General features: G+C 41.9%; 1 protein-coding gene across 1 annotated transcript; it reads left to right on the plus strand.

Moving 5' to 3' along the window:
• The first annotated feature begins 70,270 nt into the window (after positions 1-70,270).
• Positions 70,271-206,569, plus strand: PARM1 (prostate androgen-regulated mucin-like protein 1). Its single transcript, XM_070372518.1, has 4 exons — positions 70,271-70,570; positions 157,415-158,110; positions 185,854-185,932; positions 202,660-206,569. Exons 1-4 carry the CDS (start codon positions 70,528-70,530, stop codon positions 202,742-202,744), a joined length of 903 nt encoding a protein of 300 aa, XP_070228619.1. The 5' UTR covers positions 70,271-70,527; the 3' UTR covers positions 202,745-206,569.
• Positions 206,570-288,358: the final 81,789 nt, after the last annotated feature.

Genomic DNA, 288,358 nt, shown 5'->3' on the forward strand with positions numbered 1-288,358 from the left:
GTTTCTTTGCACACCATCAGGAGACAGACACAGCCTGAACATGGTAATAAGGCACATTACATGACCCGATTCATTTGTCATTATTGAGACTGGTGTTTTAAGCTTATAATTTATGGCTCTGTCATGCCACTATAAATTAAAACAGGGTGGGTGTCCAATATAGCTCACAGGAATAACGTTCCACCCATGAAGCACATATTCTCCAAGGTGGAAAGCAGCCAGGGTGAGTGACATGTTACAACCTTATGTATGATAACTTCGTGTGTTCCTTGGCATGCCATGCACTTATTTCCCAAGACAGACACCTCCCCTACCAGTGGGTTATTCACTGTTGTCATGAATTTTCACAGCATTTCATCAAGAACCCACACCTGGAACCAGAGAGGCTGACAGTGAGACCACCATGGAAATAGAAAGAGCTGCAAAGTTCCAATTTTGAAAATTGGAATCTGTTTACTGCCAGAAGGCAGAAGAACAGAAATGTAGAAAAGACCAGTTTAAAGTATGTAAAGAAACAAAGAAAAGTATTCTAGTGACCAAAAAAAAAAAAAGGCATCTGAAGTTCTAAAACTTCCTCTCCAAGCTTACTCTTCGGTCAATCCAGGCTATTTTCTATTTTCCTTAGGCCCATTTGAGCCCCAGACTTTGTTTCTTTCTCCAAGCTGAACACCTAGCACTCCCTTTCCCTACCTGTCCTTACAATCAGTGGTTCTCAGTTTCTCCTATACAGATACAACTAGGGCCTCCACCCACTCCTGGTGGATGATGACAGCTCCCATTAACTATGTGAAGCAATGGAGACATGTCTCCAAAGAACCAGTGGCCATCTGAAAACACTGTTCAGATTAAAGGATGGGGTATGCCACCTCCCAACTGAGAATCGTTACCCTATGTCATTGGTTCCCTGTGGCTACACAGTAGTAAAACCTAGAAAGTCTTAAAAAAAAATCTGATACCCAGGCCAGAACCCAGATCAACTGAATCAGAATCTCTGGAGGAAGCACCAGGGCACTGCTAGGTTTTAAAAACTCTACAGGTGATTCTCAGTCTTGAGGACCACTGGCTTAAATTCTAAATGCTATCTAATCCCCCCAAATCTCAGTTTTCTTAAATCTCAAGTGAAACATCAATAAATACTGCTCTGTAATATCTTCCCTGAAACCCTGGGGTCAGAAGTGTTTCCCAATTCAGAGGTATTTTTGGATACCCAGTGGGTGTGTGGGTGTGTGTGTGTGTGTGTGTGTGTGTTAATGTGTGTGTTTGTATGTGCACACACGCACAGCAATGTAATAAAATATGAAATGCCCTCAGTAGTCTAGGGCAGCACCCAATAATTAAATACATTAACATTCTGCAGTGAAACAAATAAACATCGATAAATAGACTATAAATATCTTTATGTTAGTTGAGGTCATATTTTGTTCCCAAATGAGTTAAGAAACATTTTTCCATTTGTGGAGCTTTGCGATTTTGGAATCATGGGTAATACGTTGTAGACCTGCGTTCATCAAGGAGCTCTGTTTCCCAAAGGACATGCATGAATCACAAAGATGAGCCAGACTCGAATCCCTCTTTAGACAAGCTTGCAAGCTTGCCATCTAACTGGGGAACAGGCTAAGAGTCAGGCTAGCTTTTCTCAAAGCACACTTAGTACCATGGCTCTCAATCCTGCCTACACATAAATGTCACCCAGGAACTTGTGATTAACGTCATGGCCATACTTTAGAAATAATTAAATCAAAATTGGGGCAGATACTAATTTTAAGTGAGAAAAGTAAGTTTAAAAATCATCACAAAGAAGAAAATACGTTAGAAGAAAGTTGTTTGGTATTCTGTTGCTGAATGTAAGTAAACATGATTTTGAAACATGGTCTTGGGGTTTGGACAGTTGGGAAAAGAACCAGGGTGCAGGGGGAGGTTGTGGAGGGATGGAGAGGAGTGATAAGACTTCATTCAGGAAGAGTAATTTGATTTCAGTTAAAAAAAAACTGGGGAGTGGGGCGGGTACTTGATGTGCTCTTCTTTCAAGCAGAGCTTCTTGGTTAGTCTGGGGAAGAGGGTGGGTGGATGAAGAGTTTGGAAGATGCTTCTCAGCTTATTCTCACCCTCTGTCTGCAGCCCCCATCCCGACACCAGGTAAAGATGGTTCTCTGAATCTTCTGCTTTCATGTGGCAATTCACTATATAGTATTCTGTGACATCTCATCAATTTTTTGAGCTGTAATTTAAGTCTTTTGTTATGAATTAGGTTTTTACATATTTATGCCTATGTTCCTAAACTTTTGATAAACTAGAAAATAGAGGTTATTTCTTACAGTTTCTTACATTTTCCCCCACAATACCAATTACTGTGCCATACATAATTCAGATTTTCAATCATTTTATTTTAATTTATTTTGCATCCAAACCATGGAACTCCATGGCGGCTGACAGAACTGGAAACAATATAAATCAAACTGAGAAATATATGAATTTTTTTTGCTGGTCTAAAATTGCAAATGCTCACCCTTGACCTTAAAAAGTTCTATAAATCACTAAGCAAAAAGAGACTAACAGGTAGATGGATGAGTTTTTTCACCCTTATTCTGAGTCTACATGACCTATGTTATTCAGTGGTTCCAGAAATAACTCCATCACTCAAGCAATGGAAGGGAAACTTTAAGTTATGAACAGAAAACCTTAATTAGATTAATTGATAACAAGAAAGAGAATGATCACTGTAAGCTCAGCAAGTGAAACTGGGAGATAGAAGTCTAGCTTGATAGCAATAAAATGACACTTCAAGAGCCATGGCTTAAGTAGTCTGAGCCTCCGTTCTTCTTTCTAAATCACATGGAAACCCCTGGCACAGTGAAAAACATGCAGGGTGTGATCCATGATGTCTAGGTACATATATAGAAAAACTCTAAGTTATGGCATAGCATTAGCAACAGTGGGTGTCTCTGCAGGGAAGCCTAGGATGGGCATGAAGAAATCAGTCAGGGCTCAATAGGAGAATCAGAGCACTAGGGAAAAAAGGAAAAAGCAGATAGATATGGATATGGCTAGAGATAGAGATTGATTTCTCTGGTGGCTCAGACAGTAAAGAATCTGTCTGCAATGCAGGAGATCCAGGTTTTACCCCTGGGTAGGGAAGATATCCTTCAGAAGGGATTGGCAACCCACTCCAGTATTCTTGCCTGGAAAATCCCAAGGACAGAGGACCTTTGTGGACTACAGTCCATGGGGTAACAGAGTCAGACAAGACTGATCACAGAGATAAAGATAGAGACACAGATGTAGATATAGGTATATAGAGAATGGCTTCCTTAGTGACTTGGTGGTAAAGAATCTACCTATAAATGCAGGAGACAAAGATTTGATCCCTGGGTGAGGAAGATCACCAGGAGGAGAAAGTGCAACCCACTCTAGCATTCTTGCCTGGGAAATCCCATGGAGGAGGAGGAGACTAGCGGGCTATGGTCCGTGGGGCTGTAAAAGAATCAGACATGACTTAGTGACTAAACAACAACAAATAGATATATGTGTGTATATTTATATATGTATGTATATGTGGATACATAACTATGTATGTATATGTACATATATATAAGTACATATGTGTATTCTCCATACATATATAATTATATGACAAACCACTTCAGTATTCTTGCCTTGAGAACCCTATGAATAGTATGAAAAAGCAAAAAGATATGACACTGAAAGATGAACTCCCCATGTCAGTAGGTCCCCAATATGCTACTGGAGATCAGTGAAGAAATAACTCCAGAAAGAATGAAAAGATGGAGCCAAGGCAAAAACAATGTGCAGTTGTGGATATGACTGGTGATGGAAGTAAAGATAAATGCTGTAAAGAACAACATTGCATGGGAACCTGTAATGTTAGGTCCATGAATCGAGGTAAATTGGAAGTGGTCAAACAGGAGATGGCAAGAATGAATATGGACATTTTAGGAATCAGTGAACTAAAATGGACTGGAATGGGTGAATTTAATTCAGATGACCATTATATCTACTACTCTGGGCAAGAATTCCTTAGAAGAAATGGAGTATCCCTCATAATCAATAAAAGAATCCAAAATGCAGTGCTTGGATGCAATCTCAAAAGGGACAGAATGATCTCTGTTCATTTCCAAGGCAAACCATTCAATATCACAGTAATCCAAGTCTATGACCCAAAAACTAACTAAGAAGCTGATGTTGAATTGTTCTCTGATGACCTACAAGACTTTCTAGAACTAACACCCAAAAAAGATGTCCTCTTCATTATAGGGGACTAGAATGCAAAAGAAGTAAGTGAAGAGATATCTGGAGTAACAGGTAAATTTGGCCTTGGAGTATAAAAGGAAGCAAAAGCTAACAGAGTTTTGCCAAGAGAATGCACTGGTCATAGCAAACACCCTCTTCCAACAACACAAGAGATGACTCATCACATTGACATCACCAGATGGCCAATATCAAAATCAGATTGATTACATCCTTTGCAGCCAAAGATGGAGAAGCTCATCAAAAATAGACTGGGATCTGATTGTGGCTCATATCATGAACTCAAAAATTGCAAAATTCAGACTTTAATTGAAGAAAGTAGGGAAAACCACTAGACCATTCAAGTTTGACCTAAATCAAATCCCTTATGATTACACAGTGGAAGTGACAAATAGATACAAGGGATTATATCTGATAGACAGAGTGTCTGAAGAACTATGGACAGAGGTTCGTGACATTGTACAGAAGGAAGTGATCAAGATCATCCCCAAGAAAAACAAATGCAAAAAGGCAAAATGGTTGTCTGAGGAGGCATTACAATAGCTGAGAAAAGACGAGAAACTAAAGGCAAAGGAGAAAAGGAAAGATATACCCATCTGGATCCAGAGCTCCAAAGAATAGCAAGCAGAGATAAGAACACCTTCCTCAGTGATCTTCCCTGGTGGCTCAGAGGTTAAAGCATCTGCCTGCAATGCGGGAGACCCGGGTTTGATCCCTGGGTTGGGAAGATCTCCTGGAGAAGGAAATGGCAACCCACTCCAATACTCTTGCCTGGAGAATCCCACGGACGGAGGAGCCTGGTGGGCTACAGTCCATGGGGTCACAAAGAGTTGGACACGACTGAGCGACTTCACTTTCCTCAGTGATCAATGCAAAGAAATAGAGGAAAACAATAGAATGGGAAAGACTAGAGAGCTCTTCAGGAAAATTAGAGATACCAAGGGAACACTTCATGCAAAGATGGGCTCAATAAAGGACAGAAACGATATGGACCTAACAGAAGCAGAAGATATTAAGAAAAGGTGACAAGAATACACAAAAGAACTATGCAAAAAAGATTTTCATGAGCCAGATAACTATGATGGTATGATCACTCACCTAGAGCCAGACATCCTGCAGTCCAGAGTCAAATGGACCTTAGGAAGCATCACTACAAACAAAGCTAGTGGAGGTGATGGAATTCCAACTGAGGTATTTCAAGTCCTAAAAGATGATGCTATTAAAGTGCTGTACTCAATATGCCAGCAAATTTGGAAAACTCAGCAGTGGCCACAGGACTGGAAAAGGCCAGTTTTCATTCCAATCCCAAAGAAAGGCAATGACAAAGAGTGTTCAAACTACCGCACAATTGTATTCATCTCGCATGCTAGCAAAGTAATGCTCAAAATTCTACAAGCTAGGTTTCAATAGTACATGAACTGAGAACTTCCAGATGTTCAAGTTGGATTTAGAAAAGGCAGAGGAATCATATATCAAATTGCCAATATCTTTTGGATGATCGAAAAAGCAAGAGAGTTCCAGGAAAACATCTACTTCTGCTTTATTGACTAGGCCAATTGTCAGCTTTGACTGTGTGGATCACAACAAACTGTAGAAAATTCCTCAAGACATGGAAATACCAGACCACCTTCCCTGCCTCCTGAGAAATCTGTATGCAGGTCAAGAAGCAACGGTTAGAACCAGACATGGAAAAATGGACTGATTCAAAATTGGGAAAGGAGTATGTCGAGGCTGTATATTGTCACCTGCTTATTTAACTTATATGCAGAGTACATCATGCAAAATGCTGGGCTGGATGAAGCATAAGCTGGAATCAAGATTGCGGAGAGAAATATCAATAACCTCAGATATGCAGAAGACACCACCCTTATGGCATAAGTGAAGAGGAACTGAAGAGCTTTTTGGTGAAAGTGAAAGAGGAGAGTAGAAAATCTGGCTTAAAACTCAACATTCAAAAAACTAAGATCATGGAATGTGGTCCCATCACTCATAGCAAATAGATGGGGAAACAAAGGAAATAGTGTCAGACTTTATTTTCCTGGACTCCAAAATCACTGCAGATGGTGACTGCAGCCAGGAAATTAAAAGACCCTCACTCCTTGGAAGAAAAACTATGACCAACCTAGACAGCATATGAAAAAGCAAAAGTACTACTTTGCCCACAAGGTCCATCTAGTCAAAGCTATGGTTTTTCCAGTAGTCATGTATGGATGTGAGAGTTGGACTATAAAGAAAGCCAAGCACCAAAGAATTGATGCTTTTGAACTGCGGTGTTGGAGAAGACTCTTGAGAGTCCTTTGGACTGCAAGGAGATCCAACCAGTCCATCCTAAAGGAAATCAGTCTTGAATATTCATTGGAAGGATTGATGCTGAAGCTGAAGCTACAATACTTTGGCCAATACTAATGCTAAGAGCTGACTCATTGGAAAAGACCCTGATGCTGGGAAAGATTGAAGGCAGGAAGAGGAGACGACAGAGGATGAGATGGTTGGATGGCATCACCAACTTGATGGACATGACTTTGATCAAGCTCCAGGAGTTGGTGATGGATAGGGAAACCTGGCATGCAACAGTCCATGGGGTCTCAGCAAGTTGGACATGACTAAGCAACTGAACTGAACTGACTGATTCTCCATACATATAATTATATATGTATATTCTCCATATTTATAATTATGTGCATATATTCTCCATATATGTAATTATACACACACACAGATTGGTCACCAATATTTAACTTGGCAGTCAGAATTGAAGATTCTGGAAGTAAGGTTTTGAGGAGTAAGAACAAGCTGGAATCTACAGGCACAATTTTGCTGGACAGACTGAAACTCTTTACCTCTGATATTTGTGCAAGGGTGTCCTATAGAATTCAGAGCCCTGTGTCCCACATTTAAGCTCATACACATATATGTGTTTATGTACCTAGCTCAAAAGTCTAAAGAGCCATTGGCAGATATGGGGAATGGGGGAGCAGTTAGAGGCCCAGGCACTGTCCCTACCAAGGATGGACATCCTCAGATCAGCAACACCCAGCACCTTGTATGAGCTGCAAAAATGCCAGACTTTCTTCTTCCTTCCATACCTCACACAGCGTCTCTCCTGGGGCCGCCCTCAGCAACAGCATGAAGAAAAGCAGATTGTGGGAAATGCAATTCAGCCTAGTCAAGTCGACGGGTTAGAAAGTCACCAAAGGTCTTTAATTTAGATTGTTTTTAAAAAATATTTTGCCGGGGGGAGGGGAGAGAGGGATGGTTAAGTTACTTAATTAAAGATTATTTTTTTATTTTTAGAAATAAATCTAAATCAGTAAACTAAGTCACATGAACAAGAAATGAGTCATTCTTGGCTTCCTGATAAAATAAGGTAGTTTATATACAGCACTGTCCAGGTTTAAGGTGTTCAACCTAATGATTTGACATCAACTCATCATGAAGTGATTACCTCAAGTTCAGTGAATATCCACAATTTCATAGATATGCAACATAAAGGAAATTTTTTTTTCCTTGTGGTGAGAACTCAGGATTTACACTCTTCACAGCTTCCATATACAGCATATAGCTGTGTTAATCATGTCATATGTATCATGTTGTACACGGCATACCTAGTAATTATTTATACTGTAACTGGAAGTCTATACCTTTTGACTACAGTTTAAGGCTGTCATGATACTGGTAACATTCAAGGCAATGATTTAGGTAAATAGGCAAAAAAAAAAAAAACCCAGCAATGATATGAAGGCTGGATATTTGAAAACCTCTGAAGGATCAGCTAACGGGTTGACACACCCTTTATAACTTTCCACATCTTGCATACTCAGAGGTGGGGTTCTGTGATCTTCCACCGATGCAGAATTTCTAAAGTTTCATGTCTGATATGCCTTTTACCTTTTTCACCACCAAGACTTTTATCTCCAGTAAACTGCTCATCACAGTTTTACATGATTCCTTTCCCACTAATTCTGCCTTTTTAAGTCATGAACTGCCTGAAATAAATGAAAAGATCCTATATCCAAAACAAAGAGACCCTATGTCTCTACCAACTGTTTTTTTTTAATAAAAAAATAAATTTAAATAATGACACTTCTGTAAAGCCTCCCTATGTTCTGCCCTTGATAGTACGTGTTGCTGTCACTGTTGTTTTTGTGCAGCCCAAGTAAGTCTGAAGACTGACTCAAGGTGGGGCAGTAAGAAATACAAGCCTAATGACGAGAGGTAATTGCATCCTCAGTGGTCATAAGTATCTGATACATTTGTATGGCACTGACATATTGGTATAAAGAACTTTGAAAATCAGAGTTTCCAAGCCATGGGTCAACAGTGTTGGCCTTTAACCAAAGTTGTAAATGTTGATCTAATCCTTTACATTTACTCCAGTCCATTCTATGGCCAATAGCCAATGAAATCAGGCTCCAGGTCCTTCATTTACATATCATTAACCTTGTAACAGAAGCTTCCCCAGTGGCTCAACCATAAAGAATCCACCTGCAATGCAGATGTCATAGGAGACACAGGTTTGATCCCTGGGTCGGGAAGATCCCCTGGAGGAGGGCATGGCAACCCACTCCAGTATTCTTGCCTGGAGAATATGGATGGATGGAGGAGACTGGTAGGCTACAGTCCATAGGGTTGCTAAGAGTCGGACACAACTGAAGTGATTTAGCACACAAGCATGCAACCAACCTCTTGACAGGCAGCAAAGTGCTAAGCACTTATATACACTATTTAACTTTACCTCACACCAACCAGTGAGGTACTGATAGTTATTATCTCTGTTCCACTAACGAAGAGAGGGCTTGAATAACTTGCCAAAGACCTGTCTGATTCCCAAGCACAAATATAACTACATCCTATAGCATCCAATCCTCATCTAGCTCCATTCATGATCACAACCTAGGACCTTCTTTGACCCAATAATAACAGCCCATATTTACAAAGCACTGACCTGTAACAGACGTGCATCTAAATGATTTAGGACATTATAATCATTTAATCTTTGCAGTCATCACATGAGATATAGACTAGCAGCATTATATGCGGCTATACCATGAGATATAGATTTAACAGCATTATATACAAAAAGAGACTGAAACCAAATGAAGTTCCTTTAGTGAGAAAAAAGAGAAAGGATTCGAGCCCTGTTCTGTGACAAGAAGGAAGAATTCAGATTCTGAGGTTGGTTCAAATTCCAATACTGCCACCTTCTACCTCTTGAGTTCAAGGTAAAATAAGACTCCAAGCCCACCCACTTACCCACTGAGCTTCAAGAGGCTTTATTTCTTTAAACATTTACTTATTTATTTTGTTGTGCCGGGCCTTGATTGTGGTAACACTGGATCTTTGTTGGGGCTTGTGGGCTCTCTAGTTACAGCGAGCAGGCTTAGATGCCCTGCATCGTGTGGGATATTATTTCTTGATCAGAGATAAAAACCCACCCCCTGCATTGCAAATCAGATGTTAACCACTGGACTGCCAAGGAAGTCCCAAGCTGCATTATTCCTTGCTCTCATTACATTGAATTACCTCACACTTTTGGTTTTCTCTAATTTGGTGGTCTGCTCTCACCTTTGTTCTTATCAAATTTTCTTGGTTTTTCTTATTTGACCCATTACACACTCTAAGAACTTTGACTGGCAGCCAGTCTCCAGCTTTAAAGACATTCCTGATAACTATGGACAATATACTCCACTTTAGAACCCAAGGACCCCAAGCCTGGATCTGGTCCCTGCAGCTTCATAAGGGGGTTTAAGACATAGGCCAGGGCAAACTTCTCTCTCTAACTCTTCTCCAAGCACCCTCATGCTGCCCCCTAGGATCCCAGGACCCCACTGGGAAACGTCCCCAAGGCCAAATCCCTCTTATCAGAACTTACAAGTCAATTTTCTCTGACTCTTACTACAAATAGATTCGTCCTGGTGTGTAGAGTCATGCTGTCTGAAAAGTTAAAGCTAACCAAAATACAAATCTGGGTTGCTGAATTTCCAGGAGTTAAAGGACTAAAGTTAGAACCAGACATGGAACAATAGACTGATTCAAAATTGGGAAAGGAGTATGTCAAGGCTGTATATTGTCACCCTGCTTATTTAACTTATATGCAGAGTACATCATGTGAAATTCTAGGCTGGATGAAGCACAAGCTGGAATCAAGATTGCAGGGAAAAATATCAATAACTTCAGAAATGCAGATGACACCACCCTTATGGCAGAAAGTGAAGAGGAACTAAAGAGCTTCTTGATGAAAGTGGAAGAAGAGAGTGAAAAGGCTGACTTAAAACTCAACATTCAGAAAACTAAGATCATGGCATTTGGTCCCATTACTTCATGGCAAATAGATGGGAAAAGAATGGAAATAGCGACAGACTTTATTTTCCTGGACTCCAAAATCACTGCAGATGGTGACTGCAGCCAAGACCCTTGATCCTTGAAAGAAAAGCTATGACCAACATAAACAGCATATGAAAAAGCAGAGACATTACTTTGCTAACAAAGGTCTTTATAGTCAAAGCTATAGATTTTCCAGTAGTCGTGTATGGATGTGAGAGCTGGACCATAAAGAAAGCTAAGCACCAAAGAATTGATGCTTTTGAACTGTGGTGTTGGAGAAGACTCTTGAGAGTCCCTTGGACTGCAAGGAGATCCAACCAGTCCATCCTAAAGGAAATCAGTCTTGAATATTCATTGGAAGGATTGATGCTGAAGCTGAAACTCCAATACTTTGGCCACCTGATGCAAAGAGCTGACATTAGAAAAGCCCCTGATGCTTGGAAAGAATGAAGGCAGGAGAAGGAAATGACAGAGGATGAGATGGTTGGATGGCATCACCGACTTAATGGATGTGAGTTTGAGCAAGCTCCGGGAGTTGGTGATGGACAGGGAAGCCTGGTGTGCTGCAGTCCATGGGATTGCAGAGTGGGACACGACTGAGTGACTGAACAACAGCAAAAGGGCAAAAGTAGTTTCTTAAACGTATTTAACTATAAGGCACTTTAAAACTTTTAATATATAAACACCCAAAGGAGTTTGTAAGACATAATGTAAACTAAATTTTAAAAGATTGGCAAAAAGTGGTCAAAAGCTCTCATTATTTCCCTTGGGAAATGAGTAAAATTAGTTCATGTGCATTTCTTTACATTTTGTAACAGAACAAACTACACCACTGAAATATATATAAGTGGTAATGATTCTCTTAACAAAAAAAGACAGTATGTGAAGGTCGCTCAGTCATGTCTGACTCTTTGCGATTCCATAGACTATACAGTCCATGGAATTCTCCAGGCCAGAATACTGGAGTGAGTAGCCTTTCCCTTCTCCAGGTGATCTTCCCAACCCAGGGATCAAACGCTGGTCTCCCGAGTTGCAAGCAGATTTTTTACCAGCTGAGCCACAAGGGAAGCCCAATACATATAGTAAGTGGTATTGATTCTCTTAACAAAAAAACACAGTATATGTGAGGTTAAAATATCATGAACTTTACATTTTGTCATATTTCTAAGTGAAAATAGTATTTAGTGTCCGTTATTGCTTAATATTAGGTATGTTGTTGCCTTGTCAGAGTGTGTATCAGAGGTAGTCTTAAGTTTATTCCTTTACTTTGTTTCCATTATAAGATCCTATGAAAATCTTGTTTTGCATAGACATATGGTAGAAAAGATAAGAACATAAAACTGAGACTTTCTCAGTATTCAAGTGGGCTCACATTTGGCCATTGAAAAAGTCTATTTCATCTTAAAAAATATGCTTCTTGATTGTTAAGAATGAGGAGGCTATGATGGTTCACTTTCTTTGCAAGAGTTGATTTGTTTATTTAAATCAGTTTGAATGCTCTTTATTTAAAGCTTCTCTCTTCCAGACACAGATATATAAGAATACATAAAAATTTTGTGTAGTATGAGTGTTTAACAAAAAGTAAACAAAATCATATCAAAAATGTGTTGCTGTGAGTTTACCATATCAGACAACACAGAGAGTAAGCAGTACCTTGACAGCCTTATGGGTTACTCTGAAGATATTTGTAATAAGTCCTTAGTGTGTATCAGTGTGTAGACCAGCCTCTTGGGTTCCTACATGTGGCTTCTTAAGGACTTTTGACTCACTTTATTCTTAAGCAGATTATCTCAAAACAATAAGTGCAGCTGTGAAAAATGAATTTTATTTATCATCTCTTACATATATATTGCAAATACAATTTATGAAAAAAGCATTTCCAGAACCTCTGCCCCCATACACACACACAATAGAGTAATTCATAACAACTCAAAGAGTGCTAAAATTCTACTTCTGGCACAGTGCCTTGACCTGAATGCCTGATAGATTTCTTAGCCAGAATACGAACAACCAAAGCAGATGATGGACCACTCACCCAGCTTTTTGTGTTAATTCAACCAAAACAGTTTCCTTGCTTGGGGCTTGTCTATCATGATTCATCAGTTAGTGAAAGGGACGGATTCTGAAGTTGAGTCAGAGAGTCCAGAGCTCAAATCCCTGCCGCCTTTCACAAAGTGTGTTCCCGCTTTGCTCCTGACCATCTGTAGACTGTGCACAGGAAATAACATCCTTGAACATTTTTAGTAAACAATTTGAGTACTTACTACATACCACAGTCTATTCTTGGCAATAAAGTTACAGCTGAGAAAGAGACAGACCACATCTCTTAGGGAGCTTACAACCTAGTGAAGAGAAGATAGATGACTCAGTTCAGTTCAGTTCAGTCGCTCAGTCGTGTCCGACTCTTTGCGACCCCATGATCTCAGCACGCCAGGCCTCCCTGTCCCTCACCAACTCCCAGAGTTTACTCAGACTCACGTCCATTGAGTCAGTGATGCCATCCAGCCATCTCATCCTCTGTCGTCCCCTTCTCCTCCTGCCCCCAATCCCTCCCAGCCTTAGACTCTTTTCCAATGAGTCAACTCTTCGCATGAGATGACTAGCAAGGAAATAAATAAAATATAAAAAGATAATTTCTCCCTGCATCATACAGCAAATTTCCACTGCTCTGTGATAACCTAGAGGGGCGGGATGGGCGGGGAGTCGGGAAGGAGGTTCAAGAAGCAGGGGACATACATATATACCTACGGCTGATTCATGCTGATGTATGGCAGAAACCAACAACATTGTAAAGCAATTATCCTTTATTTTTTAATTTTTATTTATAAAAATTATTTATAAATATTTATTTCTTTATAAAAATTAATTTTTATTTATTTATAATTTTTTTAAGATGTACTATGAGGATGATAAAACTAGTTATGGACTAGAGCTGTGCTATCAGATATAGTAATCACATGTGGTTATTCAAATTGAAATGGGTTAAAATGAAATAAAACAAAAAATTCTATTTCTTGATCACAGCAACCACATTTCAAGTCCTCCAAAGTCATATGAAGTTAGTGGCTACCATACTGAACAGCTCAGATATAGAATTCCAACATCATCACAGAAAGCTCTATTTAAAAGCATTGTGAACTAGAGTGATAAGGAGGAGTTGGAGCAAGGGAGCCCTTTAGATGCCATGGTTATTGTTCAGTCACTCAGTTGTGTCCGACTCTTTGTGACCCATGAACTGCAGCACACCAGGCTCCCCTGTCCCTCACAACCATCAGTTGGAGCTTGCTCAAAATCATGTCCATTGAGTCGGTGATGCCATCCAACCATCTCATCCTCTGTCATCCCCTTCTCCCCCTACCTTCAATCTTTCCCAGCATCAGGGTCTTTTCCAAGGAGTCAGTTCTTTGCATCAGGTGGCCAAAGTATTGGAGCTTCAGCATCAGTCCTTCCAATGAATATTCAGGATTGATTTCCTCTAGGATTGACTGGTTGGATCTTCTTGCAGTCCAAGGGACTCTCAAGAGTCTTTTCCAACACCACAGTTTGAAAGTATCAATTCTTTGGTGCTTAGCCTTCTTTGTGGTTCCAACTCTCACATCTATACATAACTACTGAATGCCGTAAGTATATATAAATGACCTTGAGATGAGAAAAACAAATTGTAGCAGGGACTCCATAAATTAGAACTAATCTGTTGCTGTTGTTCAGTCACTCAGTCATGTCTGACTCTTTGCGACCCCATGGACTGCAGCAACCCAGGCTTCTCTGTCCTTCACTGTCTCCTGAAGTCTACTCAAACTCATGTCCATTGAGTCAGTGGTGCCATCCAACCATATTACCGTATTTCATTGATTTGTATCTATTTATTCCTCAACTTATAAAGTCTAGGAATCAACTTATTCAAATGTAGTTTGGGGACTTCCCTGGGGGTCCAGTGGTTGGGAATCTGCTTGCTGAAGCAAGGGACAGGGGTTCAATCCCTGCTCCAGGAAGATTCCACATCCTGAGGGCAGCTGAGCCAGGCACACTGAACTCAGCAACTGAAGCCTGTGCGCCTTACAGCCTGTGCTCTGCAACAAGAGAAGCCATCACATTTGAGAAGCCTGTGCAGCACAACTAGGAAGTAGCCCCCATTCCTGGCAATGAGGGAAAGCCTATATGCAACAACAAAGACCCAGGGCAGCCAAATAAATAAATAAAAATTTTAAAATCGTAAGAATAAATGTAGTTTTCTCTTTACTTCTAAATCATGGACTTGTAATAACCTGAAATTCTAAGTTAACTGTTCAGGCTCAGCACACTGAAGTAAAGGATCAATTTTTTTTCTTTTCTGCATAGCTTTCTTGATTAAAAAGAGAAAGTAGTCAAGTGCTTTAAGCAGAAAGAATAATGGGGACAATTTCTTAAAGGTTAAAATTTTATTTGAAGTTAGAACACATGAGACTTTAGAAAGGTCTAACTTTGAAAAGTGAATTCTCTGTCCTTGGTTTTCTGTAATCTAACACTAAATACTCCATCCACCACATCTTAAAGATCTTTAGAGCAATAGAACATGACCTTGTTTTATATACAAAAGGCTATGTGTAAAGTTAATTATTTGTGCATTGAATCCTATCTCCTAGTGAATGTTGTTTTGAGAATGTTTTACTGAGATTAAAATAGCGCAAATACATAAATACAGCCAATGAGTATTTGTTATATTCCATCCTAAAAAATAACCAACAGGAGAGGAAGAAAGCTCTCCTTAATTAATTAATTTAAAAATTAATATTCACTTAACTTTCATCAGCTGTGCACTTTCATATGTAAAGTCAGGTAAGGTAATATATGAATAAGTCAATTTGTCTTTGCACATGTGTTTAAGAAGCACACACAGGTTAATATATGCCAGTCATATTTTATTTCTGTTTCTTTGAAAATGACTAAGTAGCAACACTGGTTATGCCTCAACGAGGAATTTAGCAGAATTAATGCAGTAAAAGGGCTTCCCTGATGGCTCAGATGGTAAAGCGTCTGCTTTGCAATGTGGGAAACCCAGGTTTGATCCTGGGTCAGGAAGATCCCCTGGAGAAGGAAATGGCAACCCAGTCCGGTACTCTTGCTTGTAAAATCCCATAGACAGCGGAGACGGGTAGGTTACAGTCCATGGGATCACAAAGAGTCGACATGGCTGAGCAACTGCACATGGTCACATGGTCAATGCAGTAAAAGATACATGTGTGTGTTAATTGTTCAGTCGTGTCAACTCTTTGCCACCCCATAAACTGTAGCCTGCAGGCTCCTCTGTCCATGGAATTCTCCAGGCAAGAACACTGGAGTGGATAACCATTTCCTTCTCTAGGGGATCTTCCTGACCCAGGGATTGAACCTGGGTCTCTCACATTGCAGGAAGATTCTTTACCATTTGAGCTACCACGGAAGCCCAAAAGATCCATAAGGGAATATATTTCCAACTAGAATTGGAGGATTAGTTGAATTCTTGTTTGTCAATCTAACAGCCATGGTGTTAATATTTGTATTAGTGAAAATCATAAACAACTCCTGTAACAGCCATCAAAGTTTTGTTGATCAAATGGTTAAATGAAAAAAAGAGGTTAGCTGTCTCTTTAGAACTGAAAAGTGTTGATTGAGCCAGCAGGAGCTCTGGAAATGATTTTCCTCTTCTTGAAGCTACCACCTGGTGCCCTTAGAGTAGACAAAAGTGGCATGTTAGCCATGTATTTGGAAATTGTGTCCAAATTTATAAAGGAAACAACTATGATATGTAAAGCCTTCCCAGGTGGCACAGTGGTAAAGAATCCACCTGCCAATGCAAAAGACACAGGAGATACGGGTTCTATTCCTGGGTTCAGAAGATCCAGCTGGAGGAGGAAATGGCAACCCGCTTCAGTAGTCTTGCCTGGAGAATCCCATTGACAGAGGAGCCTGGAAGGCTACAGTTCATAGGGCCGCATAGAGTCAGATAGGACTGAAGCAATTTAGCGTGCATGCACACATGAGATCGCTTTAACCTTCTCTTCCTGGGAAAATCACCCAGTGAAACAAGCAAAGCAGTCTATTTATACCTGTTTGGTGTTCAAGAAAAATCTCAAAACTATGTCTTTAAAAATGCTTTAACAAATGGACTGTGTCCAATTATAAAATAGAGCCCTGATTGTGGCACATACTTCACAGTGATTTAAATTGCATCTTCTTCCACAGCCCCACTACCAACTCTTAGAAGCAAAATATAAGCCTTAGAACAAATTAATGAGTCTTTATGGTCGTGCAAGAAATAACTTGCTTTTTGTCTCAGCCACAAGACCCATTAGCAGACTTAGAGTGGCAGCCACATGCTCAAGCTTCCTGATTATTACTGATCCTGAGAACAGTGAAGCAATTGTTCATGACCTTTTGCACCGATATTCTATAGGAATGTGTTTACTGAACAAAGTTTCAGAAGAGATATCTTAAAGGACTTGTTACTTTGAAAAAAGTCGAATACGCTACTATACATATACCCATATTTGCATATTTATGATGTTGGGATTTTTTTTGCCTTCTACTTCCAAAAATATTAACATATTCAAGTCTTTGAAAGGAAGAAATATACAGAAAACCAAAAGCAGGATCATGGAGCTTTACTTGTTATTTTAATTGGTTTTGCTCACTTTGTAATGCATCATAAACGCTTTCCCATGTCATTAGATGTTCCTCTAAAGTATGAGCACACCATGTAATGGAACACTCTAATTTTAACAATCCTTATTTTTGAACATTTGGGTTGGTTCCAAATTTGCTATTATAAATTACACTTTGACTTTGGGGAACATGCTTATACATAAATCTGCATGCCTTTCTTTGAGATATATTTTTTAAAGTGGTGGTCAAAATACTTTAAGTCTTTTTAAAGAGTTTGATAAGTGTGGTCAAATTCAGACAGTCCCTCTGATTTATGTACAAGAGAAAATGAAAATAAATAATCCTGTGGAGTATTTCCTGGCAAGAGTAGACCACAAAATGGCCATGCCTTTGCTTGGACAGAATTCTTCACTGCAAGGGTGATTGGCTGATCCTTCACGACCACCAGATGTCAGTCTAAAACAGGGCAAGCTGAACCTAGACTGTGGGGAAAGGGGAATCCACTCTTGGCCTGAAGTATTTGACTACCTTGCTAGGGAAACTGGGCTTTGTCAAACAAACAAGCAAAACCAATGAACATCATCCATTAGATCAAGCAAAAAGACCCTGAAGGACCAGATATCTTTCAGTGGAATTCAGGTTTAGAGGCTCTTATCTGGCTTGTTTAGTAGTTCCCTAAAACTCTTCACACACTGGTCTCAAGCTGAATCTTTTCAGTATTAGTTTAGTATCAGGTGGCTCAATGGCAAAGAATCAGCCTGCCAATGCAGGAGACACAGGAGACGTGGGTTCGATCCCTTGGTCGGGAAGATCCTCTGGAGAAGGAAATGGCAGCCTACTCCAGTATTCTTGGCTGGGAAATCCCAGGGACAGAGGAGCCTGGCAGCTGGCAGTTCATGGGGTCACAAAGGAGTGGGGCACAACTCGGTAACTAAATAACAGCAGCATAGTTTAGTGTTAGTCTCAATATTAGTTTGGTATTAGTTTCCCTGGAAGCTGTCAAACATTTCATGCCAACCCATCAACTTGTTCACTAGTTCTCAATAGGACATGTCTCCTGGGGTAAAATGAAGTGCTTTAATGAAGTGTTTTTGAGTTTTTCTGTTTCGTCGCTAAACAGGGAGTGTCATCAAGCAAGGTAGAGTGGCCACTATAAGATGCCCCTCCACGTGGACTCTGGACATCCGTTTCAATGGATGCTTCCTTTCCCTGTCTTTGAGAAAAGGATGCACCACACAGTAATGCATTAGCTGTTTCCAAAGATATGGGAAAGCTATTCTCAAGACGTTCGGTTAGTGCAGAAAGCTGTGCTGCAGCCGACACACTGATGCCACCACCATCACCAACCAAACGCACTGGGAAGTTCTAGTGGCTGGGTGAGTGCAGCTGAGCAAAAGGTACATTAAAAAAACAAAAACACAAGGGAGCCTCAGAGTGTGCTCACACTATAATAACGAACCAAGGGGCTTCGTGGTGGCTCAGTGGTGAAGAATCCACCTGCTAATGCAGGAGACACCGGTACGGTTTGATCCATGGTCTGGGAGGATCCCACATACCATGGGGCAACTAAGCCCATCAACTTCTGAGCCTGTGCTCTAAAGCTTACTGAGCTCATGTGCTGCAGCTACTGAAGCCCGTGCGCTAGAGCCTATGCTCACAACAAAAGAAGCCACCGCAACACACAGCTCCTGCACTGCAACTAGAGAACAGCCCTGCTCACCGCAACTGGAGAAAAGTTTGCACAGCAGTGAGGCCCAGCATAGCCAAAAATATATAAACATTTTTTAAAAATATACAGAGGCTTTACTCTAAATTATGTGAAAAAAATTAAAAGGATTTATTATCAATATGGTGTTTTAATCATAAAATCATTAAAAATATGCACAAAGAATAGTTGGCCCACTATTTGAAAATAAGAATGCTAATATCTGTTGAATAACAAACACTTCATACAAGCAAAAGTGGTATTAAAAAAAAAGCAGGGATAAAGGAAAAGTTCTGAATCTATATTCAAATAAGTAAATTGTACAAAACGAGCTGTGTATTAAGCCTGAGTATTTTAGATGACAATTGGGTAGTGCAACCCACAGGAAAAAAATAAATGCACGATCTCTTAGCCTACATTCATAGAGATGCAGTGGCTGTGTTGTTAAAGAAAATGTCTGCCTCACTAACCAGAATACACATGGAGTGTTTGCTCAGATCAGAGGGGAGATAACAAACCAGATTCCATCTTCAGGGGAGAGATCACAGTCAGAGTCTCAAACCCATGTCCTTTCAACGAAGAATGAAAGTTTCCTTGAAGAGAAGTCCGAGGTGACAATGTGATGGCTCTCTTCAAATACTGAATGACTGTCAAAAAAAAGACAATGGAATTTAGCTCATCCTCTCAAGTTCACAGAACTAGAATCGATGTGTGGAAGTCACAGGGAGATTGATTTGGAGACAAAACTAGGGCTCACAGCTCTGTATTCTATGTACTCTGTACGGATGTTGATTGAGAGGACGAGGTGGGGGCCACAGTCTCACTCAATTCACTCTTATCTTCACACAAAGATGCCAGCCCCGCCCCCACCATATGAACATCTGAGAAGGGACTTCCTGATAACAGTGCCTCGGGTGGGTACCTCCAGCCACTGTACTCTCCCCAGCTTCATTGCTTCTAGCCTGGACTATAGCAACAGCATCCTGTCTGTGATGGGGATACAATGTGTCCATAAATTCTTCACATTTCTTCCTTCAAAAAATGGAACCCAGTTCTACTGCCTTCCAATGTAGACTGGACTCAGTGACAGTCTCATTTCTGTCGAATAGAAAACAGTGGAAGCGAGTGTGTGACCAGGTCATTAAGTCATCCTTATGACTTATGAGTCTTCTTGAAAATGGATCCTCCAGCCCCAGTAAAGTTTTCAGGACAGAGATCCTCAGCCTTTTTGGCACCAGGGACCAGTTTCGTGGAAGACAATTTTTCCATGGACTGGGGTTGGGGGGTGGTTTCAGGATTGTGTATTTTGTTGTTGTTGTTCAGTCACCAAGTCATGTCTGACTCTTTGAGACCCCATGGACTGCAGCGCTCCAGGCCTCTCTGTCCCTTTCTATGTGTACTTTATTTCTATTATTGTGCTTTTTTATTTCTATTATTACTCCATAAGTTCCACCTCAGAGCATTAGGTATTAGACCCTGGGGTAGGGCACCTCTTTTAGCTGACTGTGGCCCCAGTCAACATTTGACTGCAACCTCATGAGTGACTCTGAATTAGACCCATTTGACTAAGCAGCTCAGGAATTTCTGCCCCACAAAAACTATGAGATAAGAAATGTTTACCGCTTTAAGTTACTAAGTTTGGGCGGCAATTGGCTATAAAGCAAAAATGACTAATACATGGTCTATCTCCCTCGCACATCTCAAATTTACCCTTTTTTTCTAGGTCAAACCACAATCTCCACCAAGACAGCAGTAAGCCCAGCCCCGAGCTGGTCTCCTCATATATTTACCCACCTCTATCCAATCCATTAATGCCTAAATGATCATTTTAAGGCATAAATCCAGTCAAACTAGTTCCCTGTTGACTCTGAGAGTGGCTCTCCATTCCTTGTAACATACGGTTCAAAGTGCAGAACAAGGGCCCGTATGACCTGACTCTTACCTTCTTCTCCAGCTTCCTCAGCTCTCACTCTCCAAGCACATGTGATGCCAGGTGTGTCCTACTTCCTTGCTATATTAGCTTACTGGGGCTGCTATAACAAAGTACCACAGATAGGATGATTCAAATAACAGAACTTAGAGTTGTGGAGGCTAGAACCACAGATAGGATGATTCAAATAACAGAACTTACAGTTGTGGAGGCTAGAACCACAGATAGGATGATTCAAATAACAGAACTTACAGTTGTGGAGGCTAGAACCAGAGATAAGATGATTCAAATAACAGAACTTACAGTTGTGGAGGCTAGAAGTCCAAGACCAAGGCATCGGCAAGGTTGGCTTGTCCTGAGGCCTCTCTCCTTGGCTGACAGACAGCCATCTCCTCTCTGTGTGCTCACACAGCGTTCTCTGTGCAGCCATGTCACTGGTGTTTCTGTTTGTCCCAATTTTATCCTCTTATAAAGACTCCAGGGACTAGATTAGGACTCACTCTAAGGGTCTCACTTTAACTCAGTCCCTCTAAATGCCTTACCTCCAAATATAGTCACATTCTGAGGCACTGGACGTTGCGGCTTCAACATATGGATTTAGGGGGAACACAGTTGAACTCATAACAATGACTTTTGCTCTGTCTCCTCTATTGGAAATGGTTTTGTATTGGGGGGGGGGGGGAGTTTGAATCTGGATAAAGAGCACACATTGAAAGCAGGGGATGAGTGGAGGCAAATCAGAAGAGGAGAAAACACAGACAGAAGGAGAAATGGAGATAAGCAGGCTTCAGGTAGATACTGCCTACCTCACTAATTTGCTAAAAAGAGTTTATTCAAGCATGGATAGTTTCTACTGTCAATTACAGAAAAGGGTTTGAAGAAATCATATCACAATCTCATAGGCAAATGAAATCATAGAACAGAAAGCATACAGGGAACATAAAACATGCAAGGAAGCAACTTCTTCTACCAGGAGGGGATTACAGCACAGGGGTCAGACAGAATGTTAGGCCATTAGCCTGAGAAATGAAACACAAAATACCATACAAAATATATAAATACATATGTTCATGGTCAGTGTCAAAGTCAAACTGGCTTTGATGAAGTACATCTGCAGAAATGAGTTAAGAAGACAGAAAGGAGAATTCTGCACACTTCCAAAGAGAAAATCAAAATGTAAGTGGATATTAACTATTAATAAATAGGCAGACAAATAAATGTAATTTCATGTTTCAGGGATATTTCTCACCTCTTTGAATCAATTGATATTCTGAAAAGAAAACTAATTCAAATATGCCTGCCTGCTCAGGCATAAACAAAAACAAGTTCTTATATTTATTAAACTTGAATTACAAACACTCCTCAACCAATGAAAATAAATGCATGCCATTATTCTCACTAGTAGCAAATGCCTATTTCTGTCCAAAAGTTACTCTTCGGTGCTCTTATTTTCATAAACGTTTGCTAGTATCTAAGCATTGATCACAACAATTATACTACCTGATGTTAGAATAAATCTTAATAGCCTACAAGATGCTCTCACATACATTTTACCTGTAAAAGCTCAAAATAAGTGGGAAAAACTCTGCAGTTTATATGTACAGATTAGCACAAGGTAAGGGCTCACAAATAGAAAACTGAGGGTCAGAGGAACTTCCCTGATGGTCCAGTGGTTAAGACTCTGCGCTGCTAATACAGGAGGTCTGGGTTCAATACCCAGTTGGGAAATGAAGATCCAGCACACTGTGTTATTCACTTTGCTGCACACCTGAAACTAATACAGCATTGAAATTCAACTATCCTCCAATAAAATTTTTTAGATAATGAAATCTTATTTTAAAAATGGAACAAAAAACTGGGAGTCAGAAAATTTAAATAACTTGCCTAAAGTCACACAGATGATAATTAGTGTAGTCAATACATGAGTCTCAGGCTTTAAATTTTAAACTCGTTGTGGTTTTCTACTCCACTAAACAGTTGTTCATTCATACATTCCTACAACTGCATGCAGGCTTCATAGGTGCTGTGGACACACGGATGCACAAAGGTCAATCCCTGCCCTCAATTTCATTAGCATCTAGAAGGGAAAGGAAGATATGTAATAAGAAAGTGTAACCAAGTGTCAAGAAGTTTTGACATAAAGGACACAGAGGGAGCACCAAAGACAGTAGGCATTTCTCCCTGAAGAACCTGAAGAATTGTGAAAGGGTGAGGAAGGTTTTCATAAAAAGAAAGAGCTTCAGATAAATAGATAATCATCAAATGATTACATGGGTTATTTCTGGCCAAGGGGCTATATTACCAAAGGTATACATGTGTGAAACAGATTGAATATTCTTTTACTGAAGACTGTAAATAATTTGAAACACCTGGAGCATAGAGGCTGTATATTGTTACCCTGCTTATTTAACTTATATGCAGAGTACATCATGAGAAACGCTGGGCTTGAAGAAGCACAAGCTGGAGTCAAGATTGCCGGGAGAAATATTGATAACCTCAGATATGCAGATGACACCACCCTTATGGCAGAAAGTGAAGAAGAATTAAAGAGCCTCTTCATAAAAGTGAAAGAGGAGAGTGAAAAAGTTGGCTTAAAGCTCAACATTCAGAAAATTAAGATCATGGCATCCGGTCCCACCACTTCATGGGAAATAGATGGGGAAACAGTGGAAACAGTGGCTGACTTTATTTTGGGGGCTCCAAAATCACTGCAGATGGTGATTGCAGCCATGAAATTAAAAGACGCTTACTCCTTGAAAGCAAAGTTATGACCAACCTAGACAGAATATTAAAATGCAGAGACATTACTTTGCCAACAAAGATCCGTCTAGTCAAGGCTATGGTTTTTCCAGTAGTCATGTATGGATGTGAGAGTTGGACTATAAAGAAAGCTGAGAGCTGAAGAATTGATGCTTTTGCACTGTGGTGTTGGAGAAGACTCTTGAGAGTCCCTTGGACCGCAAGGAGATCCAACCAGTCCATCCTAAAGGAGATCAGTCCTGGGTGCCCTTTGGAAGGACTGACATTGAAGCTGAAACTCCAATACTTTGGCCACCTGTAGCAAAGAGATGACTCATTTGAACAGACCCTGATGCTGGGAAAGACTGAGGGCAGGAGGAGAAGGGGATGACAGAGGATGAGACAGTTGGATGGCATCACCAACTCAATGGACATGAGTTTGGGTAGGCTCCAGGAGTTGGTGATGGACAGGGAGGCCTGGCATGCTGCGGCTTGTGGGGTCACAAAGAGTAGGACACGACTGAGTGACTGAACTGAACTGAACTGAGAGCATAGAGTATGCAGAGATGGGCGGGACAGCAAGAGGTATGACCTAAGAAGCAGCCTAGGACTTGACTATGTAGAGCCTTCACAGCAAAGCAAAAATTGCAGACTGTGTCCTGTTGATAGGCATTATTCCAAGCATCAGCGTAGTTTGAATTGATAGGTACTATAACAGTTGGTAGGCTTCCCAGTTAGAGCTAGTGGTAAAGAACTGCCTGCCAGTGTAGCAGACATAAGAGATACAGGTTCAATCCCTGGGTTGGAAAGGTCCTCTGGAGGAAGGTATGGCAACCCACTCCAGTATTCTTGCCTATAGAATCCCATGGACAGAGGAGCCTGGTGGCCTATAGTCCATAGGGTTGCCAGAGTCGGCCATGACTGAAGTGACTTAGCATGCGTGTAAAAGCGGTCACGGGGCTGCGAGACAGGAGGAAAGTACATTGAGTGAGTGAAGTCGCTCAGTCGTGTCCGACTCTTTGCGACCCCATGGACTGTAGGAGCCTACCAGGCTCCTCCATCCATGGGATTTTCCAAGCAAGAGTACTGCAGTGGGTTGCCATTTCCTTCTCCAGAGGATCTTCCCGACCCAGGGATTGAACCCAGGTCTTCCACATTATAGGCAAACACTTTACCGTCTGAGCCACCAGGGAAGTCCAGGAGGAAAGTACATTAGTTAGGCCTATTTCTCTAGAGGAGGCAAAAGATAATGACCTGAACAGTGGATAAAAGGAAGGAAATTCAGGTATAGAAACTCCTTAAAATGTGGCAATCCTTCACTGGTGAGAAGAAAAAGAATAGAAGCTAGAATGACACAGGACCAATTTTCATCAAGGTAGAAAGAAAAGTAAGGAGGAAAAGCAGGTGATAAATTTAATTTTGAACATGCTAATATTTAACATGTCTGTGACATGCTATAATAGTAATCAACTTCCAGTAGGTGGTTTGACATAAAATCCAGAACTTAAAGGAGGGATGGGTAGAGATTTGAGTCATTTTGAAAATGTCGGAGCAGACAAGACTGCTCAGAGAGGCACTGTGGACCAGTGGTACTGTTTACCATAGCCAAGACATGGAAGTAACTTAATATACACTGAAGACGAATGGATAAAGCAGATGAGATACTTATATACAATGGGTTATTACTCAGTCATATAAAAGGATGAAACAGTGCCATTTGCAGCGACATGGATGGACCTGAAGATTATCATACTAAGTGAAGAAAGTCAGACAGAGAAAGACAAATATATTATATGACTTATATGGGGACTCTAAAAGAAATGACACAATGAACTTATTTACAAAAGAGAAACAGCCTCACAGACTTAGAGAATGAACTTATGGATACCACGGGGAAAAAGAGGGGATGGAGGAATAGATTGAGAGTTTGGGATTGACAGGTACACACTGCTATACTTAGATAGACAACAAGGACCTACTGTAAAAATAAATAAATAAATTTCAATGAGGTCAAAGAGAGAGTGTGTATTTGGAGGTTAGAGTAAAAATGGACTTTAGAATTCCAGAAGTGGAACTGCTGCTGCTGCTGCTGCTGCTAAGTCACTTCAGTCGTGTTCGACTCTGTGAGACTCCATAGATGGCAGCCCACCAGGCTTCCCCGTCCCTGGGATTCTCCAGGCAAGAACACTGGAGTGGGTTGCCATTTCCTTCTCCAATGCATGAAAGTGAAAAGTGAAAAGTGAAAGTGAAGTCGCTCAGTCATGTCCAACTCCTAGCGACTCCATGGACTGCAGCCTTTCAGGCCCCTCTGTCCATGGGATTTTCCAGGCAAGAGTACTGGAGTGGGGTGCCATTGCCTTCTCTGAGAAGTGGAACAGTTGTATGAAATAAGATCATAAGTGTGCCCATGGATATATTGATAGATTTATCAATATAGATGTTGATAGATTTATTAGTCTAGATGGTAATTATTCAAGGTAAGTATACCAGGGAACTGTGAAGCCAGGTTGGTTGGTTATTAATGACGCCAGGGATGCTGAAGTCATTCATTATGTGACTTGAAGAGATAACATAGAAAGACAGAGACCATGAAGAAAGACCAAGAGTTAAGCAGACTTGAATGAAACCAAGGAAAGTGATAAAATCTGATGATAGGAAGGTCAAGAGGGGAAGAAGATTTTGCTGGGAGGATGAAAATTAATGGTTTAGAGTTATGAAAGCTGGTAGAATTCCAGCATCATCTTCAGACTCCACTGCCACTGAAATATGTGAAATAGTATTCATCCAGCACAGGAAAGCTACAAATGAAACATGAGATTGAACTTGGACGATACATACACCTTAAAATGTTATCACCTGAATTACTCAAATAATTACTGCCAAATAAAATATAAGAGCTTAAACTATCTGAGTAAGCGAGTTTCAGACTTGGAAGTGGTTTTTATAGGTGTTTAGTTCAATCTCATAACAGTGTAAGGGTTCTCATCCTCACCTCAAGTTGGAGGTGTATCCCTGGCCTCACAGTCGGCCTTGAGCATGTGCCTGATGGTAAAGAATCCACCTGTGATGCAGGAGACCTGGGTTCAATCCCAAGGTTGGCAAGATCCCCTGGAGGAGGGCATGGAAATCCACTCCAATATTCTTGCCTGGAGAATTCCCATGGACAGAGGAGCCTGGCAGGCTACAGTCCTTGGGGTCGAAAAGAGTCGGACACGACTGAGCGACTAAGCACAAAGCGCATGTGCCTGAATGTGAGAGAATAGAGAGAAAGAATATTTGGTGACACATTGTTCTAAATATGTTGATTCAGGAGATTATTTTTAAATACAACCAATTTAAACTCTTTTTCTCCTTTAGATTCCAGAACAAAGGGGCTTTTTCCCAAAGAAAGAGCACTTGTAACTATAAATATACACTGACAAATTGCATCCTGAAAGCCTCAGAAAATAGGTTAGAACATCAGAGCACTAGCATCCCACAGTTTGCAAAAGATGCTAATAAATATGTTTAAAAGTGAAAGCATTAGTCAGTGGCTTCTGACTCTTTGCGACCCCACGGACTGTAGGCCCCCAGGCTCCTCTGTGCATGGAATTCTCCAGGCAAGAATACTGGAGTGGGTCGCCATTTCTCTCTCCAGAGGATCTTCCCGACCCAGGGATCAAACCCAGGTCTCCTGAATTGCAGGTGGATTTTTTACCATCTGAGTCGCCAGCGAAGCCCAATATGCTAAATATGTTTACTACATAGTTACATAGATATGTTTAATACATGTCACTTCATTCTAAATTTTTGAAATACTAAAGTTACACCTCCAAAGTGAGGTGAAATTCCTTGATGTGCTTCTTCCCTGACCTTTCAGAAATTTACCAGACCCAGAGCTGTGAAGGGAATAATGTTCTCTTAGCATGAGAGAAAGCTATTGACTTATAACTAAATCAGTCTGAGTAAAGTACATTACTATCTTTTCTCCACTTTTCCTCTTCTATTGAAAACAAAGGGGGAAAAAAAGCAAAACGATCTGAAAAGTGCTTACTGCTGGGAGGAGAGGCCTCTCTAGATTTAGCAATTTGTCAGGCTGACATTTACCGCCTGATAAATATCAGCTCGGGAAACTTTGCAGAGAGCTAGACTGTGAGACAGACCTCTCTGGCTATTAGTTGGAGAGCTCATAAACACAGGTATGCGTTTGGATTGGATTTGCGAAGAATGAAGAATAAGTACTGATTAAGCGCATGCAAATTATATGATGGAGAAGCATAGCATACCTGAGGCTGTAAATGTTTCAATTTTTAATAAGTGAGAAATGCTCACTAAAGGATACCCAGAAATAACTAAGTTTAGAAGCCCCCCTGACTCCCCTTGAAGTACAGAAAGTTAAGGTGAGAAGGCAAACAGCTCTGTTCACAGACAGGAATTAGTCGCTACAAAAAATACATTTTATATAGTTTGGAGTCAAAAAATTAAATTATTCCTAGAGGAATGATTAAGAAAACATTAGGAAAACCTAATAATTTTAAAATTAATTAAATTTTAATTAATTAATTAATTTTAATAATTATTAAAACCTAATAAGAAAAATTAGGAAAACCTGTGTTTCTTAAATGAAATGAAGCTCCTAAGATGTTGATACAAGGCTATACATCTTTCTTTGCTTTTCCATACTTCCACTTGGCTTAACAGCCCCAATTTTCATTGCAAATAGAAATACTTGATGGTACTCAGTTCAGTTCAGTCACTCAGTCGTGTCCAACTCTTTGCGACCCCATGAATCCCAGCACACCAGGCCTCCCTGTCCATCAACTCCCGGAGTTCACTCAAACTCATGTCCATCGAGTCGGTAATGCCATCCAGCCATCTCATCCTCTGTCGTCCCCTTCTCCTCCTGCCCCCAATCCCTCCCAGCATCAGGGTCTTTTCCAATGAGTCAACTCTTTCAACTTAATTCTTAGGGCTCACAAGTTAGGCTCTTTGGGTTCATTTCTCTTCAATTCAAAGGGAGGGTTTACTCCCTCCCTTACTCCCAGTTTCATCTGGAGTTAGGGAAATTGATGGAGCATCTATCTACCCTTCACTAGTTGGTGGGTTGATGAGGTGCACTGAGTCTGCGTACTTACCTCTTTTCTATTAAACAGACACAAAAAATAACACTGATTCTGACACTTGTTAAAATGTCAAGGAAGGTTTTATTCAAGACTGTTGAAGTAGAGGTTTGCAAAAGAAAAAGAGAAAGAGGAGTGTACTGCAAATGCAGCCAAGACAAGTGGAGATTTATAGTCAAGGAGCAGAATGAGGGGGGTCAGTGGATGGAAAACTACTCAGAGAAGATATCAAGGGGAGGCAAATGCTTCTTAAACTGACCTAATCAGAGTCTTGCTAAGGATGGGCCAAGGACTTACCCATAAAAGTGCAGGATGAGGAACTTGATCAGATGTCATAGGTGGGAGATGATTTAGTAGAACTCTTTGCTAAGACTGGGTTGGGCAGGTACAGGACAGGATCAAGATTGAGGCCAACTTGAAAAGTGGAGAGGGGTTCAGGATGGGGAACACAAGTACATTCATGGCGGATTCAAGTCATGTAAGGCAAAACCAATACAATATTGTAAAGTAAAATAAATTAATTAATTAATTGGAAAAAAAAATAAAGTACCAGTCAAACATGTGATCCTTCAGAAAAAAAAAAACAACAGAAAAGCGGGCTCAAAGAAGCCAGAGTAATGTTTGGGTCATGGAGGGAGTCTTTGTAGTCCTTGTCAAAGTCCAGGGAAGCCCAGATCACTCTAGTTCTGGACCTCCATCCCTGTCCTCTTAGCATTTGCTACGGAGGCCCTCATTCTCTGTCCACTTATCCATTATCTTTCTAATTTCACTGCTAAAGTCTTTCCTGATCAGCCGGCTCTGCACCTTCTTAGTGGCTCAGGGACTCCACTCTGCATTCCCACATCATATTGGAGTGTCCAAGAAGAGCCCTGTGGGAATGCTTTCAGTATCCTCCACCCAGACATCTGACATAGTCATTGTTATTCTAACATGTGAGTGTTCAGAGGCTAATCAAGACTAGCATTCTCTTTGGCTATTTTTTGAAAGTCGGAGCTGTCCCCTTTATTCAGAAAAACCCCATAATTCACCAAGGGTTTCCGCTCATGGGGACTAATAATGAAGGAAATAACCATTCCGAATCTGCCAACCTTTAAGTTCAGATCTGGAGAGAACCATGGAGAAAGCCCATATGAACATGAAAATGAGCAAACAAAGAAAAGGAGGAAGACAGAGCAAATATTTTCTTCGCTTATGCAATTTTTTCCAACTGGCTATATTGCCATCTAGGACTAGCAGACATTCCACATATATAGGATTCTGAATTCAATTCTGTGGACGTAGGTATGAGGTATATAATGTTACTCGCAGTTTTCTGAACATACCATCTTTTCCATGTAATTTCAGTATATCACCACCTGCTAAGGACAGGCAGAAACCTGAAGTGGAAAGAGTACTTGTCAAGATGTCAGGAGGTCTGGAATAGTCTTCATTTTGTCACTAACAAACTAGATGATCTCAGCCCAATTGCTTTTCCTCTCTCAACCTTGGCTGCTACATATGCCAAATGAGATCTGAATATGTAAACTTCTGTTTTTTGTTATGATACTTGAAGGCTGCTTTACTGGAAGCTGGGCATCCCAGCTTGAGGCCAAAGAATGTGTGGACATGTCTGGGCATGTTCAGCAGACTTCTATAGATACCAGCTTGCTAGCCATTGCAGGAGGACTCAGATCTGACTGCGAGAACTCATCCCTACAGAAGAAAATGCCAGTCTCCAGGAGCCTGACAGGAAACAAAGCTTTAATTGGCAGAAAACTGGTTATTTTCAACGTGTAGCCATGTTTACTATTATTTGTCTCCTAGCTTCATGTCTAAATTCAGTGGAAAGTAAAGTAAAAAGTGAAAGAATTACTCAGTCATGTCTGACCCTTTGTGATCCCATGGACTGTGGCCCTCCAGGGTCCTCTGTCCGTGGGATTCTCCAGGCAAGAATACTGGAGTGGGTTGCCATTTCCTTCTCCAGGGGATCTTCCAGACCCAGGGATCGAACATGGGTCTCCTGCATAGCAGGCTGATACTTTACCATCTGAGCCACCAGGGAAGTCCAAGAGGAGAGCTAAATAATTAATAATAAATTGATAAAAACTGAAAGACTGGGTTCACTAAAAAAACTCTCAAAAGTATGGCGTTGAGACACAGTGTTTTGTGACCCTTCTGACAAACTGTCACAAAGAAAATGGGCATTTCTTCACCTGGTCAAAGCCAAGGTAGAATTCTGGCACCTAGAAGCCTCAGTGATGTTGCATTGTGGAGACCCAGCTGCAAACAGAGAGGCTGGAATGACCACCGGGCAATGGTAGAACCTCCCAGTATTACCCAGAACTTGGCAGTTCCTGGCATGAATAGCAAGTGGTTCATAAGTGTTATGAGTTATCTCCAAGGATTTCCATTAACTTCTGAAAGACTTGGACAAAAGCTGGAGGACCTGAGTGAGCACAAATATAACACACAAATACTGCTTTTGATAGACTGTGTGGCTGTTGTTCAGTTCCCCAGTCGTGTCCAACTCTTTGAGACCCTAAGGACTACAGCACGGTAGGCCTCCCTATCCCTCACCATCTCCCAGAATTTGCCCAAGTTCATGTCCATTGATGGGCTTCCCTCATAGCTTAGTTGGTAAAGAATCCACCTGCAATACAGGAGACCCCGGTTGGATTCCTGGGTTGGGAAGATCCGCTGGAGAAGGGATAGGCTACCCACTTAGGTACTCTTGGGCTTCCCTCGTGGCTCAACTGGTAAAGAATCTGCCTGCAATGTGGAAGACCTGGTTCGATCTCTGGGTTGGGAAGATCCTCTAGAGAAGGGAAAGGCTACCCATCCCAGTATTCTGGCCTGGTGAATTCCATGGACTGTATAGTCCATGGGATGGCAAAGAGTTGGACATGACTGAGCGACTTTCAGTTTCAAGTCCATTAATAGACTATACAACACACATTTGCCCTTCTTCAAGTAACAGAAGCGCAGCGGCGGCTGCGACGGGTGCACTAAGTGCGGCCGAAAGGAGCTACCCCACGCCCGAGGTCAGAGGCAGAAGCCGGGAGGACCCCATGCCCGAAGGCCGGCGGCCAAGAGGAGTTACCCCACGTCCGAGGTCAGGGGCAGCGGCCAAGAGTGCCAGGCTGCGATGGCTCAGAAACGGCTGAGAACAGCTACGGAAGTCCGAGGTCAGGGGCCGCAGCTGGGAGGAGCTATCCCACACCCGAGGAGCAGTGGCTGCACGGGCGCAGGAGGGCCTAGAGGAGCTATCCCACGTTGAAGGTCAGGAAGGGCAGCAGTGAGGAGATACCCCTCGTCCAAGGTAAGGAGCAGCAGCTGCGCTTTGCCAGAGCAGCCGTGACGAGATACCCCATGCCCAAGGTAAGAGAAACCCAAGTAAGATGGTGTTGCATATTGGGTGTTGCAAGAGGGCATCAGAGGGCAAACACACTGAAACCATACTCACAGAAAACTAGTCAATCTAATCACACTATGACCACAGCCTTGTCTAACTCAATGAAACTAAGCCATGCCCGTGGGGTAACCCAAGATGGGTGGGTCATGGTTGAGAGATCTGACAGAATGTGTCCACTGGAGAAGGGAATGGCAAACCACTTCAGTATTCTTGCCTTGAGAACCCCATGAAGAGCGCTGCTGGCTAAGTCGCTTCAGTCGTGTCTGACTCTGTGCGATCCCATAGATGGCAGCCCACCAGGCTCCCCCGTCCCTGGGATTCTCCAGGCAAGAGTACTGGAGTGGGTTGCCATTTCCTTCTCTGTGAACAGTATGAAAGGGCAAAATGATAGGATACTGAAAGAGGAACTCCCCAGGTCAGTAGGTGCCCAATATGCTACCAGAGATCAGTGGAGAAATAACTCCAGAAAGAATGAAGGGATGGAGCCAAAGCAAAAACAATACCCAGCTGTGGATGTGACCGGTGATAGAAGCAAGGTCCGATGCTGTAAAGAGCAAAACTGCATAGGAACCTGGAATGTCAGGTTCATGAATCAAGGCAAATTGGAAGTGATCAAACAAGAGATGGCAAGAGTGAATGTAGACATTCCAGAAATCAGCGAACTAAAATGGACTGGAATGGGTGAATTTAACTCAGATGACCATTATATCCACTACTGCAGGCAGGAGTCCTCAGAAGAAATGGAGTAGCCATCATGGTCAACAAAAGAGTCCGAAATGCAGTACTTGGATGCAATCTCAAAAACAACAGAATGATCTCTGTTCGTTTCCAAGGCAAACCATTCAATATCACGATAATCCAAGTCCATGCCCCAACCAGTAACGCTGAAAAGCTGAAGTTGAATGGTTCTATGAAGACCTACAAGACCTTTTAGAACTAACACCAAAAAAATGTCCTTTTCATTACAGAGGACTGGAATGCAAAAGTAGGAAGTCAAGAAACACCTGGAGTAACAGGCAAATTTGGCCTTGAATACAGAATGAAGCAGGGCAAAGACCAACAGAGTTTTGCCAAGAAAATGCACTGGTCATAGCAAACACCGTCTTCCAACAACACAAGAGAAGACTCTACACATGGACATCACCAGATGGTCAACACCAAAATCAGATTGATTATGTTCTTTGCAGCCAAAGATGTAGAAGCTCTATACAGTCAGCAAAAACAAGACCAGGAGCTGACTATGGCTCAGATCATGAACTCCTTATTGCCAAATTCAGACTTAAATTGAAGAAAGTAGGGAAAACCACTAGACCATTCAGGTACGACCTAAATCAAATCCCTTATGATTATACAGTGGAAGTGAGAAATAGCTTTAAGGAACTAGATCTGATAGAGTGCCTGATGAACTATGGAACGAGCCGTGTGACATTGTACAGAGACAGGCATCAAGACCATCGCCATGGAAAAGAAATGCAAAAAGCAAAATGGCTGTCAGGGGAGGCCTTACAAATAGCTGTGAAAAGAAGAGAAGCAAAAAGCAAAGGAGAAAAGGAAAGATATAAGCATCTGAATGCAGAGTTCCAAAGAATAGCAAGGAGAGATAAGAAAGCCTTCTTCAGTGATCAATGCAAAGAAATAGGGGAAAACAACATAATGGGAAAGACTAGAGCTCTCTTCAAGAAAATTAGAGATACTAAGGGAACATTTCATGCAAAGATGGGCTTGATAAAGGAAAGAAATGGTATGGACCCAACAGAAGCAGAAGATATTAAGAAGAGGTGGCAAGAATACACAGAAGAACTGTACAAAAAAGATCTTCAGGACCAAGATAATCACAATGGTGTGATCACTCACCTAGAGCCAGACATCCTGGAATGTGAAGTCAGTGGGTCTTAGAAAGCATCATTATGAACAAAGCTAGAGGAGGTGTTGGACTTCCAGTTGAGCTATTTCAAATCCTGAAAGATGATGCTGTGAAAGTGCTGCACTCAATATGCCAGAAAATTTGGAAAACTCAGCAGCGGCCACAGGACTGGAAAAGGTCAGTTTTCATTCCAGTGCCAAAGAAAGGCAATGCCAAAGAATGCTCAAACTACTGCACAATTGCACTCATCTCACATACTAATGAAGTAATGCTCAAAATTCTCCAAGCCAGGTTTCAGCAATATGTGAACCGTGAACTTCCTGATGTTCAAGCTGGTTTTAGAAAAGGCAGAGGAACCAGAGATCAAATTGCCAACATTTGCTGGATCGTGGAAAAAGCAAGAGAGTTCCAGAAAAACATCTATTTCTGCCTTATTGACTATGGCAAAGCCTTTGACTGTGTGGATCACAATAAACTGTGGACAGTTCTGAAAGAGATGGGAATACCAGATCACCTGACCTGCCTCTTGAGCAATCTGTATGCAGGTCAGGAAGCAACAGTTAGAACTGGACATGGAACAACAGACTGGTTCCAAATAGGAAAAGGAGTATGTCAAGGCTGTATTTTGTCACCCTGCTTATTTAACTTATATGCAGTGTACATCATGAGAAACGCTGGACTGGAAGAAACACAAGCTGCAATCAAGATTGCTGGGAGAAATACCAATAACCTCAGATATGCAGATGACACCACCCTTATGGCAGAAAGTGAAGAGGAACTCAAAAGCCTCTTCATGAAAGTGAAAGTGGAGAGTGAAAAAGTTGGCTTAAAGCTCAACATTCAGAAAACTAAGATCATGGCATCCGGTCCCATCACTTCATGGGAAATAGATGGGGAAAACGGTGGAAACAGTGTCAGACTTTATTTTTGGGGGCTCCAGAATCACTGCAGATGGTGACTGCAGCCATGAAATTAAAAGATGCTTACTCCTTTGAAGGAAAGTTATGACCAACCTAGACAGCACATTGAAAAGCAGAGACATTACTTTGCCAACAAAGGTCCGTCTAGTCAAGGCTATGGTTTTTCCTGTGGTCATGTATGGATGTGAGAGTTGGACTGTGAAGAAAGCTGAGAGCCAAAGAATTGATGCTTTTGAAGTGTGGTGTTGAGAAGACTCTTGAGAGTCCCTTGGACTGCAAGGAGATCCAACCAGTCTATTCTGAAGATCAGCCCTGGGATTTCTTTGGAGGGAATGATGCTAAAGCTGAAACTCCAGTACTTTGGCCACCTCATGCGAAGAGTTGATTCATTGAAAAGACTGTGATGCTGGGAGGGATTGGGGCAGGAGGAGAAGGGGACAACAGAGGATGAGATGGCTGGATGGCATCACTGACTCAATGGACGTGAGTCTGAGTGAACTCCGGAAGTTTGTGATGGACAGGGAGGCCTGGCGTGCTGCAATTCATGGGGTCGCAAAGAGTGGGACACGACTGAGCGACTGAACTGAACTGAACAAGTAACAGAACCCTAATTTTGGAACAGCAGGACTCTGTGTGGTTTCCTAGGCACAAAAGCCTTTCTATGTTCCCTATTTTTTGATTACTGAGTTCCAAAGGACAGGTTGGAATAGTTGCTAATTAAAGAATGGAGGGGCTATGGAGACAAGGGAGGAGCAGTCAAGAAACAATAGTTCGGGCTTGGGGCAGGGCCCTGGCTACCCTCAATATATATAACAATATATATAACAATGCCTTTTAGCTGTTTTGAAACCCCCATCTAAAACCCCCATCAGGTGAAAAAAATTAATGGTAGCTGCCAAACTATCACTAGACCTCAGAAACTGGTAAGAACCAGAAGGTTGATGAGGCCTACTCCCACTTACCTCACCACCAACCAATCAGAAAAATGTCCACGAACTGAATGTCATGCCCTCCTCTTGGGACCCTATGATAAGTCTCCTCACTGCCCCCTGCAGGTTGAAACACACAGTTTTGAGGGCATTGACCCACTGTGGCCCCCTTTGTCTGTCAAAGCAATAAAGCTATTCTTTTCTACTTCACCCCAAACTCTATCTTCAAGAGTTAATTCAGGTCAGGGTAAAGAAGCCTGATTTAGTGTCTATTTTGCTTCAGGAAACCACCCTTATCTCATTCTTAGTTTTTGTAGTTTAAATGCAATTGACCTATTTCCCAGCTCCATGGGTGAGCATGAGCCACAGGAAAGGTTAATTGATATATTCCCTCTTTTTGGCCATTGTGATTGTATCATCGGCTGGCACACAACCAAAGTCAGGCCATGAAATGAAAGTTCAGGGCTTTTATGGAATTTTTGGAAAAGAAATATTTTTTCCACTGATACTGTACACAATAAGGAAAATGGATGTCTAGTACTGCTGAAGATTGACACATGGCTAAAGCTTACCTAAGAAAGAAACAAATACAGGAGGAAGTAGAGCCAAGTGTTATGAAAATCTACACAAAATTTTGGGATAAGGCAAAAAATAAGGCAACACATCCTGTCAGAGATAAAGGCTTCCCAGGGATTAATTAAGGGAAATGAACTTGTTTGAGTCACTTTTCACTATTGATTAAAGATCCAGAGACGGTGAAATCCTACATTAACTGGTAAATATTTGTCTCATAGAGATGCAAATAATGTCTGTCCAGTGGAACACATCATCCTAAAGTTTACAGTCTGTTGCCCTTTTGGCTACTAACCCATTTATATCTCCATCTAGCAATCTTATGTTAGCATGCCTTTTTAAGCTGGAGAGCAAAGAGATCAAACCAGTCAGTCTTAAAAGAAATCGACCCTGAATACTCTTTGGAAGGACTGATGCTGAAGCTCCAATACTTCCGCCACCTGATGCAAACAGCTGACTCATTGGAAAAGACCCTGATGCTGGGAAAGACTGAAGGCAGAAGGAGAAGAGGGTGACAGAGGATTAGATGGTTGGATGGCATGCCTGATTCAATGGACATGAACTTGGGCAAACTCCAGGAGATGGTGAGGGACAGGGAAACCTGGCATGATGCCGTCCATGGGGTCTCAAAGAGGTCAGACACAACTTGGCAACAGACCAACAACAGCAACAACACAAATGCTTAATTTCTCTAATGTTTTTGGACCCATTTTATATCTTTGTTTCTTTTGTTAATGAATTCGATAAAATCTTTGGCATGGGTTAATTTTATATTTTCCAAAGAGTCGTAATTTTACTTTTTCAAAAATTGAAATTTAACACTAATGATGAAGAGGAAAAAAGGATACAGACAACAAGTCCTGACTACTTCAAACAGGACCTGGATCCTGCTACTCCTGTTTATGGACTGTACCATCCTTTGAGCTAATATATTTCATGATTTGGCAAGCCAGTGTGAGGTGGGTTTCTATCTTTTGTATCCATAACAGTGGTGAAAAATAATGACAAGTGCTATAGCCAGGAAAATACAGCTTGATACCAGTTTGAATATGCAGTTTGATGAGACCTGGGAAATGAAGAATTACATGTTAAAATAGAACTGTTTAGTCTTAATTTCAGCCAAGGTCCCCAAAACTATGAATGCTATGTACCACAGCCACAGTGTAACATCTTCACAGCTTAAAAAAAAAAAAAAAGGCTATTCTGAAAAACCATTCTTTGACCCTTAGCTGACCATTAGCTCTAATCTATAAAAAAGAGGTTTGAGGGACTTCCTGTTGGTCCAGTGGCTAAGATTCTATGCTTGCAACAGAGGGGGCCTGGGTTCGGTCCCTGGTCAGGGATCTAGATCCCACATGCTGCAACTGAGAATTCGAAGGTCCCAACTAAAGATCTTACATGCTGCAACAATGGAGAAACAGACATAGAGAACAGACCTATGGACATGGCGGGAGAAGAGGAGGGGGAAGGGGAGATGAATGGAGAGAGTAACATAGTAAAACAGATAGCCAATGGGAATTTGCTGTATGACTCAGGGAACTCAAACAGGGGCTCTGCGAAAGGCGGAAGGGTTGGATGGGGAGGGAGGCAGGAGGGAGGTCCAGTAGGGAAGGGACACGGGTGTACCCATGGCTGATTCTTGTTGATGTATGACAGAAAACCACAAAATTCTGTAAAGCAATTATCCTCCAATTTAAAATGTTTTTTTAAAAAAATCCGTAGGAAAATAAAAATGAATAATGGAAATTTTCTATTGATAAGGACCAATCAATAATTTCATTCAGAAGTTAAAACCTTTGAACAAATGACACAGAAAACCGTCTAATATTCTAATCATCTAATAAACTATGAGAGGTAAAGAATATGAGATTTTACATTTTAAAAAATCTAAAAACATTATAAGGACTTCCCTGGTGGTCCAGTGGTTAAGAATCAACTTTGCAAGGTGAGACATGAGTTGGATCCCTTATGAGTCCCACATACCACAGCAAAGATCCTTAGAGCCTCAGCTAAGAATTGACACAGACAAATAAATAAACAAATATTAAACAGAAAAAAAGAAGATTCTACATGCTGCAACTAAGACCCAGACAGCCAAATAAATAAACATTAAAAAAAAATAAACTGTATGTTTAAAAAAGAAAAAAGAAGAGGACTGTCTGAAGGTCCAAGGTAACTTAAGGGGAAAGAATTTAGAAGGGTCCTACTGGCAATGGCACCCCACTCCAGTACTCTTACCTGGAAAATCCCATGGACGGAGGAGCCTGGTGGGCTGCAGTCCATGTGGTCACTAAGAGTCTGAAACGACTGAGCGGCTTCACTTTCACTTTTCACTTTCATGCATTGGAGAAGGAAATGGCAACCCACTCCAGTGTGCTTGTCTGGAGAATCCCAGGGACAGGGGAGCCTGGTGAACTGCCGTCTATGGGATCGCAAAGAGTCGGACACAACTGAAGCAACTTAGCGGCAACTAAGTCTGTAGGGGTGAGGGAGGGAGTCATAGCAATCGGATGGAACAGTCACTTTCTCTTGTGCCAAACAGAGGTCAGGTGACAGATCTTAGTTAATGGAAATTCACAATTCTTCTCTCTCCTCGCTTGGTTTGGACCTATTCAGTTCTGAACTGAGATTGCATTTGGGGACAAAAGGGTGACAAAACATTCATGGACTTTGGTTTAAGATTCATTTAAAGGATGGGAAAGAGCTACCCCTAAAATCTTCAAAATGGGCTTGGATGAGCTGTATGGAAAATAAATTTGTTTTCTCAATCACACTCCATGAGTTCAGCTTGGCTAATGTAATCATTACATATCTATGAAATCTCTATATTGCCTTGATTATTAAATAAAGGTTTTCCCTGTCAGTTTAATGCTTCTGAAATCAGGATACACTTTGAAATTAATGTGTTGGAAGGCATCACTGACTCAATGAACATGCATTTGAACCAACTCCAGGAGATGGTGAAGGACGGGGAAGCCTGGTGTGCTGCAGTCCATGGGGTCCCAAAGATGGGGTCGCAAAGAGTCAGACATGACTGAATTACTGAACAACATTATGGAAACAGTGTAACCTTTTTTTTTCCTTTCTAAAAATATGTTATTTAGTTGATAGCGAGATTTAGACCTAAGATACATCTGGTAATAACCGAAAACAGTGCATTCCATTAGCACTCCATTCCCATCACCACATCAGAAGGTACATAGACCATGTTTTTATAATGAAATCTGGCAGCCTGCCAGCAGGGCCTTTTGACTCCTATTTGGGCGAAAACCACATTTCTAAAATCCCAAAACTGTGTTGCCAGGTACCCAATGATAGATGACGTGACAAACTTGTAACTGGCCAAACTGGCCAGCAGAAAAGGCTTTAGAGCCTGGCAGATTCACTAAATTCCACTGATGATTTTGGCAGCATCACTTTCAAGGAACCCAAATGTCAGTGCCAGCTCATATCTCCAGTCTCAGGGAACAGGACAGGACAGGAGAGCTGAGATTGCCTTCCAGCCAAAAATTGGAGGGTCTGTTAGAGATGGCCAGAAAACTACCTGAACAGAACAAAGTGGGTTTATTAGATGCAGAGGGCAACAAACCATTAAATTTTATTTAGCTACTTAGACTCCTGAAGAAATGCAATATTCCAGGGAGGTAAACCGTGACAGCAGAGCACAAGCTGCTTTGTACCTTTCTTTATACCCTGGGTCAATATCAGTAACCTCACATATGCAGATGACACCACCCTTATGGCAGAAAGTGAAGAGGAACTAAAAAGCTTCTTGATGAAAGTGAAAGACAAGAGTGAAAAAGTTGGCTTAAAGCTCAACATTCAGAAAACTAAGATCATGACATCTGGTCCCATCACTTCATGGGAAATAGATGGGGAAACAGTGGAAACAGTGTCAGACTTTATTTTTGGGGGCTCCAAAATCACTGTAGATGGTGACTGCAGCCATGAAATTACAAGACGCTTACTCCTTGGAAGGAAAGTTATGACCAACCTAGATAGCATATTCAAAAGCAGAGACATTACTTTGCCAACAAAGGTCCGTCTAGTCAAGGCTATGGTTTTTCCAGTGGTCATGTATGGATGTGAGAGTTGGACTGTGAAGAAAGCTGAGTGCCAAAGAATTGATGCTTTTGAAGTGTGGTGTTGGAGAAGACTCTTGAGAGTCCCTTGGACTGCAAGGAGACCCAACCAGTCCATTCTGAAGGAGATCAGCCCTGGGTGTTCTTTGGAAGGAATGATGCTAAAGCTGAATCTCCAGTACTTTGGCTACCTCATGCAAAGAGTTGACTCATTGGAAAAGACTCTGATGCTGGGGGGAAGTGGGGGCAGGAGGAGAAGGGGACCACAGAGGATGAGATGGCCTGATGGCATCACCAACTCGATGGACATGAGTTTGAGTGAACTCCGGGAGTTGGTGATGGACAGGGAGGCCTGACGTGCTGCAATTCATGGGGTCACAAAGAGTCAAACATGACTAAGCAACTGAACTGAACTGAACTGTGTCTACAGTGACTACGAGAAACTGGTGTTGTTTAGTCACTAAATCATGTCTGACTCTTTGAGACCCAAGCCCACAGACTGCAGCACTCTAGAGTTCCCTGTCTTTCACCATCTCCCAGAGTTTACTCAAACTCATGTCCATTAAGTGGATGATGCCAACTAACCATCTCATCCTCTGTCACCCCCTTCTCCCAACATTACGGTCTTTTCCAAAGAGTCAGCCCTTCACATCAGGTGGCCAAATATTGGAGCTTCAGCTTCAGCATCAGTCATTCCAATGAATATTCAGGGTTGATTTCCTTCAGGATTGACTGCTTTGATCTCCCTGTAATCCAAGGGACTCTCAAGAATCTTCTCCAGCCATAGTTCAAAAGAATGAACCCTGGGCTGAACATGTGCAGTTAGTTCTCTGAAAACCAGGAGAAAGAGGCCAGTGGAGAAAGAGCTGAGAAGCTGGGATAAAGATGCTTCTAGTCAACAATCTCCAGAGAAGGCAATGGTACCCCACTCCAGTACTCTTGCCTGGAAAATCCCATGGGCAGAGGAGCTTGGTAGGCTGCAGTCCATGGGGTCTCGAAGAGTCGGACATGACTGAGCGACTTCACTTTCACTTTTCCCTTTCATGCATTGGAGAAGGAAATGGCAACCCACTCCAGTGTTCTTGCCTGGAGAATCCCAGGGACGAGGGAGCCTGGTGGCCTGCCATCTATGGGGTTGCACAGGGTCGGACACGACTGAAGTGACTTAGCAGCAGCAGCAGCAGTCAACAATCTCTGCCTCTTCCTACTCCACCTGTTGAAATGCACAAATGTTCTCACTCAGCTCCAGGGCCCACCTAGTGCTCTGACACTCTCCTAGTCAGAGAATGGCCATCAGGACGATCATGAAGACAGTCATGAACTGAAATAGGAAATGCAAGAAGAAAGAGCAGATGTGGAACAAGAGGAAGCGTTGTGTTGAAACTGAGGTTTGCTCTTCACACAGCTTTATGCTTAAGGTTCAGAGAAGAGGTTAGAGATAAGAAAGCTGATTAGTAACACTATCTGCATTAATATTGTGAAGCTACGAAACTAAATGAGATTGGTCTCAAAGAAGACTTTGTGGGACGCTTTGATTTAAGAGGTAAATGGCAAAGGATGAGTTAGAAAGAGAAGAAAGAGCAGCTAGAGAAACCAGTGGAGAAGACAGTTTGGAGAGAGAAAACCACATTGCAACTGTCCTTAGAGTGCATTTCCTGTCTTCTTAGGGACAAAGAAGATGAAATCAGGTCATGTGCTGAAACTGAGAGACAGGGTTGCTATGAACATCTGGGGTGGAAAAAGTTTTTAAAAAGGTAATATATGAATGAAAGAATTGCTGGACAGTGGGTAGGATGGAGCAGCAGTTATAGCAAGGTGCTCTTGTTGTTGTTAAGTTACTAAGTTGTGTCTGACTGTTTGCGGCCCCATAGACTGTAGCCCACCAGGCTCCTCTGTCCATGGAATTCTCCAGGCTAGAATACTTGAGTGGGTTTCCATTTCCTTCTCCAGGGGATCTTCCTGACCCAGGGATCAAACCCACTTCTCCTGCGTTGCAGGCAGATGCTTTACCACTGAGCCACCTGGGAAGCCCACTGCTGCTGCTGCTGCTGCTAAGTCACTTCAGTCGTGTCCGACTCTGTGAGACCCCATAGACGGCAGCCTGCCAGGCTCCGCCATCCCTGGGATTCTTCTGGCAAGAACACTGGAGTGGGTTGCCATTTCCTTCTCCAATGCATGAAAGTGAAAGGTGAAAGTGAAGTCGCTCAGTCATGTCCGACTCTTTGCGACCCCATAGACTGCAGCCCACCAGGCTCCTCCATCCGTGGGATTTTCCAGGCAAGAGTACTGGAGTGGGGTGCCATCGCCTTCTCTGGGAAAGCCCACTATAGGACATCAAATGAGAATGCTTCTTACTGATCCTCCTAAAGGTCACCAGGAAAATGTCTTTATCAAGCAAAGCTATGTTTATTAGATTTCAGTAAGAGAGGAAAGCACCTTGATAAAGTCTTAGTAGCATGTTGGAAGAGGGAAGTCAAGTCAGAGGAGTATAGGATTTAGAACTTGCCTGGAAGATTTTCAGGTAGGTCTTGGAAAGCAGGAAGCTGGTTGAGATTATGTGGAGTTATGACACCATAACTTTAGAATGACGTGCACGGGGAGACAAGGGTCTTGAAGGGAATCTTGGTGATCAACCTGTTGGTCTTATTTCTCAGGAGCAAATAGTTTCTGGAGCAAGAGACTAAGTTATTTTGTGCTTGTTCTCAGTATTATTTAACATAGGGACAGGAAAGTCTACCCAGATATTATTTAGCTCAGAGACAAGAAATTGTTTTGGTTTCAGCTCTCATTTCCTAATTTTCTCTGGAAATATCAAGAAGAGAACAGGAGTAAAAGTGAAGTATGGGATTATCCAGAGCTGAGAACTGACAAACTGTGTAAGATCCTAATGAGGGAGGTGATGTAGTCAAGCCTGTTAAAGAGAACATAGCTGAAATAATGAATCATGGGGGAAAATGTAGGTCAGGATAGGAAACAATCCAAAGACCAGTAAAAAGGAAGGAGCAGAGGTTGAAATAAATAGTGGACTCAGTGAGAGTGAAGATTTCAAAAAGGTTAAATAATAAGAGGGTGAATTGACAAAGAATACCAACATAATTTAAATAAGTGGGGTGAAAAAGTGATAGCACGCTGTTACGAATTACAAGTAATATGCTCCCCTAGTTGTACTAGCATTTATACAGTAACCTGGAATAAATGGTTCTCTTGTCCTTTTCCCCGTTTTCTGACTGGTACATTCATTCTTACTTTCAATTCAGTTCAGTTCAGTCACTCAGTCATGTCTGACTCTTTGCAACCTCTTGAATTGCAGCACACCAGGCCTCCCTGTCCATCATCAACTCCTGGAGTTCACCTAAACTCATGTCCATCAAGTCTGTGATGCCATCCAGCCATCTCATCCTCTGTCATCCCCTTCTCCTCCTTCCCCCAGTCCCTCCCAGCATCAGAGTCTTTTCCAATGAGTCAGCTCTTCCCATGAGGTGGCCAAAGTACTGCAGTTTCAGCTTCAACATCAGTCCTTCCAAAGAACACCCAGGGCTGATCTCCTTCAGAATGGACTGGTTGGATCTCCTTGCAGTCCAAGGGACTCTCAAGAGTCTTCTCCAACACCACAGTTCAAAAGCATCAATTCTTCGGCGCTCAGCTTTCTTCACAGTCCAGCTTTCACATCCATACATGACCACTGGAAAAACCATAGCCTTGACTAGATGGACTTTTGTTGGCAAAGTAATGTCTCTGCTTTTGAATATGCTATCTAGGTTGGTCATAACTTTCCTTCCAAGGAGTAAGCATCTTTTAATTTCATGGCTGCAGTCACCATCTGCAGTGATTTTGGAGCCCCCCAAAATAAAGTCTGACACTGTTTCCACTGTTTCCCCATCTATTTGCCATGAAGTGATGGGACCAGATGCCGTGATCTTAGTTTTCTGAATGTTGAGCTTTAAGCCAACTTTTTCACTCTTCACTTTCACTTTCATGAAGAGGCTTCTGAGTTCCTCTTCCCTTTCTGCCATAAGGGTGGTGTCATCTGCATATCTGAGGTTATTGATATTTCTCCCAGAAATCTTGATTCCAGCTTCTGCTTCTTCCAGTCCACCGTTTCTCATGATGTACTCTGCATATAAGTTAAGTAAGCAGGGTGACAATATACAGCCTTGACGTACTCCTTTCCTATTTGGAACCAGTCTGTTGTTCCATGTCCAGTTCTAACTGTTGCTTCTTGACCTGCATATAGGTTTCTCAAGAGGCAGGTCAGGTGGTCTGTTATTCCCATCTCTTTCAGAATTTTCCACAGTTTATTGTGATCCACACAGTCAAAGGCTTACTTTCAAAACCAGTTCAAATCTCTAGGAAGCTTCCCTGCCTTTCCCAAGCCCCTCCTCTGGACCATAATAGCACATTCTGCCTCTATCTCCACGTTGATTCTGCTCACAGGATGTTTTTAAGCAAGATAAAGAAGGGAAAACTACATTGCTTTTGTGTTTTGTTTTTTTGTTATTTATTTTAATTAGAGGCCAATTATTTTACAATATTGTGGTGGTTTTTGCCATACATTGACATGAATCAGCCATGGGTGTACATGTGTTCCCCATCCTGACCCTCCCCGCCATCTCCCTCCCCATCCCATCCCTCAGGGTCATCCCAGTGCACCAGCCCTGAGCACTCTATCTCATGCATCGAACCTGGACTGGCATATGTGATCTATTTCACATATGATAATGTACATGTTTCAATGCTATTCTCTCAAATCATCCTACCCTTGCCTTCTCCCACAGAGTCCCAAAGTCTCTTCTTTACATCTGTGACTCTTTTGCTGTCTTGCATATAGGGTCATCATTACCATCTTTCTAAATTCTGTTGCTTTTTAAAACCAAAACTGCCCATAGCCACTTGTGCCCCTAAGGGAGTGGCAGATTTTCTCTGTAGAGGGTCCTCTATTTAAGCAAAATAAGCTCACAATTCATTATGGCTGTGATCTCCAAAGTATGATTTGGAAGGATCCAATGAAACTAAGAGAGAATGAAACGGCTTTGCATTTTAAATGAGCAGAAATTTGAGGACATTGGAGGTAAACAAGAGGAAAATGTAAGGGGATTACAGAGAGAGCAAAGGAACAAGCTGCCTCCATAAATAGGGGATGGTGGAATGAAATTGTCCTATTCTCAGTAGCAAAGGACAGGGGAGCCTGGCATGCTGCAATCTCAGTTCAGTTCAGTTCAGTCACTCAGTCATGTACAACTCTTTGCAACCCCATGGACTGCAGCACACCAGGCTTCCCTGTCCATCATCAACTCCCAGAGCTTTTTCAAACTCATGTCCATCTAGTCAGTGACACCACCCAGCCGTCTCATCCTCTGTCATCCCCTCTTCCTCCTGCCTTCAATCTTTCCCTGCATCACGGTCTTTTCCAGTAAGGCAGTTCTTCTAATCAGGTGGCCAAAGTATTGGAGCTTCAGCTTCAGCATCAGTCCTTCCAATGAATGTTCAGGACTGATTTCCTTTAGGATGGACTGGTTGGATCTCCTTGCAGTCCAAGGGACTCTCAAGAGTCTTCTCCAACACTGCAGTTCAAAAGCATCAATTCTTTGGCACTCAGCTTTTTTTGGGGTCTAACTCTCACATCCATACATGACTACCTGAAAAACCATAGCTTTGACTAGACAGACCTTTGTCGGCAAAATAATGTCTCTGCTTTTTAAGATACTGTCTAGGTTTGTTATGGCTTTTCTGCATGCTATAGTCTATGGGGTCGCAAAGAGTCAGATACGACTGAGTGACTGAACAACAACAGCAGCAATGAAGGTGTCCTAAGAGATTCTAAAAAGAGAGCAAGGTAATATTCACATTCAATTACTTACTATTTGGTCCTCAGTCACTACATCACTCCAAACCTTTAATTAAGTCTACTGCATGCAAGAATGCCTTGTTTTTCAGGAAATTAAGAAAAAAGTGCTGAACTCCATATCTGGAGTTCAGATATGAAGTAAAAATAGAATAGCTGTGGAAGAAAGGATACCAAAAAAATCAAATTATTGGAGTCATCAGAAAATTAGAGTGAGGTGAGCATGAGAATATAAGCCCATGGAATCTAAAACAACAACAAAACTTTACAAGGGTGATGGGCTTCCTCTGGGATGTTCAGTGAGTGAACATTTTTTCCTAAATATGCGAGGAAAGAGGATCCCAGTTGCCATCTGGGATACTTTCATGATTATATGTACATTCTACTTTTGACATAGAGTAACTGGTCAAGAAGTATTTGTTATATATACATCAGATCAGTTCAGTTGCTCAGTCGTGTCCATCTCTTTGCAACCCCATGAACTGCAGCACATCAGGCCTCCCTGTCCATCACCAATTCCCAGAGTTTACCAAACTCCTCTCCATTGAGTCGGTGATGCCATCTAATCATCTCATCCTCTGTCATCCCCTTCTCCTCCTGCCCTCAATCTTTCCCAATATCAGGGTCTTTTCCAACGAGTCAGCTCTTCACATGAGGTGGCCAAAGTACTGGAGTTTCAGCTTCAACATCAGTCCTTCCAATGAACACCCAGGACTGATCTCCTTTAGGATGGACTGGTTGGATCTCCTTGCAGTCCAAGGGACTCTCAAGAGTCTTCTCCAACACCACAGTTCAAAAGCATCAATTCTTCAATACTCAGCTTTCCTTATAGTCCAACTCTCACATCCATACATGACCACTGGAAAAAACATAGCCTTGACTGGATGGACTTTTGTGGACAAAGTAGTGTCTCTGCTTTTTAATATGCTGTCTAGGTTGGTCATAACTTTCCTTCCAAGGAGTAAGTGTCTTTTAACTTCATGGCTGCAGTCACCATCTGCAGTGATTTTGAGCCCCAAAAAAATAAAGTCTGACACTGTTTCCACTGTTTCCCCATCTATTTCCCATGAAGTGATGGGACCAGATGCCATGATCTTCATTTTCTGAATGTTGAACTTTAAGCCAACTTTTTCACTCTCCACTTTAACTTTCATCAAGAGGCTTTTGAGTTCCTCTTCACTTTCTGCCATAAGGGTGGTGTCATCTGCATATCTGAGGTTATTTATATTTCTCCCTGCAATCTTGATTATGGATGAAAATATAATATGTGGAGGAAAAAACAACTCTATTTTATTAGGGCAAGAAGATCAGATCATTTCTTGTTGGTGTGAGAATACATCAAAAGGCAGGAGAACACATCTTAAATTACATGTTTAAAAACCGATAACAGGAAAGTGACTCATATATTTACATGTCATACACTACCCTTAAAAATAGGAATGATAAAGCTGGAGAATAACAAGCAGTTATTGAGAGAAGGTGAAACATAAGGAGAAATGAAATCCTTATGAAAGAATATAAGGATGAGCAAAAACTAACAGAAAGAAATAATAACCAGGTTGAGAGTCTTGGCCTTGACAGTACAGTGCGTTATGTATTTTCCTATCATCTCAGTAAGGCAGACAGCAGCAACAGTTTTACAACAACAGACCAGAGGTATACACACAAAACTGTGCTGGTCTAGAACATTCCACAATCAGTGACAGGGTCCAAGCCCAGTCTCCTACTCTGACACTGACTGTGGACAAAAAAAAGCAAACCAAGAGTACAAAGGAAAGACCACTTTGAAAAATCAGAAGACCCTCCACCAACCTTCCTAGAACTGTAGAGCCTTGATGGTATTCCATTTCACTACCCATCTCACTGCAGAAAGACCCACACCTGGCACACATTTACTGTTGTTTTTAACAGTTACTTTTTTGGAAAATTTCAGATAACACTGGAGGCATTCTAGGAAGTTAAGAATCACTATGTTAGAAGTAAAGTGTGATTTAAAAATAATGTATAGAAGCTTAGAATTTCAGACACCTAAATCATTTTTTTCGTAACATTGTGATGGAGTCTAAAGCAATAAGCCTTGCTTCGAAGAAGTAGATTTACAGCCATATTTATATTATTAAAGCACTTTACAGGCTAAATCAGAAAAGTGAAGATTAAGGCAAGAGTTTTTTCTTTCTTTCTTTATAGAATCAAGGCAAGGAGAGTAAATTCAAGATGATAGAAAGTATTGTGAATGGAGCAGAATTGAGGTGTGAGGATTACTTCAAGCCATCGAATGACTCCACATAAATACGTAACACTAGTGCAGGCTTTCTTTACATGGTAGAGAGAAACAGACTAGATTTACAAGCCAAAAGCTGTTGTCTTGTTGTATTGTTAGGAGTTGACCTAGCATACATAATATATAAAAATATAAAAGCCTGCCATACAGGCTAGTTTATGGAATAATATGGCCCTGAAATAATTATTAGACTCTTTAATGGGAAAGTACAAAATCTTTATTCTCCTCTCCTGGAAAAGTCCACAGCACTCTCATTTCTTATTTTTGAAAGAGGATTTCTAACACTTGACACCAGATGATTTTTGTCAAGTGCTTTTAGAATTTGGATAAGACTATTCTGAGTCACAAATCACTGAACATTTTTCTCCTTTCTTTTCTTGTTGTAAAAAATAAGGACTTCATTCAGCCCATCAAATCATTTTATAAAGCCAACCAAATCACTTATTTTCTTCCCCTTCATATTTCCCAGAAGATTTCTAGGCAATTTTTCAGAAACCTCTTTTCCTTCGTTTTAAGGAAAGAACCTTCCCTCACTATCCCCTCATGGTTACCTTTCCTGTTTGTGACTGACTGTAACTTTCCAGTCCTTAGGCCCATTGTTACAGAGATCCTGAAACAAAGCTGAGTCATTGGCCAGAAAGTGCAGAAATAAATGAAAACTGCTGAAATCAGGACAGACAAGGCTGTTTATTCACAGTGTATAATGGCAAGGAAGTCAGCCACTATCACTTTCAATTAGCACAAACTCAAAGATGGACAGTTGGACAGGGAAGTGAGAAAGCTTGATAGTGGAGGCTCCAGGTGGGGTGCAGTGGAAAGGGATCAGAGCTTCAAGTATGATCTTGTTGGAGATTGCTGGCATTGGGAAGCTGGAGAGGGGAAAACCAAAAGCAGAGTGTCACAAGAGGACAAGAAGCACAGTCCCAACCTCATGGAGCCCCATAGAGAATTTCAGCCATCATGTATTTCAGTCATCAAAGGATAATATTATAAAAGTCTTATCTGTATTTTTTACCACAGGGGAAAATCTATGGTTGTTGTCATTGCTCAGATTTTCCAGTGATAACAACAAATGTATGCCCACCATTAAAATAAAATAAAATCAAACAAAAGCAGGGTGTCAAATGTCATTGGTTTGGGGAGCATATTTGACTTTTTCTGGTTGGTCTTGAGGTAGAGGCAGAGGCAGAAAATACAGAAGTTGACAGCGATTGACCATGCCCTTCCCACTGTTGTACAGTTGCTGGAGAGGTTGTAGTTTGACTTTCTGCAATGGTTGCTGCAGAGATTCTACTGTCATATATGAATATGGTTTGGCCACTGTTGTATATGCAGTCTCTCTTCTCCCTTTTTGGAAAACATCTTGTGAAAGGGAAACCAATTTATGGAAGGTTAAAGATCCAACTTCCATTTCTCAGGAATTATTTAGTCACTTTCATAATTAACTGCATAGCAAGACTGTCTTAACCTTTTTATTATATAATCATGGTGATCGTATGATGAGAAAGTGGCTATTCAAGGCAGAAAGCAATGGACCAACTTAATGACCGCCATGAGAGAAACAAGAAAAATTAATAGTTCCCATAAAATTCTTGAACCAAGAATTTCAATGACTCGACCCAGGCCGAGAACAAATTTCATAAACTATGAGAACTGACCTTAGAGAAAAAAGTATCTTTTTCATTATGGTGATGTATAACCTGTTCACCCATGTTCTGTCACTGATACAAGTAGAGCAAGAATTAGCAACAGCAAAAAAAAAAACCCAACACCATGACCAGCCAACAAGAAATCAGAGCAATGTGACTGTGCACCACTATTCATGTGACTGTGTTGAGACTCACCTGTATTCCACCTAAAGCAGAGATGGTATCATTAATACCTCTGTCAAAGCTAGTGATAAGTTTCTAACAGTCTTTTCAATTTGTATGATTCCCACTGTTAGGAACACTGCTCTGATTGTTTGCATAAACAGTGAGTCAGTAATTCCCTGAGGTAGAATACCTGAATAATCAAGGGTTGCATTGTTTTGGAGTTTGTGTCTGAATCAGAATTTTCAGCCTTGAGGATTTATAGAATTAGGGTCTCTATGTACAGACAAGTCTCAGAGTACTATAGTCTCAGAGTACTATTCCTAATGTTTATGAGGTTTTGGTCTGTGGCAAAAAGGACCAGGCATTCTGGATGCCAAGGAAGTGGTATCTGGTAGGGGCATATGGACAGCCAGGAAAAAAGTAGTTCATGGAAGAAGGTCAGAACCAAGACCTTACATTAGTCATGTCGATATCTGTAACCTGTTCACCTCATACAGGTAGCAAGTGTTTGGTCCACCACCCTTCATAGGTTGTCGTTCAGTCGCTAAGTCATGTCCAACTCTATGATTCCATGGACTGCAACACTCCAGGCTTTCCTGTCCTTCATTGTCTCCTGGAGTTTGCTCAAATTTATGTCCATTGAATTAGTGATGCCATTCATTATAGGTTATTGAGTTCAAATTTAGAATAACTTTGGTTATCATCAGTAGATTGTGACTTTGCTGTGTCCCTTTCTTCAAGATAAAAAAAAAATCAATTACTACAGGCTGATTTGTTTAAGTTCATTTGTCCACCCTTTACTTCTCCTTCTTATGACAAGTTACCCCATTAAGGGCTTCCCTGGTAGCTCAGAGGTTAAAGCGTCTGCCTGCAATGCGGGAGACCTGGGTTCAATCCCTGGGTCAGGAAGATCCCCTGGAGAAGGAAATGGCAACCCACTCCAGTATTCTTGCCTGGAGAATCCCATGGATGGAGGAGTCTGGTGGGCTACAGTCCACGGGGTCACAAACAGAAGCTCAAAGAGAGCAGGATAGGATGAAAAGGAATGGCTGTTTTCTACCAAGGATGACAAGTGGATGCCAAGAACAAACCTGAGTATTAAACTGTGAATAAATAGCTGAGGAATACAAAGAGTGCAAGCAAAGGATTCAAACCAGGTGCTGACTTACCATGTTGGCATGAATCTGACAGGCCATGAGCAATAAGCACAGGCCTCTATGGATACCACACCAAGCTGAAGGCTGGAGTCCACAGCCCTGAGCAGTGCATGATGTATCTTGGTGGGACCTCAAAGAAAATACAAGTAAACAAAGACCAGCCAAATAAGAACAATCATAGACTATTCAAATTTACTGTAGCAAGGGAGTCAACACCACCACTAGTGTTTGGGAGAGACTGAAAGATGCGCAAAGGAATACAAAACTTTTATGGGGGTGGGGGATTGGTGGCAGGAAGGGAGAGCTTCAGGTATGATATGCTTGGACGTTACTGGATGGGAAAACTGGAAAGAGGCTACCTAAAAGCAAGGCATCTAGTATGATTGATTTGGGGAGCTTGCTGGCTTTCTTTGGTTGGTCCTGAGTTGGAAACAAGGATAAAAATAGGGAAACTGGTAGTAATTGACTAAGTCTTGACCATTCTGGACTGATTGCTGCAGAGGCTGTGGGTCAGAGTTCTCTTGTCATATATGTTCTCACCATTGTTCATCTGGTCTCTTGGAGCCAAAGTATCTATTTTTCTTTCATTAAAAAATGTATCGTTATACAGTATCTTCATCTGTTCAGTCTGTTACAACAGAATGCCATAGACAGGGGGCTTATACACAGCAGGAATTTCTTTCTCAGAGTTCCAGAGGCTGGGAAGTTCAAATTAAAGCACCAGTAGACTTGGTATCTGGGTGTAGTTAGATTTAAATTAAAGAATATTTCTCAGTATAGTAAAACAGGGTTGACCCTGGTGGCTTCAAAGATCTCTTTTACCCCCATAGTTTGATGACATAGCTCACCTTCATGTGAAGTTTACTATGTGCCAGGTACAGTTCTAAGCATTTTATAAAGGAAATTTCTGTAATGTGATTCTATTAGTAATGCTTGCTGAGGGTCTACTGTGTGCTGGATCCAGTTACAATTACTACCTTCTCAATCCTTAAAATAATCTGGTAGAGGGGCTCTATTACTCTTTAAAAGTAACAAGTAAGAGTCTGGAAAAATAAAAGGCAGCTTTAGGGCTTCCCTGGTGGTTCAGATGGTAAAGAATTCACCTACTGTGCAGGAGACTCAGGTCTGATCACTGGGTCAGGAAGATACCCTGGAGAAGGGAATGGCTACCCACTTTAGTATTCTTACCTGGAGAATTCCATGGACAGAGGAGCCTGGCAGGCTACAGTCCATGGGGTCACAAAGAGTCAGACATGACTGAGCGACTAATACTTAGGAAACAGTGCTGCTGAAGAAAAGAGTAGGGCTTAGGAACAGTCTGGCCTCTGTCACTTAGTTGATGTGTGACATTGGGGAAAGCCTTTTAACTTGTCTGAGCTTTAGTTTCTTCATCTTACAAAATGAAAATACTAAAACCAAGTAGGCTATTTTTCATCTGATATAAAATAATCACCTTGTTAGAAAGTAGAAGTTAGGTCAACAAATCTCATCCAGTTGATGATCTTCAACCTATCCCTGACCAGGACTGGAGCAAAATGGTGCAACCAAAACAATCTGCTTTGTCCAAGAAAACAAATTTACAGAACCTGGAACATAATAGGAATGTAATCACTAGTAGCAATTATAACCATTGCTTTTGTTATACACAATGGACCAGGGGAAATAAAAGAGACCTCTCTAGTGAGTAATTCTCTCTTGGGCTGATAGGTATTCAGCTGGTTTCTCCTAATTAACTACACCTAATCCAGTCTGCAGATGGTGATTGCAGCCATGAAATTAAAAGACGCTTACTCCTTGGAAGGAAAGTTATGACCAAACTAGATAGCATATTGAGAAGCAGAGACATTACTTTGCCAACAAAGGTCCATCTAGTCAAGGCTATGGTTTTTCCAGTAGTCATGTATGGATGTGAGAGTTGGACTGTGAAGAAAGCTGAGCACCGAAGAATTGATGCTTTTGAACTGTGGTGTTGGAGAAGACTCTTGAGAGTCCCTTGGACTGCAAGGAGGTCCAACCCATCCATTCTAAAGGAGATCAGTCCTGGGTGTTCTTTGGAAGGAATGATACTAAAGCTGAAACTCCAGTACTTTGGCCACCTCATGCGAAGAGTTGACTCATTGGAAAAGACTCTAATGCTGGGAGGGATTGGGGGCAGGAGGAGAAGGGGATGACAGAGGATGAGATGGCTGGATGGCATCACCGACTAGATGGACATGAGTTTGAGTGAACTCCGGGAGTTGGTGATGGACAAGGAGGCCTGGCGTGCTGCAATTCATGGGGTCTCAAAGAGTCAGACATGACTGAGCAACTGAACTGAACTGAACTGAATCCAGTTCTAATGCGGAGAAGGCAATGGCACCCCACTCCAGTACTACTGCCTGGGAAAGCCCATGGATGGAGGAGCCTGGTAGGCTGCAGTCCATGGGATCGCTAAGAGTCGGACACAACTAAGCGACTTCACTTTCACTTTTCACTTTCATGCATTGGAGAAGGAACTGGCAACCCACTCCGGTATTCTTGCCTGGAGAATCCCAGGGACAGAGGAGCATTGTGGACTGCCTTCTATGGGGTCGCACAGAATCGGACACAACTGACATGACTTAGCACCAGTAGCAGCAATCCAGTTCTAATGAAACTTTTCTCAACTCTTTTTTAAGAGAAGTATTACAGCTGCTTTGTGCTTTTACAGGCTGCAAAAGTATAGTCTGATTCAGCACAAAATTGTTTTGCTTTTCCTTGAGTTCCGTGTCTATATTATACATGAGAAACTCAATGGCCAGAAGAGAGTGGGGGAAGGGAGACCTCAAGGAGTATTTTTGATATGATAAGTATTTCAAAGTACCCAAGTATCCAAGGCTTCTAGATACCAGGTGACATAGGGGCTCCCGTGATTCATTGTTAACTGGTTTTCATTTTTCACGAGTCCTATAGATGTACAACACGGTGCACCCACGTTCAGTCTCTCAGTCATGTCCAACTCTTTGTGACCCCACGGACTTCAGCCCACCAGGATCCCCTGTCCGTAGGATAGACAGGCAAGAATTTTCAGGCAAGAATACTGGAGTGGGTTGTCATTTCCTACTCCTAGGGATCTTCCTGATGCAGGGATCCAACCCACGTCTCTTGGATCTCCTGCACTGGCAGGCAGATTCTTTACCACTGTGCCACCTGGGAAGTCCATCAGTCAATCAGTTCAGTCACTCAGTTGTGTCCAACTCTTTGCGCTGCAAAGTTGGAGTTGTGCTCCAACTCCCCATGCACTGCAGCACGCCAGGCTTCCCTGTCCATCACCAACTCCCGGAGCATAGTCAAACTCATGTTCATCCAGTCAGTGATGCCATCCAACCATCTCATCCTTTGTCACTTCCCTTCTCCTCCTACCTTCAATCTTTCCCAGCATCAGGGTCTTTTCCAATGAGTCACTTCTTTGCATCAGGTAACCAAAGCATTAGAGTTTCAGCTTCAGCATCAGTCCTTCCAGTGAATATTCAGGACTGATCTCCTTTAGGATTGACATGTGGGATCTCCTTGGAGAGCCTGTTCAGTTCAGTTCAGTTCAGTTCAGTCACTCAGTCAAGTCTGACTCTTTGTGACCCCATGAATCACAGCACACCAGGCCTCCCTGTCCATCACCAACTCCCGGGGTCCACCCAAACCCATGTCCATTGAGTCGGTGATGCCATCCAACCATCTCATCCTCTGTCATCCCCTTCTCCTCCTGCCCTCAATCTTTCCCAGCATCGGGGTCTTTTCAAATGAGTCAGCTCTTCGAATCAGGTGGACAAAGTATTGGAGTTCAGCTTCAACATCAGTCCTTCCAGTGATTTTCCAGGACTTCCAGTCCTTCCAGGACTGATATCCTTTAGGATGGACTAGTTGGATCTCCTTGCAGTCCAAGGGACTCTCAAGAGTCTTCTCCAACACCACAGTTCAAAAGCATCAATTCTTTGGTGCTCAGCTTTCATTATAGTCCAACTCTCACATCCATACATGACCACCGGAAAAACCATAGCCTTGACTAGACGGACTTTTGTTGGCAAAGTAATGTCTCTGCTTTTTAATATGCTGTATAGGTTGGTCATGATCTCAGTTTTCTGAATGTTGAGCTTTAAGCCAACTTTTTCACTCTCCTCTTTCACTTTCATCAAGAGGCTCTATACCTCTTCTTCACTTTCTGCCATAAGGGTTGTGTCATCTGCATATCTGAGGTTAATGATATTTCTCCCAGCAATCTTGGTTCCAGCTTGTGCTTCCTCCAGCCCAGCGTTTCTCATGATGTACTCTGCATATAAGTTAAATAAGCAGGGTGACAATATACAGCCTTGATGTACTCCTTTTTCTATTTGGAACCAGTCTGTTGTTCCATGTCCAGTTCTAACTGTTGCTCCCTGACCTGCATACAGATTTCTCAAGAGGCAGGTCAGGTGGTCTGGTATTCCCATCTCTTTCAGAACTGTCCACAGTTTATTGTGATCCACACAGTCAAAGGCTTTGCCATAGTCAATAAAGCAGAAATAGATGTTTTTCTGGAACTCTCTTGCTTTTTCCATGATCCAGCAGATGTTGGCAATTTGATCTCTGGTTCCTCTGCCTTTTCTAAAACCAGTTTGAACATCTGAAAGTTCACAGTTTACGTATTGCTGAAACCTGGCTTGGAGAATTTTGAGCATTACTTTACTAGCGTGTGAGATGAGTGCAATTGTGCGGTAGTTTGAGCATTCTTTGGCATTGCCTTTCTTTGGGACTGGAATGAAAACTGACCTTTTCCAGTCCTGTGGTCACTGCTGAGTTTTCCAAATTTGCTGGCATATTGAGTGCATCACTTTCACAGCATCATCTTTCAGGATTTGAAATAGCTCAACTGGAATTCCATCACCTCCACTAGCTTTGTTCATAGTGATGCTTCCTAAGGCCCACTTGACTTCACATTCCAGGATGTCTGGCTCTAGGTGAGTGATCACACCATCGTGATTATCTGGGTTGTGAAGATCTTTTTTGTACAGTTCTGTGTATTCTTGCCACCTCTTCTTACAATATAGTAATCAAAAATATTCTTTGCCTATAGTAATTTTTACCCAAATAAATCTAAGAACTGTCTTTCAGAAGGGGAATGAAGAGAAGGGAAAGGAAACGGGGAAAAAGAATAGAGTGGGATCAACATGACCCTACTAGTTTTGGTTCTAATCAGAGGTGCATCTCTGTGAAAAAATAATAGGACAAAATATTTAAACCAGAATCTGCCATAGAATCAGAGATGCATCATTGCCCATACCAGTAAAGGGCAGCTGCTGAAAGTCTGTTCATAATTAGCAGGCTTGTTCCTAGTCTGACACAACAACAGGACAGCTTGCAAAAGAAAGACAGAGCTAATCAGGTCATGCGAACTATCCTCATTAGCTTCATATTCCAGGTAGTGCTGAAACCAATGTTTGACTTGAAAGAACCATCATTTCAAACAACTCTGAAAATATTAGTACTTTAATTTGTTTGCCTACTAAAGAATGCCTGCATGCTCAGTTGCTGAGTCGTGTCTGACCCTTTGTGACCCCATGGACTGTAGCCTGCCAGGCTTCTCTGTCCATGGAATTTTCCAGGCAAGAATACTGGAGTGGCTAGCCATTTTCTACTCCAAGGGGTCTTCCCAACCCTAGGGATCAAACCTGAGTCTCCTGCAGCTCCTGCATTGCCAGGCAGAGTCTCTACCACTGAGCCACCTGGGAAGCCCCTCTACCAAAGAACGACATAAATAAAATGATATATTAGCCATCATCTTCTTTTGGTTACCAAATGTCCTTTGTTTTTATAAGTCAAGGGGATTTCACATATGATGTTGTCTTTGTTTTTTTCTTATTTCTTTAATTTTGTATCTGTATAAGATGATGGATGTTCACTGCACTTACAGTGATAATCATTTCATAATGTATGTAAATCAAATTATTAGCCTGTACACTTTAAACTTATATAGCACTATATGTCGATTATAGCTCAATAAAACTGGAAGGAAAAGAAAATAAAGCAAATCAAAATAAAGTCCCAGACTGGAAGGGGTACAGACACTCCTGGCCACATTCCATTCAAGAGGACTGATGATTTGCACCTCTGAAAGCCAATACCACACATGAAAAAGAGCTCAATTTTTTAGTGAGCAACCAATCCTTGGGTCAGGAAGATCCCCTGGAGGAGGAAATGACAACCCACTCCAGTGTTCTTGCCTGGAAAATTCCATGGACAGAGGAGCCTGGTGGACTACAGTCCGTGGCATCAAAAAGAGTCAGACACAACTGAGCATGTATGCACTCATTAATAACATATAAGCCACCACAAACATAATTAGCCAGTATGAATAATTCAAGCTAAAACAACCCTCCCTGCCAAAACCTAGAAGCCCAAATTCTTTGGTCTGAACTTCTCTAACTATACAACCTACTTCATTTCCAGTGTGAAATCATGGTTCTATTAAGACTTTCCTTATACTGATATTTTAAATTATTGAGTGAAGTCCACAAATTTCGCTTTGTTTTTGCAAAGCTATTGTAGCTTTATTGTGTGATTGTTGTCGCCTTAATATGTTGACATATAGTAGAAATGACTAGCATGTTTCAATGTTGCCTTCACTCTCTCTTCTAATGGTCAAGCTTGTGTGCTTGTGTCCAACTCTTTGCAACCCTGTGGACTGCAGCCTGCCTGGCTCCTCTGTCCATGAGATTCTCCAGGCAAGAATCCTGGAGTGGTCTAAACTACACCTGTGTGTGTGTGTGTGTGTGTATGTAAAATTAGCATCAAGGAGAGGAAACAACGCAAGGATCTCTTTTTTCAGTGAACTCTTATCATATCTAAACATGAAAATTACTAGCTAATCACTTTGGATGTTTTATAAGCACAAAACATTAAAATATTAGCAAATATATGCCCAATGTCAAGTGGAATAAACAGAAAAAATATTGCAAGTTATATTCAAAACAAATTTATTGAGGATCATAGTTTTATTTGGATATCATATTGGAAAATAGATCCTTGTCAATAGAATCCTATTTTTATAGAATAATATTCCTGTGACGTCCCATTGAGTTAAGAAGAGGGTGCAGTGCTCACCATCAAAAGCAGGTGATGCTGACTGTGTGGTGGTCGCTACTATAGTGACTAATTCAGCTCTCCTGAGTAATCTATATGCTCTCATATTGCAATATAGAGGTAGTTGTTCATGTCACCCCTGTTGATCACACGGTGAATGCCTCACAGAGTAGGTTTATCAATGTTTTTCAACTAAAGGAAATTGGGTTGACCTTATAATTTGTGTGGTCTTATTTTCCTTCCAGACAAGTGATTTGTTACTAATGTAAGGATCAAGTAATATGAGAGTCAGTTTTAGTAGAGAAGTATAGCGCTGTAAGTTTTCTAGCATGAGCTCTGTTTAGGATGGCAATAATATCAAAATTGGTTAAATAATGAGAGTAGGTTTACAACACTATTGACATTCCTGTGATTACCCAAAGGGTCTATTTTCATTGGCTTGAAAGGACTCAGAACCATCCAAATAATTTCTATCCCCAAACACTGTAGAGTCATCTTCATTAGTCTTCTTTTTTTTTTTTTTTTTCATTAGTCTTCTTAGTTTTAGTTTTTTCACTTCTCAGGCAGTAGCATCTGTTTTCCTGGGGGACTTCCTAAGCCAAGGGGTAGAATTTGACTCATTCACCTAAGGGTCTTGTATAGGGTCTTTAACAACTAAAAATGGTTAGAAATCATTCTTGTTGAACCTCCTGGGTGGAGGGTGCTGGCTAGAGAAACAGAGTTCTTTTGTCCCTGCTTCTCGAGGGGATCCTGATTCTGAAAGCCTGATGTTGAAATTTTCCTTTTATTTTGAACTACCTATAGCCTTCAAATAAACTCAGTTTTTTTGCCTAAATTATCTAGAATCAATTTCTGTAAATTGAAACCCAAGAACCTGGCAATACAAGGACTAAAATTTGTGATCAAATAGTCACCCAAAAACAAGATATTTCTAGGATTTGACTGGGTATCATTTTTACATCTTTAAGAGTTGAAGGGTTCTACCAAGTAGACACAGATGAAAGAAGGTCTGTCAAGTTCAAAGGATTTATAACTATGTTAACAGCCAAAGAAATGCCAAATTCAGTCAAGCCACACAGATGGAAATGAAGATTTCCATAAGCAGGGTAGGGAAATGACTACATAGATTAGCAGACAAAACTCTTTACATTATGAAGTCCTTCCAATAATTGATATTGCAAACCAGATTCCAGTTATAACCTCTACTAATAATTTTGGCTGTTACTATATGTGAGAAAATATCCCTAAGGTGCCTTAGGATTTGGTAAATGGTTATGTAGTAGGTGGGCTTTCCTGGTGGCTCAGTTGGTAAAGAATCCACCTGCAATGCAGGAGACTTGGGTTCGATTCCTGAGTTGGGAAGATCCCCTCTAGAAGGGAATGGCTACCCACTCCAGTATTCTGGCCTGGAGAATTCCATGGATTATATAGTCCATGGGGTCTCAAAGAGTCAAACACGACTGAGCAACTTTCACACAAACACACATTTATGTAGTAGGTAAACATAACCCTAGAAAGATTTAAAATTGAGTTTTAAATATTTCAGAGAATGATATATAAAACAAACCCATTATAATAATAATCGTGGCTTAGGAATCTCTACATATTTTGTATTTTGTGTACTACTACTGTTTCAGAGAATTTGGCCTATTAGTATAATTCATTTCATAATTCTATTTTAAAATGCATCAATATGTAATTTAGACTGGTGATTTTAAATAGAAAATATTTTAGTGTTTGTATTATCAGAATATTTAAAAGAACTTAAGAATCACTGGTATTTGCAAATTTAATTTATTAGATTTAAAAGAATGTTTAAGAACTCAGAGAGGTTTTGTTCATTAAGCCTGACAACAGAAACACCTAAAAGGAAAATAAAAATATCTCATTTATAATTGCAGTTTAAAATATATTAAGATGTTTAACTTGCTTTGTATAGAAGGCTATTACTCAAACTTTAAAAATAACATGTAAAATTGACTTATTAATGATAGAATAAAACTTGTAAGCTGAGTACAAAAATTTCAGCATTTGTAACTTCAATAAATACAGTAGTATTTTCATACTCAAAACAACTCCCCCTAAATTACATTGACAGAATCCATAAGGATGGACGGTAAAGGGAGAGATATTAGGACGTTAGTTTCTAAGCCAATTGTGTTAACCATGTTAACAGTGTTACATACAGTGAAAATGTATTATTTACATCCTACGTAATACAAATGATTATTGGATCAAGTCTTCAAATTTCTCCTTGGCTTTCCAAACACATGATTTTTTCCTGTCATCATATAAAACACTTAGAGCTTATATTTATTCTCCTGAAACAACTGGTCTACGACTTTCTCAGGAATTGCCTATATGCACAAAGGCAGGAGAAATTATATTCAATTAGGGCAGAATGAAGAGAGTACCAAATTAGAAGTTGTTTGAACTAAGTTTAAGTTTCTCTCTGAACCCAATTTAACTACAGTTTGGGACATAGCACTTAACTTCTCAGTGCTATAGATTCCTCACCTGTGACATGCAGAGAGTAGACAGCATCTCCAAGGTTTTGCCCAATTCCACTATAACTATTAATTGCGTTAATCATATAAATCACTATCATAACAAGAAGAATTTAGACTAAAGATATGAAACATCATGCATTATGATTAATCTGTTAAAATTATTTTAGAAACATCATGACATAAAATGAATATATATCAAAGATTTTACTTATCTCCTTATTAAATGAGGAAACCAGTAAGGTGCTACAACTAATTCAAAGAATTTGAAATATCATACATTTAAAACAGATAAGAAACAACGAGATGAATTTATAAACAGACGCAAAATTGGTAAAACTGGTCAATATCCACAAAGTGATAGTCAATTTCACACCACTGGACATAATTTGCATTTCTGTGAACTAAAATTTGTTTCTATTATTTGAGTTTGGTACGTATTTTTACAGTTCTACAAAGCTGCAAAATAGTCAAAATGAAAATGTACATTCTGGGGCACCTCCAACTAAAGTTTATTCAGTAATTCCTTTTATCCATTTCAAAATATTCCTCAGTTCAAGCATAAACAGAGCTGTTAAGACGACTTTGTGGAGGTAGAGATGGTAGAAGATAGAAGTAAGGGTTAGTTCTCTACATCTGTATTCATTCTCAGACAACTGAAGTATGATTCTATACTCAAGTAGAAAAATGGACATGAGAAAGTTCTCAGGCACTTCCCTGGTGATCCACTAGCTAAGACTCCACTCTCTCAATGCAGGGGGCCCAGCTTTGATCCCTGGTCAGGGAATTAAATCCCACATGCCACAACTAAGAGCTCACACGCCACAGGTAAAGATCCCTCATGCCTCAACAAAGATCAAATATCCCTCATGCCACAGCGAAAACCCAGAACAGTCAAATAAGTAAATAATATTTATAAATAATAAAGGGCAAAAAGCGTTTCACTTAAGAACTCCCTTCAAGAAGGGTAAAAATTATTTTGTTCAGTCTTGATTTGAATATGTATATTTTTCATATTTTAGGTAAATAAATGGAAAGTATGCATAAAACCTGTTTGCTGCATGGCAAAGGGGAGTGACTGTCTCCAGGAAATGCGATTATGTGATTACCTGAGTCACAAGCTGAGCTAACCACTTTTCTGTGGAAGACAATTTTTACTTGAAAGAACAATTGACAAATTATGGTTATTCAGACTTGGATATTTGCACTGCATTTTTTCCATGATGTTTGACTGTCACTTCAAGGAAAACTATAGTATTTGGTGCAAATGGTAAGATTCAAGCTTTCCAGTGAAAATTAGAATTCTGCCAAACTTGTGTCTTTGACCACTAATGACAGCTTCCCAATATTTAAAGACTTTTTTTGATGATGTAAGTGGAGATATTAACAAATACAATTTTTGATGTTGTATAAAGAAGTGTGTTAATTTGAAAGCGAAAGTGAAAGTTGCTCAGTCATGTCGGACTCTGCAATCCCATGGACTGTAGTCCATGGAATTCTCCAGGCCAGAATACTGGAGTGGGTAGCCTTTCCCTTCTCTAGGGGATCTTTCCAAACCAGGGATTGAACCCAGGTCTCCCACATTGCAAGTGGATTCTTTACCAGCTGAGCCACAAGGGAAGCCCAAGAATACTGGAGTGGGTATCTGCATAGTTCAATGAACTGATATTTTCTATATGAACAGTGCATAATATCACAAAATCACCCATGGGTAAAAGATACATTCAAAGTACAAGATAAACCAATGGATTTTAATGTAACAGAATATGGACATTTTATTGAGATGCTTTCAGATTCCACCTTGCTGCTAACTTCTGGGAAATTACTATTTATAGAGTTTGGGTGCAGTACAAAAGAATAAAACCATAATTTCTGAAAAGACCTTTAAACAGTTTTCAGAGTTCTTAATTTTAGGAGTGCAAAGGGATCCTGAGACCAAAATGTTTGATAAATGCTGCTCTGTGTACAAGTAGAATTTTAGGGACAAGCTATATTGTCAATAGAGAAGGCAATGGCACCCCACTCCAGTACTGAGTGGTAAGGAATCACTAATATTACACTGACAATTGGGGAACTTCCACTGTGGTCCAGTGGCTAAGCCCCTGTTCTCCCAATGCAAGAGACCCAGGTTTGATCCCTGGTCAAGAAACTATATCCCACATGCTGCAACTAAGAGCTTGAATGCTGCAACCAAAGATCCTGCATGTTGCAACAAAGACCTGGCACAGCCAAATAATAAATAAATGAATATTTTAAAATACATGGAAAATAGGGAAGATTTTACTATATTCTTTTTTTATCATCATTCATACCAAACATAACAAGTATTATTATTGAGGCTCTGCCCTGACTAGGGTCTGTTCTAAATGTTTTTCATGCATTCTTTAATAATATAAGGATTATAAGTCCTTACAATGATCCTTTTAAGTAAGGTGTCATTATTATCATCATGTTCACTTCATAGAAGGGAAAACTGAGATCTAGAGAGGGTAATGAGGGTTAGAGGTCATGCAATCAGCAAGTCTGAGGCTTCCAACTACTCCACTATCATTAAGAAAGTCCCACCAATATTGCTCTGCCCTTCTACAGAACATATGCATGAGGCAAGGCAAGAGACTGGGCCCAGTGTTCTACAAACACACTGCCCATTATGAAAGCTCCTGGAGGAACTAAAGAGCCTCTTGATGAGAATGTAAGAGGAGAGTGAAAAAGCTGGCTTGAGATTCAGCATTCAAAAAACTAAGACTATGGCATCTGGTCCCTCACTTCATGGCAAATAGGTGGGGAAAAAGCGGAAGCAGTGACAGATTTTATTTTCTTGGGCTCCAAAATCACTGCAGATGGTGACTACAGCCATAAAATTAAAAGATGTTTGCTCCTTGGAAGGAAAGCTATGAGAAAACTAGACAGCATATTAAAAAGCAGAGACATCACTTTGCCAACAAAGGTCTGCACAGTCAAAGCTATGGTTTTTTCAGTAGTCATGCACGGATGTGAGAATTGGACCATAAAGAAGGTTGAGAGCCAAAGAATTGATGCTTTCCAATTGTGGTGCTGGAGAAAACATTTGAGAGTCCCTCAGACTGCAAGAAGATCAAACCAGTCAATCCTAAAGGAAATCAACCCTGACTAGTGATTGTAAGGTCTGTTGCTGAAGCTGAAGCTCCAATATTTTGGCTAACTGATGCCAAAAGCTGACTCATTGGAAAAGAACTTGATGCTGGGAAAGATCAAAGGCCAAAGGAGAAGGGGTGGCAGAGGATGAGATGGCTAGACAGAGGCGCCAACTCAGTAGACATGAATTTGAGCAAACTCTGAGAGATAGTGGAGGACAGAGGAACCTGGCATGCTGCAGTGATGAGGGTTGCAAAGTGTCAGACACGACTTAGCTACTAAAAACAGCAACAACAACAACAGTCATGTTTGGTTATTTCATATTCAGCATATGCCTAGTCTGGGGACTTCCCTGCTGGTCCAGTGGTTAGGATTCCACACTCCCGATGCAGGGGGCCTAGGTTTGATCCCTGGTCAGGGAACTAGATCCCACATACCCCAACACTTTTCATGCCACAACTAAAAAAAAATATCCTGCATATAACAACTAAGATCCAGTGCAGCCAAATAAATAAATAAAATTAACAGTTTTAAAAGTTTATACAAAATGTGTCTAGTCTGAACTGAGATATTATAGAAGTATAGAACAAACATTGTACTGAGAAGCTTTAGAATGAGAAAAAGAATATAAAATATCCTATTAATATTTTGCTTTCATTACATGTTGAATAATATTTTATTTGGATACATCAAGTTAAATAAAGAATAGCGTTAAAATTAAGTTCATTTGCTTCTTTCTCCTTTTTCAAAATATGACTTCTAGAAATTTAAAAATTACATTTGTGATTTGTATTGGACAATGCAGTATAAACTCAGGTTTTAGACTTGTTTAAATAAGAGGTTTCATTGTGTGTATCACCTCCAAGAGGCCAGTTTCTTCCTTCCTGGGATATATTAAGGGTTTCTTCCTTAATTAAAATAAAAAATTAGTGACAAGTGGTTTGGTATCCTTAAAGAGCTCACACAGCTTCAAACAAGTTTATTTAAATCAGGGAAATAATCATGTTTCATCAAGCCCTTTTTCTGTTTTGTTTTTTCATTTTTTTAATTTATTTTTTAATTGAAAGATAATTGCTTTACAGAATTTTGTTGGTTTCAGCCAAACATCAACATGAATCAGCCATAGGTATACATATGTCCCCTCCCCCTTGAACCTCCATCAGGCCCTTTTAAAACTGCCTTTGTTCAAACAAGTATTTTTTTTGGCAAAGTTCCAAGGTCTGTTTCCCATATTGCATCATTGCCTTTAATCTTTTTATCATTAATATTTTAAAAAGGAAATTGGAATTAAAAAGAGAGAAGCAAAGTTATGTAATGAAATACATAGCAGAACCCACAGAGGTATTTTTGCAATGCAACTTGGGAAGAGAAATGAAATCAAGACAAAAAAAGAAAAAAGAAAGTGAGTTGGCCAAAAGCTTTGTTCGGAAACATTACAGCCTATGTTGAAACCGAACGAACTTTTTGGCCAATCCCAAATATCAGGGTCTTGAGGCTGCTGCATTCCTGCCTTTGGGAGAGAGGGGGTTGGAGGAGGAGCTGTCAGAGACCATTTAGAACTTCCTCCTGGAGCTCAGATGTAGCAGGAGTAGAATTGCCCAAGGCACAGTTCAAGTTTCATAACTGTGCATATGAAGAAATTGTCACAGCAGCATTAATATTTTCTCCCTGTACTTTAGATCCCAAAATGATTTTTAAACGTAACTCAATACTTTGGCCAACTGACGGTGAAGAACTGACTCATTGGAAAGGATCCTGAAAGACTGGGAAAGACTGAGAGCAAGAGAAGGGGGCGTCAAAGGATGAGATAGTTAGATAGCATCACTGACTCAATGGATATGAGTTTGAGCAAACTCCTGGAGATAGTGAAGGACAGGGAAGTCTGATATGCTGCAGTTCCTGGGGTCACAAAAAGTTGGATATGACTTAGCGACTAAACAACAACAAAGTTTCTTCTTTAATAATAACCTACATTTATTGGTGCCTAGAACATCCCAAGCATTTCACATATGTAATCCATTTAATCTTCGCATTGTCAGAAAGAAACCAAGGCAACAGACGTACCAAGTAACGCCAGTTAATACATGGAATGGCAGGGATTAGAACTCAACCGTCAGGAATCACGGGCTAGACATCAGAATTCAGCCTCTAACTACCTCACCACCTCTCTCAACCGAGTTATTCTGTCTCTCCTTGGCCATGATGAATCAAGAGTCAAGAGCTGACACTTCCATATTACCTAATATGCATTATCTGACTTTATCTATAAATTATGATAAATTCAGGATGTTGAAGACTAAGTCAGCCAAGGGTGATTTTTTTTTTTTAATATCGAAAGTCTACAATCCTAGAAATGCATTTTAACAGTGATCAAAAAGGATGGAAGTCAGTCAGAAGCAGGCTCATCTTAGATTTTATCCCAGAGGAGCATTATGAAAGAACCAGGAAATCTATGAAGAAACTGGCTTTTGCTATAAGATGTGACTAAGAGGTTACATGCAAATTCCATCCTTGATCCCACTGTGAGGAGTGCAAGTCTCCCTGCTTTAATATCTTAGCATCTTTTGCTTTCCTTCAAACTTAAACTTTCATAAAGTATATCTCAGTCTCTTTATTTGCAAAATCTGGATAACCTTACACAGTGTGAAGTTTAGACAGATTACTCAAAATGCTTGAAACAATTCCTAACATAACATAGAGGAGAGACTCAATAAATGTTAGTGGGTATTTATTATTTATAGTATTTCACATAATAAGGTGTTGCATATATTTTGAGTTCTTTTTTATTCAGTTCAATAAACAACAACTATAAAACAGTTCACTCATTTCTCCCATCCCCTTTCACTTTAACCTAACAAATTACCACATATATTTTGGGGATCATTCAGTGCTTGACTCCTCACTTCTAGAATATAAGCTTCCTGGTGGCAGGGACCGGAGAAGGCAATGGCACCCCACTCCAGTACTCTTGCCTGGAAAATCCCATGGATGGAGGAGCCTGGTGGGCTACAGTCCATGGGGTAGCTAAGAGTCAGACACGACTGAGCAACTTCACTTTCACTTTTCACTTTCATGCATTGGAGAAGGAAATGGCAACCCACTCCAGTGATCTTGCCTTGAGAATCCCAGGGACAGGGGAGCCTGGTGGGCTGCCGTCTATGGGGTCACACAGAGTGGGACACGACTGAAGTGACTTAGCAGCAGACTTAGCAGCAGGTGGCAGGGACAGTTAACCACTGTGGCACACATCACAACCATGAAGAATGTGCTTCCTGGTGGTGAAGAATCACCTGCAATGCAGGAGATGCAGGAGATGTGGATTCAACTCCTGGAGAATAAAATGGAAACCCACTCCATTATTCTTGCCAGGAAAATTCCACGGACAGAGGAGCCTGGCGGGCTACAGTCCATGGGGTCACAAAGAGTCAGACATGACTGAGCGACTGAGCACACCATCAATAAAATATGAGCAGAACAATCACTTCCGGGTGGAAAACATAAATGCTGCACTCAGTTTTCCTCCTCAGTCTTCCTGAGTGTATAAGACAGGGAGTACAACACTGAATCCTGATGTAGAAGACATCTGCTCTGGGGAGTAGCTGGATCCACAGCCGATGATGATCAGAGAGAAGTAAACCTCTATTGTTTAAGCGTCTGAGCAATAAGCAATAAAGGGGTGGTTTATTACAGCAGCATAACCTACTTACATTGACTATTCCAACACATTTCATTCCCAAAACCTAGTATAAGGTCTACCACCTAGTAAATAATCAAATACATTTTTACTAAATTAATAAATCAAAAGCTTTAATGGTTGATAAAGACTCATTTTAGTTAAATTAATTTCAACTCTATTCTGTATACAATGAAAAGCTTTGGAAATTTTAACCAATTCACATGTGGGGATCATAATCTGCTGTTGCTAAGTGACTTCAGGCATGTCTGACTCTTTGCAGCACTATGGACTGTAACCCACCAGGCTCCTCTGTTCATGGGATTCTCCAGCCAAGAATACTGGAGTGGATTGCCACGCTGGGTACCAAACCAGCATCTTAGATATCAAAGCCAGTCACACATGCTTTGCACTACTAAGGGTCTCCATTAAAGTTTTATTGAATTTCAATTGAATACTTTTTTTCTGTGAAGTGTTTTTGAAAAATATTTCTGTCACAGAGTCTCTTACTTAAATGACCCTATCTAAAGGCACCAGAGCCTTACAGAACGTGCTTGCAGAACTCTGTGTGTGGTCCCTGCCTCCCCACCAGTCACCACACAGATGCAGAAATTCTTAATAATCACATAGATTACACTAGAAACCAGAAGGACCTGAAGGTCAAAAACATTAAGACAACTTGTTTAATAAATTGAATTTGCAGTTTCTCTGGTCAGGGAGGAGGAAAGGGGGATGGGCATTTGGTTACTTATTTCAGCAAGAATCAATACATTTACCAAGACAAAAGAAAAAACATGAGCTCAGTTTAATCTGATTGGGGAAGCATGGCAAGCTGTAATCGTGGTAACGGTAGGGTCAGGCAGAGGAACTGATGTCATCACAGAAAAAGTCATCAGATCCAAGAGAATGAGAAAACGAAACCTGAGGCTCTGTCTGGGAAATGAGAAAGAAGTCACAGAAAAAAAAGAAAAAAGTTGCCCTCCAGCACTACTCATGGTTCTGAGCAAATCAGTTCTTTAGAACACTCCTTAATTCCTGCAGCATGCCAGCTCTAGTGTCCAGGGGACCACGCTCAGTCACTTCGGTTGTTCCAACTCTTTGAGACTTCATGGACTCTAGCCCACCAGGCTCCTCTGTCCATGGGATTTTCCTGGCAAGAATACTGGAATGGGTAACCATGCCCTCCTCAGGGATCTTCCCAACCCAGGGATCAAACCTGTGTCTCCTGCATTGCAGGCAAATTCTTTACCACTGAGCCTTCCAAGAAGCCAGCCTAGGGGACCACCAGGCTCATAATAACATAGATATTGGGAGGTGATCTGGCATCCGGTCTGATAGAAATGTAGAAATAAGCAGGTCTAAGGTGGTGGGAGGATAAGTGAAAGGTCAGCGTTGACCTGTGTGAACACAACAGAAACTCTGGGCTTTGAAGAGAGAGTACAGGGATGACCTGGGGTCCCTAGGCAGGCATCTTATCTCTACCATTATCTAGTTGTATGAACACAAGCAAGTACTTAAACCTCTCAGCACTTTCATTTTCTCCCCTGAAAATGAAGATGTAACAGTGTCACCTGAAAGGATTGTTATGAAAACGTGATTTGGTTAATACCTGTACAGCACAGTTGTCCAACACACAGCATTTCTCAAGAAATGACAACCTTTGCTATTATGCCGTGGGACACAAACTCGTGACTTGTGGAATGCAGTCCTTACCAGTTCTGTGTCCCTGGGCACATTACTTACCTTCTCTGTGCCTTAGCTTTCTCATCTGTAAAATGGAGTAATAATTCTTGTGTCATACGGCCGTTAGAAGGCATCATGATACACCTAGCAGGGTTCCTCGCTCATAGTTATCCCACGATCACTGACATTGCCTGACATTAGTACTATTTCTTCTGGTAACAGTAAGAAGCTGAATAGGATAGCAGACATTTTGGCTCAGGCACCAGGAAATGCAGTGGGGCTGAATGGGAATGAGGGTTTAAATGTACACACAGAATATTTGGGGAAATGAAAAAAAGGCTCTCATATTTGGAAAAAAGTGTTTGTGCTTAGAACGGTGGGGTCTTGGCCCTTCGAGGTGACACCTAAGATGGCATACGATCACCAAGGTTGTAACTCATGTAAGAAACCTGAGATAAATTCCTGAGAACAGAGATCTGCTCTCACTTCTTTGCATTCCCTTAGTTCCCAGCACAGTGCTAACGGCCCCAAACATTTGCTGAACCGGGTCAGAACTCGGGTCTCGCGCCCTGACTGTCCAGCAGAGGCCGCCCTGGGCCGGGACTCTCGGGACTCGAGCGCCGGGAGAGGAAAGGCCAGGGGTGGCCTTGTCATCGCCGCGGGGCCCGGGTGGGAGGGGTTTGGCGGCGGCTGTCGCGGCGGCGGAGGCGGCCCCGGGCTCCGGCGGCTGGGATGGAGCAGAAGCGCGCCGGGCGCCGGAGGACGAGCAGCTGACGGAGCCGCGCGGCACTCGCCTCGCTTCCCCTGCCGTCGCCCGGGCCGCCCGGCTCCCGCCGCAGCCAGCGGGCCGAGGAGAAGCTGCCCGCGCTCGGGGGCGCTCGGTCAGTCCCGGCAAACTCTCCCGCCGTCCGCTCCGGGCTCGGCACCGAGTACCAAGGTACCATGGTCTGCAAGACCCTCTTCGCTCTCTGCATCTTCACGGCAGGTATTTTTGGGCTCTGTCCCTGGCGGAGGGGTCGGGCGCGGTATGGGACCCGAGGTCAGGGCTGGGTTGGGAGCTGAAGCCGGGGGATCGGGAAGTAAGTCGCCGCGCGCGGTTGGCAGGAGTGGTGCGAGCCTCTCGGGTTGCGCAAAGGTATGTGCGCACTTGGTTTTGGGGTGATGCGCGTATTTGGAGATTCTGTGCCGAGGCGGACCGAGGGGTTGACAGGGTTCTTCCCGCCGCAGCTCGCCCCCGCAGCAAACTCCGGGCTTTGTGAAACAGGTGGCTGCCCAACGCGTTTGAAGCCAGGCTTGACGACACTGGGGTTTCTCGGGTCTCTGAGCACACCATGCCAGAGTTGGGCATCAGACTTCCCGACGCGGTTCCACCCAGAGAGGGATGAGAAAGAGAAGCAGGCGGGGGATAGCATCTGGGAAAGCGTGAAGTCTTTGGCTGTGCACCTGGCCGGGCTGGTTTGTGTTCCCCGAGTTTTGGTGGGCTCTGTCTCCGCGTCCTTTCCTGTTTAAGCTTGAGGCTGGTGCGGCACTGACAGCCCCGCTCCCACCCGGCTCGAGCTTCCGATCACCGCTGGGGAGTTACCACTTCTACCTTGTGGCCCCTAGGCTCCCCAGAATCCGTGCCCTCTGGCTGAAACTGTTAACTTGGCAAAAACTAGCATTCTCCTGGTTCCACCCGTGCCCCTCCGGCCGGCTCGGCTTCCCCACGCGCGTATTTCTCTGGACCACGGACGGCAGCGGCCTCTAAGCAGGGGACTGGGGAGAGAGGAGCCCTAGGATTGAGCTTGGCTTGGTGGGGAGATGCAGAAAGGCGCTTTGAGTCAGAGATTGGGGTACCCAGTTTTCCTAGAAAATGCAGGCCGACAAGGGACAGGCATAGAAGGAAAAAGCCGCCGAGTGCGCGGACGCCGGCGTGTTTAAAGATAAGAATGTCCCAAAGCCACGTCCATACACAAATCATTTGACTCATGCTTGTAGAACGTGTATATGTATTTTTCGTCCTGAATTGCTTGGGTTCCTGTAATCATGGACACAGGTCATCACAATCCCATAAAAAGAAACTAGGGATTTCCTGGCAGCTCAACAAAGGTTAATGCAGTTTTGAGGAAAAGTTTCCCAACTTGAAGCTAGAGAGAGTCTTCCTCTACTTGCCGAGCGCCTCAGAAAGCTGGTGTCTGCACGGTTCTGGTGTCTGCACGGTTCTGAGCGTCCGCAGCCTTGGCCAAGCTGGGAGCGCACGGATCCCTGCAAGCGTGACAGCCGAGGGTCCCGCATTGCCAAGAAACGTTTATGAAATGACAGGGAAGGTGCCTTCCATTTTCCTCGCTAGAAATCTTTTCATGAGGCTAGGGGCTCAGAAAACTGTCAGTTAGCCAGTAGAGCTGGTAGGTAGATTTGTTGGCTAATTTTATGTAGTGGCTTGTCTTTTTAATTTCTTCCGGTTTTTGTTTGTTTGTTTTTTAAACAACTCTAGCAGTTGGCAACGCTGGGATTAGGCAGTGTATTGTGGACACCACCCCCCACCACCACCACCCCCGCCCCCCCCGCCGTGGCCCCCCCGCGCAAGGAACTCACGATTTTGTCTCCCTCCTTGGCCAGTTTTAGAGTTTAGCTCTGCTGTTTTTTGCAGCTGAAATCTTGCCCTTGTTCCTGGACAGAGTGAGGAGGCTGGTAGCTCAGGGACTGACTGAGTAGCCTCATTCTCATCCTAAAGGACCTTTGTTGAGGTCAGCGTCCAGAAGATCACAGCCTCCGACTTCCAGGGCTCCCCTGACCCCCGGAGGACATAGTTATGTTTCTGAGTCCGTCTCCCAAACAGAGCCTGCGGAAGCTTCATCCTTTCCTCTGAGTTTGTGCCTGGGAAGAAGTCTCTTTGGGAATCAGTGTGTTAGATCTACCTACAGTAAGTTATCAGGAAAATCATATCAAAAAAATGTATAAATACCTTATGAGCTTCTCTACATCCCCAAGTAGGGTGCTTTCAGAAACTAAAATACAACTTTTCTAGAAAAAGTTGGTAAAGGAGAGAGGGACTAGGGTTCTTAAGATGAAAGTGGCATGCATGTTTCAGTGGATCATTCTGGCTCCCTTGGCAAAGCTCTAGCTAGTTTCACCAGGCAGTTGCTTTTTCTTTTCTTTTGTTTCTTTTTTAATCCACCCAACTTTAGTGGCTTCAGGAAGTTTTCTGTAAAACTCTCAATGATACTTTCTTGAGTCAGGAATGGGGCATAGCAGGGAACTTTGTTTTTTTAGCTTAATAAATCTACTCATTATAAATACTTAGCATTTCTTCCAACCTGTATAATGGACACTTGTAAATATCTGTGCATTGTCAACAATGCAGCAAAAGTAGACCTCTACACTTAGTTGTATTTTAAAAAGAAGGAAGAGAGAGAAATCTTGGGCTGTCTTCAGTTCTTCCAGAGCTGACTGTGGTAGAAAACTAGCTTGGCTATTTTACAAACCATTCCCAAACACCTCTAAGGCCAGTACTCTAGGCATACAGAAACACTACCTCTAAATTACAAGCCAGAACCTCCGAGGTTTGGCATCAGAACCAAGAGGGAAGGGAGAATGACGGGCCACAGGAAGTTTCCATCTTCATCCCTCTGTTTCCCCACTGGATTCAATTCTGTCATTCCCACCACCGTTGTTGCCACCCTCCAGTGCTCTATGGCACAATATGTTTAAAAATTCTCTCACTGAGACATCTGAGATTTACTGGAACTTTCTAAAGGCCTTTTCCAAACATTCAAGTAGTTCAAAGGAGAAACAAACATAGATAAGAAAGACACAAAAACCCTTGACTCCATGTTTTCTGATGTGGGTTCTGCCCTATATGCCCCTGATCTCCCCACTCCACCCCAGGGAGAATGCAGCATTCTGCCCCATTACCCAAGCTTGGTGATCAAGACCAGCAGGGCTAGATTCCAGTCTGCCACCCAGCTCGAGAGCCTATTTGTGTCTTGCGCCTGTAACATCATTCTTCAGGCGACTAACATCTCAAATGTCCTTCCTGGAAGACCCCACCCTCCACATTTATGGCTCTGTTCTCACTATAGATCCCAATATATGGAAGGGCTTTATCATAAGCATATTAAAGGAGTATCATAAATCTTACCATAAACGTGTTAAAAATAAACCCAAAAAATGCACACATGTTTAAGGCAACAGCACGGTTGCCTGTGGTTGGTTGAGGGTGGAGGTGAAGGGTGGCATGCATTGCTTAGCCTGGTTACCTCCTATTCCCTTGAAGTCTGCGTCACAAAGGAACACATCCTTCACTGGGAAACCTACCTGAGAAGGTAGAAGTTTTCTATTACTATGGGATACATTTGTTGACACAGTATTGCAAAGTGGTGAGCACTCAAATTCTGCAGTTAGATTGCCTTGTACAAAGCAAAATTATTACCACTAAATTGTATAATCTAGGGACCTAATCTAACCATTCTTGACTTTTCTTATCTACAAAACTGAGGGACTAAAACCTCATTAGGTTGTTGAAAGTGGTAAATGACTGTTCATACCTATAATGCCTGGGACATAGTAAGCACTCAATAAGTATTAGCAGTTGTTATTGCTATTATTCTGATTCATAAAGGTGACTGTGTTCAGCACCAATTAGGTCATCCTCTCTGAAGTGTATGTGTTTCTGCTTGGCCTGTGTAAATTGAAGATCTCAACCAATATTCCAGCACAGTGCCAGCTGTTCTGGCAAATCCTCATGTGCAAATTAAGAAAAGATTCAGCTGAGCCTACTAAATGCCTAATTTGAAAAGGTTAATAATGTGCCAGCTCAAATTTAGCACAACAGTCCAAAAAACACTCAGTAACAAACACAAGTGTTACCGAAGACTTTATTTCTTCCACAGAGTCTTTTGCAAACTGATGTGTTTTAAGAGCCCAACTCGGCTAAACCTTAAGGTCAAATACGGCTTCCCTGGTGGCTCAGTGGTAAAGAATTCGCCTGCCAATGCAGGAGACATGGGTTTGATTTCTGAGCCTTAAACATCCCACATGTCACACCACGACTATTGAGTCTGTGTTCTAAGAACCTGGGAACCGCTCTAAGGTCATGCACAACTACTGAAGCCCACACCATAGAGTCCATGCCACACAAGAGAAGCCACTACAATGAGAAGCTCCAATGAGAATCACTACACTGCAATGAAGAGTGGACCCCGCTCACCGCACCTAGAGAAAAGCCTGTGCAACAACAAAGACTCAGCATAGCCAAAAATAAATCAATGAACAAATAAAATTTTTTTTAAATGTTTAAAATTTTAAAAAAAATCTTTAAAAAGATCCACAAATTTTGGATAATTGAGATCAAACAACTTAGGAAAAGGCATTTTGTGGTGTATGAATGACCCAGCATGGCTTTCTCCAGAATCCTAAATCATCAGTAATGGCCAGATCTCTAATTTAACCTGATCATTTGGGCCTAATTTAGTGGTGCTTATGTTTTCATGCACTGGAGAAGGAAATGGCAACCCACTCCAGTGTTCTTGCCTGGAGAATCCCAGGGACGGGGGAGCTTGGTGGGCTGCCGTCTCTGGGGTCGCACAGAGTCAGACACGACTGAAGTGACTTAGCAGCAACAGCAGCAGCATGTTTTCATAAGAAAAATAGTGGCCAAATGTTTACATTGTTTGAGCAGAGTTTCTTAAACAATAATTTTGCAGGGGGCAGAGGTAGGGGGCACAGCATTCACTGGAAACAATGAAGAGGGATGTTAAACATATTTTCAAAAGGGATTGGCTGTTTTTTAACACCCAAATGAAAGGAATCTTGCTATAGCATTTACAATAGCTTTCTCCCTTTTTGAAATATCTGTTACTGAAATTGTATATGTTAGTTTAGGAAACAAATAGAGTCATCCTTCAGTATCCACAGCCTGCCCTCACCATAAAAAATCCTCAGATGCTCAAGTTTCTTATATAAAATGTCATAGTATTTGCATATAATCTACATACATCCTTCTGTATACTTTAAATCATCTGTGGTGTTGGAGAAGACTCTTGAGAATCCCTTGGACTGTAAGGAGATCAAATCAGTCAATTCTAAATGAAATCAACCTGAATATTCATTGGAAAGACAAGCTGAAGCGCCAGTACTTTGGCCACCTGATGTGAAGAGCTGACTCATTGGAAAAGACCCTGATGCTGGGAAAGATTGAGGGCAGGAAGACAAGGGGTTGACAGAGGATGAGATGGTTGGATGGCATCATCGACTCAATGGACAGGAGTTTGAGCAAACTCCGGGAGATGGTGAAGAACAGGGAAGTCTGGCATGCTGCAGTCCATGGAGTCACAAACAGTCAGACACAACTTAGCAACTGAACAACAACAATAGCAAGGTTGTTTAAAATACCCAATGGAATGGAAATGCTATATCAATTGTTTCAGACATGCAGCAAGTTCAAGTTTTGATTTTGGAACTTTCTGGAATTTTTTTCACAATATTTTCAGTCTGAGGTTAGTTGACTCCATAAATGGATATGGAAATCTGACTGTATTTGCTTTGCTACCAAGATATTAAATAAAACAGTTGCCTAGAAAAAACTGATGCTTCATTTAGGATATAGCAGTAGTCATGAAAAGAGGTAGGCCATTGCTTTTTACTTGGAGTGTTAGTTGCTCAGTCGTGTCTGACTCTTTGAGACCCCATGAACTGTAGCCCACCAAGCTTCTCTGTCCATGGGATTCTCTCAGGCAGGAATATTGGAGTGGGTTGCCATTTCCTTTTCCAGGGGATCTTCCCAGCCCACGGATTGAACCTGGGTCTCCTGTATTGCAGGCAGATTCTTTACCATCTGAGCCACCAGGGAAGCTCTAACCTATTAACCACTTTTACTTGGAAAGGCAAGGTTAATAGGTTATCATCCAGTTAATGTACAAGTAGGGTGAATCCCATAGACAGAGGAGCCTGACAGGCTACAGTGCTTAGGGTTGCACAGAGTCGGACATGACCGAAGGGACTTAGCACACACAAAGGGTTACTATAAAATAAGATTCATTTGTGTACATAGTTCATGGCATTACACTTCGTAGTCACAGCTTAAATTATTTCAGTGATGGGGATTGATGTGACATCAGATTTTCTGATGTGTGGATCTTTAAGTAGTCTTCATGATCTTTCACAGCAGCTTAGCTCATTTCTTTTACCTGTTCTAATATTGTTGAGACTTTTACCATTTATAAGGTAGTAGAAACCATTAAAGCAAAATAAATGATTATATAATTGTTTCCATCTGTGTTTTTCATTGGTGCAAGATAGTATAATATTGATTGAAAATAAACTATTTTAATTTTCCTTGGGTAAGTATTGCCAGGTTTAGCATTGAAAAATACAGGTTGTCCAGTCCAATTTGAATTTAAGTAAACATGAATTCTGAGTCTATCCCACTTAGTGCTTGGGACACACTTAAGCTAACTAATTCTTCCTTGTTTATCTTGAATTCCGATGTAATGAGGCACCCTGTATTTTGCCTAGCGGTGCTACCTTTGGCCTTCCATATGTGGTTCATCAGAGCAATGTGTTTGACATAGGATTGGCTTTATTTTGAACTGTGCCTCACCCAGCTTTAGCTGCCCTACACCATTTCATTCATTCGTCACAATCTGTTCATGGGAAGAAGACACCAAGATTTCAAAGCAGCTCTGTCTCTGGAAACAACTTACAAGGTTAGGATTCAGAAGGAGCTCTCCAATGGAATGTTTTGAATTGGATTGCATATCCACTCACTGTGCACTGTGGTGGGTTTCTGAACAAGTGGTGGGATTTCGTTAGCCTCCCTGAGGCTACATTACTTTACCCTCCTTGTGACCTTTCCTTCAACAACGGGAAAAAAAAGTATATTGTTTAAAATGGTAGCAGTGTTCTTGCATAGGAACTGGAACTAGTAGCTTTGCAGAATCCAGCTGGCAGCTGATTAAAAAAGAAAGTTATAGAACAGCTTTGGATTTCAAAGTTCTCTTCTGTGCCAGGATTTTAACACATCTCACAAATATTACATAAGGTTTGCATAATTCCTACAGGAAAGGTCTATACGTATCACTTGAAAGCTGTGGCTCTATGAAGCCTAAAGCAGCACATTAGACAGAATTTCAAGGCAGATTGGGGAAAAAAAAATCCTTGAAGCAACTAGGCTGTGCCAGAAATTTGTACCTTTATACCTAAGGCCAAATATCTGAATAGGTGATTGTTAAGCGGAAAAAAATTGTGGAAAGTTACCAGGTGTGATATTTAGAAAATATGTCTATTCAATACAAAATAAGATGGATGATAGAATACAACTTTGATAATATCTTACACTTGCAGTCCAAATTCTGACACTTGATTTTCTTTTCTATCAAGGAGGAAATAAGGACAGAGATTTTAGGGCAGGTGTTGCACATAAAAAGAATTAAGAGAGAGGGGATTTTGTTTATTTGATTTTTCTTTTTTTTTTTTGGTTATGGTTATGAACTTAAAGCTACCATTCAGGCTTCCTGCTGATTAGAACACATTAAAATATACATCACCTTTAAAATTAGGATATTCTTGCCAGGTTTGTGTCGTACAGAAGCATAATCTCATTACTGAGAGGGTTTATTCACCACTTTGGTATCCAGGATGAGTTGTTACTGGCACTGTCTGCCCCTTATAAAACCTTTTCATTTTCCATTGGAAAAGCTTTTGTGATCCTACAGATAGACAGCAGACAGATACCATTATACTGGCACTGAACAGTTATTTCACCATTAAACCCTCTATATTGCATGATTCTTGCTTTGTAATTTGGACTATAATTTGGAGTCTTTAGAAAGAACAATAAAAATTATTGTGAGGATGAAAAGATGCCCTCTTTATTCACCATGCAAAAAGCTGCATGTGTTCTGTTGTTTGTTGCTCAGTGGCTCAGTCATATCCGACTGTTTGCAACCCCATGGGCTGTGGCATGCCAGGCTTCCCTGTCCTTCACTATCTCCCTGAGTTTGCTCAAACTTCTGTCCACTGTGTCAGTGATACTATCAATCATCTCATCCTGCCCTCGATTTTTTAGGGAAATGTTTAAGATCCCAGTCATTCTCTTGAATTAAAGTAATGTGTCACATTAGGAGAGGACTCAGTCCATCTCGGAATTACAACATGAAGGTCTCTCGAAGTCCATCAGAAGGTGCTAAGGAATCTGGTGGTCTGAACACCTCTTTCTTGGTTTGGGAAAAGTAGGTTATTGGTGGATCACATACTGCTGGTCATGGAAATTCTCTCTTTTGTTGGATCAGCTGCATGAGAGGTAACATCAAGATGAATATGGCCATCACCCAACTGATGGGAACTCAACATGTTTTATCTTAAAAATTGCAGTGTTGTCAGAGATGGCAATCCAGAGGAGAAATCTCTAGAACTGAACTTCCTGAAGAACTGCTCAGACAGTTCTAAATAGGAGAAAGAATTACAAATTTTTGAGGATAAATAATCATTTAAATTTTGTTGTTGTTTAGACATTAAGTCATGTCTGACTCTTTTGTGAACCCATAAACTGTAGCCCACTGGGATCCTCTGTCCATGGGATTTCCCAGGCAAAAATATGGAATGGGTTACCATTTCCTTCTCCAGGGGATCTGCCCAACCCAGGGATCGTACCCACATCTCCTGCATTGGCAAATAGATTTTTTATCACTGAGCCACCAGGGAAGCAATATGGTTTATCTTTCAGGAGATGTAGGTGGGAAAGGAAGTGTGATACCAGATTATTGTATATGTGGAAAGTGGATAAGAAATGGACAGAGGGCAGGGGCCATGGCTGTTTCAGAATTTCTATGGAGAATACGTGGAAAAGCCTGGGGGTGGTCCGCTGCATGACATGGTGAGAATGTCAGATGGCTGAGAATGTCAGATGGCTGAGTGAGGCTGAGAAGTGAGCACTGAAATTATTGGGGCTACTAAAGTCCAAACCATCTCCTTGATGATGCTGCTGGGAATGGAAAATTAATCCAGTTTCACTTTTAGGCAAGGGGGATAAACAATTTTCCCTCAAAATTTATATGCATATCAAGTGTCTTTTAGTCCACCTTTCTAGTTTTGTGAAAAGTTGCAAATTGAGCCTTTCAGAGGAATCATTGTGATGGCCCTTAAATGCTCTGAGATTTCGAGAGAAATTCAGCTGCATGGTTTGGTTCCATGAAGGAGGACTGAGTGGAGCTGAGTGACTGGGGCCTGCCCACTTCCAGGCAGTCCTCCTGGACTGCACTTCCCAAAGAGTCCTATTTTGAGCAGATTTTTCTTTCAGTGCTTATATGAAAAGAAACACAGCCCTGGTATTTACCTGGTAAGGATAGGATTTGTGTTACTTCCTCTGAGAGGCAGCATGATATGGTGAAAGGGGCTTTGGAGGAAGACAGGCTGGTGGGATGCCAGCTCCAGGGTCTTGATTTCCTCCTGGTAGAGTCATGATAATATGTTTATTATCATAAACATTGAGTGCCATGTAGGTAAACATCCAGCGAAGGTTTATTAAACAGGTACACCAACAGATAGAAGATTTCTTTTATTTCATTTGTTTATCTGCCTCTCACTCCTAGAATGTAAGGTGCATGAGAATTTTAGCTGTTTTGTCTCTGCTGTCCTCCCAAGCTTGGAGAACAGAGCAAGACATGGAATGAGTACCTAGCAAATATTTGTTAAATTAATTTTTAATAGAGAACCTACACGTCTGTCTAAGGCTCTGGAGATAGGGCAATGAACAGAGTAGATGGAAGACTACCCTCAGAGAACTTACATTCTTTGAGGATGATGAATTTTGACTTGGTCAATAGTTGAGTGTCTCACAGTCATCTCAAATCCATCACGTCAAAATCTTGAAATCTAAATGTAGCCATAAGGGTTAATTTTGAATCCATACTGGATCTGGCTCTGTGACTTTAATTCTTACTTTGCCATTTTTGTTATTATAGGCATACATAATGGCCTGCCTCGGGAGTGCTACCCACCCGCCTCTGCTTGACCCTTGGGCTAGGGTGCCTTTGTTTGGCTCATAGGGAGGTAGCCTGATCCTGTCCACCTGTTAAGGGCTATAAGGAAGTGAAACTAACATATGCCCCTGCTGAGGCTTGTCATTCTAAAAGATATTTTCATGAATTAAATGGTCTTTTTACTTTGTTTCCTCGCCTCCCCTCATCTCTCATCCATAAAAGAACCTGGCATCCAGGCCCCAACAAGATGGTTACTTTGAGGCCCTGATCTGCCATCTTCTCCGTGAACCAGCTTTCCAAATAAAGTTGTCTTCCTTGCCTCAACACCTCATCTCAGATTTACTGGCCTATCCTGTGGTGAGCTGAGCAGGCTTGGACTCCGTTACATGAACTCTTGGACTTTTCTCCTTACGCAGGCCCCAGGGGAGGCCTTCCTCACCTCAGTTAGTGGCAACCCCACCTTTTGAATTGCTCATGTTGAAAATCTTGAGTCATCTTTTTTTTTCTCCTTTTAAACTTTTTATTTTGTATTGGAGTATAGCCGATTAACAATGTTGTGATGGTTTCGGGTGAACAGCTAAGGGACTCAGCCATACATATACATATATCCATTCTCCCCCATACTCCCCTCCCATCCAGGCTGCCACATAAAATTGAGCAGAGGTCCATGTCCTATATAGAGGTCCTTGTTAATTATCCATTTTAAATCTGGCAATGTGTACATGTCCATCCCAAACGATCCCTTCCCTTATCCATCTCCCTCAGCAATCATAAGTTCATCTTCTAAGTCTGTGAGTTTCTTTCTATTTTGTAAGTAAGTTCATTTGTATCATTTCTTTTTAGATTCCACCTATAAGGGATGTCACAAGTATTTCTCCTTCTCTTTCTGATTTACTTCATTCAGTATGACAATCTCTATGTCCATCCCTGTTGCTGCAAATAGCATTATTTCATCATTTTTAATGGCTGAGTAATACTCCACTGTATATATGTACTACATCTTCTTATAATGAGTCATCTTTGAGGCTCTTTTTCTCTCAACACCCCTCATCCAATGCTTCAAGGGCTTCTGTTCGCCCTACCTTTAATGTTCATACAGAAGTCAGACTCTTTCTGTCACCTTCATTAGTGTCTGTGGTGTGATTCCCACATACTCCTTCTCTCAGAATTCTGCAGGGGCCTCCTCTCAGGCCTTGCAACTTTAACCCTTTACCCCCTAAGGTCTGGTTTCTGGTCAATCCAGAGGAAATGTATCAAATGATACCATTGCTCTGTTCACAGCTCTGCCACAGCTTCCTGTTGCAACAGGGTAAAATTCCAGCCCAGGTCCTTAGAGCTGCCATCCACATCTTCCTGAGCTGCTCCCTGTTCATCCTTGGACTCAGATTTCTACCTCTCCTCTGGTCCCCTGGCACCAGTCACACTGGTTTCCTTATCACATACCATGGCTGGTTCCTGTCTCTGGAATATCCATGTGGATATTCTTCAGATATCCACATGGTTAATTTCTTTACCTCCCTAAAACCTTTGCTCAAATGTCACCTTCTCCATGAGACGTGACCTTGTTCAACAATTTTTTAATTGGAGTATAATTGATTTACAATGTTGTGATAGTTTATGCTGTACAATGAAATGAATCAGCTATATGTATACATATATTCCCTCCCTCTTGGACATCTCTCCATCCCAAACCCTCTAGGTCATCACAGAACAACGAGCTGAGTAGTCTGTTCCACCTGCCGACATCATATTCCCTATGCCTCTGCTTTTTCCTTAACGTCTCTCTCCTTTCATCTCTAGTCCCTTACCACCCTAGGATTTTTGTCTTTTACTGTGGTATCCCCAGTAGTATCCCCAGTGCTGTGGTATCCCCAGTGCTGTGTGGCACTAAGGAGATACTCAGAATATATTTGTAGAACTGAATGATTCAAATATATTTTTGAGGGCAGACAAAATGAAGACTTAAATTTTACCTTCTATCCCCTCAAAAGGAGACATGGGCAGACTGACTTACTATCAAGTGCTTGTGTCTATTGTTTCCAAATCGCTTAAAAAAAAAATGAGTCAGTCTATTCATTTTCATTGAGGGTTAGAGAAGCTGAACTTGAAAATCAGCTTTTTTAAAGCTATGCATATACAAAACACTTTTTTTGTAAAGGCAAAACTTTTTTTTTTTTTTTGCCATGGATATCACTTGAAGATAGTTGAAACTTCTTAGTCTCTGGCCAATTAAGGAAATGTCACCTTTGAGCTAAGCTAGAGAAGATAAAGATACTTCCATTATTTGAACATCTTTGAAAATTTTCTGAATAGCTAAAAAGAGCCTGATGATGAAAGTGATTTGAGCCTAAGGGAAGCATGACTGGCAATTTCCCAGTGGTGTCCAAGAAACTTAAGTCAATTCAAATGTTGAATGCTGAGGGTGTAATTAGTCACAAATAAGCTGAAGTGTAACAGAATGGGAGTTTTCCTGGCCTTACCGACTGCATTCTCACTTCATCCGTGATTCTGAACTATGAATTGTGTTTGAAGCATAAGCAATAGGTAGAAGTGATGTGAAATCCTGACTAAAATCAGACTGGTATTTCATGAGCACTTGTTCTTCACCCTGCAAGACTGACACCCCTTGACGTGGCTAGCGTCACCCAGGCTGGCACGTCCCCCAGCTTCATCCACCGACAAAGACTCATAGTACTTTCTGGCTGAAATAAAAACATCTACTCATTTAGCAGCTGCCAAAAAGAGCATGATCTTGAAAAAGAACAAGATACGGATCTTGAAGCCTAAGGGATAATAGAAAAATTTAAGATTATATCCTGGATAACTAGTGGGATCTTGGTGTATAGCACAGGGAGCTCTGCTCAGTGTTCTGTCGTGACCTAGAGAGGTGAGATGGTGGGGGAAGGGGCTGAAAAGGAGATCCAAGAGGGAGGGGAGATATATATATTTAATATATACAGTTATATAATTAGTTATATAACTGATTCACTTCATTGTACAGCAGAAATTAACACAATGTTGTAAAACAACTATACTCCAATAAAAACAGTGGTTGGTTAGTCATTAAGTCATGTCCGACTCTTGCAATGCCATGGACTGTAGCCTGCTGGGCTCCTCTGTCCATGGGATTCTCCAGGCAAGACTACTAGAGTGGGTTGACACTTCCTTCTCCAGGGGATCTTCCTGACCCAGGAATCAAACCCCAGGTGTCCTGCATTACAGGAGGATTCTTTACTGACTGAGCTATGAGGGAAGCCCATACTCTGATAAAAAATAATATAAAATAAAAAACTTCAGGGTAAAATATAATAATAAACATAAAAATATATGTTTAAAAAAAAAGATTGTATCAAGTTGAAGGGTGCCTTATAAACAAACCAAAGAAGGGAAAAGGTGATCCTTTATATGAAAAACATGCTCCTTGCTTGTTCAGTGAGGTCTCTGGTCCATTCCTTAGGTGGGAAGATGCTCCACCATCTTGAGTGCAGCATGGACTGTGAACAGAGGAAGGACAAGGAGGGGAGCCCAGGCTTTGTGCTGCAGAACCCACTGGGTATTGTGTCTGGGGTTGTGGGTATGACCCAGGAGGACAGGGGACCATGATGCCCCACCTTTCCTCCATGGGAGGTACCATATTCCCTGACTGAAATAAAAAATAAGGCCTAAGTTTTCACTGGAAGGAAAAGGAACAGGCATATGACACCCAGAAATCTCAAAGCCAAAAGTGGCTGCTGAAACACTGAAAATTACTGCGTCACTGAGAATAGGGTTTCAGGTTGGAATATTATCAGAACGAAGGGAGATGCGGTTTTCGAGATTCAGGAATTTACAATCAAGTTTTTGTTTTAAAAAACACAATATCAGTAAGTTACAGTTGTCTCTTGTTCTATAACAGTTTTTCAAAACTGCACTCAAGCACTAATTTGTTTTTTATTTTTTATTATGGAAACTGTAAACATACACGGAAATTGACAAGAATGTATTTAACCTCTGTCCAGACCTGATTCAGCCTTATTTGTTTGTTTTGGTTAAGAGCTTTAAAAAATATTAATAAATTTGGAGCAATGAAGATGTGTCACTATGAAGTATTAGTCAGATCACAATAAAGAATTCCATGTTTATTCAACTGGGCAATATTCAGCAATTGTTTAAAACAGTGAAGTGACTCATTTATGTCCTGACAGGTAGAAATGGTGACAATATATTGAATTACTATTAGCAACTTTATATTTTACAATATATTGAAAGAGAAGGCTAAGGGATAAAATGAATTTTGTGATAAAATATTTAAAATGTCATGTGTATGCCTGTGGAGGAAAGAGTTTAGAAGGATACAGTGGTTATTTCTGACAAATGAATTTTGAGTCAGTTGCACTTTTTATTTTTTATACACTCTTGTTTTGCCTGAAATTTATTTTAATGGGTTGTTTTGTCTTCACAATTTGAAAAGTAAAGATATTATCAATATTTTATTCTCTCCTTATCAGTATTTAATGTGACTATAATACCTACTAGATGGCTACTTCTATCCTCAAAATTTTGATTCAAATATCACTCCAATGGAGTCCTCAAAAATAACATCTTAGAAAAGCAATAACTTCAAAAAAGGTTTACAAGATATCACTGACTTAATGGGCAGGGGAGGTTCTGGGAAGGAATTGACTTAAAGTAATGGCTATATTTTCTAAAGCCAGAGTGCTGCATAAATCATTGATCAGGACAACCATCTTGGAAAGTATTTTAAAAGGCTCTGAGCTAACTGTTTATGTTTAAGGTACTTTCTTAGTTTTTAATATCTTCAGCATTGGTCACTTATGGAAGCAATTTTAAATTAAAACATCACTCTAAGTTTTTCTAAAATGAAATTTGTCAACTTTGATGTCAAATAAGAAAAAACAGCCCTCAGAAGAATATGTGATCTATTTTTCTTTTGGCAACATTAAACTTATTATATCATCTTTTCAATGAAATAATAAAATGTGGTTTAGGTAAATGCTGGGGGATCCATTATTAATACTCCATGGGGTTACCCCAGACCAACGCAAGTGTTAGTTGGGAGAGGGGACTGGGAGGAGACTGGGCTTTGGTGTGATCTGGGCCAACCCCATGTGAATTCCCCCTCTTCCCAACAGGTCTAGATTTTTCACATGTTTAACTATGTTCATTTCATCCACAACTTCATCTAATCCTTTCAATCACCCCAAGAGACAGGAAGTCTGTTCTCATTTTGCAATTCAGTTTCCTGAGTCTTAGAAGTTGAGTAATGAGATGCAGATCCCTCAGTCTGTAAGTGACAGAATTAGACTTTGAACCCACCACTGCTGTCTTTTACCCTCCTTGGCCCCTCCTGCCTTGAACTTGATAAATCCTCTTGTGTAAATTTAGTCTCTAGCATCTCTCCCAACTCTGATCCTCTTCACCATCCCCACAGCAACAGCCTTGGCTGAAAATCTTATCATCTCACCCTAGACTATTACAATAACTCCTCAGTAATCACTGGTCACCCTTTCTCTTCTCACAATCTCTTGCCTCTCTCATGGAACTCTTTCAGCCCAGGCCCAACTGGCTATTCCCCTCTGAAAAAGGAGAAGCAGGCCCAGATATGCCTCACTCATCCAGGTGCCAGACTATCATTCCTACATCCCATTTGCAATACAAGGAACAAAGACTCCTGGAGAAATGGCTAATTCCAGGTCTGGGTTCAGTTCAGTCGCTCAGTCATGTCCGACTCTTTACAACACCATGGACTGCAGCACAGCAAGTCTCCCTGTCCATCACCAACTCCTGGAGCTTGCTCAAACTCATGTCCATCGAGTCAGTGATGCCATCCAACCATGTCATCCTATGTCATTTCCCTTCTCCTCCTGACTTCAATCTTTCCCAGCATCAGGGTCTTTTCTAATGAGTCAGTTCTCATCAGGTGGCCAAAGTATTAGAGTTTCAGCTTCAGCATCAGTCCTTCCAGTGAATATTCAGGATTGATTTCCTTTAGGATGGACTGGTTGGATCTCCTTGCAGTCCAAGGGACTCTCAAGAGTCTTCTCCAACACCACAGTTCAAAAGCATCAATTCTTTGGCACTCAGCTTTCTTTATGGTCCTATTCTCACATCCATACATGACTACTGGAAAAACCATAGCTTTGACTAGACAGATCTTGACTAGATAGGGGTTAGGAAATATATAAAATGAGCCTGGATGATCTTGTTATACCAAATAGCAAAGATGCTATCAAAGACTACCAGCCTCCTGTCAAAAGGACTCAAAACCACTTAATGAGGCTCTACTGGCCAGAGATAGAACAGTCTGAGCATCAGTAAGGATAATCGATTACCTTCTTTAAGCTTGTGAGTTCATTGTTGTTATGGTTTAGTTGCTAAATTGCGTCCAACTCTTTGTGATCCCATAGACTGTAGCCATCTGGGCTCCTCTGTTCATGGAATTCTTCAAGCAAGAATACTGGAGTGGGTTGCCATTTCCTTCTCCAGGGGATCTCGTGCATTAGCAGGCAGATTCTTTACCCACCAGAGAAGTTCTATGAGTTCATAATGGTACCTAAAACAAAACAATGACTGCAGAAGACTTCACTGGTCTCCATTGGAAGATGCTAATAAACAAACACATTGTTTTGAAAAATAATAGATTAAATAATTTTCTTGATTGATCACTCGATCTTACTCATTTAAATTAGGTGTACACTGGGTGACCAAACATTAGATGATACAATAGCTGTCTTCTTACAAGTATTCCAGCTAATAACTTGAGACGGCATGATAGAAATAGAAGATCACCATATTGCCACACCCTAGTGTATAGATGAGAACAGAGCTTGAGTAAGTGCCCTGAGGAGAGCTACCCTGTGATAGTGGAATCTGGGCCACCACCCAGATAAGGAGTTGTACAGTTCAAGTCATTGTGAATGCACTGAACACCAAAAGGCCCCCAGGGAAGCACAGAAAGGAGAGGGGATCCAGTTAGCCTGCTTCATTTCATTACATGTCAGCACAGGAACTCTGGAAAGGAATTAGAACTGACTTCCAGGCAGGCTTGCTATCTTTGTGCAAGCACCCTGCACATCTTTATGAAGGAAAATTTCATTCTGGCTGAGTGAATGCAGTGAAGTTTGTCTTTAAATAATCCACAAGGTAGAGGAATTTAAACAGAAGTGTGCTGTCCTGGATAGAAAGGAAAACCTTTTCCTGCCTCTCCGTTACCCTTTGGAGGTTGCTAGTTAAGTGAATGTCTGTCCCCAAACCTCATTCCCCCTCAGTTCAGTTCAGTTCAGTTCAGATGCTCAGTCGTGTCTGACTCTGTGACCCAATGGACTGCAGCATGCCAGGCTTCCTTGTCCATCATCAACTCCTAGAGCTTACTCAAACTCATGTCCATTGAGTCGGTCATGGCATCCAACCATCTCATCCTCTGTTGTCCCTTCTCCTCCCATCTTCAATCTTTCCCAGCACAGGGTCTTTTCAAATGAGTCAGTTCTTCACATCAGGTGGCCAAAGTATTGGAGTTTCAGCTTCAGCATCAGTCCTTCCAATGAATATTCAGGACTGGTTTCCCTTAGGATGGACTGCTTGGATCTCCTTGCAGTCCAAAGGACTCTCAAGAGTCTTCTCCAACACCACAGTTCAAAAGCATCAATTCTTTGGTGCCCGGCTTTCTTTATGGTCCAACTCTCACATCCATACATGACTACTGGAAAAACCATAGCTTTGACTAGACAGACCTTAGTTAACAAAGTCTCTGCTTTTTACTTTGCTGTCGAGGTTGGTCATAGCTTTTCTTCCAAGGAGCAAGCGTATTTTAATTTCATGGCTGCAATCACCATCTGCAGTGATTTTGGAGCCCAAAAAAATAAAGTCTGACACTGTTTCCCCATCTATTTACCATGAAGTGATGGGACCGGATGCCATGATCTTAGTTTTCTGAATGTTGAGCTTTAAGCCAATATTTTCACTCCCCCCTTTCACTTTCAACAAGAGGCTCTTTAGTTCTTCTTCGCTTTCTGCCATAAGGGTGGTATCATCTGCATATCTGAGGTTATCAATCTTTCTCCCAGCAATCTTGATTCCAGCCTGTGCTTCATCCAGCCCAGGTGGCCCCATGTAGTGCCACCCAAGATGGACGGGTCATGGTGGGGAGGTCTGACAGAATGTGGTCCACTGGAGAAGGCAATGGCAAAGCACTTCAGTATTCTTGCCTTGAGAACCCCATGAACAGTATGAAAAGGCAAAAACATAGGACACTGAAAGAGGAACTTCCCAGGTCAGTAGATTCCCAATATGCTACTGGAGGTCAGTGGAGAAATAACTCCAGAAAGAATGAAGAGACAGAGCCAAAGCAAAAACAGCACCCAGTTGTGGATGTGACTGGTGATAGAAGCAAGATCCGATGCTGTAAAGAGCAATATTGCATAGGCACCTGGAATGTTAGCTCCATGAATCAAGGCATTGGAAGTGGTCAAACTGGAGATGGCAAGAGTGAATGTCAACATTTTAGGAATCAATGAACTAAAATGGACTGGAATGGGCGAATTTAATTCAGATGACCACTATATCTACTACTGTGGGCAAGAATCCCTTAGAAGAAATGGAGTAGCCATCATGGTCAACAGAAGAGTCTGAAATGCAGTACTTGGATGCAATCTCAAAAACGACAGAATGATCTCTGTTCGTTTCCAAGGCAAACCATTCAATATCACGGTAATCCAAGTCTATGCACCAACCAGTAACGCTGAAGAAGCTGAAGTTGAAAGGTTCTATGAAGACCTACAAGACCTTTTAGAACTAACACCCAAAAAAGATGTCCTTTTCATTACAGGGGACTGGAATGCAAAAGTAGGAAGTCAAGAAACAGGCAAATGTGGCCTGGGAGTACAGAATGAAGCGGGGCAAAGGCTAATAGAGTTTTGCCAAGAAAATGCACTGGTCATAACAAACACCCTCTTCCAACAACACAAGAGAAGTCTCTACACATGGACATCACCAGATGTCCAACACCAAAATCTGATTGATTATATTCTTTGCAGCCAAAGATGGAGATACTCTATACAGTCAGCAAAAACAAGACAGGGAGCTGACTGTGGCTCAGATCATGAACTCCTTATTGCCAAATCCAGACTTAAGTTGAAGAAAGTAGGGAAAAACCTGTAGACCATTCAGGCATGACCTAAATCAAATCCCTTATAATTATACATTGGAAGTGAGAAATAGATTTAATGGACTAGATCTGATAGACAGAGTGCCTGATGAACTATGGATGGAGGTTCGTGACATTGTACAAGAGACAGGTATCAAGATCATGCCCAAGAAAAAGAAATACCAAACAGCAAAATGGCTGTCTGAGGAGGCCTTACAAATAGCTGTGAAAAGAGGAGAAGTGAAAAGCAAAGGAGAAAAGGAAAGATACACCCATTTGAACGCAGAGTTCCAAAGAATAGCAAGGAGAGATAAGAAAGCCTTCCTCAGTGATCAGTGCAAAGAAATAGAGGAAAACAACAGAATGGGAAAGACTAGAGATCTTTTCAAGAAAATTAGAAATACCAAGGGAACAATTCATGCAAAGATGGGCACAATAAAGGACAGAAATGATATGGACCTAACAGAAGCAGAAGATATTAAGAAGAGGTGGCAAGAATACGCAGAAGAACTGTACAAAAAAGATCTTCATGACCCAGATAACCACAGTGGTGTAATCACTCACCTAGAGCCAGACATCCTGGAATGTGAAGTCAAGTGGGCCTTAGAAAGCATCATTATGAACAAAGCTAGTGGAGGTGATGGAATTCCAGTTGAGCTATTCCAAATCCTGAAAGATGATGCTGTGAAAGTGCTGCACTCAATATGCCAGCAAATTTGGAAAACTCAGCAGTGACCACAGGACTGGAAAAGGTCAGTTTTCATTCCAATCCCAAAGAAAGGCAATGCCAAAGAATGTTCAAACTACCACACAGTTTCCCTCATCTCACATGCTAGCAAAGTAATGCTCAAAATTCTCCAAGTCAGGCTTCAGTAATACATGAACCATGAACTTCCAGATGTTCAAGCTGGTTTTAGAAAAGACAGAGGAACCAGAGACCAAATTGCCAACGTCCACTGGATCATCAAAAAAGCAAGAGAGTTCCAGGAAAACATCTATTTCTGCTTTATTGACTATGGCAAAGCCTTTGACTGTGTGGATCAAAATAAACTGTGGAAAATTCTGAAAGAGATGGGAATACCAGACCACTTGACCTGACTCTTGAGAAATCTGTTTGCAGGTCAGGAAGCAACAGTTAGAACTGGACATGGAACAACAGACTGGTTCCAAATAGGAAAAGAGTACGTCAAGGCTGTATATTGTCATTCTCCCTAATCTACTGCAAATGCCTTGCTTCCTTGAACTTTGCCAGCTTGGACGTCACTCAGTCATGTCCAACTGTTCGTGACCTCCTAGACTGTATTCCACCAGGCTCTTTTGTCCATGGAATTTTCCAGGCAGGAATACTGGAGTGGGTTGCCATTTCCTTTTCCAGGGGATCTTCCCAACCCAGGGATCAACCAGTGTCTCCTGCATTGGCAGGCAGATTCTTTTACCATTGAGCTACTTGGGAAGCCTGCCAGCCTACCACGCTTGGGACAAATATAGATTAGCTATTGTCTTAGGGTTGCCATAACAAATTACCGCAAACTTGGATGGCTTAAAACAACAGAAATTGCTTTTCTCACTGTTTTGGAAACTAGAAGTTTGCCATCAAGGTTTCAGCAGGTCATGCTTCCTTCAAGCCTCGAGAGGAGGATCCTTACTTGCTTTTGCCAGTTTCTTGTAACCACTTGAAACAGCTTTCTGCCCATTTCAGGTTTTCATTGGCTTCTGAAAGTATTAACTCTGATCTGTGACCTTCTTCCCTCTAAGTGAATCTGGGTTCAGAGTCCCTTCTCTTAAAGACATTAGTCATCCAGTCTTGATCGGATTAGGGCCCACCCTAATTCAGTATGCCCCATCTTAACTCAATTACATCTGCCAAGGCCAGATTTCCAACTAATGTCACATTCATAGGTACTAGATAACCCCTAGTTAGGGATTCAACATATCTTTTTGCAGGGACACAATTTAATCCATTCCAACTAAAGTATTTTCACATCTAAGCCATGTTCATAAAAGACCCTCCTCCACTGATAAAAGAAGCAGCTAAAACTTTATCAATTATTAATACAAGTCTGATTTCTCCAACGGCTTAGCGGGTAGAGGAATCCACCTGCAATTCAGGAGACACAGGAGATACAGTTTCAATACCTGGGTCAGGAAGATCCCCTGGAGGAAGGCATGGCAACCCACTCCAGTATTCTTCTTGCGTGGAGAGTCCAAGGGATAGAGAAGCCTGGTGGGCTACAGTTCAAAGAGTTGCAAACAGTCGGACACAACTGAGCGACTAAGCACACACACTTTTATTCAAGATAGCAACTGCTATCACCTTGTATTTTTTAGTTAATTGTTTACCTACTTATTTATTTATTACCCTAGATGGTAGAAGGTAGGTTGAGACTGTTTGAATCAGCCGTTTCTCAACCAGATTGCTCTGTGCATTTGAAGGGGGATATACTATGGGGACAGCCTCCCTCAGCCCTGACTACTAAATAACAATAGTACCCCACAGGCAGTGTGACAAGCAGAATAAAAGAAAATATTTTTTTTTAAATGAAGGGAAGAAAGGAAGGAGGGAGGAAATGCCTTCACAGATTTCTAAACTTACCAGGCTCGTTGAAAACCAAAGGTCTACTTTAATGAGATTTTTAACAAATCTCCTTACAGCCTACACAAAATGGGTTGTTCTTAGCAATCAGAGTTCTGCTTACTCAGAACTTACTCAGCCAGTCTGCTGGCTGTGAGAGGACACTAGACGCTTCAGGAACATTCTGATTTGGCTCATAGGGCATGTGTAATATTTGCTTCCCTTGTAGGCCAGGTGGTAAAGACTCTACCTGCCAATGCAGGAGATTCAGGGGACACAGACAGGTTCAATCCTTGTGTCAGGAAGATCCCCTGGGGAAGTAAATGGCGACCCACTTCAGTATTCTTGCCTGGGAAATCCCATGGATAGAGGAGTCTAGCAGGCTACAGTCCATGGTGTTGCAAAGAGTCAGACATGACTTAATGACTACACATGCATGCATGCCTGTGTACTATTTGAGAGGTATGCGGCAGATTTTGAGGGCACTGTTTCCCTTCTCTGCCATGTTTAATACAGTATTATTTGCAGGACTGTGACTGGGGTAGAGTCAGAAAGAGAAGAGAAAGAGCAAAAGGTTGGAGAAGATGAAAATAGATTCTGCTTTTTTGTGGTGAAGCTCACTACTCAGAGATATGACACCTTTCCTCTGTGCTGAGAGGGTAAGATCCACTCCCTAAAGATCCCCAAGAATACTGAAGTGGGTAGCCATTCTCTTCTCCAGGGGATCTTCCCGAAGGAGGGATCGAATCCCGGTCACCATACTCCAGGCAGATTCCTTACAATCTGAGCCACCAGGGAAGCCCAATAAATGTCAAAGTTCTTCCAATTAATATCCCAGTTACTAATCAGAAGACATGGATGTACATAATTAGGGCTGTTGTGGTGGTGGTGGTTTAGTCACTAAGTTGTGTCTGACTCTTGCGACCCCATGAACTGTAGTCAGCCAGGCTCCTCTGTCCCTGTCCTCTGTCCCTAAAAAGGCTCTTTTCCTCAGTTCTAAGTAATGTAATTTCAGGGATTCCCCAGCCCCCAGGATCTAATGCCTGATCATCTGAGGTGGAGTTGATGGAATAATAACAGAAATAAAGTGCACAATAAATGTAATGCTCTTGAATCATCTGAAAACCAACACTCCCAACATGGTCCATGGAAAAAATGTCTTCCATAAAACCAGTCTTTGGTGCCAAAAAGGTTGGTGACCACTATATTTTTGGATGTGGGACATAGGAGGTCACTGGACTCTTTCATGGGAAATGTGGAAATGGTGACACTGTAGAACAGTGGATCTCTGTCTCTCAGCATGAAGAGTGTGTATGCGTCTGTGTACGTGTGTGTAATGTGTGTATATTTGTGGGTAGGATGTGTGTTTCCCTCCTTTCTTACCTGCTTCCTTCCTGTCTAAAATATTTAGAAGGATTTTAAAAAGAAGAGACCAAGTAGCATAGAAAGAATGTCTTTTTCAGGGAAAATTAATGCTCAGCGGGTTCATATTTTTTCTGTAGTATCTAAAATTCAACACTTTGTCTCCATAAAATAGCAAATTATCCTATACATTCAATAGCCACAGGCATGCCTGATGGCTCAGCAGTAAAGAATCTGCCTGTAATTCAAGAGACACGGGTTCAATTCCTGGATCAGGAAGATTCCTTGGAGAAGGAATGGCAACCCACTCCTGTATTCTTGCAGAAATTCCCATGAGCAGAGGAGCCTGGCCAACTATATAGTTCATGGGGTCACAAGAGTCAGATGCAACTTAGCAACTAAACAACCACCACCCCAACACCCTAATTATGTACATCCATGTCTTCTGATTAGTAACTAGGATATTAGTTGGTAGAACATGGACATTTATTGGGCTTCCCTGGTGGCATAGACTGTAAGGAATCTGCCTGGAATGTGGTGACCGGGGTTTGATCCCTTCATTGGGACGATCTCCTGGAGAAGAAAATGGCTACCCACTCCAGTATTCTTGCCTGGAGAATTCCACGGACATTTATTTGGTTCTGTGGCTGCCTATTCAATGTTTTTTTTAAATCATAGCTTTCCTTGTAAATCAAAGTGAAAATCCACATTGGGAACTTTTTCCTCTGGGAAAAAAACATATTACTTATAGGAGATTTAATTACTTAGATAGTTTTACTTATATAGGCAAGAGAAATAGTTTAAGAAAAGTAAGAGTCTACTGTTTAAAGCCTTTATTGATTTGGTTTATTCTTAAAGGGATAAAAAATAACTTTTTTAAGTTCTGACACTATAAACAGAGCTCCTTGATGAGAGCTGAGTTCATGCTGAGCTAAACAGTTACAAAGCAAAAGAACAGTCTCATTATATCTTTAAAATCCCAGGGAGAGCCATTGTTGTGCCAAAGCAGTGTGGTCAGACAGCCTGGGACCCAGTGTCAGTGCCCGAGAGACTAGGAGTAAAGAGTTTTACAAGTTTTGAATTTTTACTAAAACAATTAAGATTAAAGCAGTTAATCAGGAAATCTGAGGTTATATACGGGGTGAGCCGGTCAACCAGCTCATATATCTGGTTTGGGGTGCATGTTTGGAGTGACCAAACTTTTCCATGGAAGATTGGACTTCAGGATAATTCTTCCAGAATGAAAGAAGTGACAAGAAACATGGAAGTTTGAAAAGTGATCCCCACTGTGCTGACATCTGAGAGCATCCTGGTCCCTCCAGAGACATCTGACTGAAAAAAGCAGATGAGCCAGCTGGGACTCAAACCCCGATAGGACTCAAACCTCGGGCCCTGATAGGAGAAGAAAGGAAAGTGGGTCATGTCTAATGAAGCAGCTTGCCTCCCTTAGCAAGTCAGGCTGGCTGATTTGGAGGCCACCAACAGCAGATAGGGAAGATCCCCCTGGAGAAGGAAATGGCAACACACTACAGTATTCTTACCTGGAGAATCCATGGACAGAGGAGCCTGGCGGGCTACAGTCTGTAGGGTTTCAAAGAGTCATATTTGACTGAAGCGACTTAGCATGCACACAAGCAACTGTATAGTAACTGGCCACCTCGAAACCTCCTCCCTGAAGGTGGCATGGCTGCTGCATGAGAATACATGACAGAAACCAGGAGGGGCTCTGGAATATATCTTCTGAAGTGCTAAGACTCAACATCCACCATAAATTCTTCTCGAATCAGTGGAAAGAGATCATTCACTGTGTAAGCAAGAACTACCCAGGAATACTACTCAGCCATAAAAAAGAACAAAATAATGCCATTTGAAGCCACATGGATGCAGCTAGAGATTATCATACTAAGTGAAACAAGTCAGAAAGACAAATACCATATGGCATCACCTATGTGTGTGTGTGTATGTGTGTGTGTGTGTGTGTGCGCATGCGTGTGTGTGTGTGCGTGCTCATTTATGTCCAACTCTGTGACCTCATGAACTTCAACCCACCAGGCTCCTCTGTCCATGGGATTTCCCAGGCAAGGATACTGGAGTGGGTTGCCATTTCCTCCTCCAAGGGATTTTCCCCACGCGGGGATCAAAGCCACATCTCCTGCATCTTTGTGCATTGGCAGGCAGATTCTTTACCACTGAGCCACCTGGGAAGCCCATGATATCACATATATGTGGAATCTAAAATATGACACAAGTGAATATATCTATGAAACGGAATTACCCACATAGAGAATAGACTGGTAGTTGCCAAGGGGGAGGGGTTGAGGGAGGGATGGAGTGGGAGGTTGGGGTTAGCAGATGTAAGCTTTTCTATATGGAATGGATAAGCCACAAGGTCCTACTGTAGCACAGAGAACTATATTCAATACTCTATGATAAACCTTAATGAAAAAGAATATTTTTAAAATATAGTATATATATATGTATGTATGTGTGTAACTGAATCACTTTTCTGTACAGCAGTAACTAACATTGTAAATCAACTATGCTTCAACTAAAAAAAAAAAAAAAAGAACAAGAACTACCCAGGAAAACCCCAAAGCCTTCTGAGATGATGTATGAAGGGACAGAAATTCTAGGGAAAACACCCAGTTCTCTTGGACTTAGATGGAGCTGGGTTTCTAGGAAGGCACATAAAACTTGAATTAGAGACACAGGTTCTTTGGTATGTGCCAGTTGTACTTCGTCAAGTCTGCGCTAGCCAAAATGACATCATTTATCTTCTATAGAGCTGTGCCAAACCATACTGATCAAACTTTATTGACAGTAACAGCTTGGATATGGAAGGGCACCTATGTTCTCTGCTGAGCACTTACTGCCAGGTTTCTAACAACCCAAATTTGACCTTGTTTGACTCATAACGTCGAACAACAACAACAAAAAAACTATGTAGATATCACACAGCAAGCAATGTGTCGATCAGGACTTGCTGTAAATGCAACAGTTCTACCTGCCCATTTTCTTTTCATTTGTGACGCTGATAGCCTGGTCTAGCATCGTGTTCAGAAAACATAACCAATCTACTGCACCTGCAAAAGAACCATTTCTGCTGGCTGTGCGGAATAAAAAATAGGCACCAACTCCCCATCTGCAATGGGAATGTTGGTCTCATTACCCGGACTCCGAAATGTGCAGATTATATTGTTCACACGTTTTCTTGATTTTATTTTTATAAAAATGCACTTTTCTTAGCATCAAACCTCAGCAACACTTGATTTTTATTTTTGATGAGGAATCTGGCAGAACATAGGCAATTAGCTAGGAGCTGTGTCAATTTGGGAGACCTGATTAGCAGTTAGATCAAAATTCATCTCAGAATTTAGGTGTAAGTCCAAATGGATAAAATATCCTTCTGAAAGCATTAGCAGTTTGGCTTTCAATGGGACATTGGATTAATTCAATCTGTGCTTCCTTACTACACAACATCATTTCAAGGTATAAATTCAATTTATGATATGGAAAATGGATAAGATATGCATAAGCTGGCCTTGATTTAATGGGGATGACAAGTTAAATATTCTGGCAAATGAAACGGTCCAAATAACTGAGCTTTCTCTGTACCGTAATGTGGGTTGTTGATTTTTAAAATCAGAAAAAAACAACATATTTTAAACCATGTCTAACATTTATGATAAGGCCACTGATAAGTTCCATGCTTCCATCTGTCACCTGTTAAATAAGAGGATTAAATGAGATGAGTTTTAGTATCTATTCTTTATGATCTAAAACAGATTTTAAACCTGAGATCTATCAAACTTAGATGATCCATAAATGAGCTCCAGGAAATTCACAAAACATCATAGCCAACACTGCATGGATGAACTTACATGCCTTTTTTTTGTTGTTGGGAGACAATCCAGAAATTGTATCCCGTACTTGAACTCTGGCTCTCCAGTAGATTTAAGAGGGTCTAATACTCAGTCTGTGATTCAATTCACCCTTAAAGCTTTATTCTTTCTTTGACAATTCGTAAGGTTCCTAGGGGTGGTCTGGGGTTTAAGGGTATCCTTACATGACAGTTGGTAGCACTGGCTCGTGTTTATTTGGACTGTGACTTCCTCAGTACAGATTATTATTGCATGGATTCACCTCACCTTGGGTTACCCACAAAGGTGGAGACTGTCCTCTCAAATTAAGGCTAAAGATGTCAGGTGGGGAAAACAGTATGGCTTAGAGATGTGTCATTGAGATGGTCAGTGAGAGCCTGGGGAGTGAGCCTTGGGTGTTTTGACTTCCTAGGCTGGTGTTCTTTCCATTACAGTGCGTTATGTAGAATGTCATAAAAGCTACATTTTAACGCGTGCAGCTCAGTATTTCAGAAGCCATTTAGGTTACTTAAGGTTTCCAAACTCTAGCTGCCCACCTCTCCCTCAAAAACAGATCCAGAATGAATTAGACTAGTGGCTAATATGAATTTCATTCTAAAAATGGAAAATCCTGCCCTGAGCATACAGCTCTTTAGGCTCCTGCTCCTTAATTCTAACAAAAACATCCATCTTGTGGATTCCACAGAGCTTTCAGGTACAAAATGCTGCCCAGTCTTCACAAGCTCTTGGCATCAGCCAGTACCCCCATTATATAGACGAGCAAAATTAAGACTCATAGAAGTGAGACGACATGTCCAAAGCCACGGAGAAAGGGGCAGAGCCAGAAAGCAGTGCTGATCTCAGATCTCCAACTCTGCATCTGTTCATGGCAGCACAGCTGTTTCTACAATATTCTCAGGGCATTGGATGTAAGTGATGGGTACACTGGCTGGGGCATATGTAGTCAGGTCAGACCATTTTCATAGACTTAGGCATTGGAGAAGCTGTCTGCAAAATAAATTCTATGGTAAAATAAGCAGTGTGTTCCCTGGAGTGTAGATTTGAAGAATTTTTCTAGAAAGTTCAGAATCTTTCTGCATACCAAGCAAAGGACAAATATATCTCTAACCAGCAAGAAAATAGCAAGACTAAACTCCTCCCCAGTTGTAAACGCAGCCAACACCTTTTTGCAAGAACTTTTTTTGTGGACTTACATTTTTTTTTCTAGAAGCAAACAGAGCCTACTTCAAAGCAGAAAGACTATGAGAGAGATTTAGGACAAGAAAGGCTATTATTTCTCCTTATGTGTTACTTAACTTTTTGCAAATTCAATAGGCATTGAAACCCAATAATTGTTCTATTATCTTCTGCCAATATTAAACCTTTTTCCTAAATAGTTGTATGATGTTAAGTGGCTGGAAGAGGTATTTTTGTGATCAGGCTGTACTGAAGGCACATTATAATACACTGGAGAAATGCATGATTTATTTGTTTTGATTTTGACTTTTGAAAGATTTACATCTGGACATAGATATACAAAACAATAGTGTTTTGCCAGTGCAAAGGTAAGAACAGCTCAACTTCAACTAGTTTGATTCTGTCACTGCAGTGGTATATGAGCAACTCCAAACGTTCTCATTACAGACATGCAAAGAACTTGGTTTGGGTCTTGTGATCCCGCTTTTGAACACCAGCCCTGCCGTTTTGGCGACAAGCCAAGAGGACGGGAAACTAACATGAAACCCAGTAAGATGCTTGCCATCATGTTTAGGCATGTTATACACATTTTCTTATCCAACTCTACAACAGCCCTGGGAAGGTTGGTTCTATTGGTTTCTACTTCTGAATGAGAAAACAGAGGCTTGAGGAGGTCCAATCATTCCTCCAGAGCCACAGAGATAATGGATTCCCAAATTTGAACCCAGATCTCTCAGCTATTAAACCCATATTCTTTCAGATTATTCAGCACTTCTTTCCTGGGCTTCCATGTTTCCAGCTGTAAAACATGATTACTAAACATATCTTTTAGGGCTTCCCTGGTGGCTCAGTTGGTAAAGAATCTGCGGGAGACCTGGGTTTGATCCCTGGATTGGGAAGATCCCCTGGGGAAGGAAACTGCAACCCACTCCAGTATTCTGGCCTGGAGAATTCCATGGACTATTCATGGGTTCACAAAGTCAGACACGACTGAGTGACTTTCACTTAACAAAACCTATCTTTTAGAATTGTCAACTTATAACATTAATTTACCCAGAACAATACAGATATACAGGAGGTCTTCAATAAATAATTTTTCTCTTCCTACACTTTGTTCTGATAACAATTCTTAGTTTAGTAAATTAATTAGGGTTTTTTATTTCTTCTTTTTTTTTTTAGATTTAGATTTTTTAACTTTAGATTTTGACCTAACTCAGGTCTTTTTAAAATATAGAAGCAAAAAAGACAACTCTCAACAGAGGTGCCAGTATGATGTTAGAGGACAAGGAAGATAGGAGTAACTTTCTTCCATTTTCTGTCTGGTGTGAGTAGCTTCAGGGCAGGGAGTAGGGTGATGCTGTTCTGGTCCCAGGGAGAAGGTGTGGGGTGGCCAGGTGTCTTTTTAACTGTGCATCAAGACCCTGGTGCTGGGAAAGATTGAGGAGATGGGAGAAAGGGGATGACTGAGGACAAAATGGTTGGATGGCATCACCGACTCAATGGACATGAGTTTGAGAAATTCCAGGAGATAGAGAAGGACAGGGAAGCCTGGCGTGCTGTAGTCCATGGGAGTCAAAAAGAGTCGGACAAGACTTAGCAACTGAACAAGACCCTTGTGAATACTTCTAACTTCATTTTATAACGCTGCTGAAGTCCTGTTGCTTTGGGGAAGGGTTGAAACAAGACAACAGTCAAGCTGCGCCGTGTTGGCCTGCAGTATTTCTGAATGGCCTCTGTTGCCATAAGCAGGTTGCCCAGTGCACTGCCCAGGCCTGGTACGTGGTAGAAAATGTGGACAAAATTTCACCAGAACTGGTGGGAAGTGTTAGTATTTCCTTGCTTGTCGGTGACAACCTGCTTACAGAGAGACTTGGGAAGAATTACTTGTCTGCAAGATGATTACGTATGTGTGCATATACGTATTTAACTTTGCTCCCTGGCTGAAGGGCCTGGAGCCCTCTGCATGCAGATAGGGAATGCACCTAAACCGCAAGTACCAGGGAAAGCGGAATGAGTCAGGGTAAGCTGAAGCGGTGGAGAAAAGTGGTGATTCAGTCTTAGAGATTTTGACATTTTCATTTAGCAAGCATTGACTCAGCACCTTTTTTTAAACTGGAAGTACTGGGCACACACTTCATCTTGAATGCACTAACCGTCTGGTGGAAGACCAGACTTCCAAACAAATACTGTAATACAGTGTGGTGGGTTCCATGTTTGCGGTATGAATGGACTGTAATGGAAACAAAGCAGACAGGGTAACTATTTCGCCAGATAGAAAAGTAGCAATAATATCTAGATATTTTTAAAAGATAAATAGGAAATTTACAAACAAAAGAAAGGAGGAGATGGAGAGTATCCTAGACAAAGCATGTGCAAAGGCCCTGTATCCACAACAGGGGAGTTGTGAGGAATCCATGAGGCTTGGCCGTAAAACAAGAAGACCAGAGATCAAAATTGGGGCCAGGGTGAAACGTCAGGGGTCTGGATGACAACAGTCAAAAGACTCAAGGCCTAGGTCTGCCACTTCTTGGATGTGGCTCCGAACAATGCACATTGTCGCTCTGAATCTTGTTTTCCTCATTTATAAAATGAAGAAACTAACAGTACCTATCTCAGAGAGTTGTGGGGATGCAATAAAAATAGCCTAATTGCTACAATTCCAGCAGTAGTAGTGCTCAGTAAATGTCTACTCTTAGTAGCTGTAGCTGTCATAGCAATCATTAATTTTACAGTAAAATCAATAACTGAAAATGTGAATAGTATTCGTATTAGACTTTTCAAGTGTCTTTCATAAAGAGAGTTTTATTGGGCTGTCCAGTAAAACTCTCTGTGAAAATGGAAAAGTTCTCCTTCTGCACCAGCCAGTTCATTAGCCATTAGCTGCATCTGGCTCGTGAGCATTCGAATGTGACCCGTGTAGCTGAGACAACTGCACGTTTTGTTTGATTTTATTAACTTCAAATACTACTGTGTAAGACAGCGAAGGTGCAGAGTCATGAAATCATAGAATGTTTAATGTACAAGGAACTCTAGAGGTTGGTATAAACTTTCCTCATTCTCTCCCCCACCCCCACCACCACTGCCATTTTTCAAATATGGAAATGGAGGCTCGGAGAGGAAAACTGACTTTCCCAGGGTCACACAGCTATAACAGACTTAGCAATAGAACCCAGCAGGTCTTCTGGCCTCCTGGGCCAGGCTCTTACCATCCTGAAGTTTGGTCAGATTGTCCTCTCCACTTAAGAAAGTATAATATCTGTCGCCTAAGCTTCATGGTTTCTGGTGTCACCATCAGCCACCCCTCTTTTCCCCACCATGTATATTTCTTCTCCTTTTTTCCTCATACACATGCTGTACCCATTCAGTTCAGTTCAGTCACTCAGTCATGTCCGACTCTTTGCAACCCCATGAATTGCAGCATTCCAAGCCTCCCTGTCCCTCACCAACTCCCGAAGTTCACTCAGACTCATGTCCATCATCCATCGAGTCGGTGATGCCACCCAGCCATTTCATCCTCTGTCGTCCCCTTCTCCTCCTGCCCCCAATCCCTCCCAGCATCAGAGTCTTTTCCAATGAGTCAACTCTTCGCACGAGGTGGCCAAAGTACTGGAGTTTCAGCTTTAGCATCATTCCTTCCAAAGAACACCCAGGGCTGATCTCCTTTAGAATGGACTAGGGAGGAGCCAAGATGGCGGAGGAGTAGGACAGGAGAACACTTTCTCCCCACAAATTCATCAAAAGAGCATTTAAGCGTCGAGTAAATTCCACAAAACAACTTCTGAATGCCGGCAGAGGACATCAGGCACCCAGAAAAGCAATCCAACTCTTGAAAGGAGGTAGGAAAAATATAAAAGACAAAAAAAGAGACAAAAGAGGGAGGGACGGAGCTCCGTCCCGGGAAGGGAGTCTTAAAAGAGAGAAGTTTCCAAACACCAGGAAACCTTCTCACTGCGAATCTGTGCCGAGCTTTGGAAGCACAGAGGGCAACATAACAGGAAGAAAAAATAAATAAACAATTAAAACTCAAGATTGCGAGTCCTACGGTAACTCCCCAGTGGAGAAGCAGCGCAGAGCGCCTGCAGGCGCCATTAACAAGCGGGGCTGGGCAGGGGAGGCGCAGCGCGGGCTGCATCGCTTAGAGTAAGAATCTGGCCTGAATACCTGAGCACTATCTGAGCGAAATAATTTGGGCTAACAAACCAGACTGTGGGATATCTACTACGCGAAAAGCCAGCCCCAACCTAAGACCGCCAGGCCCGGCGACGGAACAAAGAATTGAACAGAGATAGCCAGCTGCAGACCTTCCCTCCGGTGATAGGCAGCCAGAGCCGGAAGGGGGCAATCGCAGCCCCAGAGAGACATTATCTATAAAACTGTAAGCAGGCTTCTTTGCTAACTAAAACTTCTTGGGGTCTGACGGTTAACATCTGCCTAAGAAGGTGCGCGGTTTTGCGCCCAGATAACCGAGTGGCGGGGAGGCGATAAGTCGCAGCATTGGCGCTCGCCAAACACCTCATCACTTGAGCTGCTCGGACCTGGGAAGAGCACAATACTCAGGCCCAACTGAGTCTGCGCCTCTGAGGACTATCCGAGTGCCTGAACCTGAGCGGCTTGGACCTGGGAGGTACATGCAACCCAGGGCCAGCCTCGGATTGTTCCCGGCGGAACAACCTAGAGCCCGAGCAGTGTGGGCAGGGAGGCTACACGCGCAGTGAGCGGGGGCAGACCCAGTGTGGCTGAGGCACTGCAGAGCGCGACGCCAGTGTTATTTGCTTGCAGCATCCCTCCCTCCCTCCCACACAGCGACTGAACAAAGAGAAGAAATACAGTTCCACCCATCAGAACACTGACACAAGCTTCCCTAACCAGGAAACCTTGACAAGCCACCTGTACAAACCCACACACAGTGAGGAATAGCCACAATAAAGAGAACTCCACAAACTGCCAGAATACAGAAAGGACACCCCATACTCAGCAATTTAAACAAGATGAAGAGACAGAGGAATAGCCAGCAGATAAAGGAACAGGATAAATGCCCACCAAACCAAACAAAAAAGAGGAAGAGATAGGGAATCTACCTGATAAAGAATTCGAATAATGATAGTGAAATTGATCCAAAATCTAGAAATTAAAATGGAATCACAGATAAATAGCTTGGAGACAAGGATTGAGAAGATGCAAGAAAGGTTTAACAAGGACCTAGAAGAAAGAAAAAAAAAGAGTCAATATACAATGAATAATGCAATAAATGAAATTAAAAACACTCTGGAGGCAACAAATAGTAGAATAACAGAGGCAGAAGATAGGATTAGTGAATTAGAAGATAGAATGGTAGAAATAAATGAATCAGAGAGAATAAAAGAAAAACGAATTAAAAGAAATGAGGACAATCTCAGAGACCTCCAGGACAATATTAAACGCTACAACATTGAATCATAGGGGTTCCAGAAGAAGAAGACAAAAAGAAAGACCATGAGAAAATACTTGAGGAGATAATAGTTGAAAACTTCCTAAACTGGGAAGGAAATAATCACCCAAGTCCAAGAAACCCAGAGAGTCCCAAACAGGATAAACCCAAAATGAAACACCCCAAGACACATATTAATCAAATTAACAAAGATCAAACACAAAGAACAAATATTAAAAGCAGCAAGGGAAAAACAACAAATAACACACAAGGGAATTCCCATAAGGATAACAGCTGATCTTTCAATAGAAACTCTTCAAGCCAGGAGGGAATGGCAAGACATACTTAAAATGATGAAAGAAAATAACCTACAGCCCAGATTATTGTACCCAGCAAGGATTTCATTCAAGTATGAAGGAGAAATTAAAAGCTTCTCAGATAAGCAAAAGCTGAGAGAATTCTGCACCACCAAACCAGCTCTACAACAAATACTAAAGGATATTCTCTAGACAGGAAACATAAAAATGGTGTATAAATTCGAACCCCAAACAATAAAGTAAATGGCAACGGGATCATACTTATCAGTAATTACCTTAAACGTAAATGGGTTGAATGCCCCAAGCAAAAGACAAAGACTGGCTGAATGGATACAAAAACAAGACCCTACATATGTTGTCTACAGGAGACCCACCTCAAAACAGGGGACACATACAGACTGAAAGTGAAGGGCTGGAAAAAGATTTTCCATGCAAATAGGGACCAAAAGAAAGCAGGAGTAGCAATACTCATATCAGATAAAATAGACTTTAAAACAAAGGCTGTGAAAAGAGACAAAGAAGGTCACTACATAATGATCAAAGGATCAATCCAAGAAGAAGATATAACAATTATAAATATATATGCACCCAACACGGGAGCACACGCAGTATGTAAGACAAATGCTAACAAGTATGAAAGGAGAAATTAACAATAACACAATAATAGTGGGAGACTTTAATACCCCACTCACACCTAAGGATAGATCAACTAAACAGAAAATTAATAAGGAAACACAAACTTTAAACGATACAATAGACCAGTTAGACCTAATTGATATCTATAGGACATTTCATCCCAAAACAATGAATTTCACCTTTTTCTCAAGCGCACATGGAACCTTCTCCAGGATAGATCACATCCTGGGCCATAAAAAGCTAGCCTTGGTAAATTCAAAAAAATAGAAATCATTCCAAGCATCTTTTCTGACCACAATGCAGTAAGATTAGATCTCAATTACAGGAGAAAAACTATTAAAAATTCCAACATATGGAGGCTGAACAACACGCTGCTGAATAACCAACAAATCACAGAAGAAATCAAAAAAGAAATCAAAATTTGCATAGAAACGAATGAAAATGAAAACACAACAACCCAAAACCTGTGGGACACAGTAAAAGCAGTCCTAAGGGGAAAGTTCATAGCAATACAGGCACACCTCAAGAAACAAGAAAAAAGTCAAATAAATAACCTAACTCTACACCTCAAACAACTAGAAAAGGAAGAAATGAAGAACCCCAGGGTTAGTAGAAGGAAAGAAATCTTAAAAATTAGAGCAGAAATAAATGCAAAAGAAACAAAAAGAGACCATAGCAAAAATCAACAAAGCCAAAAGCTGGTTCTTTGAAAGGATAAATAAAATTGACAAACCATTAGCCAGACTCATCAAGAAACAAAGGGAGAAAAATCAAATCAATAAAATTAGAAATGACAGTGGAGAGATCACAACAGACAATATAGAAATACAAAGGATCATAAGAGACTATTATCAACAATTATATGCCAATAAAATGGACAACGAGGAAGAAATGGACAAATTCTTAGAAAAGTACAACTTTCCAAAAACTCGACCAGGAAGAAATAGAAAACCTTAACAGACCCATCACAAGCATGGAAATTGAAACTGTAATCAAAAATCTTCCAGCAAACAAAAGCCCAGGTCCAGACGGCTTCACAGCTGAATTCTACCAAAAATTTAGAGAAGAGCTGACACCTATCCTGCTCAAACTCTTCCAGAAAATTGCAGAGGAAGGTAAACTTCCAAACTCATTCTATGAGGCCACCATCACCCTAATACCAAAACCTGACAAAGATGCACAAAAAAAAAGAAAACTATAGGCCAATATCACTGATGAACATAGATGCAAAAATCCTAAACAAAATTCTAGCAATCAGAATCCAACAACACATTAAAAGATCATACACCATGACCAAGTGGGCTTTATCCCAGGGATGCAAGGATTCTTCAATATCCGCAAATCAATCAATGTAATACACCACATTAACAAATTGAAAAACAAAAAACCATATGATTATCTCAATAGATGCAGAGAAAGCCTTTGACAAAATTCAACACCCATTTATGATAAAAACTCTCCAGAAAGCAGGGTACCTCAACATAATACCTCAACATAATAAAAGCTATATATGACAAACCCACAGCAAACATTATCCTCAATGGTGAAAAATTGAAAGCATTTCCTCTAAAGTCAGGAACAAGACAAGGGTGCCCACTTTCACCATTACTATTCAACATAGTTTTGGAAGTTTTGGCTACAGCAATCAGAGCAGAAAAAGAAATAAAAGGAATCCAAATTGGAAAAGAAGAAGTAAAACTCTCACTATTTGCAGATGACATGATCCTCTACATAGAAAACCCTAAAGACTCCACCAGAAAATTACTAGAACTAATCAATGATTATAGTAAAGTTGCAGGATATAAAATCAACACACAGAAATCCCTTGCATTCCTATACACTAATAATGAGAAAACAGAAAGAGAAATTAAGGAAACAATTCCATTCACCATTGCAACGAAGAGAATAAAATACTTAGGAATATATCTACCTAAAGAAACTAAAGACCTATATATAGAAAACTATAAAACACTGGTGAAAGAAATCAAAGAGGACACTAATAGATGGAGAAATATACCATGTTCATGGATTGGAAGAATCAATATAGTGAAAATGAGTATACTACCCAAAGCAATTTATAGATTCAATGCAATCCCTATCAAGCTACCAACAGTATTCTTCACAGAGCTAGAACAAATAATTTCACAATTTGTATGGAAACACAAAAAACCTCGAATAGCCAAAGCGATCTTGAGAAAGAAAAATGGAACTGGAGGAATCAACCTACCTGACTTCAGGCTCTACTACAAAGCCACAGTTATCAAGACAGTATGGTACTGGCACAAAGACAGAAATATAGATCAATGGAACAAAATAGAAAGCCCAGAGATAAATCCCACGCACATATGGACACCTTATCTTTGACAAAGGAGGCAAGAATATACAGTGGATTAAAGACAGTCTCTTTAACAAGTGGTGCTGGGAAATCTGGTCAACCACTTGTAAAAGAATGAAACTAGAACACTTTCTAACACCATATACAAAAATAAACTCAAAATGGATTAAAGATCTCAACATAAGACCAGAAACTATAAAACTCCTAGAGGAGAACATAGGCAAAACACTCTCTGACATACATCACAGCAGGATCCTCTATGACCCACCTCCCAGAATATTGGAAATAAAAGCAAAAATAAACAGATGGGACCTAATTAAACTTAAAAGCTTCTGCACATCAAAGGAAACTATTAGCAAGGTGAAAAGACAGCCTTCAGAATGGGAGAAAATAATAGCAAATGAAGCAACCGACAAACAACTAATCTCAAAAATATACAAGCAACTCCTACAGCTCAACTCCAGAAAAATAAATGACCCAATCAAAAAATGGGCCAAAGATCTAGATGGACATTTCTCCAAAGAAGACATACAGATGGCTAACAAACACTTGAGAAGATGTTCAACATCACTCTTTATCAGAGAAATGCAAATCAAAACCACTATGAGGTACCATTTCACACCAGTCAGAATGGCTGCGATCCAAAAGTCTACAAATAATAAATGCTGGAGAGGGTGTGGAGAAAGGGAACCCTCTTACACTGTTGGGTGGGAATGCAGATTAGTACAGCCACTATGGAGAACAGTGTGGAGATTCCTTAAAAAACTGGAAATAGAACTGCCTTATGATCCAGCAATCCCACTGCTGGGCATACACACTGAGGAAACCAGAAGGGAAAGAGACACGTGTACCCCAATGTTCATCGCAGCACTGTTTATAATAGCCAGGACATGGAAGCAACCTAGATGTCCATCAGCAGATGAATGGATAAGAAAGCTGTGGTACATATACACAATGGAGTATTACTCAGCCATTAAAAAGAATACATTTGAATCAGTTCTAATGAGGTGGATGAAACTGGAGACTATTATACAGAGTGAAGTAAGCCAGAAGGAAAAACATAAATACAGTATACTAACGCATGTATATGGAATTTAGAAAGATGGTAACGATAACCCTGTGTACGAGACAGCAAAAGAGACACTGATGTATAGAACAGTCTTATGGACTCTGTGGGAGAGGGTGGGAAGATTTGGGAGAATGTCATTGAAACATGTGAAATGTCATGTATGAAACGAGATGCCAGTCCAGGTTCAGTGCACGATGCTGGATGCTTGGGGCTGGTGCGCTGGGAAGGCCCAGGGGATGGTATGGGGAGGTTGGGAGGAGGAGGGTTCAGGATGGGGAGCATGTGATTTTTAAAAAAAAAAAAAAAAAAATAAATAAATAAATAAATAAAAAATAGAATGGACTAGTTGGATCTGCTTGCAGTCCAAGGGACTCTCAAGAGTCTTCTCCAACACCACAGTTAAAAAGCATCAATTCTTTGGCACTCAGCTTTCTTCACAGTCCAACTTTCACATCCATACATGACCACTGGAAAAACCATAGCCTTGACTAGATGGACCTTTGTAGGCAAAGTAATGTCTCTGCTTTTCAATATGCTATCTAGGTTGGTCATAACTTTTCCATAACTCACTGACAGATATCTTAGTCCCTGATTTTGACACATGCTAATGGGAAACACTATGTATTGGCAACAGCTCATTTAGAACAAAATGCCCAGACCACTGTTTTCATAACTAATACTTTTTTGTTGTAGTTATACTGGAGTATTTATTATTGATGTTGCTGTTGTTACTTTGCCTGGTGGTTAAAACAAAGTGTCAACAAAGACCTTCTTTTAGTTTTTACAAAATATGAGCCTAAATTCTTTATCCTTGGAACACTAAGGTGATTGAACAACTCACTTAGCAGGTCGTTGGAGAGAGACGATCAGGTACAGACACAAGTCCTTGAAACAACCAGTGTAGTCATCCTTAAACTCAGAGGCAGATCTGCTCGGGGCCTCTTGTGGTACCTGGTCTACAAATATAGCTCTTTCTTTCCTCTGCGGACAGAAGCTTCAGCCCTTCTCTGTTGCAGACTCTGGTGAGGAGTGGCATGTGGTGTCCGGGAGCTGACCTGAAGGTTTGCAGCTTGGTTCTCTTCCTTCCTGAGCCTTGGGTGGGTCAAGGAGGGGCAGGGTGCATAGTTGAGGGAGGCATGGGCAGGTCAACTAGCACTGACTTATTCTTAGTTCTCACAGTGCTCTACTGTGAAGTGAAAGAGGTCCTTAACTCTTGCCCTCCTGAGCACTTGCCATCACGCCCTGCATGGAGAAGGGCATTCACAATCTTGAACTCAGTCTTCTCTTGGCCTTCAGGATTGCTGAACTCTGTGCATCTCTGTGCTCCAGACACACTATTGTCTGTGGTTCTAGAAGATTCCTTCAAGCTCCCCTTTCAACCTGAACTGTGATTTTCAATCAGCTTAGCTTATTCTTACTCACTCCTTGAAAGTGAAAATGTTAGTCGTTCAGTCGTGTCTGACTCTTTGTGACCCCATGGACCGTGGCCCACCAGGCTCCTCTGTCCTTGGAATTCTTCAGGCAAGAATACTAGCATGGGTTGCCATTCCCTTCTCCAGGGGGTCTTCCCGACCCAGGGATCGAACCTGGGTCTCCCACATCGCAGGCAGATTCTTTACCATCTGAGCCACTAGGATCTCCTGCAAAAGCTACATCTCGGATAAACATTCCCTGAACCTCCACCCTCAAAAAGCAAATTAGCACCCCCCACTCCCTGAAAATCTCTCTCACACACATACTCTCTCTCTCTCACTCTCACTCACACACACTCCTTCTCACACTCTCTCTCTCACACACACACTCTCACACACACACTCTTTCTCACACACACACACACACACACTCACACACACACACTCTCTCTCACACATACACACACACACTCTCTTTCTCTCACACACACTCTTTCTCACACACTCTCTCTCTCTCTCTCACACACACCCCCCCTCTCTCTCTCTTCTCACACACACACACGCAAAGTAGATCTCATTGCATCTTTATTTGATGTTTTCTTTATGATTCTTGTCATCTTTTCATAGTTTGAAATGACACATCATTTCATGATTATTTGTTTAGTATCGATCTCCTCAGACTGTAGATTCTATGAGGGTAGGGATTGTTTCTGTTTTATTCTGAGGCTTTAGTCCAGTCCCAGACACTGTGTTGGAGCTTAGAAAATATCTATTGAATTAAAACATAAATGAAATAAAAGCAGCATACCAGTTAGCTACCAATTGGTTTAGCAACTAAAAACAAGGAATAATTTTTTGCTGAGTGAGTGAATGAATGAATGGCCTGTCCTACTGAGATTTCTATGTTAGCTTCTCCTTCAGTGGATGGTTTAGGGGTGGTATTGCCTGAAGACTAGTTGGGACACAGCTCAGAGTGACTGACAAACAACAAAAGCAAAGTAATGAATGAATTTGTGGTTGCCTTGTAAACGTGACTGTGAAAAAAAGCCATTATTTAGGAAAACTAAAGCTCCTACTCACTCATCCCACCCCCTCCCACCTCTGCACCGCGCTGCCCGCACGCCCCTCTTCCCGAAACCAAGGCCAAGGCAAGTTGCTCAACTCTCCATTTCATCATGAATGAGTGGATATTGTGTGGAAGTCATTTCTTGTCCGACAGATTGTAGGTACAAAAAAACTTGTTTTCACTTTCTTTTGTGGAAAAGAAGAACAGCTATTTGTGATTGAAAAATATTCTGTTTTATCTACTGTCTCCAGGTTCCTTCTGTGCAGATGGGTCTTCAGAAGGGCCTTTGCTGAACAAGATGATGGGTGTAAACATGTTTAGATGGGAGTTGACGAGGTCTGGGCTGTAGATGGGTTGGAGTTGGGGGATTCCAGGCAAGTAGAGGCCACGTGGGTTGAACTTCCTGGGCAAAAAGGGGAAACACTGCTATTAGTGGTGATTTTCATTAACTTGTGCTCTGTTATATGCCATGTCACTTTCTTCTTACCATCCTCTACCTTCCATCATGAAAAATCTTCAGCGAAATTCCTCACTGATGCCTTGGGTGGTAGGTTTCCCTTTGGATAGCTGTGGAATTCAAAGAATCTTACTTAAAGGTTAACTAGCAAAAGCTGCCACAGTTGCAATACTCAGAACAATCACAGAAACATGAGCATGTAATGAAAAGGACACTTCTGTGATATTCTTTCCAAAAACCCATAGCCCCTGTCTAATGAGAAAAACATCAGACCAACAGAATTGGGAGATAGTCTCCTGGATGTGCATGTGTGCTAAGTCCCTTCAGTCATGTCCAACTCTTTGCGACCCCATGGACTGCAGCCTGCCAGGCTCCTCTGTCCATAGGATTCTCCAGGCAAAAATACTGGAGTGGGTAGCCATGCCCTCCTATCAGAGAGCTTCCCAGCCCAGGGATTAAACCGACATCTCTTATACCTCCTGTGTTGGCAGGCAGGTTCTTTACCACTAGGGCCACCGGGAAGTCCTGTTCTCCTGGACACCTGACCAGTGTTCCTCAGGACTGTCAAGGTGATGAAAAAGGAAAGACTGAAAAACCATCCCAGACAAGACGAGACTAGAGAGACAGGAAAACTGAATGTAATGTGGTACCTGGAACAGAAAGAGGACATGAATGGAAAAAGGATGAAATCCAAATAAAGTCCAATTAATATTGGTTTTAATTAAAAGTTTAATAGTCATATATCAATGATAATTTCTTTGTTTTGACAAAAGTAGGATGTTAACAGTGACAAAATTGGATGAAGGGTAAGGGGCAGTTGTCTGCAACACTTCTGCAACTTTTCTGTAAATCTGAAATTCCTCCAGAACAAACAGTTTATTTAAAGGTAAAGCCTCATGACTAAAATAGTGACTGCTTTCTGTAAATCTAAAATTATTCCAAAATAAGCAGTTTATTTAAAGATAAAACCTCAAAACTAAAATAGTCAATGTTGGTTCTTTGTTAAACTAGTAGGGGAAGGAAGTAAATTACTAAAGTTTTTTGGTTTTTTTTATTTTTATTTTTTTAAGTTTATTTAAACAAAGTAATCACGAAATGGAAAACTCCATGCTAAGCAGACAGTGACATTTGTTGTCACTGTCCCTGTTGCCAAAGGTCAAGGTTTTGGCCCCCTCATGCAGCACGGTCATCACTGCTAAAGGAAAAAAAAAATTATTCTGACGCTTGTTGAAATAACGAGGAAGACTTTATTCAAGGCCATTGAAATAGGAGTCAAGACTATAGAAACAGGGGAGAGAGATGGGGCTTATCTCTGAATATAACAATTTCAAATGGGGATTTATAGCCAAGGAGCAGGGTGAGAGGGTCAATGGACGGAAAATCACTAAGAAGCGATATCAAGGAGAGGGGCCTTCTCACTAAACCAACTCGGCAGGAATCTTGCCGAAAGCAGGCCAAGTACACCAAAGGTGAGGGGTGAGGAACTTGGTCAGATACCCAAGGTGATGAGAAATCAAGGGGGCAGGGGTAGTTCATCAAAATGACTTAGCAGGATTCTGGCTCAGACTAGGCTAGCTGTTGTTGTTCAGTCACCAAGTCACGTCCGACTCTGTGACTCCATGGACTGCTGCACGCCAGGCTCCTCTCCTCAACTACCTCCCAGAGTTTGCTCTGATTCATGTCCACTGAGTCAGTGGTGCTATCTAACCATCTCTTCCTCTGCTACCCACTTCTTCTTTTACCAGACTGGGCTAAGCAGGCCACAGACAGGATGAGGAAAGGCACAAAGGGGCCCCAAGATTGAGGTCAAGACAAGAAGAGGGTTCAGAGGAACCTGACTTAGGTTGAGAGGGGCTTTATCATCATCAGTCATGCCAGTACCATGTGATTCCCATTTGAGTGATGCTATGTTATGAGCGTTTACCCTGCTTGATTCCTATCCAGGTGATTTGGTTGTATCCACAGTCGCATCCATAGTCTTGGGGGGCTTCCCTGATAGCTCAGCTGGTAAAGAATCCACCTGCAATGTGGGAGACCTGGATTTGATCCCTGTGCTGGAAAGATCCCCTGGAGAAGGGAAAGGCTACCCACTCCAGTATTCCGGCCTGGAGAATTCCAGGGACTCTAAAGTCCATGGGGTCGCAAAGAGTCAGACACAACTGAGTGACTTTCACTTTCACTTTCTTTCATAGTCTTGGCATAGTGCAGCCTGGGAGCAGATTCCACCTGTGATTTCACATTCAACATCTGGATCTTGGGCATTGGCTTTTTGGGGTTGATGTTATCTGAGCCAGTTTCCTCCCAAATTGATTGGGTTGTGGGTCTGGAGACAACAGGCTTTGAGAATTTGGCCTGTAATTTTACAGGTGGTTTGGTACCTAGAATCCATTAGGCAGTTCTCTCCCAGAGCAGAAGTCATTGTTCCAGTCAAAAGATCCTTATGCAGATGTAAGGACTTTACTTACAGAGCAAACACGAATCCCATCATCAGCTGGTTAAGGTCAAGGGCCAGGAGGGCTTTATTTCCCTCTGGGCTGGCCCAGCACATTCATTCACACTAACATCTCCAGGTCTGCAGGACTTTGCAAAAATTAATAAGCTCAGTCCCCATTTGCATTACTTTTGGTGTAAAATGTCATGGCTACTTGTCATTTGGGTAAGTTTTGGATCAGTGTGTTTCCATATAAAGCCAAGTAATGAAATGAGGACAGCCAGGCAATATCAAGCAGAACCAGTTTTTGGTTTTGGCCTGTATTCTGGCCTAAAATTATCTTCACAATAGCCCCATTTCTCCACCTGGCTTTGGCTGTGGGGCAGCTTAGAGCTCCATCTGCAGAGAGATAGACTGTGTCATGGGGAGAGCTTAGGGGAAGGGTTGATGGAGGTTGACATTGGCACATGGACTGAGCCGGTGAAAACTTAAGTTCAAAGTTGTTTTGTTTTGGTTTTTTTTTTTTTTTTTGGTTTCAGTTCCAAAAAAAACTTCATAAGCTAACACATTCTGACTCTCCCAACTCTTAAATAAATTCTGAAAGGACATAAAAGAAGGTCATAAAATCCAAGAAAATCTATGTCTATCTGTAAGGTCCTCTTGTTCTGCTGTTACTGAAATTGTGTTTTTTCCCTTAGGGGATATTTTAATATATGGAGAAGGTGAAACAGTGGCTAGCATATTGGGCAAAATGTAACCATTATTAAGCAACACACTGACAAGCTGTCAGCTTTTACCCCAACATTGGTGGTTTTTTAAGTATCCCACCAGTGAATAAAGCAGCAAACACAGGAGCCTTATGTCTTGGAAGAGGCAGGCAAAAAAATATAAACGTTTCATTATTTCTAAAGTCTTCACAGGGTTTTTTTCACCCTCCTTTCATTTTCCTTCTTGCAAAGTTCTTTAATTTTAATGCCATCTATTAGCCAGCTTTCAAAATAAAATTAATATATGTCTATGACTTCATTTCTTTTCAGCAGTTTATAATATTTAAAGACAAGCCAGTCATAATTTATTTATAAAATTTGATCCCATTTCTGTTTCTCTATTTTGTCTCCTAGAAAGCAGAGGAAAATAGCCCTAAATAGATCTGAAAAAAATTAGACATTGAACTTTACTTTCCCCCAAATACTACAAATAAAATTAGAGCATTTGTCTCAAGAAAAATTAAGGGAAAGAACATTGCATCATTTGGAAATCAGATTACTAAAATATCAGGTCTGGATAATTAAGTTTGTACAGGTCAGGAAATAAGAAAGTCGATTTATTCTGGTTTTATGCCTCATCTTCTGTGTGGGTACTGTTTTCTGTAATAAGACGTCTGTGCTTCCTGAATTCTATACCACCTCAACGTCAAATGAGTTTTGAAAGTTTCACATGTCATACCCTGATTATTTGTCAGTGTACATGGAACAAGAAAAGGAGGGGAAAATAATACTGGCACTTAAATTAACTGAAACAAGATTTGATTGTGGAGCCAGCCTCCACCCCCTGCCATGGTCCCTCTGACTACAGAGAGAAAAGGCACTTTAGGATCAATTGTCTGTTATGTTTCCTTTTGCCAGTTTTCTTTCTTTTTTCTCTAGTGCAAAAGAAGGAACTTTTCCTTTTGATCATGTACTTCTGTCTCCTCAGTACTCAAAGGTAGCAAAGTACATGGTGTAATTTCATTGGGCAGAGTTAAACCTAGCTTGAGTTTGGGAAGGTGTCAAAATTGTATCCTAGAAATACAGGCAAATCTGTAGGGCTGTTGCTTTCCACCCCTACCGAGAGTCGTGGTGCTTTCCGATGTTTAAGAAAGGCTGTGAGGAACTGAGAACGTCTCCAACTGCACAATCAGTGTGTTGAGGCTTGACACTGTCGTTTCAGTGTTACCACCCCATCTCAGAGCATTTAACCCGAAACTGGGGATGAGCTTGAATGTTGGTAATATTCTAACGTCACTGCGTGATTTTAAGGTACAGCTCAGGAGTGAAAGCCACACTTGTAAAGATATTTCTTTGTAAAGGAAAAGAAAGAGAGAACAAAAGAAAAAAAAAGTAAAGGAGGGAGGGAGGAAAGAAAGAAAGAAAAAATAAAAAGAAATGCTGTGTAAGCCAATTATAGACTAGGATGAGCTGGTTTGCAAAGCCGTTCGTGTTCAAAAATAGAAATAACATTCTAGACAGAGACCCAGACTCAACTGCGTATAGACGTGCATTAAGCTGTGTTTTGACTGCAGGTCTCTCCTTGCGGGTGGCTGTTGTCAAGGTCAACACTGTATATGAACACAGGGCTTCTGACAAGGAAGAGGGTGGGGCAATGGGGGGCATCTGACGTCCTTCTGCCACTCCATCTCACTTGCAGCAGTGCCCAGAGAAGCCAAGCCCACGGACCCTGGTGGTCACATTGGGGGTCCGGGGCACCTTCCCGGCTGTGTCAGGTCGCTTAAAGAGGGTTTGCCAGCATTCAGGGGAAAGCACAAACCATAACTCTTGCTCAACATACAGACCAGCAGGGACCCCCGAGGCAGGGAGTACAGTCCAGCACAGAGAAGGCTGTATTATTCAGGATGCTGGATAATAGGCAGATAAAGTTGGATAAAGCAGACACCACATCTGCAGGCAGTGGCCACTCCATCTTATCCAGCGCCAGCACCCGGGTCTTGCCTTCCAGACCCACACAGGGCTCTTCCAGAGCCAGACAAGGGTGAGAGGGCAGGCAGCCTCCCATGTCATCACAAGAGCTAAAGTGCCCATATTGGTGGTCAGAACAGCATCTCAAGGGCAGTGATACGTTCTCTCCAGCAACCTGTTTGAAGGCACAGCTCTGAAAGTGTTGCCTTTCTTCGCAAGGTCAGAGAAGGCAAAGACAATAAAGGCCAGAAGACCAGGCAGTAGAGTGATGGAACCGAATACCCACTGAGAAGGCCAGGCCTTTATTCCTCCCCTCGGCTCCATCTCTTCGGGCACTCCCCAATGCCTTGCCAACAGGCCGCTGGCAGCAAGAGTGGCCAGGGAGCCACGGATTTGGTTTCCCACTGTTTTTGAGATCACAGTGCACCTTAACCTCCTCATGAGATGATCTGTGGGCTGAGTTCCCAGGGCACCTTACAGGGGCCAACCAAGTGAGGCTGGATACATCAGCCGCTGGGCTAGGTTCACCTGTGACCCAGATGTTGGGACACTTAGAGTTAAAGGAAGCTTGTCCCCATGTGAGGAATTAGAGGCTCTGCCTCCCTAAGTTAAACTTCAAAGTGACAGTGTGAGAACGGGAAGTACACAGTGTCTGGGATTCCTGGAGCACCAGCCAGATGAGACATTCCAGATCTTTCTCTTCCAAGTCTAAGTTATGCCTCAATGCCAGCCTGGGCAGAAAAGGCACTGTAAGGAGTGCTGTCCTCTTGTATGGCCTTGTCCCTCTTCTCAAGTCTGAGGGGCCTGAGGGCCACCTGGGGCTGAAGAGTTCCCATGTCAGTCCCTGGAGCTTGTAGTGACAAGCAGGCTAAGCTTTCACCATTTATTCATTGGCACAGGAGTTTTGGAGGAATCTTAGCATGCTAGCTTTGAGGTGGAGGAAAAGATCAGGCTCATGAAAAACAGAATTGTTCTCAGCCTTCTCCCATATTCCAGTATGACCTAATAAAACATCAAATCTAACTGCCAGAAGTAGCTCTTTAATCCCCAGGCCTGTGGATTACCTACTTGGTAGATTTTCCTGAGCACACTGTAAATCCAGAGGCAATGTCCTCCCCACTGGCAAACACTGACCCCAGTTACTGTCCACCTTTCTGCAAGTATTCAAGGAAGCAGTTCATTAATTTTGATATTATCATAAGTAAAACCTAGTCAAGAGACAAATCTTCTGCAGAGGAATTCAGTTTAGTTTTCCAGAGCCAGAGATCAATAGCTGGGAGCACGAGTCAAGGGGATCATCTTGAAGGGGTCCTGGGTCTAGTTGGAATCCTGCCTCTCTCCTTATTAGCTCAGTGATTTTGAGTAAGTCACCTAGGCACTCAGCTTTGGGTTTTCTGTCCAATGGAGCTACAGAGTGTAGTGGAGGGGGGAAAATATCCCTAAGAACTGAGCTCTGAGCATTTGAGGGTAAGTGACTTGGTATGTCTCACCCATTCTAAGGCACCCACTTTTTTTCCTTTATGTTCACCACCTCTGAAACTTGGACGCATCTCACAATCAATGACTGAATTTTAATGGTGCATGAAATAACGGTTCATCTCAGAATTACTACCTTTGAGTTTGTGCTTCTGAGCTGGGTTTGCTCATCTGAAAATGAAGCAGTTGGAGCTCTGAATGGTCCACTCTAGGGGGGCCATTGGTGGGGTTAATGAGGACCTGACTTAACCTTTTAGTGACCTTATCCCATCTTTTCTCTGCCTGGTCTAGTTTATTCTCTCTTGGAGAAAGTTGTGAAGGTTCCTGAGATGTCCAAGAAGTAGGGACACATTCTTTCCGCAGCACCTATTAATGGGATGGGGCCAGTCCCCACCAGGGTCAGAGACTGGTCATGAGCATAAGAATTTGATGTCCAAAATGCTTCTTTATTCACATACAGCTCCTTGACGTGACTGGCAGTAGGGACATGGCTGGGACTGTGCACAGGTGAGCCAGGGCACTGATTACCTGTGTCTCCCTGGCTCTGAGCAGGACACAGGGTGGAAACTCTGAAGATCCTGAATCACACCGAAGGAGCTCCCTGAGCATCTTCAGAGATGGAGAGAGAAGGAGCTGGAGGCAGGACCACATGGCCCTAGAACCTCCCCATCATCTGTAAGACCTACCTCATTCCACCATTAGGATCCCTACTTTCCTGCCCTAGACATTGGATTTGTTTTGCTTCTTCTTTCACAGTATAAAAAAAAAAATTACTTTTAAGGCCTATGACAGCACTTACCTTTCAACCACATTTGCTTACTTGATTTTGAAACCTGTTTCTTTCAGAACGCTCCAGTTAGTCAGTTTACTATCAAGTTGCATGTGTGTGTTTCATAACAACAAGATAACTTCAGAAAGAAGCACAAATCTAAGATAAAACCTTTCTGAAGTCTCTGCCTTTGTAAACATCCCTAGCTGAACTTGAAAGTTCTCAACATGTTTTTAACGCAGTTTTCCAGTCAAATCACATGAGCTCTGACATTCTGCTGTAAATAGCTTCTCAATTCAAGAGCTCTATTTGGGGGACTTGTCTTTTACTTTCACACTTTTGTGAAACCTCTTCTGGTAAATACACAAAGTAGTACTCCATGGTTTCTTATTCTGATTGGCAGAGACCCTAAGAAAACAATAGATTGGTCTGAGCCTATTAACAGCTGATTCTTTCTGGTCTCTGAATTTTATTTCCAGTGGGAAGTCCCTGATGATGTCATCGTGATGATGCCCCTTGTTTCCAGGCAGTGAGAAGAAATGAAAATGTACAATTTTGGTACAGGAGGGTTGAGGGCATCTGGAAACTGGTGTAACACCGAGGAGAAGGCATGAGCTTGGATTTCAAGCAGGTGGCAGTTGAAAACATTGGCTCTGTCCCTTGTCTAGCAGACCTTATTTTCTGTGACCTTTCTTTCTCTGAGCTTCATTCTCCTCACTTGTAAATGAGGAGACAGTAGTACCTCATAGTGTTATTCTGAAGATTAAACAAGCTAATATACGAATGTGCCTACTACAGTCCCCATCGAGCAGTGGTATTTGAACTTACCCCTTCCTCTCACTTCCCCATTGCTTTTAGAAGCCTTGTTTACGACTTTGTTGGTTTGAATTTTGATTTTATTTTTGTTTTTCAGTCAGCAGAGTGTAAAACCTGGGTGTTTTATGGCAGTTTTCATGGTACACATTGTATGCAATGTAAACTTGAGAGAGAAAATGAGCAAAATCTGTGACTTAGACAAGGCTGGAAAAAATGTTATGTGGAAGAGAGTAACATTTTTCCCCAATAACTACGAACAGACTTTAAAGAGTCTAAAAGAATAAATGACTTCAGCATATAAAATACTTCTCGTGTGTGCATGCTCAGTTGCTTCAGTGGTATCCAACTCTTTGTGACCCCATGGACTGTAGTCCGCCAGGCTCCTCTGTCCATGGAATTCTCCGGGCAAGAATACTGGAGTGGGTTGCCATTTCCTTCCCCAGGGGAGCTTCTTGACCCAGGGATCGAACCTAGGTCTCCTGAATTGGCAGGTGGATTCGTTACCACTGAGCCACCTGGGAAGTCCACAAAATACTTCTATTTCCTCCAAATATCTCCATATCTTGAAGACAACCATGGCATCTCCCAGGACTAAATCATCCTCCCAGGGTAGAGCTGGAGACACGGTCTCTTCCAGACCCCTGGAGAGTCAAGTCTCCTCAGCTGCATCGGAGTTCTGGAAGAGAGTGGAAGGTGAAAGCCAAATCCTGCCCTGAAGATCTGGGTCACCTCAGATTCTTCACCCAGACCCTCTTTCACTGGCACAAGCCTCTAGCTGGCCATTAATTTAAATATACATTTTTCAGGGTCTTTCCTGGTCCAGTGGCTAGACTCTATGCTCCCAATGCAGGGGGAGCAGGTTCGATCCCTGGCCAGGGAACTAGATCCCACATGCCTTGACTAAAACCTAGGTTGCTGCACTGGGTTTTAGTCGAGGTGTGTGAGATATGCATTTTATATGTGCATTTTTTCAATGTAAAAAGCCTGTACTGTCTATACGCTAAAGATTCTGGCTGTCTCTCCCTTCCCAACACAAGTTCCTAAGATGTTGACCAAGAGAACCCAGGCCGCCTCCCTCAGATTTCAGGACAGTGCGACCCCCAGCTATGTCCTGACCTTAAAAAGATACGCTGGGAGGTCGGCTGCTGTGAAGGGTTGAATCCTACCAAGAGGATTTGTTCAGATTTTTTAGACTTCCACATTTATTTAAGAGGAAGTTGTGTTTTTTTTAAAGTTTACTTGTCTGAATTTTCTAATTTTCTATAATACATATATATTGCAACCATAATAGGGAGTCTTCCCTGGTGGCTCAGATGGTAAAGCGTCTGCCTGCAATGTGGAGGACTGGGATTCAGTCCCTGGGTTGGAAAGATCCCTTGGAGAAGGAAATGGCAACCCACTCGAGTATTCTTGCCTGGAAAATTCCATGGATGAAGGAGACTGGTGGGCTACACAGTCCATGGGGTCAAAACCATAATAATACAAAGTTCATTTTTTAAAAAAAGAAAACTATACCCAAGCCATTCTGGGAGAGTTCATTACATGGAGGTTAGTATCCAATTGGCTTGCCTCTCCTAACCAGATTAATCTGATTAAGACAATGGATGGAGTCAAAGGTGACCTAATATCAGTATGTTACCAACTTCCCTGGTCCTTTTTTTCTTTTTTGCATTTTTGAATCTCACTTATTTTAGCAATGACAGTATTCTTACAAAAGGATAATTTTAATAAAGATCCTTTAATGAGCAGCTCTCACTTATACATATTTATGAATGATCTTTGGTGCTGTAAGAACCTATAGAAGTAATAACATCATACAGAGAAATGTAGTTACATTGAAGAATTTAAAAGATCACAGGAAAAGCATCTGGCTCCTGCTTTAACTTTTCCTGAGTTGACTGTAAATAAGCTGTCTGCAGTAGCTGCCCCTGAGACAGGGGACAATAGAACATAGTCACACGTGATGAGCTGGTTTCCAGAGGTGCTCTCTTCCAATCTAGATCTCCTCGTTCAAGGTCAGGACACATGGAGACATGGAAGTCTTTCATTGGCCATGCTACCCTGCCAGAATATTTCCATTCCGCATTCTGGTTTATTAACAAAGAATGTGGAAGTGGTTGCAACCGCAGTAGAGGAAGGTGAATGCAGAGACAAGCATATTTGTGTCCACTTACAATTTGAGGAAGTGACTTTCAAGGGCAGCACTGGACAATGCAGCCGCCCTCCTGTCCATTCTACTGTGACAAGCAGACTGTGCCCGGCCCCACCCCGCTCTGAAGGCTGAGATGCCATCACATATCCCTCAAGAGATAATTTGCACATTTCTCCTCCCCACCCCGGCCCCAGCCTTTAAATGTCACTGCAGTCTCTAAAAACTAAGACAGGTAGATCATGGCATCCAACTTTTGAAAGATTTCAGCCTCTATTCAGTCAGCCAGTGCAGTCACTCAGTCATGTCCAACTCTTTGTGACCCCATGGACTGCAGCGCGCCAGGCTTCCCTGTCTATCACCAACTCCCAGAGCTTACTCAAACTCATACCATCCAGTCAGCGCTGCCATCCAGCCATCTCATCCTCTGTCATCCCCTTCTCCTTCCACCATCAATCTTTCCCAGCATGGGGGTCTTTTCCAATGTTCAGCTCTTCTTATCAGGTGGCCAAAGTATTGGAGTTTCAGCTTCAGCATCAGTCCTTCCAATGAATATTCAGAACTGATTTCCTTTAGGACGGACTGGTTGGATCTCCTTGCAGTCCAAGGGACTCTTAAGAATCTTCTCCAACACCACAAAGCATCAATTTTCAGCGCTCAGCTTTCTTTATTGTCCAACTCTCACATTCATACATGACTACTGGAAAAACCATAGTTTGACTAGACGGACCTTTGTTAGCAAAGTGATGTCTCTGCTTTTTAATATGCTGTCTAGTTGGTCAGAGTTCTTCTTTCAAATAGCAAGCACCTTTTGATTTCATGGCTGCAGTCACCATCTGCAGTGATTTTGGAGGCCCGCCCAAAATAAAGTATCTCACTGTTTCCATTGTTTCCCCATCTATTTACCATGAAGTGATGGGACTGGATACCATATTATTTTTCTGAATGTTGAGTTTTAAGCCAACTTTTTCACTCTCCTCTTTTACTTTCATCAAGAGGCTCCTTAGTTCTTCTTTTCTGTCTGCTGTAAGGGTGATGTCTCTTGATTCCAGCTTGTGCTTCATCCAGCCCAACATTTCGCATGATGTACTCTGCATGTAAGTTAAATAAGCAGGCTGACAGTATTCAGCCTTGACGTGCTCCTTGCCTAATTTGGAACCAGTCTGATGTATAACTGTTTTAAAACACATCCTTAAGGGACTTCCCCTGGTTAAGACTCAGGCTTCCAAAGCAGGGGGTGCAGATTTGATCCCAGGTTGGGGAATTAAGATCCCACATGCCATGCAGTGCAACCAAAAGAAAATAAATTAACTAAATAAATGAATATCCTTTACATTTTTTAAAAATGAAAAAGATCTTTAGCTTCTGCTGTTGTTGTTTAGTCGTTATGTCCAACTTTTTGCAACTCCATGGACTGTAGCCCACCAGGCTCCTCTGTCCATGGAATTTTTCAGGCAAGAAAACTGGAGTGGGTTGCCATTTTTCTTCTCCAGGGAAGCTTCCCAACTCAGGAGTGGAACCTGCATCTCTTGTGTCACCTGCATTGCAGGTGGATTCTTTATCACTAAGCCACCTGCGAAGCCTGATCTTTAGCCTAGCTTTAACATTAAATGAGCTCTAATTAGACATAGGGATCTTCCAACCCAGGGATCAAACCCAGGTCTCCCACATTGCAGGCGGAGTCTTTACCAGCTGAGCCACCAAGAAAGCCTAATTAGACATAACCAAACAATATAGTTAATGAGAGTTTGGGATTTCTCAGTCATGCTAGTTTGTGATTTTGGTTTTGTTTCTGGAAAGCAAAGCAAAATAAAACACTACCATAGGACATAAAGCTCCAACCAGCAATGGTTTAGTGATCTCTATTTCCTCGATCCACTTTAGAAACTTTGAAACAGATGAAAGACAGAAGTGTGTCTGTGAATACAAGAGAAGGGATATCCCTTACTAGATTTGGACATTTCCCAGACTTTTTAGAGGCATCAACATACCAGAGAAGCTTGTGAAAAACTGGTATTACATCACCTTTGACTCCACTCATTGTATTAATTAGGAGAAGCACACAAATTGTAAGCAAGCAAGCACCTTCCAAAACCGCATCTACTTTGACCTCATTGACTACGCTAAAGCCTTTGACGTGTGGATCACAGCAAACTGTGGAGTATTCTTAAAGAGATGGGAATACTAGACCACCTTACCTGCCTCCTGAGAAACCGATATGTAGGACAAGAAGCAACAGTTAGAACCGGACACTGAACAACAGACTGGTTCAAAACTGAGAAAGGACTACGTCAAGGCTGTATATCATCACTTTGCTTATTTAACTTATATGCAGAGGACATCAGGTGAAATGCCAGGCTGGATGAAGCACAAACTGGAATCAAGATCTCTGGGAGAAATATCAATAACCACAGGTATGCAGATGACACCACTGTAATGGCAGAAAGTGAAGAGCAACTAAGCTTCTTGATGAAGATGAAAGTAAAAAAGCTGGCTTAAAACTCAACATTCAAAAATCTAAGATCATGACATCCAGTGCCATCACTTCATGGAAAATAGATGGGGAAAATGTGGAAACAGTATCAGATTTCATTTTCTTTGGCTCTAAAATCAATGTAGACAGTGACTGCAGCCATGAAATTAAAAGATGCTTGCTCCTTGGAAGAATAGCTATGTCAAACCTAGACAGTGTTTTTAAAAGCAGAGACATCACTTTGCTGACAAAGGTCCGTATAGTCAAGACTATGGTTTTTCCAGTAGTCATGTATGGATGTGAGAGTTGGACCATAAAGAAGGCTGAGCATTGAAGAATTGATGCTTTCAACCTGTGGTTCTGGAGAAGACTCTTGACAGGCCCCTGGACATCATGGAGATCAAACCAGTCAATCCTAAAGGAAATCAACCCTGAATATTGTTTGGAAGATCTGATGCTGAAGTTGAAGCTCCAATACTTTGGCCACCTGATGTGAAGAGCTGACTCATTGGGAAAGACCCTGATGCTGGGAAAAACTGAGGGCAAGAGGAGAAGTAGGCAACAGAGAATGAGATGGTTGGATGGCATCACTGACTGGATGGATGTGAGTTAAGCAAGCTCCAGGAGTTGATGATGAACAGAGAATCCTGGCATGCTGCTGTCCATTGGGTTACAAAGAGTTGGACACGACTTAGTGACTGAACAACAACAACAAGCAAATCGTACACCAACCTCTGTGTAATGAACTGTATCCCAATGGCTTGGATATAGTTCTTATTATAATGAACTTTGCATTATTACAGTTTTGATATATATGTACTGTAGAAAACTTGAAAATTCCAGAAGCAAACTTAAATATATAACTGCTTTCTTTTCTAACTGCCCAGAAATCACCACTGTTCAACCTTAGCACGTGAGTGTATTTTTTCAAAGAAAGTTATAGGCTTGAAGCACTGCCACCGCTGGTAAACGTGAACCTACTCCAGAGGCAATGGCCCTCCATTTCTGGGACAACTTTCAGACACACTTCCTTCAGGAACATTTCCTGAGAAGTGCAGTCAAGCTTTCAAAGAGAAAATTTGTGAAGCAAGTTCCCCAGAGATATGTCTGAATTAAATTGCCTTTATTCTAAGACACGTATAGTTTTTTCGTTCTAATTCTTTTATATGGGAAGTCATTATCACCCCTTGAGTCAATCAGCTCAGTATTCAGAGGATTCTGGTCTCTGACCTCATAAAACATGCTTGTTAGCCTCATGCATCTTTCCCTACTTTTCCATTAACACTTGAACAGACAAAAAAAAAAAAAATCAGATTTTCACTGCCCTACCTCACCCTCCAACATCATAAAAATAATTGTTCCAGGGATCAGATACTGTCATGTATGTGCAAGGATAATTCAGAATCTCGTACTCAGTCAGAGGGAAATCTAGAGGAACCAATTACAGTTCAGGACTATGAAAAGACTCAGTAAAAGCATTGACCTGCACTACCCCTTATACGTCATGAGGTTCATAGTAGAGTATGGCTTTCCTTACTGAATACAGTCTGGGAATGAGTGTTTTTTTATTTTGTTTTGTTTCAGAAAGCTAACATCTCTTTCCTTTAAGGAGGGAGTTTTTGAAATCTTACCTCATGACTCTTTTTTGAGACATATCTTCCTGAAATGTTATACTTTCCTGACTCAGAAAAGAAAGCAGGTTGTGCATGAGCTTTGCAGCTCTGGATGACTAGAGGTCATTGTTACGGAACCTCAGTGATGCACTGATGCCATGGGATGCTGGCGTGGTTCAGCCATTATTCACCCTCGCGTCCTGAAGCTTGGCTTTGCTGGGAGCCATGACTTGCCCTGACCTGTGCCACCCTGTCAGTGTCTCTACCCCGTGTGCAGCCCGTGGCCCCTTACCTTCAGCTTCCTGCCCTCCTCCCTTCCTGTTACTTCTCTCTTCCACTACTTTGCCTCTCTTCCTTTGTTTTAGGTTTGGCATCTGCAGAGTTTGGCTTTGTAATCAGAACCAGTGCCTGCAAGTTAGCTCAACTGTTGCTTTCCTTTGGCTATGGTTTCCCCTGGAGCCTTTACCTTCCAGTCCCACAAGCCTTCAAGACCTATCTTGTTACCTTTATTCTCGATGTTACTGATGTCTTCCTGGCTGTTTTTTGTTCATCTTTCTCCTAGGCGGCTCTCTGGACTAAGAGTTAGTCGGTTAGTGTGACTTATTTTTACCACTTGTCCAGTTGAAAGACTGTTCTGCAATCACCTGGGATCCATAAAGTAATCCATGAGCCCCTCCGAACGCCATGCCTCTCACACTCTGGTTGAAAGTAGCGCTCAGGAAATGTGAAAGCTCCTGTTATACACTAAAGCTGTACTTTGTGAAACAGTAACTTAGTGACTAGTTCAGTTCAGTTCAGCTCAGTTGTGTCCAACTCTTTGCAACCTCATGAATTGCAGCACGCCAGGCCTCCCTATCCATCACCAACTCCCGGAGTTCACCAAAACTCATGTCCATCAAGTCGGTGATGCCATCCAGTCATCTCATCCTCTGTCATCCCCTTCTCCTCCTGCCCCCAATCCCTCCCAGCATCAGAGTCTTTTCCAATGAGTCAACTCTTCGCATGAGGTGGCCAAAGTACTGGAGTTTCAGCTTTAGCATCAGTCCTTCCAAAGAACACCCAGGACTGATCTCCTTCAGAATGGACTGGTTGGACCTCCTTGCAGTCCAAGGGACTCTCAAGAGTCTTCTCCAACACCACAGTTCAAAAGCATCAATTCTTTGGCTCTCAGCTTTCTTTACAGTCCAACTCTCACATCCATACATGACCACTGGAAAAACCATAGCCTTGACTAGGCAAACCTTTGTTGGCAAAGTAATGTCTCTGCTTTTGAATATGCTGTCTAGGTTGGTCATAACTTTCCTTCCAAGGCGTAAGCGTCTTTTAATTTCATGGCTGCAGTCACCATCTGGAGTGATTTTGGAGCCCCTCAGAATAAAGTCTGTCACTGTTTCCACTGTTTCTCCATTTATTTCCCATGAAGTGATGGGACCAGATGCCATGATCTTCATTTTCTGAATGTTGAGCTTTAAGCCAACTTTTTCACTCTCCTCTTTCACTTTCATCAAGAGGCTTTTTAGTTCCTCTTCACTTTCTGCCATAAGGGTGGTATCATCTGCATATCTGAGGTTATTGAGATTTTTCCCAGCAATCTTGATTCCAGCTTGTGACTAGTAGCAGGACTTAATACAACACATTAGGATAAACCAGAGGAGGAGTGGAGTGTCCAGGGCCAGTCACCCTGCTGCCCTGAAGGTTGAGGGATTCCGTGTCTGCATAAACACCTGTAACCTACTCTTAGTACCCCTTTGGGAAGCCTGATATAAAGAGCCATCCTGTTACCAAATAAGCAGAACTCACTTGTAGGAATGGAGTAAAGTAGCAATTGTGCCTTATGTGTGTATGTATGTGCTTAGTCGTGTCTGACTCTTAGTGACTCCATGGACTGTAGCCCCCAGGCTCCTCTGTCCTTGGCAGCTTTCAGGCAAGAATACTGGAGTGGGTTGCTGTTTCCTACTCCAGGAGATCTTCCCGACCTGGGATCGAAGCTTCATGCCCTGTGTCTCCTGCATTGGCAGGTGGATTCTTTACCACTGTGCCACCTGTAAAGCCCATAAAGTTGTTGTTTAGTGACTCAGACGTGTCCAACTCTTTTGCAACCCCATGGACTATAGCCCTCCAGGCTCCGCTGTCCCTGGGATTTCCCAGGCAAGACTCATGGAGTGAGTAGCCATTTCCTTCTCCAGGTTTAGAAATGAACAAACAGTAAGTATTAATTCAAAGATAGCCAACATTTATTGACTTTTCACTAGTCTAGAACATGCTGTTTTAAATGCTTTGTATGGCTATCAGGGAAGAAGCTAGGCTTCATGAGAGTGGGGTTATAACCTGTTCTCAGCCTATTTTTGTTCAACCTATGAATTACAATGGTTTTTAAAAGGTTATTAAAGAAGTACACAAAGAAAAATACACAATAGACATGACTGTAGCTCCAAAGCCTAAAAATTTTTTGTCTAGTCCCTATAGAAAGTTTACCAGCTTCTCTCAGAGAGGTTGGCAAAGGGTAACAAGCCTCCAAAAGAGATGCCAAGGACATAAGTGAGCAGAAAGACTGGCTCACCACTCCACAGTGGCTGAAAGTCAACAATGAGACTCAGCAGATAAGAACAAGACAGTTTTTATTTACAACTCAACAAACAGCAGGAATATCACATGGTGTGTTCCTCTGCCACTAAAGTCCACAGGACATGATGGGCCCAAATGGTGCCAGGGCAGGCAGTTATGCTGCAGCTGAGGAGTCCAGAGTCCATGGCTCACCTCTTATAGTGAGAGTGAACAAGCCAAGGAGCCAGTAGTTAGATGGTAGTTGTTGTTTAGTCACTAAGTCATGTCTGACCCTTTTGCAACTGAACTGTAGCCTGCCAGGCTCCTCTGTCCATGGGATTTCCCAGGCAAGAACACTGGAGTGGGTTACCATTTCCTTCCCCAGGAGATCTTCCTGACCCAGGGATAGAACCCACATCTCCTACACTGGCGTGCATGCTAAGTCACTCCAGTTGGGTCTGACTCTTGGCAACGCCATGGCCTGTAGCCTGCCAGACTCCTCTGTCAGTGGGATTTTCCAGGCAAGAATACAAGAGTGGGTTGCCATTTGCTTCTCCACTCCTACACTGGCAGGCAGATTCTCTACCACGGAGCCACCAGGGAAGCCCCACTCAGATGGTAGTCACCCTGTGTCACTTTGACTGACTTAATTGGCTACAAGAGTAGCTGCAGAAATGGCTCAGGGTCAAAGGGCCATGAGAGCTTGTAGTTTGGCACACACGGAAAAAAAGTATACAGGTGTCTACACCTTTGGCAAGCTGCTTTTCTGACAATGGACTGTCCCTTTCATCCTTACTGCAATCCTGTGAAGGAGACAGAACTCATCCCATTTTACAGATGAAGTAATTGAGGCTCGGAGAAAAGAAAGTAACAAATGAGCTTGCCCAAGGTCAAAAGTGACTTGCGCAAGGTTGCACAGCTCATAGGTGGTGAGAAGTGATTTAACACTGACTTAATTCTGATATTGGAGAAGGAAATGGCAACCCACTCCAGTGTTCTTGCCTGGAGAATCCCAGGGACGGGGGAGCCTCGTGGGCTGCCGTCTGTGGGGTCGCACAGAGTCGGACACGACTGAAGCGACTTAGCAGCAGCAGCAGCAACTCTGATATGACTTAACTCTGATCTGTCCAGATGCAGAGCCCCAACAACATACAGCTGCCTCATTTCATTGGGCAGGAAGCCAAGAACCACAAGGCCTAGACTGAAATCACAGACCTGATAAAGTAATTCATTGTTTTGCCTTCTTCCTTTAATCCAATACTGCTGAAATTTGGCATTTTTACAGTGTGGGGGGCCAGCAATGTACAACCCATTTGAAGATTTACATATGTTTAGATGCCAGCAAAAGTTTGCCAGAAACTTGCCTGGTAAAAAATGGATTTGGCTAGGTTTTACCTTTCCCGGTTGTTTTGAAAGGTTTCATTTGAGATGGGAAAGACAAACACAGATTTAATTACCCTTCTCTTGCTAATGTTCAAACTGCCTAATTAGACTAGAAGCATTAATTGTGAATATTACAAACAGCAGCTCACTATAAAATATTCCCTCATAATTTCTCGAGGCCCATCAATTAAACGAAGTCTCAGACATCTTCCTAATCCTTTGCATCATTCTCCCTGCAACTCCACAGGCAAATAATCATTTTACATAGAGCAGAGAAGCAGGTGCAAAGATGTGCTGTGTGTGCGCGCCTGTGTGTGGAAAAGGAACTCAAACAGCAGAAAAGGTTGCTGGAAAGGGGAATGTGAGCATATGCAGGTGAACTTCAGTGACAGTCCTGGCTCTCATGTGGAGCTAGTGTAAAGAACATGCCTGCCAAAGCAGAAAACTTAAGAGACGTGGGTTCGATCCCTGGGTCAGGGAGATCCTCTGGAGGACAGCATGGCAACCCACTCCAGTATTCTTGCCTGGAGAATCCCATGGACAGAGGAGCCTGGTGGGTTACAGTCCACGGGGTCGCACGGAGTCGGACACAATGAAGCGACTTAGCATGGCACACAGTGTAAAGCAAGGGGGCAGGGCTGTCGTAAGTGCCTTTGGGATTAGAGGTAACTGAAACCTCTCAAATCATTCAAGCAAAGGGGGAGAGCTTAATGAAAGCAATTGGTCCTCCCAGTACCCAAAGGTAGGCAATTTAGACAAGTCTCAGGCAAGACCAGTAAATCTAGATAAGGAAGCCAGCTGGCTCTGCTCTCTGGAGTCCCGGGGTCCCTCGTCCTCTCTGGAGTCCCAGGGTCCCTCATTCTCTCAGCTGCTCCAGGAGAGGAGAATGTCATGCTCACCAGCTGGGCCTTGAAGTCAGATTCCTGGGTTCACCTCCCAGCTATGTCACTTCCTATTCTCTCTCTTTGCCTCAGTTTCCTTGACTGTAAATGCTTGAGTTTCGTTCAGTTCTGTGAGAAGTAGATAAGATAGTACCTTGTCATTGTTCAGTCCCTAGGTCATGTCCAACTCTCTGTGGCCCCGTGGGCTGAAGCACGCCAGGCTTCCCTGTCCTTCACTCGCTCCCAGAGTACCAGACACAGACTAAATGCTCAGTGTCATTTGTGTTTCTCTTTCATGTTTGCCTCATTACTTTTCATTTGCAAATTAGCTTCTCCTTCTTCTTCGTGCCCATGGGAAGATGCCCTCCCAATTTAAACAGTAATCCTGGCAGACTACCTGATGGCTCAGTCCCAAATATTGGGACTAAAAGTTGGCCTAAAAGTTCATCATGGAAAAACCCGAACTCTTTGGCCACCCCAGTACAATTTCTTGAAGGGTGGAATCTCATCGGTCCGGCTTGAGTCAAGTTTCTGCCCTCGGTCAGGTCAGCCGTGATTGGAGAATAGGACCATGGTGTTTGTGTATGACCACAAGGGCCATTCCTTTGGTTGTGGGGAGTGGAATTTGTTCTCAGAAGAAACATAGCATTTTCATAACATTTGCACATCCACTATAAATATGGATAGTTATCAGTGAGAGACAGTGAATGTTATACTTAGTCCCATCTAAAACCAGGAATTATAGTAAAGACAAGTATGTAAGTCAAACCTTATCTTAAATAGTATGAACAAAGTTCATGCACTAAAATTATTTGTAAAGACTTTCTAAAAATTTAAAATAATAACTACACTGAATATTCGTTTTGTATATTAAAAATTAAAATACTTGAGGTGTTATCTAACCAGGCTGTCAAGGTCAGGAGATGAAATGGTGAAGTTTTAAAGTTGCTACTCATTTAGCTTGATCACCTTTTGAAGAAACTGAACTTGACAGAATTTGTGTTGTTCGTGGTTTTCTCTTTAAGACTTGATCACTAAAGACAGACTGTTCTGTTTTGAAAGGAATTAAAGTCCAACACAAAGAAGCAAGTCAGCACCTACTTTCCCCCAGGAAATTAAATGATCTTTGTCCTCCTTTCAGTTGTTTGGGACATAAACAGATTGTCAGTATCCTGACCCTCGTTTGAGCTGTGTTTATTTTGTTAAGTCAGAAGATAATTTGTTTCTGTTCCATTAAGCATTTATTTTGTGTTATACAAGGTCCAGTGCTAGGGTCTATGTGTGAAGCTATGAGGACTAGGATGTGGTCTTCCCTTGGGGACCTCACTGTGGGAGAGGTGGCCACACATACAGTGGATACACTCACACCGCCTTGAGATGCCCGTGCTTATGGCTCACACTGCTGTGAGAGAGGCGAGCATTATACAGTGAGTTCTGTCGTGTGGAACCTTGCACACAGGGACACTCAGTCATTTCTTTTTGAACCAAAGAATTAGTCAGTGCATCAAGGCAGGGTGATGAAAGTGCTGCCAGGCAAGTATCAAATGTCATGAAAGTGTAAAAGAGAAGGGCGGTTCACTCTTCAAATAAATACTTGTGTGCCTACTGTGCACCAGACACTGTTCTGAGCATCAACACATTGCTATTCCTTCTGGCTGGAAAACTTTGAGAAAATGACATGAAGGAGCTGGCATGTGTGCTGAACCTTGAAGTTTACATTCATGGATTTAAACAGACATCAGTGGGCCTGAGAGGATTTCAAGAGAAGTTACAAATCCAGTTGGACTGGAGTTGACAGCAGTGGGAAGGGGTACAATGGCCAAGCTTACAAAGGTAATATAAGCCAAAATCACTGAGGAAAGGGCCTTTAGTGTTGGAGGATTCATTTGGGCCTGGATTTGTAGACAGTGAAGAGCTGTTGAAACTTGAAAGGGAAATTCACATGATCACTGGTCAGTTCCTAGTGATCCCCACTTTCTGGTGTAATCTCTCTTCCCTGTGTATGAGATGGACCTAGAGACTTGCTTCTAATGAATGCAATGCAACAAGAGTGCTGAGACACCACTTCCAAGGTACGGAATATAAAAGACCGTGATTCCCATCTTCCTCACACTCTTCCTCTATTTCTCCTGGCTCACCTGGATGATACAGTCTATTATGGTGTGTGCTACACTATAGAGAAGCCCATGTGGTAAACAACTGAAGACAGCCTCTGGCCAACAGCCATGAAGAAATTGAGATCTTCAGTCCAAAAGTTCACCAGAATCATACCAACCACCACATGCCTAAATGTAGGAGACCCTCCCCCATTGAGCCTTTTTTTGACTGATGATCTGGACATCCTGCTTGTAGCTTTATGAGAAACTCCGGCCCAGAGCACCTAGCTAAGCTGAACCCTAATTTCTGACCCACAGAAACTGTAAAATAATGCATGTTGTTTTAAGCTGCTCAGTTTGGGAGTGGTTTGTTATGCAGTGATCTGTAGCTGATACATCAGGAGAGAGGAAATGGAATATATATGGGGATAAATATAAAGTACTTTTCCCCTTATTGTTTTTTACATATCTTTACAAGATAATTGAGTGTTTAAGGCAAGAATAGCAATAATGGAATGTGATTTTATTATAAAATTTTAAAAATTAAATGCATGGCAATTTTATATTTTTGGTGGACTGGGGTCAGGGCTGGGTATGGAGAAGGGTGTGTTTACAGGAGGGTGTGAGGTAACTTTGTGAGGTGATGGGTGTGTTCCTTATCTTGATTTGTAGTGATGGTTTCATAGACATACATATGTCAGATCTCATCAGCTTTGTATACTCTAAATATAAGCTATTTATGGTACATTCATTATATATTATGTATATACTGAGAAATATATAAATGAAAGTATAAAAACAGACAATAGAAGCTTAGGGAAGAGAAACCTCAGTGAGAGTTGTCTTTATCACAAGAGACTTCACAGAGGACAGAGGACCTAGCAATAGAGTCGGGCTTTGGTAAAATGGTAAAACAAAGACAGGGAGGAGCTGAGGCAGAGGGTAGAGAACCAGCAGGGCCAGGAAGCAGCAATTGGCAACTTGTGTGGAGGGGGAGAAGTCAATGCCCGACATTAAGCACAGTATGCCTTTTGAGGAAAACAGTCTTCTTCTATCTTTCCAGGGTAATTTCTTCTGGAAAATCTCCATAAGGCAAATTCCTATAAAATCTAAAAAATAATTACTGCTAATTTCAAGAGCTGTTGATGCTTCCTGAGCCCTGACATGAAGCCACTTATATTAAAACAACACCAAATCCCCTTAAAATTAACATTCTCACTTCAGTAGATGACATTACTTGTCATGGCATGGCCTTCCAAGGCAAGTTCCCTTCATTAAGTCTGAATAAAGACTGAATGCCTTTATTCAGTTCATGTATGGCTATTCCATACCATACACTTAAACCTTTACTATCCTTTTTTGGCCCACAAAAGACAAAACACATCAGCAAAAGCAATGCAAATGGTGTATAAGATTGTCACTGCTGTAGATTGCAAACCAAAAATACTGAGAATACTTCACCACTGTGAAGATGACTTCATAGGGTCTCTTGTTTCCTGGTGTTCAGCTACTTGGGCACACTATCCAAAGTAGTTCTCTTACATGTGAATAAATAAATCATCACAAGCCAAAGCAGGGTTTACATGAAATCTCTTGCAAATTCAGATCCCTGTAAACCAAAAGGGCACACACAGGAGTATCACTATAATGGGAAATAAGGTTAGAAAAGAATAAGTAAGATCAAGTTAGGAAACAGGTTTAATCATGAGATTAAGGATTTGGCAGTACTCTTGCCTGGAAAAATCCCATGGACGGAGGAGCCTGGTGGACTGCAGTCCATGGGGTTGCTAAGAGTCAGGCACGACTGAGTGACTTCACTTTCACTTTTCACTTTCATGCATTGGAGAAGGAAATGGCAACCCACTCCAGTGTTCTTGCCTAGAGAATCTCAGGGACGGAGGAGCCTGGTGGGCTGCTGTCTGTGGGGTTGCACAGAGTCGGACACGACTGAAGCGACTTAGCAGCAGCAGCAGCAGGGAAGCTATAAAATCTGGAAATGGGGAGTGACAGGGTGAAAAACGTCTTAAAGATTAACCTAAAAGTCATGTACAGAGTAGAATTAGGCAAAGGAAGAACAAGATGGGAAGGCTATTTTAGATGCCATTCTGGAGTAGACTTGGTAAAGTCTGATGACATTGCAAACAAAGGAAATGACAATATAGTACCAAACACATTAACAATCATAATAATAATAATTAACATTTGTTGAGTGCTTCATATGTTCCCAGCACCATTCTAAATCCTTACGTGTATTAATGTGTATGCATTTAATGTCTATTTACTATGGAATATATATATGGAATATATACTATGGAATAATATTATCCCTATTTTACATTTCAGGCCCCAAGAGGTTAAATCACTTACCCATGGTCACGAAGGTAATGAGGAGCAGAGTTAGGGCCTGAACAGAGTGGTCTCCAGATTTCTGTGTATGCTCTTGCTGTTTCTCAAGCACTGACTGCACAGGTCCCGTGATGGTACTGAGAGTGACAGTCAAACCCAGTCCGGCACAGAACCAGAGTCCCTGCCTTCTCTCTATCTCCATGGCTACCGAGTCTGAGAAAGTGACTTCTCTTCTCCAAAACAGCTTCTGCTGCTTTCCCTGGCTCCACTCTTGCCAGCCTCCAGTCAATTCTCTACCTTCACCAGGGCCATCTACCAAAAGCCTAAAGTTGATTGTGTTACTCTTCTGTTCAGAATCATCGGGATGAAGTCTGGAACTATTATGTGTCTTATAAGGCCTGCAGGATTCGGCCCCAGGTCATTTTGCCTTCTGGGTTTCAGACATAAGATTGTGCTCTCTCATTCTGGGATATTGTGGGTGATGTTCTTCCCCTTCACAATGTTCCCTATCCTTTCCACCTTCCCTGTTCTTCATGGACTGATCCCTACTCACCCCTCACATCCAATCTGAGAGGTCACTTGCCCCAGAAGTGCTCCAACACCCTGACCCAAGTGTGCCTCTGACCCTCTCTAATGTGTTTGGGACAGTGCCCTGCGCCATCACTCATTAGACAGCACTTTAATGTCATGCTTAGTTACTGGCTCACTCTATTCAATGTTAAGCTCTGTGAGGTCAGTGACCTGTTCATCCTTTTCTCCCCAACACTTAGCATGGTATCAAATACATGTGTGTTAGCCACTAGGTTGTGTCCGACTCTTTGCGACCCCACGAACTGTAGCCTGCCAGGCTTCTCTGCCCATGGAATTCTCCAGGCACGAACACTGGAGCCAGGCTTCTCTGTCCATGGCACTCTCCAGGCAAGAATACTGGAGTGGATTGCCATTCCCTTCTCCAGAGGATCTTCCCAACCAAGGGATTGAACCCTGGTCTCCTGCATCGCAGGCAAATTCTTTACCACTTGAGCTACAGGAAAGTCCTATCAAATACATAGCAGACTCTAGATAATTTTTTTTAAATAAAGGATAAATAAGGACTGAGTTTGATAGGATATAAAAAAATGAAAATGAGAAAGCAAACTTTTTTAAATTTATTTTTTGAGGGAACGTTGATTTATAGCATTACATAAGTTTCATGTGTACAACATCACACTTCTACTTCCATATACCCTACAACATGCTCACTGCCAGAAATTTAGTTTCCATCTCTCATTACACAGTTGATCCCTTTACCCATTTCATCCAGCCACCCATCCCCACTCCTTTACCTCTGGTAACCACTATTCTGTTCCCTGTACCTACTACATCAAACTGTCTTCTAAACCATCATACCTAACTGGCGCCATTGGCAGCATCAAGGAAGCATTTAAGAGAATTATTTTGGAATTGCTCAGTTTAGATAGGGACTTGTTGAATCTGATGATAAGATGTTATCCAAAAAGAAACGACCTGTGTGCAGCTGGAAGGATAGAATCAGGGCTCATCTGTGAGGCTGAAGATTCAGACTTGCTAATTCTACTCTTTTTTAAAGATAAGTTCACATTCCTTTCTTTGCTCAGTAGTATTTACCTAGACTGACTGTGGCTTTCTTACAGTGAAACATAAATCAAAATTAATATCTGGTATATTCCTCTTTAGGTTGTGTATACAATCGTCCATAGGAAGGAAAATTAAAATTCTCTATATGATTCAGAAAGCTTGCTTGTATCTTTTTTCTATTCTGCTGTTGTTTGCTTAGGTTGTGAATGAAAGGGAGGATTTCAGAGAAGAGAAGCCAAAGCTGAAATGCTCTGGATTCAATTACACAGCAAATGAAAATGCTATTCCTGAGCCTGTGAAGGATAATTTTGGCTTTTCAATATATTATTATTTGATAAGAACTTAGTAAAAAGTTGATTTTTTTCTGGATGAAGACTTGTGAATGCAATTATAGCCCCATAGCCTAACCAAGGAGAAGTGCTTGTGTTCCAGCCCTCAGAGATCTAACAGTTGATAAATGCTCTTAGGATGAGATGTGAATCTGTCTGCTAAAAGCAGCCTCTGAGATAGAGAGACAGTCCTCATAGTCTGGCTGGCAGATAGCCTCTGCCAAAGGACATGAAGACATCTGTCCTACAGACTAAAAAATGACCCACTCATTTTCTTCTGGCTAGAGCCAGGAGGAATTTGTATGTTTGGCTAGGCAGAAAAAATTCTTCCTTTCCGATGGATCATTTAGAAGGGTGTGTGTGTCTCTCTCTCTATGTGTGTTATTGTGTGGCTTAATGTTTCACCACAATGCAAACAAAGTGCTTCCTTTAGTAGCCTCCATATCTACAGGAATAAGATCCTTCTTACAAAAAGACCCAAAGGATTGCTAGAAAGACATCTCTGTACCCAAACACTAGGTTTGCTTCATGTGAGCTGTGACTTTGGATGAATAGGTTAAAAAGATGCCATTTGCCCCAAAGTGGATGAACCTCAAGGACATATGCTAAGTGAAATAAGCCAGACATAAAAAGAAAAAAAAATGACATAAGCTCAATTATATGTAGAATCTAAAAAAGTAATAGTAGAGAATAGAGTGGTGGTTACCAGAGGTGGGGAACGAGGGGCAACGGAAAGACATTGATCAACAGGTACAAAGTTCTAGAGGATCCACTTCTATAGGATGAGTAAGTCTAAACAGCTCATGTACAGCATGACAAATATAGTTAATAATACTGTATTGAGTTCTGGAAATTTGCTAAGAGAGTAGACTTCAGGTGTTCTCATCACACACCACATATGGAAACTATGTGAGAAGATGATATGTTAGTTTGCCTGACCATAGTAAGCATGTCATTGTGTATATGTCTATCTAATCATCATGTTGTATACCTTAAATATATGCAATTCTAATTTATTTTATTGGAATATAATTGCTTTACAATTTTGTGTTGATTTTTGCTGTACAACAATGTGAATCAGCTATATGTATACCTATATCCCTTCCCTCTTAGACCTCCCTCCCACCCCTCTAGGTCATCACAGAACATCGAGCTGAGCTCCCTGTGCTATACAGCAGCTTTCCACTAATTATCCGTTTTACACATGCTAATGTATATCTGTCAGGGCTACTCTCTCATTTTGTCCCATCTCTCCTTACCCTCCTCAAAAGTCCACTTGCCTGTTCTCTGTGTTTGTGTCTCTATTCCTGCCCTACAAATAGGTTCATCAGTACAACTTTACTAGATTCCATACATATAGTTAATATATGATATTTGTTTTTCTCTTTCTGACTTACTTCACTCTGTATGACAGACTCTAGGTTCATTCACATCACTACAAATGACCCAGTTTCATTCCTTTTTTATGGCTGGGTAATAGTCCATTGTATATATGTATCACATCTTCTTTATCTATTCATCTGTTGAAGGATATTTAGGTTGTTTTCATGTCCTGGCTATTGTAAATAGTGTTGTAAAGAAATAAATAAAAATAACTTGGATAAGGGGAAAGTGAAACTGAAAGTCGCTCAGTCGTGTCCGACTCTTTGCAAGCCCATGACTATACATTCCATGGAATTCTCCAGGCCAGAATACTGGAGTGGGTAGCCTTTCCCTTCTCCAGGGAATCTTCCCAACCCAGGGATCGAACCCAGGTCTCCCACATTGCAGACAGATTCTTACCAGCTGAGCCACAAGGGAAGGCCAGATAAAGGGAAGGATGATGACAAAAATAAACCCAGAGGAGCTGGTTGGATGGGGAAGGAAACACAGTTGATAGACTTACTGACTTTGAGGGCAAAACTCAAAAGGCTGGAATTATAGGACTGGAACACAGGGAAGAACGCCAGGCTGGTTATTTATACCTGGGAATTACTGTTGAAATAAAGCCATGAAGTAGAACTGCTTCTGCCTCCAGTTCAGCCTGAGTGCATATAGAGGGACCCTTTCTAATCCCAGCATCGCCAGAGGGAACCCACGAATAGATGAAAGAAGTGGTTCATGAGGTACAGGATAGGCAGTGTTAGTTTTTGAATAATTCTTTTCTAAGCAGCAGCACTTATAAATGTATTCTAAATAAGTAAACCCAAAGCAAAATCATTCTTCACGTTGAGCTACCAGCAGAGCCAAGTTTTATCCATCTTGCTCAGTTCACCCAAGTCAGCTCATGTAGCCAGAGTCTGTCCTTCCAGACTGACATGTTTAATTGCATCTATCAGCAGTGGCTGTGGAGTAGCATTTTAATGGATCCCAGAGATTTTCATCAGAAGATGCTGTACTTCAGTAATGGTGCCAGTGGTGCCTCCCCAGTTGGCATTGCTGATGCTTTTCCTAGCAGAGGATGTGATCCTGCAGGCATTTAAGAGATACTGAGGGTAACAGCAATTGGACGTTGGTTAACAAATGAAACCAACTCTGAAAATGATGTTTATGTGGCTGTGTATACTTGAGTAGTGATTTATGTTCTTTTCAGCCGAGGTATGAATTCTGTGAGTAAGGAGAGTAACCTGCTGCCTCTGGAGTCATGAATATCTTAGGGAACAAGAGCATGAGAAGATCTGGATTTTTAGGCAAATTAAAGTCAGCATGCTTTACACAGGTGACAAATTAGGTGGTAATTAATTGCATTAAATAAGGATTCACCACGGAATTCCTTCAAACAGCCTGTTCCCCTCATTGCTTAATGTATTTGATTAAAATTCATTACCCACAACATCTCTTACATAAAGCATGGTTCCTCATATCAATTTCAGTGGATTTTGTTCGTTAGGAGGCATATTTCTGCAGAGAAGATTCACCCCTGCAGAGTAAATAGATTACCCTTGTCACACATAACCCGAAACAAGGTTGTGTCCACCCTTAGCTTGTGCTTTTCATATCTTCATGTGAGCTCTTAGCTTGCACACGTACCTGGAACTTCCTAATGACAGATTCCTGTTCTTCCGGCCCTTTCTCTTTATTTGGGAACAAAGTGGCACCCAGTTCCCAATCCCTGGAGATGGTCCATCCATCTTTGAGTGCATATCAGGGTTTAGGCCACACTCCAGGAGATAGTAAAACACCAGATCCTCTCCTGGAGCCTCTGGTGATGAGTAGGGTCTTGCTGCACATGGTTCCATCCACAGCTGTCATCTTCCATCCAGGCCTAGTTCTGGAAATGTGCTCTCTCAGCAGAGAGGCTAAGCACAGCATTGAGGTCCCTTATGGGGAAATGGGTTAATAATCCCACAATAGGGAAAGTGGTTCTCAAAGAGAGCTGTGCATCCGAGGAATGGTGGCCTCAACGCCCATGAAACCAGGTAGACTTCAGAGCTGCAGATTCTACCTCTGCACGTCCAGCCTAGAACTTGACTTGAGTGAGAAGCAGCTTCATTCTCATTTCCATGTCTGTAGAGGACAGAGATCCTTCAGTTCAGTTCAGTTCAGTCGCTCAGTCATGTCCGACTCTTTGCAACCCCATGAATCGCAGCACACCAGCCCTCCCTGTCCATCACCAACTCCCGGAGTTCACTCAGACTCACGTCCATCGAGTCAGTGATGCCATCCAGCCATCTCATCCTCTGTTGTCCCCTTCTCCTCCTGCCCCCAATCCCTCCCAGCATCAGAATCTTTTCCAATGAGTCAACTCTTCGTATGAGGTAGCCAAAGTACTGGAGTTTCAGCTTTAGCATCATTCCTTCCAAAGAAATCCCAGGGCTGATCTCCTTCAGAATGGACTGGTTGGATCTCCTTGCAGTCCAAGGGACTCTCAAGAGTCTTCTCCAACACCACAGTTCAAAAGCATCAATTCTTCAGCGCTCAGCCTTCTTCACAGTCCAACTCTCACATCCATACATGACCACAGGAAAAACCATAGCCTTGACTAGACGGACCTTTGTTGGCAAAGTAATGTCTCTGCTTTTGAATATGCTATCTAGGTTGGTCATAACTTTCCTTCCAAGGAGTAAGCATCTTGTAATTTCATGGCTGCAGTCACCATCTGCAGTGATTTTTGATCCCCAAAAAATACAGTCTGACACTGTTTCCACTGTTTCCCCATCTATTTCCCATGAAGTGATGGGACCGGATGCCATGATCTTCGTTTTCTGAATGTTGAGCTTTAAGCCAACTTTTTCACTCTCCTCTTTCACTTTCATCAAGAGGCTTTTGAGTTCCTCTTCACTTTCTGCCATAAGGGTGGTGTCATCTGCATATCTGAGGTCATTGATATTTCTCCCGGCAATCTTGATTCCAGCTTGTGTTTCCTCCAGTCCAGAGTTTGTCATGATGTACTCTGCATATAAGTTAAATAAGCAGGGTGACAATATACAGCCTTGACGTACTCCTTTTCCTATTTGGAACCAGTCTGTTGTTCCATGTCCAGTTCTAACTGTTGCTTCCTGACCTGCATACAGGTTTCTCAAGAGTCAGGTCAGGTGGTCTGGTATTCCCATCTCTTTCAGAATTTTCCACAGTTTACTGTGATCCACACAGTCAAAGGCTTTGGCCTAGTCAATAAAGCAGAAATAGATGTTTTTCTGGAACTCTCTTGCTTTTTCTATGATCCAGCGGATGTTGGCAATTTGGTCTCTGGCTCCTCTGCCTTTTCTAAAACCACAGAGATCCTTAGACTCTAGGAAATCTGCTCTGATGCCATACGTTTTTAAACTTGCAGTTTTAGTGTAGTTTTTGCTGTTTAGGAGATAGCTTGAAAGGCAGAAACAGGATTAAAGGGTAGAAATGATAATTAATGAATACGAGTGGCTCAGACAGCAAAGAATCTGCCTGCAATGCAGGAGACTGGAGTTTGATTCCTGGGTCAGGAAGATCTCTTGGAGAAGAAAATAGCAACCAACTCCAGTATTCTTGCCTGGAAAATCCCATGGACAGAAGAGGCTGGTGGGTACAGTCCATGGCGTTGCAAAGAGTCAGACAGGACTGAGCACACGCAAACACACCACACACACACACACACACACACACACACACACACACACACACACACACACACACACACATACCACACACACACACACACACACAACACACACACACACACACCACACACACACAACACACACACACACACACACACACACACACACACACACACACACACACACACACACACACACACACACACACACACACACACACACACACACACACACACACACACACACACACACACACACACACACACACACACACACACACACACACACACACACACACACACACACACACACACACCACACACACACACATACACACACACACACACACACACACACACACACACACACACACACACACACACACACACACACACACACACACACACACACACACACACACACACACACACACACACACACACACACACACACACACACACACACACACACACACACACACACACCACACACACACACACACACACACACACACACACACACACACACACACACACACACACACACACACACACACACACACACACACACACACACACACACACACACACACACACACACACACACACACACACACACACACACACACACACACACCACACACACACACACACACACACACACACACACACACACACACACACACACACACACACACACACACACCACACACACATCACACACACCACACACACATCACACACACACACACACCACACACCACACACACACACCACACACACACACACACACACCACACACACACAAACATAAAGGCCCACAAGCATTAACATGCATGAGGGGAAAATTGCAGCTGTCAAAAGAAAGCCTATATAAAATACAAAACAAATTTCTCTCTCTTCCTGTTTGCTTCATCCATATAGCCTAGATACCTGGGTGCCTTGGTCAGAGCACTCAATACTTATTTGTTGAATTGGACCTAGACAAACAAAAACTGAATTTTTTAAAAATAAATTGCTAAGTGATGCTGAAAATTTAAAATCAAGAGTAGGTTGCCATTCTACTGAGTGTGTCTAACTTACATCTCATGGCTCTGACCAAGGTGGGCCAGCTCGTGTAACAATAACAAGTCCGGGGTCCCTGATTGTTGTTGAGGGGTCTTTGTTCTACTTCCTCAGCCTGCTGCAGTCACCTAGTCACAAGTGTATTCTTATCAAGACTGTGTTCTTGCACTGTTGGTGGGAATGTAAATTGATACAGCCACTATGGAGAATAGTATGGAGATTCCTTAAGAAGCTAGGAATAAAACTAGCATATGATCCAGCAATCCCACTACTGGGCATATACTTGAGAAAACCATAGTTCAAAAAGACACATGTACCCAATGTTCACTGAGGCACTGTTTACAATAGCCAGGTCATGGAAGCAGCCAAGATGTCCATCAACCAATTAATGGATAAAGAAGTTGTGGTACATACATACCATGGAATATTACTTGGCCATAAAAAGGAATGAAATCGGGTCACCTGCAGTGAGGTGGATGAACCTAGAGTCGGTCATACAGAGTGAAGTAAGTCGGAAAAAGAAAAACAAAAATCATATGTTAACCATATATATGGAATCTAGAAAAATGTACTCATGAACCTATCTGCAGGGCAGGAACAGAGACCCAGACATAGAGAACAGATGTATGGACACAGCGGGGGAAGGAGAGGGTGGGACCATTTGAGAAAGTGACCATGTGTAAGACAGATAGCTAGTGGGAAGCTGCTATATAGCACAGGGAGCTCAGCCAGTGCTTTGTGATGACATAGAGGGGAAGGATGAGGAGATTGGGAGGGAGGCTCAAGAATATAGCTGATACATGTTGTACAACAGAAACTAACACAACATTATAAACTAATTATCCTCCAATTTGAAAAAAATAGACATGCTGAAAATTGTCCCACAAACTTTCTGAACTGTATTTTTTAATAAGGTGGAAAAATACAAATCACATTTAGCTTTTTTTTTTTTTTTTCTGATACGTTCTGTGGGTTTTTGAGGCAGCTCAGCCTAGAGAATACATCCGGGAACACTGACAGGTCCAGTTGCTCATTGCTCTGTTGAAGAATGTCAGGGGTGCTCCATTCCTAAGGCTCATAGCTGATGCCAGGAGGAGGAATAGTGTCTCTCTAAGGATGCTTATGGAAAATCATTAGCAGATTAAAGAAGGTGAAGGCATTGGGACCCAGGTTCCAATTAAACAGATCCACATAGTAGCCTAGTATTTATTGAGCTCTTACTTCATGCCTGGCATTGTGATAAACATTTTACAGGGTCTGTCATCTATACTGCTAATAATGCAAAGTCTGAACAATACCTTAATCCCCAAAGGCATGTGTTGTTTATTTAATAGGAAGTCTGAAGTTTGACATTCTAGTCCTGTCATGGCAAGATCAATTGTATCATCAAGGAAAAAGGTTCTTTCTGTCTTTCACTTCCATCTTCCCCAGTGGGTTGACTTTCATCCTTGGCTTCACAGGATGGTTGCCACTGTGCCAGACATCACATCTACATTAAAGGGAAGAAGTGGGAGGGACACGTAGGCACCAAGAGAATTTCTCTTTCTTACATATTCTTTTTATGAGGATGTGAAATTTCTCCAGAAGCCCCTTAGCCTATATCTTATCAACCTCATTTTGTGGAACTGGGGCACACAGACATCTCTGGGTACAAAGGAGGCTAGGAAGGGAGCATTTTGCTTTTATAGTTTCAGTAAGGAGGCTAGCAGAAGGGGATTGGGAATGACTATTGGGTTAGTCAATCAACAGTGTCTGCCTTATATAGATTATTTATTTAACCCTCACAATAACTCTGTGAATGGAAGTACTGGTATTATCCCAAGTTGGCAAACAAGGTGATCCCCTTCTCCAGGGGATCTTCCTGACCCAGGGATTAAACCCTGGTCTCCTGCATTGCAGGCAATTTCTTTTCCTTCTGAGCCACCAGGGAAGCCTTTATATTACAATAGCTCTGTGAATGGAGGTACTGTTATTATCCCAAGTTGGCAAATGAGGAGATAGTAATTAACAGGCTTGCACAAGGTCATGCAGCAAATAAATGGTCTAGCTAATATTAGCTAGATGGTTAAGAAGACAGGTTATTGAGTTAGACTACCTTCTAGGGTTTGAATCCCAGTTCTACTTTCCAGTTCTATATACTGGGAAGTTATTTAACCTCCTTCTGCCTCAGTTTTCTCACTTGTGAAATGGGGGTAATAAAAATTATCCTAGGTTTATTGCAAGGATTAAGTTACTTAATACTTGAAGAGTATTATAGGTATTAAAAGTATTACAGTATTAATGCCTTTTAATAAGCATTGGAGAAATGTTAACTAAGAAGCTGTGAAGCAAGCATCTTCATTTATAATAACCCTAAACTGGAAACAGCCCACCTGTGCACCACAAGTAAAATGGATTAATAAATCGTGGTGCTGCTGTGCTCTGTTGGACTGTGCCGAGTCGCTCAGTCGTGTCCAACTCTTTGTGACCCCATGGACTGTAGACTGCCAGGCTCCTCTGTCCATGGAATTTTCCAGGCAAGAATACTGGAGTGTATAGCCATTCCCTTCTCCAGGGGATCTTGCTGATCCAGGGATCAAACCTGAATCTCCTGCATTGGCAGGCAGGTTCATTACCACTGAGTCACCATAATTTGGTAACAAATTGTGGTATATTCATGCAATTGAGTGCTATCAGCAATGAGAAGTGATGAGTTGTTAAAACACAGCAACATAAGAGAGTCTCATGGTGAGTGAAAGAATCCAGACAGGGAAGAGGACACACCGCATGCCTCCATTGATGTGAAGTTCAAAAACAGGGAAAGCTAATCTCTAGTGATGGAAGTCAGAACAAGTTTTCTTCAGAAGATTATGTCTGTGAGAAAGTATGAGGGAACTTTCCAGGGTGCTGGAAAGTTTCTGTATCTTGATCTTAGTGGTACTTATGCAGGTATATATATGTGTGTGTGTGTGTAAAAATTCACTGATTATGCACTTAAGATGTATGCATTTTATTATACATACGTTATATTTCTATTTAATATTTTAAGAGGACATGAAATTTTTTTTAAAGAAACTAGGAATCATAACCATTTGTGCTGACTGGCATCTTTGCTGAAAACCCTTAGAAGAAAAATGTTGGCAGGAGGAGAAAGGAGGCCCATCAATATCATGGGTCATTCGTCTTCTCTGAGAAAGCTCCCACCACCCCTCCCACAGCCCAGGAAACTTGCTCTGAGTCATATTCCCAGTCTGGGAGATGCGTCTGCCCTGGAGCCATCCCTGCCCTCTTGCCTGACTCCTAGGTGATCAGTGGTCAGCTTTGGTGGTGAGACAAATGGGAATGCATTTCATGGGTATTTCCCTGTGAGTAGTCAGGTTGCCTACAGATTCGCCAGTCAGAATGCCTGTATGCGTCAACTTGGAATCCCCCCACCAACAGCACTGTCCTGTCAAGGGCAGATTTCCAAGAAGGCATGGATGGGGCACCCACTGAGCTGGAGACAAAGTGGTGGGGAGAAGTGGTCAAGGACATTTAGGCTGAGAAAGCACCAGGGTGGCCCCAGCCCTTTGAGTAATTCCTAGCCTCCCAAAGGTCCTCGGAAGGAAACGGTTCAGAATCAAAGCAGACCCATACTACAGACTTTCTTAAGTTCTGATACTTCCTAGTGGCTGCAGAGTATGAGAAATGACTTGATTATGATTTGGACCTAGAGGGCGGAGGTGGGTGGGGGAAGGCAAAGGAAAGGGTGTGACCTTTGGCCAGACAAGAAACCACTGCATTTTGTGACACCTGAACACAAAGACTTTTTTTTTTCCCTTTTCAGTTTCACAGGAGAAATTTTTTTGGAAATTTCAGTAACCTACTTAGCAAACAGGAGAGTGATGGGGAGCTGGATTGGGCCCCTGGACCACAGGGTGTGGCTCGCAGTGGGCATGGGGAGGAGAGACTCACAGCCTCAGCTATGGGTCACCAGAGGGGCTGTCTTTATTTAAAGCCAGTCACCACGGATCACTCAAGATGCTCCCTGCACACTCCATCCCTCCCCTCTGCCTTAGGAATGCCTGAAAAATCCCTTCAGAAAACTAAGGCCTGGAGGATCGAAGCCTTCCCACCAAGGCTGCTGAGAAATGAGTCCGGGTCAGTCTTCATCCTCGGTTCAGTTGAGCCCAGGTCCAGCTTTGGTCGGTGCTGCCCCAGCACATCCTTGGTCCCCCTAGTGTCCGGTCACTAGAGGGATCCCCGCAGAAGGCTGCAGGTTCCGGGTGGAGCACAGGCTGGGCACAGACACAGCGTCCCAGTCTGTAACAGGGACGCGTTCTCTGTGTGGGCCTCCGTGTGCACTCTTGCCCTGGGCTCCACACGTGTTGGGACTAGGCCCGCTGCAGAAGGCAACGCTGTTGTTCAGAAGATCCCCCTCAACCTGAAGGAGGCATCAAGTCATTTTCCTCTCCCATCCTGCTACCCACCCCGAACCCACCTTAACCACAAAGCAGCCGAAGAGAAGGCACTCACCCTCCCTACATCGTCTCTCTCTCTCTAGCTCGCCACCCTGAGACACCCCAATATGGCTCCTCCAGAATTTCGGGTGTCTCTTGGCATCTGTGCTCAGCACTGCCTCCTCCTGAGGCAGGCCACCACAGTCTACCCGCAACTTAAAAGTAATTACTTTGGGGGAGCATTTGACTGACAAAGACAGCTGCTGCTTCTGGTGAGAAGAAAAATTTTTTTAAATGATGTACTGTATTTTTTTCTTCCCCAGAAATCACAACTTTCTTCCCAAATGTTATTCTGTCAATTAGCATGCACAGCCCCCACGGGGAGCTTGGTGATAACATGAGTCCAGATAGAGAAGCTGAGTCATACTCCATGTCTGCAGGTTCCGATTCAGTGGCTGGAAAACAGAAGGTCTCTTCCTCTTTTGGGACCAGAACAGGATCTCATTTCCACCAACGAAACTCTCAGGAGGATGTGGCTCTTCTCCTTCAAACAAGCATCTTCTTAAACACAGTTTGATGGCTTTGGGGCATATACATTTTGTCTAGACATATGAGAGCTCTCAGATACCATATGGTTGGACCAGAGTGATTAGTAATGGTTTTGCAGATGTTAGATGAACCTTCTGGAGTGTTGGGTACCCTTAGCAGCCCAACCAAACACACCATGGGGAATTTTTGTTGCTGTGAGGAATCCAAACAATAGCTTTGCTCAACCTAAGCAACATTAAGGCCTAGCTTATATGTTAAAGTATACATATTGTTTTAAGATTCTTTTGTACTCTTTCTCACTCTTCAGTTCAGTTCAGTCACTCAGTCGTTTCCAACTCTTTGCGACCCCATGAATCACAGCATGCCAGGCCTCCCTATCCATCACCAACTCCCGGAGTTCACTCAAACTTACAATCATCGAGTCGGTGATACCATCCAGCCATCTCATCCTCTGTCTTCCCCTTTTCCTCCTGCCCCCAGTCCCTCCTAGCACCAGAGTCTTTTCCAATGAGTCAACTCTTCGCATGAGGTGGCCAAAGTACTGGAGTTTCAGCTTTAGTATCATTCCTTCCACTCCAACACTTGCTAAAGTGTAGTCCATTCAGTGCCAGGATGGTGAGGCCCACCTGTGTTTGGGCCAGTTGATTGACAGGCCAGCATTTCAAAAGCTGGTAACTCTGGTCTATATCATGCACAAAAAGAAGACATTCCTGTTATTTCCAAAGTGAAAACAAGCAAGCAAAAAGTCTGTTTAGAGAGCCATCCAAAATTTCCTCAGAGCTGGTAGTTTTTATGGAGCTTAAAGACAAATCGAAAGGAAGATGCATTTCTGCTATCAAGGCCCAACAGATAAGCCAGAGAACATTTTCATTTTTCAAAAGGTAGAAAATCCAGGGTTTTACTAAATATTTATAAAGCGCTTTCTCTGCCAGGAACATGAACAGCATGCTGTGGTCCCTGTTATTAGGGTTCCCAGTCTGATGGGAGACAAGCATCGGGAGAAACGACTCAGTATAATGTGTGCTACAATTAGCCACACAGAGGAGAAGGGCTCATTCAGGTTGGGGAATCTTCATAGAGGAGGTAAAGCTCCAGAGTTCTCAGGACTGGGGTAGGGTGAGGGAAGCCAGGGTGGGAAGAAGTACAGACTCAAAGGCTGGGAGGAAGAAGACAGCCAGTGTTTCAGAAATGTACACTGATTCAGATTACTAGAATCACAAGGCTCACCAAGAGTGGGGTTGGGAGATCATCAGAGGTGTTATGTACTGTGCCAAGGACTTCACAGTTTATCCTGAGGCCATTAGAGAGCCTACAGCAGGATAAAAGGGGAAGAAAAAGGGTCACGTAGTCATGTAATTTTTTTAAAGCCCTCTCTAGTGACCCACCCTAGAGAATGTATTAGGGGAGATAAAGGAAAACTGGTGTTTGTTTGCCTTTACAAACAGGGGGCCCAGCCTTCAAAGACATCCTTGCATTTCCACAGTACAGTACAGTGAGATGGTTATAAGATCAGCCTGGAGCCAGACAGTTTCAGGTTCAAGCTCCAGCCGTGCATGTTCTAGCTACATGACCTTAGGGCGGATACATAACTTTTCTGATCTTCTGTTTTGTCATCTGTGAAAAAAGATAACAATGGATATTACGATTGAATGGGATGATGCATGTGAAATGGTCAGCACAGTACCCTTCTAGTGTCCTCAGCTCATTCTAGCATTCATTTATGTGTTTATAGTTGAACTCCTATTATGGAACAGATAATAAGGATATGTGAGGAGCAAATCCACTACAGCCCCTGTTCCATGTGAATCTTAGATTCTAAAGGGGAGTCACGCATTAAACAAAGCTTCTCGTAAGCAAGTATGTAGTTACGTGACAATTTCAGTGTTGTGACGTTAAAATACAAGATGCTCTGAGCACGTGAGGGCTTGAGGCTGGAGATGGGGACATGGGGGTTGGATTTAGCAGGAGAATCAGCAAGGGCTCTTAAGCTAGCACTGGCAGGATGAACAGGAGATTCTCAGGCAGGCATGAGAGGAAGAACTGTTTAGGCAGAAGGAATAGAGTACAGTGAAAAGTCTGATGTGTTTTCGGGCCTGGTGGGGAGCAAGGCTGAAGAGGCAGACTGTGCTTGGATCCCAAAGAGCCTTCTAGATCTCAGTGGGGTCTTGGAGTTTTATCTTCTATGCAGGCTTCCTTTCCACCCCTCAGCCCTGCAAGGGGAGTGATATGGTCCAGTTGGCCTTAACTGTTAGCAGTTCCTTAGCAAGCAGAACTTCAGCAGGGCTGGGACCTCTGCCAGGCAGGCCTGGCACGATCCCCGAGACCGCGGGCAAAGGCACCCCTCAGGCTGACTTGGCAGCACAGGAGAGGGCTTGACTGTGTTTTGATCAAATTTCACTGAATTTGCCAAAGCTTTGTCACATGTTTTCTCAGGTACTTAACAAGCCAAGGGCAGGAGAGGACATGTTATGGGGGGTGGGGGGGTAGAGAACAGGTGAGCAGCACAGGCAATCAGGCCACCTGAGACTTTGGCACTGGCCCAGTTTGCTGCTCATAAGACCCAGGAAGAGGTGACCGTTCAGGGCACTCCTTGCCCACCGGCTGCCAATGTTGCCGCCCTATGTTCTTGACACCCAGGCGGACAGGAGGCAAGAACACATAAGCGGAATGCAGACTCTACCCTAGAGCATCTTGTAATTCCCTTCAGCACCGGGAGACTTGCCTACATCTCCCAGCCATCAGCCGCCAATCTCTCCTCCTAGCAACGCCGGAAATCCCAGCTCAAGTCAGACATGGTTTTTTTGTTTTCACACATTAAAGGACAATATACAATGGAAACATAATCTATCCAACAAGAGTCTGCTTTTCTTCTGAGCAACAATCTGCCAGCTAATCTTTTTTTTTTTTTTTTTTGCTTTTTAAAATTTTAAAATTTATTTTTTTAATTGGAGTATAATTGCTTTACAATGTATTAGTTTCTGTTGTACAACAAACTGAATCAGCTATATGTATTCATAAATCCCCTCCTTTTGAGCCTCCCTCCCACCCCATCCCCTATCGCACCCCTCCAGGTCATTACAGAGCACCGAACGGAGCTCCCGGTGCTCTATAGTGGTCTGTCTTACAGAGTGAAGTAAGTCAGAAAGAGAACAACAAATATCGTATATTCACACATATGTATGGAGTCTAGAAAAATGATATTGATGAACCTCTTTGCAGGACAAGAATAGAGACTCAGACACAGAGAACCGATCTGTGGACACAGAAGGGGAAGAAGAGAGTGGGACAAATTGAGAGAATAGCACTATTGGCTGTTCTTGCCACAAAAAACTTTCAACCCAACCAAACTTCAGGAAGGACTTCCGTTTGTACATTTACAAGGAAGAATTTCAGATTAAGTCGTACTTGTAGCCATCGGACCCCTGGATCTCTCACTTGAGCCAAGTATAAGAGATTTCCTTCCTTGAGTCACTTCATTTCAGACACGTGAGCCTGTCCCTGCCTGGGCAGGGACATGGTGTGTGGCAAAGTCACCTCTAATTTAGAGAATAATAGAGCCAGTGTCTTCATTCTGTTTACTCTGCCATTTTCTCAAGAAAATATTGGAACTAATTCTTTTCTTCAGAGGAAAGTGGCGCTACTTTGGGTGGGAAAATTTATGGGGCACTGCATTATTTTGGGGGGATGTTTGTTTTTTTTTGGAGAAGGAAATGGCAACCCACTCCAGTACTCTTGCCTGGAGAATCCCACGGACGGAGGAACCTGGTAGGCTACAGTCCACGGGATCGCAAAGAGTCGGACACGACTGAGTGACTTCACTTTCTTTCCTTCTTTGTCTTTTTTTTTTTTTTGCTTTTTTTCCATTTTAATGACTTCTTCTGAAGTATGGTTGATTTATAACATCATAGTAGTTTCAAATACACAGTTAAGTGATTCAATTATCCATGTATCTATTCCTTTTCAGATTCTTTTCTGATATAGATTATTACAAAATATTGGGTATAGATCCCTGTGCTAATACGCCCTTGTTGGCACATTATTTTAACTTCTTGGCTTATTTTAACATGGGCTCCTCCTTGCTTACTCTGTAATGATAGTTGCTAGAGTGTATTCTATAGGCCTTTTTGAGGTCTTTCCGAGACTAGGCACAGAGTGGTGGTGGGGAATTCTAATTCTGAGCCTGTCTCTACATGATTTTCTTCAGGCAGCACTGCTCAACATCTCTTCTTAGATGGGTAAGGTCAATTACATCACTTCCTCTCCCCTGTCTGTTCCCTCATTTATCCAATGAGGGGTCATAATCATGTGTCACCTAGACCTTTTCTTCAGCACTAAAAATAGTTTTGAAATCCTGGGATACATCCTTGGCTGTCTGACTTAATCAATTTGATCTTCCTGTGAAAACAAAAGTCCTACATATGAGAAAGCAGAAATGTTGTTTTCTTAGACCGTCTCTGTGATTCTCAGTGTTGAAGCCAATGTGATAGCATTTGAAGATGGAGCTTTGGGGAAGTAATTAGGATTAGACGAAGATAGAGCTCTCATCATGGGATTAGTGTCCTTATAAGAAAAGACACCAGAGAGCTTTCTCCACACCTCCCAGCAGATACTGAGGAAGGGCCATGTGAAGACGCAGCTAGAAGGTTGCCGCTTACAAGCTCAGATGCAGCGCTCTTGCTAGAACCTGAACTGGTCTACAACCTAATCGGACTTCTCAGCCTCCCAACTGTGAGAAGTAAATTGCTATTGTTAAAGCCGCTTAGTCCATGATATTTTTGTTCTGGCAGCCTGAGCCAACTAGGACAGCAAGCATTCTCAGGGTAGTCATGGCACCTGAGCTTTGGATATCTTCAACCTGAAAGAAGACCCAGCCTCATGTACTCAGAGTCATATGGAATGTACCATCAAATTAGGCAAATCAGAGGCTTTAATGCCTTGTTTACGTGAAGATGACCAGTGTTGGCCCGCAACTTCTACACATTGTTGTTTGTTAGGGGTAAGAATCATCTGAACTAGACCATAAAATACTTGAAGTGCTAAGTAGGTAGTCATGGGAAATTAACATCCACCACATTCCTCTTTGGAAGCAGGAAGGGCAGGAGTTATGAAAGTATATTAGTCAGGGTTAAACAAGAAAATGGGTGTCTCCAGCCACCACACTTGGAACATGTCCTTTTCAGCACTATGATGATTGCCATAGTACAGCTCTTAGCTCCCCTGAAAATGACAGTGCAGCTGTCAGCCTGAACATCATATACTTTACTGGCATCTTGTGTGTTCTCATCCTTTCCAAACCAACTCAAAGGTCATCTCTTCTGTGACTTTTCTAAATGTCATTTGAAAATGACTTTGTACATTTTCGCATTCCACGGTCCCCATACCGTGGAATGGTATTCATCTTTCATCTATTCATCTTTCCTTTGGTCTCCCATTGCAACTTGCTTTTACTTCCATAATGTGCTGATCATATCATATTACACAGAGTCGGGTGTCCTTTCTGTCCTGCTAAATAGTGAATTCTCTGAAGACAAGGTCAGGGAATTAGAAACTACTCAATAAAAGCTTGAATGATTGAACGAAGTTGTGCTCCTTTGTATATAATAGATGACATTGCTCATTCATTGCAGATTTCTAAGACTGACTTAGCTGCCAGACAAAGTCTCTGTCTACCTCCATCTACATATCTATTATATGATACTAAATAGTAGTTAAATGTTGTCCATTTTTTTTGGCCTCAGAATCTTTAATGAGTCACCAGAGCTACGAGGATGCAGAGCCAGTAGGTTCTAAGGTCACATAGGAAGATTCAATGTTTTCATAATATTTGTTCCAAGTATTGTTTGGTCCCTGTTTCAAAGACCTCATGACCTGCATTCATCCTGAAATTGTTGAGACTTCACAGCTGCCAAAGTCCGCCACTGTAACGTGGACTAATTTGGGAGGTCTGTATACCTGTTTACTAAAAGAGTAACTCTCCTATAGTTTATGGTCTTCACCAACTCCTTTTAAATAAAATAAAACCAATTATTTTGACAACAATCAAAGTGTTCAATTCAACTTAAATATTGAGAAAACTGTGTTTTCGGGTTAGATTCTGCAGCACAACTTTCCATCAGCTACTGAGCCCGTCACACAGCTGAAGGCCTACATCCCTCTGCATCCCTCTTTTCTCCCTCCCTCTGTGCTAAAATCTAGCCCATGTTTTTTTCCTTATGCATCTTGATCATGTTTGACTGTTACCTAATGCTACCCCCAAGGACATCACCTCAGAGTTTAGAGAATTAAATAATTGCAGACCTAACAAGACATTAGGCTTCCCAGGTGGTGTAGTGGTGAAGAACCCGCCTGCCAATGCAGGAGATGTAAGAGATGAGGGTTCAATCCCCGGGTGAGGAAGATCCCCTGGAGGGGTCATGGTAACCCACTCCAGTATTCTTGCCTGGAAGAGCCTGGCAGGCTATAGCCCATGGAGTCACGAAGGGTCAGACACAACTGAGTGACTGAGCATGCACGCACTAACAAGACACCAGGCATCCATGTATGCGTGGCAGAGGACAGAGGCTGACATTTTCAGCAAGGTCCCTACCTTCAAATAACAGCAGGTAGGCAACTAGACCCAGGCAGCCATGGTGGATGTGGCCATACCCAGTGATGCATAGAAAGGAGTACAGAAATTTTGTGTATTTTTTAAATGAAGTTCTTAAGTTAGTTCATTTTTACACTCTCCTTCTTTACCTCCCTCCTTTTTTCCCTCCCTCCCTCCCTTATTTCTTTCCTTTCTCCTTCCCACAAGTACTTATTGAGCGGTTACAATGACCTAGGCACTCTTCTAGGCCTAGAGGAAACAACAGTGAGTAAGACCAGGTCCCCGCACCATCATGGAGCTTACCTTCTAGTGGAAGAGAGATATAATAGGCAGATAAATAATATGTAGTTTCAGGAAGAAACGATTTTATTTTATTAACTTTATGAAAAACAAAAAAGAGCAAAAGATGTGGTGGTTCCTCAAAACATTAAACATAGAATTACTATGTGTGGGGATTTAGCCACTAAGTCATGTCTAACTCTTGCAACCCCAAGGACTGTAACACACCAGACTCCTCTGTCCATAGGATTTGCCAGGCAAGAATATTGGAGTGAGTTGCCCTTTCCTTCTCCAGAGGATCTTCCCAACCCAGGGATCGAACCTGTGTCTCCTGCTTGACAGGTGAATTCTTTCAGATCAGATCAGATCAGTCGCTCAGTCGTGTCTGACTCTTTGCGACCCCATGAATTGCAGCACGCCAGGCCTCCCTGTCCATCACCAACTCCGGGAGTTCACTCAGACTCACGTCCATCAAGTCAGTGATGTCATCCAACCATCTCATCCTCTGTCTTCCCCTTCTCCTCTTGCCCCCAATCCCTCCCAGCATCAGAGTCTTTTCCAATGAGTCAACTCTTCACATGAGGTGGCATAGACCCCAAACAATTGAAAGCATAGTCCCAAACAGATATTTGTACACCTATGAGTGTACACTACTCACAATAACCAAAAGGTGGAAGCAGCCCAAGTGGCCATTGCTGGATGAATGAATAAACAAAAGGTGGTGTCTGCAATGGGATATTATTTAGCCTTCAGAAGGAAGGAAATTCTGGCATGCGCTATAACATGGATGAACTTTGATGATATTTTGCTAGTAAGTGAAATAAGCCAGAAACAAAAGGACAAGTATTGTATGATTCTATTTATATGAGGTACCTAAAGCAGTCAAATTCAAGAGATATAAAGTAAAATAGTGGTTTCCAGGGACTGGGGAAAGGGGAAAATAGAGAGTTATTTTTTCATGGGTACAGTTTGGGAAGATAAAAAAGTTCTGGAGATGGATGATGGTGATTGTTGAACAATAATGAAAATGTACTTGGGGCCAATGAACTATACACTTCAAAAATGGTTAAAACATTAAATGTATATTTTAACACAAAAAATTTTTTTAAACCTTGAAAAACATAAGCAAGGGGCTGAAATAGGAATGACTTTGGCTAGGACTGTCTGGGAAGATTCGTCTAAGGAGGAGGTTAACATTTGAATAGAGATTAACCAGAATGATGAGAACATGGAATGATGAAAGGGAATAGTTTTGGATTTTCTTCTAAGCATAACCTTGGAAGGGTTTTGATCAGCTTAAATCAGTTTGATTTATCACTTTAAAATATTACACTGGCTGCTATGTGAAAAGTAGACTGAAAGGAGGAAATCTGGAAGCTAGCAGACCAATTAAGAGATGGTGGCAGTTATGTAGACAAGTGACTGGTGGCTCAGGTGATGTTGAGATGATAAGGGAGGTGGCAGGGAGTGACTGGATTCAGATCTATTTTCTAGGTACAGTCATTATGATTTGCTGGTGGTTGGATGGAGGAGGGGCAGTGAGGGAAAGAGAGGCATTAAGGATGATATTTGGATTTTTAACTGAGTAACTGATCGAAAGGCCCTGCCATCCACTGAGATGGAAATGACCACGGGAAAAGCTTGTTGGGAAATGGTAAGGGGTGTGGAGGGGCAATTGAGAGATGTGCTACATAAAAAGTGAAATCATAAACTCAGTGTCTAGCATAGTACAAGTACATAGAAGCCATTTATTAAATACTTGAATAAATGAATGAAACTGAATGGGATAAATGGAGGTAGGGAAGACAGAAGAAAGGAAACTAATTCCAAAATTTTACAAAATATGAAAAAAAATGGCAAAACAACATGAAAATAAAGACCCCAGGCTCAAATTTGGGAGAACCAGGTCCTAGTCTCAGAAAATATTTCCAAACTTCAGATTCCTTCCTCTTCTCAGCTTTTAATCGGGGCCCTCCCCCTTTCCTCTTTCACAGGAAATGTGCTCACACCTTTATTCGCCTAAGAGGGCAAGCCCATAATCCTTGCATCCCTGTGCCAGGTTGCAGAGCTCAGAACCCTGAAGCAGGGAGCAACCAATCAGTGAGCACCCGTGGCAAGGAAGAGCCAATCAGTGAGCTCCACCAGCTTTGCCCTTCCCCAAACCCATCACATAGGCTGGGCATCCCTGCAGGCCTTGTGGAACAACCCCTTTAACAGTCCAGACAGATTCTCATAAAGTCACTTCAGCAGAGCGTCTCAGTATTTAAGGGCATGGCTTCAAGCAAGCACAGACAAGGCTAGTTCAGGCCATGTATTGGCTGAACTTGTGCATACTGACCCACTAATTGCTCCTGCTGAGCTTTCAGGCTGGTTCCTACTGATAGTCACCAAGGGAGGAGAGAGCAATTAGTGGGATGAAAATATTTTTAAAGTCACCTTCACAATTACAGAGGCACAGTGTAAAATGAGAAAGACCTGTGAAAATACTGTAACACAGCCTTGCCGTGCACTGTTTCACACATTAACCACTTTTGTCCTGGCTCTTCTACAGGGCTGAGGCTACAGAGCGTGTCTGCATCCATCCCCTCTACTGATTCTCTTCTGGCAGAGACCACCACACCGACAGCCATCTGGACCAGCTCTCCGCAAAGTCCTCCTGCCTCCCCTACCAGTGGCCCATCCAACAGCTCAGTCCTCCTAGATCCAACACCTGTCCCGACATCTCTATCCACAAAGAACATCTCCACAGAGCCCAGAGAAGAGCAGTCCACCAGCCCTGCCTCCAACTGGGAGGGCACAGACCCTTCACCAACAAGTGGTGGGGTCCACTTAACACCCACGCCTGAGGAACACAGCTCAGACACTCCAGAGGCTGGCGTGCCCACTACAGGATCACAGCCCCCTGCTGAGTCTCCCACACTCACCTCCCCTCAAGCGCCAGCCTCATCGCCCTTACCCCCGTCAACCTCACCACCTGAGGTTCCATCTGCCTCCATCAGCACCAGCCACAGCTCTGCTGAGACCAGCACCGAGCCCACAGGAGCCCCAACCACACCGGAGTCCCACACGGAGGAGCACAGCTCTACTCTCACACCTACTTCACATGCCTCGTCTGAGTCAGTGCCCACAGAGGCCACGCCTCAAGCAACTGTGCCCCCCAAAGTGACCTGTATACTGATAGACATGGAGACCACCACCACCTCCCCTGGGGTGATCATGCAAGAAGTGGAGCATGCGCTAAGTTCAGGTGAGTCTCTGGCTAGAATACGTGTCTTTGACAACACTGAGATACTAAGAATGCTGTTCAGTTAACCAGACACAATGGATTGAATTTGAATTTTGGAGTGCAACACCTGAGCTGAAGTTTAATTTGCAAGAATTTCCACACGTGCAAACTTTACTCTCAGTCCCTTAATAATTTCCCCATGATAGTTCATTAACTCTGGCCAGTCTATATGATTTGTCTTCACATATGTCACAGGCAATGTAAAGGAATGAGACTGGGTAAGCTAAGGGTTAACAGCTTACTGACTTTGGATGGAGTTTCCTAGGTTTCAATTCCAGCTCCTGACCTTGAGCAAGTCACTTCATCTCTTTGTGCCTTGTTTTTCCTCATCTGTAAAATTGGGATAAAGAAGACTCTATCATACATGGTTCTTATGGAGATTAAATGAAATGACATATATAAGTGCTTAGAATAGTTCCTGGCAGGGAGAAAAGTACTCAGGAAATGTCAGTTGTTATTATGATTGTGCTCGATGTTTTAATGCCGTATTTACCTCATGAAAACAGTCAAAGAAAGTAGAGCGGGGGTGGAGAGAATGCTTGTTATTTCAAGTCACTGATATATTTCATGAGAAAGACAGTAAATTCTATGAAACATCACATTTGTTTTTATTCTTCCAGCCACTCATAAAGTTGGTATTAGTTTTATCTTGATTTTGCAATCTTGGAAATTATGACAGAGATTTAGGGTCTTTTCTGAGGTCACATGCATCTGACATTGAAGTGAAATCTGTACCCTTTGGGGTATTGGGCAGGAAAAGGCCTTAGTGGGAACACTTAGCTTCTTGATTAAGAAACAGTGAATTAAGAACAGCCAGAAGGTGAAAGAGAAAATGAAGCTTTAGCTCCTTGCCTTGGTCATCCTGCCAGGGACATAGACTCAGAGGGGAATATTTGTGATTGACTGAGCCAAACAGGACCAGCTAGGGTCAAAGAAACGGTTGTGACTGAGGAGAAATTAACATCTTCTAACAAACAATGAACAACCACTGTGAATGGAAATCTTGGTAAACAGTGAAGCTGGGGAGAAACAGAACTAAGATTGACAAGACATAACTTCTCATAGAAGAGCTCATAGTTTACTAAGGGAAAAAGTCCAGAAGACTTGCAAATTCTTATTTCAAAGGTCCAGCATATACCAGTGAGAGTCCCACCAAGAGTTAGAGATATTAATATAATCAAACTGGAATAAAGGAATGAATTACAGAGTTACAGCTGGGGCATAAGAAAGGGGATCGTAATTGCAGAGCTGTCATAAGTCAGGCCTTGGAGGAGAGAAGGGTAAACCAGAACCCAGAAGGCGAATCCTGTAGAATAGACCACCTCAGGAGGGGCACTGACTCGGGCGAGGGACAAGGCTAACTCAAGGTTAACTTCTGGAAGTGAAGGGGATCAATGCTCTGCCCTCTCTCTCCCCTTGCCCTCTGATATACAGCCAGATGCCAAGGATGAGAAGCCTACTGTGGTCCATATAGTTCAGCCTCCTGGAGGGCGGGTCAGAGAGCAAAGTGGAGAAAGGTGGAGAGTGGATCTGGAAAGGCGAAAGGAGGAACTCACAGTTCAAAAATTGCTTCCTCTGTCCCCATTATCATCCTATTTGTACTGCAGCTAGCACTTGGCACATTGCATTTAGATGTGTCCTTTCAAGAATTCATCTGCCAATGCAGGAGACATAAGAGATGTGGGTTCAATCCCTGGGTCAGGAAGATCCCCTGGAGAAGGAAATGGCAACCACTCCAGTATTCTTGCCTGGAGAATCCCATGGACAGAGGAGCCTGGAAGGCTATAGTCCATGGGGTCTCCAAGAGCCGAACTGAAGTGACTTAGCATGCATGCACATTTCTGTCTTGCTCTCTGCCACATCCCCACTTTCTGTCTCATGCTTTCCATGCTCTTCACTGCCATGAACATTTCAAGCCTGGACTTGGTATCTGGATCAGAATGGGTGTTGACTCAGTCCCTAACAAAGGTGCCATCCAAGGACAGGCTTGCAACCTGTGGTCCTGTCTCTTCTCTTTCTTAATTCAGACCTCATCACCTCCAGCATGGCATTGCATCTTCAGTTTTCTAACTAGTCTCCCATTCTCCACTCTCCACTCTCTCCTGTTCTGCCCTCTTCAGGGTACCATGGATGTAACGGACCAATATTCTGAGCACCTACTCTGAGCCTGGCATGCAAGAATTTCCCTAATCTGACACAACCTACTACTTTATTCAAGTCCGTCTTTTTTATAGGGAAGATTATCTAAGACAGACCTGTTCCACTGTTCTGGCTTGTATTTTAGGTCATGTGTCTTGATTTCCTCAACTCACAGACAACAAGGCTCAGATCAGATCAGATCAGATCAGTCACTCAGTCGTGTCCAACTCTTTGCGACCCCATGAATCACAGCACGACAGACCTCCCTGTCCATCACCAACTCCCGGAGTTCACTCAGACTCATGTCCATCGAGTCAGTGATGCCATCCAGCCATCTCATCCTCTGTTGTCCCCTTCTCCTCTTGCCCCCAATCCCTCCCAGCATCAGAGTCTTTTCCAATGAGTCAACTCTTCGCATGAGGTGGCCAAAGTACTGGAGTCTCAGCTTTAGCATCATTCCTTCCAAAGAAATCCCAGGGCTGATCTCCTTCAGAATGGACTGGTTGGATCTCCTTGCAGTCCAAGGGACTCTCAAGAGTCTTCTCCAACACCACAGTTCAAAAGCATCAATTCTTCAGCGCTCAGCCTTCTTCACAGTCCAACTCTCACATCCATACATGACCACAGGAAAAACCATAGCCTTGACTAGACAAACCTTTGTTGGCAAAGTAATGTCTCTGCTTTTGAATATGCTATCTAGGTTGGTCATAACTTTCCTTCCAAGGAGTAAGCATCTTTTAATTTCATGGCTGCAGTCACCATCTGCAGTGATTTTGGAGCCCCCAAAAATAAAGTCTGACACTGTTTCCACTGTTTCCCCATCTATTTCCCATGAAGTGATGGGACCAGATGCCATAATCTTCGTTTTCTGAATGTTGAGCTTTAAGCCAACTTTTTCACTCTCCTCTTTCACCTTCATCAAGAGGCTTTTTAGTTCCTCTTCACTTTCTGCCATAAGGGTGGTGTCATCTGCATATCTGAGGTTATTGATGTTTCTCCCAGCAATCTTGATTCCAGCTTGTGTTTCTTCCAGCCCAGCGTTTCTCATGATGTACTCTGCATATAAGTTAAATAAGCAGGGTGACAATATACAGCCTTGATGTACTCCTTTTCCTATTTGGAACCAGTCTGTTGTTCCATGTCCAGTTCTAACTGTTGCTTCCTGACCTGCATACAGGTTTCTCAAGAGGCAGGTCAGGTGGTCTGGTATTCCCATCTCTTTCAGAATTTTCCACAGTTTATTGTGATCCACACAGTCAAAGGCTTTGCCATAGTCAATAAAGCAGAAATAGATGTTTTTCTGGAACTCTCTTGCTTTTTCTATGATCCAGTTTTCTATGATCCAGTGGATGTTGGCAATTTGATCTCTGGTTCCTCTGCCTTTTCTAAAACCAGCTTGAACATCAGGAAGTTCACGGTTCACATATTGTTGAAGCCTGGCTTGGAGAATTTTGAGCATTACTTTACTAGCGTGTGAGATGAGTGCAATTGTGCGGTAGTTTGACCATTCTTTGGCATTGCCTTTCTTTGGGATTGGAATGAAAACTGACCTTTTCCAGTCCTGTGGCCACTGCTAAGTTTTCCAAATTTGCTGGCATATTGTGCAGCACTTTCACAGCATCATCTTTCAGGATTTGGAATAGCTCAACTGGAATTCTATCACCTCCACTAGCTTTGTTCGTAGTGATGCTTTCCAAGGCCCACTTGACTACACATTCCAGGATGTCTGGCTCTAGGCCAGTGATCACACCATCGTGATTATCTGGGTCGTGAAGATCTTTTTTTACAGTTCTTCTGTGTATTCTTGCCATCTCTTCCTAATATCTTCTGCTTCTGTTAGGTCCATACCATTTCTGTCCTTTATCGAGCCCATCTTTGCATGAAATGTTCCTTTGGTATCTCTGATTTTCTTGAAGAGATCTCTAGTCTTTCCCATTCTGTTGTTTTCCTCTATTTCTTTGCATTGATCACTGAAGAAGGCTTTCTTATCTCTTCTTGCTCTTCTTTGGAACTCTGCATCCAGATGTTTATATCTTTCCTTTTCTCCTTTGCTTTTCACTTCTCTTCTTTTCACAGCTATTTGTAAAGCCTCCCCAGACAGCCATTTTGCATTCTTGCATTTCTTTTCCATGGGGATGGTCTTGATCCCCGTCTCCTGTACAATGTCATGAACCTCCGTCCATAGTTCATCAGGCACTCTATCTATCAGATCTAATCTCTTAAATCTATTTCTCACTTCCACTGTATAATCATAAGGGATTTGATTTAGATCATATCTGAATGGTCTAGTGGTTTTCCCTACTTTCTTCAATTTAAGTCTGAATTTGGCAATAAGGAGCTCATGGTCTGAGCCACAGTCAGCTCCTGGTCTTGTTTTTGCTGACTGTATAGAGCTTCTCCATCTTTGGCTGCAAAGAATATAATCAATCTGATTTCGATGTTGACCATCTGGTGATGTCCATGTGTAGAGTCTTCTCTTGTGTTGTTGGAAGAGGGTGTTTGTTATGACCAGTGCATTTTCTTGGCAAAACTCTATTAGTCTTTGCCCTGCTTCATTCTGTATTCCAAAGCCAAATTTGCCTGTTACTCCAGGGGTTTCTTGACTTCCTACTTTTGCATTCCAGTCCCCTATAATGAAAAGGACATGTTTTTTGGGTGTTAGTTCTAAAAGGTCTTGTAGGTCTTCATAGAACCTTTCAACTTCAGCTTCTTCAGCGTTACTGGTTGGTGCATAGACTTGGATTACTGTGATATTGAATGGTTTGCCTTGGAAACGAACAGAGATCATTCTGTCGTTTTTGAGATTGCATCCAACAAGCCTAAGAGACAAAAAAATCAGTAACAGAGCTGGGTCATGCCCCAGAAAGTTATAGTTTTAGGGAATATGGTCCCCAGTAGGAACTGCAGAGTGAATGAATGAAGGAATGATTGAATGACTGGAGGAGAGGTGTGGCAGGTGAGAGGAAAATCCCTGAGGACGGTGAGTATACATTTCCTAGACCCAAGGGGGTTTATCCCTTATGACCTATTAAATCAAAGAATATTTATCTTGCATCCACCAGGACCCTATGCTTGATGCAAAGAAGCACGAATAAGTAGAAGACCTGTCCTCTGAGATTTTATAGCTTTGTAGTTGTTCAGTCACCAAGTCGTGTCTGACTCTTTGTGACTCCATGGACTGCAGCACACCAGGCTTCCCTGTCTTCACTATTTCCCAGAGTTTGTTCAGACTCATGTCCACTGAGTCGATAATGCCATCCAACCATCTCATCTTCTGTTGCCCCCTTCTCTTCCTGCCCTCATTCTTTCCCAGCACCAGAGTCTTTTCCATTACATCAGCTCTTTGCATCAGGTGGCCAAAGTATTGGCGCTTCAGCTTCAGCATCAGTCCTTCCAATGAATATTCAAGGTTGATTTCCTTTAGGATTGACTGGTTTTATAGTTTAAGTTAAAAGAACGAGCACAAGTAACACTTAACACCACTCCTTTGTTTCTTTTTTTTTTTTTAATATAATGCCATTTATTTAGAGCACCTTTCATCTGAAGTGTGGTTAATTATCCTTATTTTATTTACTCCAGTGCAGGAAGCACAATGAGGCTAAGTGACTGCATTTCAGACTCGTTTGTTGACTTTGAGGGCTACTCCATTTCTTCTAAGGGATCCTTGCCCACAGTAATAGATATAAATGGTCATCTAACTTAAATTCTCCCATCTCCATTCATTTTAGTTCACTGATTCCTAAAATGTCGATATTCGCTCTTGCTGTCTCCTGTTTGACCACTTCCAGTTTACCTTGATTCATGGACCTAACATTCCAGGTTCCTATGCAATACTGTTCTTTTACAGCATCAGACTTTACTTTCACCACCAGACACATGCACAGCTGGGCATCATTTCCTCTTTGGTTTAGCCTCTTCTTTCCTTCTGGAGCTGTTTCTCCATTCTTCTCCTTATTGGACACCTACTGACCTGGGGTTCTCATCTTCCAGTGTCGTATCTTTTTGCTTTTTCATACTGTTGTATACTGTTCATGAGTTGTAGGAGAGGAAGGGAATTGGGACCCAAGGAGAAGACAGGGCAGGGTAGACTGAGGTGCACACACCTGGGTTCCGCAGCTGCAAGCACAGAATTTGCTCTCGTCGAGGTCTCCAGTCCCCTCCACATTGCCACCTCTGGGGGTTAATTCTCAGTCCTGGTATAACCCAGCCTAGCACCGGACATGGATGGCCACTGCCCTTTCTGAAGCACTGTTTCCACTTGCCCTCCGAGACGCCGCTCTCTTTGTTCGTCACCTACCTGGCCGGCTGCTGCTTCCCGGTGCCTGTGGCCTTACTTCGCCCCCTCACCTTTCCACACTGGATCACCCCCAGGCCAACACTGCCTTCCTATCCCCCCCAGCCTCTCCACACTCCTTTTCTCCCCACACTCCCCACACTATGACCTCATCCTGCCTCCTGACTGAAATGCCATCCACATGCTGATAACCCAGAGATGTGAAATTCTATCCCTGTTTTCTTTCGATGAACTAAAGACATGTCAACACCCAGCTGTCGATGAACTCATAGTCTCCACTTGGGTGGCTCTTGGGTGGCTCAGATGTCATGTGGATCAGGTGAGCTGCTGATTTTCTCACCCCTCCGTGTGCTCCTCTCTCAGAAACCACGGACTAATCCTAGACTCTTTTCTCACAGACGCTGCATCCGGTCTTTCAGAATTTCCCCTCACACTGCTGTCCTCTCTCACAGGTGGACTTGAACACCCTGTAACTGATCTCTGCTCCCCACATCTTCACCAGAGAGATGCTTTTCAAGACCCAGGACAGATCCTGTCCTCCTTAGCTTTAACACTCTGTTTCCTTGTGCTTTACTTTCATGCTTTTACTTTTATATTGGAGTATGGTTGATTAACAGTGCTGTGGTCGATTCAGGTGCACAGCAGAGTGACTCAGCCACACATATACATGTATCCATTCTCCCCCAAACGCCCTCCCATCCAGGCTGTCACATGACATCAAGCAGAGTTCCCTGTGCTATACAATAGGTACTTACTGCTTATAGCAGTGTGTACATGCCCATCCCAAGCTCCCTAACTATCCCTTCCCCCTACCCTTCCCGGTTGGTAACCATAAATCCATTCTCTAAGTCTGTGAGTCTGTGTCTGTTTTGTAAATAAACTCATTTGTATCATATATTTTTAGATTCTGCATATAAGGGAAGTCATACAATATTTTTCCTTCTCTGACTTCACTCAGTGTGACAATGTCTAGGTCCGTCCATATTGATGCGAATGGCATTATTTCATTCTTTGGGCTTCCGTGGTGGCTTAGATGGTAAAGAACTACCTGGAGTGCAGGAGACCTGGGTTCGATCCTTGGGTCAGGAAGATCCCCTGGAGAAGGGAATGGCAACCCACTTCAGTATTCTTGCCTGAAGAATTCCATGGACAGAGGAGCCTGGCAGGCTACAGTCCGTGGGGTCACAAAGAGTCGGACACAACTAACAAACACACATACAAAATTCCATAGTACAGATGTAACATATCTTCTTTATCCATTCCTCTGTCAATGGACATTTAGGTTGTTTCATGCTTTGGCTATCGTAAACAGTACTGCAATGAACATGGCGGTGCATGTATCCTTTCAGACCATGTTTTCCACAGATATATGATCAAGAGTGGGACTGCAGGGTCTTATGGTAGCACTATATTTAGCTTTCTAAGGAACCTTCATACTGTTCTCCATAGTGGCTGTGCCTACATTCCATGTTGCTGGGGATGCACTTTTAAATCAGAGTAAAACCCGAGGTCTGTATCACGTCTGCAGTGATCAAAACGCCCTGAACCTGCCCTGTCTCTCTGCCTTCACCTGCTTCCGCTTTCATCAGCAAGTACACCAGCAATCTTACCGCTTCTTGAACAAATTGCAGACACTATTGCCCCGGGGCCTTTGCACTTACATGTTCCCGTCAAGTCTTTAAAGGCTCCCTCCTTTTCATCAGGAAGGACTTTGTTTAGCTGTCCTCTGCTCAAGAGGCAGATACCTCTTGATACCTCATACCCTGTCTGGAATAGTCATCCCATCAACATGGATCCCTTTACCCTACTTGCCTTTTGATCACTTACCACTTTCTGACATTATCTCATTTATTTAGTGAGTAGGTGTCTGTTTTCTGCCACCAGACTATCAGCTTATGAAAACAAGGATGTTGTTCACAAAGAGGAACATCCCCAACCACTATAAACGAGTCAATCAGCCAGTACCAGAGAAGCAATTTAATCTCTCTGAGCCTTGGTCTTCTCATCAATAAATGGAATAAACATAGTCTCCAAGTGATGAGGTTATTTAAAAGTTTAGTTGAGACAAGAAATATACAGCATAGTGGCTGTTGAGCCATGGCTCAGCTGATGCCTGTGCTTGTTATTTTACTATTATTTACCACTATCAACAGCATGATTATTGTTATTATTCTGCTGTTGTGATTACTATTATCATTGTTACTGTCTTCATCATAATGAAGGATGATATTATCTTCAACAAAGTCTTATTGAACTTTCACTGGGAATCAGGCCTCTGGCTAGGCAGTGGGAATTTGGTGGTGAATGAAACAGTCACCCACCTTGTGGAGTTTACAGTGTTGTATGTACATAGCATGGCAGGTAGCCTAAGTCTGGTTGATCCTAGGATGTGTGGAGGAAGACACTGCCAAAGAAGAGGAAGGAAGATTTTAGGACCACTGTAGCAGGATGAGACAACTGACTTTACTTGATGAGCCACTGATGGTCACCAAAGGCTTTGGATCAGGGGAAGAAACTGTTGAGCATTATACTTTAAGAGTCCTCTCCCACTATTGGTGGGAATGCAAACTAGTACAGCCACTATGGAGAACAGTGTGGAGATTCCTTAAAAAACTGGAAATAGAACTGCCATACAACCCAGCAATCCCACTGTTGGGCATACACACCAAGGAAACCAGAATCGAAACAGACACATGTACCCCAGTGTTCACTGAAGCACTGTTTATAATAGCCAGGACATGGAAGCAACCTAGATGTCCATCAGCAGACGAATGGATAAGAAAGCTGTGGTACATATATACAATGGAGTATTACTCAGCCATTAAAAAGAATACATTTGAATCAGTTCTAATGAGGTGGATGAAACTGGAGCCTATTATACAGAGTGAAGTAAGCCAGAAAGAAAAACACCAATACAGTATACTAACGCATATATATGGATTTTAGAAAGATGGTAATGATAACCCTGTATGCAAGACAGCAAAAGAGACACAGATGTATAGAACAGTCTTTTGGACTCTGTGGGAGAGGGCGAGGGTGAGATGATTTGGGAGAATGGCATTGAAACATGTATAGTATCATATGTGAAACGGATCGCCAGTCCAGGTTCCTGCACCCATGATACAGGATGCTCGGGGCTGGTGCACTGGGATGACCCAGAGGGATGGTATGGGGAGGGAGGTGGGAGGAGGCTCCAGGATGGGGAACACGTGTGCACCCGTGGCAGATTCATGTCAATGTATGGCAAAACCAATACAATATTGTAAAGTAATTAGCCTCCAATTAAAATAAATAAATTAAAAAAAAAAGTATCCAACTGGTAGGAGTACATATATGTAAATTGCAGGGAGTTCAGGACTGGAAACTTGTAGACCAGTTTATACCTGGGTTCTGGTTTGCCATTGACACTGACATACTATATTACTCACTACTCTGGCTTTAAGGGCTCTTCACTATAAAGTGAATACAAGAGAGACAGTCTTTCAGGGGTTGTGTATGTGTATGTGTGTGGGTTTTGGGGGGTTTTTTTTGGCTTACCATACCATGAAAATTGTTTATTAGAATCATCCTAAGCAGAGGAAATGAGATTCACATTCATATGAAGTTTACTGAGAATTTGCATATTTCAAAAATGGGCTAGTGATTCACACAGATTATCTTCAGAACATTCAGAATCTTCATCTTATCTTCAGAACATTCCAGTGAAGTGAGCTGGATGGTATCTGTTCCTTTTTTTTCAAGATTTGTTTGTTTATTTGTTGGCATGGTTGGTCTTTGTTGTTGCACACAGGCTTTTCTAGTGGCACAAGCGGGGGCTACTCTCTGGTTGCCGTGCTAGGGCTTCTCACTGCAGTGGCTTCTCTTGTTGGGAAGCACGGGCTCTAGAGCACCGGTTCAGTAGCTGTGGCGCACAGGCCTTGTTGCTCCACCACATGTGGGATCTTCCCAGACCAGGAATCAAACCGGTGTCCCTTGCATTGCAAAGAGGATTCTTAACCACTAGACCACCAGGGAAGCCTGGTATCTGTTCTATACGTGATTAAATTGGCCAGAGAGGTTAAATGACTTAAGTTTTGACTTGAGTGACTTAGCCAGGATTCAAATTAATTCTTCTGAGGGACCCTAAGTCTTCCTTCCACCATACCCATCCTACTTGAATTCATAGAAATGAAAAGGTTGTAAGGATCCATGGCCTCCAGACCTGCTGTGAAAATGAGCCACATGAGATGTCAAATGCCCGGTGCCGCCAGCTGGGCCTGAGGGGCAGGGCTGCCAGATGGGAGGAGAAGCCCATGGCAGCTGCAGCCATCCCAAAGCAGCTGTGCAGACAGAACAAGTTTTCAGTTTTGTCTTTCAGTTTTTGTTTGGCTTTTGAAGGAAAAGAGAGACGTGGTGTGTTGTGTATGGGTCATCTTGTGTTACTAAATCAGAGTTCTTCAAGGGTGAAGACTGGGCCTGCGATAAGTTTGTGATGTCCTGAACTAGATTGAGTGGTGCCATGCAAAAGCTTGAGAGGCAAACTGATATCGCACACAAAATTATACTCAAATCAGCCCTAATTCCTGCAAATGCAAAATTTCAAATTATACTCACTGTGCTTGTTGCAGACTGGATCTTCTCTTTTGTCTGTAAAATCCAGGTGGCCACTGGTCTTAGTCCGTCCTACGCTTTCCATTACAAAGAGAAGGACTCCTAAATGTGAAACCTTTGAACTTTAAATTGCTAATCTGACTCTGTATCTATTAATTACAAACTGTGCTAATAAATACCGTGAAAGAAAGGGCACCAGGCAGGCACAGATATCTAATCCTCTCTGCATCTATACCTATGCAGGAGTTTCAGCTGTCAAAACACCTCCTTATTCCAGGCTAACTCTTAGGATGAAAACAGATTTGAAAAACGAATTAACTCCTAGAAAAGGGGGAAGAATCATTTTTAAAGTATACATAGAAAAATTCTAGGCATAAAAAAATATATCTTATAGTAAGTTAATGACCAGTATATTTAGATGATATATTCAAAATATATAAGGGAGGGATGATGATTTAACAAACAAACATAAAATAATGTTAAACATTTATTGATCAGATTCTTTCAGACTGCTCAGAATGCATCAGGGAACAATAATCCTAAAAAAGTATTGTATCTACCTTAGGCTCAGTTTTACAAATATTAAATCATGGTACATGCCCAGGCCTGGTGAATGGCACCAACATATTTTACTTCAATCCTCCATCACCGAATCCTGTTGGTTTGAACTCTTAATAGGTCCCAAGTTCATCCACTTCTCTCACTCTCATTTCCATGTCAAAGCTCCCGTAATCCCCCTGTGATAGCCCCTGACTGGTCCATTCATGTCCTCTCCTGCACCAATCTACCATCTTGCTGGTTCTCCACACAGAAGCCAGAATGATAATTAAACACAAATCTGATCAAAACATGTATAAACTCACTATTACCAACATCCCAGCCCCTCTGGGGGCATCCACTGCTCTTAGGATGAAATCTACAAGCCCACAGAGCCCCAGCAGGGGTAGGGCTCTGCCCACGAAGCCTGCATCATCTCAACGCCTACCCCTCCATCTCTCCATCTCCCATGCCACCTCTCTCCTGGTTCCATGTACCTGTGACTCTCCCTCTTGTCACAGGGCCTTTCTTAGCCTGGATGCTTCTACCTGGAACCTTCCCACAACATGTCATCACTTCACCCAGTGAATTCCAATTCACTCCTCAGGTCTAGGCTCAAACATCACCTGTTCAGGAAGTCTCTGCTGGGGCCCCCAGTCCAGCTCTGGACTATCACAAATTCAGTTGTTACAAACTCACAATTCAGTTCTTTGCAGTGTGCTTATACATTTATTTGTGTGGCTCTTTGTTCACAGCTTACACTGCTTTTTCAGGTACATGATGGGATGGGTGTTGTCTATTTGGGCTTACAAATATATCCCCAGCACCTAATAGTGTCTGGCTCAGAGCAGATGCACAATAAATGTTTGATGAATGAGTAAATGAATGGCTTTTAATGACTAAATACCAAGCTTTAGACAATAAAGATGTATATTCACCTCACCTCATAAGTTCTAAACTTTGAATTGAAAATGAAGAGAAATTAAACATTTTTACGTTATCTTAATCTGTTTTGTCTACTACGACAAAAATACCATAAACTGGGTGATTTAACCACAAATATTTATTTCTCACAGTTCTAGAGGCTAGGAAGTTCAAGATCAAAGCACCAGCATTCCTAGTTCAGAGCTGGTGACTTACTGCTGTGTTATCCCACGGTAAAAGGGGTAAGGGCACTCTCTGAGGTCTGTTTCATAAGGACACTAATCCCTTTCATGAGGGTTCAACCCTCATGACATAAGAACCTCCCAAAGGCCTCGCCTCTTAATACCATCACATTGCAGGTTAGGACTGTAACATATAAATTTGGAGGGTACATATAAATTTTGGGATCCTGAAGACCTGAGCACACCCCTCTAATACACCATCATCATTGTTGTTCCATCACTAAGTCACGTTCGACTCTGGCCCCATGAACTGTACCCCACCAAGCTCCTCTGTCCTCCACTATATCCCAGAGTTTTCTCAGATTCATGTCCATTGAGTCAGTGATGGTATCTAACCATTTCATCTTATGCTGTCCCCTTCTCTTTTTTCCTTCAATCTTTCCCAGCATCAGGGTCTTTTCCAATGAGTTGGCTCTTCGCATCAGGTGGCCAAAGTATTGAAGCTTCAGCTTAACATCAGTCCTTCCAATGAATAGTCAGAGTCAATTTCCTTTAGGATTGACTGGTTTGATCTTCCTACAGTCCAAGGGACTCTCAAAAGTCTTCTCTACACACAATTCAAAAGCGTCAGTTCTTCAGTGCTCAGCCTTCTTTTTGCTCCAACTCTCACATCTGTACATAACTACTGGAAAAACCACAACTTTGACTATATGGACCTTTGTTGGCAAAGTGATGTCTCTGCTTTTTAATACATTGTCTAGGTTTGTCATATATTTTCTTGGTCTCCAAAATCACTGTGGAAGGTGACTGCAGCCATGAAATTAAAAGACACTTGCTCCTTGGAAGGAAAGCTATGACCATCATTTTAGACGTCTGAAGGGCTGTCTACCGCCTTATGGGATTCTACCCACCCCATTCCTACCATGCTTCTCTTTTCCCATCATGCTGGCTCCTGTCTTTGGTCCCTGTGGACTGCAAGGCTAACAAGAGTATGAACTGGTATAAGCCCTCACTCACATTTTTTTCTTTTGTACCCAATTCTTTACACTTAAGCTAAACCCCTAAGCTTGCTAACACTCATACACTCCCATAAGGAGCTCCAACTGTCAGATAATATTTTAGATTTAAAAATATTCTGAATTCTACTACTTTTATTTCTCCTTTGGTTTACTTTTAATTTTTATTTTTTTAACCCCCAAAACATTTTGTATTGGGGTACAATCAATTAACAGTGTGGGAGTTTTAGGTGAACAGCAAAGGGACTCAGTCATACGTATACATGTATCCATTCTCCTCCCAACCCCCCTCCCATCCAGGCTACCACATAACATTGAGCAGAGTTCCATGGTCTATACAATAGGTCTTTGTTGGTTATCCATTTTAAATATAGCACCGTGTACATGACCTTCCCAAAGTCCCTAACTATCCCTTCCCTTCCCTGCCTCCAGCATCCTTTGTTTACTTTTGCTACCTAAATCTTAATCTGGCTTTAAAATATTTACAAAACATCCTTTGAAAAATCTATGGCAAGATAATAAAATCAGCTAGTTACCACTGATGTTATCTAGTAGCAATGTAACCCCATCATATTATTTTAATTGTCTCAGTACCACCTTTCATTACATTTGGAAAGTTTGCTCCATGGAACACTTTCTTTCTTTCTGCTTCAAATATGTTCATCAGTCACATGTGACTAAATGACTAAGTGATTTTGGAAATGCTTCACTGAGGACATGGGATTTAGCTTATAAGCACAGCTGATATCATAAATGAATCTATGGCTTGTTGGCTCATTGGGAAAACTTGTTGGAATATACCTGATTCCACATCCAGACTGAACTCTTACTGTAATCTTCTGAATCAAAGGAGCATGTTTTTTGGTTACAGAATGCTAACAGGAACGTGAGACTGGGACGACCCAGAGGGGTGGTGTGGGGAGGGAGGAGGGAGGAGGGTTCAGGATGGGGAACACATGTATGCCTGTGGCAGATTCATTTTGATATTTGGCAAAACTAATACAATTATGTAAAGTTTAAAAATAAAAATTTAGATCAGCACTAATCCACTGTCTTCATCAGAAAACGTTCTACAACTCCCACCCTGGTGTGTTGAGTCAGGAATATTGCATTCGGAGAACACATGATGGATGCTAAGTTGACATTGTCCTCAGCATGCCTTGCTTCTCAGGTCCTGGGAAAGAAAAATACTGGCCAGCAAGAGACAGTATTTTATTCTACAGTATCTTGCTTTTGTCATCAGACCCACAGCCTTCAGGGATAGAACGCAAGCTCCAAACCCTAAGGTGAACTTAGGTTAAAGTCATAAATCTCAGTACATCCATGGAAATGGGCCATCAGAAACATTTTGCCATACTTTTGTTTGGTGAAACTATGAGGTCATTTCCTAGCCAAGCTCTAGAAGGGTAAAAATGTTACCCATAGTACAAACTTTGGCATCAGACTGCCTGGTTCAGCTCTCACCAATGCCATTGACTAAATGGAAGACCTGAAGTTTATTCATCACTGAGTATCACGTTTTCTCATCTATACAATGAAGGTATAATAGCACTCACCTTATAGGATTCTTTTTAGGATTAAATGAGACAAGTATACGAAGAGTCTCATACATAGTTAACACGAAATCAGTGTTAGCTATTATTATTATTACAGTTGGGGGTCTTATTCTCAGTGTGGATACCAACAAGAATTTGACTCTTCTAGACTTTGACTTTTTTTTAACTTGAAAAAATAAAATGTTTGTAAAAACACCTCGAGATTCCCCAAGAGGATTATTACTATAAATATTAGGTAGTCAAGATCCATTTAAGCACCTGTTTATAACACAGTTCAGAAAAGGATAATCCACAAAGTGTGAAAGAGAAAAGTAACCATGTTCACACTGGAAATTAGTAGTTCTTTCATGAAACTTGGGAAATCCAAAGTAAAGAGGTAAAGAGTACAAACAACTAGAGATTTCTAGCTGGGAGAAGATAAATCATGGAGAAGAAAGGACACAGAAGCTGAGCTTGAAGGATTTTTTCCCAGGCTCCACTTCCACCGGATGGTGGAGGATTAAGACCTAGAGCATGCCTTCTTTGCTTAACTGGCATCAAAGTTTGCAAATTACTTTCTTGGCAGCCTGAATCTGGGAGAAATTAAAACTTGGTAAAATACAATCTCCAAAAGCAGGTTCCTACCTGGCTTTAGTGATTAATTACATGGAGGCAAAGCTAAATTAACTAATGGTTCCAGAGAGATCCTCAAGTTCTTGGGCTGCAGTAACTATACTGATGTCACTGCCCTTGGTCAAGGTGTTGAGACAGGTGACCTGAAACTGACTCTCTGCTTCCCAGCCAAGAGTCATTTTTCCATGACAGACTGGCATACTATTTGGCAAACAGGGTTAGAGCTCTGTCTTGGGCCCTGAGAAGCTCCTCCCTTCCTTCTTGATGCATCCTTGGAACCAAGAAAATGTCAGTATGGAAAGTCTTATTTGCCAAGGCTAGGGAGTCTCAAAGGGATCTGAGCCTTCACCTGCAGACTAGATGAATCTCAAAAAGGGCATATACAAATTTTCTGGCTTATTTTTCTCTTCAGTATTGTTTTATCTGGAGAAGGAAATGGCAACCCACTCCAGTATTCTTGCGTGCAGAATCTCATGGACAGAGGAGCCGGGCAGGCTACCGTCCATGGGTCGCAAGAGTCAGACACGACTGAGTGACTACACCACTACCACCATTGTTTCATCTGTGGTCATGTCTCATTTTCATCGCTGGAATGCTAAAGAGATAGAACAACCAAAACGTTTTTCAGTTTTCATGGAGATAAATGACACCTGCATCACATGATTTGCCCCTCTACGTGGGGCATCTGTAAAAGGGTGACTTCAGAGAGGAGATCCTCAACTTGGCCCCTAAGTTGAAAGTCAGAGGCCACAGCTGACTTCTCAGCCTGCCTGCTGCCTTGCAGCTAGTGGTCCCCAGATGGAAAACTCCCAGGTTTTCAGGGCGCCCAGTATCTCTTTGATACTCTCAAGGCTAATTGCATTAAAGATAGCAGATAGCAGATAGCAGAGAGATATCAGGATCTATTTACCTCTTTCTAACATGACCCCTCAGTAGAAATATCTTGGTCCTTCAGTCAAGAAACTTGATGACCCAACATGATACAGCTCACCTGCTCACACTACAGATCAGAATTTTCACAAGAGAAGAAGGAAACTTCTCCTCATCCACGACAAACAATAAAGGGGACTCTCTGATCTTTTTTTTAAAATGAATCTCCAGAAATCTCTCCCATCCCAGTCCCTCAAAGATGACTCAGAGCCGAGATCCCCATCATGTCAAGGTGTGGTCCTCTCAGCCCAGTAGAAGCTATAATTCAGCTCCAGCTGAATTATCTTTAGTAAATCAAGCTTGGGGCTGGTGCACTGGGACGACCCAGAGGGATGGTATGGGGAGGGAGGAGGGAGGAGGGTTCAGGATGGGGAACACATGTATACCTGTGGCGGATTCATTTTGATATTTGGCAAAACTAATACAATATTTTAAAGTTTAAAAATAAAATAAAATTAAAAAAAATAAAAGAGTAATGATAGGCTTATAAAAGGCTTCCCATGTGGTGCTAGTGGTAAAGAATCTGCCCGCCAATGTAGGAGATGTAAGAGATGCGGGTTCAATCCCTGGCTCAGGAAGATCTCCTGGAGGAGGGCATGACAACCCACTCCAGTATTCTTGCCTGGAGAATCCCCATGAACAGAGGAGCCTGGCAGGCTACAATCTATAGCATTGCAGAGTCAGACATGACTGAGGAACTTAGGCAGGCTTATAAAACCAGGCACTGAGAATCTGTCCTGCAGGAGAGAACGAGAAGCAGAGACTGACATGTTTAGGGATAGACGTCAGGGCTTAGTTCCTGGCTCCAGGGTTGTTAATGGGTAAGAGACGCCCAGAGACTGAGACCTTTGTACCGTACTTCATGATGGACAAAGCATTTTAAATACACTAATTTGTAAAAGTGCTCTGAGAGCAAAGCGAGTGATTCATCAAAGCTGGGCACACAGTAAACATCAGCTGTGTGAATGATTGAATGAATTGCCACTTTACAGGGAGAGACAGGGCCACAGACACAATATGGAGGCAGGGAGCCATGAAGCAACTTGCTCCTGACTCTTCAGCTAGCGTGTGTATAAAGCCAGTCTCCCAACCCAGGTCTTCTGGTCGCAGAAATAAGTTTGGGAAATCCAGCCTGAAGGGTAGAATTCCATTTCTGCACAGTAACCAGATGAATAGGTTTTTATTAACTGCTTTTGCTAAACTCCTAAGTGGAAATGCCCACACGGCTCTGTGCAGCTCGGTGCCCGGCACAGGGTAGCAGGGAAGGAACAGGTGCCTGCCATGACTTCTGTGACCATGGTTGTTTTTCTTAATGCTTTTATTTACTGCTTTTGGCATAATACTAGAGATGTCCCCTGAGAACTGTTGTTAAGTCAAGACTGAATTCAGCCTTTAAGGAGAGACTGTTAATAACATTCAGATGGAGGGGTCACCCCTGTTTCGGGAAGAAGGCTCACTCCCTGTGGGCTTCTTTTGGTCTGGGGAGTGCCGAGTGAGAGGAATGCTCCCTGACGTAGTACTCATGGCAAGCTGCTGTGTGGTGATCCGCTTTCCCTGATGCTGTGGGGAAGGAGAAAGAGGACCACTGTTTGCTCTTCTTAGAAACCCAGCCTGGTTCGCATGACAGGTGTCAAAGGCGAGCTGGGGTCAGGCGACCTAATCAGGTAGTTATAACAAAGAGGCTTCATTTGTGTTGGGAAAGATTGTAATTGCAAGTGAAATGAAGACACTTTAAAACTATGGTCACCAGGACCTGGCATTAATTACAAACCTGCACTCCCTGCATCCTTCAAGCACAGCTGACATGCCTGCAGGAGAGAGAAATGAAGGAAAGAGAAACGCGCACTTGCTCGGGCAAATGCAAATCTTTTATTATCTCAACAGAGAGTCGTGTTTCTTGTATACATTTTTTTAACTATATTCTATCCAAATGGGTAAGATACTTTTTATTTTTTTTTCCAATTTAATTTTAATTTTATTTTATTTTTAAACTTTACAATATTGTATTAGTTTTGCCAAACATCGAAATGAATCCGCCACAGGTATACCTGTGTACTTTTTAAAATTGGGGTATAGTTGTTTTCCAACGTTGTGTTAGTTTCTGCTGTACAACTAAGTGAATCAGCCTTATGTATACATATACACCCTCCCTCTTGGGCCTCCCTCTCACCCCTGCATTCCACCCCTCTGGGTCATCACTCAGCACCAAGCTGAGCTCCCCGTGCTATATAGCAGCGTCCCACTAGCTCGTTATTTTACATACGGTAGTGTATATTTTAGACAAAAATAAAGCCAGTCCCTAAACCAGGGCTTCTGATTACAGGAAGTAGAAAAATACAGGTATTAGGGATCCTGCCCCAAAGTTTGAATCCCAAGTCTGTCCACTGACCATTTCTGCAAACTAACTAGCTTTTAGGAGAAAGTATAAACATGACGGCAATGGCACCCCACTCCAGTACTCTTGCCTGGAAAATCCTATGGACGGAGGAGCCTGGTGGGCTGCAGTCCATGGGGTTGCTAAGAGTCGGACACGACTGAGCGACTTCACTTTCACTTTTCACTTTCATGCATTGGAGAAGGAAATGGCAACCCACTCCAGTGTTCTTGCCTGGAGAATCCCAGGGACGGGGGAGCCTGGTGGGCTGCTGTCTATGGGGTCGCACAGAGTCGGCCACGACTGAAGTGACTTAGCACAGCATAAACATGAAGTAAATGATTCCAATTGGGGTAATATTTGACCGATTTTGATAAAGTTCACCTCTGTCACTCTGTGTGACGAATTGACTGAGCAGTAATTTAATGATTTAAAGCTATAAGAGGAAGGGTGCAGCGGAGAGGACTGAGACAAACTTAGATTGTGCTAATTAAAAGCAATTCTGTGGCATATTTGCATGCAAGCTCTATGCCTTATAAGGGAGTTTTAATTTGGTATCATAGCTACTTACAAAGTTCAGTTTAACAAATAACTACACTTTAGAAGAATCAGTTCTTTTATGAGTTACTTACTTTGGGTCTAGACAAAGAAGTACACTTGGTATCCTTAGCTTTTAACGGACTTTCAGTGCAGAGAGTTTGCAGAACATGTTCACAGAAAGCTATGAGTCTAACAGTGTATTTCACATGTCTTTATCTTAGATGTATACGCATAGCTACCCATAGCTACACCTGTCACCATTACAGACTAGAATAAGTTTGTGGACTTGTGCCATACAAAGGGAAAGATCAAACATCTAGAAAAGGAGGGTTCAAGATGAGCAGACATCATTGGGAGTGATTTGCAAGACCACGTTGGACTTGAAAAGATTCTTGCGAATCCTGCCTCTGGCCAGAGTACTCCCATGGTTCCCACCCTCTCCACTGTCGAGTCCAAACAGCACATCTGGCTTTCAGAACTCTCCACAGTCCGGTCCTGAGTACCTAGCCACTTCATGGTCCCTTTTCATTTCCATCACACCCACTTATGCTGACGGCAGCCTTAGTTTTGTCACCTCTGTAAGTTGTGTGACCTTGGGTAAGATACCTCTCTCCTCCATTCCCTCAATATCTCAGTCTCCTAACCCATAATGTGAAGTGACCAGGCTCACAACAGTCCCCTTCATTCATGCCCCTGTGCAAAGCACATCCTCCCACGTGACCCTACCAACAGAGCCACAAAGTGGAAAGGACATGGATTATCCCAGTTTTCAGGTGAGGACACCGGTTAAGGTGCTTCTATCTTCAAAGTAAAAGCGTGGTCGCTCAATTGTGTCTGACTCTTTGTGACCCCATGGGCTGTAGCCCACCAGGTTCCTCTGTCCATGGAATTCTCTAGGCAAGAATCCTGGAGTGAGTTGCCATTCCCTTCTCCAGGGGATCTTCCCAACCCAGGGACTGAACCCAGCCCTCCCTCATTGCAGGCAGATTCTTTACCATCTGAGCCACCAGGGAAGCCCTCTGTCTCCAAACTCAGTGCTAATCCTTCAGACCTGAAATGTTAGGTGTCTGTCTCCATCTAGCTGGTTCTTGCCTCAAGCCTTCAATACTGTCTGTCCCAGTCCTGCCCACCCTTTAGAGAACAGTTTCTCTCCCTCCTCTGTCCTATGCCTGCTGTTAGAGACACACATCCTCCCCCAAGTCAGAGGCAGAAATACAGAGTTTGCTGCCACCCACCTCCCACTTTAAGTACCCACCTGTTTGTCCATCCCATGCTACACTCCCCTGTGAGGTCCCAAGACTCTTGTCTCCACAACTGGGTGGTGAAACCTCAGATCCCTGCCTGTTGTGTCTTTCTATTGGCACCGTCATAGCCCAAGAGAAGCCCGGGGAGCTCCATCAGGAGATTGGTTTGTAGCTTGTGGGATTGGTTTGAGGTCAGAGGGAGATAAGCTTCATTTCCTCTAGTATGGGATAGAGTAGGAAGAAACACAGGGGTAAAATTCTAGCAGAATTCAAGGCCAGAAGTCAAAGCGACCTTCAATAATGTAAAATTAGGATCCGCCTAGATTACAGTGTCCAAAAATGGAGATTTTTCCTTTTCACGTTTTCTCCCCCATATCACAACCTACACGCACATGCATGCATGCACACACCCACAGGCACAGGACCAAAGCAAATTGCAGCCCCCGCCTACCCTGTGGTGGTGCCTATTCTGCAGTGTAAGCTTTAGGTGACACTCCCAGTAGAGTTCTGGACCACAGCACTCACTAGAAACTGATGACCTAGCCCTTCTTGGGCTGCTGTTCTGACTGGTGTCTGCTCCTGACTGGTCCTTCTCCTCATTAACCAGAATCATTGAGCTTCAGTTCATCTCCACCAGGACCCATATGAGGACCCAAACTCCCACATGGCCCAGAGTTGGGCCCTGATTCCTAGACAGCCAACAGAAGGCAGACAGAGAATGGGCCAGAGCAGCAGATTTTATTTGCAAGTGGACTCGGATCTAACGTGCTTCTCCTGCAATGCAAGAGACTTGAGTTGGATCCCTGGGTTGGGAATATCCTCTGGACAAGGAAATGGCAATCCACTCCAGAATTCTTTCTTGGGAAATCTCATAGGCAGAGGAACCTAGTGGGCTACGGTCCATGGGGTCACAAAGAGTCAGACTTGACTGAGTAACTAACACTTTCTATTTCACTTTGGGATCTGATACTAGGGTCCAGATGGCAGGAGAACCCAGCAGGTAATAGTGTGGACTCGGGAGCCAGTCCCTGTATCCCAGTCCCTCTAATTACCAACCATGGGCTTTGGGCCCTTAACTTCTCTGTGCCTCAGTTTCCTCATCTGTAAAATGGAGATAACAAGAGGACCCACCACACATAGTTCTTGTGAGGATTGCTTGAATCGAAATATGTGACGTTTATAGAGCAATCCTGGCACAGAGTAAGTGTTGGTTGTCGTAATTTGTATTCTTGTTGTTTATTACTCTTACCCTTGTTGTTTGGAGGAAGGAGTTGTGACATGAGACTGTTACTGTAAAGTGGGGAGAGCCCTTCCCTAGTGCAATAAAGGGAGATTTGGGCACATCCAGAGGTCAGCCCTCCAGTTCCTTTCCTTACCAGCTGCCCACTTCTGTCCTCCAGCTCGTGGGCAGACACGTTCTTTTCAAGAAGAATTCATCTGAGACAGAATGTTCCTTTCCTCTTGGTGGCTTTAACTGAAGGAGTCACCACACACTCTGAAGTGGCCACCCGCTCCTCTTGTTCATTTCTTACCTATTCTCTAGACCAGGAAAAGGAAAGAAAAGATCAAGAACACTGAAAAACAGTCGAGAGGTTTGTTAAAGACTTCTCAAAATAGATCAGACACACACACTCATACCCAAGATCCTGACCAAAGCACTTACACATGCATTCTAAACAAGCTAACTGATGAATTTCCAAGGAGAACGTAGTTCAGGAGTCATCCACAAATAGCAGCAAGACACACCTTCTTCTGTCACACTAGAAACATCCCACTGTCATCTCCTTTGCCCCCTGGTGCTCTCAGAGCAATTGCAACTTTTTGGAGGAACCTAGGAAAACTCTTTCTTTCAGAGGTCATTTGAGTTCATGTCATCACATCCTAATATTCTCATTTCTGGATATGATTAGCAGGTATCCTGCCAAGAGGTCAGATGAACTGTTTCTTTCATGCTTAAAATAGGAGAAATAAAGGAACCCCCTAAATGAGAAGAGCCCCCTCGGATAAGGACATCTGAGGTTTGGGAATATTGCTAAGCCCGGGAAGACAGGAGAGCACCTTTAGGACAAGTGACAGGGAAGTAGGCTGGACAGAGCTCCTTCTGTGTGTGCAGGACTCCCTGTGTCTGCAAAGGACTAGATGGAATATAATAAAAAGAGGCAGGTATTGGGAGAGAGAGCCCTTAAAATGATGCCATAGTTTATTCCAGGACTTCACAGGCACAGGACAGAGTCAAATAAGACAAGTGATGCCCTTCAGGAAAGCCTGTCCTTCGGTAGTCCGCTCAAAGTCTGACCAGGAGCATGGCTTTGTGGGATTTTGCTTTGGCTATTTCAAGGATATAATCGGATTCTATTCAGACAGATATTTCTAAAATAACTCCTCCTGCTCAGTCATCCCTGGGGACTCACAAGCACATGCTGCGGTGGTTGGACCACAGCTGTAGTCATGGGAGTAGCCTCTCAGGAGAGACCCAGAGCACAAGGTTCCAAGATGGATGGGTGGGGAGACTGCTGCTCAAGAACTTTCTCAGCACAGTGACTGGGCTCAAAAACTGCCAGTTATCTTTTTTCTTTGTCCATATTACGTTTAATTATTCAACATTTTAAAAAATTAATTAAACACCCACAGTGGGCTAAAGCTGCCTGGTGCTGAGAATTCAGGGATGTGGCAGAAGAGACGCAGGATGAATGTGAGAGTCTGTCTGGGTAAAATCGCAAACACAACACAGAGTGTTTACGAGAAGCAGATACAAAGAACCGAGGACGTACAACAGCACTTCAACTTGCTCGGGGGTGTCAGGAAAGCTTCCCAGAAGGGCTGATGTTTAGTTGTCATGAGGAAAGCGTAGGAGTTGACCAAGCTGAAAAAAGGGTGGAGATGTAACCAGTATATTAATGATTAAACACGCAAACCCCAGGAAATTGTCCTGGGTTCAAATGTTAGCTTAATGATTTGCCAGCTTGTAAAATCTGAATCAAGTTCTTAAATCTCTCTGAGCCTTGACTGCTCATCTATCAAATGGGACTCCTCCTCACCTCATAAAGGGAATTAAATGAGACGTGAGCTGTAAGTTTCGCGGCCCAGTGCCAGACCTAAGTAACCACTGCAAGTATAGAATAGATTATTCTTTAGCCTGTTCTGGTTTTTTATCCTGTGTTGTTACAAAAGTGGGGGAAATATGAAAACCCTCTGAGAAGCCTCAGCCTTCACAGAGCTTCTTCTGCTCCATCACACCCTCCTTGTTTTTTTATCCACCTGCCCCTCCACCTCAAAAGAAAAGTAGCAAGTGAAGGGAAAGTCCAGCTTGCTTTAACCAGAACTCAGGGGGAAATGGCATTTGTTTTCGCAAGGAGGAAATCCAGCCTTTTCAGATACTGTATACAGTTGGGCTCATTTTGGCTCAGCAACCCCCTCAGATGCTCAGACCGCTATGTCCTGGGGTGTGGAACTTCCCAGGAGGGGCTTCTCAGCAGCTTCTGATGGCGGCAGCTGCCATGGAGGTGAGAGCAAGCTCAGGACATGAGACGTCCTAGGACCAGGGCCTGATGAAAGCCTTCCAGTTCCAGAAGACCATTGCGCCTCCTAGGTGGCACCCTCTGAGACGAGCTGGGTGGCAGAATAGTTAATAAAGTGGCCCAAATATATAAGTGTAGTCCATTTTACCTCACATGTTTCGTTCTCCTTTTGGGCAGTAAGAACCCTCAGAAATGCCCTTTTGTTCAGCTGCCCTCAAGGGCTCATGAGGGGACATCACCTGCTGATTCCAGCTTTGGTCACTTGGGCTGTCCTTTATGACCAAGAAGGGTGGCCTTCAAGAGCCTTATTTGAAGACTTGTCTACACCAAGAGCCAGATAGCCACCAGTCAGAGAAGTGAGTCATTCTACCACTCGCTGTATTAAAAAAAAAAAATAGCAACATGAGTTGGGGAACTGCTGGGTTTTTTTTTAAGGTTTAGTATTTTATTTTAAATGACAAATTCAGTTTCAATTTCTATTATGACAAATACAATAAATATAATTCACATTAACCAAAGCTTTGTGGAATCTCCATTAAGTTTTTTTTTTTTAATTAATTTTTATTGGACTGTGGTTGCTTTACAATGTAGAGAACAAATATACGGATGCCAAGGAAGAAAGGGGGCGGCGGGGGGGATGAATTGGGAGACTGGGACTGATGTCTATGCACTATTGATACTATGTATAAAATAGACAACTAATGAGGACACCCTGTACAACACAGGGAGCTCTGCTTCGTGCACTATGGTGACCGGAATGGGAAGGAAGTCCAAATGGGAGGCTATCTACATTTATGTATGGCTGGTCCATTTTGCGGCACAGTGGGAACTGCCTGTTTTATCTTCAATAAGAGGTGGTATATAAAAAAATCCAGTAAATCGCAAAGTTGGAGAAGATCCAACAGCCTAGAGTGAGGGAAGAAACTTTGGGAAAGGTCAAACCTATGGTCTCCTATATTAATCATATCCTGGGGCAAGAAAGAAGGGTCTGACAGAGAAATCAACTATATTCTTTCTCTTCTCCCATTTTTTGAAAGGAGGAGATTAAATTCAAAGATCAGTTTTCAAAACTGCTCCTAATTGCGATCAGTGTATCTTTTTAAATCCTGAAATACCCCCATTATTTTATTGTGCAGTAATAATCCTCATTTCTCAAGCTCTTAAAACAGCTGTTAAGAGGTTTCAGTGAACTTTGAATTATTCTAATTTCAGCACAGTTTGAAGACCAGGAAACTAAGTGCCACCTTTCAAAGTAGGAGTAGAGGTGTTCCATAAAGGGATCTGATCTTGAATTTTCTCTGCTTGATCCAGTCTGCATATTTGAGTGTTTGGTGCCATAATCATATTTTGATAGTAGTAAATGGGGAGTGAGAAATATATTGATAATTATGCCAGTCTGGCTCTAAACGACTCTAGTAGCAAAGAGATGGATGTGTGAGTGTTCAGGGTGTGGGAGCTCTGAAATGGTGCACGATGTCAGTCTGTGTAGACAGTCAAGGTCTGGTCTTGATCTCGATGTTAGCAATTCCTCCTTGGCCTTTTAGAAATTATAACCAGTGGGGGCATGGATGTCCACTGCAGCCTTCTTTCACCCAAACCTTGGGGGAGTTACTAAAGAGTTCACGGGTAGACTGATTTGTGCTTCTTAGCTCTGTCTAATTCCTTCGGTGGAATGACTAATGAGAAGCACAATACACAAAAGCCATTCATAAGAGAGAGGGAAAAATATAAGAAGTGGCAAAATAATCTACAAATAGTATATCTCCAAAAATGTGGGGCAGATCCGTCACCTTGATGGATCCATAAAAGATGGGCACTGGTCCAGGAAGTCATGTCTGGATAGGGCTTTAGCTTGGTACACGTGGGTACATGCAGTTGTGTCCAGCTCTTTGCGACCCTATGGACTGTAGCCCACCAGGCTTCTCTGTCCGTGGAATTCTCCAGGCAAGAATACTGGAGTGGGTTGCCATGCCCTCCTCCAGGGGATCTTCCTGACCCAGGGATCGAACCCACGTCTCTCACATCTCCTGCATTGGCAGGCGGGCTCTTTACCACTAGCACCAGCTTGGTGCATAGGGCATCTCATTTAATTTTCTTAAAATTATGCAGATGAGTAGAACAGCTCTTCTTTCTGTATATAAAGGTATATATAGCAGGTGAGCAGTGTATGAGTTGACAAGGTTAATAGCCCACATTCAGACAGCTAATAATGACCGAACCACATTTGAATCTACATCTTCTAGATCTGAAGCTCTTCCCAATGTGTTTTAAGAGTCCCATTCATTTGTTCAAGTAGAAAATAATTTCTCAGTGGCCTGAAATAGTAAATGGGGCCCCTAATAACAATTTTAGTCACTTTTAACAAAAAGTCACTTTAACTAAGAGACAAGAGCCCAACTGATTCTTGCATTTCTGAGGTGAAATAAATCTGAAATATATACGTTATTAGTCACCAGCTCACACAAAAAGCATGCTGTGCTCCAAAGTAGTCATCTGTGGAAGCAATGTGGTTATTCTCATAAGGTTACATGCTCAAAGGGTTTTGTTTTGTTTGGTTTTTTTAAGTTGCCCTAATAGTTGCCTTTGGAGCCAGATTCTAAACTACACAATAAAACATTCATGTTACTTTATAACTGTACCTGGTTATTTCTACAAACAAAAAATAGTGTTACCTAACAGACTTGACCTTATTTTACATATCAAACTTGACTTTATCCTCTATAAAATCAGATTTACCAAGAATGAAAGCTGTGGGGTTTTTTTTAATGCTTTGATTTGATGGCGTCGTTAAAAGTAGCACATTTCCTACCAAGATGACCCTTTTGAACTGGACACTGAGATAGCTGTGTGGTTCTGGTTTATTAAAACATCAATTGCATCATCTTGTCATGATCTTTGATTAAGCATCCTAGCTCTTCCAATATCTTGCGAGTGCTAGAAAGACAAGCTAAAATGTACTAAAGAAGAAAATGGGACTTCAGGAGATTTTAAATCCACTTTGCCTGCAAACAGCAGCAGCAGTGGCAACAGATTGGTGGTATTCTTAAAAAGATAATCAAATATTACTGTGGCCTGTTTTCTGAACTCCAGGTCACCCAGAAGGTCTTAATAAATAGTGGCCATTTACTCAACTTAGCCTAACCTGAGAAGTGTTTTGATAACAGAATGCATCCCCTGGGGTTTGTTGCAGAACCATCTGAAATGAGCACCCTTCCTTCACCTTCTTGCTGTGCTTTGCTCTTTCCCAGGCAGCATCGCCGCCATCACGGTGACGGTCATTGCTGTGGTGTTACTGGTGTTTGGAGTTGCAGCGTATCTGAAGATCAGGTAAGACACACCTTCTTCTTCATAAAGAATGGAATTCCAATTTGTCAGGCTTCAGGCTGAGTGCTGTTTTGCTGAGTACTTGTTTCTTGATAAGTGTTTTAGCTCTCAGAAATCTTGGCAGGGAAGTGAAAATGGCCAGCGGCTTGCACCCTGGACAGGAATAGATGGGACGGTATCTGAAAGCTGGCAAAGCAGAAGAAATCAGCAAATATACAGCATGATGATGTAATGGAAGGAGAATGAACCCAGAGTCAGGAGACTGGGGTCTTGGTCCTCTGCCCTTAAATCACGTCATCACCCTGAGAAAGTCACCTGCCTCCTAAACCCACCTTGTCTTACCTGTGAAATGGGAGAGAAGTAGGGTGGGGGGGCTTGATGGTTCCTAAAAATTGATGCTCTGAACACTGCTGTGGAGGTGTGTACCCAGCCTGGAAGGAGGTTCTCACTGCTTCTAAATCAAAATGTTGAAAATACAAGGATGGTATAGTGTTTCCTATAAAACTGGTTTTTTTTTTTTTCCCCCCTGAGATTTTATTCTTATATTTTGGGTTTTAAAGTAGCCTGTCTCTTATGAAAAGAGTCACTCAGTGGTAAAGAATCTGCCTGCCAAAGCAGGAGACATGGCTTTGATCCCCAGTCCGAGAAGATCCCCTGGAGAAGGAAATGGAAACCCACTCCAGTATTCTTGCCTAGGAAATCCCATGGACTCTGAGGAGCCTGGTAGGCTACAGTCCATAGGGTCACAAAGAGTAGGACAGACATAGCAACTAAATAACAACAAAAACCAAGGAGAAAGTTGTAGTACTCTGTGAGTCTCCCACTTTTGTTGTCTGTAGGAGTGTTAAGTCATGTCCGACTCTTTTCGACCCCATGGACTGTAGCCTGCCAGGCTCCTCTGTCCATGGGACTCTCCAGGCAAGAATACTGGAGAGAATTGCATTTTCTCTTCGAGGGGATCTTCCCGATCCAGGGATCAAACCCACATCTCTTATGCCTCCTACATTGGCAGGCAGGTTCTTTACCACTAGCACCACCTAGGAAGCCCCTTTTGTTGTCTAGCACTCTGTAAAATTTCAAAGTCTCAAAGACCACATTCTTCACATTGAGTGTCCTGCCAGCTGTTAAATGCCGAAAGGCATGCAGCACTCTGCTTCACTGGTCTGTGCAGTGCCTATAACAGGAACAGGAGGACACGTGCCACTGCGATGAGCACAGCTGGTCCCTGACCCCCAGCACATTATCCTCCCAGCAGCCGGGGCCCGGTTAGAATCAGGTCAGAATCAGGTCAGAATCTCCTCTGACCTGTCATTCCCTCCCTCAGACACCCCCAGTGGCCTCCCCCTCACCCCTAGAATTCAATTGACTCTTCAGCTTGTCCTGGGTTTCTTCATGGACCCACCCTGCCCATCCTTCTTGCTCATCACACATTTCTCTCCCTGCTAACCAGTGAGCTGCAGTCACTCTGGCTTTCTATCCAGTTTTTAGGACACGCTAGGTTCCTTGTCTCTCCAGGTCCTTGGTTCTTGTGTATGTGTGTATGTGAGAGAGAGAGAGAGAGAGAGAGAGAGAGAGACTGGCTTTTTTATTGGAGTATAATCGCTTTACAATTTTGTGTTAGTTTTTTCTCTGAGGCAACATGAATTAGCTATTGTTCTTCAGTCTCTAAGTCATATCCAACTCTTTGTGACCCCATGGTCTGCAGCATGCCAGGCAGCCCTGCCCATCACCAGCTCCTGGAGCTTACTCAAACTCATGTCCATTGAGTCAGTGATGCCATCCAACCATCTCATCCTCTGTCATCCCCTTCTCCTCCAGCCTTCAGTCTTTCCCAGCATCAGGGTCTTTTCCAGTGAGTCAGCTCTTCGCATAAGGTGGCCAAAGTATTGGAGCTTAGGCTTCAGCATCAGTCCTTCCAGTGATATTCAGGGTTAACTTCCTTTAAGATTGACTGATTTGATCTCCTTTCAGTCCAAGGGACTCTCAAGAGTCTTCTCCAGCTCCAGTCCGAAAGCATCAATTCCTCGGTGCTCAGCCTATGTATACACAGGTCTCCCTCTGGAGCCTCTCTCTCACCCCACTGCCATCCCACCCGTCTACGTCATCACAGAGCACTGGGCTGAGCTCCTTGTGTTACATAGCAGCTTTCCAGCGGTTATCTCTTTTTACACATGACAGTGTATATATATGTCAGTGCTACTTTCTCAGTTCGTCCCATCCTCTCCTTTCCTGCCTGTGCCCGCGTGTCCATTCTTCTCATCTCCGTCTAGTCCTGCCTGGCAAATAGGTTCATCAGTAGCATTTATCTGGTTGGACCCTCTCCCTGAAATGATTTTCTTCTAGTTCTTCCTCACACACGGCTTTCAAGTGGCATCGTCTAGGAGAAGTTCCTCCTCTTGGTTTGGTGCCCTTGTTATTTCTTCTCCTAGTGTCTCAATTAATTTCATCCTGGTGATAATCACCATCTGTGATTTCATTTGTTTTTTTATATATTTATTCGTGTGTCTATTGTCTCTTTTCCCCACAAAACTGTAAGCTGCGTGAGGATCCTGACTTCATCTGTGAGCATTTTGCTGGCACAAAGAAGATGCTTCATACACTGAGTAAATGAACAACCAAATGTAAGAATATGCAAGCACGCAGGCACGGTGGTGCACACAGGTGTGCTCCTGTTTTTTGTTTTTGTTTTTTCATCACTGCTGTGCTTCTTTCTCAAGGGGCACGTCTGGTTCCCCACACGGAGCTCATATGTTTAGTGTCTCGTCTCTAACCACACCTCCCCTCTGCTGCCTCCCAGCTCTTCCGGTCACCCTAGCCCAGCGCCCACTGGGGAGCCCTCCCCTCCACTCCCCTTTTATCTCCCTCTATCTTTTGTTCTACACATGAACCAAATCAATCTAATGATGGTGTCAAGTATCAGAGTGCCTTGTAATATCACCTTATCTCAGGTACAATGAACAGGAAAGAAACATTTCAAAGAGAAACTGGAATTAAAGCGTCAGCATTATCTGTGTCTAAAGCCTTTATGAAAGGTTTCGGGGTCTTCAGAATTTTTTTAAAATTATCTTTCTGTTCATTAAGTCTATATTTCCTTGAGCATCAAACAATTTTATGAATTATATCTTACTCAGTGTTACCCTTTTCCGTCTGGCTTAATTACTAGTTTATCACCGTAGAAACACTGCATTTTAATTACAAGTTATATTGGCTTTTATGAACCTTTCTGGGTACCTCATTCCCACTTTGTAACAGAGCTTCTCTTTGTGTTTGGGAGATTCAGGGTGGGATTCAAAAAAAGGAACTTACAGAGAAACTTTGGAGTCATTTTGGAATCACCAATGGTGAGTTCCAAAGGGCTCTGTCACCAAAAGAAACACCCACACAGACTGTGGTACAAAATAGAAACACTTCCCTCTCTCCACACAAAAATAATGTTGAAATAACCTCAGGGCTGTTGTTCTTGACCCCAGGCAAGAATTCAAGTTCACCACCTGAAGCGTCCCACTGACCACAGGCAGGCAGACTAAAACAGTGACTAAGAATTGAGATTCCACTGGGGATCAGGGGGATGTCAGTTTCTGTCCCAGCCCTCGCATTTTCTAGCAGGTTCTATTAATACCATCACCGTATCATGTAACAGAGATTCACTAACCTTGACGTCCCTCCTCTTTAAGATGATGTGGCGGTTTAGTCACTAAGTCGTATCTGACTCTTGGGACCCCATGGACTGTAGCCTGCCAGGCTCCTCTGTTCATGGGATTCTCTAGGCAAGAATACTGGAGTGGGTAGCTGTTCCCTTCCCCAGGGGATCTTCCCAACCCAGGGATCAAACCTGGGTCTCCTGCATTGCAGGCGGATTCTTTACCAACTGAGCCACCAGAGAAGCCCCTTTAAGATGAGGACAGTAGCTTTAACTATTTGATAGCATCATTTGGAGGCAGATGGACGCTGCTTCCCAAGTACATAGTTCTGCCACCACCACCACCATCTCTGTCGTCATCATCAAAGTTACTGGAAGGAACCCCAGTAGGATGGTTGCTGCGTAGACAGTTACTGAGCGTTAGCCATGTGCCAGGCACTCTTTTAAACCCTGGGGTGTCATATCAGTGATAAGACACAGTTCTGCCATCTCAGAACTTAATGCGTTTGGAAAAGTTAGCGGGCCATTAAAATTGGTTCTAATGAGTGCTGATTAACATTGTATAACATTTTATTTTAAAAATTTAAGATATATTTTTTCTCCACGCTTTCTCCACATAATAAATTCAGTGAATGACTGAAATGAACTAGTCGTTGTTTCTCTTCCCCATAGTGTAGATCCTCCTCTTAATGTAGAAAGGCCCCCAGTGGTGTGAGTATAAGATTGCTCATTATTTTTGGCACCACAAACTTAAGGATGGATAAAGTGATCAGACCCCTGTTTGGAAACCCCCTAAGGAAAACCCCTTTCTGCTGCTATGTTAATTATTTTGGAAAATTGATAACATAAGGAAGTTAATAGCACTCATAAATCTTCAGGTTGTGCTAAAACCCCTTCAAGTGTCACTCTACCAGATTCTTGGAAAGCCCCACTAATCATTACGAGGCTTCCCAGGTGGCATTAGTGGTAAAGAACCCGCCTGTCAATGTGGGAGACAGAGGGTCGATCACTGGGACAGGAAGAACCCCTGGAGGAGGAAATGGCAACCCACTCCAGTATTCTTGTCTGGAGAATCCCACAGATAGAGGAGCCTGGTGGGCCACTGTCCATAGGGTCACAAAGGGTTGGACACAACTGAAGCGACTTAGCACACGCACTAATCATTCATCAAAAATACATTTGGCTCCGTTGTCAAATGTGCATACATGCATGTGTGTGTTTACGCGTACCTAAGATTAAGTTGGGCCTTGGCTGGAAGTTTCTTCCATTCCTATTGTCCCAGATTTCTGAGAACAGTAAAATGACAAGAAGTATGTTGTCTGTGGTTTTTCAGCTCACTTAGCCAGAGCAGCAGGTGACTGAAATCACAGCCCTTGGGGGAGCCATTAGCGTCTGGCCTGGGCTATAGCCTGGCCCAGCTAATTTCCGGGCCAATGCAGAAGAAGAGTCTATTTGAAAGGGCAGCCTCATCACCAGAAAAAGGGCCTCTTCCTCCTGGAGAGCTCTGCGAACCAGTGGCTTGAGAGTTTCACCTCTTAGCCAAATTCTAACTCCCTCTGAAGATGTTGAGTAAACTGATCAGCCATCCGTTTTCACACTCCGCTCTTTAGGGATCCATGACCCCTAGTTTTGTCTCATTATCTCTTGTCTGAAGGACCTCATCTCTCCGTAACCTAAGCCATGTTTAGATTCAGCTAATAAAAATGAACAGTCCAGAACCTTCCAACTCTCTTTACTACTATCCGCCCATGCATTGTAGCCGGCAGGAGTATGGAGTGGAAGGAGGAACATGGGCTTTGCAATCAGGTTCGATCCTGACCCTTCTACTTACTATTTAGGTGGCCTTGGGCAAATTATAATCTCCCTGATCCTTCATTTCTTCACCTGAAAACATAGAGCTGGTAACACCTATCTTTCAAGGTTGTCTTGTAGAGGAAATGGAGGAATGAATGTAGGCAACCTGGAAAGACTGTATTACATGGTGGTTAAGAACACGGACTCCAAGGCAAGTTTACTAATCACTCTGTGCTCAGTTTCTTCCCTTATGAAAGCGGACTAGAACACGAATACCTAACTCAGGCTTGTTATGAGGATTAAATTGTGATACAGACAAACATCCAGGTCCCAGGGTTGAAGTGAGGGCCATGGTAGGCTCAATACTGTCATCATTGTAATCGTCATCACGTGCTTCCTGCTTAGTCGCTAAGTAAAATGGTAGCCACCAACTGCCCCATTCTCTAGGCATCAGGGATCCAAAGGAGAGCAGAGAGGAGAGGAGGAGGAAGATGGCACAGCAGCTCAGTTTTCTAATCACATGTTGATGTGACGACTTTCATGTCCCATCCTGGCAATTTCAGTGGGGCTTTGTCTACACGCCTGTGGAGTGGCATCCTCGTGCTGCATTAATAGAAACTCTCCCTGCGAAGTCTTTATTCCAGGGCTTGTTTGCAACTTTAAAAGAAAGCAAAAGCCCTGCCTGCCTCTAGCAGAAGGGTGTCTTTAATTAATGATGATTGAAGAATGAGGTAAGTCGGTTTTGTTTTTGTTTAAATTGGCTTAAAACTGTTCAGCCACGGGATAATCTCCCGGGCAGGAGACCGTATCTGTCACAGTACTGCGGATGCTGCTGTAATTAGGTGTGCTGGTAACCCAGACAGACAACACGGGCTGTTCCCGTCACAAAAATAACTGTGACTTGTAGACACAACAGGACCTGGCTTCTAAGACATCTGGTTAGAAGTAACCTGTTTTACTTTAAGTCTTCTGGTGATGACATTTTCTACAAACTGGATTCCTCCTGGCTGTTATTAGGTTTAAAAAGCAGGCCCACAAGGAGCCAGTCATGATGTCTAAGATCTTCTGGGGTTTGTTTGCTACACACTGGTCTTTTCAGACCAGCTTTTGGCATTCTGTAGGTCTAGTTGACTTGATTCTCTAACTCAGTGGTTCTCAAATTTCAACGTGCATGAGAGCCAATGGGAAAGCTTATTGAAAACACAGTTTCCTGGGTCTCAGCCCCTTAGGTTCCGCCTGTGTGTCAGGGTGGGGCCCGTACACTGGCAGCTCTCAACAGTTCACGGGTGATGCCAAAGCTGCTGGTCCAAGGACCAGACTTTAAGTAACCCTACTCTACTTTCACCTCCCGACACTCTGAAGACACTGGGCTCTAAAGTTTCCTGGGTATAATCTTCTATTGTTTCATGCCTCTGTTTTTATGAACATGCTGATCTCTGACTAGAGGTGTTTGGTTCACTTTTTTTTTTAATTCAAGCGTAATTGCTTTACAATGTTGTGTTAGTTTCTGCTGTACAAATATCAGCTATATGTATACATATATCCCCTCTCTCTTGGACACCCACTCCCACCTCTCTGGTCATCACAGAGCATGGAGCAGAGATCCCTGCGCTTTAAAGCAGCTTCCCACTGGCTATCTATTTGGCACATGGTAGTGTATATATGTTTGTCTGAGGAGGCCTTACAAATAGTTGTGAAAAGAAGAGAAGCGAAAGGCAAAGGAGAAAAGGAAAGATATACCCATCTGAATGCAGAGTTCCAAAGAATAGCAAGGAGAGATAAGAAAGCCTTCCTCAGTGATCAGTGCAAAGAAATAGAGGAAAACAATAGAATGGGGAAGACTAGAGATCTCTTCAAGAAAATTAGAGATATCAAGGAAACATTTCATGCAAAGATGGGCACAATAAAGGACAGAAATTGTATGGACTTAACAGAAGCAGAAGATATTCAGAAGACGTGGCAAGAATACACAGAAGAACTATACAAAAAACATCTTCATGACCCAGATAATCATGATGGTGTGATCACTCACCTAGAGCCAAACATCCTGGAATGCAAAGTCAAGTGGGCCCTAGGAAACATCACTATGAACAAAGCTAGTGGATGTGATAGAATTCCAGTTGAGCTATTTCAAATGATGATGCTGTGAAAGTGCTGCACTCAATATACCAGCAAATTTGGAAAACTCAGCAGTGGCCACAGGACTGGAAAAGGCCAGTTTTCATTTCAATCCCGAAGAAAGACAATGCCAAAGAATGCTCAAACTATTGCATAATTGCACTCATCTCACACACTAGCAAAGTAATGCTCAAAATTCTCCAAGCTAGTCTTCAGCAGTATGTGAACCATGAACTTCCAGATGTTCAAGCTGGGTTAAGAAAAGGTAGAGGAACCAGAGATCAAATTGCCAACATCTGTTGGATCATCAAAAAAGCAAGAAAGTTCCAGAAAAACATCTACTTTTGCTTTATTGACTATGCCAAAGTGTTTGACTGTGTGGATCACAATAAACTGTGGAAAATTCTGAAAGAGATGGGAATACCAGACCACCTGACCTGCCTCCTGAGAAATCTGTGTGCAGGTCAGGAAGAAACAGTTAGAACTGGACATGGAACAATGGACTGGTTCCAAATTGGGAAACGAGAACATCAAGGCTGTATATTGTCACCCTGCTTCTTTAACTTATATGCAGAGTACATTATGAGAAAGGTTGGGCTGAATGAAGCACGAGCTGGAATCAAGATTGCCAGGAGAAATATCAATAACCTCAGATATGCAGATGACACCACCCTTATGGCAGAAAGTGAAGAGGAACTAAAAAGCCTCTTGATGAAAGTGAAAGAGGAGAGTGAAAAAGTTGGCTTGAAATTCAACATTCAGAAAACTAAGATCATGGCATCTGGTCCCATCACTTCATGGCAAATAGATGGGAAACAATGCAAACAGTGACAGACTATTTGCGGGGGGGGCTCCAAAATCACTGCAGATGGTGGTTGCAGCCATGAAATTAGAAGGTGCTTGCCCCTTGGAAGGAAAGCTATGACCAACCTAGATAGCATATCAAAAAGCAGAGACGTTACTTTGCCAACAAAGGTCCATCTGGTCAAGGCTATGGTCTTTCCAGTAGTCATGTATGGATGTGAGAGTTGGACTATAAAGAAAGCTGAGTGCCGAAGAATTGATGCTTTTGAACTGTGTTGTTGGAGAAGACTCTTGAGAGTCCCTTGGACTGCAAGGAGATCCAACCAGTACATCCTAAAAGAAATCAGTCCTGAATGTTCACTGAAAAGACTGATGTTGAAGCTGAAACTCCAATACTTTGGCCACCTAATGTGAAGAGCTGACTCATTTGAAAAGGCCCTGATTCTTGGAAAGATTGAAGGCAGGAGGAGAAGGGGATGACAGAGGATGAGATGGTTGGATGGCATCACCGACTCAATGGACATGAGTTTGAGTAAACTCTGGGAGTTGATGGTGGACAGAGAGGCCTGGCATGCTGCAGTCCATGGGGTCACAACGAGTTGGACATGACTGAGCAGCTGAACTGAGTATTTGGACCTTTGTTGGCAAAGTAATGTCTCTGTGTTTTAAAATGCTGTCTAGGTTTGTCATAGCTTTCCTTCCAAGGAGCAAATATCATTTAATTTCATGGCTGCAGGCTCCACAGTGATTTTGGAGCCCAATAAAGTAAAATCTGCCACTGTTTCCACTTTTTCCCCATCTATTTGCCATGAAGTGATGGGACAGGATGCTATGATCTGTTTTTTTAATGTTGAGTTTCAAGCCAACTTTTTTACTCTCCTCTTTCACTTTCATCAAGAGGCTGTTTAGTTCCCCTTCACTTTCTACCATTAGAGTGATATCATCTGCTCATCTGAGGTTGTTGATATTTATCCCAGCAGTCTTTATTCCAGCTTGTAAGTCATCCAGCCTGGCATTTTGCATTATGTACTCTGCATAGAAGTTAAATAAAAGGGGTGACAATCTACAGCCTTGTCGTACTCCTTCCTCAATTTTGAATCAGTCGGTTGTTCTATGTCCAGTTCTAACTGTTGCTTCTTGACCCACATACAGGTTTCCAGGAGACAGTAAGGTGGTCTGGTATTCCCATCTCTTTAAGAATTTTCTACAGTTTGCTGCAATCCACATAGTCAAAAGCTTTAGCATAGTCAGTAAAGAAGTAGATGTTTTTCTGGAATTCCCTTGCTTTCTCAATGACCCGGTGAATGTTGGCAATTTGATCTCTGGTTCCTCTGCCTTTTCTAAATCCAGCTTGTATATCTGGAAGTTCTCAGTTCACATACTGCTGAAGCCTACCTAGAAGGATTTTAAGCAAAACCTTGCTAGCATGTGAAATGAGCACAATTGCACAGTAGTTTGAACATTCTTTGGCATTGCCCTTCTATGGGATTAGAATGAAAACTGACCTTTTCCAGTCCTGTGTCAACTACTGAGTTTTCCAAATTTGCTGACATATTGAGTGCAGCAGTTTAACTGCATCATCTTTAGGATTTTAAATAGCTCAGCTGAAGTTACATCAGCTCCACTAGCTTTGTTCCTAGTTATGCTTCCTAAGGCCCACTTCCTAAGGTCCAGAATGTCTGGCTTTAGGTGAATGATCACATTATCATGATTTTGCAGGTCATTAAGATCTTTTTTGTGCAGTTATTCTGTGTATACTTGCCACCTGTACTTAATTTCTTCTGCTTCTGTTAGGTCCATACTATTTCTATCCAATAAAGGATCTTTGCATGAAATGCTCCCTTGATCTCTCCAATTTTCTTGAAGAGATCTCTTTCCCATTCTGTTGTTTTCCTCTATTTCTTTGCATTGTTCATTTCAGAAGACTTTCTTGCCTCTCCTTGCTATATTCTGGAACTGAACTCTGCAATTCAGTTTTGTATATTTTTCCCTTTCTTCCTTGCTCTTTACTTCTCTTCTTTCCTCAGCTATTTGCAAGCCTCCTCAGACAACGACTTTGCTTTCTTGCATTTCTTTTTCTTTGGGATCGCTTTGGTGACTGCCTCCTGTACAATGTTATGACCATCTGTCCATGGTTCTTCAGGCACTCAGTGTATCAGATGTAATCCCTTAAATCTGTTCATCACCTCCATTGTATAATCATAAGGATTTGATTTAGGTCATACTTGAATGGCCTAGCGGTTTTTCCTCCTTTCTTCAATTTAAGTCTGAATTTTACAAGAAGGAGCTCATGGTCTGAACCAGTTTTGTGTAGCAAAACAGTGTGGCAGTCAGCTCCCAGCCTTGTTTCTGCTGACTGTATAGAGCTTCTCTACCTTCAGCTACAAATATAATTAATCTGATTTCTGTATTGACCATTTGGTGATGTCTATGTGTAGAGCCTTCGCTTATGTTTTTGGAAGAGAGTGTTTTCTATGCCCAGCATGTTATCTTGATGAATATCTGTTAGCCTTTGCCCTGCTTCATTTTGTACTATAAGGCCAAACTTTCCTGTTTCTCCAGGTATCTCTTGACTTCCTACTTTTGCATTCCAATCCCTTATGATGAAAAGGACTTCATTTTTGGTGTTAGTTCCAGAAGGTTTTGTAGGTCTTCATAGAACTGGTCAACTTCAGCTTCTTCAGCATCCATGGTTGGGACAAAGACTTGGATTATTGTGATGTTGAATGGTTTGCCTTGGAAAGGAACCAAGATCATTCTATCATTTTTGAGATTGCACCCAAGTACTGCATTTTGGACTCTTTTGTTAACCATGAGAGTTACTTCATTTCTTCTAAGGGAGGCTCCCATTGGAATATAAGCTCCCTTAGGACAGGAATTTCTGTCTCTTAGTTCACTAGAATAGCCTGGAATAAGGCCCCAGAATAAGGCCTGATCAATGGTAACTTTTCAATGAATAAGTGAAAGAAGCCAGGCAGGGAAATGAGAATCGAAAGAAAAAAAAAAAAAAAAACCACAGACATAAACAAAGGAGACAGTGACAGCTACACAAAACTGGCTTTGATAATGGATGATGCGAGTCTAAAGCTTAATGGCTAATGACTAATGAGCTGCAAGTTCAGTTATGTTTTCCCAGCACTAAGCCATATCTTATTCATATTTATAACTCTGCTTTTTCGCATGTAATAAGCCCCAATGATTGAATGGCAAGATACACTTAACTAGGGACAAGAGGACCTTAGGAGGAATAGTAATAAGCAAAGTTGTAGACTTTTTGGAGACCTGGAGCTGACCCTTATAAAGGAGAAGGTGTTTTCTAAAATATGTTTGTCTCGACAAAGAATAAAGGTAAACACCTCATTCATTTTCAAAGACCATTGAGTTCCATTAAGTATTGATGCTATAGCTACCTTAAAATAGGTATGTTTTCACAGTTGTGGGAAAGGCTTCAAACCACAAGCATCACCACTACATTTAGCAGTTGTCATCAAGAAGGCATCACTGACCAATTGGGGCGAGGGGAGAGGGAGTGGGGACTGCTGCTTTGTTAGAGCAAAGCCACTTGAGAAGAAAGCAATGAGGCCAGAGCTTCACATAAATCGTATCCCATTTTGTCCCCTTGGGTTCTGTTTTTAGCTAACTAAACCATCTGATACAGTAGAACAACAGCGACAAGAAGCATAGTGTCATTGATTTACAGGGGCTGTGAGCTCATGCTGAATGCTTTTAAACCATGTCATTGCATAGGAGAAATTCTAATTTTCTTTCCTCTTCCAATCTTTAAGGGCAAAACTGTGGCTTTGGCCCTCTGTGTTCCTTTTTTTTTTTTTGGAGTATAATTGCTTTACAATGTTGTGTTGATTTCTGTTGCACAACAAAGTGAATCAGCTATATGTATACATACATCCCCTTCCTCTTGAGCCTCCCTCTCACCTCCCCCCCATCCTATCCCTCTAAGTCATCACAGAGCACTGAGCTGAGCTCCCTATGCTATACAGCAGCTTCCCACTAACTTTCTGCTTTACACACAATAGTGTATATGTCAATTCTACTGTCTCAGTTTGATACCCCCTCTCCTCCCCACGCCCTCCCCCACCACAAGTCTCTATGTCTGCATCTGCTAAAGTCTCTATTCCTGCCCTGCTAAAATATGTTCATCAGTACCATTTTTCTAGATTCCATATATGTGCGAATTGCCACAGGCCATACTAATCCCAGTAGTAAACAATCCCCCTCAAGGCAGGAGACACAGGATATGTGGGTTCGATCTCTGGGTCAGGAAGATTCTCTGGAGGAGGAAATGGCAACCCACTCTAGTATTCTTGCCAGGAAAATTCCATGGACAGAAGAGCCTGGCAGGCTACAGTCCACGGGGTCGCAGAGTTGGATGCGACTAAGTGACTGGGCATATACTAATCCCTGCTGGTATTGACCAAGGAAACTGTGTGTTTTCTCTGTGTCCTGTTTATATGCTACACTGGATCTAAGCAGTGATCATTAAGTATTTATAAAAGTATCATTGTGTTAAGAGCAACAGATCAGACATTCAGAAAATTAGAAGCGAAGTAAGTCATAATCTGCCCCCTGGGGAGGTTTACCATCTAAGGGAGCCAATGCACAGCAAATGGAAACCTTAGCTGTGCTGGCTGCCTGCCGGTCTTTATGAAGCAATGGAGTAAACAAAACTGCCTTGACCTGACGATGATGTCATTCATACAGAGGGCTCTTCAGATTGAAATTAGATCAGCCGCCTTGCAGTACAGAGCCAACTGACCTTAATTTTAGTAGCAGCCCTCCCATGACATCATAGAAACAGCCTTTCAGATCCCTGGAGCTAAGCCCCATCTTCCTAATCTTGAGAGTGGCAGCTTTTTCACCACTTCAGACTCCACAAATGTTAATCTGGAAAAGTCCCCCATTTCCATCTAAAACATGTCATGATTTAAGACCTGGAGAGCTAGTTGAAAGTGATCATTAATGATTCTCTACTTATCTCACAGACATGTACACACACACAAACACACACACAAAACGATGTGTTTGTCTTCCTCTTTCTGCAGCATTACAGAATTTACCCAAACCTGGCTTGAATTCCAGCTCACGCAATTCTTCTTGTTTAGGCTCATAATAAAGCATGCCCTTTGGGTTCGGTGGGGCTTCTCTGGCGGCTCAGATGGTAAAGTGTCTGCAATGCAGGAGACCTGGGTTTGATCCATGGGTCAAGAAGATGCCCTAGAGAAGGACATAGATACCCACTCCAGTATTCTTGCCTGGAGAGTCCTATGGACAGAGGAACCTGACAGGCTACAATCCATGGGGTCAAAAGAGTCAGACACGACTGAGCAACTACACTACTACAGGTTCAGTTCATTCCCAAGTCCATTTTATCTCTGTCTCTTACATTGCTTTCCTCATTTTTGTTCAACTCACAGTTCATTCAAATGAGAAGACAAAGAAAAATGAAAGCTCCATCTTTTTCCATTATTTTACTAGTGTATGTGTGTGTGTGTGTGTAGTAGTAGACATCTCTTACAACACAAGAGGTTCAAGTATAGCTCTGATCAATAGTCTTGCCTGCAATAACCACAAACAATAAGACCTGATGCCCAGAAGATTTTTTAATATTCTAACCCAACTCCAGTGTGGTAATAATTTTGTTTAATTATAGTATAAGAAGCTGGTTTTATAACCATGCCTGGGGCATAGTTTCAGGAGTTCCTGGTGAAAGTGAAGAAGGTTCAATTTTCACTCAGTAAACTTTTTTATTCTTTGCAGATCTACCATGAGTTCCTATATGTTTCATTATAATAAAAGTTGAAAAGCAATGTTGGCCAACATTTATTGTGCTTTTACTATGTGCCACGTCTTTTATATGCATTACCTCATTTAATCCACCCAAAAATTCTAATGCAATTTTTTTTTGTTTCTCCATTTTATAGATGAAGAAATATGGGGTTAAAAATATAGTCTAGGATGTACATCTATAGGTCCAACTGATATTTTATGAGAATAAAATTATATGATAGATATAAAAATGCTGTGAGAAGTTAAATTACCATGCAAAGGTGAGGCAGGAGAATTCTATCAATAAGAGAATGTGTTTAAAGGGTACTTGTTGGCCAGGCTTGCCACAGTAAATCATGCTGAAATTTAGGCCCAGCGCCAATCTTATAAGGGCTTCCCCGGTGACTCAGTGATAAAGAATCCACCTGCCAATGTAGGAGATGCAGGCTGAATCCCAGGGTCAGGAAGATCCCCTGGAGGAGGAAATGGCAACCCACTCCAGTATTCTTGCCTGGGAAATCTCATTGACAGAGGAGTCAGGTGGGCAGGCTGCTGTCCTTGAAAGCACAAAGAGTCAGGATGCACCAGTCTTGTAATCCCTATGTTTTTACTTATTCATTCCATAGCTTCCATTTCTCAACCATCCAGTTAAAGGCTCTGATTGGAATTGGTGGTGTTAAGTGTGGATGGAGTGTTCAACACTAACCTCCCCTATTCCTGCCAGGCAATAGGTTAGCGGTGTGTTATTCGTGACCTCTTTCCTTCTCACACCCCAGAGACAAGCGTGCACCTTTAGGGAAAACAAAGTACACTGTGGAAGTTTTCAGGTCTATAGACTGGGTCCACCGAGCCAGCCTTCAGGACAGAAACCAGAATCTTCAAAGCTAAGAGATGAAGCCAACACATCATCTGGTTCTTTTCAAGATCATCTCTTCTCAAATACCGACAGATATAAGTACGTTTAGAAGAGTGACAGCAATTATTTTAGCAACAGAGAGAAGTATAAAACAAGTGCTTTTTGTGCCTCTGGGGCTGTATTTGCATTTTGTTTAATTTTCATATTTAGGTGAGAAAGAAATTAGGGGGGTATGTTTGTACTATATATATAGCATTCCTGATTTCCAGTGGCAAGGTGTAAAAATTCACAAGCTAGCCTGAATCTCAGAGGCACCAGAGTCTCATTTTGTAATATTCTCTCAGTCCTGCCATTAGTTTTAGTCTTAAAATGCCATAATCCTTTCCGGGAAGCTCCCATCTTGTGAACAGATTGAATTTTCAGGATTTTTTTTTTTCCAATCACTGCTTCTTCCATAAACATTTATGGAGAACTTACTATTTATTGAGGATTTACTCTTCTAGGTGCTGGAATTAGAGTTAAGAACAAATAAATCAGGCAAACAATCCATACATGAAGTCTAATTAGAAGAGAGAGGCAATAATGGTGTAAATAAGTAAATTATATGGTATGTTAGAAGGTGATGATACTATGAGTAAAATTAAGCAGGGAGTCCTGTGGGATGGGAGTTGCAAGTTTAAATAGATTTTCTAAGGAAGGCTGCCTTGAGAAGGTAACATTTGTGCAGACTTGAAGGAAATGAAAAGAACTGTGTGGAAATCTGGAGGAAAAATGTTCCAAGATGAAGGGACAGTAAGTGCAAAGGCCCTGAAGCAGCTGTGTCAGGCATGAGCAGAAAGAGCAAGAGGTGCTGGCATAACAGCTGATGTGCTTGGAGAGGTAATAACAGGAGCCAGACCCTGTAGGGCTTTGCAAACTATCGTGGTGACTTTCGCTTTTACTCTGTGTGAAATGAGGGGCTGCTCGATGGTTTTAAATGGAAGAATGATAACAATCTGATTTCAGTGTCTTTTAGAAACAATAATTGTGGAACAGGTTCCCGGAATGACCCACCAAAGCCTGATAAGTGCATATTGCCATTGAACTCAGGTGCTAATCAAACTCTAAGAAACAGAGCTCAGAGCACTGGGTTCAGATCCCAGAGGTAGGGGCTCAACTCATAGCTCAGTTGGGTGACTTTGGGTGTGTCCGTTAACGTCTCTGGGCCCTATTTTCCTCATTGAAGAAGTAAGGATAAGCAATACTGGACCATGGCTTTGTTTTGAGGCTCACATGACCATGGAACATAGAAAAACTCTGTAGATGGTGATAAAACGTGATATGAAGTTCAGCGGGGTGGTGAGAGTATCAGTGGGTCTGGTTCTGTCATTATCATTTCAGGGAAAATGAAGTCCAGAACCTAAGCCAAAATGCCAGGAATGCAACCTTTGCTTTCCCCTTACTTCTTATTAAGTAGCCTTGGAAATGGAGCCTCTTCCTTCTCCAGCAGCAGAGGTCAATGAGAGAGACAAGGGCCCAGCAGATCTCAATAGAAGGTGCCAGTAGGGCTCCCAGTGGATCAGTCATAACTTACAGGGAGTTTGCAGACTGGGGCCTCCCTGCTTGATGGATCTGCTGCCAAGAGTTTGTCCTGTGAAGAATCGCATCTTCCCTTCCCCTTCAGGCCCCAGGGCACGGGGCTGTCCACAACATGGGCAACTTCAAATAACCACAGCCTCTTCTCCTTCCCACCAGGCATTCCTCCTACGGAAGGCTCTTGGACGACCACGACTACGGGTCCTGGGGAAACTACAACAACCCTCTGTATGATGACTCCTAACAAAAGAATGTGGCCGGGATGAGGAATAACTGTCTTTATTTATCAGTGCTTATCCAGTAGAATTAATAACAAGTACCTGAGGCGCCTTGAGCGACAATCCTGTTTTGTTGGTTTGGTTGTTTTGTTTTCTTCCTCCCTCTCCTCTGGCTGCTACAACTTCTCCTTTCTGGTACCAAAAAAACAAAAAACAATTATTTAAAAGTGAGTGGAGTCTGATATGCAGCGGACATGGGCCAACCCTGAGCCATCCAGGCTGGACGCCACGGTGGTGACGTCTGTACCTAGCGGGGGTCCCACCAAGAGAAGAACCAGGAAGAGGGATGAATCAAGTGTGTCGTCAGGGGTTACTTTTAGGGGAACTTTCTGTGTGTGGTATTTCTTAAACTTTTCTTTATGAAATTACATTAAATCTTGATGAGGGGAAAGGCCATGAGTGCTGGGAGGAGTTCACCCTACAGGTAAGGAAGCAGGGGTTTCTCAGATTCCTTTTTAATCTTGGTTTATCTGGTTGTGTCTGATCGGATACCTGCTTGGCTCTGCAAGCTGGAGGCCAGCTTCTTAGCTGCCGAATTAGGGAGAGAGGAAACAAGAAGGTGCCCTGGAGGGGACCAGCCAGCCGAGTACTACTACAGAGTAGCAAACTGCTGTAAGATCTCAGTGTGCCAGCGCCCCCGGCCACCCCTCCAGGCCATCTGTATCTGCTAAGGATGCCCGGTTATCTAGCCATCCGCAGCTGGGACCCCAGCCCACAAGCTTTCAGTGGAGTTGCGGTTCCACAGGAGAAGGCTGTGCAATGAGTTTAGTTGTAGGAGAGAAAGGGAGAGGCGTGTGGAGTGAGTGTAGAGTCGGGTGGGGTGAGGGGGGCATGGAGGAGGGTGGGAGGAAAGTTGGGGCAACATGCATTGAATACCTCATTAAGGAAGGTAGGATCAGCCCCCAGTGACCGTCAGAGGCATCCGCTGCATGGAGGAACCTGTAGAATCCTTGCTTTCTACCCACAAAGCAACTGGTTCACTGCCTTACTGTCTGTTGGATAATGGCTATGAACTTTTTTTTTTTAATTTTTTAAAGGCTCTAGTTTTTCTTCAATTAGTCAGTAAGCCTTTTCCATAGGAAATAGACACCGTGATTAATCCATTTATTTTTCCCAAATGCTTACCTTACTAATTCTGCCATTTAATAAATGGACACCCCTGGGTATACAGTTTTAAAATCCTATGTCACAAATTTTGAGAAAGAACTGATTGTCTTTGCGGTCATCCATTTCCAGCCGTATTCTCAACAGCAGGTAATTTCATCCCACTGCCCCACTGGGAACATTTGAAAATACCTGGTATAACTTCTGCGTGTCACCCCCTAAGGGGTGCTCCCAGTGGGTAGAGGCCATGGATGTGCTCACCATCCCACAATGTAGAAGATAGCCCACCCCAACTGAGAGTTATCCGGCCGCAAATGTCAATAGTGCCAAGTGTGAGAAACCCTAATTTATTGCAATGCCCATTGTGACAAAACAAGACATTCAGGTTAGTGATAGTTTTTACTTTTAACTAAATGAAATGATTCGTTAAATTTTTATCTGAAAAAGTATTTAGTTTGTTGGCGTTGTATTTAAAGTATTTAGTTTGATGAGTTGTTTTTGCGCATGATTGCCTTTTTATTTCTCTGTGTTTTCTAGATAGCCTTATTTCACAGCTCTAACCCTGTCCTCCTGAAACACCCGGTAATAGCAACTGGCATCTTATGTCTGATTTCATGGAGTACAAAATACACATTTAAGTTCTATTTCAAAATGTGTTCTCTTGTCCGACGCTATCGTACAGAACATAAAACTGAATTTTTTATTTCTAAACTCGGACCTGCTGCCATGACTCTGTTTAGTTTCCAGAAACTTGACCTTGGACTCATCCTGTCACTTGCTGTGACCCAACGAAGTCCTGGCATGAAAACGGCCACTGCCGGGCAGTTCTAAACCTCTCTGGTATCAGAAACATTAGAGCTGTGCTACTTTCTGCAGCCTGCCAACCCCCGGCTCTGAAAGAAATCAATCCTAAATTCCTAGGTACCAAAGGAGAGTGAGCAACCCCCAGAAGTATTTTACAACAGGAGGAGGGAATGAGAAGTAGGCTTCCAGGAATTCTCATATCTCTGATTATGAAAATTTTTAAAAAGTGGACTTTCTCAGGAAGGTGGCCAGGAGTGACCAAGCATACCCCCTTTTAGCAGTGCTTGGCCTGAATAACTGTCCCTCTTTCCTACCCACAGCCTTCCCCCCGTAGGCTTTCGGTTTGGCAAAGGACACTTCAACAAAAACAAAGGACATTCCATATATTTTCTTTTCACTCAGACACAGATATGTTGACAAAATGTCTATGAAGCCCCTTTAGAGAGGTGGTCTTCTGGATGTTGCTTGAGTCAAAAACACTGGGTGAGAGGGACCGGCCTCTTCCCAGGGAATCCTGACCAGTTACAAATCACTGGGTCGGCAAGCAGCTTTCCTCACCAAGGCTGCTGTTGTACAAGAGCCTTTGATACGTTGCTTGCTCTAATGAACTTCTGGATCTTTATGATAAAGAGAGGGCTCTGGGCCTGCAGCACATGCATTCGGCAAGGTGACAGCTTCCCCTAAACATTCGAGAACTCCTTGTTATGTTAGTAGAAAATACCTATGGCTTGAATATTTTGTCAAGTGCATTTTTCTGTTTTTAAGTTGGCCAACAATGTTAATAACTGCATTCAACACACACACACACAAAACATATGCCAATAAGCGACGTCCTTTATCTCAGGGAGCGAGTCTGTTCAAGGTCTACACAAGGGAATTGACTCCAATGGGTCTACAACAACCACACACCATCCAGGCACTGGACTAGTCAGAAAGTGTTAGAGAGAATGTCACTCACACTAGAAGCCCCTTCTAGAATGTAGGTTACAAACGCTGACAGAATGGGCTTCAACCTTGATTTCCTGTGGCCCCGATGAAGGCTCCGGCCCTCCCTGGACGTCTGTGTCTTCATTTCTTAGGCAGGTGTGATGTTGTCCTATGGACCTCACCCCATGCTACCTCACAAATCTGTTGTGAGGATTAATGAAGTTATGTCTACAGTGGTTTTAGTTTCTGGAGAAAAATATTTATAGACATTTTAAGTATTACGTAGATGTATAAGTGATCTTGGTTTCTTGTTTGGTGTGTTGTTTTACTTAAATGTATTAAATGACACCTGTCTAGTAGCTACATACAGACAGCTGTTAGAGCTCTGAGCTGTGCCCCAATGCCACTGCCTGACTGCCTGGGACCGCAGAGGGTGGTTTCCATCCCTGAATGAAAGGATGGCCCAGGACGCAGGTCTCACAGACTGTTGAGTTAGGGTAACACGTGTGGATGTCTGAGCGCTAACAGCCGTGGACCTGGCCTTTACCAGCGCAAAGTCTTCTGAGTTCTTTGTGGAGTTGATTTGGGTTTACCATCATCTGTTTGCCCTTTGTCTTGCTTGCAGGGGTGCATGGTTCAATCCTTCGCATCTGGGAAATGAATTTTGCAACTGGGCCAGATGCTAATTTGCACGTTGATTCACCTTCTTTGCCTTTTACCTCTTTTGGCAAATGAATGTACCATTTCAACTTTGATTTTAAAGTGCTAGTTGATATTGGTAATAGTGCTATCCAAGAGACCAATGCCAGATTGCTTTCTTGGGGTAAGCTCACATCGTTTAAAGATGGAAAGACGTGCAACTTCTTTGCTATTTGATGTCATTGTATCTACATTTGTTGTAAGACATATTGCATACTAATGATAATTATATCAATTAAAGTTCTTAAAAGCTTGCATCTGACAGTGGTGATTCACATTTTGATATGTTTTGTTATTCAGGCCATTTGGTTGCTGTGCTTGGTACTGCTCGCATTAAGCAGCCATGGCTCCTTCTTAGAGAAAATTTATCCCACATCAATAAATAATACTTTTTGCAGAGTGGGAAGTTCTCTCTGATCTTGAAACAGAATTGAAGGATATCATAAATGAAGAAACTTTCCAAGCAGTGATTTTACTCCTAACTATACACCATGCCTTATAAAATCATTGTAAAAAGAAACACTTTGATTTGACAAATAGTTATATATAATAAGTTATATTAAGGTGGTAGCAATACATTTGATACTTGCTTTGTTCTCCTTCAAAAACACTCAGCATACCCATCCTATCTGACAGTGAAATAGTAGGCAGTTTTAATCATCCAGAATATTATTTCCACCCCCAGACGCCAACCAAAGACTATTCTAATTCTGAAGAAAAACGGCAATAGCAAAGCCCAGGCATCTTACAACATAAGAAATAAAGGGATACTCTTGCAAACTAGAGCACGTTGATTTGATGATGGATTTAAACTTAAGGTCAGACTTAATATGTTTAGATACCTGCCTTCCAGTGCCACAACATGGAGGATTGATGGGGAGGAGTCAAGATGGACCAGGAGGACAAGACATGAAACAAGCCCTTCCCCACTGATCATTCAGAGGACCTGCCGTGGCCCTAAAAACAAGTAATAACTCCATTATTCCAAACTTGCCTGCACAGGTTTGGTCAGAAAGCACATTAAGTGTGTGCATAGAAAGGAAAAGCCTAATAATAATTTATAGTGTTCACATCTTTTGAATTACTGGGTCAGATCAATTTTTTCCCCTGCAGCATAGCTTTTCCAAGTCAAGTCATAATCTGTTTCAATGGCTGAGTAACCTATCTCCAATCTTTTACTCTCCTAAAATTCAACAGTGTGCCCCAATAGCTAGTAGCTATATTTTGATTTTTGTCAGAAAGGATTGAGTCGTAAGTGACAATTAAAAACACTGATCAAGGAACTTCCCTCGTGGTCCAGTCGCTAGGACTCTGCACTCCCAAGACAGAAGGCCCAGGTTAAATCTCTGGTCAGGGAAGTAGACCTCATATGCTGCAACTAAACAGCCTACATGCCACAAGTAAGAGTGGACACAGCCAAATAAATAAATAATCAAAAAAGACAGCACTGATCAAACTGGGAAAAACACTTATAAGATCTCTTAAAGGATGTAGTCTCTGGTGTGTGTAGAATGTACTTTGTTTTCTGGACCAAAACAGTATTAATCAGTTCTAGTCAACAAATATGTGGTGTTTCTATTTAAGCTAGACACTGAATATTTACTATTAAAAAAAAGAAGTAATGCATATTCATGAGGAACTTTGGGGGCCTGTGGACAACTGTTTAATGTATTCCTTGCGTCACCTCTAGTGGTTTTCACATTCTCGTCATCTTACAGATGGGGAAGCTGAGGTTCCAGGATATCAAATTCATTCATGCATGGACTGAATCCTTCTGTCTGCTCCATAATGAAAAAGATGGCCTCTGCTCTCCATGTATTTACAGTTTAGTAAGTAGCAGAGGTGGGATTCAAACCAAGTCTATCTGTCACCAGACCTCTTTCCACCCAAGGGACTGGTATCTGATGTAAATATAATCCAGGTCTTAAGACTCTCACATCCCTTGCAAAGTCCCCCATCAGCTATTTTGGGCAATCTCAAGAGTGCCTGGCACGCAGCCCAGAGCAAGCCCAGTCAGCTCCCAAGCACATGTCCCCCTGCCAGGCACTGTCAACTTTCTGCCGACTCCTGCTGCCCCGCCAGGCTATGTTCTCTGCCAAGAAGGAGATTGCCTCACCTCATCCCCGATCTGCCAGGGCACTGCCATTGCCCAAGGTTTTAGTGAAAACCTCGCTCTTATTGTCCACTTGCAGCCTCATCACTCTCCACAGGAGTCTAGCAGCCTGGGCTTGGGGGTGCTGCCCTCCGCATCACTGACTCCACTTGTCTGAAGCCTCCATCACTGCGCTAACCTGTCTTTCCTCAGTGTCACTGTAACAATGCTTATTCTCACATAGCACTTAGTATGAGAAAGATACCGTTCTAAGCATTTTACATGGATTAATATCCCATGGGGTAGATACTGTTAATAGCCCCATTATACAGATACTTATACTACAGACCTTAGTTTCTTCATCTGTATAATGGGGCTATTAACAGTACTGCTATTAACAGATTTCCCTAGGTCGTGCAGTTGGTAAGTGGTGCAGCAGGATTCGACTATCGCCAGTGGACGTCCAGAGTCCATGCGCTTGGCCACCTCCACAGAACCCTGACTCGGTGCTAGAGATTCCTGCCCCAGATGCTGGGCCAGCCAACCCAGTGAACCCAATGGGACTACCTGAGGCCAAAGCTGGGCAAGAGTCCTACCTCTCAGAAGGTTTCTAGAATAGCCAGAGGGACCCACTCTTAGGGCATCCGGCCAACCAGATTCTGAGCTGCCTCTATGTAGATTCTGGCACTGTCAACCAAGGTCACCTACCAAAGTCACCCAACCATTGTAATCAACAACAAGGACTTCCCTGTCACCAGACCACACAGCCGCTACGGTGAGACAGTCCAGACCGCCATCTTGTTCTCCCACTGACCACATCTCGCTTGGCACTCAGACAGAAGTCGCTGCAACAAACACTGCTGGGCAGAGTGTTGAAAAGTTCCAGTCAGTCAGAGGCCAGGTGTTGCCAGGTGGTATGAGAGTCACATGACCACACTCAGCCCCTGTGCCAGGACATTCAGCATTGTCACGGGGGTTCATCAGGGGGAAAAAAAACAAAAAACAAAAACCAAAAGACACTTTTCCTTGAATTTCTGGGATGTTTATTAAAATCTTAATCTGAAGTCAAGGATTTCAGATAGAAATGGAGTCTTTTTAAAATTTTTATTGAAGTATAGTTGCTTTACAAAAACCCAAAACATAACTCTGGTATGACCCAGCAATCCCACTCCTGGGCATATAGCCAGAGAAAACCATAATTCAAAAAGATACACACACCCCAGAGTTCACTGCAGCATATTTACAATAGCCAGGACATAGAAGCAACCTAAATGTCCATCAACAGAGGAACAGATAAGGAAGATGTAGTATATATATACAATGAAATGTTAGCCACAGAAAGGAAAGAAATGAGAGTCTTACACAAGCGTTGCAAGAGCAGGAAGAAAAAAGGTTAAGCAAGCCGTGCCGGGTAACCGCTGACATTCTTGGGTCTCTGAGAGGCTGTGACATCTCAGGCTGCGGCTATGAGGCAGATGGTTCTTGGGAGCTCTTGGAGAAGCGAAGCTGCCTACACATCTTGACAACAACAGCTTCTGGAGAATGGCTTTGCCTTGTGTGTATCGTACCTGAGAACTACTTGTGGACAAGCTCTAGCCAGAACCCCACAGGAAAGGAGATTGCAAGACACATGGTTCCTGCCTTCTCTGTATTTCAGAGGATAGCATGGTAACGATTCTGAGCTGAATATGGAGAGCAGAGCCCATCCCTTTACCCCAGGTTAGAACTTCCCCCAAAAGACATAACATCATGTTATTCCTAACGTGATGCAACTGTCCCTTACACAACTAAGGACACTCACTAGCCCCTGAAAAAGAAAGACACCACCTCCCGTATGTCACTTAACCTCCCAAAATATTTCCTCCTAGTTCAGGTACAATGATTGCTCCTCTGTGAGTTAAATGCCAAATTACAGGGTTGACTGCTTTATATTAGATAGAGGGGGATGAGAAAGGAGAGAAAAGGGGCTGATTAATATATATACCTATACACCTATCAAGCCTAGGAGGAGAATAGGCATAGTTATGAAACACTTCCTCTCCACATCTAGTCACGTGGCACATTGCTATCTGTAGCTTTCTTCTCCCACTTACCATCATAGGCTCTTTTTGTCCTCAATCAACACCTCCTCTGGTTGTGGTTCTTTCCGTGGCAGGATGATGCAAATGTTCTGTCAAAACGTGAGTACAACTTGGGACTGGAAAAAATAAAGGAGCTCCTGGACTGGACACTGTTTTTATAATGCTACCACTTTGTCTTGCTCACAGTCATTAAATTTATATATATATATATATATACACACACACACACACACACACACACACATATATATATATAGCTGTTACTTCTATTTTCTTTATAAAGTTTTGATATTTGGCAAAACTAATACAATTATGTAAAGTTTAAAAATAAAATAAAATTAAAAAAAAAGATTACAAGCATTGGAACAATAAAAAAAAGACAATAAATGAGGTTTTATGAAACCACAAAATACATATATTTTTAGTTTGACCTAATTTTTTGACCTGCATATTATGTGACATCTTAGTTCCCCAACTGGGGATCAAACCGATGCCTCCTGCTTTGGAAGAACTGGACCACCAGGGAAGTCCCAAATTTGATCTAACTTTTAAATGAATGGGGGGACGGGAGACAGTTCACACTGTATGGTTGGTTGGTTAGTTGGTAAGTCACTTCAGTCATGTCTGACTCTGTGCGACACCATAGATGGCAGCCCACCAGGCTCCCCAGTCCCTGGGATTCTCCAGGCAAGAACACTGGAGTGGGTTGCCATTTCCTTCTCCAATGCATGAAAGTGAAAAGTGAAAGTGAAGTCACTCAGTCATGTCCGACCCTCAGCGACCCCATGGACATATAATGTGCCAAATACTCTCCTCTCCCTACTTTTATTGCCCTTCCCTCTCTCCTCTGCCCAGCCCTCCAACCCACCTCATCCATCCCAACAAATAGGAAAAAACAAAAACAAAAAAAAAGGTGGGGGGAGAAAATAGAGAAAGGGTTCAAAATGCCTTTCAGCACTTTGCCTGCTGCAGGCAGAGCCATGGTCATCCCTACCCCCATCCACCTACCCACCAGTGACTCCCAGCTCCCCACCTCTGTCTGGAGTCTTCTGAGGAGAAGGAGGAAGGCTTCAGAAAGCTGGAGCATAATACAAGACCTGCTGGGATCAGCAGGGGAGAGGAAAAGCAGGGTTTCCTTTCATTGATTCACTTTCAGCATGGATGTTCCAACAGCCATACCACCCTCTGTTTCCCACCAGTCGCCCTCCCTCTGGGGAAGAAACTCCAGGCTGTAGATGGGTTTGTGTGCTCAGTCACTTAATCATGTACAACTCTTTGATACCCCATGTACTGTAGCCCACCAGACTCCTCTGTCCATGGAATTCTCCAGCCAAGAATACTGGAGTGGGTTGCCATTTCCTTCTCCAAGGGATCTTCCAGACCCAGGGATTGAACCTGCATCTCCTGCATTGGCAGGCAAATTCTTTACCACTTTGTAACCTGGAAAGCCCAGTAGATGGGTTTCAGCTGGAAAGCCCAGTAGATGGGTTTCAGTTCAATTCAATTCAGTTCAGTCACTCAGTTGTGTCCGACTCTTTGCGACCCCATGAACCACAGCACGCCAGGCCTCCCCGTCCATCACCAACTCCCGGAGTCTACTCAAACCCATGTCCATCAAGTCAGTGATCCCATCCAACCATCTCATCCTCTGTCGTCCCCTTCTCCTCCTGCCCTCAATCTTTACCAGCACCAGGGTTTTTTCAAATGAGTCATCTCTTCGCATCAGGTGGCCAAAGAATTGGAGTTTCAGCTTCAACATCAGTCCTTCCAATGAACACCCAGGACTGATCTCCTTTAGGATGGACTGGATGGATCTCCTTGCAGTCCAAGGGATACTCAAGAGTCTTCTCAACACCCCAGTTCAAAAGCATCAATTCTTCGGCGCTCAGCTTTCTTTATAGTCCAAGTTTGCTGAGCCACAAAAACAAGCTCTGGAGTGATATGCTATGGAATGAAATACAGGTTGAGTAGCCCCCAGTGGCAATTAGTCTCAGTTTCTGAGGCCCAGGGGCTGTTGGAATGATTGAGCTCTCTGCTCCTGACATCCACGTCAGGAAATCAGCCAAGCTCACCAAACAGCCTTCTTCATGGGCCACAGCCTTGAGACTTTTGTCACCTTCCAAGGGTTCTCAGCATCACCTGGCTATTGGCCCTCTTCTCCTCCAGAATGGAGAGGTTGGATTTTCTGTCCATCTCTCACAGGCCAGTTTCAATGTCCCCATCACAGTTCAGATACATCCCTGAACTGGTGTCTCAGAGACTGGCCTTTTGCGTCATCACAGGGAGCTGACAGATGGATCTCCAGAAAGGCATCATCATTCTTTCTAAGTCTCTCTGAGCTTGGTAGCTGGCTCCCTGGAAAGTAACAGACTGTCAATCTAACCATAGTCAAAACCACAAGGAAAGGAAAACCAGAAGACTAGAGATTCTACCCACTCACCATCCTTTCCCCATTGGTCCTTCTCCACACTTCAGACATCAGCTGTAAAAAGAAAGGCGCCTTGGGAATCCAGGGTGCTACCTGATGGAGGCATACGGGATTGGAGACCAACAGAGAGCCTCTTGTTTGCCTTGTTAAAGGCACCATGATTCCCCTAAGGATTAGACTGTGATGGAGTTGTAGCATTGGAAGCAAAAATTTCATTCATTCATTTACCATTCAACAGAATATTCGTTTATACATTCTAGATATAGAAACCAGTGAAATAAGGCATGATCCCTAGGATAGTATTCATCCCCAGAATGCTTTTAGTCTAATCAAAGAGTCAATCCTGTGATTCCGTTCAAAGCAGTGGGTACCTTGGTAGTATAATGTGCAGGGGACAGTGGGAGCACAGAAGAGGGTGAAGTGAGAGGACTGACAGTGTCCTGACAAGTTTATTTTCGTCTTCTTTATTCCCAAATATTTCCCTGTTCCCCATTCCCCTTTCCCTCCAGCCTCACTCCCACACCCATGTCTGCCTAACCAATTCCCAGAACCTGAACTTGCCCCCGGGGGCTCTTTCTCTACAGATCCATTCTTTGCTGTCATTCCCAAATTTTATTTTGAAAATTACTTTGTCCTCTTACCTGACCCCTGACCCATTTGTACCAGAAGTCCTGGCCTCTCCCAATCCAGGTCACAGCCAGACAGGCCCTCTGTTCCAGGGTTTGTCACCTCCCAGCAATGCCCCAGCTGGAACCTGGCTAGAAGTGTGTCTATAACTGTGGAAGAATGCAGGAGAGAGAAGAGAAATGAAAGATGAGACAAGTGGGTGGGGGGAAGGGGAAAAAATCCTCATTTCTTCATCTTGCCACAATTTTCTGAAGATCGCCAAAGAACCAAACTGCTTCTCCTGACTACGTGCTCAGAAGGAAAGGAGACAGGAGAAGGGGAATAACAAGCGTCCAATACCTGTTATGTGCCTGCACCATGCTGCTGCTGCTGCTGCTAAGTTGCTTCAGTCGTGTCCGACTCTGTTCGACCCCATAGACGGCAGCCCGCCAGGCTCAGCCATCCCTGGGATTCTCCAGGCAAGAACACCGGAGTGGGTTGCCATTTCCTTCTCAAATGCATGAAAATGAAAGGTGAAAGTGAAGTCGCTCAGTCGTGTCTGACTCTTATCGACCCCATGGACTGCAGCCTACCAGGCTCCTCCGTCCATGGGATTTTCCAAGCAAGAGTACTGGAGTGGGGTGCCATTGCCTGCACCATGAAGGAGGTATTAAGATCTGTTTAGAGACCAGGGAACTGGGGCTCAGAAAGATTAAGTGACCCTCCCATGGTAACAGAGCTAGTAAGAGACAGTCTTGATTTCCATCCAAAACTTCTTATTTCAAAGTCCATTGTCTCTTTGGTATGATAAGGCTTCTCACACTTTAATGTGCATCCAGATCACAGGGGATCTTGTTAAAATGCAGATTTGGAGTTTGGGGGCGGGGCCTAAATTCTGTATCTGAAATAAGCTCCCAGGCAGGGCTGATGCTAAGAGCTCCAGGCTGCCCCCTCGCTGTAAACAGCAAGGCCCCGGAAAATGAAGCCTTCTCATCATCCCTGGTAAACCCCTGGGCCTTACCAGAAGCAGTTCCCCACAGAGGTGATATACCACCTCTTGACCCCAGGGCAGCAATGTGTGGCAGCATAGGTTACTTGGATTTTTAGTCATTGCTATGACAATGGAATTACCAGCATTTCGTACCCAACAGTCAAGGATCTTATTAATACAAATCCGACCAGAGGTGAAACAATCCAGGCTGATTTTCTAAGGGCAGTCCTGCCCGGCACAGAATCGTCCCGCCTGAAATTCTCATAGCTTCCTCACCAGAGAACTCCCAACAGCAGCATCGGGCGGTGCGCACTGTCAGGCACCATCTCCTTGCCTGTCTTATCTCCATTTACTAGTTCTCGGTCATTAGAAACATCAGCTGTGCCCTCCAGCTGTTCTGCTCAGAACTGTCATTAGTGACAGCTGCTCTCTGGGATATCAGGGCACACGGGTGAGTGCATGAGTGTTGATGCTGCTTCTAGAACTCCAACACATCAGCAGGAAAGATGATCCAAGGTGGGCCTAATCAGAGAGAGGGATACGTTCACCTGCTTCTGGGCACCCTCGAAGAGCACAGGGATGTGGCTGTCACACAAACTTGGATATTTTAGGAAAGCAAGCAGGCCAGCTGATGAATTCACATCATTCTGCATTTCCCCAGAATTTCAGAAGATATTTTATTCAGAAGATGGTAAAGGAGCTGATATCTACTAAGCTGCTGCCATGTGTCAGAAACTGGACAGATGCTTTACAAATATTATTTCATTGCATCTGTAGCATGGAGTAGTCATTACAAACTCAAACTCTGAGCTGGAGTGTCTGGATTTACATCTCAGTTCAGCTAATTACCAGCTGTGTTACCCTGAAAAAAATTTACACTCTGAGTTCCTCAATTTCTTCATTCATAAAATGGGTAGCAGAAGGGTACCTGCCTCATTAGGCTGCTATGAAAGTAAAATCAAGTAATACATGCAGAACCCAGACAAAGTCTCTGCTTGTTAAATAAAATAGCCATGCAAGATGAGTTATTTTTCCATATTTTAAAGATGAGAAAACTAAGGTTTACTCAAGTTCGGGCACCTACAATCTGGAAGAACCTATCTGATCATAATGAAAACTAATATTCACTGAGAACTTACTATATACCAGACACTATTTTAAGTAATTTGGTGGCATCAGCAGAATCCATCCTTACACTCACTCTAAAAGATGTATTATTAGCCCCATTTTGCCATACAAATAAACTGACTTACCCTTAGATACATATTTGGTTGGGCTTCCTTGGTGGCTCAGTGGTAAAGAACCCACCTGCCAATGAAGGAGATACAGGTTTGATCCCTGGGTTGAGAAGGTCCCCCGGAGTAGGAAATGGCAACCCACTCCAGTATTCTTGCCTGGAAAATCCCATGGACAGAGGAGCCTGGTGGGCTACAGTCCATAAGGTCAAAAAAGAGCTGGACACAACTTATCGACTAAACAATAACAACAGATTATTGGTAAAAACCAGCACAAAAAATAAACCCACAGTTAGGTCTCAATCCTGCCAGTTACTAACTCTGATGACCTTGGACATACTACTTAATCTCCCTCAGCCTCAGATTCCTCACCTAAAAAATGTAGACGATAATACTTACTTGGCAAGGTGCTTATAAAGACTAAATGAGATCCTTTATCTATAGTCTGTCTGCATATTAAGCGCTGCTCTATGACTGTTAATCCACATCTCTTTTCCTTTCTCTGTGCCTCAGTAGGATGACAAATAGAGATGCAGATATTTTATAGGATTGAGTCCCTTTGGTCTTCACCTAAAGAATCCACGTGCAATGCAGGAGACTCTAAGTTTGATCCCTGGATTGAGAAGATACCCTGGAGAAGGGAATGGTGAACCACTTCAGTATTCTTGGCTGGAGAATTTCATGGACAGAGCCTGGTGAGCTAAAGTGAAGTAAAAGTCGCTCAGTCATGTCCATCTCTTTGTGACTCCATGGACTGTAGCCTGCCAGGCTCCTCTGTCCATGGAATTCTCCAGGCCAGAATACTGGTGTGGATAGCGTTTCCTTCTCCAGGACATCTCTTCCTAACCCAGGGACTGAACCCCAGTCTTCCACATTGCAGATGGATTCTTTACCATCTGAGCCACCAGGGAAGCCTCAACTAAGCTATGGGTCACAATTACCGAGCCGGCGCACCTAGAGCCTGTGCTGTGAAATAAGAGAAGCCACCTTAATGAGAAGCCTATGCACAATGAAGACCCAGCCATAAATAAATAATAAAGTCTTTTTAAAAAGTGACAATCAATGCCTTACTGATAAGCTAAGGATTTATAGCTTAATTCAGAGTGTGACTGCTCTTTAACCAATCATGAATTCATATAATCAAGTTTTTTTCACCTTTCAAATCAACACACCACATTGTCTTGTCACTAATTATTTGCATTGCCTTAAGTCTGTGAGAAAAGCACATCAGCTTCAGCTGTTAGGAATTCATAAATACAAAGTTTTTTCATTACAGTTAAAGTGGTATTTCAGAGAAGGTGATGGCACCCCACTCCAGTACTCTTGCCTGGAAATCCCATGGACGGAGAGGCCTGGTGGGCTGCAGTCCATGGGGTCGCTAGGAGTCGGACACGACTGAGCAACTTCACTTTCACTTTTCACTTTCATGCATTGGAGAAGGAAATAGCAACCCACTCCAGTGATCTTGCCTGGAGAATCCCAGGGACGGGGGAGCCTGGTGGGCTGCCGTCTATGGGGTCGCACAGAGTCGGACATGACTGAAGCGACTTAGCAGCAGCAGCAGCAAAGTGCTATTTATGATAAGCCTATAAAGATTTGAACTTCTCAAGTTAAGCCATCCTAAGTCAGGTGGTGTCTGTTTCCAAATATTTCATTAATCACATGTGATGTCTTTGCTCAAAATGGGGATTCAGGTCTGCTAACTAATCATACTAGCAGGGCTTCTCTGGGAGCTAGGGAAAAGATCCCAGGTCTCAACTGAGTTATTTTTGGCAGTGGGTAATTCCACGTCCCAGAGACACAGTTCTTTGCATAATCAAGTTTTTAAAATGTCAGTAGCAGTTTTGAGAGTTATAAAAGTATTTCTGACTTTTGTAAAGGCTTCTAAATAGCCTAAGATTGTTTAATCTTTCCTAATGAAGTTAGATAAAAGTTGAAGTTTTTATCCATCTGAAGGGGGTTCTAGTACAGAACCATGGCTGCTGAGTGATATGTCTGCACATTTAGTCCTAAAATATGTGGCCCTGCATCCAGAGAAAATAACCTGGCCTTGGAAAAGCTGAAGTCACAAGCTTGAAAAGCTTAAACAAAGAGAAGCTCTGAGGTATGTTTACAATCCTCGAACAAAATTTGTATTTCTATGGAGCATATTCCCAACCCAATTTCGTGAATTGGCCCTTCTAGGAATTTGGGAAATTGGAGGACAGAGTAGTGTCTTATATGATGGTAAACAAGACCAGCATACCTCAAATCTTCTACTGTGGACTGTGTGAAGTATGGAAAATGACAAAGAAATAGCCATCAACCCGGATGATATATGAAGACCAGATCCAGCCACAGTCATGCCTACAGACATTCTATAAATGAACTTGTACAGTCTTTTCAACCTTGCTAGTAATTTTTAAAATTCCAAGTAAAACTAGTGCACCACTTTGCACCATATTTATATGATAGCAACAAGGGGGGAAAATCCCTAACTATAAAAAAGCAAGGTATTCAATGCCAGAAATTCTGTGATGAAACTATCATTTCAGGTATTTCTACTGGGATATAATTTGGCACAAACCTTCTGTCACAGGTCAGAAATCCAAGAATCATACTCCAACATAGAGATTGCAGGAGGTTTATTGGGGAATGATTTGGGAATGGGGAGAGGGTGAATTGGAAATGTAATGCCATCTCCACAAAGCTCTTAGTCAATCCCACAGGAAACTCTGGAGCTGAAGCCATTCTTCAAAGTTGCCTCAAATTGGGTATTAATTGCAGGCTCCTCTCTGGAAGGAAGCTCTCTCCATCCTCAAGAAAGTTCCAGAAAGGGAATTCAGTCGAGAGTTATCTGCCACCAACACTCTCCCCAGCTAGGGGAATGATGCAACAAGTTGGAGGGGGATCTGCCACGGTGTGGCACCCTCTTTTGGCAGCTCATCACTTCTTTGAGACCCACTTTCTTCATATAACTAATTTTGGGAGAAGCTCCTCCAGTATTCTGTTTGATTACTTTTCCTGGAAGAATCTTACAAAAGGAAGGTTAGTGAGAAAAACTACCATCCCTGCCATTGAACAGACAGGAACAGACACTTATCCTGACTGACGACCACCATCTATTCTAGAGTCTCTTTGCCATCAATGAACACCTCTGCTGGTCTAGGTGGCTGGATTGTGGAGATGACCCAGACACTTATCTTTGAATAAGAGTGGCCATGGGTCTCTGGTCACCATGATGTTCACAGACTGTGTTTTTGGCTACATTTATTATCTACACTGGGATCACCTGAGTGTCAGATATATTCTTCCTGCTTATCATGTGTTAAGAGCTGCCCCTCTTCTGCCTGGTGGTTGGGTCAATTACTCCTGCCAGTATGGTGACTACTCGCTTTACCTGCTGGACTCTTGGGACAAGCTATTTGACATAATCAAGCATGAGCTTAATCCTACTAATAACCTAAATAGGATTTTGCTGTGTTCCTTGGCCCATTACCCCTTTAAAAACCAACACTGTGAAATGTTAGAATTCAAAGTTGCAGAGAAGGAAAACACAAACCCCCTAGAGGAGACACGAGGGCTGATGATAAGTGGGGTCACTATTACTTTCACCTTTTGCTTCCAGGATCCACGCCTTCCACATCTTGCAAACGCAGCACCATATAATATGTGATGATTTGAGGTGTCTGCTCCATCTTTGAGGATACAATTTCATCTGCACAGAGTGTTCTCTCCAAAAGGGCATGGCACCCACTTTCTGTCAATCCAGCAGCCTGTGGGGCTTGGGTATGTGACAGGACTATAGACTCCATGGTCACGAACACACTGCTCACCTCCTTTGTTGCGTGATGTAGGTCTCTTGATCCAATGTAACTTTATGTGGGATCCAATGTTTATGGATCAAGCACTGTCTAACCCCTAGATTAGCAATGCTGGCCGAGGCTATGCAAGCAGAAAAGGCAAACTCATACTTGAAATAGGTTCCAAACCCAGTGTGGAAGCATCCATCAGCTGGACCTACCACAGATCCCTTTTCTGCTCTGAGACCCACACAGAACTGGCGATCTTCCATGTTACCCTGTAAATGGGTTGATTTAATATTCCTAGGGTGCTGCACCCTGAAATCAGAGGCATTTATCAGGCACTGTCTTCTTTTCTGGTGGTGGGAAGTTCAAGATGCAATCATCTGCCCACAACTGGAAAGAATATTCCAGAGTGCTCCAGAACATTAGACTAAAAATGTTACATTGGTGCTGTGGACCCCTGAATCTTGTTAGGGTTTATTACTTATCCTCTAGAACAAATTGTATTCATTTGCATTTGCTTTCCATTGTTGCAAAAAATCACCACAAACTTAACAGCTTAAAGCAACACTCAGTTCCAAAGGTCAGAAGACCAGGCAGATAGAACTCAATTCTCTGCTTGAGGTCTCACAAGGCCAAGGCATGGTGTCAGCTACACGGCACCCCACTTCACCACTGTTAACAAGTTGAACAGCTATACCGCCGCCACCACAGGCACAGGCTCTGTGTGTTCTGCATACTCTCAGCAGGTTTTACTAGATACCCAATTTTTCTTGCATAAGTTGAATACATTTAACTTAATGCACTGCTGCTGCTGCTGCTGCTAAGTCACTTCAGTCATGTCCGACTGTTCGACCCCAGAGATGGCAGCCCACCAGGCTCCTCCGTCCCTGGGATTCTCCAGGCAAGAACACTGGAGTGGGTTGCCATTTCCTTCTCCAATGTACGAAAGTAAAAAGTGAAAGTAAAGTCGCTCAGTCGTGTCCGACTCCTAGCGACCCCATGGACCGCAGCCTACCAGGCCCCTCCGTCCATGGGATTTTCCAGGCAAGAGTACTGGAGTGGGGCGCCATTGCCTTCTCCAACTTGATGCACTAAGTAGCCACTATTTGTATTTATAAATTTCACTCTAAATGAAAACCTGTGGCCTCCTTCACGGCCACCTATTCCACATGAATAAAACAGTAAGCAATTTCACATTTCAACGAAATCTTTTTTACTCACTGTAAACATGTCTGGTCCTCCTTCAGCACTTATCTCAATGTATGTTTTCCTATCTACACCATGACTTACAAAGTTATTATTAACTAATGGAACCAAATCCTTCTACATCATGGGTTTTTAGGAATAAAAAGAACAAAAAATTGTCAAACAATTTTTCCTCACTTGTCCCTTAATATGACACTTATCAGGGGCTTTTTAAAACTCAGAAATCAGTGATTTTATAGAACTGCAATGCAAAATATTTACTATGATTATACACTTGTGATAGTAATTACCCCATTCACATTACATTTCACTGATACTGAGCAATACACAACAGAACCGTGTCATAAGGGAGTTTTACCAATAATCCTCAAACATGATATTTATTAACTTTGTGACTAGTTTTACAAATTCGTGTGATTTGTACAATAAATGCTCATTTTTGTCATGAGTAGTACTACTTTAAAGATTCTTCTTTCTTTTTGGTCTTTTCTTTGCCTTTAGCAACAAAATTTATTGGTATTCTACTAGAAAGCATCATTGTGGCTTATCCTTGGAAAATGCATCAGTTTGCTTTAGAAGTCATTTGTGGAAAAAAACTGCTATATTATGCCCATTCCCCCCTTCCTTCTTAGTATCAGAGCCTTACATTTCAGATGGATGCTAAGTTGCTCAGATGGAGGAATATCTGACTACTTTCCTTACAGTTAGGATGGTCGTGTGACTAAGTTCCAGTCAATGAAATATAAATAGAGGTGTTTGTGTAGGACTTTGGGAAGTCTCCTCGAAAAGGAATGGATGTGCCTTTCTGTACTTCTTTTTACTGACTGGAGTAGGAGTGTAATGTCTGGAGCTCCAGCAGCCATCTTTGACCATGAGGTAACTCTAAGAACAGAAGCTAGGTATTAAGATGGTAGAATAAAGAGAAAAGAGCCTGAGGCTCTGATGACACCCTGTATTTACTCTATCAACCCTAGACTGCCTGCTCCCAGACTTCTTCTGGGAAAGAAGAGAAATTAATCTCTCTCCATTCAAGTCACTGTTACTTAGGGGTTAATTTCTTAAATGCAATTGAAATGATTCCTAGGGGATATATTGTTGTACTTGTTTTTAAAAGATGCAAAAGCTACTATGTCTTCATGCCTCTGTTTGATGTTTTTCAATGTATAATACACTAAATACTAGGGTAAACTAAGTTGTCAGTCCAGTAACACTCAAATTTCAGATAACTAGTGTTATGCTTTCTAACAATACCTTTCTCTGTGTGTGAAAAATCATCTTTTCCATGGATTTTCTTGACCTGGTTGATGAAAATTCACAGTGTATGTTCATTATATGCACATTCTCTATTAATAAGTCTGTTCATACATCCTGAGTTACAGTATAGATGTGACTATTGTCATCATTGTCGTTGTTCAGTTGCTAAGTCATGTCTGCCTTTGTGCAACCCCATGGACTGTAGCCTGCGAGGCTCCTTTGTCCATAGGATTTTCCAGGCAAGAATACTGGAGTGGGTAGCCATTCCCTCCTCCAGGATTGTTACCATTATACTTTGATAAATCCTCTTAAGCCTTTGAATAATTTTGATAAAATCAAGATATCATGCAACAGCCAAAATCAAAAATAACAAACATGAACAAAAACACCAAATAAAATGCAATTGTAAAGAACAGTTGGGGAAAAACATTCCATTTGCCAAATTTTCTATGCCCAGTACATTATAATGGACTCCCATCCAGTTTGTTATTGTTTAGTCACCAAGTCATGTCTGACACCTTCTGTGACCCCATGGACTGTAGTCCACCAGACTCCTCTGTCCGTGGGATTTCCTAGGCAAGGATACTGGAGTGGGTTGCCAGGTCCTTCTCCAGGGGATTTCCCAACCCAAGGACCAGACATGTGTCTCCTGCTTGGCAGGCGGGTTCTTTACAACTGAGCCACCTGGGCCCAGTTTAGGTGTGAGGTAGGTAGAGAGCTTATGAATGTTAGAGCAATGTTTAAAGAAAACAGTTGTAAACAGATACAAAAAGAAGGAATCTCTGTTCTAACCAAGGCTATGGCAGCTGAGACTACAGATCAGGCTTCTACAGCCCCCCAAGCCCTCCTCCTTTCAAACTTTCAAAAACAGCCTCATATCAAGCAGCTCTGTGGACCTTCCTCTCAAGTATTTGTGAGGAGCATCTGCTGGATTCATTTAGCTTATAACAAATGAATGCTATAATATGATACAGCCCCTCCTGGCTGTATCATGTTCTCTCTGTGGGTTTCTGTGCTTCCAGCCAAGAATATGAAAAGGTCTCATGCCTCTGCATCCCCGACCTGGGCAAAGAGAGAGGATTCTAAAGAACTCTTGCTTCTGTCATATTTTTGGCCCCTATGAAGTCCAGGACAAAATCTGTCTGCAGGTGAAGTGATTGCAAACTTTTTGAAATTCACACACAAGCACAGTAATGAAGATGAACGAAATGTAAGCAGAGACAGCTGACTCACATGGCCTTCTGACACAACCAAGGCTTTCAGAATATTTTGGTTTGCTAGGAATATTACAGGATTTCTCTGAAGCCTGTAATTAATCTTACATTGCAAATATGTGAGATAGATGTGGACAAAATGTTTTTTCCTGAAAGTTGTCACACTTTCTGTGGACTTCTTAATAAACTGCTGGGATAGCCAAGGGTCTGGGGAGCCCATTCAGACCTCCCAGCCTTCTGAAGCAGGAATGTCACGGTGAGTGACTTGATAGCAGAAGCACCACAAAGCCCTGAAAATACTACTTTGGGGTAAAAGATTTATGAGAAGGATCTCTGACAGCCAGGGCATAGCACTCAAGCTAGTTCTAAAACTAGGATACCTTCTGAATTCATCAAGAAAACTGAAAATCACAGCAGCTTGTGTGCAGGCCCTTGGCAGCATGAGCATAGTAACTGAGCTGTAAATGACAGCTGCCTAGAAAGAATTGTACATTAAAAGGAAAAGAAAAAAATCCTACTGTGCTTTATATGGATTTATATCTCTGACCTCTGCTCTAATCGTAACTTCAAGAATGTCTACTATGAACACTGAGACAAAAATGTCTCTGCCAAGTGTCATTTTATGACTGCCCCTGGGCTTGAGGAAGAAGGGTTACTGTGGGGGCTTTGGTTATTCCATCCTGGGAAGTATAAGGTTAAGAGTCCCTCCATCCAGCCCCTCCCAGTCATTCCCAGTTTGTAGGTGTAGGCCATTTTCTTGGGCATGCCCACCAGGGGAATCAAAGGCCGCAACCAGAGCCACTGTGTCTGGCTACTCACAGGCAGTGTCCTGCACAATGACGAGGGTGTCGTTCCCAAGGTCAGCAGTGTCGATCGCATCCCCTGGAGTTGTGCAAAGTGGTGGCTCTGGCCCCAAAGAACCTTCTGCCTTAAGATACCTTCCCTTTCAATATCTCCTCCCTTTCAATATCCACAATACCCACTTCCCACTACTCCAGAGTCTTTTCAAAATAGATGGAGAAACACTTTACAAAGCATAAAAAGCCATGCAAATCTAGGGAACATAAGGGAGGCTGGTACTCTTTCTAGTAGGCTCATTACCTAGAGAGACTAATATGTTACCTAGACAGACTAATACGTTACCTAGAGAGACTAATTTATTAATATATTAATCCATTTAAATAAGTTGATTAAGTATGTGAGGTACTTAAAAACACTTAGCAAACTTTGAGGAACTCTACATATGTAAGGTATGTGAATGATGATAGTGAGTACCTGGTAAAGAGGTATTTTAATAAACAGCAGTTCAAAAGAATATGACAAAAACAGGTAAGGATTAATGGGGGAAAGAGTTCTGATGAGTCACAAATGTCATCAAAGCCAGGGGAGTGACCAGAGATGGCAGAAGGTCACCGAGACCCCAGGTCAAGGGGATTAGGGGGCCCCAGAGAATAAACAGTGATGCTAAAAATAAACTTCATCCCTTAACTATTTACCTTTGCAGTCACAAATTCATTCTGTTTTGCTTGCTCTCTCTCCCCTAGTATATCCATTCTTGTCAGACTTTAATTTGTGAAAATAAGAACGAAACTTCTCAGTTCACTCAACCAGGGCTGTTAAAAGATTAATTAAATGTTCAGCTCTCCTTGAGTTTCCTCTGCTGGGAATAAACACTCTGCCTGCTTTCTGTAATGTGCTTCGTGCTTGGTGAAATCTTAGAGGGGTGACAACTGGTTTGCTGATCCTGATCTTGCCCTCTCCTCTTTAAGTACTGGCCGTGTTTTCCCACAGAGCACCTCTCTCCTAAAGCTATCTTATCATTTCTGCTCCCCCTCCACCCAAACACACTAGGTTTTAACTCCCCTGAGACAGCATCTTATTCATCTTTCCATTCTCCATGGCTTAACAAGGAAGATGATTAATGCTTTAAACTACATGGAACTCCTGAAGCAAGCAACCTCACAGGTGTGCTAGTAACCTCAAGTAAGGGAGGAAAATTACATTAAGAAAAATTTAAGGACCTAACCTTAAGCACTTAAGACCCTTAGCAATTATTTCTCCTCTGCAAATTGGAGATGGTATTTACTAATTTAGATTTTACATATAAGTGTTCTGGGCCCACTGGCAATATAAAAGAACAGGTTTGAAAGAGTCCAGGTTTATCATATTACAGTCCCAAGAGGCTCAGAGAAGAGATGGCAAGATAGACAATGAAACTTAAAATCTAGTAGGGAATTCTCTGGTGGTCCAGTGGTTTGGACTCCATGCTTTCACTGTAGGAGCCCTGGGTTCTATCCCTGGTCAGGGAACTAAGATTTCATAAGGCATGCATCAGGGCAAAAAAAAAAAAGAAAAAAACTAGCAATGGAGATAAATAACAAGCAAATGAATAAACTATTCAGAACCTAGATATGTTCATTGCTAGTGTATGTTTGAAATCTAAACCCCAATTATACTCAATAAAAACTTCCCTTTCCCATTTGTAAGGAAGCTAACATAGGTTACATTAAAAATCCTTCTCCTATGTGATGTTGCATTTCAAGTGCAAAGTAGAGAGCCTGACCCAGTTAGAAAAATATTTTATGTAGCTCAATAAACTTAATGCTTAAGGAGCATTTTTAGCATTTACTAGAAAAAAAAAATTAAATCAAAGCCAAAAGTAGTTAGCTGTAAAATGAAAAAGATTGGTGTAGTGGTTTTTCCAGGTGAACATGGTAAAGCTGAAACTACATTTCCCAGAATTCTGGGTATTATACAGAGTTAGAGTTGGCATGAGAATTGGAATTTGCATGAGATTTGGAAGAGGGAAATGGAATATCAGTCATTAGTTCTAAGGTCCCCAAGTTTAGATATGAGTGACAGACAGATGGAGGTGCCAGCAAGCTCCACGTAATCATCACTCTCTTCTTGTCAAAGTTAAGCTCTTGTACATGACTGCTCACTCTACTGTTTAACAGAGATCCCAGGTGCCTCAGCAGACGTGTGGTTGTGGATCCAGACAGGCAAATATTTCCCCACATTCTTCCCATCAGCTCCCCTTTCAGTCTCACTTTGGCAGCTGGCTATGCCTGGCTTCCAGATTGACTGGTTGATGTCTTCTGAGATCTTCCAACTCAGCCTTCATACCTGCACTTTCCCAGCCTCCTATAATTCTATAGGGTCCACCTCTTGTAATTATTCCTTATCCATAGCTCAGAAAAGTCAGCTTCCTGGCTGAACCCTGATGTTACAATTGGTTAGAAAAGATCGTTTCCAATTCCATTCACCTTTGTTGAGCATCTATCTGGACCAGCTGTCTTCACAAATATTAATCTCATTCCATTCTCACGACACCTACGTGAGAACTCTCTCTCACAGGTAGGAAAACAAAAGCTGAAAGGGGTTAACTGACTTGTCTAAGAGAACTCAGCTTGGAAGGAAAGAAGAGTGTAGCAAAGCAATTCTCCTTGACTGCCAGCCCCTGCCCACACATCTCACACACACACACAAACAACCAGCAAAGAAGATTCTACAGTTTCACGTTCTCAAGACCATTTGGAGAAAGAAATGAATGACATCATGGCTGAGGAAATTAAGGTAGGCTAATAATTAATGGGATGGGGACCAGGGCTAAGTTAGAGGGGGGTGGGGGGTGGAGAATTAAGCACGCTGGCAATACTCCAGTTCTCACAACCGCCCCCTGACCAAGGCATCACTACTGTTCTCCTTTTACAATCAGGAAACAAAGAAAATACAAAGCCTCAGAGCAACTCAGAAGCAAGGGGACAAGCAGAAGCAAGTCTTCAAATACTCTAGTTCTTCAATGGCATAATATTTAATCAGAATTCTGAAGAAGTCACATAACTTTCCCATACAAAATGAGAAAATGAGAGGAAAATGACAGGAGAGAAACACAAATGAATAAAAAAGAAAGAGAGAGGAGAGAAAAAGAAGAAAGAAAAGGAGAGAGATTAAAAAAAATAAGGGAGGGAGAGAGGAAGGAGGGGAGGGAAGAAAGAAAATGATAGAAGTAAATGGGAAGTAAGAAAGCATAATTGGGAGGGAAGGGGGAGAGGTTGGCAGATGACCCCATTCAGTCCAACCACCATTTCTTGGTCACCTGCTGTGGGTCTGAAACTGCAAAGACTCTGGGTATATGTATGAATAAGTCACCCCAGTAGCCATGTATGGATGTGAGAGTTGGACCATAAAGAAAGCTGAGTGCCAAAGAACTGATGCTTTTGAACTGTGATGTTGGAGAAGACTCTTGAGAGTCCCTTGGATTGCAAGGAGATCAAACCAGTCCATCCTAAAGGAAATCAACCCTGAATATTCATTGAAGGACTGATGCTGAAGCTGAAGCTCCAATACTTTGGCCACCTGATGCAAAAAACTGACTTATTAGAAATGACTCTGATGCTGGGTAAGATGGAAAGCAGAACAAGAGGACAATAGAGGATGAGAATGTTGGATGGCATCACCAACTCAATGGACATGTTTGAGCAAATTCTAGAAGTTGGTGATGGACAGGGAAGCCTGGCAAGTTACAGTCCGTGGAGTCACAAAGAGTTGGACACGACCAAGGAACTGGACTGAACTGAACTGCTCTGTGGAGCTTATATTCCAATAAGCAAACCAGATGTGAACCTGCAAACTTAAAAATTGCTATATTATCTGCAATTTACTTTAAATTGCTTATACTGTGTGGTATATAGATGGACATTTTAATTTATATCCTGGGAGTGGCTGGTTAATATCCAAACAACTCTAATCAGAAATACACACTTCAGGCATGGTACTTGAAAAACTCTAATCAAAATCCACCCTCCAGGGACAGTTATCATAAAGTAACAGTTACATTAATAGTTGATCAACAGCAGAAAATGTGTTACTTGGTATAATGGATATTGGAGATAATTTTTCTTTTGTCAAATAAAAGATTTTCCAGTTTTAGGAAATGACTAAGAATGTTGTACAAACTCTACCACCATCACATTAAAAACTGTAGGAATCTAGCAAATCTAGTAGCCTTCTATCATTTGAAATGATGCCTTAGGCCTTGGTATCTCTTCTGGTTGCATGGTCTACCATTTAGGCAGTGTTTGATACTGATTCAAATTTAGCTGAATCCTGCTGCTAGAATATTTTCACATTTGCCTCAAATGAACTCTTTAATTAAGAGCTGGTCTGGGTGCATGAAAATACAGAGTGCTAGGATTTCATTGAGCTTACTGAACAGGCTGTGTGATGAGTTTTGTGCCTTCCTGATGGTATTTGTTGTGCAGAAACCATTAGATTTGCCTTCAGTGTAATATCCCTGCTTTTTGTGAGTTCTGGAGAAGATATAATAATTATAAATGGCCAAACGAGCCTAGGTCATTTTACAACAGTAATTAATTTCAAATGTTATAAATGCCCTAAGGGAGAAATACGGGTAACACGGAAGCATATAATATCTATTCCTGATTTAATCTAATAAATCAGAATTAAGGGTTACATGGGAGGCGGGGGGAATTAATCAACTGTAGGTAAAAGGCCAAAAATCAAGGAAGGTTGGAATATTTAAGGCTGAAAGAAGGCCACCTGAGCTATGTCAAGAAGAGAGGACACTCGTTAAGACATGAAGGAGCCAAATTCCATGAGTCTTGTAGCTAAAGATTTAACTATCAATAGATGGAATTAAAAGAGGCAAATGATTGAAGGAATGAGTGAGTGAGTGAATGAGACTTTCCAAAGCAGAGATCAAAGAAAGAACACTAGGTCCAAACACACAAATCTTTCCTGTTTGACAGAAATCAAAGACTAAGCCAAAAGGAAGTGCTACTTGAAGAAGTGTGATCTTGGGCAGTGTGGTCAGCCTTCAACTTTAGCAAGGAGGAGTAGCTATTCTGATCAAAGCTCTGCCCTAGTGTTACTCCAAAACCGGGTTTGCCTCTTGATGGATGTCAAGCCAATAGACAACGAAGCCAAAGATCAGAAGAAAGGATTTACTACTTGCAGCAAGTAAGACACCAGAGAGCTTTCCCAAAGAAGTGTTTCTCCAAACACTACTTGGGGAAGTTTAAGCTAAGGGAACATGCATATTGAGCAGAGGAGAATTCAGCACAGAATTGAGACAAAGGTTCACAGTGTCCAAACTTTAGTTGACTGAAGTCAGGAGGATCAACATCATTATCTCTTGAGGAAGAACTAGGACTCTGCTTTATCACTGCACTGCTGTTTGACTGCCTTTTTCTCTGTTCCTATACTCCTTTGTTCCCTGAGACCATTAATTACTGAGACCTGTTCGAGGACAGGCATTAGGATTAAAGAATTTGCTTAATTTCTGTTAGCTTTTTAGCAATATTTCCTTCTTTAAAATAGCAGTAGTATTGGATCGCAAAGTGGCTAGGGCATGGCAGAGACTGGTAAGTCCTTTTACTCCCAGCTACATTTGCATCTCCTTGCCATGTGATATCTAAGCAGTTTCTTTCTTCTGGTTGCAGTAGACTATTCCCTCTTACACACATAATAGTCAGTTTCCAATCCCTCAGGTTGAATGTCCCAATTCCTAGAAGGTGCTATCAGTCATTCCTTGATGTGCCAAATTCCCAGATATTTGAAAGATCAGGCTTAGATCCAAAATGGTCTAGGCCAAAACAACTTCTCTTGTGTCCAGAAAACCATGCCCAGTTCTCTTTTCCTGGGGACCTGCTAACCTATCTGTCTATACTAGGTGAGTTTTTCTGGCATTTTATCTTTGTTCTTGGACACCAAGTTTATCTTGTAGGTACTGCTGTGCTGAAAGAGATCTCAGAGGTAGAGATTAGTGGGATTCTTTCTGGCACTGTGTTTGGCAGTGGTGTTTTTGTACCAGTGTCCAATTAGCCCACAACTCCACAGTGAACAGCAAACCTCATTCATTTGCATAATTATTTCCTTTGCTGTTTCCTTTATAAAAAATAATGAGCCATTATGCACATAATTAAACCACGCTTAACAAATGAGGGCCAGGCTGACAAGAATCACATGAGAAGGCCAAGAGAAATTAGCATCAAGGCCTGTATGCTAAGCATAAGGCCAAACTAATCTGCACTGTCTCCTGGGAGCAGAAGGACTCCTTGGGAGTCTCTGCTTTTGGATTTTCACTGAGGTCAAGCTTCCGAGAGAAAACATGATTTGATTTCATCCAGCCCTTCTCCTCTGCTTCTCTCCTTCTCCTCCTGTCTTTCTCAGTGAGAAGTATCTGGCTTGCTTGTTATTAGGGCCCTTTGCAACAAATCCTTTGATTCCTTTCCCCCTCTCCCTGAATGAGACATTTTCCCAATGAACCTTACTAAAAAACTAATAGAAATAAGTGAAGTTCTTTAATCCTAGAAGTCCAGTGATAAGCTTTATGGAGACCAATATTTCCTTCTTTAAAATAGCATTGGATCACAGAGTGGCTACAGCAAGGCAGAGACTGGTGAGTCCCTTTCCTCACAGCTACATGCGGGTCTCCTTGCTATGTGACTTCTAAGCAGTTTCTTTCTTCTAGTTCCAGTGGATTGTTTCATCTTACGCTGATCCTAGTCAGTTTCCAATCCATTGGACTGAATGTCCCAATTAATAGCAGGCACTATCAGTCGTTCCTTGATATACCAGAATCCCAGATACTCGGAAGGTCATTGATGAGTGATGCAGTGAACATTCCAGGTCTCCCTGGTCTGGATTCTATTTTCCTTGGGGCTTCATTATTCACTGGATGGTCTGAGGAGCAGCAGCATCACATGGGAGCTTTTTACAAAGGCAAAATCTTAGGCTCCACTCAAGACCTTCTCCAGACCTACTAAAGCAGAACAGATATATTAAGAAGATCTCCAGGTCATTGTTTCCATATTAAAGACTGAGAAGCAATGATCTAGGGTAATCAGTGGGACTCATTCGGTTCAGTTTCTTCTAGGGTTTTGGACTACCTCGTATTCACTATGTTGGTAAAAGAGGAATTCCAGTCTTCAGGCTATGGGGATGGCTAACTCTCAACACAGGACAAATGAATCATAGCAGTTTGTTAATCACAGATACTCAGAGCTCAGATGGAGGGAGAACATCACATGCCTCACAGGCCACATGGGGACTATATTCAGTGACAGACTGAACAAACGGGTACTGCTGGAATTAACCTTTGTAGTGTCCAGAGGGTGACACACCCTCCGTTTCCCATTGGAAGATTGGCTGGTTTGAATAACTGTGTGAGCTGGTCAGGAAATGCAGCCTGCTACTTGGGGATAAATGGGAACTGTAGTTGGTCCCGTAGCTAATAAGAAAGGTTACTTGGCTTAGGAAGCTTACCTGAGGAGTAGAGTGGGAGGGGAACTTGTTGTTAGGATATTCAAGGTGCCCTCTTTGCCTTCTTCATTTCACCAGATGTCAAAGCAGCACATATTTGGACCGTGATTTTGTACTGCATGGGGAAATCACCTTATAAAGTCACCGTGGACTCTTGAGAGTACCTTGGACTGCAAGGAGATCAAACCAGTCAATCCTAAAGGAAATCAATCCTGAATATTCATTAGAAGGACTAGTACTGAAACTGAAGCTCCAAAACTTTGGCCACCTGATGCAAAGAGCTGACTCATTAGAAAAGACCCTGATGCTGGGAAAGATTGAAGGCAGGAGGACAAGGGACAACAGAGGACAAGGTGTTGGATGGCATAACTGATTCAATGGACATGAGTTTAAGCAAGCTCTGGGAGATGGTGAAGGACAGAAAAGACTGGCCTGCTGCAGTTCAAGGGGTTGCAAGAGTCAGACACGACTGAGTGACTGAACAACAAATCCCACCATATCAAACTGCTGCTGCTGCTGCTGCTAAGTCGCTTCAGTTGTGTCTGACTCTGTGTGACCCCATAGACAGCAGCCCACCAGGCTCCCCCATCCCTGGGATTCTCCGGGCAAGAACACTGGAGTGGGTTGCCATTTCCTTCTCCAGCCATATCAAACTAGATGCATATAAATCACCAAGCATAGTGCCTGAACTATGGAAAATGCTCAATAAATATATGCTATGCTATGCTATGCTATGCTATGCTAAGTCACTTCAGTCGTGTCTGACTCTGTGTGACCCCATAGACGGTAGCCTACCAGGCTCTCCCGTCCCTGGGATTCTCCAGGCAAGAACACTGGAGTGGGTTGCCATTTCCTTCTCCATGCATGAAAGTGAAAAGTGAAAGTGAAGTCGCCTAGTCGTGTCCAACTCTTAGCGACCCCATGGACGGCAGCCTACCAGGCCCCTCCGTCCATGGGATTTTCCAGGCAAAAGTACTGGAGTGGGGTGCCATTGCCTTCTCCGCAATAAATATATATAGCTCCACATCTCCTCCCTCTTTTTAGTCTGAGCTGTATAATAACCATAGCCTATAATGATTCAGACTCTATGAACACAGCTTGAATACCTACCATATGCCAGGCACTATTAATTCCATTCACAAGCATGATCTAATATTCACCCCAACACTGTGAGTCAGTGTTCGAATCCTTGTATTATGGACCAGGAAAATGAAAGAGAACTTTACCCCGTCAAATGGATGATGTTTATTATATCTCTCATCACGGCATTTATCAATGCAATCTGTAATCTACTATAATCATACAATGAAAATCTAGTAACATAATAGAACCTTCATAAATATACAGATGCCGGTCACAATTTGTGAGAAAACTGTAGCAGAAAAAAAATGAATTTACTTGGCTAACTCAGTGATATGAGCAGCAGGGAAGATGGGCAGGTAGAAAATGTTTGGGACGTGATTTGCTGGTCTGATGCAGATGAAGTGTGACAGTAACTAGAAGGTTACTTGAGAAACAGATAATTGAAAGAGACAGTCTTAGGAGTATCATAAGTCTCAGCTTTTCTAGGTTACTTAAGTTCTATCTGATTAATTTCAATCATCAGGAGCAGTGCATCTGGACTTTATCTTTTTAGTCCCCCAAAGAGATGCTCTCATTCATGGTTAGAGGTAGTATCACGTAGTGGTTAGGAGTGCAAACTCAGAATCAGACCTCCCAGGCTCAAATCTCAGCTCCTCTGCTTTCAGGCTGCAGGATCTGGCTTGGAACATAGATAATAACAGGCTTCTATTTATAGGGGTTTTGTGACGATGAAATGAGTTAACATACCTCAAGCACATAGAACAGTGTCTGTACCAGCCTCGAAGTGGAGGCTATTATGATTATGAATCAGTGCTCTGTCCTTGGCTCACATAGAGGATCAATAAAATAAGGGGTTGTATGAGACTTACTTAAATAAATGGAACAAAATAGACAGCCCAGGAACATACCTCAGTATACAGAAGAATTTAGTTTATGGTAAAGAAGATGATTTCAATCAGTAAAGAAAGATATTCAATAAATTGTGTTGAAAGAATTGGATAACTTGTCCTCCCAGGACCTTGCCCTCCATTTGTACTCCATCATATGCTGCTACATCACCAACGTCCCATTCCCCCCAGCAAGGAAAACATTTATTCCTATATTCATTGAATAAGTCAGACTCTCAATCCAAGAAACTCATTTTAAAAGCTCATTACAGGTGCCCCTCCTGATACCAATTATGTAATCCATTAGGGTGCTGGCAGGATACAGATGGCACATTCAAACAGGATAATGAAGAACAGTTTAGATAAGACACTATTGACAATAGTGTGGTGGTAACCTACAAGAATGGTAAAGAACAACAGAGTTAGCAAGACAAGCTGAATATCAGACCTAGGTCTTCAGAAATGAAGCTGTTAACAAAATGCAGTGAGACCTGAGACCTACCACCTGATAGGACCTGTGGTCTGGGAAGGGGAACCCAGCCACTACCAACCTGAAGCCTGGCAGGGGGAAGATATGGAAAAAAAAAAACACTTTGCCTGTTTCTCCTCTGGCACTGTCTGTACTTCAGGAAGGAAAGGAGCCTGGTTGGTCCAGCTGATACGTGTCAACCTCCTAGCACACAAAGAACAGTTGCTAAGAGAAGAATGAACCTTAGGAGTAAACAGAGAATAAGAGAATATTCCAGCATTTCCAGTAAGGAAGCAAATGTCTCCTTCCACACAACTGGAGGGAAGGGCCATTTATTGTCTCCTTCGTTTGCTGAAGTTTCTTAATGATCAGAGAACATCAGCCTTGGATAAGGCTAAATCTTTGTCTTGTTATACTGATAGGAAGGGTCTCACTTATAATCAAAGTTTTGACAGTGCCAAAATTTAAAGAAGAAGGCCACATAACCTACATCTCATAAATTTGCTCATATTATTATTAATATTCAAGTTACCTTAGAATCTATAACCCCCATTCAGATAACTTCAATCTTTGGATTTTGACATACATAAATTATAACAAATTATCAGAAAGAGAAATTAAGAAAACAATTCCATTTACAGTTGCATCAAAAAGAATAAAATACTTAGCATTAAATTAACCAAGGAGGTGAAAGATCTGTACACTGAAAACTACAAGTCACTAATGAAAGAAATTGAAAACCACATAAATAAAGAAAGTCTGTGCTGATGGGTTGAAAGAACATATATTGTTAAAATGTCCATAGTACCCAAAGTAATCTACAGATTTAATACCCTCTCTATCAAAATTCCAATTGTCTTTTTCATAGAACTAGAACAAACAATCCTAAAATTTATATGGACCCACAAAAGACCCACAATAGCCAAAACAATCTTTCAAAAGAAGAACAAAGCTAGAGATATCACATTTCCTAATTTCAAAATATAACAAAATTATAGTAACTATTACAGTATGGTATTGGAATAAAACCAGACACATAGATCAGTGGAACAGAATAAAGAGCCCAGAAATAAACCCATGAATATATAGTCAATTAATTCATGACAAAGAATCCATTCTGTACAGTGAGAAAATGATAGTCTTTTCAATAAATGATATTGAAGAAACTAGATAGTCACATGAAAAGAATGAAACTGGATTACTATCTTACACCATACACAAAAAATCAACTCAAAATGGACTTAAATTTAAGATCCAAAAGCATAAAACTCCTGAAAGAAAACATAGGGGGTCAGCTCCTTGATATTGGTCTTTTCAATGTTTTTTTGGACACCAAAAAGCAAAAGCAAAAATAAACAAGAGGTACCACATCAAGCTAAAACATTTCTGCATAGGAAAAGAAAAAAAAAAAAAAAAAAACAGAATAAAAAGCAACCTATGGAATAGGAGAAAATATTGCAAATCATACATCTGATAAGTGGTTAAAATCCAAAATATATAAAGAATTCTTACAATTCAATAGAAAAACCAAAACAATCTGATTAAAAAATGGATAACGGCACTGAGTAGACACTTTTCCAAAGAAGACATACATGTACATGACAAGGGGCTCAGCATCAGTAATTATCAGAGAAATGTAAATAAAAACCACAATAAGTTATTACCTCACACTGTTAGAATGACTATCATCAAAATGACAGGAGATAACAAGTAGCAAGCACTTGCCAGCTCCCATGATAGCATGAGCCAATTCCTTAAAATAACTTTCTCTCTCTCTCTGTTTTCCTCTTCTCTCCCTCCCCTTCTCCCTCCCTCTCTCTCTCTCCCTCTCCATATATATGCTTCCATTGCCCACCTCACAGGGCACGCATCCAAGAATTCTCAAAAAGGGAAGAGAGAGGGTTGGAGAAAGGAGGGCTGGGAAAGAAGAGACAAGAGTGAAACCTCTCCTTCCCTCCCTTCCCCTCCGAAGAAAATTACCAGCCAGGGAAGTGAAAACATTGTGTCTTTAAATCAAGTTCAGGATTGTATCCTAACTTGGAACTGAATATCTTAATTTCTGAATTGAAACAAATTGTGATTGTACAATTATGGTTTATTGTTGGTATGTAAAAGAAAACCAGGGCAGGGAAACACTTGCTCCACTGAATATATTTGAAACAGACAAAAAATACACTTTTTGAATATATCCCAAGAGCCCTGTTCTTCAAGGTACCAATTACACGAGTATTTCTTTCTGTGATTAAAACACAGCCAAAAGGGACTTCCCTGGTGGTCCAGTCATTACGAATCTGCTTTGCAATGCAGGGGACACAGGTTCCATCCTTGGTCAGGGAACTATTAATAAGATCCTCCCTGCTGCAGGAGCAGCCAAGTCCTCAAACTACAACTACTGAGCCCATGTGCTCTGGAGCCTGTGTGCCACAACAAAAGATTCTGAATGACACAATTAAGGCCTGATGCAGCCAAATAAATAAATATTTTTTTTAAAAGAGCCAATATTCAATTTTAACTTCAATTTAATGAATATTTCCACATTTTTTCTAAATCTAACTGCATATATTATTGGTTGTACTGCCTAAAAATGTCTTTTATATGAGAACTTACAGGATAAATTCTTTAAAGATTCCCCCTAAAAGTTAGATTTTTCAGTACACACAAAAAAAATGTATATTTCAACTTATAATGAAAATTATACTACCTTTATTTCAACTGACGTGTATCACCAATGTACCACGTGCTAAACATGTGCTAATGATAGCCAAGTGGATACTGCCTCTGCCCTCTAGAGTCACTGGCTGGTAGGAGAGACAATTACTGCATAAGTAAGTATGAAGTTAAAAGTTTTGCTCAGCATTATCAAGAAAAGTATTGTGTGAGACTACAACAGAGGGTGACAATTTAGATCAATAAATTTAGGAACTGTCCCTCTGAGGAAGTGACATTTAAGCTTAGCCCCAGTTAATTAGTTCTGCAGAGAACAGGAGAAGTGCATCCTGGCAAAGAGCAGCACGCCCCTCACTGGAGGTAAGACGCCTTGGGTATATAGAAGAAAACGTAGCTGGAGTGTAAAGAGGAAAAGGGAGAGCCCTTGGTAAGGGATTCTGGGAATCAGTGAGATGATAAAGGGCCTTGGAGGGCACAGTAAGAATTTTTGATTCTATCAAAAGTTCAGTGGGGAACCATGAAATGATTTGAAGAAGGAAGCAAATAGTTTGATTTATGTTTTATAAATGCTCACTTTGGCTACAGTTTAAGGACTGGATCAAGGTGGACAAGAATGAAAGAGGGAAGAACTCCCCTTCCCCCATCAGATAGCTACTGAACTATTACAGTGGTCCAGGGAGATCATGGTGGCTGGTGGGCTAGGGAAGACTGGTGGATTTGACCTTGGTTTTGCCAGGTCAAGTGATGGGTTGGATACGAAGAGTGGATGCGGGTGGGGTGGGAAATGTTGGAGATGACTCCCACTATATGAAGGTCTCCACGTTCCCTTCTTTGCCATCAGCCCTGAGCCAACTCTCAACCCATTCCCCCACCAACCTACCATCCATTTAGCACTTGAGTTCAGCAAAGATGGCATGAGGCATAAGCACATCTATCCACCACTCTGGAGTTGAAACATCCACATGAAGGGAGTGAAAAACTAGAGAAAAACACAGACCATGGCACTAAAACCATTAATAAGGAACATAGCCATTTGACCTATGACTGATTTGCAAGTCATAGTGACAGGCCCTAATGACAGCCCTTATCAATGTATGTTCTTTCTGACAATTGCACTTACAGCAAGAATCTATCATCTGAATGTTAACATAATATTAAACTTTAAATAATATTTAAAATTTTAAGTGGTAATGATTCTAATTTATCACCCAAATCTGAAGTAATAATGAGAGCATTTGTCTTAGAAACACAGTGGTCTCTTGCTTTAACTATTTTTAAAGTTATGCCACTCATTTTATCACCACTGTCTGGTCCAAACTCAGATGATGCCCTGGTGCCAGAAATTGCACAGATGCATAAATCAGACAGAAAAGTACAACAGAATGTCTTGGTAATGGGCTCTGAAGCATGCCAGAGAAACCTGTATTATAGCTGGAATAAACTTTAAATTGCTGCTTTAAAAGAGAAAATAAAGGGAAGAATGACTCCTGAATTTCTGACATGAGCAACCAGGTAGATGGAGTTAGCATATATTAAGACATCACAGGCCCAAATGGGCAGATGAAAGAGGATGAACAAGTTCCAAACATGTAGCATTTAAGATGCCTGTGAGGTACCTGGGTGAGGTGATCAGTTTGGCAGTTGTATGTGGGGAACTGATGTTTAGAAGAAAGATCCAAGCTAGAAACAGAAAAAAAGGTTACATTGTTGGATCATAAATTATATGCAAAACTTTGTTAGGAGATAAGATTTCTCAACAAAATAAGTGTAAAGTGAACTGAAAAGAAGGTACAGGACTGAAAGGGAGACAAAGAGTAGAACCAGGACTGTAATGCCATGAAATCCAAGAAGAAAACAATTTGTTCCCTATTTACTTTTAAGAATTAGATCTGGTTCTCAGCAGTTGGAGCTCACTCACCCCACATTTGGCATACACTCAATCCCATATCTGGGTACAAACACACATCACTCATCCCACATCTGGGTCCAAACACTTCTCCACTCTCTGCTCTCCTATAAATCTTCACATTTCACTAATTTTTCTTGCTCCTTCCCCCATTGGGTTCAAACCACACAAGTTATGTTGGGCATTTGCTCAAGAAAGCAAAGAAGATAAGACACCAGGAGGTCTACCAGTTGGCCCAAGACAAAGCTCATTACTTCAAATCACTTCCATACACAGACTCCTAATTTTAACTTTGTAACTTCCTTAAGTGAGGAGTTGGTGCAAGAAAGAAACTAAAAGAGAGATGTTGAGAGAAAAACAGAGAAATACTTTAGAGAGATGTCTCTTCCACCAGATTATCATCTTAAAAATCTTTAGCCATGCTTTCAAATCTTTCCTTGCTAAATGGCCATTTTGGAAAAGAATTATCTCTATTTGGCATATAGCCTAAGATACCAAATTATTTAGAAGGCTTCTACTTGCCTCAGGGAAATTCACAAAGAAAAGAGGAAAGTATAAGTTCAGGATTCCCTCTGATTTAAAAAGTGAACTGGATCATTCAAATCATTTCCAAATGGGCCTTAAAATTGTTTTACAGACAAGCAAAATTACTGTGGCTTGAATGTTTGTGACACTCGTTGTATTTAGTGTTTGATGATAGGTTGTATTTTTTCTTTTTGATATCAAAGATAATATCTGTGTTTTGAAAAGTGAAAGTGTTAGTCACTCAGTCGTGTCCAACTCTGCGACCCCATCAACTGTGGCCCACCAGGCTCCTCTGTCCATGGGATTCCCCAGGCAAGAATACTGGAGTGGGTTGCCATTTCCCCCTCCAGGAGGTCTTCCCCACCCTGGATCAAACTTGAGTCTACTGCATTGTAGGCAGATTCTTTACTGTCTGAGCTGCCAGAGAATTCAACTCCAGATTTTTGTTCTTAAGCACTTAATAACAGACTTTAGAATTGGATCTGTATGTGAGGCTAGCTCACATCTGGAACATCTACTTCTGCTTTATTGACTATACCAAAGCCTTTGACTGTGTGGATCACAACAAACTGTGGGAAATTCTGAAAGAGATGGGAATACCAGACCACCTGACCTGCCTCTTGAGAAATCTGTATGCAGGTCAAGAAACAACAGTTAGAACTGGACATGGCACAACAGACTGGTTCCAAATTCAGAAAGAAGTACATCAAGGTTGTATATTGTCACCCTGCTTGTTTAACATATGCAGAGTACATCATGCGAAATGCTGGACTGGATGAAGCACAAGCTAGAATCAAGATTGCTGGGAGAAATATCAATAACCTCAGATATCCAGATGACACCACTCTTATGGCAGAAAGAGAAGAAGAACTGAAGAGCCTCTTGATGAAAGTCAAAGAGGAGAGTGAAAAAATTGGCTTAAAACTCAACATTCAGAAAACTAAGATCAAGGCATCTGGTCCTATCACTTCATGGCAAATAGATGGGGAAACAATGGAAACAGTGACAGACTTTATTCTGAGGGGCTCCAAAATCACTGCAGATGGTGACTGCAGCCATGAAATTAAAAGATGCTTGCTCCTTGGAAGAAAAGCTATGACCAACCTAGCCAGCATATTAAAAAGCAGAGACATTACTTTGCCAACAAAGGTCCGTCTAGTCAAAGCTATGATTTTTCCAGTGGTCATGTATGGATGTGAGAGTTGGACTGTGAAGAAAGCTGAGCACCGAAGAATTGATGCTTTTGAACTGTGGTGTTGGAGAAGACTTTTGAGAGTCCCTTGGACTGCAAGGAGATCCAACAAGCCAATCCTAAAGGAAATCAGCCCTGAATATTCATTGGAAGGACTGTTACTGAAGCTGAAACTCCAATACTTTGGCCACCTGATGTAAAGAACTGACTCACTGGAAACGACTCTGATGCTGGGAAAGATTGAAGGCAGGAGGAAAAGGGGATGACAGAGGATGAGATGGTTGGATGGCATCACTGACTCAATGGACATGAGTTTGAGTAAGCTCCGGGAGTTGGTAATGGACAAGGAAGCCTGGTGTGCTGCAGTCCATGGAGTCACAAAGAGTGGGGCATGAGAGACTGAACTGAACTGAACTGTGAGACTAGCTACTACAAATAACTAATTATATGACCTTGAGCTAGTTACCCAGCCTCTCTAAGCCTCAAGTCTGCATTTGTAAAATAAGTATGTACCTTCCAGAGCTGTTTTGAGGATTGGTGGTGGTGGTGGTGGTGGTGGTTTAGTTGCTATGTCATGCCTGACTCTTGCAACCCCATGGACTAAAGCCCACAGGGCTACTCTGTCCATGGGATTTTCCAGGCAAGAATACTGGAGTGTGTTGCCACTTCCTTCTCCAGGGGATCTTCCTGACCTAGGATTTGAACCTGGGTATCCTGCATTGCAGGAGATTTTTTTACCAACTGAGCAACAAGAGAACAAGATAAAAGATAGGACACAGTTAGCTACTTAACTTAATGAGAGTTTCTAATCATTGAATTTTACTGTCTTCCTAGGAGACCCTCACAAAATCATCTAGAAGTTATACATTCCATAGACCTCACATTGAAGTGGGCAAGGAAGTAGGGCTTACATTACTGTCATTGCTGATATTGAATAGTGTTCTGATATTAATCATTGGAATACATATTGGAAACATACTAATTATTCAAGAAAGTAAATCCTTCAGGTTTCCAGGTAGGAGGAGCATGAGCTGTTATATGATGTTGACAGTCATCTGAAGCCCAAAAGAGAATGTCCTCACCTACCCAGGTGAGGATCATTAGATATTACGTTCCTGGAGAACTATTCCACCTTCTCCTTTTTTTCTTGTGTTTTTGGTCAGTAACATATCTTTGAAAGCTGCTAGAGGCAGTCTTGAGCAGCATAAAAGAATGGATATAAGCATCATTACAAGAATCTGATGATAGCAGACATACGGCCATTATACACAAAATAGGAAAAAGAAGAAAAGATCATTTACTTTAAGTCCCAGAAGTTTTATAAACAAAATCTGAACATTTTATTATTTAGTTTTAAAGATGAGTAAACAAAAACTCAGAAAAGATTAAGCAACCCCTCTGAGGCATTTAATGATAGACAATAGAGCTGAGATTTGTGTCCAAGTCTTTCCCATCTTGACATAAAAATATCCTCTGACTCTTCACCACCCTATATTCACTTCCCTATATACACACCCTTTGCATATAACTTCATACTTCCTCCCGTTATGAAGATAAAGTGTATCTTCTCACTCCTTCACTTTGAGTTTAGCCATATGATTTGTTGTTGTTGTTGCTCAGTCACTAAGTCATATTTGACTCTTTGCTACTCATAAACTGCAGCATGCCAGGCTCTCCTGTCCTTCACTATCTCCCAGAGTTTGCTCAGATTCATGCCCATTGACTTGGTGATGTTATCTAACTATCTCATCCTCTGCCACCCCTCCTCCTTTTGCCTTCGGTCTTTCCCAGCATCAGAGTCTTTTCCAATGAGTTAACTCTCTGTGTCAGGTGGCCAAAGTATTGGAGCTTAAGCTTCAGTCCTTCCAATGAATATTCAGGGTTGATTTCCTTTAGGGTTGACTGGTTTGATCTCCTTGCAGTCCAAAGGCCATGTGACTTACTGTGGCCAATAGAATGAGGGGGAAGTAATTATTACCTAAGTTCTCAGAGACCTTGAGCATTTTGCACTTGTGTTGTTGGAGCTCTGCCATCACCATGAAAAGTACATATCTAGATATTTCCCAAGGGGAGGAGAATCACATGCAGTAGAGCCACTCTAGCCAAATCTAACCCCCTGCCAAACCCAGAGCTAGTCTGTAGATATAAAAGCTATAATATTAAGTGGTTATCATTGCTGACCAGTTAGTTTTGGAGTAATATTAGTATTTGTTTTGCAGCAATGGCTGACAGATGCACATACTATCAACATCCTGAGCTTGACATTATTCATATCAATGTCATTATGAAGACTTCCTTCTGCAGTCATGAGGATGGTAACACAGAAGGCCAGCTGCAAACATCTTTGAGAAAGATATTAAAGATATTGCTAAGAAGTCAAAAAAGCTCATAGCAATATTTGATCTCTTGTATTTGAAGAGGAGAAAATCTATTTGAGATTTTTCCCAGCCTGAATTTTTGCCTACATTTCCCCAATTTCAATCTTAGCTTTTGGTTACCATCGCCTCCTTCATCATCATTTCCTAAGTCCAGTCAGCCCAGCCACAAATGGCTTTACTGAATGTTCTGTCTTTTATCTTCTCTCACTCTGAGCCACTTAAGACTTTCAGTTGCAATTTTCTAAAGCAGACTAGGTCTTCATTATTTATGGGAGCCTGTTATTTATGAAGCAGTCTCTTGAACATAGATGTCACCTCCAACGTATTAAATAATAATTTCATGGCTTTCCATCAGTAACAATCTGAGGTAGATGCAAAGCTATTTATTCAAACTGAAGGCTCTGTCATTAATCAGTAAGTCCCCAAGTGACTGGCTCCTTCTATGTTCACTCTTCTCTATCATCCCTTATATAGCCTGTTTTTGTTTTAGTTTTTTTCAGTTTTTCAATAAAACTGCAATGAAAAATTAGGATAATGATCTCTGGGGAGAATAAAAGCATTCGTGCTCCTCCTAAGAAAAGCTATCACAAGATGATATATAATAAGTCATCAGATGTATGACTCTTTATTTCTTAATTTAACTTGCTATGTAATGTGTCCACGTGTGTATGTAGATAAATGCATTCATTTGTTTTGCTACTCCTAATATATTGAAAGCTTATTAAAGATAAGAACTGTGACTTCTCTTTCTCTGCAGCTCTAGTGCCCATCAGAGCCATGAGCATAATAGATGCTCCATAAACATTAAGTAAATGAATGAAAAAATCCTCATTCTGCATTGCTCAATCTTTCAACAGAAATAATTTTTTTCAGCTGTGCCTTCCAAGTAAAAGAAGCTGCAGAAGCACCCAGCATGGCAGGGAACTCATGGGACTACTTTGTTTGTTAAATATTTCACCTTCAGGGCACGATAGCAGTCTCAAAGGTAGGTGTTAACAGTTACTTTAAAATTATTATCCCTAAAGCAAAAGCAACAGAAAACTTCCCTCCCCATGTGCTCCGATTTCTTGCGAAATAAGCAGCTTTCCCATGATGCAGAAGCTCTTCCTTTTCCCATCTTTCCTTCTTTGCCCTACCCTTCACCCCTAATCACACACACAAAACATCAAGAGTTGTTTGGATGATATTTACACAACGTGACTTCCTCCCTCAGTTTGTTTCCTTGGGTAATCTTCAGAAAATGGAGGAAGAATACAAAGGTAAGTCCTCTCTGGTTCACTCTTAACCTACATCTGTGTTCCTGAGTCCATCTAAAGGGATGACGCACAATGTCCTTGGCTGGGATGGCTTCAGTTGTCTCCTGTTGTCTCTCTTTCAGGCTATCCTCACCCCATTCTATTTCTCAATTTATACCAGAGTGATCTTTCTAAAACACGCATACTCCCCTATTTGACAACCACAATAGCTTCCAATGCCAAGAGAAGTGGCTGTTAACTTTTTATGGAGGACTCTTCCTGTACCACTCAAACACCCATGTGCATAAATCCACTAAACTTCACATACAATCTTAGATGTTCCTTGGATCCCAGGGTTAAGACGTCTTAAACCAAAGAGAAGTTTCTACTCCTACACCTAGCATCCAAGTTCCTCCACAATTTTCCTAAACTGTGTTTCTCAGCTATCTAATCTCCCCAAATTCTCCTAATTCCTAATTTATTTGCCACCCAGAGTGCTTTTCCCATTTACTTTTCCACACCTGACAAAACCGAAGTCAGAAACTCTGGATTCTAATTAGCTAAAGGATTTATTAAGTCGCTTATAGTTTCTGAAGCTCAGTTTCCATATGTACAAATTGAGGGAGCTGGCTTAGATCAGTGTTTCCCAAAATATAAGTGAAAGTGAAAGTGAAGTCACTCAGCCATGTCCATGGACTTCTCGACCCCATGGACTGCAGTCTACCAGGCTCCTCCGTCCATGGGATTTTCCAGGCAAGAGTACTGGAGTGGGTGCCATCGCCTTCTCTGAAATATGATAAGTGAGACACTAATTTTAGATGGGATACAATCCATTAATGTTTATTTTAAGAATAGGTTAGATGGCATCACTGACTCAATGTATACGAGTTTGAGCAAACTCCAGGAGATAGTGAAGGACAGGGAAGCCTGATGTGCTGCAGTTCATGGGGTCACAAAGAGTTGGACACAACTTAATGAATGAACAACAATAAAGATACTGCAAAAACTAGCAAGCACATAGATGAACCTATTTGCAAGTTATGAACAGAGATGCAGATGTAGAGAACAGATGTGTGGATATGGTGGGGTTGAACTGGGAGACTGGGGTTGACATATATACAGTACCATGTGTAAAATAGATAGCGAGTGGGAACCTAATGTATAGGGAGATCAGTTTGGTGCTCTGTGATGACCTAGAAGAGTGGGATGGGGTGGTGATCAGAGGGAAGTCTAAGAAGGAGGGGATATATGTGTACATATAGCTGATTCACTTCACTGTGCAGCCAAAACTAACACAACCATTGTAAAGCAACCATACCACAATAAAGAAGAAAAATGGCAAGATTATATGCAATTCTGAAGCCTGAGGAGCACTGGACCACTGGATCCCCAAGGCTCCTCCCACGATACTTTCCTAGACTCTCTCTTCAAGCAGAACTTGGCTCCCTGAGCTGAACTTCTTACTCTATTCAAAACAATAAGGAAGGAGATCAAAGAGCTACCTCTTTATTTTCAAGAAGAAAAGGTGAATTAAAAAAAAAAAAAAAGCTCTCCATTTTTAGGTGGAGACAACTAGAAAGAATTTGATATGAATTGCCCAAAGTCTACCAGGGAAGTATTGTCGACTTACAGAACTCAGAGCTTGCTCGCTTGAGACTGGCATTGACAGTTTTGTTAGAGTCAACCGATGGCACAGCTATGGCTCAAAACATAAATGAGCATAAATTTTTTTCTTAATGACTAACACACACACATTCAAATCCAGATAGAAACTGCAGATGCTCCCTCCAACTACTCTAAGTTTGATGAACAGATGGCAGGCTTCCTCTGGGAATGCAAAGATGTAGGGCTGTCTCATAGATAGAAATCACATAAAGTTAGAGCACCAGGAGGAGTGGGTGTTGTGACTACAAATACATTTAGAATTCCTGCAAAAATGGTCTGGGTCCTGTGGGCTGCACATCATTCATGGCTATCGTGGTCTTTTATTTAAAATATTGATGATTCAGAGGCCATGTATCATTCAATCAGTAGATATAGATGATATAGATTTAGATATAAACATAGACATAGATATAGACATGGGCTTCCCAAGGTAGCTCAGTGGTAAAGAATCCACCTGCCAATGCAGGAGATGCAAGAGGAGCAGGTTCTATCCCTGAGTCAGAAAGAACCCCTGGAGAAGGAAATGGCACACCATTTCAGTATTCTTGCCTGAAAAAAAAATTTATATGGACAGAGAAGCCTGACAGGTTCCTGTCCATGGGGTCTCAAAGAATCTGGCACAACTGAGTGACTGAACACACACACACAGATATAGATATTGATTTTAATATGGGATGACTGTTGCAGCCAAAGAGATTAGAATTTCTAACAGATGAGCTTTTTCTCTGTAATTTACCACATGATATAACTTACATGTGGAATCTAAAATATGACACAAATGAACATATCCACAAAAAATAACAGATTTACAGATATAGAGAACATATTTGTAGTTGCCAAGGGAGTGGGGGGTAGAAAAGGGAAGGATTGGGAGTTTAGGATTAGCAGATGCAAACCATTATATAGAAATAGATAAACAACACAGTCCTACTGCATAGCACAGAGAACTATATTCAACATCCTATGAGAAACCACAATGGAAAAGGATATGAGAAAGAATAGATATATATTATATATAATTTTTATATATATTTTTATATATATTATATATATATATATATATAACTGAGTCAGTTTGCTGTACAGTACAAATTAATACAACATTGTAAATCAACTATACTTCAATAAAATGTTCTCAAGAAAGAAAATATCCTGATTTCTCTTCAGATCAAATAAATTTTTTGCCTTTTCTCCATAATTTAAAAATAACCAACCTAACATCTTCACCTCATGCGAAGAGTTGACTCATTGGAAAAGACTCTGATGCTGGGAGGGATTGGGGGCAGGAGGAGAAGGGGACGACAGAGGATGAGATGGCTGGATGGCATCACCGACTCGATGGACATGAGTTTGGGTGAACTCCGGGAGTTGGTGATGGACAGGGAGGCCTGGCGTGCTGCAATTCATGGGGTAACAAACAGTTGGACATGACTGAGAGACTGAACTGAACTGAACTGAACATCTCCATCTTTACATAAAACAAAGTCTAGGAATTGGAGCTGTTTCCTTCCTTGAGATTTGTTTTGTTACATGTTGCTATTCCTTAATGTAAAATCAAACCTAAAAAGGAAAGAGGGAGTTGTTATTTAATGTGTATAGAGTTTTAGTTTCACAAGATGGAACATTTCTGAAGATCAGTTGCGCAACATGAATGAACTTAACACCACTGATCTGTACACTTAGAGACTGTCAAGATGGTTTAAAAAATCAAGCCCAAACTAGGAAGTGTTAGAAGTTAAATCTGAAGAGCCTCCAATAATCTCGGATTGAAATAAACCCAGAAAAAGCAAATAAGAAAAGGACACAAAGAAAGCATGTCACATACACTCAAAGATGTATCTAGCTAATACCCTTTGGAGATAAGCCCATTAAGAGGAATATAAGGCAATTCAGACTGAATGATAGAAATTTTCAGGAGAAACGAAGGGACCCTTTACAAGAGATGTAAAAACATCACATGCCAACAAAGTGATTTATATGAGGGAATGGCACTGATAGTAAAATATGGACCAGATAATAGTGGGTTTAGTGGAGGGGTAATGACCCAAGTACACGTGAGACAATTTAACCACTGGTTAGACCATAGCATACAGACTCCCATCAGGAGCTCCCTTCTAGCCCTTTCTACCTCCTTCATCTTCAGTGCTTCATCATTTTAGTTCTTACTTCTCAGAAAAAAAAAGGATCACCTTTTAAAACCATTTTATTTATTTATTTTTGGCTGTGCTGGGTCTTTGTTGCCGTGAGGGCTATTTTCTCTATTTGTGGAGGTGGGGACTACTTTCTAGCTGCAGTGCGTGGGCTTCTCATTGCAGGGGGTCCTCTTGCTGTCCATCAGGGACCTAGGGCACACCAGCTTCAGTAGTTGCAGCACGTGGGCAAAGTAGTTGTGGCTCCCAGGCTCTAGAGCACAGGCTCAATAGTGTGGTGCACAGGCTTAGATGCTCCATGATATGTGGGATCTTCCAAGATCAGGGATCAAATCCATGTCCTATAAATGTTTAAAAACAAGCTCTTCGAAGAACAATGTGTATATACCTGATTACTTGTTGTAAAATTTAATGGTAGGATGAGTGGCATACTCATTATAAGTGATTCAGTTCAGTTTAGTTCAGTTCAGTCGCTCAGTAGTGTCCAACTCTGCGACCTATTGGACTGCAGCATGCCAGGCTTCCCTGTCCATCACCAACTCCTGGAGCTTGCTCAACTCATGTCCACTGAGTCAGTGATGCCATCCAACCATCTCATCCTCTGTCTTCCCCTTATCCTCCCACCATCAATCTTTCCCAGCATCAGGGTCTTTTCTAGTGAGTCAGTTCTTTGAATCAGGTGGCCAAAGTATTGGAGTTTCAGCTTCAGCATCAGTCCTTCCAATGAATATTCAGGACAGATTTCCTTTAGGATTGACTGGTTGGATCTCCTTGCAGTCCAAGGGACTCTCAAGAGTCTTCTCCAACACCACAGTTCAAAAGCATCAATTCTTCTGCACTCAGCTTTCTTTATTGTCCAACTCTCACATCCATACATGATTATTGGAAAAACCAAAGCTTTGACTAGATGGACCTTTATTGGCAAAGTAATGTCTGTGCTTTTTAATATACTGCCTAGATTGGTCATAACTTTTCTTCCAAGGAGTAAGCGTCTTTTAATTTCATGGCTGCAGTCACCATCTGCATTGATTTTGGAGCCCCAAAAAATAGTCTCACACTGTAGCCGTTGTTTCCCCATCTATTTGCCATGAAGTGATAGGACCAGATGCCTTGATCTTAGTTTTCTGAATGTCGAGTTTTAAGCCAACTTTTTCACCCTCCTCTTTGACTTTCAACAAGAGGCTCTTTAGTTCTTCTTCACTTTCTGCCATAAGAGTGGTCTCATCTGCATATCTGAAGTTATTGATATTTCTGCCAGCAATCTTGATTCCAGCTTGGGCTTCATCCAGTCCAGCATTTCTCATGATGTACTATGCATATAAGTTAAATAAGGGTGACAATGTACCTCCTTGATGTACTCCTTTCCCAATTTGGAATCAGGCTGTTTGTTGGTCCATGCCCAGTACTAACTGTTGCTTCTTGACCAGCATACAGATTTCTCAAGAGGAAGGTCAGGTGGTCTGGTACTCCCATCTCTCTCAGAATTTTCCACAGTTTATTGTGATCCACAGAGTCAAAGGTTTTGGCATAGTCAATAAAGCAGAAGTAGATGTTTTTCTGGCACTCTCTCGCTTTTTTGAAGGTCCAATGGATGTTGGCAATTTGATCTCTGATTCCTCTGCCTTTTCTAAAACCAGCTTGAACATCTGGAAGTTCACAGTTCACATATTATTAAAGCCTGGCTTGGAGAGTTGAGCATTACTTTACTAGCATGTGAGATGAGTGCAACTGTGTGGTAGTATGAGCATTCTTTGGCATTGCCTTTCTTTGGGACTGAAATGAAAACTGACCTTTTCCAGTCCTGTGGCCACTGTTGAGTTTTCCAAATTGGCTAGCATATTGAGTGTAGCACTTCCACAGCATAATCTTTCAGGATCTGAAATAGCTCAACTGGAATTCCATCACCTCCACTAGCTCTGTTCATAGTGATGCTTCCTAAGGCCCACTTGACTTCACATTCCAGGATGTCTGGCTCTAGGTGAGTGATCACACCATCATGATTATCTGGGTCATGAAGATCTTTTTTGTACAGTTCTTCTGTGTATTCTTGCCATCTCTTCTTAATATCTTCTGCTTCTGTTAGGTCCATACCATTTCTGTCCTTTATCAAGCCCATCTTTGCATGAAATGTTCCCTTGGTATCTCTGATTTTCTTGAAGATATCTCTAGTCTTTCCCATTCTAATTTTTTTTTTTTTCTATTTCTTTGTATTGATTGCTGAGGAAGGCTTTCTTATCTCTCCTTGCTATTCTTTGGAACTCTGCATTCAAATGGATATATCTTTCCTTTTCTCCTTTGCCTTTCACTTCTCTTCTTTCACAGCTATTTGTAAGGCCTCCTCAGACAACCATTTGCCTTTTTGCATTTCTTTTTCTTGGGGATTATAAGTAATAAATAATAATAAAATTTATAAGCCCACATAGCTAATTGGTTCTTACTGAATGACTTTTTTAACATTTACTGAACACTTGTTATATAGATCTCCTATGATTGCAGTCAAGAAATAGTGTAGTTCCAACATGGATGGAACACAGCCCCAGTATTCTTGCCTGGGAAATCCCATGGACAGAGGAGCCTGGCTTATAGTCCATGGCGTCACAAAGAGTCAGACACAACTTAGTGACTAAACTGCCATCAACATGAATTTTGGTTGATAGTTAATAAGTAAGAAGAAAGTGAAACCATAAAAACTTATGTCAAATGTGAACTAATTCTTCTCTCCTTCATTAGCTAATTTTTGAATACTGGAAGAATGTTTCTTCCATTTCTTTTGTGCTATTTTACGATATAATGACTAGAGACACAGCACATTTTTAAGTTTAATCTCCATTATTAATGTCTTCTCTATCTACTTTCTGCAGTCTAGACAATAAAGAAAAGAAGGCAAGTTCTTGAGAGAAGAACCTCTTTTCTGTTTCTTTTTCACTGTAACATAACTAAATGAAGGGACAGTCTTTCAAACTTAAGTGAAAATGGATGTTCTTTCCAACTTAAGTGAAATAAATAAACAACATTAAGAAGTCTTTCATCTAGCACAGAGCACTAGTTATTTGTAGCATTTATTGATTTTACTGGTATTAATGACCATAACTGATTTCGAGTTGCCACTGTGACATCACTGAGCCCAGAGTAAGGAAGAGATGAGTGGCAGCATACTATTATGTAGTATTTCCTCTATCAGTTCAGTTCAGTTCAGTCGCTCAGTCGTGTCCGACTCTTTGCGACCCCATGAATCGCAGCACACCAGGCCTCCCTGTCCATCACCAACTCCTGGAGTTCACTCAGACTCACGTCCATCAAGTCGGTGATGCCATCCAGCCATCTCATCCTCTGTCGTCCCCTTCTCCTCCTGCCCCCAATCCCTCCCAGCATCAGAGTCTTTGCCAATGAGTCAACTCTTCACATGAGGTGGCCAAAGTACTGGAGTTTCAGCTTTAGCATCATAGAGTTACAATAAACATAATCTCGAGAACATGGATAATAGTAACATGTAGTAAAATACTTATGGAGTCAAGTTTTGAGTATTTACTACCTTTGTTTTATTTTTTAATGGCTCTTTTTTTTTTTTCAAATTATATTTGATTTGCAGTAACATGTTAGGTGTACGTGCTGTGGTGCTGGAGAAGACTCTTGAGAGTCCCTTGGACAGCAAAATCAAGCCAGTCAATCCTGAAGGATATCAACCCTGAATATTCACTGCAAAGACTGAGGCTGAAGCTAAAGCTCCAATACTTTGGTCACATGATGCAAAGAGCTGACTCATTGGAAAATATTGAAGGCAGAAGAAGAAGGGGGTGGCAGAGGCAGAGATGGTTAGATAGCATCCCAACTCAATGGACATGAATTTGAGCAAACTCTGGTAAAGAGTGAAGGACAGAGACTCTGAGACGGGGTCACAGAGTAGGACATGAATCAGCAACTGAACAACAAAAACCACCATCATGTTAGATGTACAGCACCCTTTCCCCTGCAGTAATCGTGAGTTTGTTTTCTATGTCTGTGAGTCTCTTTTATTTTGCAACTAACTTTATTTGTACCTTTTTTTTTAATTCCAAATATAACAATATCATATACTTGTCTTTGTCAGACTTACTTCACTTAGTATGATAATCTCTAGATTCATCCATGTTGCTGCAAATGGCATTATTTCATTTTTTTATGGTTGAGTAACATTCCATCCATCCATATATATATATATATTCCATCCATATATATATATGTATATTCCATCCATATATATATGTATATGATAGAATGATATATATATATACCACACCCCAACGTTCACAGCAGCACTGTTACAACACCCAAGACATGGAACCAGCCAAAATGTCTATCTTTATTTTTTGAGTTTTTTTATTATTATTATTATTTGATTTTTGGAGTACAATTGCTTTACAATGTTATGTTCAAGTCTGTTGTACAACAAAGCGGATCAGCTGTGTGTATACATATATCCTCTCCCTCGAGCCTCCGTTCCACACTCCTCACCCATCCCACCCTGCTAGGTCATCACAGAACATCCCTGTGCTTCACAGCAGTTTCCCAGTAGCAATCTTACACAAGGTAAGGCTTTCCAGGTGGCGCAGTGGTTAAAGAATCTGCCTGCCAAGCAGGAAACGCAAGAGACATGGGCTCGATCTCTGGATCAGGAAGACCCCTGGAGGAGGAAATGGCAACCTACTTCAGTTTCTTGCCTGGGAAATCCCTTGGACAGAGGAGCCTGGTTTACAGTCCATGGAGTCTCAAAGGGTCAGACACAACTTAGCAACTAAACCAATGTATATATGTCAGTGCATGTTTTTAAAACTTAACATAAATTTAACATTTAACTGTAAGATTAAAGCTTTTCACTTTTGATAATGGCTGCATTTAATGACCAGCTCATAGAATTTCTGAAAATTTAAAAATTAGCCCTCACAAGCTAGTATGAGCTTTCTCCAATACACCGTCGGGTGCTGGTCTCTTAGCTGCTTTAGACTGAAATGTGAGAAATCCGATCAGTCTGCATCTGCCACGCCCCTCCCCAGGTTCCATATAGTTTTCCTTTGATCATGGTTTTCATCTTCATTGTTTTTGTTTTTGTTTCTGCCTCCATGAAACAACTATGATTCTAAAGGTAAATCATTGATTCTCTATTTCCACATCAATAACCTTCACTTTCATAGTGTGGGCTTTTTCTTTGAATTTACACCTTTTTTCCCATGAACCTGGGAAAATCTCTCATGTTTGAATCAGATTTCTGCAGTATAAATTCTGCTTTTCACTACCATTGTATCCTTCCTTTCTTTGTTAACTTCCAGGGTCCCATTATTATGCTTTTGGTTAGGCATTATGGAAACACTTTTATTTTTAAACCATTGTAGAGAAGAGACAAAAGTGGTCTACTGTCTCAAATTCCACAAATTACACCATATATCTATATAGAGGGAAAAAATAGAAAGAAGCAGGACAAGAGAAAGGAGAAAAATTCAGTAAGTTCAATGTCATTTTCTTACATATGAAATGAATTACACAGTCATCATGAAGTAACTGTTACTATCTCTCACACTAGCCAATTTCCACATCTTTTTTCAATTTTCTAAAATTTGTCTCACCAACTCTGATGTTCAAGAAAACAGTAATGTTTAAATTTCATACTGATAAATACAAACTCTAACAAAATAATTTGACGAGGGCATTCATTTTTATTTTCTTTGAATGACAGGAAAATAACAATAGAGGACTTTGTCACTTATGATAAAGAAAACAGACTAATCAAATTCAAGTAAAAGAGAACATTTCCTCTAGGTAATTAGTCAACTAACAAGCTTTTTTATAGTTTACTAATTCATAAATTCTGTGTCCTTATTAAACAGGGCAGAGAGCTTGCAGCACAGTACCTAAATTAGCATAGTATTTTTAGATTCAAATGTTTTGCCTTTTACTATTTCTTAAAGTAAACTCTCTCTTAAAAAGAAGACATGTATTTCTGATTTCACATTTTCCCTTTGTAAAAAGGAGTTTATATTGTTTTTCCATACATGCATTTTCTTCCTATCTTGATCTTTACCCTCCTTGTGATGTCTGATTTCTACTTCCTAGAGTCTGAGTCTTCTTGAATGATATTGAGAATCTCCAATTTTTTAAACACTTCTTCTGGTTCCTTACCCATAAATATCCTTACATATCCTTAGGTATATACTGTCTCCATTCTTTTGTTTTAATTTACTTATTTTTAATTAAAGGATAATTGCTTTATAATATTGTGTTGGTTTCTGTCATACATCAACATGAATCAGCCATAGGTATATGTATATCCCCTCCTTCTTGGACCTCCCATCTCCATTCTTGAAATTATATACCTTCTTTGAGAATTCAGGATATTTCCCTTCCCTCACCTTTCCATAGATTGTATATTGTGGTTTTTGTTTTTTCTCTTTCTGTAGTCATCATTCAGTGAGGAAAGAGTCCTCCGTGTTTGCCAGAATACCTGTCTTCCTGAGTGCTGGTTTTTAGATCAACATGTGGAAAGCAACATGATAAGAAAATCCCTCTTTCTCATTTCTTGTGTTGCACAGGTCTTCCTCATATGCAGCTTTATTACACTGAATTAAAATGACCCTCTAATCCTATTGCTAGATTCTTTGATACTTCAAATTACTCGATTACATTGAAAATGACAATATCCAGGATATTAAACTTCTGGTCTCTCTGCCTAATTCCCTAATCTTATTCAGGGGGACCAAATCTCTCAAGACTCAATGCTCTCAGTCCCTTAATGCATCCTGCTTTGTTCTTTTCTAAAAGTTTTGGGTTCTGAATTAATCCAGAAGTGTGTTTTAGAAGGTATAATACATTGGCACTTTCATAAGTAAAATCCATGGAGCAGGGGAATAAATGGCTGCTTATCCTTTTGAACAAACTCATAGATTTTGTCTGGAGACCAGATGGTATTAGTAGAGGGGTAAAACATCTCCCCTTCTTTCAGACAGATGAGATAATACTGTTTCATAAGATAAAGTGTGAAAAGATCACCTGTGCTTTTTTGAATAGTTAGTTCCATTGATGTTTATTCACTCATTGATGTAGATACATTCAATCAAAGTTTAACCGGGCATGGTTTTTATATTATCACTAAAGTCTAGTCAATTAATATACAAGTCTAAAGTATATAGATGGATGCATCAATGGAAAGAAAGAAAAAAAAAGAAAAGAGGAAGGAAGAAAGACAGGTGTAAACTGAATATTCTCAGGGACAAGCCTTAACCAACAGGTACTGGAATTAAAGATTAAATGTCCCAGACTCCTATCTCTATGTGGGGCAGTTCTGAGATGTGCTATATGTGGCTCCCTAAAGGGTTCCCAGGAGGACTGAGACTTAGATGCCCACAGCTCATTAACATGCTTTTTATTGATTTTCCCTTACTTCCTCACATGTGCTTACTGCCTCTCAAATAAACTACTTGCACCAAGTCCTTATCTTAACGTTGCTTTTGGGCGAAATCAAGCCAAGATGCAGATGCTCTAAAAATAGTACATATTAATTTTCATCTTGGTGTGGAATAAGAATTTCAGTCTGAAATTTTAGCATAGAACAATAATCAGATATTATCAGTCTTTAGATAGCAAGCCATCACATACAATAATCTCTTATTATTTTTTAATTCCTATTCCTTACATCCCCTTCATCCTTGGTTGGCCTCTGCTCTATGACCATGAGTTAATAATCATTCAGCAGCCCATGACCTTCTCTGATACTTTCATTTCTCCTTCAGCTGGTCTACAGAAAGGCAGTTCTTCACAGGATGACTTTTGAGGTGACCAGTAGATGGAACAAGCCAATGGAAGACTCTCCTTTGGAGGTCTGGGCTGTTTAATTTTACTCTCTCCCTCCGTATTAATATTGAGCCAATCCAATCCATTCATAAGGACTAAACAATGAACTACTGAGTTACTAGCAAATTTACCAGGTACTTACTCTAGTCCCAAAATCTCCATGAGGGTCTTTAGAAGAGTTATACATAAGTGACAAAAACCTTAGGTAAATTTACACACAGCTGAATGCTATTTACAGAGACAATGCAAGTCTTCCTGCTGATTTTCACATTTGAATATTTTTAGGACAGCTCTAAAGTTTTTGCTTCTCAGATGGTGCAGTTGGTAAAGAATCCGCCTGCCAATGCAGGAGATACAGGAGTCGCATTTTCAAATCCTGGGTCAGGAAGCTCCCCTAGAGAAGGAAATGGCAACCAACTCTAGTATTCTTGCCTGGAAAATGCCATGGACAGAGGAGACTGGTGGGCTACAGTCCATGGGGTCTCAAAGAGTTGGACACGACTAAGTAGGCACACAAGGATGAAAGTTTCTACTTGTCTTGCTTTTCTGGTTCAGCCATATAGATTCCTTACTCTGCAAAGAGGAACAAGGCTACTGTTTAATTTTTTGTTTTAAATTGGCAAGTATTATATTAGGAAAAGATAAAGAAGTTGTGGAGCCTCCACACACATGTGGGGAAAGCTGCTTCCATCTGTCAACACTTCCCGGGGAGGCAAGGCTTGTTGTTGGCACTACTTGTTCTATAAAGAAGCAGATGGCCCATAAGAAGCTGTTTCCTCAGTTTCATTTGCTTGCAACAAAAGCACTAAAGCTCTGGCTTTGAAATGGGGCTCCCACGACTAAGTGATCTAGTCGATTCACCTCTGAGATTAAGGTTCAGGTGAGGGTCATCCCAAAGTCAAATAAACAATCCCCAGGACATCCACAAGGGGATTGGCTACGGGGGCAATTCAAACTCAGAGGGATGCTGTGCAATGCCAAAGAAAATTTTATTCAACTTTATCCTAAACTTATAAGCTTCAGTGGACATGAGTGGGGGACTGTGGTCAGCTCCTTCTAGAGATTAATTGCGATGGGTCTCTTGGAGAATGATAGGTGACCTGTACTGAAGTGAAATGGACCTCACCTTCCATAGCATCACCATCATCATGCTATGACCAAATGACCCAGGGACATTTTCTGGGCTGACTTGAATTTATTCCTTCTCCTTCCCCTCTAGCTTCACTGCCAAAGGATACAGTAGCCTAAGACCTAAGAGTTCCCTCTCACAGAGCCATAGACACAAGTATGTCTTAGCATTATTAAAACCATGGGGTTAAGAGTAATTGTGACTTCCCTGATGGCTCAGTGGTGGTTGAAAAAAAACACCTGCCAGTGCAGGAGACACAGATTTGATCCCTGAGTTGGAAATATCCCCTGGAGAAGGAAATGGCAACCCATTCCAATATTCTTGCCTGGGAAATCCCAAGGACAGAGGAGCCTGGTGGGCTACAGTCCCTGGGGTCACAAAAGAGTCAGACATGACTTAGCGACAGAAACAACAACAGCAACAAAAGTAACTGTCCCCTAGTCCTTCCTCAGATATGAGGCTGAGATAAGATATGGTAGGTATTCCATTTGAGGATCAGCAGGCTTGAAATCCAATACATATGTAACTAATACTGAGCGTTCACCTGAGCCAGATACTGTTCTATGTGGTCTACATTCTATGGCATATTGGTTGATAAAGAGATGGATACCACAATCTACCCCAACTCCTTTACTCTCCTTACAGAGTGATATTGACACTCATCCTATCCAGTGTAAGATCTGTGACCTTTCCCACTGAACCAGAGTGGACCTTTATGGCTACTTCATTCAAAGGTATATGGAAGAAGTGACACCATGTGAGTTCTGAGGCTAGTTCATAGAGGGTGATACACCTCCCATGTATGTCTATTGGAACATATGCTCTTGGAACCCAGCCTCCATGCTGTAAGGGAGCCCAAGCCACATGGGGAGTCCAGATGGAAGTGTTCCAACCAACAGCCCTAGCTGAGGTCAGAGTGACTCCAGCCCTAGACACCATCTGATTGCAATTGCAAAACAGACCCTCAGCAGGAATGATGAAGCTGAACCCAATCAACTGCTAGAACCATGTGCAACGAAGTAAAACATTTGTTCTTGTTTTAACACAGTAAATCTGGAGTTATTATACATTAATAGATCAATGGAATATATTTATAAACTTATTTAATCTTTATAAAAATTCATGAATTGGGTATTAATTATTCCTACTTTACAGATGTGGGAAAACTAGGGCATTGAATGGTTAGGTCATGTGCACAATGTAAATAGTAAAGCTTGGTTTCAAACCCAAAGAGTCTGCTTTATTACATTTTATGCTCTTAATTTCTATACTGCTTCTTTCATGCCCCTTTTCCCTTTAAAAAGACACTGAGAGCAAGGAAAAGTGAAAAACCAGAAGAGGTGGGAGAGGGACTGGTTTTTCAAGTACATAGCATCTATCAATTCAAAATTCCTTTAGCCATAAGTTCCCATCCTACCTACTGGGCAAACACAAACCTCTTTGGGAAACTAACACCAATTCCTTTCTACATCTGAAATGCCAGGAGCTGGTGCTAAACACAGCCCCAAAGAAGCCATTCATTTCCCTCCATTCTTTTCTGCATCATCTCCATTACCCGGAGAATTTACCTACCCTCTCTGACCCTAGGAATCACCTCTGGAGAACACCAATTTCTCTAGGATGCTTTACAAAACCAACAAGCTTCACCATTAAATCTGAAGCCTGGAGACAGGAACTGTGTAAACAGATAATAGTGCTTAGTCGTGTCCGACTTTGCGATCCCATGGACTGTAACCCACCAGACTCCTCTGTCCATGGGATTTTTCAGACAAGAATGCTGGAGTGGGTTGCCATTTCCTACTTCAAGGAGTCTTCCTGACCCAGGGACTGAACTATACCTTCTGTGTCTCCTGCATTGCAGGAGGATTCTTTACCTGCTGAGCCATCAGGGAAGCCCCACTGTGTAAATAATCAGCAGCAATTCCACAGCAGTCAGCTAACAGACCCAGAAGTGGCCCACTTGGACTTGTGGGAGGTTGAGAACAGAGTGTTTTGAGCCAGATTTCCAGAGGGGACTTGAATGAACTCTTCATACTTAGCATTCAATGTGGAAAGTGCCAGGGAATTTGTAATAATGTCACATGAAACATCACACCCAGCTACCTCAACCAACAAGCAGCCCAGATGTTTTGATGACTTCTTAGGTTGTGACTTTGTACTCCAGGAAGACTGGCATTAACTTCAATGAGCACACCCTTCCGGGAGTGAGAGATCCTAGAGAGAGGAACAAGTTACATAAAAATCATGTCTAAGTGTTTACAAGTAAAATTCAAAGCCAGCCCACCCCGCAGAGACGGCCAGCTGAAATCAGAGCAAGTGGGGATACCAGCAACATGGCTTTCTGAAGCATGATAAATTGTTTCTGGCCTCAGAAATTACAGAGATGATTCTCCAAACTGTTCATTTTTTAATACCAGCCTGATTACCCCTTCAGCTTCACAACCGATTCCACAGCACTGGAAGGAAAATCTACCGGCATTAAAAAGACATTGAATTACTGAGTCTCAGACAGGCAACCTCAAATTAAAACTGCTGATGTGAAAATAAAAGTCCAGATGAATCAGTATTTTCCTTCTAGTTCTTTCTAGTCCCTTCTAGTGCCTCAGATCTATCCTGCTTGGCCATGGGAGTCTTTCATGCCCTACACATGGCCGTCTCCCATGCTCCCTCCACCCCACCCTTTTGCCCCAGTCTTTCTAGAGTTCACATCACATGCATACTTCACTTTACACTAAGAAAGATTTTCTTAAAAATTGTCTATCAAACTTTTAAAATTTATTTATTTTTAATTGGAGGATAACTGCTTTACAGTGTTGTTTTGGTTTCTGCCATACATCAATATGAATAATTCATAGGTGTCTATTAGATTTTTGTAAGCTGTATCTTAGCCCCCTGCCCCTTACTTGTTTTATGTTTCCAAAGTCTTTGTTTTTTTTGTCCAATAGTCCTTCAAAATATTGTGTTCCCCTAACCCCATACCTTAATCCTAGTATTCTGTAAACCACTCTTTCTCCTCCATGACTATCTCTTTAAGCCACATACAGATGATTAGAACACATAAAAACTCTGAGGAGAGAAGGGTTGGTGTATGGCTTTGTGATTTTCCATCTCCCGATTGACAGTTCTGAAATTCTAGAAGTTTTTCTGACCACTGAGTATACCTCCAAACGTCCATGAGACAAATGCCATGCAGTTCACTGTGAGTTGAACTAAAATTTAATTCAAGAATTAAAACATGGGACTTACCTGGTGGTTCAGTGGTTGAGACTTTGCTTTCCAGCGCAAGGGGTATGTGGGTTTGATCCCGGGTTGAGGAGCTAAGATCCCATATGCCTTGTGGCCAAAAAATCAAAATATGAAAAGCCGAAGCGGTATTGTAACAGATTCATTAAATACTTTAAAAATGGTCCACATCAAAACAATCTAAAGAGAAATAAAACACATTCTTCACCTATGAGCATCTTGCCTTTCTAATGAACCTATCTTTAGAGTTTAAGACAGGAGCCAAATCTCAAATTTCAGGTCATTAAAATGCACAGTGCATTAGAAAGTGGACAGGTGCTAAATCATGTCTTCTGGCCACACTCCACTTGCAGTAATGATGACTGGCGCCCGAAAATCCCCTCTGTGACATGCGAATGAGATCTGCAATTGTTTTGCCCTGTTTAATAGCTGAGATGTTGTCCCCTGAGGACCCGTCTCACATGGACATGGTCTCTTCTCATCATACTTGTAGGAAGCGCTTTCTGAAGTTTGGAGACCCTCCCCAAAGTCCTCCCCACAACTCACCACAAAACAAGGAAGCTGGGACACCACCAAAACATCCTTTGTACTAACTTATTGATCTCTGCTGTCTTCACAATTACTTTTCCTTAGTCTCTCCAAACACAAAAGGAAGATTATCAAAACTGAACTATTTCTGTAAAACGTGTTTCTTAACCTTCAAAGTGCAAATGGCTGAGATGTCCCAAGATTGGAAGAGAAATTTAGGAGAAAAAGCCTTGGTGTGGTGCATCCCTACTCCTCAGCAATAAAACAAAGTGATACACACAGCAGTTCAGATAAATACCCAGAGCATTATGCTGAGTGGAAAAGGTGAGTCTCAAAATGTTATATACCCTGTGGTTCCAACTATATAAAATTATTAAAATGACAGAATTACAGAAATGGAGAAGAATGGATGCCAACAGTTAGAGAGTGAGTTGGGAGAGAGGTGGAAAGAAAGTAGGTGTAGCTGTAAAATAGCAACATGGGGGATCCTTGTGGGGACAGAACAATTCTGTAGCTTGACTTCATCGTCTACAGTTGTAGACAGTACTATTGTAGCACTGCTGCTGCTGCTGCTAAGTCACTTCAGTCGTGTCCGACTCTGTGCGACCCCATAGATGGCAGCCCACCAGGCCCCCGTCCCTGGGATTCTCCAGGCAAGAACACTGGAGTGAGTTGCCATTTCCTTCTCCAATGCATGAAAGTGAAAAGTGAAAGTGAAGTCGCTCAGTCGTGTCCGACTCTAGCGACCCCATGGACTGCAGCCAGGCTCCTCCGTCCATGGGATTTTCCAGGCAAAAGTACTGGAGTGGGGTGCCATTGCCTTCTATCATAATATTATTATTGTACTATTGTATCAATACTATAGCTTTGCAAGATGTTACCACTGCGGGGAACTGGGTGAAGGATATAAGGGATCGCTACTCTTTCTTACAACTGCATGCAAATATACAACAATATCAAAATAAAAGCTTAATTTAAGAGAGGTGGAAAAAGAAATCATTGGATTGAAACTGACAGAACCAGGCTCTAGCTCAAGGTTTGCCAATAGCAAGTACAAGCCAAGTCATCCAACCTCTTTCATTCTGTTTCACCATCTGTGAAATGGGGTTGGACAAGACCATCTCTGAGGTCCCTGTGATTTCAACTGCCAAGTGATTTCAGACTGGCTCCTGGTGTATAACAGCCTTGGAAACAGCAGGGGCCATCTGAAGAATCAGGCTACCATAGCAGAGTCAGGGGATTTACAAAAATAGTCTCTGTAAATACCATTTACAAAAAAAAAAAACAAAACCCACAAACCTAGCATCTATTAAACATAACACGCTATGAGATGAACAGAGAAACAATTTGGAAGATGAAAAATTTAAAGGTAATAGTATCTCAGCATTAAAGTCATGATGGGTTAAAGAAATATTCTACAGGATAGTGTGATTTAACAGTATATCTTGTTAGCTATACATAAAGAAAGTGAGCCAGCATTTCTGCCATCTTGATATAGTACACCTACATCACCCCCTCATTTTCCGGCCTCTTTTCATTGTTAAACTATTCTTGTTCATAATGTTCTGCTTTCTGGGGAAACCACAACATACAAAACAGGAAGTTCTTTAATACAACTTACAGTTTTAGAAGGGGAAAAGCCCAAGCAACTGATTAAGAAATGAAAATTTTAGTAAAATTTATGTTTGCTTTTCATATCACCAAATAACCAGCCTGCTTTTAATCATCCAATAAACTAAACTGAGTAGTTTATTTGGCATCAAACATATAATCAGTGTCAAAACATCAACAAGCTGGGTAATCTATTACATCAAATCAGCAGCCTTTATTCTTCCCTGAAAAAAAAAAAAAGATATCTTTTTCTATGTACATTTCTTCAAGGAGCAGAAAGTATTGTTAAAGAAAACCAGAAGGAAGAAACTAACAAAACAGTATGTAGTCACTAACATCTGTAGGTAAGATTTGAGAAGTCCGGGGAGTGTTCAGATTCATCAATTATCATGGAACTAGATTCCATGGTGTATTTTGATATTCAAATAACTCAAATATTCTATCATTACACCTCCTAAAACTATGTGCAATATAATTTATCCTCATTTGATGGCTGAGTAGCCATAATAAAATTTTGCACAATCTCTGATAAACATGACCTCATTTGCTACTGAACAATGCTGAGATGCAAATGGGCTTGACGAATTTGATGGAACCTATTTGAGCTTGTGAAAATAAAGGGCATCACTTTAAATTTTGAAACCACCCCCAACACTGCTGGCCTAATGATTCCCTTTCTCTCTTCAATACAAATTCTCAGGCAGAAAATGGCATCCTTGGATTTCAGCTACTGGCATTTTTTTTTTTTTTTTTTTTTAATTAATTTTATTTTATTTTTAAACTTTACATAATTGTATTAGTTTTGCCAAATATCAAAATGAATCCACCACAGGTATACATGTGTTCCCCATCCTGAACCCTCCTCCCTCCTCCCTCCCCATACCATCCCTCTGGGTCGTCCCAGTGCACCAGCCCCAAGCATCCAGTATCGTGCATCGAACCTGGACTGGCATCTCATTTCATACATGATATTTTACATGTTTCCATGCCATTCTCCCAAATCTTCCCACCCTCTCCCTCTCCCACAGAGTCCATAAGACTGTTCTATACATCAGTGTCTCTTTTGCTGTCTCGTACACAGGGTTATTGTTACCATCTTTCTAAATTCCATATATATGCGTTAGTATACTGTATTGGTGTTTTTCGTTCTGGCTTACTTCACTCTGTATAATAGGCTCCAGTTTCATCCACCTCATTAGAATTGATTCAAATGTATTCTTTCTAATGGCTGAGTAATACTCCATTGTGTATATGTACCACAGCTTTCTTATCCATTCATCTGCTGATGGACATCTAGGTTGCTTCCATGTCCTGGCTATTATAAACAGTGCTGCGATGAACATTGGGGTACACGTGTCTCTTTCCCTTCTGGTTTCCTCAGTGTGTATGCCCAGCAGTGGGATTGCTGGATCATAAGGCAGTTCTATTTCCGGTTTTTTAAGGAATCTCCACACTGTTCTCCATAGTGGCTGTATTAGTTTGCATTCCCACCAACAGTGTAAGAGGGTTCCCTTTTCTCCACACCCTCTCCAGCATTTATTGCTTGTAGACTTTTGGATCACAGCCATTCTGACTGGCGTGAAATGGTACCTCATAGTGGTTTTGATTTGCATTTCTCTGATAATGAGTGATGTTGAGCATCTTTTCATGTGTTTGTTAGCCATCTGTATGTCTTCTTTGGAGAAATGTCTATTTAGATCTTTGGCCCATTTTTTGATTGGGTCATTTATTTTTCTGGAGTTGAGCTGTAGGAGTTGCTTGTATATTTTTGAGATTAGTTGTTTGTCGGTTGCTTCATTTGCTATTATTTTCTCCCATTCTGAAGGCTGTCTTTTCACCTTGCTAATAGTTTCCTTTGTTGTGCAGAAGCTTTTAAGTTTAATTAGGTCCCATTTGTTTATTTTTGCTTTTATTTCCAATATTCTGGGAAGTGGGTCATAGAGGATCTTGCTGTGATGAATGTCAGAGAGTGTTCTGCCTATGTTCTCCTCTAGGAGTTTTATAGTTTCTGGTCTTACGTTGAGATCTTTAATCCATTTTGAGTTTATTTTTGTGTATGGTGTTAGAAAGTGTTCTAGTTTCATTCTTTTACAAGTGGTTGACCAGATTTCCCAGCACCACTTGTTAAAGAGATTGTCTTTAATCCATTGTATATTCTTGCCTCCTTTGTCAAAGATAAGGTGTCCATATGTGTGTGGATTTATCTCTGGGCTTTTTATTTTGTTCCATTGATCTATATTTCTGTCTTTGTGCCAGTACCATACTGTCTTGATAACTGTGGCTTTGTAGTAGAGCCTGAAGTCAGACAGGTTGATTCCTCCAGTTCCATTCTTCTTTCTCAAGATCGCTTTGGCTATTCGAGGTTTTTTGTATTTCCATACAAATTGTGAAATTATTTGTTCTAGCTCTGTGAAGAATACTGTTGGTAGCTTGATAGGGATTGCATTGAATCTATAAATTGCTTTGGGTAGTATACTCATTTTCACTATATTGATTCTTCCAATCCATGAACATGGTATATTTCTCCATCTATTAGTGTCCTCTTTGATTTCTTTCACCAGTGTTTTATAGTTTTCTATATATAGGTCTTTAGTTTCTTTAGGTAGATATATTCCTAAGTATTTTATTCTTTCGTTGCAATGGTGAATGGAATTGTTTCCTTAATTTCTCTTTCTGTTTTCTCATTATTAGTGTATAGGAATGCAAGGGATTTCTGTGTGTTGATTTTATATCCTGCAACTTTACTATAGTCATTGATTAGTTCTAGTAATTTTCTGGTGGAGTCTTTAGGGTTTTCTATGTAGAGGATCATGTCATCTGCAAATAGTGAGAGTTTTACTTCTTCTTTTCCAATTTGGATTCCTTTTATTTCTTTTTCTGCTCTGATTGCTGTGGCCAAAACTTCCAAAACTATGTTGAATAGTAATGGTGAAAGTGGGCACCCTTGTCTTGTTCCTGACTTTAGAGGAAATGCTTTCAATTTTTCACCATTGAGGATAATGTTTGCTGTGGGTTTGTCATATATAGCTTTTATTATGTTGAGGTATATTCCTTCTATTCCTGCTTTCTGGAGTTTTTATCATAAATGGGTGTTGAATTTTGTCAAAGGCTTTCTCTGCATCTATTGAGATAATCATATGGTTTTTATTTTTCAATTTGTTAATGTGGTGTATTACGTTGATTGATTTGCGGATATTGAAGAATCCTTGCATCCCTGGGATAAAGCCCACTTGGTCATGGTGTATGATCTTTTTAATGTGTTGTTGGATTCTGATTGCTAGAATTTTGTTTAGGATTTTTGCATCTATGTTCATCAGTGATATTGGCCTGTAGTTTTCTTTTTTGTGGCATCTTTGTCAGGTTTTGGTATTAGGGTGATGGTGGCCTCATAGAATGAGTTTGGAAGTTTACCTTCCTCTGCAATTTTCTGGAAGAGTTTGAGCAGGATAGGTGTTAGCTCTTCTCTAAATTTTTGGTAGAATTCAGCTGTGAAGCCGTCTGGACATGGGCTTTTGTTTGCTGGAAGATTTTTGATTACAGTTTCAATTTCCGTGCTTGTGATGGGTCTGTTAAGGTTTTCTATTTCTTCTGGTCGAGTTTTGGAAAGTTGTACTTTTCTAAGAATTTGTCCATTTCTTCCTCGTTGTCCATTTTATTGGCATATAATTGTTGATAGTAGTCTCTTATGATCCTTTGTATTTCTGTGTTGTCTGTTGTGATCTCTCCATTTTCGTTTCTAATTTTATTGATTTGATTTTTCTCCTTTGTTTCTTGATGAGTCTGGCTAATGGTTTGTCAATTTTATTTATCCTTTCAAAGAACCAGCTTTTGGCTTTGTTGATTTTTGCTATGGTTTCTTTTTTTGTTTCTTTTGCATTTATTTCTGCTCTAATTTTTAAGATTTCTTTCCTTCTACTAACCCTGGGGTTCTTCATTTCTTCCTTTTCTAGTTGCTTTAGGTGTAGGGTTAGGTTATTTATTTGACTTTTTCTTGTTTCTTGAGGTGTGCCTGTATTGCTATGAACTTTCCCCTTAGGACTGCTTTTACCGTGTCCCACAGGTTTTGGGTTGTTGTGTTTTCATTTTCATTCGTTTCTATGCAAATTTTGATTTCTTTTTTGATTTCTTCTGTGATTTGTTGGTTATTCAGCAGCGTGTTTGTTCAGCCTCCATATGTTGGAATTTTTAATCGTTTTTCTCCTGTAGTTGAGATCTAATCTTACTGCATTGTGGTCAGAAAAGATGCTTGGAATGATTTCTATTTTTTTGAATTTACCAAGGCTAGCTTTATGGCCCAGGATGTGATCTATCCTGGAGAAGGTTCCATGTGCGCTTGAGAAAAAGGTGAAATTCATTGTTTTGGGATGAAATGTCCTATAGATATCAATTAGGTCTAACTGGTCTATTGTATCATTTAAAGTTTGTGTTTCTTTGTTAATTTTCTGTTTAGTTGATCTATCCATAGGTGTGAGTGGGGTATTAAAGTCTCCCACTATTATTGTGTTATTGTTAATTTCTCCTTTCATACTTGTTAGCATTTGTCTTACATACTGCGGTGCTCCCGTGTTGGGTGCATATATATTTATAATTGTTATATCTTCTTCTTGGATTGATCCTTTGATCATTATGTAGTGACCTTCTTTGTCTCTTTTCACAGCCTTTGTTTTAAAGTCTATTTTATCTGATATGAGTATTGCTACTCCTGCTTTCTTTTGGTCCCTATTTGCATGGAAAATCTTTTTCCAGCCCTTTACTTTCAGTCTGTATGTGTCCCCTGTTTTGAGGTGGGTCTCCTGTAGACAACATATGTAGGGGTCTTGTTTTTGTATCCATTCAGCCAGTCTTTGTCTTTTGGTTGGGGCATTCAACCCATTTACGTTTAAGGTAATTACTGATAAGTATGATCCCAATGCCATTTACTTTATTGTTTTGGGTTCGAGTTTATACACCATTTTTGTGTTTCCTGTCTAGAGAATATCCTTTAATATTTGTTGGAGAGCTGGTTTGGTGGTGCAGAATTCTCTCAGCTTTTGCTTGTCTGAGAAGCTTTTGATTTCTCCTTCATACTTGAATGAAATCCTTGCTGGGTACAATAATCTGGGCTGTAGGTTATTTTCTTTCATCACTTTAAGTATGTCTTGCCATTCCCTCCTGGCTTGAAGAGTTTCTATTGAAAGATCAGCTGTTATCCTTATGGGAATTCCCTTGTGTGTTATTTGTTGTTTTTCCCTTGCTGCTTTTAATATTTGTTCTTTGTGTTTGATCTTTGTTAATTTGATTAATATGTGTCTTGGGGTGTTTCGCCTTGGGCTTATCCTGTTTGGGACTCTCTGGGTTTCTTGGACTTGGGTGATTATTTTCTTCCCCAGTTTAGGGAAGTTTTCAACTATTATCTCCTCAAGTATTTTCTCATGGTCTTTCTTTTTGTCTTCTTCTTCTGGAACCCCTATGATTCGAATGTTGTAGTGTTTAATATTGTCCTGGAGGTCTCTGAGATTGTCCTCATTTCTTTTAATTCGTTTTTCTTTTATTCTCTCTGATTCATTTATTTCTACCATTCTATCTTCTAATTCACTAATCCTATCTTCTGCCTCTGTTATTCTACTATTTGTTGCCTCCAGAGTGTTTTTAATTTCATTTATTGCATTATTCATTATATATTGACTCTTTTTTATTTCTTCTAGGTCCTTGTTAAACCTTTCTTGCATCTTCTCAATCCTTGTCTCCAAGCTATTTATCTGTGATTCCATTTTAATTTCAAGATTTTGGATCAATTTCACTATCATTATTCGGAATTCTTTATCAGGTAGATTCCCTATCTCTTCCTCTTTTGTTTGGTTTGGTGGGCCTTTATCCTGTTCCTTTATCTGCTGGATATTCCTCTGTCTCTTCATCTTGTTTAAATTGCTGAGTTTGGGGTGTCCTTTCTGTATTCTGGCAGTTTGTGGAGTTCTCTTTATTGTGGCTTTTCCTCGCTGTGTGTGGGTTTGTACAGGTGGCTTGTCAAGGTTTCCTGGTTAGGGAAGCTTGTGTCGGTGTTCTGATGGGTGGAGCTGTACTTCTTCTCTCTGAAGTGCAATGAAATGTCCAGTAATGAGTTATGAGATGTCTATAGTATTGGGGTGACTTTGGGCAGCTTGTATTTTGAAGCTCAGGGCTGTGTTCCTTTGTTGCTGGAGAATTTGCTTGGTATGTCTTGTCCTGGAACTCGTTGGCCCTTGTGTGGTGCTTGGTTTTAGTGTCGGTATGGAGGCGTTTGATGAGCTCCTGTCAATTAATGTTCCTTGGAGTCAGGAGTTCCCTGGAGTCAGGGTTTGGACTTAAGCCTCCTGCTTCCAGTTATCGGTCTTATTTTTACAGAAGTTTCAAAACTTCTCCTTCTATACAGCACCATTGATAAAACATCTACGTTAAAGATGAAACGTTTCTCTACTGTGAGGGTCACTCAGAGAGGTTCACAGCGTTACATGGAGAAGAGAAGTGGGAGGAGGGAGTTAGAGGTGACCCCAATGAGATAAGGTGGAATCACTAGTGGAGAGAGTGGGGTAGCAGTAGTCACTTCCTTATGTGCACTCCACAACTGGACCACTCAGAGATGTTCACGGAGTTATACAGAGAAGAGAAGAAGGAGGAAGGAGACAGAGGTGGCCAGAAGGATAAAAGAGGGGAATGAAAAGGAGGGAGACAGATCCAGCCGCTACTGGCATTTTTCCATCGAAGGTTGAAGGGGTGTCTTCCCTAATGATTTTGTCTTCTACACTGAAATGACTTTATCTTCTACTTCTCTCCTCCTGGTTATTAATCTCTCAAGATTCAGAAGCCTCCGTATTCTTTAATATTCAGAAGCTTCAAACACTAGTTTTGTAATATCATTGCTATTTGCTGGCTCAACTTTTGCCACCTTTAATATTTCCTTCACTTTCTCTATATGAAAAAATTTGCCCACAAACATTAATACAGTTCCCATTACTTGTAAGGCATATTATTTTCATTGCATTTATTGTCTGGGTATGCAGGAATAGGCTTAAATATTTCAAGAATTGATGTTATCTGTTCCTATAAGACTTATTCCAAAAAGCATTCCAATGCTTTTTCATCATGAGAAATTTGCAAAAATAACGATAGGCCATGTTTTTTTTTTTTTTCCGAGGCTGGTATTGAAATGTCATACTTAACATAATTTCAAGCATAAACAATAATAATAGTATCATAAGCACAGCATTTTAATGACACACATTATTTTCCACCAGATATATCTAGCTTCCTGACATCATTTAAAGATAGGAAAGCCATTTTTCAAAAGAAAAAAAGCATATGACTCACTTAATTGTGTCTACTTGTGAAATTACAGGGACTCTGCAAAGTTCATTGGATCATAGAGGGGGGTCCTCTTTGCAGTGGTTCTGTCTGAAGCACTTAGAAAACTTTACCTGGTTATGGGGCTTTAAGGAGACGAGGATCACAAAGTTTTTTTTCTTTTTACCAACCAAAGCAAATATTTTTTATTAAAACTCTTTTTTAGCTGATTAAATCTCAAGATTATAAAGGACATTTTAAAAAAAAGAAAGAACTTTGACCCTTATCCAACGTTTGAAACACTCTCACATCCCACTACCAAATGGTCATTGGTCCTCCATTTAAACAGGGAAAAAAATATAATTCAGCACTTCTCAAATCAGAATCATCTAACTTGCTTCTAATAATTCAGATTCTGACCAAGACAACTGTGGTTATGCACAATTTTCACAGGGTCTTTGGTAAACACCAACAGTTAGTTCTGGGTGAAAGTTATGGATTCCTCCTGAAAGCGAGTCTCAAACTGAATCCTGGCACACACACAGCAGCGTCCCCAGCAAACAAGCAACCATCACACCACCAGTTTGGAAAAAGCCAATGGAGTTCCAGGTTTCAATTACTCTGAGAACTCAACAGAACTTTCTGAGGACAGTTCACTGGAGGCAAAGAAAGCAGAATTCAGCCAACTACCTAGTCAGACTCAGGAGACCAAGAAGTCTCCAAATTAGTTCTTGCAATAGGCTGAGAGATTGCCCTTCAGATCTCAATGTCTTTATCAGGACTTTGGTGCCTGGCTCAAACAGCGGCTTGTTTCACTCAGAGTCTAGGTCAGGAGTCACCTCCCAGAGTTTCCATAATGTCTGTTGAAAGGCTGAAGCTGAGTCACATAGTAAATTCTAAGGCTTCGGGGTCTTAAACAATGTCTGTGCATAAGAAGGGTCTTCCATAGATGTATTCAAAGGGAGACTGTCCTTCCTTTTTCAGGCTTCCCTGGTGGCTCAGCTGGTAAAGAATCCACCTGCAATGTGGGATATCTGGCTTCGATCCCTGGGTTGGGAAGATCCCTTGGAGAAGGGAAAGGCTACCCACTGCAGTATTCTGGCCTGTGAGAACCCCATGAACAGTATGAAAGGGCGAAATGATAGGATACTGAAAGAAGAACTCCTCAGGTCAGTAGGTGCCCAATATGCTACTGGAGATCACTGGAGAAATAACTCCAGGAAGAATGAAGGGATGGAGTCAAAGCAAAAACAATACCCAGTTGTGGATGTGACTGGTGATAGAAGCAAGGTCCAAAGCTGTAAAGAGCAATATTGCATAGGAACCTGGAATGTCAGGTCCATGAATCAAGGCAAATTGGAAGTGGTCAAACAAGAGATGGCAAGAGTGAATGTCGACATTCTAGGAATCAGTGAATTAAAATGGACTGGAATGGGTGAATTTAACTCAGATGACCATTATATCTACTACTGAAGGCAGGAATCCCTTAGAATAAATGGAGTACCCATCATGGTCAACAAAAGAGTCTGAAATGCAGTACTTGGATGCAATCTCAAAAATGACACAATGATCTCTGTTCGTTTCCAAGGTAAACCATTCAATATCACAGTGATCAAACCTATGCCCCACCAGTAACGCTGCAGAAGCTGAAGTTGAACGGTTTTATGAAGACCTCCAAGACCTTCTAGAACTAACACCCAAAAAAGATGTCCTTTTCATTATAGGGGACTGGAATGCAAAAATAGGAAGTCAAGAAACACCTGGAGTAACAGGCAAATTTGGCCTTGAAATACAGAATGAAGCAGAGCAAAGGCTAATAGAGTTTTGCCAAGAAAATGCACTGGTCATAGCAAACACCCTCTTCCAACAACACAAGAGAAGACTCTACATATGGATATCACCAGATGGTCAACACCAAAATCAGATTGATTATATTCTTTGCAGCCAAAGATGGAGAAGCTCTATACAGTCAGCAAAAACAAGACTGGGAGCTGACTGTGGCTCAGATCATGAAGTCCTTATTGCCAAATTCAGACTGAAATTGAAGAAAGTAGGGAAAACCACTAGACCATTCAGCTATGACCTAAATCAAATCCTTTATGATTATACAGTGGAAGTGAGAAATAGATTTAAGGGATTAGATCTGATAGACAGAGTGCCTGATGAACTATGGACGGAGGCTCGTGACATTGTACAGGAGACAGGGATCAAGACCATCGCCATGGAAAAGAAATGAAAAAAAAAGCAAAATGGCTGTCTGAGGAGGCCTTACAAATAGCTGTGAAAAGAAGAGAAGCGAAAAGCAAAGGAGAAAAGGAAAGATATAAGCATCTGAATGCAGAGTTCCAAAAAATAGCAAGGAGAGATAAGAAAGCCTTCCTCAGTGATCAATGCAAAGAAATAGAGGAAAACAACAGAATGGGAAAGACTAGAGATCTCTTCAAGAAAACTAGAGATACCAAGGGAACATTTCATGCAAAGACAGGCTCAATAAAGGACAGAAATGGTATGGACCTAACAGAAGCAGAAGATCTTAAGAAGAGGTGGCAGGAATGCACAGAAGAACTGTACAAAAAAGATCTTCACAACCCAGATAATCACGATGGTGTGATCACTCACCTAGAGCCAGACATCCTGGAATGTGAAGTCAAGTGGGCCTTAGGAAGCATCACTATGAACAAAACTAGTGGAGGTGATGGAATTCCAGTGGAGCTATTTCAAATCTGGAAAGATGATGCTGTGAAAGTGCTGCACTCAATATGCCAGCAAATTTGGAAAACTCAACAGTGGCCACAGGACTGCAAAAGGTCAGTTTTCATTCCAATTTCAAAGAAAGGAAATGCCAAAGAATGCTCAGACTACCGCACAATTGCACTCATCTCACACGCTAGTAAAGTAATGCTCAAAATTCTCCAAGCCAGGCTTCAGCAATACACGAACTGTGAACTTCCAGATGTTCAAGCTGGTTTTAGAAAAGGCAGAGGAACCAGAGATCAAATTGCCAACATCTGCTGGATCATGGAAAAAGCAAGAGAGTTCCATAAAAACATCTATTTCTGCTTTATTGATTATGACAAAGCCTTTGACTGAGTGGATCACAATAAACTGTGGAAAATTCTAAAAGAGTTGGGAATATCAGACCACCTGACCTGCCTCTTGAGAAACCTATATGCAGGTCAGGAAGCAACAGTTAGAACTGGACATGGACAGACTGGTTCCAAATAAGAAAAGGAGTACGTCACGGCTGTATATTGTCACCCTACTTATTTAACTTATATGCAGAGTACATCATGAGGAATGCTGGGCTGGATGAAGCACAAGCTAGAGATTTCCAGGAGAAATATCAATAACCTCAGATATGCAGATGACAACACCCTTATGGCAGAAAGCAAAGAAAAACTAAAGAGCCTCCTGATGAAAGTGAAAGAGGAGAGTGAAAAAGTTGGCTTAAAGCTCAACATTCAGAAAACGAAGATCATGGCATCTGGTCCCATCACTTCGTGGGAAACAGATGGGGAAACAGTGAAAACAGTGTCAGCCTTTATTTTGGGGGGCTCCAAAATCACTGCAGATGGTGATTGCACCCATGAAATTAAAAGACACACTCCTTGGAAGGAAAGTTATGACCAACCTAGATAGCATATTAAAAAGCAGAGATACTACTTTGCCAACAAACGTCCATCTAGTCAGTTCACTTCAGTTCAGTCACTCAGTCGTGTCTGACTCTTTGAGACCCCATGAATCGCAGCACGCCAGGCCTCCCTGTCCATCACCAACTCCCGGAGTTCACTGACTCAAGTCCATCGAGTCAGTGATGCCATCCAGCCATCTCATCCTCTGTCGTCCCCTTCTCCTCCTGTTCCCAATCCTTCCTAGCATCAGTGTCTTTTCCAACGAATCAACACTTCACATGAGGTGGCCAAAGAACTGGAGTTTCAGCTTTAGCATCATTCCTTCCAAAAAAATCCCAGAGCTGATCTTATTCAGAATGGATCTCCTTGCAGTCCAAGGGACTCTCAAGAGTCTTCTCCAACACCACAGTTCAAAACCATCAATTCTTTGGCACTCAGCTTTCTTCACAGTCCAACTCTCACATCCATACACGACCACTGGAAAAACCATAGCCTTGACTAGACGGACCTTTGTTGGCAAAGTAATGTCTCTGCTTTTCAATATGCTATCTAGGTTGGTAATAACTTTTCTTCCAAGGAGTAAGTGTATTTTAATTTCGTGGCTGCAGTCACCATTTGCAGTGATTTTGGAGCCCAAAAAGATAAAGTCTGACACTGTTTCCACTGTTTCCCCATCTATTTCCCATGAAGTGATGGGACCAGATGCCATGATCTTCATTTTCTGAATGTTGAGTTTTAAGCCAACTTTTTCACTCTCCTCTTTCACTTTCATCAAGAGGCTTTTCAGTTCCTCTTCACTTTCTGCCATAAGGGTGGTATCATCTGCATATCTGAGGTTATTGATATTTCTCCCAGCAATCTTGATTCCAGCTTGTGCTTCTTCCAGCCCAGTGTCTCTCATGATGTACTCTGCACATAAGTTAAATAAGCAGGGTGACAATATACAGCCTTGACGTACTCCTTTTCCTATTTGGAACCAGTCTGTTGTTCCATGTCCAGTTCTAACTGTTGCTTCCTGACCTGCATATAGGTTTTTTAAGAGGCAGGTCAGGTAGTCTGCTATTCCCATCTCTTTCAGAATTTTCCACAGTTTATTGTGATCAATACAGTCAAAGGCTTTGGCATAGTCAATAAAGCAGAAATAGATGTTTTTATGGAACTCTCTTGCTTTTTCCATGATCTAGCAGATGTTGGCAATTTGATCTCTGGTTCCTCTGCCTTTTCTAAAACCAGCTTGAACATCTGGAAGTTCACAGTTCGTGTATTGCTGAAGCCTGGCTTGGAGAATTTTGAGCATTACTTTACTAGCGTGTGAGATGAGTGCAATTGTGCGGTAGTCTGAGCATTCTTTGGCATTTCCTTTCTTTGAAATTGGAATGAAAACTGACCTTTTGCAGTCCTGTGGCCACTGTTGAGTTTTCCAAATTTGCTGGCATATTGAGTGCAGCACTTTCACAGCATCATCTTTCCAGATTTGAATAGCTCCACTGGAATTCCATCACCTCCACTAGCTTTGTTCATAGTGATGCTTCCTAAGGCCCACTTGACTTCACATTCCAGGATGTCTGGCTCTAGGTGAGTGATCACACCATCGTGATTATCTGGGTTGTGAAGATCTTTTTTGTACAGTTCTTCTGTGCATTCCTGCCACCTCTTCTTAAGATCTTCTGCTTCTGTTAGGTCCATACCATTTCTGTCCTTTATTGAGCCTGTCTTTGCATGAAATGTTCCCTTGGTATCTCTAGTTTTCTTGAAGAGATCTCTAGTCTTTCCCATTCTGTTGTTTTCCTCTATTTCTTTGCATTGATCGCTGAGGAAGGCTTTCTTATCTCTCCTTGCTATTTTTTGGAACTCTGCATTCAGATGCTTATATCTTTCCTTTTCTCCTTTGCTTTTCGCTTCTCTTCTTTTCACAGCTATTTGTAAGGCCTCCTCAGACAGCCATTTTGCTTTTTTTCATTTCTTTTCCATGGCGATGGTCTTGATCCCTGTCTCCTGTACAATGTCACGAGCCTCCGTCCATAGTTCATCAGGCACTCTGTCTATCAGATCTAATCCCTTAAATCTATTTCTCACTTCCACTGTATAATCATAAAGGATTTGATTTAGGTCATAGCTGAATGGTCTAGTGGTTTTCCCTACTTTCTTCAATTTCAGTCTGAATTTGGCAATAAGGACTTCATGATCTGAGCCACAGTCAGCTCCCAGTCTTGTTTTTGCTGACTGTATAGAGCTTCTCCATCTTTGGCTGCAAAGAATATAATCAATCTGATTTTGGTGTTGACCATCTGGTGATATCCATATGTAGAGTCTTCTCTTGTGTTGTTGGAAGAGGGTGTTTGCTATGACCAGTGCATTTTCTTGGCAAAACTCTATTAGCCTTTGCTCTGCTTCATTCTGTATTTCAAGGCCAAATTTGCCTGTTACTCCAGGTGTTTCTTGACTTCCTATTTTTGCATTCCAGTCCCCTATAATGAAAAGGACATCTTTTTTGGGTGTTAGTTCTAGAAGGTCTTGGAGGTCTTCATAGAACTGTTCAACTTCAGCTTCCTTAGCATTACTGGTTGGTGCATAGACTTGGATTACTGTGATATTGAATGGTTTACCTTGGAAACGAACAGAGATCATTGTGTCATTTTTGAGATTGCATCCAAGTACTGCATTTCAGACTCTTTTGTTGACCATGATGGGTACTCCATTTATTCTAAGGGATTCCTGCCTTCAGTAGTAGATATAATGGTCATCTGAGTTAAATTCACCCATTCCAGTCCATTTTAGTTCACTGATTCCTAGAATGTTGATGTTCAGTCTTGCTATCTTCTGTTTGACCACTTCCAATTTGTCTAGATTCATACACCTGACATTCCAGGTTCCTATGCAATATTGCTCTTTACAGCTTCAGACCTTGCTTCTATCACCAGTCACATCCACAACTGGGTATTGTTTTTGCTTTGGCTCCATCCCTTCATTCTTTCTGGAGTTATTTCTCCACTGGTCTCCAGTAGCATATTGGGCACCTACTGACCTGAGGAGTTCCTCTTTCAGTATCCTATCATTTTGCCTTTTCATACTGTTCATGGGGTTCTCGAGGCAAGAATACTGAAGTGGTTTGCCATTCCCTTCTCCAGTGGACCACATCTGTCAGTCAAGGCTATAGTTTTCCCAGTGCTCATGTATGGATGTGAGAGTTGGACTGTGAAGAAAGCTGAGCCCCGAAGAATTGATGTTTTTGACCTGTGATGTTGGAGAAGACTCTTGAGAGTCCCTTGGACTGCAAGGAGAGCCAACCAGTCTATTCTAAAGGAGATCAGTCCTGGGTATTCATTGGAAGGACTGATGCTGAGGCTGAAACTCCTGTACTTTGGCCACCTCATGCGAATAGTCGACTCATTGGAAAAGACCCTGATGCTGGGAGGGATTGGGAGCAGGAGGAGAAGGGGACGACAGAGGATGAGATGGCTGGATGGCATCACTGACTCGATGCACATGAGTTTGAGTGAACTCCAGGAGTTGGTGATGGACAGGGAGTCCTGGCGTGCTGCGATTCATGGGGTCGCAAAGAGTAGGACACGACTGAGCGACTGAACTGAACTGTCCTTCAGGGGCAGTTCAAGCCATCATTAATGCTATGGATAGAACTTTAAACCAATTGTTCTGAGTTTCTTGAGTTAATTTATGCAGATTTGTCTTAATAATGTCATTAGCTCTTTCTACTTTTCCTGAAGATTGGGGTCCCCAGGAACAGTGTAAGTGATATTCTGTTCCTAGAGGTTTCAACACCCCTTGAGTTACAGCAGCTTTAAATGTGGAGCATTGTTGCTCTGAAGTTTAGAGTTTAAGATCCTACTTACACCATGAGATTTCAGCATAGTAAGATTTTGCCCATTAGTAATATTATGAGCTTTAGGCAAAACAACAATAGCAATTACTCTTAAGCAATGTAGCCATAGTCTTTTTTTTCCCCCCCAGTAATAAACAAACTAAACTCTGATCCTGTGGGCAAGCTCAAAGTTGTTTGAAGAGCTTTAAGGCCTTTTGAGTCTCTGGGTACCAAACCAGCTTGCCGGTTTGGGCCTGCTGAGTCTCAGTTATAAGTTTATATAAAGGCCGGGCAAGTTCCCCATAACCCAGAATCTGAATGCGGCAATAGCCTGTAATGCCCAAGAACCCTCTTAATTGTCTTAAAGTCATAGGTAAAGGATGATTTAGTATAGATTTAATGCTAGAAAGCATCCTTCAAATCAATGACTGAAAAATATTTGGCTTGTTCAGGATTTTCAGACAATACAGTATAAGAATTAGGCACTTATTATTCATATATCCAGAACAAATCTCCATTTATCATTTTACTTTTTTACACCCAAAATAGGAGTGTTGCATGGACTATTACAGGGAATTAATTGCCCCTGTTCCTTTAATTTTCAATGATGGGTTTTTACCCTTTCTTAACCTTAGGCTTTAGTGGATACTGCTTTTGATGTGGAAATAGGTGAGGATCTTTGAGCTTGATAACAACAGGAACAGCACTTTGTGTTCGACCCACAGTTTTTCCATGAGCCCACACTTTAGGATTTAGGATTTTGTTCAATTAATGGGAGAGAAAGAGCAGGCTCCATATTCGTGAAAACGGAGGCCTGAACCTTGCTCAGTTTATCCCTCCCCAGAAGGGATGAAGGAGACTCCAGCATGATCAGAAACTCATGAGAAAACAGCACAGAGTCCCAGTTGCAGCTTAAAGGATGACAAATAATAGTGTTTGGTTCATCCTGACAGTTCCATCATAGTAGTGGATTGGGAGGAAAGTGGACCAGGGCTTCAGTGAGCACAGAGAAAGTTACCCCAGTGTCTAAAAGAAAATTGACTAATCGGCTTCCACAGTTATTAATACCTGGGATTCCTCAGGTGTAATTAGGATGGGAGCTTCTGTGGGGACCCCCAGGCACCCTCAGTCCCAATTGCCTTGAGAGTCCAACCCCTGGGGCCTACGCCTCAGAGGGCAGTCTCTTCTCCAGTGTGGTCCTCTGCAGACTGGACATGGAGCCAGGGGCAGCTTAGATCCAGCTTGAGACACCCCTCCTTTCCACAGTAATAACAAGTCCTTCCCTTTTCATTTTTCCTCAGGCTGTTTCAGATTGGATCTAGCAGCCATGCTGGGGTTCAGTCTCTCCTGGCTCTTGTTTTCCTCCTCATATTCTCTACGATAATATACCATCTGAGCCAGCTGTAGCAGTTTTTTAAAGACTGATTTGGTCCAAATGCTTGTTTTTGCATCTTATGGCAGATATCTGGAAGTGACTGAGTGAGAAATCTATCTTGTAAGGTCATTTCTCTCTCTCTGAACTTTTGGAAGCAATGTCAATAAACTTGAGGAGAGCCTCCCATAGTCTATTGAGGAATTTACCAGGAGTTTCCTTCTCTCCTTGTGCTATGTCAGTCAACTAAGCATAGTTTAAAGTCTTAGTGTACACTCACTTGAGCCCTTAAGAATACATCTGACAAAGTGATTCTAATCCCACTTTCTTTTAGCCATGTTACAGCCCCAGTCTGCCTCTGTTATGGGAACTGCTTGGCTCCCAGTAGGGAGGAGGGCATTTCATGTTCCCTCTTTCCCTTTGTCTCATGTTCAAGCTATTCATCTCCAAAAGTAGGAGCTTCCCTAAAACTCGAGTTTCTGAGTCAGGGGTCAGCATCTAGCCCAAGATATACATTATATCTCTCCAAATAAGCTCATAAAGTAAAGTTAGTCCTGTAAAGGCTTCTATGTACTTTTTGGATCTAAATAGTCTAGACCATAATTGAGACTGTTTGAAATTCTACCTAAACTAAGGCAACCCCTCCTGGAAGGGTGTCCTGATTCTCAGCCTGTTCAGTTGAGAGCCCCAGAGTAAGAGGACAGGAAGGAGCTGAAGGTTTCTCACCCAAATCTGTACCCTTAGGACATAAGTCTGGCATGTGTCTCAGAGAGATAAAGTGCAACACATATGGCACGTTTACCCATTTCTCTTGTTTTCTACAGAACTGGTCTAATTACAAAAAAGTATTATAATTGAGACCCTTCAACTGGCCAGCATTCCCCATCTTCCAAAGAATACTGTGGCCATTCAGTATCACAGAAGAAGATCAGGCATGTCTTTTTTAAATTCTGGGGATAAAACTTGTCCCAATTTTTTTTAAAATATATTGTAAAGTGGTGGTTCTGGAACTGCTATCTCCCATCTGTAAGAGAGAAAAAAGTGGCATCCATAGCTGTGGCTTCTTTCCACCGGAAATGTCCCTCCCTGCTCTAAATGGGGGTGTAGACAGACTTTTCCCCAAAACTTCTTTCTCTGGTCGGACTTAGTCTTTTTCTTACCAAGGCAGGCACCTTATTTGTCCCTCCCTACCACCATGGCAGGGTGGAGATGCACCAGGGGTAGACCTGATGGCATCCCAAATTGATTTCCAGTTACTCGCCTTTAAGACTTTGATTTTCGCTCCTCCTCTGATGCTGCCCAGGGTACAATAGAGTAGCCTTCCAGAATGCCTCCCAAGCTAGGACTACTAGGGGAAGCATCCATCCTACATGTGTCTGTGCACATTCCTAAGTACAGTCCTGACCACAGTAGAAGCAGTGAGTCACAAGGCATGCACAACAACCAAGACGTCCCTTCTGAGTGTCAGCACAAGAGTGTAGCAAAAGAGGTGGTGGAGGGTTGGCCAGTAAGGAAAGAGTGGTTTTTGTCCTCAAGCTACTAAGGCCAATACTTCCAGTTCATTCCCACAGATTCCACAAAAGGAATATTTAAGGAGTTGAGACAAAAGCCACCAGAGAGCCTCCTCTGATTCCCTAACAGCACTATCGAAGGAAGAAGCAAACTGTACTTCCAATCTGGAATTCTCGACCTATATTCTTAGAAACCTCGTGCTCCCTAGCAGCACTTCCATCCATACAGTTCAGAAGCACAGTTATGGCAAGGACTCGCTTTTAGGACTCTGACCCCACTTTTAGGACTCTGGCCTAAAAGCAGCCAAGAAGAGACATGACTGAAGCTAGAGTTCTACCTGGCTCCAAACTTGCTCCTCGTAAGTCTGGGTTCCCCATGACTACCAAGCTTGGGGTCTAAGTAAAAGCACACAGTAATGGCATGGATCACAAGTCCCTTAAAAGTCTATGATCCGAGAGATTAAGTTAGAAGCTCTAATTCCCTACGCAATTATGAAATGGTCAAAGAGATCAGGAAGAGATGACTGAGAAAGGAAAGTTCAGTCCACACGTTTTGCCCATTTCTGGTCGCTCCCCTCACAGGGACGTTGGGTGTCTCTGGCATTGGCAGTTTGGTATAAACGCCCAAAAAGGCTCCCCTCTTGGGGGCTGCCTTCAGTCACTATGAGGCACCACAAAACCACAGAGCAGGCTCATCATTTGCTTCGCACAGGGCATGTCATTCATTCACACAAGAACACTGTACAGTTAGTAAAGACAAAAATGTGTATACTGAGAAAGCAGAGAGACTAGAGCTCTGAGTGTTCTTACCCTGTCCTGAAGACCCCGGACTAGCCGCCAAGATGATACCTTAAGGTGAATGACGTCGGATTCATGGTCTCCGAAAAAGATATAGCTTCAGGACCAGGGACCAGGCTTGATCACTCAAGAGCTTTTGTGTAGCAGAGTTTTATTAAAATGAAAAAGGGACAGAGAAAGCTCTTGACATAGACCTCAGGATGGGGACAGAGAGTGCCCCCCTTGCTAGTCTTAGCAAGGGAGCTATATACTTTTTTAATTGGTTATTAAATCAAAAGAATGTCTCAAGGTTGTAAAGATATTACCAGACCCACTCCCACAATTTACATTTTAAGATAACAGGATTAGCAAGGTTTTCAAGAAGGAGAGACTGTCCTCAAGCAGGATACATTGTTGTTACATAATCCTTAGTACAGAGTTTAAACTGAGTTGTTTTGTTGTGTAATCATCAGTTCTGCTTAAAGAAAGTTTTGTGTGACTAAGACTAAGGAATGCAGAGAAAGGGGGAAAAAAAAAGACGTTTGTCCTTTCTTCCTCCTTAAGAATTCCAGACCCCTATCTCCTCTTCAAAAGCCCCAGACTCCTTTCTCCTCCTCAAGGACCATGGACTTCTTTTCAACCTGCCTAGGAATTGACTTTCTCAAGGCCATCAAGGAATCAACCTCTGGGTGACATTTCTGAGGATACAGACTGCTGGACCATCTATATTTTTATTTCCCATGTATGCAAGGCAGTGAGCATCTCTACAATACTGCCAGAAAATCCACATATAATGAAAACTAAAAATTCTGTCAAGAAATACCCAGTTCTGATATTCATTTGTCAAATAATAGAATTTCTAGTATTCATTGGCGATGAATATAGTTGCCATATATAAGTGCCAGCTAATCACCCTGGAGTATATAGTTCTGATTAAGACAATTAACCACAACAAGGGTCTAGATTAGAACTAAATCAGACATACATGTTCATCTCTCAGAGTCTATGCTGATGTATTTTCAAGAAGGTTATCCAAGACTTTCTGACACATACTATCTGGGCCTGAAAATTTTCATTTTTTATAAGATCCTCATACAAATCATAGGTGTGATAGAATGTTGTGAACCACAGTCTCAGACATTCTGAAGATTCTAGGGGACACAGACTTTGTCAAAATCCTGGCTCTTCCACTTTATAGCTATGTGTGTGCCATGTCACATTGGTCTTGCCCAATTCTTTGCACCTAGAGTATAGCCCACCAGGCTCCTCTGTCCATGGGATTCTCCAGGCAAGAATACTGGAGTGGGTTACCATGCCCTCCTCCAGGGGATCTTTCCCACCCAGGTATCTAACCCAAGTCTCTTACATTTTCTGCATTGGCAGGTAAGTTTTTTACCACTAGTGCCACCTGGGAAGCCCTCACAGCTATGTACCTTATTTAAATCCTGTGATTCCATTTCCTCATCTGTACAATGGCCAAAATAATACCTACCTCACAGGATTAGTGTAAGGGTTAATGAAAGTTTTAAAAGTAAAGTTTTAACCCAACAATTTGCCTATAGCGAAAGTGAAGTCACTCTGTCGTGTCTGACTCTTTGCCACCCCATGGACTGTAACCTACCAAGTTTCTCTGTCCCTGGGATTTTTCCAGGCAAGAGCACTGGGGTGAGTTGCCATTTACTTCTCCAGGGCATCTTTCCGACCCAGAGATAGAACCCGGGTCACCCGCATTGCAGGCAGACACTTAACAGTCATGACTTAAATTTAGATGAAATATCTTGAGCTTGATTTTGATTCCAGTTTGTGCTTCATCCAGCCCAAAATTTCTCATGACATACTTTGCATATAAGTTAAATAAGCAGGGTGACAATATACAGCCTTGCTGCTGCTGTTGCTGCTAAGTCGCTTTAGTCATGTCCGACTCTGTGTGACCCCACAGATGGCAGCCCACCAGGCTCCCCCATCCCTGGGATTCTCCAGGCAAGAACACTGGAGTGGGTTGCCATTTCCTTCTCCAGTGCATGAAAGTGAAAAGTGAAAGTGAAGTTGCTCAGTCGTGTCCGACTCTTAGCGACCCCATGGACTGAGGCCCACCGGGGTCCTCCATCCATGGGATTTTCTAGGCAAGAGTACTGGAGCCAGTCTGTTGTTCCACGTCCAGTTCTAACTGTTTCTTCCTGACCTGCATATAGGTTTCTCAAGAGGCAGGTCAGGTGGCCTAGTATGTCCATCTCTTTCAGAATTTTCCACAGTTTATTGTGATACACACAGTCAAAGGCTTTGGCATAGTCAATAAAGCAGAAATAGACGTCTTTCTGGAACTCCCTTGCTTTTTCAATGATCCAGTGAATATTGGCAATTTGATCTCTGGTTCCTCTGCCTTTTCTAAAACCAGCTTGAACATCCAGAAGTTCACGGTTCACATATTGCTGAAGCCTGGCTTGGAGAATTTTGAGCATTACTTTACTAACATGTGAGATGAGTGCAATTGTACCACCCTTATGGCAGAAAGTGAAGCAGAACTAAAGAGCCTCTTGATGAAAGTGAAAGAGGAGAGTGAAAAAGTTGGCTTAAAGCTCAACGTTCAGAAAACTAAGATCATGGCATCCGGTCCCATCGCTTCATGGCAAATAGATGGGGAAACAGTCGAAACAGTGGCTGACTTTAGTTTTTGTGGCTCCAAAATCACTGCAGATGGTGATTGCAGACATGAAATTAAAAGATGCTTACTCCTTGCAAGGAAAGTTATGACTCCTTGCAACCTAGACAGCATATTAAAAAGCAGAGACATTACTTTGTCAACAAATGTCCATCTAGTCAAGGCTATGGTTTTTCCAGTAGTCATGTATGGATGTGAGAGTTGGACTATAAAGAAAGCTGAGCAGAGAAGAATTGATGCTTTTGAACTATGGTGTTGGAGATTCTTGAGGGTCCCTTTGACTGCAAGGAGATCCAACTAGTCCATCCTAAGGGAAATCAGTCCTGGGTATTCATTGGAAGGACTGATGTTAAAGCTGAAACTCCAATACTTTAGCCACCTGATGCAAAGAGCTGACTCATTTGAAAAGACCCTGATGTTGGGAAAGATTGAAGGCAGGAGGAGAAGGGGACGACAGAGGATAATATGGTTGAATGGCATCACCAACTCGATGGACATGGGTTTGGGTGAACTCCAGGAGTTGGTGATGGACAGGGAGGCCTGGCATGCTGTGGTTCACAGAGTCGCAAAGAGTCGGACACGACTGAGCAACTGAACTGAACTGAACTGGATCTTGAGCTGTCTTGCCTCTGTGAGACACAAATCCTGGATAATACTGATTTTTCTTAGCACTTTAAATTGGTGCTCACTACTCAAGAAACTCTTCAGCTGTGGTCTGAGCAGGGAGTTGTAGAGCAGAACTGTTACCATCTTGGTTCTAGAAAGAACTTTAACAAACTCTAAAATTACAGATGATAGTTTTGGAGATCATTTCACATGGTTGAGTTGAAGTATTCTTTACACATGCTGTTGCAAATTCAGGTCTATATGATTTGTACTTTTGTGGGGAAAAACAGTTGCAAAACTAAATATCCTGTTGAATTTCATCTTCTTGGGTATACTATATCAAGACAGTTTTGAATTCTTATTCTGTCATCCAAACTACTTGCTCTCCTTCAACCTCATATCCTCTCTAAATGTTGTTAGTATACCCTTAAACTTTGTTCAAGTCTTTGATCTTACAAAATGTTGAATACAGCAGAATGTTCCAAGTTTAAGTCATCACCTTTAGTGAGGGTTTGTCCTACCAATAACTGGTTTCTCTCATTGTCATTAAATTCAATTAGTGTTTTTCCATTTTTTCTGTAAGAACATGATGAGCAAGAATGTGTCAAAATCCTTGCTACAAGCCAAAGAACACCATGTCTATCACAGTAATTTACTCTGACAACTTTAACAAAGAAAAAATAAATGAAATTAGTATGACATGATTTACTTTTATTGAAATGATATCAGGACTAGGAACTCCACTTTTTGCTTCTAAATAAAAAGGAGATTTTAATTCATGTATCAATAACAATTAATTGGCAGTGGTTGCCTAGAGCATAATTTTGACAATGTTTCTAGGCTCAATCCAAAATAGCAGTCAGGAAGGCCATGATCAGATTATTTAGCAATATCTTCCATGGATATATTAGGTAACATTTTGTAACATATTTAAATGTCATCCCTGGCCTGGGTTTTTAAAATCTAGCTCTTAATTTACTAGATTATAGAATCTTATTTGGCCTACCATATACTGCGTCCATCTTTCCTCCTGTGGACTGAATGATATATACCAATTTCCTGGTGTGCCGATGTTTCTTATCTTTCATATTTCTTCAAGATTGGTGAAATGTCTCAGTGATATGATTTGTGAGTTTTCTCAGTACCATGGGATGTAATTTTTCCAGGCGAAGAGATTTTTCACTCACTCACAGCAAGAAAAGTGTTCCGTTATATAAGTTTTTCAACTATACTGGGCTTCTATTTCCCTTTGCTAACTTTTCAATGAAAAGTGTTGGTCGCTCAGTCATGTCTAACTCTTTGCAACCCCATGGACTATAGACCACCAGGCTCCTCTGTCCATGGAATTTTCCAGGCAAGAATACTGGAATGGTTAGCCATTCCCTTCTCCAGGGGATCTTCCCAACCCAAGGATCGAACCTGGGTCTCCCACATTGCAGGAAGATTCTTTACTGTCTGAGCCACCAGGGAAGACCAGTGATTTGAAAATGAAGTAATAATAGTGTTATGAATGTTCTCAGTGGCTGATTTTACCTTCCAAAGATAGCCACAATACTCCCATCCCACATGGTCTCATAATGTCCCCTTGACAGACCATGAATCTGGACAGATATTTATAACTTCTTCAACCTGGTGGAGTATGGTAGAAGTGACATTATGTGATTTCCAAGCTAGGCTGTAAAAATAACACACATGCCCACCTTATTGTCTCTTGAGATATTCACTCTTGGAATTCACCTGCCATGTTGTGAGGAAGCCCAAACTATCCCATGAAGAGAAACACGGAGTGGCCTCGTGAAGGCGTTATAGCCAACAGCCCAGTTGAGGTCTTAGCCCAACAGCCTTCACCAGCTACCTGAAATGTGAATAAAGAAGACTCAAGGGATTCTATCCCAAAACAGTAGCGTCACCTTCAGCCTTCAAATCTCACTAGTGAGGCCTCAGACATCATGGAACAGAGAAAAGTTGTCCTTGTTGGGCCTTGTTTGAATTTCTGAACTGCAGAATCCAGGAGCATAATAAAATGGCTGTTTCATGCAACAATGTTTTAGAGTGGTTTGCTTCCTATGTTCCACCAGTGGTAAGGAACCTGCCTGCGAATGCAAGAGAGGTAAGAGACAAGTGTCCAATCCCTGGGTCAGGAGGACCCCCGAAGGAGGGCATGGCAACCCACTCCAGTATTCTTGCCTGGAGAATCCCATGGACAGAGGAGCCAGGTGGGTTACAGTCCATAGGGTCTCAAAGAGTCAGACACAACTGAGGTGGCTTAGCACACACATGGCATAGCAATAGTAACTAGAACAGCCTCCTTGATAGAACAAATGCAAAATAGAAGCTCATTCTTTAAATGTCACTGTTTCTCAGTTACCACCTGCATTGGAAACACTTGATATGCTTGTTAAAATTCAAATTTCTAGAGGCACGCATGAGTGCTCGTGCGCGCGCGCGCACACACACACACACACACACACACACACATACACACACGGTGGTCCTGGAACAACTATGCCAAACACAAAGGAATGGTGGAATCACTGCCCTGGAGAAGACTAGTGATATATGTGGGCTAAGCCTGAACTTGAATTAAAAATCTCATTTTCTGGACATTAGGACAACTTGAGCTTGAATTAAGAAATCTCATTTCCTGGCCACTCCAGAAACAGCTGGCACTATTTCCAAAGTCCTAGCTTCAACATTCAAATGTTTTATTATTCAACAAGATTACAAAAATAGATCAGTTTCAGATAAAAATGAAAAAGCATCACTTCATGTGGAAATGGATAATGAATCAAAGGCGAAAGTTACTGCACAAGACCATAATAACATCACCTTTTTAATTATTCTGATCCACCAAATCCTGGACATGGTCCTGGTCATTCATAGCTTGTTTGGAAGGGAACTGTCCAGCACCATTGCTTCCTGAATGAACGTCATTAAGCCCAGTGAAATGAAATCCTGGATCAGCCTCCCACATGTGTTCTAGGACCGAATTCCCTTCAAGAGAAACCAAGGTCCTTACTCATTTAAACTCCATCATGAGCACAGCCTGACATGCATGAATTCCTGGTAATGCCACAGAAAACGAGGGATGCAGAATAGAGCCAGTTTACTCAAAATGTTTGCTGACTAGAACTTTCATAATCCCTGAAACAGAGAGGAATCCAAAAGTTCATCTTTCAGGAATGCAGAATTCATGCTCTAAACATATCTTTTTGCCTAGTGAGTACTAGGTTCAAAGAAGAATCCAAACTATAAAATATATTCAAATATGCAACTTTGTTATGATTGCCACTAAAGGAGTAAGGTTTGCTTTATAGAATAAGAATGTTAGGTGATTATCTCTTCAACATTAAAATTCTATGGGTATAAATTTGACTGCTTCCTTGTAAGTAGCTATTTACTGGGGAAAGGGAGGATTTGTATTAATGATTATTTTCTTTTAATGAAATTTAATCACTGAAAAGTAGGGATTTTCATAATTATAACTATTATTTATTGAATATCCACTATGTACTATACACTGTTAGATGCTTTTTTTGCATTTATTTCTGTTTTTTTAATTCAAGTATAGTTGACTTATAGTATTGTGTTAGTTTCAGGTATACATTATTGTGTTGGTTTCAGGTATACAGATATACAGATTCAGTTATATATGTGTGTGTGTGTGTGTGTGTGTGTGTGTGTATATGTATATTTCTTTTTTTTCAGTTAGTTTCCATGAAAAGTAGCTTTGAGAGAATAAAAACCTTGCCACTGATGTCATGGAGTTGTGCTCACAAAAGGTACGGACTGAATGAATGATCATGGAATGGTGGACATGCTTCAGATGTTTTAGAATCAGCATATCTTAAGATTATGTTTATAACTTTTAATGAAGTCTATTTTTATTCCATTTTCAGGTTGATGTTTTTAATAAGCAAAGCAAAGGAAGCATGATGCCGGTGCAGTCATTCAGATAACAAGATATTGGACTAGATGCTGTAAATGATTTTAACAAGATGCAGGTAAAAATACTCACATGGCCTACTCCATAAAACATTTGGACTGCTGCGTTTATCAGCATATTCTTACTTTTACGAAGCAGTTCAGAAATCTACCTTTCCTAAACAATAAGTTGTTAAGATCCATCCAAATTTTGCATTTTCTGGCAACACGAATTTCTGCTCTTTTTTGTTCTGCAGGTATTCTTGTCCTACAGTCCATGCACGGTTCATATTTACTCATATAAAGAACTACATGTTTTGTATTTTTGATTCCCGTCTTCTGTAGAGGATGTTATTTAGATTTATTCCTTTGGACTCCAAGTATGCAAGTTAGAATGATCAAATGGTAACCATGGCGACAAAAAGCAGAGTTCACATCTTAGCAGGGTCATGTCATTCTTTCCCACAGTGCAGAACTCACATTCTAAGACTAATTCAGTATCTAAAAATAAATCTCAGGACAGCTCATGTGGCCATTTATGGGAAAATATGACCGGGTCCGTTAACTAATCTTCCCGTTGCAGAAAAAGAATCCCTCGTTAGTAAACTAAGAGATCCCAGCTTTAGAGAAATGAAATGACAAGGGAAAAGGGAGAACGTTCTTCTCTTCCAGAGTAATTTTTGAGGCTTAGAACTACCTCATAGCCAACAGGAATGCAAAACCATATCCAGTGAAAAGGCCTACCAGAAAGGCAATAAAAACATTAATTAAATAACTACAAA

This window comes from Bos mutus, chromosome 6 (genome assembly GCF_027580195.1).
Source record: "Bos mutus isolate GX-2022 chromosome 6, NWIPB_WYAK_1.1, whole genome shotgun sequence".
NCBI classification, from domain to species: Eukaryota; Metazoa; Chordata; class Mammalia; order Artiodactyla; family Bovidae; genus Bos; species Bos mutus.

Coding starts and splice junctions, on each gene's coding strand:
- PARM1 (XM_070372518.1), top strand. CDS start 70,528: ATGGTCTGCAAGACCCTCTTCGCTCTCTGCATCTTCACGGCAG. Junction 70,571..157,414: donor TCTCTGCATCTTCACGGCAG/GTATTTTTGGGC, acceptor GCTCTTCTACAG/GGCTGAGGCTACAGAGCGTG. Junction 158,111..185,853: donor GGAGCATGCGCTAAGTTCAG/GTGAGTCTCTGG, acceptor GCTCTTTCCCAG/GCAGCATCGCCGCCATCACG.